This window comes from Podarcis melisellensis (genome assembly GCF_964234715.1).
Source record: "Podarcis melisellensis genome assembly, chromosome: 5".
Classification (NCBI taxonomy): Eukaryota; Metazoa; Chordata; class Lepidosauria; order Squamata; family Lacertidae; genus Podarcis; species Podarcis melisellensis.
This window is the reverse complement of record NC_138537.1, coordinates 33,947,746-34,208,032: the sequence shown is the minus strand read 5'-3', so window position 1 is coordinate 34,208,032 and position 260,287 is coordinate 33,947,746. Positions and strand designations below refer to the sequence as shown.

Genomic DNA, 260,287 nt, shown 5'->3' with positions numbered 1-260,287 from the left:
TCCCACCAACTTTCTTTCCCTTCTTTGTCACCAATGGAAAGAACATGATGAACTGCCTCCTCACTGCTGAAGATAGGTATGGCATCGAGCTGGTATTAAAATACAAAGCGTAGCATGTTATCCTACACATGCTTCCTGAATTGAATTGTGACATTGCTGTGTTCAGCTGAGCCATGTGCATGCTTTTAGGGCTACTTTATCCACTGGTGGGATACATGGCAGACTGAAGGCATGGGGAGCAGAGACTTAGCTACCAAACTTGCTGATAACACAGGGCATTGCCACCAGGTACAGCTCAGTTGCAGACAGAATGCTAAGTCAAACTAAAGACCCCAGCTCACTTTAAGGATGATGGTTTTGATCTGGCACATGCTCCCACCTGGCACAATGAAATGCCATTCACCACCCCAGGCCACTATTTTTAAAAGAAAGCAAACTATTCTAAAGGAAAGAAAGTGTAGCTCCATAAGAGTTGTGGGTTTCAGCCTATTCTTCCTTCTAAAATCTGCATTAGAAATGCCATTAATGCTATAAGTCCTATGCACACCCTTCTTTGCATTTGGCTCAGTAAATCCAAATGGACCTATGATTGTGCCATTTGAGCCTGGAGAGGTGAGAGGCTAGTATATTAACCTTTCTACTGTTGTGAATAAAAACCAATATGGCTCCAAGCCAAATCCATTTAGTTTAACAGCTGGAGCCAGATTATCTCATCTCTCCCAGAGTACTTAACACCAGCAAGTCTATATGGGGGTGGTGGGGAGCCAAATTCTTCTGCCTGCTTTCCAAAGAAACAAGATGTGAATGTGATTGAAACTGCTAATTGTTTAAACAGCTCTTTTAAAAAAAAGAAAAGAAAAAGCCTTGATTTCAGCTATTTCACATCATGGCCTGGTGCCTATTTTTATTGGAGAGCCACAAAATTAAAGTACATGGAGCATTTCCCTTAATGTAATACAGTGGACGTCAAGTTGACTAGAGAGACCTTTCTTCCATAAAACGACAAATAAGAAGAGCCATTTACACCTTACAGCTGAACTCATAGCATGGCATTACTGCGACAGTCAGGAGGGGGCAGGGCCATCACAACAGTCATTTCCATTGTCTGACACACTCCCACCTACATTTTGTGGGCATTTCAATGTTACAACCAAGAGAAGGTAGCCCCTAAAGTGCTACTAAGAGGGACAGAGTGGTGTAAAGTGTTAGACTTGAGCAAAAGAACTTCATTTCAGATGCACGCCTGCAAAGTTACTCTCTTCCTCAAAATCACTAGAATTAGTGGATGCTGCCCCCACATTGTCCTTAAGCTAGAGGCAGCAAAAGTTTCAATTTGGCAAAGTTGCTCCCTCTCACAGCTAAAAAGAAAAATATCTGTCAGTTCATGGATTCATTAGCCGTGTAGTCACTTAATCACAATCCAGATCAGAAGATTTACTCACTCCTAATAAATCTCTTCATTCAGTTGGTTACATGGCCCCTTAATCACAGCTAGAATCCAATGAAAAATGTAGTTGTATTAATTTATTAGATCTTTAGGACCATAATTCATAACTTGAAATTCTATTTTCCATCTGTACAACCTACCCTTGAAATAATTATGAGAAAGGAAGAGGAGGAGGAGGAGGAGGAGGAGGAGGAGGAGGAGGAGGAGTTTGGATTTGATATCCTGCTTTATCACTACCCGAATGTGGATGTGGAGGAGCAGAGACGCGAACCCGGTTCCCCAGATTACGAGTCTACCCTTCTTAACCACTACACCACTCTGGCACCAAATAGGAATGCCACCCAAATCAACCATCTGAAATAACCTGCCATTTTCTCTTGCTGGGGAGCGGGGAGGGTTGTGGGGGACACCCTACTTTCCTCCTGCTCCACCAAGTGTGATGCTGAGTGCATACTTTGCACTGGTAATAGTAGAAGCTTGCTTTTATAGGGAGGCGACTTAGCCAGCATCCTCCCAGATCTAGGGAATGATGGTTGTGATCCTGCAGGTGGCCTTCAGCTGTAAGCATGCAGCTGACTGAAAATGACCTCTGACCACAATGTTTCCCCAGCCGCTTAGTTTATATATTGTTAAGGTTGGTCACGTGTTCCCTTTTCTGCTTCAGAAAATGGGCAGGTTCTAGACTGCAAAGCTGCGAAGTTTTGATTGAGTGGTCACAACTGTGCGTCTCAGAGATTTTTGCGGGTGAGTCCACTCTCCAGCCATGACAGAAAAGAGCTGCAAAGTGGGAACCATGAAAAAATGTTGGGCTCTTGATTCTTTTTTAATGTCTGGGGTGCATTCTGCTTTGAAGGAAAAACAAAGGGTGGAATGGACTGGTGTGATCTTTTATTTCTGCTTTATCTGGCTCCTGGTGTCAAAAAAATGTTGCTAGCTCTTCTTCACCTTCTGTTCTCGCTGAGGGTAGAATATAGTGAACTGATGTTTTGCTTGGAATGGTATCAAATCTCAACATAGCACTTTCTTGCGATTTTTGGCTCAGATGGATTTTATTGATCTTACTTATTTTATGGCTGCTACTTTTATGGTGTTACCATTGTCTTTATTCTGAGCTTTACTGTATTTGTTTTATTGATTCTGAATTGTGCCCTGCTCTAGGAGTTTTACACAAAAGGTACACCTGTACATTTACAAAAGGAATAACTGAGCTAAGATGTTGCTCACAGGTGACTAATGAATTAACAAATTCATTCATTAACTTTCCCTCAGTGTGTACAATGGTGGTTGAAAGCATGTTTTTGATAGATTTAGCAAATTAACAGCATTCACTGCTTGATTTGTTAGTGAATGCAGTTAATCCACACTAACCATGAAAATCAGGGGGAACTCTCTTTTACAATCTAAAATTGCATTCATATTAATGGCAACTGTGATTTGAGTAGGGTTAAGCGTTTTATGTTCATCCCACTAAAGTTATGCAAAATTGATATAGTGGAAGGTTGAATGTTGGAATCCCAGCAAAGTTTTCAACTCAAGGTTGAAAAGAAATTGTAGCTTTCAGACATCCCTCAGGTGATAGGAAAGGTTGGAACAAGCTCTAGTTGGCCATGGGACCATGAGGTGAGACAAAGGGCAATCTCAAAACAGATTTATGTGACTGGACTACTTTTATAAGGGAGGAGGCTCCCAGTATGCTTTCAATCTGGAAGCCCTTTTAGAGATGACCAAAAATAGTTGCAAAAGTAGGTTTAACTGCTAAAGACTTTTTTGGCTCACTGACTTCTATCTCCAGGGCTAAAGTGTACAGATTGTATAACAGCTGAATGACTGGGATGTACCAGGGTGAGGGTGAAGAAAAGGTCATTGAATTTTGCTTTATGAGGTTGCCCCCCATAATTAAATAGCTTACTTTATCAACCTTCAAAGAGGGCAGCAAAAAGGCTGAAATGCATATCACTTTCTAAAACCTCACAAAGGGGCAGCTTCTAATAATTATTTGCTTTCATGATGTTTATCAGTGACTAAATTAATGCAGTGAGAGAGGGGAATCTTACAGCTGGAGCACTGTAAAATTGGCAGAGCAAAAATGTGCAATGTTCCAGTATACATTTTAATGCATGCCTCCTGATCTATATCAGGAAGGAGAAGAAAATAAGATAAGCATTCTGAGTTGATTGGTTTAACCCAATGCAGAGTAGTGGGGGGGGTTTGGAAATCTTCATGCAGGCACACCATCGGGGGGTGGGGGCACAAAATTATCAAGGAATGGGCTGTTCCCCCTCAAAATTCCCCGGCATACTTCTTCATGCAACTTAAAGTTGAGCTATGGAACTCATTCCCAAAGGAAGCAGTGATGGCCACCAAGCTGGATGGCTTTAAAAGAGGATTAGACAAACTCATGGAGGCTACTGGTCACAATGGATATGCTCTGTCTCCACAGTCAGATTCAGTAATGATTCTAAATACCACTTGCTGGAAACCGCAGGAAATGAGAAGTAGCCAATACAGTGCCAATATTGGACTACAACTCCCATCTTCCCTGACCACTGACCATGCTGGATGGGGCTAATAAGAGCTGTATGTAGTCCAACAACAGCCCAATGATTCTCCATCCCTGAAGCACTTTGAGGTTAGAAATCTCCCTCTCCCCTGCATTTAGCCTCAGCATTCGTTTTGGGGGTCATCTGAAAGTGTACCCTTACATCACAGGTAACAGGTTATATAGCACAGTGCTATGTAAGATGAAACCTTTTTTCTTGGCACTCAGCAACAAAGGCATCTTTAGATGCCATAGTCATGGCTGAATTTTCAGAAATGCATTCTCCATGTAACTACCTCAGACTTCTGCTCTCAATCAAATTAATCCAGAAACTTATGCTGTTTCTAAAATAAATAAAACTTTTCCAGGAATTTAATTAGTGAATAGAAACTTTTTTAAAAGAGATAAAAAAAGAGGTTTGCCTTTGTGCAACAGATGACGCCTCTATTGACATTCCACTTACATTGTTAATTGACATAATTGAGAAAATCATTAACAATTCCCACCTAGAGCCCACAGAGAAATAATTGAGTGAATATGAAGCTGCTAAATTGCAGATCTAGTCAATGGCACAAGAGCAAACAACTGTATGCAAAATTCAGAAGATTGATCCTTCCCAACCAAGTTCACCTTCCAGAAGACAATGTTCATAATGCAGCTAGATGGGAGAAATAAAGACTTGGTGAATTTGATTTCCGATAATTGCTTAACGAGAAAAGGTTTAATTTGGATTTAATGGCTCAGTATTTTCCCTCATTCTTTATATCGGCAGCATAGATTTCTCCAGGAGAGTATACAGTAAAGAGGAGGGCCCTTTGAGTCTCCAAGTGCTGTTGGACACCAACTCCCATCAATCCTAGCCAACATGACCAATTAATAGGGATGGTGGGAGTTGTAGGCCACAACATCTGGAGGGCCACAGGTTCCCCGTTGCTGCTCTGCAAGGCTCCCCCTTCCTACCACAATGGGCAGGCTTGTCAGATGCTTCCCACTCCATATGGTATGTCATGTCATTTGCAGAGGCAAGGAAGGGACGTTTTTCTGGATTTTAGGGAAATCCCTCCCCATGGAAGACCATGAATGTTCAGTACTGTTAAGTCTGTGAAAGAGTTCCCGGGGAAAAGGGGTTGAGAACAGTAGCTCTGTGGGGAAAACAGGGGTCTCCTAACAACTCTCAACACCTTTAACAAGCTACAGTTTCCAAGATGCTTTGGAAGAAGCCCTTACTGTGTAAAGTGCTATGATACAGTTTCAGATGGGCCTATTCTTAAACACTACTCTGGATAGCTCACAACAGCGACCAGCCACCATTAATGTACAGTCTCAGAGTGAAAAGTTGGAAGACCTTAAACACAAGCATTCCATTCCCCAAATAGGAGACTGGCTCCATCTGTCTTTGGGGAAAATGCAGTGCATTGCTTGGATCTGCTTGTTTAGACACTGGAACCACACACCCTTCTCACAACTCATATTACTAGCATTGACGTTGCCTCTTCCACATTTCGGCAGCAAATGTTCTTCTTAATCTTCGTGCCACTACCATCTCTTGCGTGACAAGTCCTGTATTCCTGATGCTTTTAAAAAAAAAGGCAATTTGTGCTTACTTTGCAGAAGGCAGTACTCACGAGTCACAAACAGATCACCCATGTGAAAATATTATCTCTGCAGTTCTGCCAAGGTCATTTAAGACCTATGGTAAAATGCTGAGTAAGTGAAGACTGCAGGAATAAGCTGAGGCCACTGTCACCCTGAAGTCTTTCTTGAGTCTCTCTGTTACTTGTCTTCTCCACCTGTTTTGACTTGGAGCATTTCTAGACAAGCAACCAAGTTATAAAATATGTATTTTATCAAGGCTAGCTTGAGAAATCTGTATCACAGGACTTCAATGACTTTACCTTGAGTATTTTCCAATGCCCCCAATAACCTTTTTACAGTATTAAGTCCCCATCTGGAACCGCCCTTAGGATGAATGCATTTCTAACATGAGGTGCCTTTATTTTCATAGAAGTAATGTTGTATGTATATATTATGCAAACTATTCAGGCTGACCTTGCACATTTTCCAGAGGCAGACAAGATCACAAGGGTTGGCTTTTTAGTAAAGGCCACGCAACCTCTCCTATGTTGCCTAATGATCAAAGTCCAACAAGACTCTTATAGACATTCTTTGGATCTTCTTTTCTCGATTCCTATGGACCTTGTTTGACCTACTGTCTTTACCAGACAGCTCTTATCCAAAGTATAGGTAATTAGATATAGCACACAGAGTCTCTCTGCATATGGAAAAGGTTACAGGTCAGCTCCTTGGCTAGTGCTGCAAATCCTTTTATTTTAATAGAGCTATGCCAATTACACCAACTGCCAGTTCATCCCAGTGGTAATTTGAAGCCAATGCGACTGACAGTGATATTAGGCAGAGCCTGATGAACAAGAGGAACAACGTTCAGCAGTGGAGCACTGACTTGCTGATCAGTAGAAATATTTTCCTAGCTGAACATGCTCATTTTCTCACCGAACTGAGGACCTAAGTGGCTTGAATTACAACTGGGATAGAGTGACAGCTGGCAGAATTGGCAGGTCCCCATTGAAATGAAGGGATTTCATAGCCAAGTTCCTGATCCCTCACCTTCCAACTGAAACGACTCTGTCTCATGCCAGGAATTGTTCTGCTGCTCTGAAAGGGCATTACTCCAGTCACGTTGCTGTCGTTCAGCTGCTGCACTTATTAAATAATGAAGTAACAAGAAACCTATTACATCTTTCTATTGTGGGCTTTGTGTCCTAGTTTAAGCTGGTCTGTGCTTTTCTGACCAGCCCCTTCAAACCTCCTAGTCACTTTGCCACTGCCTTTACTCCCAAAGTGTCTTTCTTCACTGTTCTGTAGGTTCCCTTCTCAATAACCTTTAGTTAAGATGGCAAGTGCTCACCCTCTTCACCCTCAGAGGTGACTCCTAAAAAAACTAGCAAGGGGCATGACCAAGACCAACATTGGGGGAGCAATAATTTATCACACTGCTATAGAGTGGTACCTTGGGTTACAGACGCTTCAGGTTGCAGACTCCGCTAACCCAGAAATAGTACCTCGGGTTAAGAACTTGACCTCAGGATGAGAACAGAAATCACGCGGTGGCAGCAGGAGGCCCAATTAGCTAAAGTGGTGCTTCAGGTTAAGAACAGTTTCAGGTTAAGAACAGACCTTCGGAACGAATTAAGTTCTTAACACGAGGTACCACTGCATAGGGCTTTAATATCCTGTTACTGAAAGTTAGAAGAGTGAATGGAATGGTGGAAAATATCTGAAGGAAGCAGCCGCTATCTCATGAACAGAGGTCGCTACTGTGGTGCCCATCGGTACTAAGGTGCCCACCAATACATCCTATGATTCCTGTGAAAGTTGTCAGTAAGTATCCCACCCCACCCCACCCCCAAAAAAATCACAATGCATGAGAGACTCTTTGCACTTCCTGCTCAGTTGCCCCCTGAATTGGCTCATCCCCATCTACACTGAGAGCATCTCCTTAAACATGACCACATTTTCTTGGATGCCAGGATTGGACAGCTATTCTCCCATCTGTTCTGAATAGAAAAGTCAAAACAAAACACTTCTCTCTGTGAGTAACTGCAGTGGTAGCTGACATAGGTACTTTTTCCCTGACTGGGGGGAGGGGGAGGGGAGGGGGAGAGAGAGAGCATGCTTGCACCATTTTGTGCCCCCGTCCCTCTCTGTGTGTGGTTTTGTTTTGTTTTTTTCGATGTAGCAGCCATTATATTATGGCATGCCCCACTGCAGCCATTTTGTGTTGTAACATTCCTCCACAGCAGCCATTCTGTGACTGATACCCCATGACGCTTGCTCGAGAAATGTTCCCTAATTGCAAGTAACAATACCTGATTCTTGTACATAGACACATTCTTATATAAATTTCATACCTAAAAGCACTTCTAAGAGCTTTGCAGTAAACCTCTCACATAGTCTCACAACAACTTTGTGAGGTGGTTGTTGACGCTTCTGCTTTGTGAATGGAGGAGACTGATTTGCTCGGCCATGCAGAATGTTTATTGCATAGGAGGTATCTAAATTTGACTCTCCTTGATCCAGTTTTCAAAGTCTATATCCACTTCGCATAACAGAGCTAATCACTGACAGTACTAGATAGTCTTCGTCCTCCAAAGAAGTCTGCAAAAGCAGACTCACAATTTGCATGCATAAAACATTCTGCCTAGGATAAAAACGGGGGGGGGGGGGGGACATGGATATAAATCTGATACCCATTGTCATGGTCCAGTCTACAGGCGATCAAAGTCCCGGCTGAGGATGTCGGGATCGGGGGCAAGATGGCAGGGTGGGAGCAGGAATGAGAGTCCAGAAGCCAGGGGTTCGAGGGTCAGGAAGCACAGAGTCACAAAGCCAAGGGTCCAAGGATCAAGAAGCAGGGAGTCAGGAAGCCAAAGTCTGAGGCTCAGGAAGCAAGAAGCCAAATGCAGCAAGGCAGGAAACGTGTTGCTGTGGCAAAGAGCCGAAGGGAAATGCTGACCTTATATCCCTTCCCGGCTCTTGCCACCACGTGCAGTGAGTTACCAAGCGGCCTCACCTGTGCAGCCACGCCTTGCCTCTCCAGAGCAAACTTAGGAAGGCCCCAGTCCTGCAAAGCCCTACTGGTCACAGGGCCTGGCTCCTGCATGCACACCTGACACCCATGGCTACATGTTCAATCCACACACATCCCTTATGGATAATAATAATAATAATAATAATAATAATAATAATAATAATAAATTTTATTTATATCCCACCCTCCCCAGCCAAAGCCGGGCTCAGGGCAGCTAACAACAATCAAATAATCCAACATTCTAAAAACATTTCATTATAAAAATTAATTAAAATCAAATTGATGGCAACCGTTAAGCAAAATTCTGTGCAGATTGCCAGAGGAGGGAGTCAGGCTGTGCCCTGACCAAAGGCCTGGTGGAACAGCTCTGTCTTGCAGGCCCTGCAGAAAGATGTCAGGGCCCTAGTCTCTTGTGACAGAGCGTTCCACCAGGCTGGAGCCGCAGCCGAAAAAGCCCTGGCTCTAGGTGAGGCCAGCCTAACCTCTCTGTGGCCTGGGACCTTCAGGATGTTTTTATTTGCAGACCGTAAGTTCCTCTGTGGGACATACCAGGAGAGGCGGTCCCGTAGGTACGAGGGTCCTAGGCCGTATAGGGCTTTAAAGGTTAAAACCAGCACCTTAAACCTGATCCTGTACTCCACTGGGAGCTAGTGCAGCTGGTATAGTACCGGATGAATGTGATCTCGCAGCAAAGACCCCATAAGGAGTCTCGCCGCGGCATTCTGCACCCGCTGGAGTTTCTGGGTCAGTGTCAAGGGCAGCCCCACGTAGAGCGAGTTACAATAATCCAGTCTGGAGGTGACCGTCGCGTGGATCACAGTGGCTAGGTCAGGGCAAGAGAGATAAGGAGCCAACTGCTTAGCTTGGCGGAGATGAAAAAATGCCGCCTTTGTTATAGCTGTAATCTGTGCCTCCATAGAGAGGAAGGTATCGAAGATTACATGAATAGTACGGTTGGTTTTGACAGCATCGGTCAAATTCTTGAAGGATGGAGGATCCAGTTTAGGCCTCACCTTCCACTCAGGATGGCCCCAGTCTTCACTTCTGTAAATTTTCAAGTAGAGAAATTTTGAAGGTTCATGAGACAGCTGCCTTCCTATGCATCTCAACTTTTTTTGAAGGTGTTATCTGAAGTGGGTGGTGCCATGGGTCTTACGTGACCTCTCTCCAGCAGAATCCCGGGTTGGAGAAAGGGAGGGAAGCAGTGACAAGGTCAGCACAGTGCAAATGCACCAGCAGAGCCAATGGAATGCTTCTACCACACATTTGCACCACACTGACCTCACTGCCATATTGTCCTTCCCTTCTCTATACACGTATACATCAGTGACTTTGGCAGAGGGAGGTCAGGTAAGCAGCGCAGAACCTACTGCGCTGTCTGCTGCTGGTTGGAATGTAGCCTGTAGATGTCTGTTGCTGCTTCCGCGTTATTTCAGCATTCAAGTCATATGGTGAGTTGGCTCCTTACTGAAGCCAACAACCACACTGTCCACCAGTGTCAAAGGTAGAAAGACTGTGTCTCTTGCTGCTACAAATTAATCTGCAGCAAGGAACTATTGTTTTCCTTTAGGTTTAGTTATTCCCATTCTGTCCACTGATTCTATGTGGCACAGTTCTCCAATTTATCACAGGAAGCAAAAACAAAATAAAATTGACTAAAACAAAAACACGTTGTCAACAACAAACATGAAAGATTGAAGACAGTTGCAATAACTTGTTTATAGAGGATTTAGCATGTCAATAAGTTTGGATTAAAAACAGACTTGAGAAAGGCAGACATTCTCGAGGACACGCGTGTGCTTGTAACAGCAGCGTAAGATTAAAATCTTACCGCTTTCTAGAGGTAACAGTTTCATGTTATTTGTAATTTTAAATGGATTTGATTCATCTGTCTGGTTGCCCTACACAATAACAGCAGGTCTTGTCTTATCAGGGTATATAGGCCTATAAAAGTCTATTAAACTGAGACGCATGGAGGTTATGTAAAATGAAATACATTCCCTCATATATTGTCTTGCAGAAGGTGCCAGTGTACTTTGGGCTTGAAGCTCTTGTATATTCATTTTTGCTTTGGGATTCTCAGTGTCAGAATTTTGCATAATGGAACTCCAGAGATCTGGTCGACCGTTTCTGCTAAACATTGCCTCAGAATAGGCACTTTACCTGTCTCCTGTGAGAAAATTATATCCACCTATTCTTTCTTCCAGCCATTGTTTTCTCTGAAGCCATTTACTTAAAATGCTAAGTTTATTCAATACTCGCTTTAAAAAGTCCTCAGCTACATATATAAGACAGCTTTTGAGGGAGAAATTTACATTGAGTTGGATGCAGACCAATTCAGGTTCCACTGAAAACGCCAATTGTTCTGCAAGAAGATGGAGAAGGATGCTACAAGCCTCCGCAGCATCCCACTTCTAGCCTGAGTGCACTGTGGCTACATCAAATGCAGCCACCAGACTCTGGCGGCAGAAAGGCTTGATGCACTATATAAGAGAGGGGCTGAAACTGGAAGAGCCCAAACATAGTGACTTGGAACACTACAAGTTGATTACAAGTAAGGAGGGAGTCAGAGGACCAAGAAAAGCTAAGAGTCATACACCAGAGGGGGCAAAGGGCAAGAAGCAGAGGCAGGTAACGCACAGACGAAGGAAGAGGAAGTGAGGAGGCTGCAGCAAGACAGCCTAATACAGTGGTACCTTGGTTCTCAAACACCTTGGTGCTCAAACAACTTGGAACCCAAACACTGCAAACCCGGAAGTAAGTGTTCCGGTTTGCAAACTTTTTTCGGAAGTCGAATGTGCTCTGTTTTGAGTGTTACGCTTCCAATTTGAGTGCCACACTTCCATTTTGAGTGTTACACTGAGGTCTGTCTGTTTTTGCTATTTATTTTGCGGATTTTGTTTTTGCGGCTCTTTTTTTGTTTTTGTGACTGCGTAGAACCCAGTTCAGCTACTGATTAACTGATGGTGTGAATGCTGTACATTGTTTATTGCTTTCATTTTATGGATCAATGTAAGCAAAGCAGTGTCACACAAGGCCTCTGGGTAATCTGGTGGGGCTTTCACGAGATCTCACCAGAACCCAGAAACCACAGCCATGTTGTTATGTACTGAAGTTCTCACCCTGGGCCAGCAGGGGGATACTATAGATAGTTTTCACTCAGGTCTGCATATGCAAATAAGGAATTGAAAGTGACATTCAGTGATTGGATAGTTACAGAAAGTTGTTACTGTTGCTTTGTAGTTGAGCTCCATATAAGCAGGTTGGTTGAACCCTTCAGTTCAGTTCTGTTCTGGCCTGTGAATAAACAAGAGCTGTTTGAAGAATCGCTGTGTCATCTGATATGTTCACCTACAACTTAACACATGCGACCAAAGTAAGTGAGACTTCCTAGAAGGCAGTGGGGAGAGGACAGGGGACCTTCCTGTTTTGCCTCAGGTAGAGAATCGGGATGGGCCAACCCTGAATCTTGAGCTCTGAGAGCTGTCCTGGAAGCAGGGCTTGACATATGACTAACTTAAGTCCCACCAAGGGGACCTTCTTTTTCTTTCCCCATCTTGCAGGTGTGATGTTTCATATTTATTGGTATGCTATATTATTTTTTAACAATCCAACTTCTCAAACATTCAGAAGGTTTGGAAACAATTCTAGTCAACATGACTTCGGTGTCATTTTTTAATATACATATTTATGGGAAACTGCTGGCTGACAAACTGCTGGCTGACAGCCATCTCAGAGGCTGTACAATTTTATTATTCCCACTGCATAGTTTCAGAAAGATGAATAAACCCGCAATACTGAGAAAAAGCATTTATCATCATTAGCCAGCATGTCAGCACACTTATTTGTGGGAACTGTCCTAGTGCATTCGTATTTTTGCTACCTTCCTTCTGATACTTGCCTTGTACAACTAGCACAATCAGTAAGTCCAGTTCTGGATGAGACATTGATCTTCATTTGATTATAGACAACTGCTCACCATCTGTGGCTAGGCACCCATTTGCTATAATATTATGTCTCATTAAAGACAAGTGATATATTGAAGTCATCACACCTTTGGTTTCCAGATGACAAAAGCCTTAAGCACACCCCGGTGTCTCAATAAATTACTTTTTGGCATATGTCCCATCTGATGCTCAGTGGCTTCTATTGTGCCTCTGTAAAATGCATTGTGTAAAAGTTTAAGGCCCTCATAATTTATACAGACATCTAGTAAAATATTTAAATCTGTCATGGCAAATAAGTCATCCCTAACTGAGATGTGTTCAGAAAGGACAGGAAGGGACAATTCACACCAGACGCGGAAAGTAGAAGGGAGGGATTTTGCTGTAAAAAAACCCCCAAACAAACAGAAATACTTGTGTTTAACATCTTTAAAAATGCATGGCACACTGCTGTGAGAGAGGTTATTGGAGGAATGCCCCTTGGATTTGCTGGTGATTTTCCTAGTTTTTATCTTTAGCGAGACTTACAAATGTAAAAATCTGTTTTCCTCTGTTCTCATTGCATGACTCAGTGACATGAACTAATCCGCTTGCTCCCCCAGCTGCTGTGAACAGTTGTGGGCTGCAAGCTTCAAGTGGTTTAATGCATAACCTACTGGAGTTTGGGCTGATGTGTTGGCAGAGGATAATCAAGGACTTTGGAATGCCTATCAGGGGCACAAAATCAATGGTAACAAAACCAAAGCCATCCAAGTTGGGAACTCTCAAGGCTTCAAGTACATGATCTTGTCTCGCTGGAAGAGGCTGCATTACTGCAATATGCTGCATGTGGGGCTGCCCTTGGACCTCATCCAGAAGCTGCAGCTGGTGCAGAATTTGGCCATCAGCCTGCTGATGTCACCATTGTTAAAACAGCTACACTGGCTGCCCATCTGGTACATGGGGGGGTGAAATTATACCCTCCAAGATTTCTCAGATAAAAACAGGGACATTCTATTCTACACCAGGAAGCTTCTCCCATATTTGATCTCCCTCACACATATATGAAATATACTCATATACATCTGTCGTCTTGAGCCAATTACAACCTCTCAGCCCAACCTACCTCACAGGATTGTTGTAAAGAGAAAAATGTGTGAGGGAAGAGTTCATGCACAACGCCTTCAACAGATAAATGGAATGAAATAAAAATTTAGCTGTTAGCTGCCTTACATCCCTTTCAGAAAAAAGGATGATGATGATTATTAATAATAATAATAGAAATTGTGAGAACGATCAGGAACATACCAGAGAGTAAATTCTATTGAACTCTGTGGCTCTTACTTCTGAGTAGACAGGTAAAGGCTTGCAGCGTAAGGCTCAATTTACAATGGAGGAATAAGCACTTCACAGGTTTCTGAAAACTGCTGGCTGCTGAAGTGGTACAATTAAAGTGGATTGGTTATATTTTTCTTCAAAATTACAGGAAGGGCTTTGTATGTCAGCTTCACCATTTCCTTCATTTGGTGCAGGTATTTTATTTTCAGTTTTATTTCCATTTTTGCACCTGCTCCCACACCCACACACACCCACACACAAGCAAGGGCTCCTGTTTCCAAAAAGGGCAGGAGGGAGTCCTGATCTCTCCACCACTTTTAATTGTTCTCCGTGGAGGGGAATAAAAAGGAAAACAGAGACATTCGGGATCATATCAGAAACCGAATCGGCTTCTTTAATTCCGGAACAGACCGTGGAAAATAGGGACACTTGGTGGGCATGTGAAGTGAATGGCAGGAAATGTTTTGTATATTATAGATAAATATAACCAAAAACAACAACCCTGTGACGAATAACTTGCAATAATAAGCAAAAGCTATATGACATTTCCTTCAATGATATATGAAAAAGGCACTTATCTTGGAGTTCTGCTGATATTCACGATAAATTAATCAATTTATACAGTGAGTAATCTGGGAATACTTGATGCTGTCTATGTGACAACCCTTTAGACAGATATACACCCCAGTCTTCTCCTCTGTGTTTACTATTTTATCTTTTAGTGTGGCATTTCTACGCAAAGGTATCAGAGAATTGCCAGGGTCTCCCTTTGCCCACTTCATCCCCATATAAACATTTTCCTCCTCCCCCTTTCCTTCTAAATAGAAAATGTGTCCAATAGGTCAGAACATACAGTGAGAGAAGGCATGCCTGAACAGATGGCCGAAGCATCCTTGAATAACCTCTTTTATCCTTACAATCGCTCTGAGCTTCTGCACATGTAAAAAATAAAATGTGGGGGTTTTCCGCATAACTCGGTGTAATGAATGTTATTAAAACAGAAGGAATATAAGGGAGGGAATGAAAGAAATAGCAGATTTGGCAATTAAAAAGCTGAAAATTACTAGGGGAAAATTTATAAGAGGTTTGCAATGCAAGAGGGGAAAGCAGAATTCAAGCCTTGCACATTTTCACACCATGACTAGGAAAACAGAATATTCAGAAAGAGGCCACATGGCAGCCAAAGTAGGGTGCTTTTGAGTTCCATTAATTTTAGTCAGAATGTGCACTTAAGGCTGTAATCCTATGCATATACAGTGGTACCTCAGGTTACGTACTTAATTCGTTCCAGAGGTCCGTTCCTAACCTGAAACTCTTCTTAACCTGAAGCACTACTTTAGCCAATGGGACCTCCTGCTGCTGCTGCGCCGCCAGAACCCGATTTCTGTTCTTATCCTGAAGCAAAGTTCTTAACCTGAAGCACTATTTCTGGGTTAGCATAGTGTGTAACCTGAAGCGTATGTAACCCGAGGTACCACTATACTCACTGGGAGAGTGTGTGCTATTGTTCTTACTTCTGAATAAATGTGCTTAGGATTGTGCTGGACATTTTTCCTACTGAAATAAAATTGAACTTTTAGCTTTGGCTGAACAATGCCCCATTGGTCTCCCTCTTTAATCAGTGGGGAGGGGGCATTATTTAAAGAGAGCTACACAGAATCTGCAATAAGTTCGCCATCTTTCACTTGTTTCTCATGAACCACATGTTATGGCTGTAAAAAAGAGATTTCACACACAAACACACACACACACACACACACACACACTGGCTATTAATAATGTAAGCACTCCAAACTGCCATTTAATTTTTAATGTCAGGCTTGAATTCATGCTATGAATTATTATGCTGTCAACCAGCGCGATAAAACGCAGAATGGGAAAAGTAGCTGAGCATACGGCGCCTAAAATAGGATTCAAATCTACAAAGTTACCAACAATGAACGTTTTAAAAGCTCAGGCCTGAATATACTGTATCTTTACCTGTTTCCTGTAGGAAAACATTTCAGTGGAGAGGACGTTTAGAGCAAAGGTCAGCAAAAAAATTTAGCCGCGGGCCGGTCCACTGTCCCTCAGACCTTGTGGCGGGCTGGAGAAACGGCACTGGGAGGGAGCTGGAAGAAGAGGTGAGGGGGCAAGTAGTCCTCCTCACCAGCCCCAGCCCCAGCCCCTGCACTCACCTTCCCTGGGGCTGCTGCCACCACTGCTGCTTCTCGTGGGTAGGCAGAGAGAGCTTGTCCGCTCCATTATCTGGGCCCCCAGGAGCACCAGGGCGGCAGTGGAGGGAAGATGAGCGGTGCAAAAGGGCTGGCTCCGGAGAGGGGCTGCTTAAAATGGTGCTCAGCCAGCTCAGCCGAGCCCTCTTCCTCCTCTAGGCAGGGCGGGGAGAAGCCAGGAGGAGGGAGGAGGTGCCGCCGCGGTGTGTCTGAGGGAGAGGGGTGGTGGAATGGCACGGGGGTTGGAATGGTGCAGCCCAAACAAACAGAATCCCCACGCTGATCCACGGGCAGTCCTGAAGGCCATTGGGCCTGATCCGGCCCGCGGACCTTAGTTTGCTGACCCCTGGTTTAGAACCCATGATTTCCCCCAAAGAATCATGGGAACTGTAATTTACTCCCCCCCCCAAGCTACAATTTGCAAAACCCTTAACAAAGTACTGTTCTCATGAGTCTTTGGGAGAAGTAATGTCCTTAAAATGCATGGTGAGAATGCAGCAACCTGTGAGCTGGAAGCTGGACTCATGAAGCAGCTGCATTCACCTAATGCCACATGGAAGGAACCAGTTGGATTGGGTCCATTTTGTTTAATAGCGCCTGTTGCCATTTCAGCAGGAAAAGCCATAATAATTTCAAGGAGTGTTTGACATGGGTCGGGGAACATAAAACATCCTCAGTGGCTCAGTGGTACACCACATGTACTGCATGCAAAATGTGGCAGATTTAATGCCCAGAATCTCTAGATAGGGCTGGGTAAGGCCTTGTGTCTGAAACTTGCTGCCATTTTGTGGCTACAGCACTGAGTGAGTGCTCTGCTTAAGGCAGTTTCCCATGTTCCTGTCGATTCAATATTGAGAGTCTCATAATACAAGGCTCTAGGTAGCTACTAAAATTATACAGGTTGAAACCTTTTGTTTGGGAACATCTCCTTGATTTGTTTCTGTTCCGCTCGCCCTTGTTTGAATGTCCCCTAAAGGCCAGGAATGTAACTTCTGGGTCTGCATTTCCAACTGAGCATTTATTAAAACTATTCATTTAGCTGATGAGAAGTGCTTTGGCTTGACCTTCATGCGCCTTTGTGCCATTTTTGTTTGATTACGGTGAAGGTGTGCATGCCTCGAAAGTGCAGAAAGGTCTTGGCATCATCTAAGGGCAGAGTGGAAGGAATACTTTGGAAGACGGCCAAATAACCCTGAGATGAGTCATTTGGAGAGAAGAGGCTTGGAGGATGAAAACTCTCTGTGGTACAATGGATGAAATCAAGCTGTACCATATACAGTACAGAGCATCGCAATTCAAATCATAAACAGAGCTCTCCGAGCAATGGAGCTTTTCTCAGAAAACATCCAGACTCTTACTGTTCAGCCTACACTTGAATGGAATGTTCCCTCCCTCATGGTCGATCGATCAGGAGCTTCATAAGCTTTCTTCTGCCCGAATATCACAGCGACTGATGCCAACCAATACCGGCACACTTAGGGATCCGCAGAGTTTGCGCATCATGCGTAACAGACCTCAGCAACTCAGCATTTTGGCTAATCTACTTTATTTACATATAAACACACACGAGCACTGTAACATGGCTCCCTCTCTCTCTAGCACCAGACAGCAAAGAGAAAAAGGACAAAGGACAATAGTCCCACTTCACGGAAAACAGTAACACAAACATCCTGTCTTCGTCACTTCCCACTCTGTGGAGTCAAAACATATACCGTCATGTGAAAGACAAAAATCCCATGACTGCAATCATGGATCAGGAATTCTAACACTTACAACACTGGAAAATGTCTTTTGAGCCCATTATTTTCAAACTTTGATGCTAACACTGCTTAGGATTAAATTCTGGAAAGCAAGAAAATGCAAAATAAAGTAACTTCCATTCTCCAGCATGGTAATTTTAATTGTTTCCTGTGAGAAATTGTTAAACTTTTAGGAACAGAAGCTATTATATAAGTACAGCTGCTACTTCAGATGTAAGCAGAAGCAAAGGATGATCAAGTCAGAAGATTCTTGTCCCATGTGTGTGCAAAGTCAAACCAGTCATTTATTTCTTGCCTCCAAAGCTTTTTAAATAATGTGAGTGTTGCCACCTAGTGGTTTTATTTACTTCACAATGAATACCACACAAAATGAATGCAAATCACATATGACTCATATCTAATCATTAGATTAGAGTCTAATGTTCACATTCATATTTTTTTTAGAAATAGGAAAAGCAGTAAATAAATACAGTCAGTGGAAAAGTTATTTCACAATGCAAAAATAAACCGAAGAACACTGAATTCACCATTGCCAAATTAAGATGCTACAGAGAAATACAGGGAAGCCATGCATTGAGGGAACAGCTGTTTGCTTAGACATCTTGAACACCACTTCTAGTTGGTTGTTTGTTCATTTAATAATAGAATCAAGCAATTTTAGAACTGGGAGGAATCTTAGGACTCATCTAAGCCAGTTGTAATAGGGTTGTCAAATTTGCAGATAACACAACCGTGATTGGGCTCATCTCTGAAAGGGAGGGTGAAACGGACTATAGAGATGAGGTGGAGCGGCTGACAGAGTGGTGCAGAGCTAACAACTTGCTCATAAATACAAGAAAGACAAAGGAGCTTGTGGTGGACTTCAGGAGACAGAAGAGCAATGTCCAGCCACTTTTGATTGATGGGGTCTGTGTGGAGAGGGTAACAACGTTCAGATTTTTGGGCATTGAATTACAAGAGGATCTGTCCTGGAGTGTCAACACAAGGGGGCTTGTGAAGAAGGTGCAGCAGAGACTGTACTTTTTGAGAATTCTAAGGAAAAACCATCTTCTGCAGAAACTGCTGCTTGCCTTCTATCACTGTGCCATTGAGAGTGTGCTCACTTATGGCTTATGTGTGTGGTACGGAAGGTGTACTACCCAGGACAGGATGGGGTTGTGCAGAGTTGTTACGGCAGCAGAGAGCATTGTTGGCTGCCCACTCTCCACCTTAGAGCAGATTTATGCCACAAGGTGCCATAGGAAGGCACTGGACATAGTAAAAGATCCATCGCATCCTGGTCACTGTCTCTTCGAGCTCCTGCCGTCGGGACGGAGATACAGGACGATGAAGACAAGAACGAGCCGTCTTAAGAATAGCTTCTTCTCCAGAGCGATCTCGTCCCTGAATGGGAAGCCTGGACTTTGAAAGTCATCTAATCTTCCTTGCTATATTATACTGTATTGTTTTAATTAGTGTTTTTATAGTTGTTTTGATTTTGTGTGGAGTGCCCTACCTGGGTGGATGGAGCAGCCAAGTAATTTCGTTGTCCCCGAGAGGGGGCAATGACAATAAAGATATTATTATTATTATTATTATTATTATTCTGAACTTGTATGAATACAGGTGCTCTTTGTTACCTAAAAAAAAAAAATTCCAGGGGCTGTTGGTGGCCACATGCTAATCATTGTAATGTTAGGCTTCATTAACTGAGAAAACATAATGACAAAAACTATTATGAACTTGGAAACTCTTTTAGCTTGCATTCATTTCAAAAACCTTCAGTGCCTTTTTTTTTTTAGTTGGATAGGCAATTAACAGGCTTGTTTCACAAATAAGGGAGAAGGAGCATTGCTGGCTTGGCTTGGTTTGCCTTTGTTCTAGTTTTTAGCATGTGCTTAGTACCGTAGTTTCAGGCTGTGAGCCGCCCTGATATCTATGGGTGGAGGGCAGTAGTAGCAGTAGTAGTAGTAGTAATAATAATAATAATAATAATAATAATAATAATAATGGTGATTATATTTTTTGCAGGGCTTGGAGTGAGTGGGTGATGGTCAGCTGCTAGAATGCATGGGGTCGGTGCTAAATGGTCTGGCATGCTTTACCACCACTAGAGACCTTGTTGGGGGGGGCGGAGAAGGAGCCCACCCCCCAAGAAGACGAAGAAGAGTGAAGGGAGGAGGCTTCCCTTCCCAGGATAGAGTTGCCCATAACATTAAACACAGGGCACGATTCCAGGGAGAGAGAGAAACCAGGGCAGCAGCTGCTGTTACTCACGACTCGGGCTAGATGTAGCTGAACAGGATGGGCAAGCAGGGATGCAAACCCAGCGAGGAGGCTCCACAGCTGGCTAGAGGAGGAAAAAGGGGACAAGTTGGGGGTGCCTCTCTTCTTCTTCTTCTTCTTCTTCCTTCCTTCCTTTCTTCCTTCCTCCTCATGTTCCGCTTCCCCCTCACCATCGCCCGCCTCCCTCTTCCCACAGTGAGAGAGAGAGAGAGAGAGAGAGAGCGCACTACATGCCAGCCCGCCATATAGTTGGTGGGGCACAGCTTCCATCCTAAGCCTCTGCAGAGATCGCTCTCCTCCTGCAGAGGCTTGGGAAGGAAGCTGCACGCCCACCAGCCATATGGTTGGCAAGGCGCAGCTGGCAGGTGTGGAGGGAAAGGGGAGGCCACCGGCAAAGCCGCACAGCTCCCCCACTCACTGGGGCACCCCTGAGAGGCTGGCGCCCTGGCGCAATGAACCACTAAGCCCTATGGGAAAGACACCTCTGCTTACTGTTCATCAGCTGGCAGCAGTAGAAGTCAGTACAGTGGTACCTCAGGTTACAGACGCTTCAGGTTACAGACGCTTCAGGTTACAGACTCCGCTAACCCAGAAATAGTACCTCGGGTTAAGAACTTTGCTTCAGGATGAGAACAGAAATTGCACAGCAGCGGCACAGCGGCAGCAGGAGGCCCCATTAGCTAAAGTGGTGCTTCAGGTTAAGAACAGTTTCAGGTTAAGAACAGACCTCCAGAACGAATTAAGTACTTAACCCGAGGTACCATTGTAAATGTAAAGTCAATAAAGGAACTGGCTAGTCAATTTTTCTCTGCCACACTAGGGATTAACATGCCCACCTGTCCAACACTGTTCACTGCTTCAACAGTTCATAGAATCCAGGCCGGTAAAGCAAAATTTCACAAGTTGAGAGTAAACCACCCAGAGTGCTAAACCAAGCCCGGTTGATGCCAGGGCAACTGGACACCCGTTTTAAGTGTTCCCTCTGGGTACAAGTGCTGATTGGAAAGAAATCCGCACACCTAGGATATTGAGCAATGTCTCATCTTCAGCTCCTGGTTCAGGAAGCTCTTTATGACAAGGGCCTGTTAATATGTAACAGCCACTTGTTCTCTAAGCATGGCAACAGAGAGACTTAAAAGACGGCACTCTTCATTAAGTGTTTTCCACAAGATGAGCATGCACATTTTCTGTCACCGAAACCTCAGTTCTATACTTGCTTCCCTTCTCATAAGCAGTGGCGGAGCATATGCCTGCGCTGCCCAGGGCGGGCGCACTCCCAAGGCGGCCGTGGTGCAGAGGGTGCCCTCCTAGGTGCAGGATAGCTGCTCGGGTGCCTGGAGCAGCACACACGTGCCCTGCAGCCAGGGGCGGAGTGAGCCGCTTACGGGGCCGGAGTGAGCCGCCATGGCAGACATTTGGCGCACTGCCCGCCCGCGACTCCCAAGCCTCCCCCAAGCTGTCAAAATGAAGGGGGAATGGAGGAATGCCGCCAGCAAAGCATCACAGCCCCCTCCCCTTACCCTGCCCCCACTGCCCCACCGCTTCCTACACCCCTGCTCATACGTACCATTAAACTTAATTGGGTTTGTGTAGGACAGGGAGCATTCAGCAGAGCCTCTCACACCCCCTTCTTTACCCAACTTTGCATAACAGCCCTGCAGTGCTGTTATCCGGGTCTCACTGTCCAGTAGTTGCTGCCACCACCATCCTTTTTTGTCAGAGAGCCAGTGTGGTGTAGTGGTTAAGAGTGACAGACTCATAATCTGGTGAACCGGGTTCGCGTCTCTGTTCCTCCACATGCAGCTGCTGGGTGACCTTGGGCCAGTCACACTTCCCTGAAGTCTCTCAGCCCCACTCACCTCACAGAGTGTTTGTTGTGGGGGAGGAAGGGAAAGGAGAATGTTGGCCGCTTTGAGACTCCTTAGGGTGGTGATAAGGCGGGATATCAAATCCAAACTCTTCCTCTTCTTCATCTACAGCACCAGAAACAAAGAGGGGAACTGGGGGTGCACCAAAGCCATTGGTTTTTCAAAAGGCCCTGATCCAGTGCACCCTGCACTCTGTGGCAAGAGATGGTTGGCATACATGCTTAGAGAAATGAGAGTGGGCAGATCAGGGTCTTTCTTCTCAGAGTTTCTTCTAAGTAGACATATTAGGATTGCACTGCACTTAAAAAGGCCAGAGAGAGAGAAAAGATCTCTGGAAAGGACAACTTACTATTGACTTTCTGTCTCCTTTTGTAAAGTCCCTTTCTCACACAGGGAAAAGTTCTGAAGAATGGAAGGCAAAAGGTGAAAAGGCGAAAATGTTCATTAAAGCTGGAAATACCTGACAAGTGTTATAGCATCACAAAAGAGTCTTCAAGTGTTCCAGCATTCGGAGGGGGTGGGGCAGAGAAAGGGAATAAGAGCAGGCTTTTAAAAATCCAAGGACAAAAAAAAAGAACAAATTCACTAACCCGAAGAAGAGAGAATGGAGTATAAAAGCAGATGCACAAAAACCTGTGCATTTAAGTGTTTTGAATTACGGAAGCCTTTTTAAAGAGAACCTAACTTGTATTATGAATTCTGACAATACAGCTTTGGGGTTGTTGTTTTCTTTTTTTAAAAAAAACTATTCTTGCAATAAAAGTCAGTGGTACACTGCAGCGGTTTGGTGATAATTTCTACTTTTTTATAAATAAAAAGTTTTAGAGATACAGCTGGAGTGAATGGTGAGGCAGAAAGATCTCTAAGCAGCGAAACCCTTTGGAAGTAGCACCTTCAGACTAACCTGTTATTCTCAATCTCCACAAAAGTGTGTCCGAGCAGTGAAGGGGGTGCACAAGCTGCAGCTGCAGCTGCTGCCAGGGCCCTGCACCTTTGCATTTCCCCAACTCCACATGCCCTCCAGAAGTGTCCTGTCTGCCTGAGAGGAGGCAGGGCTGCATCACAGCCCCCAGAGGAACAGGAACAGGGAGACTGTCTTAAGGTGCTCTTTGAAGAAGCCTCCTCCCTCCTTTAAATGAAAGGGTGGGATACCTTTTTGTGCCCCCTGCCATAACCCTGTATCACCTGTCTCCCCTTCTGGTTGGGAACTACTGGTCTAGACCAATCACCTGCTACTCAGTGTGGGGTTTACCCCAGAGCTGAGAGACCAGTAATCGTTTGATCTGTTCATGACTAAGCCACTCCCATTTGTGTTTCACTGACACTCAAACATAGGTCTGTCCCATTTAGTGTGGATTTTTTATTTAAAAAATCAAGCTTCACATTTAAATTGCATGTAAATTATTGTTTCGATTTATATCCTACCCTTCCTCCCAAACACCCTTTTTGCCGGTTTTGCTTATGCCTGTAGACTTATATTCACAAAAATTAACATCCTTCTAAGATATTTTTCTAAAAGGGTGCTTCTGACTCCCATCTTACCAGTCCATCCATTAACCCAGTTTCCTATTTCTGGTACTTACCTCTTTCAGCTGCTGTCTTTATCTCTATTCCTAAAGAGAAAATTCAGTGCAATTCCTTTAAATGTTCAGTAGCTTTGCCTGGAGACAGCCATAGTCACTTTGAAAGGAGAAATATTCACACCTCTGGTTATTTGAAAGTATTTTCATGTAAACAACTAACTTGTAGTGGGAATGCTATAAATGGATATACTTCAGAAAAGACCAGCCAATGTTCCATTTGGTGCGGTCTCCTGAGTCGGAGAGTTCCCTCAGTTGTGCTCTATTAAAACAATTTAAGTTCAAGTCCTTTTAAAGGGCAAGAACAGCATCATTTTGAAAACTGTACATGAATTCACCCCAGAGATGAAGTTTACTTTTATCTCCTTGTCATATTTTTCAGCAGCATCCTAATAACAACTTCAATGGTCCCATGAAAACCACATTGGTATCAAAAAGGGCCCCCAATGAACAAACCAGAAGTTTTTGCACACCCAGGGGAGCTCTCCCCCCCCCAAAAAAGTGGCGGAATCCAAATCAAAGGTGGTTCGATAGCCAAGGCAACATGGATAGCTTCCCTCTTCTCTCCTAAGAAAACACTTTTGTACCTTCTGAAGCCCCTACCCTCCAAATTACAAAAAATAGAATAAAACATGAAGACTGCAAAAACTGAGTTCCATTCAGTACTAGGTAAGTTATCTGTTATTTTTAAAGGGATTCAGTCAAAGATGAGAGCGGGCAATGCTAAATGAGGGTACTTAAGGCATCAGGGGTAGTAAGTAGGATGAGGGAGATCTGGGTTCAAAAAGCCTCAGTTAGCCATGAAGCTCACTACATGGCTTTGGGTCACTCGTTCTGCCTCACGGGATTGTCCTGATGATAAAATGGAGGTGTGGAGCCCAGAATGCTGCTTTGAGCTCCGTGAAGGAAAGGTGAGATAGACATGTAGAACAATAAGCATGCATTACCTGGAAACAGATGACAGCATCACCATAAAGTTTTGAAGCATCCATAGAAGAAACATTTGGCTATTTGGGAAAGTTCTCTAGATGTCCTGCAGCTGCATCCAGTGGCAGTGCTGTTGGCTGTGTAAGCAGGAAAAATAATCTCTTCCAGGTTCTGTATAACTTCTTCTCAAATGATCTCGACATACATCTGAAAGCAAATTTTCTTTAGCGAAATTCCATCTCTCTGTATGTGTGAGATCAGAATTCTAGCCAACAATTGCTCAGGAATGCCAAATCTTTCTAGAGAAATCGTTTGCTATGACTGTGCATGGCACTTATCCTGCTTAAGATCTTGCCATACTCTAAGACTTTATTATGAATCAGCAGCTTTCTGCTGGTTGAAACATTAGCTGCTTCTTGAGGATACAGACATTTTGGATTTGGAAGGGTATGATAATAACTTCAGTTGGCATGCATATCTATGGTATGACAAGGCAAAGGTGTACAAAAGTTTTAAAAACCATATTGTTAGGAAAGCACTATATAATGTTTGGATTCGATACAAAGACTTGTTGGAAAGTAAAACCCCCAGGTGGTTGTCACCAATGGAAGCGAAGGCGGTGAAAAAACTTAATATGGATTCTAAATGGCCAAAATATTGTGAAATCCTAGAACAAGATGGTGAGAAGTTTAAACTTCAGAGTTATGAGAGACTAAAGTTCAAAGTTCGAGATTGGTTACATTACCGTCAGATAAATGAGACATTTAAGCAGGACAGGAAAATAGGATTTCAGAAGGAGAGGTCAAAGTTAGAAACAGAACTGTTAGAACCCAATACTAAGAATTTGTCTAGAATGTATAACTTGCTGTTGAAATGGAATACACAGGATGAAACGGTGAAATCAGCTATGATTAAATGGGCACAGGATATCGGTCATGACATTATGTTTGCTGACTGGGAACAGTTATGGACCACTGGTATTAAGTTTACGGCATGTAATGCCTTAAAAGAGAACATAATGAAAATGATCTACAGGTGGTACATGACCCCAGTCAAGCTTGCAAAAATTTATCATCTGCCCAATAATAAATGTTGGAAATGTAACGAGACTGAAGGTACATTTTACCACCTTTGGTGGACCTGCCCAAAGATTAAAGCCTTTTGGGAAATGATCTATAATGAAATTAAGAAGGTCCTTAAGCGGACTTTTCCTAAGAAACCTGAGGCTTTTCTCCTGGGCATGGTTGGCCAACTGGTGCCAAAGAAGGACAGGACTTTTTTTATGTATGCTACTACAGCAGCAAGAATTCTTCTGGCAAAGTATTGGAAGATGCAAGAACTACCTACTCTGGAAGAATGGCAGACAAAGGTGACAGACTTCATGGGACTAGCAGAGATGACTGGCAGAATCCGAGACCAGGGGAAAGAGACAGTGGAAGAGGACTGGAAGAAGTTTAAATTATATCTTAAAAACTGTTGTAAAATTGAGGAGTGTTGAGATGCCAAGGGGTAAGAAGTAGAGAAATACAGCGGGAACTATTAGGTTTAAGGGAATCTAATGAAAGAAATTAATAGATAATTTGATCAAAGGGTTGCTAAAGAACTTTGGAATAAGGATGCAGCGAAAGGGAGGTATGGGGAAGTCGGTATATGTTCAATGTTGTGTACGTTGTTGTTATGTAATGTGTCTGTCTTTTATTATGTGTTTGAAAAATCAATAAAAATTCTTATAAAAAAAAAAAGATCTTGCCATACTCAAATTGGCCCAAATGGCAATTTCTATCTCTATCTGTGATAACGACTCCTCTTCTACTTTATCTCCAAAATCATGTCATTTCATTGAAGCTCTTTAATGCATTAGATCATTAATACAAGGAACCTTTTCTTAATCAAGGATATTAGTATAGTAATAGTATCTATCAATCTATAACATTTAGTGCCTATATTACCGTATTTTTCGCTCCAAAAGACACACCTAGTTTTTAGAGGAGGAAAACAATAGAAAAATATTCTGAACAGGCAGGCCGGGTCTTCCTGTTATATACCTGCTGGGATTGACAAGGTATATGACACCCCCCCTCCCGAATCTCTTTTAACTCTTTGGGGAGGGGTGAATTAGCATCAGACGTCATGTGCATAGAAGTTGCCAAATCAATTAACCAACTAGGGTTACTGTTAATAGCGCCAGTTTTCCTATAACTTGATATTGCTGGATAGTTCTGATGAACTGGAAAGGCATTTTTAGTTTGCTTTCTGTTGCCAACCTGGAACTTTTCTTTATTAGTGCCATTTTGTTTTGTACGATTCCTTGCAAATGAAGGAAAACAACTTTTCTCCTTGTATATGTTGATAATATGTTTTTGGTTACTGAGAACAAGAGTAACTTGCATTCTGGGCAACCTAGGGGCGCCGGGTGGATCTTTGCACCCCAGCGCTGCATATGCTTAAGACGGCCCTGTGAATGAGCTCAGTAGAAGGCAGTTCTCTCCTCCTGTTCTGCTTAGAGTGTCTCCTTCTTTCCTCTTTACAGACTAGTTTCAAGGATGGGACTGGGGCAATGACAAGAAGATTGTCACTTCCGCTTGGGTTGACTGTGTGCTATAAGACTGGTCTCCTCATACTGCAGGGTCTTCCATTTTACAGAGTGTACATTCAAGAAGGGGAGGGGAGGGAAAGTGCCCTGCTGCAGGAATTCCCTTCCTCTTCTTAGATGGTATTTTTGAGGGACGGGCAAGGACAGTGCCATCCTGTTTCATCACCCAATATGAAATGGGAAGGTGTCGCCCCAACTCACCACCGCCCAAGCCTCCCTTTTTACATATATAATAATTTTTTATTTGATTTTACAAATATAGAATTATAACAATCCAAATTACATATCCCTATTTAGAGATTTCTCCAAATCTCTGGACTTCCCACGTTCCCCTCCATGGATCCTATTGTCCACCTTCTCAACTGCATATTATTTCATAGTCCGTATTTTATATCTTTCCACATTATCCATAATATTCTCTACATTACAAGTGTTATTAAAATCCTGCTAAGTTTTGTCATTTCAGCATAGTCCAACAGCTCGGTTTGCCATTCCTCTCTGATATTGACTTTGTCTTCTTTACATCTCTGGGCTAGTAGCATCCGCATTGCTGTTGTCACATACATGAAAAGTCTTTTCTGTTCCTCTGGAATGTCGGTACCTACAATTCCTAATAAAAGGCTTCTGGGTTGGTTGGTTGGCTGGCTGGCTGGCTGGTTTGCTTATTTTTACAAAAGTTATTTTAAACATTTTTTTCAATTCATTATACCGTAATCAGAAAGCCTATTAGCTTTATATAATTGTGTCTCCTAGGACACTGATGACAGCCAGTTTCTTCCACTGATTCTTTCACTAAAACTGAGGGGTCAAACCACATGTGATGTGGGAATTCTGCAAGTGCAACATCCAACATTATGTTAATTTATCAACAGGGTGGGCCTATTTGGATTGGAACCATGGCATGTAGAGGGGACTAACTCTTTGTTTGCACACTCTGACTCCATTCCAAATTCCCAGAAAACTATTATTGGCCACAGAAGAAGAAAAAAATACTGGTGTAACTCCATTTTCATTTCCATAGATTATAGTAGTAAGGTAAAGGTAAAGGACCCCTGGATGGTTAAGCCCAGTCAAAGGCGACTATGGGGTGTGGTGCTCATCTGGTTCCAGGCCAGGGGAGCTGGTGTTTGCCCACATACAGCTTTCCAGGTCATGTGGCCAGCATGACTAAACCGCTTCTGGAGCAACAGAACACTGTGATGGAAACCAGAGTGCATGGAAACACCGTTTACCTTCCCGCCACAGCAGCATCTATTTATCTACTTGCACTGGTTTGCTTTCAAACAGCTAGGTTGGCAGGAGCTGGAACAGAGCAATGGGAGCTCACCCCATTGCGGGGATTCAAACCACCAACCTTCCAAGTGGCAAGTCCAAAAGGCTCAGTGGTTTAGAGCACAGCGCTTAAATTGTGAGTGCAGCATAAGGGGAAAATTGGAGCCCAGGTCTCTTCTTCCACACCCTGCTGCAGTTTGATCCTGATCCCAATAAAGCCCAGCTTCTTGCAAAATAAACAGGCACCTGGAGTTCAAATGACATTTTTATACCATGTGCAATTTGACACCGAGAAACACACTTGTTTTTATTCATATGCACGTGGATATAGATTAGGGCAAACTGTTTAACTAAATTGTCCAAATCCAAATCTCTTTATGTCAGTGGATCCAACCTGAGTTTAACGAACTTCTGTTATCACCCATTATTTAAGATGTTTATGCTCAGATTTCAGCCATAACTAAACAATCCTTCAACGATATTAAAGCAACAAATGTTTTGCCACCTTTGACAAACTTGCTTCAAGCCATCTCAATCCCTTGAGTGTTTTAAATGAGATAAACATAAACTGTGGTAAAGCTTCCAAGAACCACTTGTCTGAAAATTAGTCCATAATCTGAAGATAGAAAATGTCATCTTCCTTGTATAGAAACGATAATGAAATACGACGGAACTATTGTTTACTGTCTGACACTCCAAGCTGTCTGCTAGGGATGTATTGACATAATTGTACCAAGACTAAAATTATGTGGAGATTGCTTCCTGAATTGTTCTGTTAATAGGTGTAATTTTCTCAGCCAGTATGAAACAAAATATCTGTCTTAGCCTGTTGTTTTTGTTTTCTAAATGACAATATTAATTACTGTTAGTGTACTATAATTTTCACAATACAGGAGTGAAAATACTGCTTTCGGAAACGTTTTAGATGCCCCACAGTGATTGGCCTTTTGCCAAACTTTCAAGGTAATAGCTCAGTTGTTAGATTGTTAGAATAGTCTATCAGTCTAATAAAGGGGGGGGGGATGCTGTCTAGAGGATAGATAGATAGATAGATAGATAGATAGATAGATAGATAGATAGGAGAGAACTTAGTTCCACCTACAGGGACTTAAATGTAGGATTATAAAGAAGTTTTGTGTCACCTAATGACATAAAGCTTTAAATGGTAACATTTGGAGAAACTAAAATTCATTGACAATTCTTGTGGTTAGTGTAAAGGCCATACCATTCCAATAAATTAGTCTAGGGATGGGAATTCTTAGTAGATGTTTCCTGGTACCTAGGTTGTCGGTCGGTTTTAATCTTGAATGCTTTTAGCTTCACAGTTCCACTGACTCCATTTGCATCATCACTGTCTTTTCAGAGAGAAGTGATGACTTAAACAGATTTTAGGATCAAAAGCTTAAAAAATGGACCAATTATATTTTAATTTTGTACGCATATATGTACTGGGGTGAGCCCATTTACTTTAATGGCAGCATTGTTTATGACTCCAGTTTTACCATACCCATTGAGTCAATCACCCATCTCCTATTACCCTTCTGAGAAAAGCCCCACCCCACCCTCCCACTATATATAAGGGTCTGGTGACTTCTGTGTGCATGCACACAAAAGCTTATACCCAGAACAAACTTCGTTTGTCTCTAAGGTGCTACTGGACAATTTTTATTTATTTATTTCGACTGCATTAGACCATCACAGCTACCTACCTGAACAATAGAAGCATTGTTTATGTTAGTCACATATGTCCTCTTGTCACAGCTGTCACTCAACTCTTCTAGCTACTGTCCAGGACTGCTGCGCTTCTGTTTGGTCAGTCGCTGTCACAGCCCAACATTTGGATCCCCGTTTGGCAAATAGGCTTTGTAACTGCAACCGAAAACAAACTCCATAGAAAATAAATGCAATCATTCCCAGAAGATTAGATTACATATCTTGGTGACGAAGCTGACAAGGATAAGCCTTCAGAAAGAGAAACATAAAGTAGGATTTCTAAAAGAAAGCAGCTACGATTATAGACTCATGGTTGGCATCTGCTTGTCTTGGGAAATAATGGAAGAATGTACCTTTGGCGATGAAGTCAAACCGTTGGAGAGTTACGGCACCTGCAGTGGCTGTAGAGACTGATACAGATGTATTAAAAAAAGGACTAGCTAGCTTTGGAGATGTCGCAAGGACAATGCTTCCCTGAAACATAGGTTTGTACAGTGTTCTATAAGTTTTGGAAGAAAGTACTGGACTGTATAACTATGACTGTGCAGGAAAAAAGTTAAATCTTTCAGCAGAGAATATTCTTTTGAACTGTATACCTATTGTATAGAAATTAACAACAGGACAATGAAAATGGATTCTATGTGCCCTAATGGTGGCCAAGAGACTGATACTGATGAATTGGAAGAATAACTATATGATACCCTTTAATATAGTAAGCTATTATTATGTACATATCTATTAGGATAATAACACTGTATCAATTTATATTGGAATTATGGGATTATATTGCAGTATGTGTGTGTGTGTGTGTGTGTGTGTGTATTCTTATACATACCTTTGTTCTTTCTCCCCTCATGTCCCTCCTTTTGTCTCTGTATCACTTTTTTAAAAATAAAAAAGGTTTCAAAGAAGAATATGCAACTTCACTAGAGAAAGAGAAGCAAGTCTGTCAGAAACTTAGAAAGGAGGAAAGGCAGATAGAGTGATTTATTCAGACTTGAGGGCTAGAGACCACTAGATGTTGCTGGCATACAGCTCCCATCATTCCTGGCAAGTGGCCGCTATGGCTAACGGCTGATGGGACTTGGAGTCCACCAACATCTGGAAAGTCATGGCTTTCCCATCCTCCTTTGTGCTCTTATAGGAAGCTTAACTCCTGATAATACCCTGATAAAGAGGAAACATTAACAGTGACCCTTTCAGAAGCCCTCTGCTAGTTTTTTCCCCTTTAATAACCATATACTTTGAAGGAGAAAGCTAAAATACAGCAAGAAGACAAAAGGGCACTTTTTGGATAATACTTGGGGAAAAATAAGGGGGGGGAGTGCATTGAAAAGTGCACAAGAGAAATCATTCCCTTAAGAGCATTACTCTTCGACCCAGCATTTCCTTGAACCTCAGGAAGAAAGTGATCTACGGAAGAATGTGTTTGAGATTTATGGGGAACATAATGCCTTTTTCAAGAAGGAAAATGCAATCCATCTCCAACTGCTTTTCTGCAGCTTTAGAAGCAGATAGTCTTCTACCCTCTGTACTCATCCAACATCTGACAAGGCCTTGAGGGAGCCTCTGCTTGGCTTCCATAATTCTGGTCCAAATGACAGGTGAAAGAGCTGCGGAGATGAGGAACCAACCAAGTGCTTGGAAGAGAATGGGGTGAGGGCAGGGACCATATGCAATGCATGATGGGGAATCTGCTGGGGGCCCACACCTACAGAAAAAAAATTCCCCCATCTTGCTTCTTTACCCGCCTCTCACTCTGGCCCAGATTATGGTGGTGAAAGCAATATTTATTTGTTTATTCGGGAAATTTATAAGCCACTTTTTTATTTTAAAAAAAGGAAAGCGAGTGGTATACAGGTTTTTTAAAAAAACACATACGCAAACCAATCCATCATTTAAAAGCAAGACAAAAATCAACAATTTGAAAACAAATGTAACAAAATCATGTGGCTAGAAAGGCAAGCTGAAACAAAAAAAAAAAGTTTTCAGCAGACTGTCAAAACACTGTAAGGGACTTTGGACAATGGGGAGAGTGGTTATATTTCCGTTTTGTGCTGTTGGTTAGAAAGTAGCCCCCTTCCCCAGAAAACAATTTGCCACCCCACGGTTGTGCAAAAACTATCAGAGAGCTTGAGGGGGCTGGTCTTTGACTGTCATCTGCTGCCACCTATTGGCAATAAACCAGATGAAAGCAATTCACCCCTGTTTATGCCTTGTTTATATGCCACTTTTCAGGCCTTACGAAATAATGTAATGACCCAATGCCCACTGCAACATTGCTTACAGTGTTGTGTGCAACATTTTAACACCCCATTTATTTATCCATCTCTTAATTAGCACTACCATGTTATTTCTAGCTGTGTTTGTTAATTAAAATATTAGCAAACCACCTTTCATTCTTTTAATGATGAAAAAATAAACCTTTCTGGGCACTGAGAAACAGGTTCTGAATTCATTTGACCCTGCAAACATATGGATGGTGACAAAAGAAGCAGAACCATGCCAAAAAGAAAGTTAAATGGAAATTCACTTTTAAAATAACTGACAAATGGGAGGGGGGAATGCAAATATTCGTTTACAAAATAATCAGTAAATGTCATAGAAATGATAAAACAGTAAATGATATGAAAATTATTATATGAATGGAAGAATTACAATAAGTCTACCACAAGCACTAAATATTACATGGCGCAGCCCAGACTTCCCATGGACAAATATTTTAATGCTAAAAATGCCCCAATGGAGCTTGAAGGTTAATTAGGAGTCGCCTGTTAAGTTTTGCATCATGTTCCCCATTGCAGTCATGAATGTAAGCTGAATGCAGACTGCTTGTATTTTTCCAGTGTTTATCGCTTTCTTCTCTTCTGCTATTTTTCTACTGCAATATATTATTCACAGGGTACTTTTTGTGACTGCTTTGCTTTCCCCCGATAACATTCCACTTACAGTGGCAGATGCACATGTCTTCATTCTCTCCAGGGACTCGTATAAGCACTGGAAATAAGAAGCACGCTTGGCCTAAGTTGAAAAACTCTGCCTCCAGGGACTGTCTCTTAAAACGTACTTAGTTTCTCAGACAAAACGAATCCTACCAAATGCCTAGTTCGGAGACGCAGGGAAAAGTAATGTAGCAGGATAAAATTCCTTCGGGTGAGATTTCCCTGGAGCCTTCTCTAGAAAAAGCGGCAATATTCCTGGGATGATGAGGCTGCTGCCTTGCTCTCCAGAATCATTGGTATAGTTTTACACTTAACACTAATATGGACTGAAACATAGGAGACAAAGTTTAAGAGGGTGCTGTTTTAGAAGATTCCCCTGCTCTCTCACCCTGAGTAAGGTACATTAAATGTGTGCACATATTTAACAGGGGTGTGCACCAACCATGTTCAAACCTCAATCTGGCACTTTGGAAAACACCAGTGAATCCATGGTTCCGATGCCAACATGGAGGGTGATGGATGGAACACAGTGCTCTAGCCAGAACGGTCAGCTCTGAATTTGTTCTGTTCAGTGATTTTGCTCGGTGTTTCAGCTCAGTGATTCAGCTCAGCTCAGAGGGTGGCTGCATCTGGCTGTGCTCTGATGTCCATCAATCCCATCCTCGTCACCAGTGTTAAGTTGTGGGTGAACATATCAGACGACACAGCAATTCTTCAAACAGCTCTTGTTTATTCACAGGCCAGAACAAAACTGAACTGAAGGGTTCAGCCAGCCTGCTTATATAGAGCTCCACTACAACGCAACTGTAACACTTTCTGTAACTATCCAATCACTGAACGTCACTTTCAATCCCTTATTTGCATATGTGGACCTAAGTAAAAACTATCTACAGTATCCCCCTGTTGGCCCAGGACGAGAACTTCAGTACATAACATCAGGTACCCAACTGCAGATTTGTGCCTGACCATCTGAGACAGAGTCCTCTGGGAGGGTGGCTATAATTTCCCCCCTCTATTTGCTATTGTTAATAAAGGCTGTAACATTTTGAAAGAAGTGAGTGCAATTGTGGAACATAATAGCCCCTCCAGAGTGGATTCAGCCTTCCAGGTTACAGGCAAATAGCTTCAAGTGGGGGGCGGGAGTTGCTGGACATTTATACATTATAGAGTCGTACGTTTGAAGTCTAACAGAATCCATTCCAGAAGTCTGTTTGACTTCCAAAACATTTGAAAACCAAAGTGCGGCTCCTGCAGCCAATCAGAAGCCGCGGAAGCCCTGTCAGATGTTCAGCTTCCAAAAATAGTTTGCAAACTGGAACACTCACTTCTGGGTCTGCAGCGTTTGGGAGCCAAAATGTTTGAGAACTAAGTTGTTCGAAATCTGAGGTACGACTGTATATGTATGTCCTGACATTGTCTGACATGAAATTGAAGTAAAGCCAATCAAACAGGCACAAATCTAAATGACTGGTACACCCTTAGCATCTGGACTTGTTGAAGTTGAATAGACCCAGCAAGGAAGCCTTCCAGAAGATTGGTGTCCTCTGGATTTTGTTGGACTCAGCACAGCCAATGGGTTATGACCAAGGAGAGCTGGAGTCCAACAACATATGGAAGACACCAGCCTGGAGAAGCCTGCAGCAAGGTCCGGTTCTTTGGATCTTATCTTGCATGGCAACCATCATCAGAGATCAATTTATAGTCAATGCTGTCAAGGCAATGAGAACATGAACAACAATTTCACCCTGCCACTGTGTTGCACAGAATGACCCTCATCTCGCTTACATCTCATGCAAACATTCATATTCATAACAAAACCCAGTGAAGATTGGCAATAAAGCCTGGCCCTCTTCCTTAATCAAGCCAGATAGCATAAACTGTTGCTGGCTTTGTGGCACAAGTTCCCAAACTGTAGGTCCATGAGCTTTCTTCAGGTGGTTTTCAGCATGTCTGTAAAAAGGCAGTTAACAATCATACAGCATCTAGCACTGAACATTACAATTGCTACAAGATGCAGAAAAATGATTGTGTGGTCTTCAAAGACCCTCAGCAATTTCCAGGTGGTCTATGGGATCCATTGGTTTCATGGAGGATAAGGCTATCAGTGGCTGAGAAGTCCATTGATGTCTCTGCCTCTACGGTTGGAGATATAAATGCTTCTGAATGCCAGTTGCAGGAAACCACAGGAGAACGCTCTTGCTTAAGGGCATCTGGTTGGCCACTGTGGGAATAGGATGCTGGACTAGATTGGCCATTGGCCTGATCCAATAGGCTCTTCTTATGTTCTTAAAAAGTTTTGGAACAGTGCTTCATGGACTCCCTTGGTAACTGACCAGAATGATTAGTTCTTAACAAGCTATGGCCAAGTGATTACAGGCATCACTACCATTTGCAGCATTCTGATAAATGTCAAATTATGTATCATTTCTCTACAGTCATCTAGAGACTGACTTGATTGCGGCAATTTATTTTTTGAGATAAAAAACATTTTGTGCATGATCAGGAAAGTCTCCAAAGGTGAGCCGGTGTACCAGATAAAAGATCAGTCAGCATCCCTGTAGACAGTATAACATTTCTCATCCAAGGAGCATGTTTCTTTCTCTTGCAAAAATCACCCTATTTTAGACAAAGAACACATTTCCAAGAATTGTAAGTTTAATTACTTTGTGATGTGTTTGGCGCTTTTAGAGTCAACTTCATAGAAGTATGGAGTAGGAGTGGTCACCAGGGGTTATCAAGTTCAGCCGCTTTCATCAAGTATTATCCAGGGCAAGCGTTATTGGAGGTCATCATAAGCCATCTTCAGATTATGCATATCTCTTTATTTGCCACATCACAATTGCACTAAGCTAGATTCAACGAACATGTATCTGACATTGCCAAACCCTTTCTTCAAAATCTTGTTATGCACAGTCAGTCCTCAGGTTTTATCCATAAATAATTTTAGCAAAAAAAAAACACAGTTCCGTTGCTTAAAAAAAGCCCCTTTGCTTGAAAGCTGCTGGAATTCATCTGAAAGCTCTACAAAGAAAAGCAGTGTCAACATACACACTCTGTGGCACAACAGACACCCTGATACTGAGATGTCAGGTTATTGACGGAAGTGAGTGAAGCTTGGAGAAAATCTGACATCAACCTTTCCCCCTTTCTTCTGCATTCCCTTTCAAGTCAACCCTGAGTATAAAAGGTTTCAGAGGCACTGCAAACATAGCTATGTCAATGGGGATACTCATTATCTTTCAGTCATGACATTTTGACTGTAGCGCAGCATAGCTGATAAATATGTGCTACCAGGATGAACCAGTGTGTTCATATTCCATGAAAGGATATTGATGGATCTCGAGCAAAAACAAGCGAGCTATAAAAATACACTCTGATGCACTCAACAAGAAGGTTCTGAACAGTTTCAGTGGAGGTAGAGAACTCACATCACAGTTGCACTCAGAGAGCTGCTTTTACTGATGCAGGTATCTCATTCTATTTCATTTTTAATAAAAGGATTCACTTTTTCTGCAGCATCTGCTCCTACTATGGTAGATGTGATTAACTCTTTTGTCGCTTGGGAGATATCGCCTTTATAAAATGGCGGAAAGACATTGTAGGCATTTTGTAGGCCTTTTTATACCACCTTTCGCATCATATTCCAAGGGCTGTTTGCAAGTAATCATAAAACAAGTAAAGGGGGGATACGAACACAGCACCATGAGCGGACAAAAGCAGCTCAAAACAGCCAGCAAGGTTAAAATAGCATCTAAAGGTTTTGGGGAAGCAGAAAGGCATCAGGCAAACCTCTCAGATGAGAGCATTCCATTTTTTTTAATGATTTTTTATTAGTTATTCAACACAAATTAAAAACAAAACAACACACGCACATAGACAGACAAAAACATATAAACATGTATAATTTCAAGAAACTCTTTTTCCTAAACCTTACTTCTCGGACTTCCCCATACCTCCCTTTTTCTGCATCCCTGTGTTTTAAAGTTTCTTCAGCAACTCTTCACATCAATTAAATAATTACTTATTTTCTTTTTACGCTTCTTCTCTTACATAATCAGTTACAGCTGTAATTCTATATTTTCCCTTCCTCTGACATTTTAACACTCATCAATTTTACAACAATTTTTAAGGTATACTTTGAATTTCTTCCAGTCTTCTTCCACCGTCTCTTTTTCTTGGTCCCGGATTCTGCCAGTCATCTCCGCCAGTCCCATGTAGTCAATCACCTTTGTCTGCCACTCTTCCAGTGTGGGTAGTTCTTGTGTCTTCCAATACTTTGCTAAAAGGATCCTTGCTGCTGTGGTGGCATACATAAAAAACGTCCTATCCTTCTTTGACACTAATTGGCCGACCATTCCCAGGAGAAATGCCTCTGGTTTCTTATGAAAAGTACATTTAAGTACTTTCTTAATTTCATTATAGATCATTTCCCAGAAGGCTTTAATCTTTGGGCAGGTCCACCAAAGGTGGTAAAAAGTTCCTTCAGTCTCATTACATTTCCAGCATTTATTATTGGGCAAATGACTCGATATGGAGTTGCTGCGTGTAAAACTCATTTTTAGCAAAGTTATGATTTTATTCTCTATGCCTGGCAGTCTACAGTACAATACACTTACTAGGAATTTTATTGTCGTGGTTCTCTTATTTTGTTTTCTTTCTTAATATTTTATCTATTTCTTTAATCTTTCTTTTTTGAATACCGGTTATTGACCATAATAAAGAGATCGACTAAGGAGTTTTGATTTTTTAAAACTCTTTAGTCAATCAGTTAATCTCTTTATTATGGTCAATGACTGGTACTCAAAAAATAAACTAACTAGATAGATAGATAGATAGATGATAGATAGATAGATAGATAGATAGATAGATAGATAGATAGATAGATAGATAGATGATAGATAGATAGATAGATAGAGTTATATTTATATATAAAATATTAAGAACTAACAATGCTAACAAATTAACAATTCTGTCATAAGGTAAACCAGCCAAACCACAACAGCAAAAATTAAAATTTCCAGTTCAACCAAATGTCTATGTAAAAACAAACACAAAACATTCAAACAGATTAAGGAACCAGATTAGCCACAGTTCCCAGCCTGTTTTTCATTTCTGGTGACCTACTCTCTCCCCCTGTCTCGCACCCAAAGGGAACCTGATTCTGAGCCAACAGCCTCTCACTGTGGTTTCTGAGTAGCTGAACACCCTGGGTAACTTACTTTCCTCCAATCTATTAGGCTCTCACCCTGAGTGGCATGAATCATTGCCCACAAGCACCCACAGTGAGAAACGCCCACCTCAGCAACAAAGCAAAAGAAGAAAAAATCACATGAGAGAAAGGGGATGTCAGTAAACCACACTGGGTGTTTCTCTGCCCTTCTCAGTTCTGAGGAAATTCATGGGTTGCAAGGTCAGTAGGAAGCTGCTAGGAAGAGACATGCAGATGGATTTGTTAGTCTCTCCCCTCTCTCTTCTCCCTACCCGCTGGCACAAACTGTGTTCAATGCCCTCCAGGGTCTTGGGGGAAGCACCTGCGGCTTCACCCCTTGTCTTGCATGAAACACCGCCCAATTTTGATGAAAATGCCCTTGCCCAATTTCTTCTGACGACAGAATTGGGAGCGCACTCTTTAAACACCTGCACAGGTGCAAGTCCAACAGATCAGCTTTCCTCAACCTGGGCATCCTACAAATGTGGTTGGACTCCAACTTCCATCAGCCCCATCCCAGGGAAGATGGGCGTCATAGTTGAAAACATCTTAAAGGCATCGAGTTTGTCAAAGATGGTGACAAAGGAATGCCCACCATGAGAATTCTTATCCTCTATCTGATTTCACTGAAACACTGGCAATCTCCCGTAACAAGTGTCATTATTTCAAGGCCTGTCACAGCCTGTTACACTCTGGAAATCAATAGCACACAACAATTTGTAGTTACGCTGAATTCCATGTTGTTTTCCTAAACTGTTCAAGGAATCTAAAGTGTATTAAAAAATTGAACTTTTCATTCATGTCTAATATTACTTGTGGGCTCACCTTACCCATACATGACAACTCAACTGCTTTGATCTGTCAGACTGGCAGATGCCACCTAGTACTCATTCCACACTTGCAAGAAGCCAATCTTTTAGTGTGGCAGCTCCTAAACTTTGGAATTCCCTGCCTAGTAACATCAGGCAGCCTCACTTTTTGACACCTGCTTAAAACATTATTCTTTAGGCAGGCCTATCCAGACATGTAGAAGTTGAGATAAAAGCACATGTCTTTTAAGCCCATTTTTCATTTTAATTATCTTTTTAAATACCTGTTTTTGAGTCTTTTGTTGATAATGCTAGGGTTTTATTTTTCTTTTCTGTAGACCACTTAGAGGTTTGACTCTTTTTTTTTTTTACAATCGACCAGTATACTGTACAATGTTTAAAAAAAATCAATAAATCTCATAGCATAGGGGTAAGCCCCTGCTGATTACCTTTGCTGTGGTTGAATGAATGTTCCTAGACTGATCCACTTGCAAGATTATTAAACTCATCCTAGCAGGAAACTCTGCTTCAAAAGACAGGTTGACCTCTAAGTATTTTGTTAAAATCTGATAAGTTACTAATGTACAATGCAATCTTATGCATACAGTGGTACCTCTGGTTACGTACTTAATTCGTTCCGGAGGTCCATTCTTAACCTGAAACTGTTCTTAACCTTAAGCACCACTTTAGCTAATTGGGCCCCCTCTGCAGCTGCACGATTTCTGTTCTCATCCTGAAGCAAAGTTCTTAACCTGAAGTACTATTTCTGGGTTAGCGGAGTCTGTAACCTGAAGCGTATGTAACCTGAAGTGTATGTAACCTGAGATACCACTGCATCTACTTTAAAGTAAGTCCCTTTGAGCAGGGAGGGGATGATACCCATCATGCAGACGTACACAAGTCTTTATCGTGCATTCAGAATAATACTTTGTACAGAAATTAAACTATACTTATTGGCCACAGTAGGAAATGTTGTTGTTGTTGTTGTTTAGTTGTGTCCGACTCTTCGTGACCCCATGAACCAGAGCACGCCAGGCACTCCTGTCTTCCACTGCCTCCCGCAGTTTGGTCAGACTCATGTTTGTAGTTGCTCACAATTCCCCCCTATTCAGTTTTGAATGTCTGTTTCCAATTTTCTTTCAAACAGATGAAGAAAGACGCAGTGACACAAATGAGTGGCTTGCTGATAATAAGCTCCTTCTGTGATGAAGCATCTAATGATGATTCATTAATGTTGTCATTCGCATGAGAAATATGGCTAATTGAGACAATCTTCCACTCTGCCTTTAATCCACAGTAATAAGGTATGTAAACAGGATGAAAAGCAGTGCGACATAGGACTAGAAGTCTGCAACCCCAAAAATAGGCTAATTAGCTCGAACCAGTCCAATTAGAGTTGCCATGCAGTGGTTCCAGAATTAAGGTAGAAGGACTTCCGGAGGCGGCGCGAAACAGCAATGGCGGTCCTCTTCGCGCTGTGAAGAGGGGCTCCGCGGAAAAGGGTCGTCCGCTACGGCAAAGCGGAGACCCGTTAAGAAAAACCACAGGTAGAGTGAGCCTGTGGTCGTGGGACTCGGCGGGCACCAAGAGCGACCTCGGAAACGAAGAAGGGACCCCGTAAGGGGCTCCGGAACGTGGAGGGGGTAGCGGTGCTGTGAGTTCATCGCTCTTTCCGCGGGAGTGAAGCCGCGCGGCTGCTGCTGATGAGCGCTGACCTTTCTTCCTTGAATATTCGATTGGAATCAACTTACTCGTGAGTAAGATCTTTGAGATTTGGGACTCTAAATTTCTGAAATTTGGCTGAAAGCGGGAGACGTTAAAAAGGAAGTCCGTCTTCCGGCTCTGTTTAAACACCAAGCAAAGAGCTATAAATCTGAAGCGCTGAAGCGCTGAAGCGCTGAGAGGGACTTTTAAGAAGTTGGAGTATACCTTGCAAATTCGGATTAAAGTGCATGAAAAGTTAAGAAAAGTGGAGAACTTTTTTCTTACAAGAGGATATAGACAGCAACCTCTTCCTTTCCCTTTTGTGTGGATTACAAAGTTTCAAAACCCAGCTCTCGGGCTGTCTGGATACAAAAATCATCAGACTGCGGTAACTGTATATAAAACTTTAAAGATACATTGGGGCTACTTTTGTGGTTACAAATAAGGAACTGTTGTATGCACCATTGTAAAGAACACTTACTCTCTGCTAGTTAAAACGAACTTTTGAAGGTTCTACCCCTTGGTTTTTGGCTCTTTTTTTTAACTTTTGGAATTTCTTGGAACTTTTAAAGTGGGGAATTTAATGGTGGAAACTTTTCACTTTTTTTTTTTTCCTTAACTCTCGGGGAGCTCCCCCTACTGGATTGTGGAATATTTAGTCTCTGGGAACTGCAGGTTTTTGTAAAGCTTCTGCCTGGATGTTTTCTTTTCGGTTTGTCTTTCCCATGGGATTTACAATTTGACCTTGCCACATGGACAGCTGTGGAATGAGTGGTGCCGCAAAAACAAGAGCTGCCAAAAAAGCAAAACAATCTGAGCTAGTACAAACAACTTTGCCGGTGCAGCCTCGCAGATCATCAGTTCCAATAGTTACAGGTCTGCAAGAAGGAGAAACTAAACAGCCAGCTTTTCGGGACATGGCTGCAGGAGGACTAGATCCTGTATCTAAGGAAATTTTGGAACAGCTGGCAGCGTTAAATAAAAAGGCAGATGAGCAGGCCTCTAAGTTTGATCAGGTGACAGCCACAATTAACAAACTGACTGACCAAGTTTCTAAAAATTTAGAGGCCATCGGAAATCTGCAATCAACAACAGCAGAAAATCGTAAATTAGCTGAAGAAGCAAATTTAAAGGCAGACCAAAATAAAAAGAGGATAGAGGAAGTAAGAGGAGAAGTAAGACCACTGAGCAGACAGCTTAATGAACAGCAAGCCTACCTGTCCATGGCAGAACTGAAAAATCGAGAAAGCAACCTTAGGATCAGGAATATACCAGAACTTGAGAAAGAAGATTTGATCAGCTACTTGACGGCAGAAATATCAAAGTTCTGGGGTATTGCAGAAGACAAGGACTTTAAAATTGTCACCGCCTTCAGGCTGGGAAGAGTAGCAAAGAAGGACAAACCAAGAGATTGCTTGGTCATTTTGAGATCTAAGCAAGAAAAAGATAATATACTCGGCCTTCATTTTAAAAATACATTGGTGATTCAGGGAAGGACTGCAGAAATCTTCAGAGATATACCGAAACAGCTGTTGGATTTAAGAATTGTATATAAAGACCTCGCAAGCCTACTGAGAAACAACACAATCCCTTATAGGTGGGAATTCCCTCAAGGACTATCTTTCAGCATCAAAGGGGAAAAAGTGAGAATTAGATCAGCAGAAGACCAAGAAAAATTTTTGAACGACTACGGGGAGGACCTTCGGAAAGGAGTAGCAGGTGCCTGGCCACCACCTCCGCCTGGTGCAATACCTCCAGATCTGGACGGCAAGAAAGACACTCCTATTGGCTAACAATTTGACTCAAGATGTCTCTGCAGCTATTTAGTTGGAACATTCATGGTGCAAATTCCCCTGAGAAAAGGAAAAAGATTTTTCATATATTGAGAAAAGAACAATTGGACATCATATGCCTACAAGAAACACATGTGACTAGGCTCCATAGGAGAGTTTTAATTAACAAAAGATTAGGCCAAGAATTTGTTTCCTCAGACAAAGTTAAGAAAAGAGGAGTAGTGATTTATGCAAAAGAGAACCTAGCACCAAAGTTGATATTTAAAGATGAACAAGGAAGAATTTTGGCGATTGAAATCCAAACACAAGGAGAAAAATTTCTGATAGTAGGAGTATATGCACCAAATGAGGGGAAATCGGAATTTTATAAAAAGCTGCATGAGATAATGTTGGATCATATAGACTACACCAACATCATTTTGATGGGAGATATGAATGGAGTCGTCTCTACACATATGGACAAGTCACAAAACCAAAATCTGACTAAAGATGGCAGACTACCTAAATCTTTTTTTGAACTGACAGACAATATGGACTTGATTGACATTTGGAGGACCAAAAACCCACTAGGTAAAGAAGGGACTTTCTTTTCTGAGGCTCACCTATCATGGACAAGAATTGACCAAATTTGGATAACTAGAGGGCTGGCCCCTAAGACAAAAAAAATAGAGATCTGCCCTAAAACTTGCTCCGACCATAACGCATTGAAAATGGATCTGAGACTTGTGCCAGCTGGATCCTTCAGATGGAGAATGAATGACACTTTGTTTAGAGATCAGGGGATTGTGAAGAAGGCCCAAAAAACGTTGAAGGATTATTTTGAAATCAATATGAATACCCCGGTGGACAAGAGAACAATCTGGGACGCAAGCAAAGCTGTAATGAGGGGGTTTCTGATTCAACAAAATTCTATTAAGAAAAAACTCTGGAATGGGAAAAGAGATAAGATCTTAGAGAAGATACGAGAGGGTGAAAAAAGGCTTAGACTTAACCCAAAGTCAAAAGAAGTGTTAAGAGAAATTAAGTTCCATCAAGCACAATACGCCAAATTGATAAATCAAGAAGTAGAATGGAAAATTAAACAAATGAAACAAAGATCTTTTGAATCAGCAAACAAATGTGGAAAACTATTAGCATGGCAGTTGAAAAAGAGACACAAATTGAATTCTATTACCAACTTGGAGGTTGATGGAGAAAGTATTCAGAAACCAGAAGAAATTAGAAAGTGTTTCCAGAGATATTTCAAAAAACTGTTTACTCAAGGTCCACAGGCGGAGGAGGAGATTATTCAATTTTTAAAAAGTAATGGATTGAAAAAATTATCCCAAGATAAACAAACAACCCTGAATTACAGAATAACACAGCAGGAAATAGAAAGTGCCATTCAGAACATGCAATTGGGGAAATCCCCAGGCCCAGATGGACTCACCTCCAAATATTATAAGGTTTTAAAAGATTATTTGATTCAACCATTAGTGGAGGTGTGTAACCAAATTATGGAGGGGAAGGGGGCTCCGGAATCGTGGAAAGAAGCATTCATCACTTTGATACCAAAATTGGAATCTGAAAAGACTCAACTCAAGAATTATCGTCCTATTTCACTCCTGAATGTGGATTACAAAATTTTTGCTGACATTTTGGCAAGTAGATTTAAAAAAGTTCTGAATGAAGTAATTCATAAAGACCAAGCAGGCTTTCTCCCTGGTAGACATCTGTCTGACAACACTAGGAACATTATAGATGTTTTGGAGCTATTGCAGACAAATATGAACACAAGAGCTGTATTAATTTTTATAGATGCAGAGAAGGCCTTTGACAATATATCTTGGAAATTTATGAAGAGAAATTTGGAAGGGATGGGAGTGGGAGGGGCATTTCAAAATGGTATAGAAGCAATCTATTCAGAGCAAAAAGCTAAATTGATAGTGAATAATGTGGTGACAGAAGAGTTCAGAATTGAAAAAGGAACACGACAGGGGTGCCCCCTATCACCCCTGCTATTTATTTCGGTCCTGGAGGTACTGCTGAACTTGATTAGGAAGGATCGGGAGGTACAAGGAATACAGGTCGGAGGTAAACAATACAAGTTGAAGGCCTTCGCAGATGATTTGGTTTTAACACTACAGGAGCCAGAATCTAGTACTAAAAGAGCTTTAGAATTAATTTATGAGTTTGGTCAGCTGGCAGGATTCAAGTTGAACAAACAAAAAACAAAGGTTTTGGTGAAAAATCTGACTTCTTTAGAAATAGATGAGTTTCAGAAAGAAACGGAGTTAACGGTGGCTAAAAAAGTGAAATACCTGGGGGTGAACTTGACGGGGAAAAATTTGAACCTATTTAAAGATAATTATGAAAAATGCTGGATTGAAATTAAAAAGGATTTAGAAATTTGGTCAAGATTAAAACTTACCTTGTTGGGAAGAATTGCAGCTGTAAAGATGAATGTATTGCCAAAGATGTTATTCTTGTTCCAAACCCTGCAGATCGTGGATAGAGTGGAGTGTTTTGGAAAGTGGCAGAAGGACATTACGAAATTTGTCTGGCAGGGCAAAAGGCCCCGGATAAAACTTAAAATACTAACAGATGCCAAAGAAAGAGGGGGGTTTGCCCTGCCGGACTTAAGGTTATACTATGAGGCAGCATCCTTCTGCTGGCTGAAGGATTGGTTTCTACTAGAAAACACTGATGTCCTAGATCTGGAAGGGTTTAATAATGCTTTTGGATGGCATGCATATTTGTGGTACGACAAGGTAAAGGTACATAAATTATTCAAGAGCCATATTGTCAGGAAAGCTCTGTTTAATGTCTGGACTAAATACAAGGACTTACTTGAAAATAAGACGCCGAGGTGGTTGTCACCAACGGAGGCGAAGACCACCAAAGGACTTAACATGGAGAGTGGTTGGGCTAAATATTGTGAGATAATAGAAAAAGTTGGAGATAATTGGAAGTTGCAGAGTTTAGAAAAAATAAAGGACAAGGTGCGAGACTGGTTTCTCTATGCCCAAATTCAAGAGATGTTTAAAAAAGATAAAAAGATTGGTTTCCAGGTGGAAAAATCAAAATTAGAGACAGAACTACTTGAACCTAAGACGAAAGTGCTCTCAAGAATGTATAACTTGCTGCTTAAATGGAACACACAAGATGAGTTAGTTAAATCAGCTATGATTAAATGGGCTCAAGACATTGGTTACAACATCATGTTTGAAGACTGGGAAAGGTTATGGAACACCGGTATGAAATTCACGGCATGTAGTGCCTTGAAAGAAAACATTATGAAAATGATATATAGGTGGTACATGACCCCAGTCAAACTTGCAAAGATTTATCATTTGTCTGATAAAAGGTGTTGGAAGTGTAAGGAAGCTGAAGGAACATTCTTTCACCTCTGGTGGACATGCCCGAAGGTGAAGGCATTCTGGGAAATGGTTTATAACGAGTTGAAAAAGGTATTTAAGTATACCTTTACTAAGAAACCAGAGGCCTTCCTCCTGGGCATTGTGGGCCAGAGAGTGACAAAGAAGGATAGAACTTTCTTTTTATATGCAACTACAGCAGCAAGAATTCTTTTAGCTAAATATTGGAAGGTACAGGAGCTACCCACGCTGGAAGAGTGGCATACGCAGCTGATGGACTATATGGAACTGGCCGAAATGACTGGCAGAAATGCCAGGTCTCAATGCTATGGTGATTTTGGAATATCACTACTACCGGGGTCCTAATTTGGCTTGCAAGTCCATGTTCTCCAAGCCATGTTGGGTATGGGCAGGTAAAGTTAAGACTACCAGCCAAAAGAGGGGTTGTTGTTTTGTTTGTTGTTGTGTGCTTTTTCTGTGATTTTATACTGCAGCCCCCCTGTGACCCTTGGATGAAGGGTGGTATATAAATTTAAGAAATAATAATGATAACAATAATTTGCAAACACTACCAATAAGCTGAACCTTGGTGCCTGTAAAACCCTGTGCCTTGCCTGCAGTTTGATCGCAACATGTACAAATGAAGAAAACAGGGGTTACAGGCACCACCAATGAGCTGCCTCCATTGGTCTGATTTCAGATTTGTCTGAAGCCATCATTGCTTTCAAAGAAGCAGCAGCCTTTGGTCTCCCCATATCTATGATGCATCCTGATAGAAGCGACAGAGGGGTATGTTGTTGTTGTTTTCTAAAGGAAATTGTGGTGAGCAAAAGGCATAAGACCAAAACAAAACAAAAGCCCAAGCAAACACCACCTCAATAATCTGAGATTTGTTTCTGCAGCCATATACTTCAGAAGGAGAAGAGATGCATGGAACTCTGGGAAATATTGCATAAAGACATGTGAGAGTCTATGGCATTATAAATCTGATATGGCTATATTATAGCCACAACTATTTATTCTACTGAATAAAAAAATGTTCTCTATATGATCTGCAGTGCAATTGTGTGCACACTTGCACAAAAGTAAGTCCCACTGAATACACCAGAAGTTGCTTCTAAGTAAACATGCATTTGATTTTGGATGTCCTTGATCCTGTAAAATCTACACTGTAGATAATCATTACCATACTCCCATGATAATTCAAGCTGAAGAAAGAATCCCTTTATTTTTCCTGTTGATTTTGCATTGCTGAAGATAAAGCAGTTTGGATAAGGGAATATTCTCTTTTGGCGCAGTATAGCATTTCCTTGTTTGCCCAACAGCCAGCAAGATCCCAGCTGAAACAAACCAAATACAGTACAGCAATGTAAAATTGGTGATGAAATACATGTCTTATCTCAGTGCTTCTCAAACATTCTGGAGTTGGATTTACCTGTAAGTTTACAGAGGGCCCGCTCCACACATCCTTTTTACTGTGCATTCATTATGATTTGTGCTCATGTTGCTATTGGGGAGGTCACACACAATCTTGATTTCAACACTGCTTGAACCTGCAAACATTTTGCGGTGTATCTACTACTTCATTAGCAGCCAATGCATTTGCCATAACTACTTGCTGAGAACCCATAGCATTTTATACCACCAATATTCTGGTTTATTTTTGGTCCCGCTTTTGTTGCGCTATGGGCCCTCCCGACAGCAGTAAAGTGGTGGCATCAGGATAACATCACAGAACAAACGAGAGCAGAGAAATCCACCATGAATGCACTCAAATTGTGCCAAGAACACATTGCAGAACACAGCTGAAATAAAGCACCAGTCAAGGGGGGTCTTCAGTCTTTCAAGATCTACTTTTCCCTCAGCAACAGAAAGCACAGGGCTGGCACACCAGTAGTGAACCCTGATTGGATTTTCTACATTGCATTTCAGCGTTGATATAAGTCTATGTCAACAGCAAGCGTTTGAATAGAATTTAAAAATGACGTGTAGGAAAGGAGAGAAGGAGCCTGTCTTGCCTAAGGGGTCTCACAACAGTAACAGTATGTTGTGGCCCAGTGTAAGAAAATAAACCCCGTAGATAAGAGCATATGAATTCTACTCAGAAACTTATTGGGAACAGGATGGCTGCTTATGTATTGCCACCCAAAAGAGGCTAAAGGTTTACATTAAAGTTGCACTTGCTCACTTATGTGAATAAACACAAACTAAGAAATAATTATCTCACCATAGTGGAGAAGACGGTGACCAATTGACCAGTGTGCTTTCTGCTGTCCTGGTGCTGACTGCAGGTGGACTCCTCCAGCTCACCTTTCTTATGGTTCTTTGTCTTTAATTAGGAAGACTTGGATTGAAAAGCCCTTTCGGAAAACCATCCTCTGTAAAGTTAGTTAGTTAGTTAGGTTAGTTTTACTATGTTGGCCACAACGCAAAGGCATCCCAAAGTGATTTACAATAAAAACCAAATTGCAAATTACATAATAAAATACCCATAAAACTATACAAATATTCTCAAAGCACGCATCCAGAAACAAGATGGGCACATGGGCACAATGCCTTAACATAAATTCATATTAGGGCAAACACATTTGAAAGGGCAAAGTCTTTGGCTGGTTATCAAACCTCCTCCACCTTGATTGAATGAACTTTGCATCCATATGCTGTAATGTAGAAACCAGCATGGACTCATTGATGCTTCTGTTCACAGTGCAAATACCTGAAGTGGAGCTCCACTTTCCTTTTTATGTCTCTGCTTTTCATTTTATTTTGATTTCAATTCACACTAGAGAATTTCCCTAGATAACCTTCCCACCCAACCCCACACAAATCACATCTGGATTCCTCCACAGAGGGCAAATGATTAGTGACTCCATACAGCTACCCTCCTGAGCCAGCAAACCTCTTCAGCTTTCATGCCGAATGCCTGTGGGCTGCAGTTTCAGAGACCATAACTTTCCATCATTGTCCTTAAAGACTATATATTTGGTTTTGTCACACATATACTTCTGTCCACCCGTGGGTGTAATTTTCCTTTTATTACCCTGTACTGCTATTGCCTGTGAATTTTTACCGAGTTCTGTAGGGAGGGGACTGGGTCTCAGTGGCAGAGCCTGCGTTCCACATGCTGAAGGTCCCATACTCAGTGCCTGGTGCCTCCAATTAAAACGGTCAGGTAGCAGTTGGTGTGAATGTTGTCTGCCTGAGACCTTGGGAAGCTGCTGGAGACAATAAGGGACGAGATGGAGACAAAAGAAACTGTCCACTGGAGGCAGATCCTTTAGATCAGGCACGTCCAACAGGTGGATCGCAATTTACCGGTAGATCACAGGGCATCTGTGGTAGATCACTGGCTCCTAATAATAATAATAATAATAATAATAATAATAATAATAATAATAATTTATTTATACCCATCTGGCTGAGTTTCCCCAACCACTCTGGGCGGCTTCCAATCAAGTGTTAAAAACAATACCCAAAGAAGCTCAACAGCTTTGGCTCCCCTAAAAAAAGTTCAACATTTTTGCCCTGCACCCCCCAAAAATGGGGCTTTCCTCCTCCCTAAGAATATCTCAACAACTTTGACCTGAATCCCCCAAAAGGCGGTAGCTCACTGCCAGTTTTTAACTCTGTGAGTAGATCGCAGTCTCTTGGGAGTTGGCCACCCCTGCTTTAGATCATATTGGACATTGCCCTACACATTTTGATCTGATTGCCTCCTCACTTACATCCAGTCCCACGACTGGCATGCTAAGATGAAGCTTTTTCTTCATCTGTGATACTTCTTTGGCTTCATTCGTCAAATCTCTTCTATGAAGAATATTCACATTGGCCAAGCTCCAGCTATTACTGACGGCTACTTTAGAGGGCAGGAGGAAGGAAGCTTCTATTCAGCCGTAAGTTGGATAATATCTATTTTAGTCCATTCGTGGGAGTTGAGAAGTTGAGTCATTTTATTGTCCTATCATGGAGGACATTCATAATAGATATCTGACTCACTTTTTACCAGGAAAAGCCAACTGATCGGTATCTAAGAATCTTCTTTTCTTCTTATTTTTGGCTAAGAGCTTGGTTACTGCAAAGTGGCGACTTTTACATAAGCATTTAATGCTCCTGAAGAAACATACCCTTCTATTACTAATAACTCACATTAATTTCCCGTTAGAAAATGGAATTGGTTTGTCGGTGCTGCTTAAACTATTTTACCACCCAATCCTTTAAATGTCTAGTGAAACGTAATTCCCATTGAGCTCAGTGGGGCTTCTTCTCAGGTACCTGACTCTGCAAGATTGGAGCCTTCATGGATATTACCTGCATAATGAAATGTTTAATAATTTCATTCAGTCTGTAACTGGAGTCATTTTATTAAATTTATGTAAATTGTTTTATAGAGCCACTATAATAATTTCATGTTCTTACAACCTATAACCATAAAATACATTATGCTATGGGAAGGGAGAAAGCATGTGCAGCTACTCCCCAGGACACCAACACTTGCACTGCACATGCAGAGACAAAACATCTGGCTGCCACCTAAAGATTCCTGCAACAAAGTACTAAAAGCAAAGCGCCCAAATTCATCATAGTTGAACAATACCTTTATCAGGACCATCTAAAACAGGCATAGGCAAACTCGGCCCTCCAGATGTTTTGGGACTACAACTCCCATGATCCTTAGCTAACAGGACCAGTGGTCAGGGATGATGGGAATTGTAGTCCCAAAACATCTGGAAAGCCGAGTTTGGCTATGCCTGATCTAAAAAGTAGGCTTTGAATTTTCCAGTACTCATTGCATTGGATGTTATGTAAATCAGGAGCTCAATGACTCAATGTTGTAACCACAAAATATATACCGGTATTTTCCCACAGTGTTCAGAAGGACTGTAGAGGGAGATTACACACTTAGGCCACAAAGGTCATCATATCTACTCAGAAGCTGCATTGAATTTAATGCAGCCTCAACTGAAACAGGCTCTACTAAGACTTCTGCATGCCATAGCCTCCAACGTTTCTCCAATGAAAACAGGGACCTCCCAAGGAAAACCGGGACATTCCAGGATCAAATCAGAAACCAGGATGCCTTCTGTAAATCCAGGACTGTCCCTGGAAAATAGGGACACTCGGAGGGTTTGGCCTGTTGCTGGGACAAAGAAACACACCATGGCCGAATCCCCATTTTTGACAATGTTAATCTCAGTATTTCCCTGGCTCTGCCCCCAGCCTTCAGTGAAACACACAGGTTCCTTGTTAGGCAGATTGGGGAAATGAAAATAGAAAATCAGCCAAGTGATTGCCCCCTATGTCAGCCAAGCTGTGCATACATCACAGGCCCATGTGGGGGTGCCCGAAACGATGACTCGTTTCGGGCACCCCCACATGGGCAGGGAGGAGTTATGCATTCCGCTCTCCACGCCTTGGGTTACATTTTTTATTTTATTGTTTTGTTCCAATATGTCCCTAGTAAATCACAAGGTTGATCCCAAACTCACAAGCCTAAAGACTGTCCTGCACTTATTGAGTATTTTTAAACGTACATTAAAAGACATCAGCAAACCCATCAGGATTTTTCAGTTGGTGCGGACCTGCTGATAAATCCTGCATTAGGGCGGCAAACCTATATGCATTAACCTGGGAGTAAGTCCCATCGTACTCCATGGGACTAAATACAAGGAAACATGTTTTAGAGATTGCACTGTAAATGATAACATATATAGTACAGAAAGAAGCAAGCACTTTACTGCAGTTGCCCCATTTTGCCAGCAGGAGGGCCCACACCTGCAAACTGCTGCAATCACCAAAGTTCCCCCAACCTTCCTTCCACCTCATCTGAGCGGCTCTGCCATGGTCCCTTCATGTGCCACTTCTAATCTATGCCATGAATTATTGGGAAAGCTCCAAGAAATTGAAGTATAGTTAGACAGAGCTGTTCCACCTGTCCTTTGGTTTGGACTCAGTCTGAGACTTATGTCTTCCCTCCCCTCACAGTTTTGATCTATGGGCTACTTTTAAAATGAGGCTGCATTTTAAATTGTATTTTAACCTGTATTTTAAATTGGGTTTTTTTACTATTCTTCCCCTATTATGTTTCTGTTGTAATTTTACTGGTGTTAGCCTCCCTGAGCCCGGCTCTGGCTGGGGAGAGCAGGGTATAAATAAAATTATTACTATTTATTATTATTATTATTATTATTATTATTATTATTATTATTATTTCCTGTGTGAGGAACATTTTTAAGCTTCAGGACCATGTTCTCATTCCAAGGGCCACATCGCAGGGGTGGGTGTGTCCAGAGGCAAAAACAGGTAGAGGAATGAATGTCAATTTTACCTTTGTATAGCTAGTTTCTGCACACACAGAGAGCCATCTCTAGCCTCCATCCAGACTATCAAAAGTTAGGATCAGAGTTCAAAGACAAATTCCAGGGAGGCAAAAACACCCGAGGAGGAATAAATAAAAATAAAACCAAAAATTGTCCAGTAGCACCTTAAAGGTAAAGGTACCCTTACGATACGATACGATACGATATGATATCTTTATTGCCATTGTCCCTTGCGGAACAATGAAATTGAAAAACTACATAAAACTACATAAAACCTACATAAAACTACATAAAAACTACATAAAAACTACATAAAACATTCAAAAACCCCTAAAAACTCTAAAACCCCATTTTAAAATACTCTAAAACCCCTAAAAACTCTAAAACCCCATTTTAAAATACCCCTTATGCTGCGTTTAGAACCATAATTGCATTAGCGTAGAAACTGTTTTTCAGGCGGCTAGTCCTGGCCTTTATAACTCTATACCTTCTTCCAGAAGGCAGAAGCTGAAAAAGATCATTTCCGGGGTGTGTAGTATCATGTGCTATCTCTGCCGCTTTCTTATGGCACCTGGCAGCATAGATTTGATCTAAGGTGGGAAGAGTGCACCCAATAATTCACTCTGCAGTCTTTACAACCCTGGATAGCATTGTTTTTTCCCTGGCTGTGCAGCTCCCAAACCATTAGGTCCAGTTGCAGACGACTCTGGGGTGGTGTGCTCATCTCGCTCTATAGGCCGAGGGAGCCAGCGTTTGTCTGCAGAGAACTTCCTGGTCATGTGGCCAGCATGAGTAAGCTGCTTCTGGCGAATCAGAACAGCGCACGGAAACGCCGTTTACCTTCCCGCTGGAGCAGTACCTATTTATCATCTTGCACTTTGATGTGCTTTTGAACTGCTAGATGGGCAGGAGCAGGGACCGAGCAATGGGCGCTCACCCCATCGTGGGATTTGAACCGCCGACCTTCCAATCTGCAAGCCCTAGGCTCTGTGGTTTAGACCACGATGCTTATACCCAGAACAAAGTTAGTTGGTCTCTAAAACGCTACTGGACAATTTTTATTTCTTGATTTATTTCAACTACATTAGACCAACACGACTACCTACCTGACTCAAGGAGGATGTGAGGCAAGGACAGTAGGAGGTTTGGCTGAGGAGAGGGGGCAGCCTGGCAGAGAGTCCTGAGGACCAGAGAGAGAGGTGTGAAGGGCTGGATTTGGATAGCTCAGTTGGTTAGTGTGGTGCTGATAATGCCAGGGTAGCAGGTTGTATGGGACAGCTGCATTTTCCTGCATTTCAGGAGGTTGGACTAGATGATCCTCAGGGTCCCTTCTAGCTCTACAATTCTATGATTCTATGTGTAGAATCAGTAAAGTGCTTTATTTGACAGTATTAGGGATGTCATTTCCATTCCTACCACTACGCAATACATCTTGCTTTCCACTATTTAATGTACTGTACCCAATTCTTTATCTATGTTACAAATTTGAGGTAATTAATGATGTCATTATTTCCATACCAGTCAATTTAAAGGAAATGTCAAAACAATGCACAAGAAAACTGTCGTTAATTATGCACTGCAGTCATTCCCAAACTTCCCCCACTCACCCACCATGGACCGCTTTGGACATTATTGAGGATCTTGGGAGACGACTTCAAGATTTTTCTTCCTTTTATAGCTATTTTAATGTGCTGTCCCAGTTATGTTGTATTTTTATTGCTACTTTTATTCCTTATATATAGTATTCCGATTTGGATCCCATAGAATTCAAATCGTAATGCAATAAAATTGAATACAATATAACAAAGGAAGTAATAAAAATAAATTAAATATCAATATGAATATTTAGTGTGATAGATGGGCCATTTTCAGCCACAAATCCAGAGACTTGCTGAAGCCCAAGATAGGGAAAGGGGTGGTACATTAAATGAATTAAAATCTCCGGAACCTGATGAGATGGACCCAAGGGTACTAAAGGAGCTGTAAATCTCAGAGCCTTTGCCTATAATCTTTGGAGAACAGGGGAGGTCCCTGTGAACTGGAGACCACAAGTTTAACCTGAGACAACAATGTCCTGCAGCAGCAAAAAAAGCTAATGCTATTCTAGGCTGCATCAACAGTTGTATAGTATCCAAATATAGTAATAATAGCAGTAGTCCCATTCTATTAATAATAGAAGTAGCAATAGTAATAGTAAGTCTCACTCCATTCTGCCTTAATCAGACCACACCTGGAGTACTGTGTCCAATTCTGGGCACCTCAGTTTAAGAAGGATGTTGACAAGCTGGAAGGTGTGCAAAGGAGGGAGACCAAGATGATCAAGGGTCTGGAAAACCAAGCCTTATGAGGAGCGCTTGAAGGAGCTGGGCATGTTTAGCCTGGAAAAGAGGAGACTGAGAGGAGATAGGATAAAGGTAAAAGGTAAAGGGACCCTTGACCATTAGGTCCAGTTGCAGACAACTCTGGGGTTGCGGCGCTCATCTCGCTTCATTGGCCGAGGGAGCCGGCGTACAGCTTCCGGGTCATGTGGCCAGCATGACTAAGCCACTTCTGGCAAACCAGAGCAGTGCATGGAAACGCCATTTACCTTCCCGTTGGAGCGGTACCTATTTATCTACTTGCACTTGACGTGCTTTCGAACTGCTAGGTGGGCAGGAGATGGGACCGAGCAACGGGAGCTCACCCCGTCACGGGGATTCGAACTGCCAACCTTCCAATCGGCAAGCCCTAGGCTCTGTGGTTTAGACCACAGCGCCACCCAGCTGAAGGACCCTTCAAATACCTTAAGAGCTGTCACAAGGAGGAGGCAGCAAGCTTGTTTTCTCCTGCTCTGGAGGGTAGGACCCGAACCAATGGATTCCAGTTACAAGAAAGGTGATTCTGACTAAGTATTAGGAATAACTTTCTAACAGTAAGAGTTGTTCGACAGTGGAACAGGCTCCTTTGGGAGGTGGTGGGCTTTCCTTCCTTGGAGGCTTTTAAGCAGAGGTTGGATGGCCATCTGTCAGGGATGCTTTAGTTGAGATTCGCGCATTGCAGGGACTTGGACTAGATGACCCTCAGGGTCCCTTCCAATTCTATGATTCTACCACTGGAATGAAGCTTGTGAACCACTGGTAGTCCAAGGACCACAGTATGTAATCCTCTGATTTATTGACTGTGGGCTGTTTAAACAATAAAAACAAAGGACATGATGAGCAAACACTGATCATATTTGCTGGACTGACCTTGATTGTATTCTCTGGCTTTACAGTATTCCCATTCCGGATCCAGGACAAAAAAGCAAGCAGCAGCAATTTCCACTTCCGACAGATTTCTGTGGCCGTTGTATAGTTTCTCATTTGGCAGGCCACCTCAACAAAGGCTGAGTGTTGATAGTAGCACAAAGTTTCTGGCAGATGTAATGTTTTTGATTAGGGATTCTAAGAACTATATGTTTTATGAAACAAAATAAAAAAATTCCATCCAGTAGCACCTTAGAGACCAACTAAGTTTGTTATTGGTATGAGCTTTTGTGTGCATGCACACTTTTTCAGATACACAAAGTAGTGTACATACACACGAAAGCTCATACCAATAACAAACATAGTTGGTCTCTAAGGTGCTACTGGCTGGATTTTTTTTTATTTTGTTTCGACTACGGCAGACCAACATGGCTACCTACCTGTAACTAGATTTATGTTGGTTTCCCACAGATTGCCATTTGCTCTGATTCAGCTTTTTATAGTGCAGGTTTTTGCAGGGAAAGATTCAGAGCAAAAGAAAAATGAAATAATTCTTTTAAAACTTGGATATGGAGCTGGCCTTGGATATGGCCGTGCCTGGAAAGCGTGGAGGAAAGGTGAGTGTGGATAAACAAATAATCCCAATCCATCTCATGTTTCCTTGCAGCAACCAATTTTTTGAGGTGGGGGGAGTTACTCAAGAGCTAATGACAGGAAATCGTCACATTTACTTTGGCCTTGAAACTCACTTCAGTGTCAAAAGCAGTTTGCCAGCTTCATGAGCCACTGCTATTTATAAAAAAATAATAATCCAATATACCATTAGGTCCACAGCACTGGATTAATGGTTGTTTGTTAGCTAGCTCTAATATTTCATATTGGTTCCTAAATATGGGCTTTTATTTCATTTATGTAGAGCATTTGTACCCCAACCTTCATCAAAGGCTCCCAGATTGGTTAATATAGGATTATAAATCAATATGATTATAATTTTTTTTTAAAATGTGAAGTTGCTGGGTTTTTTGGGGGGGCAACCAATTTTCTGTGGATTAACATCCTTTGAAAAATATCTCATGGATTCGAATAGACAGACTGTCTGCTTCTGCAGCAATTTGTTCCATGACTTTAGAGGCATATAGCCCATCTTTCTTTTCTACAGATTAATAACTGCTTCCCATTTTAGAGCAAAAAAAGGAAGTATCCCACAGTGACTGAAATTGCCAAACTTCTGCATATTTCCACTTAAAAGAATCAATGGCCACATTCTTTTTACCTATATGTTTTCGGGAATTTATCATCAGTCTCCATTTGCAGCAACTAGCTGTGTGACACACACGTCCAACAAAAAGTCTCTTTTCATTATAATTAGTTAAAGCAAGGCTCCTGCTAAAAGACTTCAGACTTCTCCAGCTAAATAATCAGTCTTCTGTGTTCTGAATTCAGTGAAGCCATAATAAGTTTAATATGAAAGGCACTCCTTGCATTAAAGTTCTTGATTCTTTGTGAAAAGAATAAAACGATGCATTTATATAAATATGCATTTATATTAACGATGCCCATTATGCAGATGACTTCCTTTATTCTGGAATAAATCCACTACCAATGCCTGTATAATTATAAATTTGTGCAAGTGCCCAAAGAGGAGAAAAGCAATGAGACTGCAGAGTTAGCACAGGAATGAGCAGGGACTGGTGGCAGTTTAATCAATGGGAATCAATTCCAAACTGACAGGTTCAAAGAGACTATAAATATGAGGTTGAACGTATTAAATGGAAAAGCATCTTCCTGGGAGACAGCTGTGGAATTTTATTGCTTCAACATACTTTAATAGTAAAGTATTGACCAAAAAGGAGGAGGTAAAAGCTGCAGAATATCTAAGAGAGAACCATCAGAAAAAAGATTGTGAATGTCTGGGATAACTCAGTTGGTAGATGTTATGTACTAACCTCGGATCCTAGAACAATAGGCAAGTAGGATCCTAGAATGCAACCACTGATTGGCTTGCAGGAGAAGACCAATCAGGCTCCAGGAAGAAGTTAATCAGCCTATTAGGCTGGTAGGATCATAGAATGCAACAACTGATTGGCCTGCAGGAAAAGGCCAATCAGGCTCCAGGACGGAAGCAGAATCAGCCAATCAGACGGGACTCATTGTGTAAATAATGTATATAAAAGCCTGAGGTTTTGGGGGACAATTCAGTCACTGTTTTACAAGCTGCAGTAAAGAGCATGAAATCACTACGGGACTCCGAGTATATTTAGTAGAGCATAAGATTCTTAAGATTAGGGTCATGGGTTTGAGCCCCAGATTGGGCAAAAGATTCTTGCATTGCAGGGGATTGGAACAGATGATTGTTGTGGTTCCTTCCAATTCTACAATTCTATGATTATGTTAATGCTGGCCAAGACATGCCAACTACATCCTTCATTGTGAAATTACTCAGGCTCAGTTAGTGGTGGTTAGTGGTTTGTCCATGGGAGCTAATTGTTAGGAGATGTACCCAGCTCAAGAAGAATGACAAGAAAAACTGATGGACTATGCAGAAATGGTGAAATTAACAGGAAAAATTAGAGACAAAGACAATAGAGACTTTTAAAAACACTGGGAACATTTATGTTGTACTTACAGAATATTGAAAAGAAGTGGGTTTGACTAAACTCTTACAACTAATAAAACAAGAAACCTGAAAACAATTACAATATAAAAATGACAAGATCAGAATAATATTCAAACTTAAGAAAGCTTTATTGAGAGATAATAAAACAGGCAGGAGGAATTAATACGTAATGAACCAGAAGAGGGAAGTTGTATTTTGCTTTTTTGTTGAGACAAAGTTATTGTGATGAACAAAAAATGTAATTTAAAAAAAATTATTTTATTTTTTTAGAAAAAGGAGATGTACACAGATCATTCCTGAAGGGAAGATGACATCCTCCAGCCCCTCCAAGAGTAGATCTTAAGTTTTTATGTCAAAGAAACTGCAGTTTTTGTAAAGGGGTGGGGGGAGAGAAAGAGAACTGAGAGCTAACAGTGATGTACTCTGAAAGCTCCTTCACGTACATGCATCTCTTTGTGTAGACTTTGTTATGTAGTGAAGTTCACCCTGGGCCAGCAGGGGGATACTGTAGATAGTTTTCACTCAGGTCTGTAGATAGTTTTCACTCAGGTCCACGTCAGTTATTTTAGGCGGGAAACTCTGGGTTGTTGTTGCTACAATGTTGACAGCCGACTGCCTATAAAAGCAGGCCGGCTGAGCTGTTTGCTGTTCAGTTTTCTGTTCCAGCTTACAAAATAAAGAGCTGCTTGGAGAAATCGCTGTGTCGTCTGCCATGTCTACCCACTATTTAACAGACTTGATGTGAGGGCTCATCCACACTGGGTCCCCAGTCCCCCCTGTCCCACCGCTTTCCCTAAAAAAAACCCCTTGCTCTTTAACTCTGAATCCAAACAAACAGCAATTGGGGTTTTCTGTGTGTTATGTACTGAGTTGAATAGGATGCAAAATGCAGCAGTCTGATTTGTCCTAGAACAATAGGATCCAAAATGCAGCAGTCTGATTGGTCCTAAAACAATGCAGCAGTCTGATTGGTCTGCAGGAGCCACCCAATCCAGCTCCAGGTTGAAGTAAATCCACAACCTGACTGGCCTACAGGAGAATCCCGGAATTAGCCAATCATGTGCAGTTCATTGTGAAATAATGTATATAAAGCAGATATTTTGGGGGAACTTTCATTCCTCCTCACCACTATGAGCTGAATAAAGAGCATGAAATCCACTCTCAACTCCGAGTATATTTCACTCTGGGTTGCAGTTTACTCCAAATTAGCAGTAAATAGCGGGTTTTCATGGGGAAAGCGCTGTGACAAAAATTAAAGCGCTCAGACCCACAGGTTTAAAGAGTACCTAGAAATGTGGCACAAAAGGAAGTCTGAATATGCCCTGAAATAACAGGCCTGCGGTTTCCTAGGAGTATTTCTGCTACTTGCTTCCACCAGTGCTTTGCTCTACTTGGGTATTTTTTAATAAATCAAATATTGCAAAGACACCAAAAGTCTTCATTGTTCAGGAAGTCAGACCCAGATAGCTCTGCTTCTGAAACGTTGCCCTGCTCAGGAGACTGAGCCTGCCGGTATACGCAAATATTAGCTAGCAATTTTGCCATTTCATCAACTGGTTTTGTTAAAATGTTTTCAGCGACTGTGTACTTTTCCCTGCGTGCAATGACAGCACTTGTGCAAAACACATAAATGCAGCCAGGCCACCTGATTCACCCCCCCCCCCCCAACACAGTGGCATTTCCGAAAGTGAAGCTTTACTGGAAAAAAATATATTATTTGCTAGCTGGCTGGTTGCATTTCCCACACTGAGAAAGCAGTGCTATTTTTAAAAGAGGAAGAAAGAATTAAAAGAAAAGATGTGACCAGTTCTTTCATGGGGGTATGACATTTCAGATAGATTAGGCAGAGTGAGGCAGACATCACATGTGACAATCACCGCAGGGTGAATGGGAAAGATGTTGGAGGGCAGAAATACAATATGTGGTGTGCCCTACATCTGCTGCCGTCAGGTGCAGGGGAGAACATTGTCCCATCTGCACTGTTGAAGCCTTTGGAAAGGTTCCTGCCATTCCGAAAAGCAGACAACAATGGCAGGAAATTAAATATCTTCTTGGATCCCCAGTTACTTTGGCTGTTTTCTCACAGCTAGCACAGGATCAGAGTTTGCCGGGGCTAATTTTGCAATACATACATGATGTAATAATAATAATAATTTATTTATTTATACCCCACCCATCTGGCTGAATTTCCCCAGCCACTCTGGGTGGCTTCCAACAAAAGATTAAAAATACATTAAAACATCAGTCATTAAAAACTTCCCTAAACAGGGCTGCCTTCAGATGTTTTCTAAACATCAGATAGTTGTTTATTTCTTTGACATCTGATGGGAGGGCGTTCCAAAGGGCGGGCGCCACTACCGAGAGGGCCCCCTGTCTGGTTCCCTGGAACTGAGGGAACTGCCAGAAGGCCCTCGGCGCTGGACCTCAGTTGAATGATGGGGGTGGAGATGCTCCTTCAGGTATACAGGACTGAGGCCGTTTAGGGCTTTAAAGGTCAGCACCAACACTTTAAATTGTGCTCGGAAATGTACTGGGAGCCAATGTGGGTCTTTCAAGAGCGATGTTATGTGGCCTGGGTGGCCGCTCCCAGTCACCAGTATAGCTGCTGCATTCTGGATTAGTTGTAGTTTCCGGGTCACCTTCAAAGGTAGCCCCACGTAGAGCACGTTGCAGTAGTCCAAGCGGGAGATAACTAGAGCATGTACCACTCTGGCGAGACAGTCTGTGGGCAGGTATGGTCTCAGCCTGCGTACCAGATGGAGCTGGTAGACAGCTGCCCTGGACACAGAATTGACCTGCGCCTCCATGGACAGCTGCGAGTCCAAAATGACTCCCAGGCTGCGCACCTGGTCCTTTAGTGGTACAATTACTCCATTCAGAACCATGGAATCCCCCACCCCCTCCCACAGCCTGTCCCAGAAAAACTGTACTTCTGTCTTGTCAGGATTCAACCTCAATCCGTTAGCCACCATCCATCCTCCAACCGCCTCCAGCAAACAACAGCACCATGAACTGAAGAAGGAGAAGCTGTTCAGTAAAGGCAAATCTTTACTGGTACCAGGTTGGGAACTGGCCAAGGACCACAGGGGCTCAGAAGGGCCCCTCATGGGCCGCACCCAGCTGTGCAGCCACTCTCTCCACCCTGGGCTCTCACATGGCCATTTTAGTGGAAGGCGAGTGGCACTGCTGCACAAAATACCCATAATGCAAAGCCCCAGACTACACATCTTTCCTACTTCACAATTACATAGATGTAAAACATGCACTCAAAATGGCATTTTTCATGTTTACTCAACCCTGAAAATAGCTATGAGTCTCCCACCCACATTCTGAAACTTTCGAGAAATTGGCTCCAAAACTGGCTTGGAATATTTTGAAGCAATTAAATATCTAGTGAAACATGTTTTTGAAATGTATGTATATAATGGAATGTTAGACAAAAGCTGTTAACAGAAAGGACATGCCTCGTGGAATTAAAATTAATTTATGCTCATTCCAATAGACTCGAGTTTGCTGTCTGCAGATTAGGCTTTTCATAACGATGTTTTAACAGGGAGGATAATTGCATCCGTTTATAACGGAGGTGTGGGATGAAAGAAAGAAAAAATGTTAGACAGAAGAAGGAGTGCAGATCATGCAGAGTGTCGTAGAAAAATACAAACCCACAATGTTATGACTTTCCAAAGCTGAAATTCATCAGCTATGCTGTAATAATAAACCGTTATAACACTTTTTTAGCGTGCACAAAACACTTGGCATGGGTTATACAGTAATTCTTTGCAAGGCCAGCCATGGTTATTATAGCCCAGGGGTCGGCAAATGTTTTCTGCAGAGGGCTGATCCACTGTCCCTCAGACCTTGTAGGGGGCTGGACCATATTTTGGAAAGAAAAAAATGAACGAATTCCTATGCCCCACAAATAACCCAGAGATGCATTTTAAAGAAAAGGACACATTCTACTCATGTAAAAACACGCTGACTCCTGGACCGTCCGCGGGCCGGATTTAGAAGGTGATTGGGCATCCAATCTCATTGTCTCCATCACATTTGGTTTGGTGCTTAGGCACACCAGCACACCCGCTTTAGAATAAAGAGCTTGAAGCCCTTGCAAGGTCAAAGTCGGTCCTTTCTGCTTCCCCGTCTATCAAATGTAGGCACATTCACCAGCAAGCGATGGCCAGCCTACTGAAGGTGCATAAGTATATGAAGTGGTCCTCGCCTGACGTATTTCAAGTGAAATATATTCTTCTTTATCACCCATCAAGGTCATGATCTGATATACAGATAGTCAACATGGTGCCCTCGATTTCGCCTTTCAGCAGCCCGGCTAGCATGCCCAGTGTTCAGGAATGATGGGAGTAGAAGTTCAACAGCTAGTGGACACCTAGCTCTGCTACCTCAGCTGAAGGGATACAAACTGATCATACGACTCTAAAACTGCCTCTGTTCATGAGTTCATGGAAGCCTTCCAGAACTATGGGTATATGATCATTCATATCTTCATATAGAATCATAACAGATCTAGCTGGTGCTTTTTTTCTTTAAAAAATGTTTAGGGGTAATTTGATTTCCCTACTCCATATTGAAATACTGCCCCTCAATGAGGCCAAACGAAGATTCACAGAATGTTTAGGGGTATGCATACCCGTCCCCCCAGAAAAAAACACTGCATCTAGCACAAACAGAACAAAACACTGATCTGTACAAAATTTTATTCTGATTTGACGGTTCTCATTTGCCCGGTGTAGTGTGCTTTCTAGGTGCATTTAACAGTGTCCTCAAACAAACAGGTAAGTTAACAAATACCATCTAAACAAAAAAAATCCTTCCAGTAGCACCTTAAAGACCAACTAAGTTAGTTCTTGGTATGAGCTTTCGTGTGCATGCACACTTCTTCAGATACCTTTTTTATCTGAAGAAGTGTTCATGCACATGAAAGCTCATACCAAGAACTAACTTAGTTGGTCTTTAAGGTGCTACTGGAAGGATTTTTTTTGTTTTGACTATGGCAGACCAACACGGCTACCTATCTGTAACTAAATACCATCTAAGTGTGTTGCATTACACATGTTAGCTCAGCAGTAAATTTCATTACTTTTCAATGGGTCTTACTCTCCAGTAACGGGCAACAGGGATGCAGCAGAAAGTAAATGACAGAAAGAATGTTTGATGCCTGACGCAAGAGTGAAATGAAAAAACATTTCCGTCATGACTTAGAGAAGAGAAACTCTTCTAGAGTCATACCCATTGCTTCTAAGAAAACCACAAGCCAGCCTGTTATCATGCAAGATTTTGTACGCTTTAATACCACATATCCAACCACTCAGAGACTTCGGCGGTGAGAAAACGGTTTTACATCATAGAGACGAAGAGGCTATGCAAATAAGACAGCTAGTTTTTAAAAGGCACTGGCAATGGTGTTTTGTCCTTTCCTGATGCAAGCTCTACATTCAACTATAGAACAAGGTGTTTCCAACTTGTATACAAGGTTAGTGTATGTTATAATTAATTGGGTTCTATAGGACTATACTGAAATAGCAGGAACTTAATTAGTTTTATCCATATTTCTGCAGAAATATTTTCTGTGTAGCTTCCTGGTATAGTAACTCGCATAATTTCATGTATTTTGAGATTATGCTTCCAGTGCTGACAAAGCTCAACAGGGTAGCTAGGGCCTTGCATGTAAATAGTGCCAGGGTCAAGCCATGGCATCTTCAATTCGGGTAGGAGGTGATGAGAAAGACGTTTCTGTCTGAGTCCCTGGGAGCTGCTGCCAGTCAGAACAGACAATATTGGGATAGGTGGACAAATAGTCTGACCTGGTTTAAGGCAGCTTCCTATGTAAATCCAACTTGTCATTTACACACTAAGATTAAAACAAGTAGTCTTGGGGCACCTGAAAGGCTAACATATTTATTATGACATAAACTTTCCTGGACTATAAACATCAGGTGCATTTAGTGTTTTGCTGATACATAAATATCTTCTTCACCCTGTGCCAGAGATATGCAATGTGATGCCCTCCTGATATCGTTGGACTCCAGTGCCCATCAGCATCAGCGACCATGGCCAACGGTCAGGAATGATGGGATTTGTAGTCAAGCAGCATCAGGAGGGCATCTTCTTGGTGGCTGCTCCCAGACGTTCAATAGATTTTATAGTTTTATATATAGTATAGTTTTAATTCTATCAATGCTTCATTGTGTTTTAATTATTGTGTTTTTAGCAGTTCTTTTTTTTTATATCTGTAAACTGGTTTTAGTCCCATCAGGGAAAAAGGTGGGGTATAAATAAATATAATTATAATGTTGGCTACCCCTGCCCTACCTTTCTATGCTGAAGATCCTATATACTTTCCACTGAAATTTAGAGTTGGAAGCTAGTTAAATCTTACACTGGAAGTACCAACCAATAAGGGCTGTGACAGAATGAGTCTAGCCTTTTTCTATCTCTATGCTGTATAGTCAGGCTTTTTCACCATGTAGCCAAGTGCTGTCTAGTTTAGTGACAGTGGCTCTTTAGAATCTCAGACAGAGACTTTCCCCACTACCTGCCGCCTGATCAGAGACCCTGGTCTTTTGTGTATTTTCTTGGTATTTAAAATAAATCCTAAACCCTGGTCATCACAGTACTCACTATTCAAAATGAGGCACTCACTATAGTCCAACAGTCAATCCAGCAATTTGGATTAAGAACACTTAAATTGACTTTGAAACTTCCTATTATTTACATGATGTGTCTGGTTGTTGTAAATGAGGGCAAGAAAGCAGAATCATAGAAAAGATGGAAGGGACCCCAAGGGTAATGCTGTATTGTTTTTAACACTCGATTGGAAGCTGCCCAGAGTGGCTGGGGAAACTCAGCCAGATGGGCGGGGTATAAATAATATATTATTACTACTACTACTACTACTACTACTACTATTATTATTATTATTATTATTATTATTATTTAGCCTAACACCTTGCAATGCAGAAATCACAGCTAAATCATCCATGACAGTTGGCCATCCAACCTCTGCTTAAAAACCTCCAAGGAAGGAGAGATGTATCTGTGACACGTGTCAGCATTCTGACCAATGCAGGACTGCAATCACCCAGAGGCAGATTTTGGGAATGGTGACCGGTTCAATCACACTGGGTACAGAGCCTTGGAGGTGCGACAATTATGATTTAGAATGGAGTATGAGTGGCAGAGGAGCACCAAATTTCGGTGTCACAAAGCATGCTGCTGAAATTTGAGACCCGAAGATCTGCCACTTCATTCACATCGCAGTCTGGTTGAACTGATCCATTTTAAGCTCCATGTGTGGCAGTGGTTCAAATCTAGCAAAGTCCTAATGCTCGAGGCCAGAATGTTAGCACCCACAGAACCATTTACAGTAGATTCTTCTTTCTGTGGAAAATATGGCGAGAAATTACATTGATCAATGTGATGATTCAATATACAGTCATACCTCTTATTACGTTTGCTTCAGGTTACATCTTTTCAGGTTGCGTCCTGCGGTGACCCAGAATTACCAGAAAGGGTTACTTCCGGGTTTCGCCACTTGCGCATGCACAGACATGCAAAATGACATCATGCGCATGCGCAGAAGCGGCAAATCGTGACCCATGCATGCGCAGATGCGTTCCTTTCAGGTTGTGAACGGGGCTCCGGAATGGATTCCGTTTTCAACCAGAGGTACCACTGTAGATTAAATACTGAGGGAGGGAAATGGGGGGTAGATACAACAACAAAAGACCTGAAACGAGCACAAGAAATCAGAGGAGAACCTGGCAAGGTATGTTTAAGTTTCTGAAGCTTATCGCTTTGTGATAAAGAGCTGGGTTTCCCCTCTCCAGGAACTCTGCAAAATTTTACCTCAGATAGTACTAATGCTATGACATTTGCCTGCAGAGCTCTTGCTGAACTAGCATTCTGAAAAGTTGGAAGCATCAGAGAGAAGTGCTGCATCACCTATCAGATTAAATGTTTCCTATGGCATCCAGATAATCAAGGTTATGTTAGACTGAACATTTCCTTGTGGGCAACTGCAATCAGATAAGGTAGGTAAACATGCGTTCTTCTTTTACATTTTGCTCCACTGAAGGCTGAGCAAAAATATAAACTACATTTCTCACTTCATAATAATAATAATAATAATGTTATTAATTGCACCTGCCCATCTGTCTAGGGGCTGAATCTACACACAGGAAAAACATGATAAATAAGTTATAAATTAACAAAAGGAAAAAAACTCTATGTAAAATTGCATAGACAATGTTTTTAGCTCTACAGTGCCATCTGGTGTCGCATGTTTATGACACAGTTGTAGCATTGTAACACGAGTAATGTAGCTGAGTCCTGGGTTGCCCCAGCCATTTATAGCAGAATGATTGGGCATAAGATATTAGGGATGCTGGAAAGTTTCCCCTTCATAAACAGTTTAATAACAGGCTTCTGAATCAGATCAGACCATATATTTTTCATAACCTATTTTGCTTTGTTCTTGTTTTACTCCTACTTGCATTGTAGTGTATACATCTATGTACTGCGCAACTTTCATTAATACTAACATGTCCTGTTTTAGGAACTTCCCATACTTGAGGGTCAAACTAGACAATACGTATGACATGCATAAACTACAATCAAACCTCAGTCATCGAACATAATCTATTCTGGAAGCCTGTTCAGCTTCCGAAATTTTCGAAAACTGAGGTGCGGCTTCCGATTGGTTGCAGGAGCTTCCTGCACTCAAACGGAAGCCGCATCGGACGTTCAACTTCAGAAAAGCGTTTGAAAAGCAGAGCGTTTACTTCCGGGTTTTCGGCGCTCGGGAGCCGAAACGTTCCAAAATGGAGGCAGTTGGGATCCGAGGTTTAATTGTATCTCTCTACTCTTATAAACACACAAAGATACACACATACCAGCACCCACGACATACATTTAAAGTACTATAATAGCACTCTAATACTGTAGTTTGCTAAGAGTGCTGAGAGTTGTTAGGATACTGCTATTCGCCCTCACACAGGACGTGGGTGGCGCTGTGGGTTAAGCCACAGAGCCTAGGACTTGCCGATCAGAAGGTCGGTGGTTCGAATCCCAGCGATGGGGTGAGCTCCCGTTGCTCGGTCCCTGCTCCTGCCAACCTAGCAGTTCGAAAGCACCTCAAAGTGCAAGTAGATAAATAAGTACCACTCCGGCGGGAAGGTAAACGGTGTTTCCGTGCGCTGCTCTGGTTCGCCAGAAGCGGCTTGGTCATGCTGGCCACAAGACCCGGAAGCTGTACGCCTGCTCCCTCAGCCAATAAAGCGAGATGAGCGCCGCAACCGCAGAGTCGGTCATGACTGGACCTAATGGTCAGGGGTCCCTTTACCTTTACCTATTCGTCCTCACAGAGCTACAATTAGAGTTCCTTTGGAAAAACTGATTGTGAAACCATCCAGGGAATTGTAGGTGTGTGAGGGGAATAAAGTTCTCCTAACACAGTGTTTCTTCACTGTTGTTGGACTACAACTCCCATCGTTCCTGACCACTGGTCCTGCTAGCGAGGGATGACAGCAGCTGTAGTCCAACAACAGCTGGAGAGCCGAGCTGGAAAAACACTGTCCTAACAACTCTCAATACCTCTTTACATCTCCCATTATTATTCAGGGGAAGCCACGCCTGTAAAAAGTGGTATCATAGCAATTTAAATGTATGGTGCGGATGTGACAGAGACAAAGTCAGGCAACATCAGAGCAAGACTGGTGGAAACTGGAGGAAGGGACTGCCCAGAGGCTGAATGTCATTGCCACATTCAAAATCACTCTCACCAGCTGCTTTTTCTCGCCCATGGGGGGGGGGAATATGCAAAGTCACTGTATTTTTTCTCTGTGAAAGCAGAGAAATGATATGAGGGGGGAAGGAGTCAAGCAGTCAATCCTCTACTAAAACGGGCAGCCCCTTTCAGTAAAAAGACAAATCAAAACACAAAACAGTTCACACATCTCACAAGTATTATTTAGTCAGCTACAGGTGGAATTTTGGGACCATGGCACCTCACCCCAAAACTCCTTAGTTCAGTTGCCAGGCCCAGACACAGATCGTGAACCGCCCTGAGATCTACAGGTATACAAATTTGAATAATAATAATAATAGGAATGGATCTAAATAATCCAGGTGCTGTAGTTAGAACAAATAATCAAGCTTTAATTATCTCTGCATTCCATTTTTGCTACTTATTTTTAAAATATCTCTTTACAGAAAACTGTCATAATGGCGAACTGCAGCGGCAGGATTGAGCAGGGCATACTTACTTTTGAAATTATTCTTTACAGCCTACTCACCTTTTTCGGAGTCATATTTAATACAGTTGCCTTGTGGGTTTTCTGCTTCAAACTGGGCAAATGGACAGAGACCAGAGTTTACATGATCAATTTAGCCCTGGCAGACTACACGCTGGTCCTTATCCTACCATTCATCATGTACTTTCACTACAACAACTGGCCTGTGGATGACTTTTGCTCTGTCATATTCGGAATCAGCAGCATGAACATGCCAATGAGCATAGGCATCATCATGCTAATAGCGGTTGATCGGTACCTTGCAATCAAACATCCCCTGAAAGCCAAAGTAATCAGGTCTCCGTGGAAGGCAGCTCTTTTCTGCTTATTTATTTGGCTCTGTTGCTTGATTTATACAATCCTATTCAGTCTCTCGTTGAAAGGAGAGTTTTGTTTTTATAAACTTTCTAAGGAGAACGAATCTCTTACCCTGGTCAGATTAATCGTTTTCTTTTTCATACCACTGGTCATATTGTTGTTTTGTTCCATACAAGTCATCCGATGCCTCAGGAAGAAACATAATGCTGGTCCTCATGAAGAAAAGTTAACCCAGAAAGCCATCTGGGTGGTCTCAGTGAACTTGGCCACCTTCATTATATGCTTCCTGCCTTTCCACTTGAGTTTACTGTTTAGCTACTTAGCAAAAGCATTTGAAGTTGCTGACTGCAAGGTGTGGCAAGCCATCGCCAATACCATACACGCAACTGCGTTAATGACCAAGCTAAATTGTTGCTTGGATGCCATGTGCTATTACATGGTTGCTAAGGAATTCCAGGAAGCTGCAGCTCTCTTACCTCCCTTCAACGCAATGCAATCCAGGTCCAACTTAACTCAAGATTCACAGCTGCAAAGCAAAACACCCGAAAATTCACAACTGCAAAGTTTAAACAGCTGAAATCACAACCTCATGTTAAGATGCATCTCACCTTTGGAGCACTATGCCCAGTCAATTGAAACGTCGCCTTTCGGACGCCATGTCAAACGAAGCCCCACAGACTATTCAAGACCAGTAAACAAATTGGATATCACGTTAATTTTAGTTGATACATTTTAAACCGACGCTGGTCCCTTGAATTATCGCCGATGGAGATCAGTGTGCTGGTTTAACATCTCTTGCTGAAATGGCAGATTATGTTCTGGATCCATGCTTCTTACGGAAAGATACATATCCCTGTATCTAAGATGGTATTTTTCATGTTGAAATCCTGTCCTTATACTCAGGCCTTCCTCAGTTGAATTACTGCTTTTAGTTTGCAGCTGATACAGCTTACAATGATGGATTTGTATTATGCTTTGTAAGTTTGTTTTATGATTGATATACATTTGGTTGCAGAGTGCATATACTATATTAAGAGCTTTACCTTTTTAAAAAAATAAATGCTGGTTTTTGTACGATCTGCAATATAGTTTTTATATAGAAGCATTGCACAGTGGTTAGAATGTTGGACTAGAACTATGAGACCAGAGTTCAAATCCCCACTCTACTGTGAAGCTAATTTTCAGCCACTCACTGTCTCTCAGGCCCCCACTTGCTCTATACATTTAAAGCAGCATCATACACCTTTAAATATATATTACTTTGCCCAAAGGATCCTGGGAAGTGTAGTTTGTTAAGGGAGACCCCTATTCCCCCCACGAGACTACAATTCCCAAAATTCCCTGGGAAGAGGTATTGTTAAACCACTCTGAGAATTGTAACTGTGTGAGGGGAATAGGGGTCTCACAAGTGGCGCGGTGGTCTAAACCACTGAGCCTGGGGCTTGCCGATCAGAAGGTCGGCGGTTTGAATCCCCGTGATGGGGTGAGCTCCCATTGCTCGGTCCCAGCTCCTGCCAACCTAGGAGTTCGAAAGCACATCAAAGTGCAAGTAGATAAATAGGTACCACTCTGGTGGGAAGGTAAATGGCATTTCTGTGCGCTGCTCTGGTTTCGCCAGAAGTGGCTTAGTCATGCTGGCCACATGACCTGGAAAAACTGTCTGCGGACAAACGTCGGCTTCCTCGGCCAGTAAAGTGAGATGAGCGCCGCAACCCCAGAGTCATTCGTGACTGGACTTAACTGTCAGGGATCCTTTACCTTTACTTTTTCACAACTCTCAACACCCTTAACAAACTACACTTCCCAGGATACTTTGCGGGGGGGAGCATGGCTGTTTAAACTGGCATGATGATACTGCTTCAAATGTATAGTGCAAATGAGGCCTCAGTCTAACCTACCTCACAGGGACGTTGTGCGGATAAAATTGGGAAAGGCAAAAGTTTGATTGCAAAATTGAGCTCTTTGGGGTCAAGGTGAGATATAAATATAACACATAAATACATTTCTTTTTTATACACAAAAAGGAATTGTCTCTAAGAAAGAAATGCACTTAATTTTTTCAGTTAAAGGGTCAATTCATTACACACACACAGCTTTTTTCTAAAAAAATGTTTAGGGGTACTCTCATTTTGACTCAAGAAAATCACCATTTAATAGTTCAAATCGGGGAAAATAAACACAATAAATGGACAAAAGTAAAAAGATTGACAAAATGTTTAGGGGTATGTGTACCCCTGCGTACCCCCAGAAAAAAGCACTCTCTGTCTGTGTGTGTGTGTTTTAATATACAAATAGTGATGTGCTTATTCTAGAAGGTTATTTAGAAATGCACATATTATTTGCATAACATACATGGTTATTCTCCTGCTAATGTTAAGTCTTGAAGCACAGTTCCTGGCAGCCAGGCTACAGGATAACCACAAGCCTGGCAGACTGAGCTATGTGGTTTAAGGGTGCTATCATGCTGCCAAGCTTGGATTGCACCTTGATAGCTATTCTCAGAAACAGAAGTAGGACCTTCCATATGCAGTGAACACAGGAAGCTGCCCTGCACAGAGTCAGACCATTGCTCCACCCAGCTCCATATTGTCTCCACTGAGTAGCAGTGGCTCTCTCAGGGTTCAGACAGAGGGTTTCTCCCAGTCTTACCTGCCAGGGATTCTACCTGGGACCTTTGCATGCAAAGCAGATGTTCTACTACTGAGCTGCAGCTCAAATGCTCTTGTTCAGGGTTCTTGCTAGCCTTTTCAGCAGACTGCATCTAGTTCCTTCCCTCTCCCCTGGTTTCCATCTCCCCTCCCACCTTCCAGCAGCCAGTCCGCATTCTGTGACCAGGAAGCATGGACACAGGGCTGCTTGGGCTGTTTAGGGGGGGGGGGTTAGTGGGTGTACGTCTACAACCCTTAGGGTTCCCCCAAACATCTTGATAGCAAAACCACCCTCCTGTGTGTGGACGATGCCATTCTGGCTGCATAACTTAGAAAATGAGTTCATCAGTAATATGTAGGACAACTGGTACCTGCTGCAACAAAATGTTGCAGATGGCAAGTGCTCCTGTTCAGGTTTCCAGCCACTCCCCATCATCCCATTTCTCCTCCTTCTTGTCCCCCCAGCAGAGGCACCAGTTTGCAAGGGGGGCTTCAATGGCTGGTGACTTCACTTCAACCCGCTTTCCCCTACCGCGGCAGGAGTAGGAGGGGAAGGAGCCAGCCACTGGAACTGTCCTGCAATCAGCTCCATGTTTTTTGAATATTGGGGGACCCAGCTCCTACTCCAAAAATATAGGGGGGCCAAAATGGCTCAACCCCCAGGAGCTGGCGCTCCTGCCCCCCCCCCCCGGCGTTTCATTTTCCCCTCCAGCAGTCGATCAATGTCGTCTACCCACTGAACATACCGTACCTTTCCGTGTTTAATATGAGGTTTTTTTATTAAGAAATTATGTTAAAATTAGGGGGTCATCTTATACACGGATAGTGTATAGGGGTGTGTGGGATTGGTTCCTTTCGTGAGCTGGATATTATCAGCGGCTATTGTGCATGTTGTTGGTGGGACAGACGATCAGTGGCTTTTGCAACGTGTGCGAGTGTCAGCATCAGTTAGGCAGGTGAGCGATTTTCGGCAATCCCTCCCCCCACCAACAACTCTGCTCAACAACTCTGCTCCACCCCCAAAAAGCTCAACAAGTATGTGCACTCCTCCCCCAAAATAGCTCAACAACTCTTAGCAATCTCCCCCCATTTTCTTAATTTGGAGTCCCTCAAAATAGGGGATGTCTTATACATGGAAAAATATGGTGCCCAGTCCTTACCAAGTTGCTTGTTTTTGTTTTTAAAAGCACCCTTTGGGGTTCCAACCCCCCAATAAAAATGTTTTTGTACTTCTGCAAAGAGACGGCAGGAGGCTTGTATGACATTTCTCTGCGGATCCCATAGCCGAAAAAGATGAGCACCTTATTGTGAATGAAAACAGTTCACTCTGTTCCTATCTGTATTCCCCATTCTACACCCCTTCTCTTATAGATGTTTACTTTTCCTTGAAATATATTTCAATACTTAATCGGGGTCATGTGAACAATTAAGTATTTGCTGTGATGGATTTTTTTATTGGATTCAGCTGAGTCGTAGTAATCAATGGTGTGCTCTGAGAATAAGGTGCTCTCAGAAATGTGTGCCGGAAACAAAGCCATGGTTTAAAAGATGGGAGATCTCCGACATGTCTCGTCAGCGTTGCAGAGTTTCATTGCAAGCACACTGCTTCAGCCACAGATTGCCATGGGGAAATGTGGAGGGCACCAAGTGAAACCACGTTTCCAATTGCATCCAGCTAATCAGGCCTGCTGCTGTACTGCATCACAGTTCAATTTACTAACTATATAAAGGACAACAAGCAAATAACCAAGTGATGTGTCTCCATAAATAGTTCGTTGAGAGAAGGGGTGGTTCTGGTCCCATTGAAAGAGGTTATTAGATCCTCTCCCTAGACCCAGGTGGTTGTAGAAAGTGGCAGTCATTTGCATAGCTGTCAACTTTTCCCTTTTCTTGCGAGGAATCCTATTCGGAAAATAAGGGAATTTCCCTTTTAAAAAGGGAAACATTGACAGCTATGGCCATTTGCCACCATCCCTTTTTGTTTGTTTGTTTCAAAGGATGACAAGGGGATGCATTTTCCTTCAAGAATCAGGCATTTCGTCCTCCTGAGTTTACTGTTGGTTTTTGAGCTTCAATTGTTATTTATTTTACTGCGGCTAGTTTTACTGCTGTTTTGTAAGACGGTGTTTTCGAAAGCTTTACACTTAAAACAAACAAAAAGAACCACTTTGGGCGTATGTGCCTTGAAACAACTAATCACGAACATGTGTTAAAACGTATTAAATAAACAATTTAATATACACTTTGACTCTCTTCAATCCTGTTTACTGCCTCTGAAGACAGAAAAGAATGATAAATGGGATGTGTATATTCAGCTGCTTGCCGGTCACTTTTGCTTGCTGGTGTGAACTACCTCAGGGATAAAATGAAGGCAAGGGGAAGACCATGTAACATGACACTGAGCTCCTTGGAAGGACAGTACAAAAATGCAATAACAAATATCTGCACTGTACACACAAGTAAATACAAGAGCAATTTAAATATGCTTTAATGTGCGAAAACACCCTGAAAGTTGAATTTTATGCACTTACCTGAGAATAAGTGCTAATGAACACAATGAGACTTACTTCTTAATAAAGACGCATAGGTTTGTGTTACAGATAGGTAGCCGTGTTGGTCTGCCATAGTCAAAACAAAAAAAATTCCTTCCAGTAGCACCTTAAAGACCAACTAAGTTAGTTCTTGGTATGAGCTTTCGTGTGCATGCACACTTCTTCAGATACACAGTTGATGGACTTCCATTTCATGCGGCTCAATGTGGTGCCTTCCATAGTATCTGAAGAAGTGTATCTGAAGAAGTGTGCATGCACACGAAAGCTCATACCAAGAACTAACTTAGTTGGTCTCTAAGGTGCTACTGGAAGGAAATTTTTTTGTTTAGGTTTGTGTTGTTAGCGAATGATTCTGTTGGGCTGTATGTGTTGCTGAAGTGAACGGGGATCTAGCAACACCAACCAGTTTACAATCAAATCAAAACATATTGATCAACCAAAATAAAGGCAGTAGCCAAAAAAATGAACAAACAGATTTCAGCAAGCAAGCAAAAGTAGCAAGAACAGCACATGTAATAAAACACATATAATACATAAAACAGGCATGCACCTACAGAAGTTTGTTTTTTTTTACAATTGAGCAGTATATAAATTTTTATGAAATTAATTAAATGATTAAGTATAGAAATACACGGGGTTACATCATACGCTTGAGTTTATTATGCCAAGCTTAGACTTCTTCTTTGGTGCAACAGGAAATGCAATTAAAGCTAAGCTATAACCCAACAGAGACTCAGTTCCAAGACATTGTAGTTAGCAGGAAGTCAGCCAACCACACTTCAGAGAAGAAAGCTCTTAAGCACTAGAAGCCTGCAGCTTGCTAACTTCCACTTTGGGATCCTGATTCCTGGCCAGTATTAAATTGAAGATACCTTTTGAATGCTGGAAAAAAATATTTTCTTTCAAGGATTTATTGTCGGCTTTATTTACTTCTCTACTCTTCCTCCAGCTTCGTTATTGCTAGTTCACCACAAAGAATAATAGAATTGTAGAGTTGGGACCAAGGGGGTCATTTCGTCCAGCCCCCTGCAATGCAGGAAAAATTCGGCTACATGGGTCTCGAACCCACGACCCTCCCATTAAGAATCTCATGCTCTTCTGACTGAACTATCCGTGAGCCTGTTGGTGTTAGTGGCTACAGAAAAAGGAGTAATCACACAGGTGACTGACCTTGGATCACTAGCAGCCAAGCCTTATTTCAAGATTGGGTAAGGGGAAAAGAGAATCTGGAAGAACTTTTCTATTATTATTCATATAAAAAAAAGGCCTTGAAGAGAGATGTCTGGAACAGGAAGCAACCCTTACAGTTCTCCATTCCTTTTGTGTGGTTGAGACATCATAGGCTGTTGTCATCCACGCAAAAATGTGTGAACAAGTTCTTTTTAAAATACAGTACATGGGTCTGGATTCAACTAGCAGGTCCCACTAGCCACACAAGGCCTTCTGAGAGCCAGTGTGGTGTAGTGGTTAAGAGCGGTAGTCTCGTAATCTGGGGAACCGGGTTCACGTCTCCGCTCCTCCACATGCAGCTGCTGGGTGACCTTGGGCCAGTCACACTTCTCTGAAGTCTCTCAGCCCCACTCACCTCACAGAGTGTTTGTTGTGGGGGAAGAAAGGAAAGGAGAATGTTAGCCGCTTTGAGACTCCTTAAAGTGAGTGAAAGGCAGAATATCAAATCCAAACTCTTCTTCTTCTGCTGGCACAATGGGACTTCCCACCCTGTCCTCCTCATGCGTACACACACACACACACACACACACACCATTGCCTCTGGGAGGATTGTTCCACTGTGTATGCAATCTCAAAGCTACAGTGGTACCTCAGTTAAGAACTTAATTCGTTCTGGAGGTCCGTTCTTAACCTGAAACTGTTCTTAACCTGAGGTACCACTTTAGCTAATGGGGCCTCCCACTGCCACCGCACGCTTTCTGTTCTCATCCTGAAGCAAAGTTCTTAACCCGAGGTACTATTTCTGGGTTGGCGGAGTCTGTAACCTGAAGCGTCTGTAACTCGAGGTGCCACTGTACATTGAATGCCTCCCATGATTAGCTAGTTCATAGCATCATAGAATTATAGAGCTGAAAGGGATCATGAGGATCATTAGTCTAACACCTCATGCAATGCGGGAATCTTTTGCCCAGTGTGGGTCTCAAGCCCACAACCATGGGATTAAGAATCTCATGCTCCTAGTTACTATTTATATTTATTAGTTGCTTTATAAAATACATACTGTTAAGTTGTGGGGGAACATATCAGACGACACAGCGATTCTTCCAAAGCAGCTCTTTATTTGTAAGCTGGAACAGAACTAACTGAGGAGCTCAGTCAGCCTGCTTATATAAAGCTCCAGAACAATGTAACTGTTGCCATTTTCTAAAACTATCCAATCACTGAACGTCACTTTCGGTCCTTCATTTGCATACAAACTATCCAATCACTGAACGTCACTTTCGATCCTTCTTTTGCACAACTATCTACAGTATCCCCCTGCTGGCCCAGGGTGAGAACTTCAGTACATAACACATACGTTAGCTAACCTACAATAAGGTGCATTTTATCAATGCCACAAGGATTCAGATGACCAGTTTTGTTCAGTTTTGTGATGGCTCGCTGTCGCCATTTCATCTACGGTAGTTAAGACAGAAATAATGAATCAGCTCCTGCTCACCTGCCAATCCCATCCAAAGCTGTTGGATTACTTGTGCTGGCGCTACATTTATATGGCCACTCAGGTGAAATTCAGCTCCTCCTTCCCATCCATCCACCAGCTCTGTCATATCCAGGGCTGCCCAAGACACCCTGCTGCCTGAGGTGAACCAAAAAAATAGTGTGCACCACTGGGAACTGTAGTTTATTAAGGGTGCTGGGTCAGAGCATGGATAGGGAATATCAAGCCTCTCTGCTGGGGCTCAGACCTTCTTTGCACCCCCCTTATGATGGTAGTGGAAGAGCATTCCTCTTTCTCCCTTCCCTCTCCCCCCGCCTCCCAAAAAACATGCCTCCACTTTCGATTCTGCAGACTGACGTCTCTCTTGCATTTGTGCCATAGCTTACTGGCTGCAGACTGAAGCTGTTCTCTTGCAAAGCTGGGAACCTGCCTGTTAAGTTGTGGGTAAACATATCAGACGACACAGCGATTCTTCAAACAGCTCTTGTTTATTCACAGGCCAGAACAGAACTGAACTGAAGGGTTCAGCAAGCCTGCTTATATAGAGCTCCACTAGAACGCAACAGTAACCATTTTCTATAACTATCCAATCACTGAACGTCACTTTCGATCCCTTATTTGCATATGTGGACCTGAACTATCTACAGTATCCCCCCTGCGGGCCCAGGGTGAGAACTTCAGTACATAACACTGCCCATCAGGAGAAAACTGCACACATAGGTAGAATGGAACTTGCTCAGAGCCAGGGGTGCCAACTTCAATAAAATATTGGAGTGGTCCCCTCCCACATAATCAATCTCATGACATGGTGCGCACACACCATTTGAATGGCAGTGCCCATCAACTTTTAGAGAAACACCCCAAAAAATATTTTATTGGGGGGAGGTCCAAAGTCCCCTTGGCCCCCTAGGAGTTGGCTCCTTTGACCGGGACTCTGTGGGTTAGTGGAAGGGAAAGGAAGGGAAATGAATATGGCATGAAATGGGAAGGAGAAATGTCATGGTGAAGCAAGGGGCACTAAATGGAGCAGTGGCGTAGCGTGGGGGTGCAGGGGGGCCGGCCGCACCAGGCGCAACATCTGGGGGTTAGGGTTAGGGGGCGCAAATCCATGGGTTAGGGGGTGCAAATCCACGGGTTAGGGGGTGCAAATTACTTGCCTTGCCCCGGGTGCTGACAACCCACGCTACTCCACTGAAATGGAGAAGGAAAATTGGGGGATCGGGCAAGAGGAGAGGGAAAGCAGGGAAGTCAAAAAGCAAGTAGGATGAACTGGAGGGAATGCAGGGAAGCCAGGAAGCAAGGAGAATATTTTTTATTTATTTCTTTACTTACTTCTTATCTGCCCTTCACCCTAAGGTCCCAGTGCAGCTTTGCAGCATTAAAAACAATATTAAGACAGTTTGGACTAGATGGGCTATTGCTCATGGGTAGGTAAACTAAGGCCCAGGGACTGGATCCGGCCCGCAGACGGTCTGGGAATCAGTGTGTTTTTACATGAGTAGAATGTGTCCTTTTATTTAAAATGCACCACTGGGTTATTTGTGGGGCATAGGAATTAGTTGATTTCCCCCCAAAAAAATATGGTCCGGCCCCCCACAAGGTCTGAGGGACAGGGGACTGGCCCCCTGCTGAAAAAGTTTGCTGACCCCTGGGCTATTGGCTTGATCCAGCAGACTGTTCTTATGTTCTTAGTGAGATACTGCACTGTATTTTGCAACAGACCACACGACTTCGAATGCATTTCCTTGACTAAGCATTATTTAACAACAGAAAAACAGCAGATGACTTATTAGTCATGGAAAAAATTGTGTTTGCAGAAAAGCCTATATACACGTAAATAGATAAAGATCTAACCGACAAAGATACAGTCTTAAAATTTTCCCACTGTGCCTACGAATTCTGAGAAAACTAACTTCAAAATTAAAATACTAAACTTTTCAAGATATGATTTCAAGACAACTTTTCAAGAGCGGAACAGCTGGTTCACAGGAAAAACAGGCTGTGAGAACAAGATTTTCAAAAGAAGAGGCTGAGTAGCCAGACTTACCACACTGAGTTGAAAAGAAAACAAACCTACGGCAAGGATACTCCAAAAGATCAAAAGATCCCAGACTTGTTCAAGTGGACTACTTGGAACTCTTGAGTGGTAAGTTCTGCTGTGTGGAGACATTGTCTTTGTGTGTTTAATCTGATAGTTCTCTCTGCTGCAGCTGATCACCACACAGATTTGCAAAGTCTTTGCTTCCAGGGTTCACATCTGCCTATTTCTTTAACAGCCACCAGATTAGAAGCAAAGACTGAGTTTACACAGCAGTGGATTGCAGCCTGCCCAAAAGGTTGTCCTCAGGCTTTTCAGCAGGCTAGAATCCACTACTGTCTGTAAACTCAGGCTTTTCTTTCTAATCTAGCAGCTGTTAAAAATATGCAGTTGGGAAGCAAATAGTGTGAAAATCAAAAATATGGGTGGCTTGTTTATCTCCCCCCTTTTAATCTCATGATGGGACAAGTTTCTCCATTTGTGAGATGGTGAAGTCCTTAAACAAGACTCTGCAAGGCCAACCTTACACATTATTTGTTATGTTCATAATTTATATGCTATCTTGTTATTCTAATTTAATTGTTAGATAAGGACAATCACTTTGCATAGTGGGAATAGAACAGAATATTCTAATAGATGCTCATTCATTGGTTTCAAAACTGGCAAACAATGGTTGGCTGCAGTGTTATGGACCAGCTGTAGTTTCCAAACTGTCTGCAGAGTAGCCGAAGTTTGAAGTTACCAGGGCATGGATCACTGTGACTAGTCTCCCTCTGTCTACAGTCAGCACATCAGCCTCAGCGGATAGAAAGTCCTTTGTGACACCAAATCTAGTTGAGTTTCAAGAGATTGTCATACAGGGCTCCTTGACTACATTATAGTGGCAACATGATTATAACTGTAAACTGTGTTGGCACTAACTCCGTGCAGTTAGCTCCAAGTATGATTGCAGACCCTTCTGGTTCAGGCTGGTTATCATAGGTGCCAACTCCCTGGGGCCCTAGGTGCCAGAGCACCCACAAAATTCCCTATGAATAATAATAATAATAATTTATTATTTGTACCCCGCCCATCTGGCTGGGTCTCCCCAGCCACACTGGGCGGCTTCCATAGAAACCAAAAAAACACTAAAATATCATATATTAAAAACTTCCTTGAACAGGGCTGCCTTAAGATGTCTTCTGAATGTCAGGTAGTTGTTTATCGTTTTGACATCTGATGGGAGGGTGTTCCACAGGGCAGGCGCCACTACCAAGAAGGCCCTCTGCCTGGTTCCCTGTAGCTTTGCTTCTGGCAATGAGGAAACCGCCAGAAGGCCCTCGGCGCTGGACCTCAGCGTCCGGGCAGAATGATGAGGGTGGAGACGCTCTTTCAGGTATACAGGGCCGAGGCCGTTTAGGGCTTTAGAGGTCAACACCAGCACTTTGAATTGTGCTCGGAAACGTACTGGGAGCCAGTGTAGGTCTTTCAATACCGGTGTTATGTGGTCTCGGCAGCCGCCCCCAGTCACCAGTCTAGCTGCCACATTCTGGATTAGTTGTAGTTTCCGAGTCACCTTCAAAGGTAGCCCAACGTAGAGCGCGTTGCAGTAGTCCAAGCGGGAGATAACTAGAGCATGCACCACTCTGGCGAGACAGTCCGCAGGCAGATAGGGTCTCAGCCTGCGTACCAGATGGGGATGGTAGACAGCTGCCCTGGACACAGAATTGACCTGCGCCTCCATGGACAGCTGTGAGTCCAAAATGACTCCCAGGCTGAAGGGGCCGGGCACTCACAAATTTCAGTGCCAGGGCCATGCACGCTGTATGGCACCGACAGTCCCGGGCACCTATGGTTGCGGAGCCAAGCTGGCACTCCTGCTAGTTATAACCATGCCAGGGGGGAAAGAGATACCCAGTTATATTTATAATTGATCAGGACTACATGGGTATCTACTGCTATATGAGAATAAATAATACTGACATACTTTTATGGGGCTGCTGTCATAATTTATATGACAGTGCTGCTTACATAGTTAAATAAGCGTACATATTTAAATAAGCAAAATATTTGGAATGCAAAACCCTGTAGAAGTATGAAAGATTATTATTAACAGCTTGAATGCTGGCATTACAGAAATATTATTGTTAATGTTATTTAGAAAATTTGTACACTTCCTTTCATCTGTAGATCCCAGGGTGGATCACAGTGGTACCTCGGGTTAAGTATTTAATTCATTTTGGAGGTCTGTTCTTAACCTGAAACTGTTCTTAACCTGAAACACCACTTTAGCTAATGGGGCCTCCCGCTACCACTGCACCGCTACTGCACGATTTCTGTTCTTATCCTGAAGCAAAGTACTTAACCCGAGGTAATATTTCTGGGTTAGTGGAGTCTGTAACCTGAAGCGTATGTAACCCAAGGTACCACTGTACAAGATAAAAACACAATAAAAATGACAACAACCCAATAACCCCACTCCCCACACCTGTTCCCACTAACACATCCCAAAGTGCACAGGATGTTAAACAGCCAAAGGCCCTGTTGAAGAGGAACATTTTTGCCTGGCCACTAAAGGTATATAATAACTATAGCATGTTTCTTTTACAGCACCGGTGTGGAAATGACCCAAGAAGTGAGTCAGGAATTGAACTGCAACACCACTAGCAGTCAAGAGATATTTCTCACTCAAGCACTTATTTATATCCCCATTTTCTGCTTTGGAGTCATCCTGAATGCCTTGGCCTTGAAGATATTCTGTTGCACTCTGAGCAAGTGGACTGAAACGAGAGTATACATGACCAACTTAGCCATTGCAGATTTTTTGTTGCTTTTTACTTTGCCTTTCAAGATGGCTTATAAGACAATCAATGTGACTACACTGTGTTTGGCCTTTGAGTCTGCATACTTCATTAACAGGTATATGAGCATCTTCCTTATCACCATCACAGCAGTTGATCGATACATTGCCATAAAATATCCCCTCAAAGCAAGGCATATACGGTCCCCTCTGAAGTCAGCTGTTATCTCTGGGTTTCTCTGGGCCTTGATGATCAGCATTGGATATGTAACTAAAAAATATGAGAAACGAGCTTCATCAGGGACTTGCTTTAGAAGGATTTCCAGAGAACCATCAATGTATGTCTTTGCATCTGTCATTTGGGGATTTTTTATACCCTTAACTATTTTTAGTTTCTGTTCCATTCAAATCACAAAGAAACTCGTGAAGAAGAAGAAAACAAACCCATATGAAGAAAAGCGCATCCAGAAAGCAATCAATATCATTTTTGCAAATATGAGCATATTTGTCATATGCTTCTTACCTATTCATCTTGCATACTTAATTCGGTCCATAGCTGACTTCGCTGAGGCCAGCTGCACTCAGATAGAAAAAATTGACAACTTTACAAACCTTGCAGGAATTATTGCCAACACCAACTGCTGTTTGGATGCCATTTGCTATTACTTTGTGAACAAGGAATTCCAGGAAGCTTCCATGAAACTAAAAACCAAATATCTAACGCAACAGAAACAAGGCATTGAAGATCAAGACCTAAAGACTGCATGCCCAGATATACGTAATGGTGACAAGTGCACTACCACTCAAAATGCTGTTTTTTCTGTCCCCCAGAAAAGTGCTCCAACAAATAATGTGCCATTATTACTGCTTCAATGCAGCTCTTCTCAATTACTTCTCAATACAGTGGTACCTCGCTCCCACCCAGGTGGGTCAGAGCAAGGAAGTTGCGCCGCCAACATGTGCAGCTGCCCTTGGCTACACGGTGTGCGCGGGGCTGCCGGCTGCCGCCGCCATGCCGATGAAGAGCTGGTTTCCCATCTGCAGGATGCTGCAGTACCTGAGCCAGGGCAACATCATCTTCAAGGGCGCCATGAAGGTGATGACGGTGAACTACAACACGAGGGGGCCTCTCAGCAAAGGAGCCAGAAAATTTGTGTTTTTCAACATACCCCAGATTCAGTACAAAAACCCTTGGCTTCAGATTGTGATGTTTAAGAACATGACACCATCACCATTCTTAAAATTCTATTTAGATACTGGAGAGCAAGTCCTGGTTGATGTGGAAGAGAAGACTAACAAAGAGATCGCAGAACATGTTAAGAAATTTCTTGGTAAAAGCGAGGAGACACCACAGGGAGAAGCACAAGAGAAAATGAAGCTACGGCATCCCACAACATTTGGCCTCAAAAAGTACCACTTGCGGCAATGTATGTGTGAAATTGGAGGCCAAATTCCCTGCCCTGGTAAAGTGCCATTACCAAAGGAGATGACTGGGAAATATAAAACTGCCATGAAAGAGAGTGCTGCTTCCTAAGCCAACTTTCTACAGTAAGGAGTAAAGCATTCAGACTGACAAAAAAGTGGGCATCTTAACACTGATGACAACATATTGATCTTTTTACAAACCACCATTTAAGTAACAGAAAAATATCTGGACTTACTTTAAACGAGTAAGGATAAATCTTTTAAATAAATTCTGGAATTAAAAAAAATAAATACAGTGGTACCTCTAGTTAAGAACTTAATTCATTCCGGAGGTCCGTTCTTAACCCGAAACTGTTCTTAACCTGAGGTACCACTTTAGCTAATGGGGCCTCCCGCTGCTGCCATCGCCTGATTTCTGTCCTCATCCTGAAGCAAAGTTCTTAACCCGAGGTACTATTTTTGGGTTAGCGGAGTCTGTAACCTGAAGCGTCTGTAACATGAAGCGTCTGTAACCCGAGGTACCACTGTACTGATAAAGTTGTGTGACCTCCACCAGCAGGGAATTCATGTGTGGGGTGCAATGTCTCTATACACAGAACACACCGTGCATCTCCTCAGAGGTCCCTCAGATATGGCATTATCCCTGCATAGAAACTTGGTCCATCTTAATAGCCAGTGTGTTTGTAAGTAGGCTAGTGGGTCATGAGCTATCTCAAACAAACACAAGGCACTTTGTCTCCAAAGGGTGCCAGCTTGGTTGCAATGCAAGCTGACTGACTCAATCAGCAGGCTCCTGGCTTACACTATCAGCTAACATCCCCACTGCCTAACTGGTTCCAAAAAAACCTTTTAAAATTCACATGTCAAGACTGTGACCTTCATTCTAAGCAACTTGTCTCATGGGGAAAGACTTTGTTTCTGCCCTATATTATTTTACTAGCTCTTCTGAAAGGAACTGCCACCCTCTTTCAGAATTGGACCTCTTGTCCCTTGCATTACCAGCAGTAACTGTTATTTTACTCTATCCGAATGCCAAAGCAATAAGTGAAGGATAAAAAAGGTAAAGGACCGCTGACAGTTAAGTCCAGTCGCAAACGACTCTGGGGTTGCAGTGCTCATCTCGCTGGCCTTCTGATCGGCAAGCCCTAGGCTCAGTGGTTTAGACCACAGCACCACCTGCGTCCCTAGGTGAAGGATAGCAGATGTTTATTATAGCTTGATTATGGACTCAATAAGCAATGATTTCATCCCTCAGAACAACAATTGACAGGCTCCTAAGAGCAGCCCGTACGCAGAGCTTTTGCCTGTCTCCGTTGACGCGTTTCCAAGCCCCTTTAATATGTTGCAAACATTAACATTCTGAGACTAGACTGCAGTGCCGCTTTAAGAAATAGCGACCTTGAAGCCCTACCCCAAGCCGTCCGCATCTAAAAAATGAGCCACCTTTTCAACAGGTGTCCGAACACTAGCTAAGATTTTTCTTTTTTCTTATTCGTTGCATTTGTATACTGTCTTTTTGCCAAGGCACCCAAGGTGGTTTACAGTTTATAAGGACTGGAAAAAAAATGATAGAACAGGCGAGGGAGAAGTCCAAATGGAGAATGCGCTGGTGCTGTGTTTGCCTGTGTCCCTCAGTCTCCACTTCCTCCCACAGGGCAGAGGTAGTCCATCTAACTATGTAGAGATTAATTAGTATAGTAAGACCGTACTTTCACCAAAGGTTGTAGCAAATAACCCTAGCTTACATAGTGGGATGAAGAACCAGCAGTCTGTAGACTGGAAGTGGCCTATGGAGCCTCCTCAACCAGCATACAACCGGCCCACCCCCATTCCCTCTATGAAGGTTTTAGGCTGAAAAAGCCCCTCCAGGAGTCAATAGGAAGCCATTTTCAAGTTGAATTATGGCACTGGGGAACATTTACAGGGGATTGCAACTGAGGAGGTTGACCACAGTGGTTCAGTTAGGCATGAAAATAGCAGGCCCTCCAAGTGTCTCAGATTTTCCAGGGACAGGCCTGGATTTACAGAAGCCATCCTGGTTTCTGATTTGATTCCAGAATGTCCTGCTTTTCCTTACGATGGTCCTATTTTCATCAGAGAAATGTTGGAAAGTATGGAATTATGTGACCGCCGAACCAAAGAGATAAGTAACTATACAATCTTTAGAAGACATCTGAAGGCAGCCCTGTATGGGGAACTTTTTAAATGTTAAATGTTTTTATATATGTTGGAAGCCGCCCAGAGTGGCTGGGGCAACCCAGTCAGATGGGTGGAGTATAAATAATAAAATTATTAGTATTATTATGAACTAGGACGTCCCTATTTTCACTGGGAAAATGTTGGAGGGTTTGAAATAGTCGTGTGTGTGTGTGTGTGTGTGTGTGTGTGTGTGTGTGTGTGTGAACTGCACTTCAGTTCATAAATGTCCATGCCACAGTATATTTGTCAGTTTTTAAGTTGCCACATACCTCCTCGTTTAGTTGTCATTCAGTGTTTGTGGGAAATTCCACTTTTATTTTTAGCATCACTTGGTTTCAGTTGTACCCACACATTTAACTCTTTGTTCTCTTCAACACTTTGGTCTCAAGAGAAAAATATCACGTTTATAAGGGGATGGAAAACCGATGGCTCACTGAATGTTGTTGGAATACAACTCCGATCACCCCAGACTATAAGCCATGCTAGCTGGGGATGATGGAAGTTGGTACCTCAGGTAATGAACTTAATTCGCGCCGGAGGTCTGTTCTTAACCCGAAACCGTTCTTAACCTGAGGCACGCTTTCGCTAATGGGGCCTCCTGCTCCTGCCACACCACCACCGCGCAATTTCCGTTCTCATCCTGGGGCAAAGTTCTCAACCCGAGGTACTACTTTCGGGTTAGCGGAGTTTGTAACCCAAAGTGTTTGTAACTCAAAGCGTTTGTAACCCAAGGTACCACTGTACCTGTCTATCTCCCATACAGCTATTTGCTTGCAACCAAAAAGGGCACGTTATCTAAGCATTATCAATGCATAATTACAGCTAGGGATTTCTTGTGTACTGTAGCCTTTCTCTTTCATGTTTTAGTTTAAATGTTATTACAAACAATAAACATAAACCTAGCAATAACTATATTTGCTTCTGCTGTTGTAAATCACTTCTTTATTTTTTTTTTAAACACAAGTTTTTCTGAGGGGTAGAGCATCACTGTCAGCAGTTAACTGCTTGGTGTAAAGTTTTTTGTTTTGTTTTGCACTGGTTTTTTGTTTTGCACTTTGGGGGCACTGTTTGTGTGGACAGGCGGAGTCCCCAGATCCCGCGCGGCCCCCCCCCCGTCATGTGGAATAACGACTCAAGACAACGTGCTATGGGATTAAATTGGCCCCAACTTTATTAAATTTCAAATGTGGGTAGACCTTGGCTCAGGCATTGGGCGTTCTCCCTCCCCAGTCCCCAGCCGGGGACCTAGGGAGCATCAGGGTTATCCAGTGTGGGGGGGGGATGGGCCGGCTCTGGAGAACATATGTTCAAGCAGAGATAGCCGCCCCCGTTACGCCGCCGCCGCAGGGGAGAGCAATAACGACCTTTCGGCGTACGGTCAAAGCCTCCCTTCAGAAACCCCTTTAACGGGGAACCCTGGTATCGCCGCCACAAAGAGAAAGATGGACTAAAGGATTCTGCCCAAGGCCTGATACCGCCAAAGTTGTGACGTTTTGCTACGGGAAAGGCGAAACCTGCCAATGCAGGGAAATTCCTTTCCGGCCCTTTAACAGCGACCTTAATGTAGCAGCGCCCGCATACCTGTGAAGAAAAGTTAACCTGCAAAACCTGTGAAGAAAAGTTAACCTGCAAAATAAGACATTAACTGAGGGTGGGTAGGGTGGGAGAAGCTCTGGAGCCAAGTGAGGATTCCCAGGTAAGATCCTCCCTCTATTGTGTGGGCAGGTAATCCCTCCCCTACCTGGCCTGGTCTCCTTGGCAACGCTTCCCCCAGGTGGGATTGGACAACTGACTGAGGTAGGGGGAGACCTCCAGGTATCCCACCTGAGGGAAGGCAAAGCCTAGCCTATGCTGTTGGAACTGCTCCAGATCTAGGATCCATGCAAAGGGTGCCCCCCGTTTTAAGCGGGGAGCGGTCATTACTGAGTAGTTGTGCGACCAGAAATTTGGAAAAGAGGAAACCAGTGGTTCTTTTTAATTTTTCATTTACTCAGGGTAAGGGAAGAAGGAGATTGGTAGCTTGCTAACTAGTATAGTTTCTGAATAATTCTGACTGCAACCAGGAAAAACATTAAAGTTGCTCTACTATGTAATTTTCCACAGAGCATAGCTACAACACCAAATATATGCATCTCTCTGACAGCATTTACATATCTTCCCCTTCTTCCCACAACTAAGTACCTAGTAGTGGTGGTGAAAAAGTGTACTTTATATTTTGCCACCACTACAACACCACCTTGAATTCACCACAACTCCAAAGGGGTGACATTTAAAAAGAAACACAAACAGGAACTCTGGTCTGCTTGCTTCCCTCTAAAAAGAGGAAATAAAATATGTGGTGAAGAAGTTTACGGTTTGCATGCCAGTTGTTTTTCAACTCGGGTTTTCCTCAGCAGTGAATCATGAAAATGGCACTTGGCTTGTGGGGAGGTCAAATAATGAACTCAACGACCCTATGGGAACCCTTATCTCATTTGCATTCCATTCTATTCAGGGAATAGATTTTAAAAGAACATGTACTAAAAAAGATTCTATATAATTATTAGAACCTCCTTTCTATGATTTGTTCTTAGTCATCCGTTTGAGCACAAACTGGTTGATGTGCGCAGGTTTGTATGACACTGAAGATACTGGTCCAACGGTTATTCTAAAAATGCTAAGCAATGTGGTGAAAGGGTTGTTTTCCAACGATGGATATTTAAGACTGATTTGCTTGCAGATTAAATACCAATTAAAATGCAGTTTGGCACATTTGTTTCCTCACAATGAGGGTTCTTAGACATATTTATTTCTCTAGATTTAACTGCCATAAGGCACTAGGGGCTCACAACCCTGTGGTGCTTGACTTAAATGCAAAGCTTCAACCACAGGAGCTGCCTGCCCATTCCACCCTGCTCTTCCTCCCCTGGAGTTCTCATGAAACACGCCAAGTGGGTGTGTTCTGCCCACTAGCTCCTCATTGGCCTCATCCAGGGTCATTGTTAGGAAGGGCCAAGCTCTCTGGCTCCATGTGGGCAGCATACTGATGCTCTACCACCCCACCCACTCCTTCTCTCCTTGCAGGCTCCCTGGTGCTGCATGGCCCTGCTGCAGTTTGTGCAATTTATGCAGAATTTGCCACCAGACTGCCATAACAGGCGGCCCCTCTCTTTCTGGAATATTAGAATTGTAGAGTTGGAAGAGACCCCGAGGTTCACACACACACACACACACACACACACTGCAAGGCCAGAATCTCAGCTAAAGATGGCCATTCAACCTCTGTTTAAAAACCTCCAATGAAGGCAAATCAACCCTTTTCACTGTCAAACAGATATTACCATCAGAAAGTTCTTCCTAATGTCTAGTGGGAATCTCCTTGTAATTTGAATCCATTGTTTCGAGCCCTACCCTCCGGAGCAGCAGAAACAAGCTTGCTCCATCTTCCATGTGACAACCCTTCAGATATTTAGATCTTATCTCCTCAGTCTCCTCTTTTCCAGGCTAAACATACCCAGCTCCCTCAACCATTCCTCATAAGGCTTGGCTTCCAGATCCTTTATCACCTTGGGCGCCCTCCTCTACACGTGTTCCAGCTTGTCAATATCCCCCCTTAAAATGTGGTGCCCAGAACTGGAAACGGTATTCCAGGTGAGGTCTGACCAAAGCACAACAGAGTGTTTTAGAAATACTTCTCTGTGTACATCAACAGCTGGCAGCAAGGTTGGATACACCAACATTCTGTATTTTGTGTATTTGCCTTGTAAAGACCTGCTCAGCTTGGTACTTTCACCTCCTCTTGGCTTCTGATGGACTATACGGCAGCCTGAATTGGGCCAGCATGCTTAAGCCAGCATGCTTAAGCCAGCTCCTTGAGCATTGGATTATCCTGCTATTATTACTGTAAAGGCTGGAAGCTTTTGTATTCAGACAGTAATTGTTATCATGTTTTTGCCATCTTAGGACTTTATCTGTCGGCCTGCCAGTATTCAGAGGGCACAGCTGGTACAAAACACAGTAATATGTCCCCTGCTCAATGTGAGCTGCCAAGAAGCACATTACACCATAACACAATATTTAACCCTCCTGACGAGGTGTGATGAATTTGCCTGTAGCCAAGAGAATGAAAGAGATCTGTCTGTTAGTTCCTTCATGAGGACAGAATTCTGAATATTTTCACCAATAAAGTACTCAGAAATCTTTTTGCCAGTGATCCAGGAAAACAGAAAGCCGGTGTATTGTCCTCAGCTTTCTCAATCTTTATTCTCACTTCTTCCCCACTGGTAAAGCAGATTGTACCCACATCCTCTTTCTTTGTCTGGGCACCTGTAATGTTGCTAATCCTAGTTCCCTAATCACGACAGACATTTTCCACACTTTCTTTTGAGATGGTGATACAGTATATGTCACTAGCGTCAATCTTTCTTTTCTTCCCCTTTCCCCTTGTCTAATATGCCCCTCTTACCTCATTATCATTTCTGTCTAGGAAATTAACTTTCTGCCTAGTTTATGCATTAAGCTACAAGTAAGACAAATGATTGTTTAATGCGAGCAAACAATGCACTCACTGCTGCACACTGCTCATGTCTGCGCTTCACTCTACCCCCAGTCCTGCTGCTTCTGCATCAGAAAGGACACAGTGTAAAACCAGACTACTGGTTTGTTTCTCTCCAAGCAAACCACAAGTGGAACCTAAGGTTTGTTTTTGGTTTACTGATCGTGGTTTGTTTGTGGGACACAAACCATGAGCCCATACCTGCATGTAACCTATCTGGCTTGCTTCTCCCCCAGAAGGCAACAGGCAGGTGCGAGGAAGGAGTGAAGCACAAACTTTTGAACAGTGTGTGCCAGCACACTGTTCATTCTTTAAATTAACTGTGGATTAAGGTGGCATGCAAACTGGGCCATTGTCTAAATCAGTGTTTTTCAACCTTTTTTGGGCAAAGGCACACTTGTTTCCTGAAAAAAATCACGAGGCACACCACCATTAGAAAATGTTAAAAAATTTAACTCTGTGCCTATATTGACTATATATAAAGTAATTCTCTTGAATAGGAATCAAATAAACACAAAGAAAGTATTTTATAATTACTTTATTATGAAATAGTAAGTAAACAGAAATATGAAAAATTATAAAATACTTTCTTTTTAAATATTTCGAATTTTTCAATTTTCCCCACGGCACACCAGGCAACATCTCGCGGCACACTAGTGTGCCGCGGAACAGTGGTTGAAAAACACTGGTCTAAATATGCACAGTTCTGCCACATAGTGGTGTAAGTGTGCTGCTGCTGCATTGTATCCAGTCTTGCTTTAGCCTGCAGCCACTGGGGCTAATAGCAAATGGGCTATTGATATGAATGTTGTTTCCAGTATATAATGGGAAATGATCACTGAAAGTCTGTAAGTAATGATGGCAGAAAATAAAAACACAGATGATAAACCTGGGAAGGCAAACGTGTGTGTTGTCAGCCAGGTATACAACTTCCTTATTACATACAATATTGCCACCTCTGAAATCACAGGCAGGGCCTCATCATGATTTATGACTTAAAACTCAGTCCTAACGTGCTCTAACAGCCACTTAACAAGTAACAGCAAAATTATTTGAAATGACAGAGAAATCCTACTTATTTTTATCTTTCCTATTTATAACATGGTTTCAACGATCTATTTTGACTGCTAATTTCCTTTTTTTAAAAAACCCGTTTGCTTTTCTACGTTTTTAATATAAGGCACTTTTTAAATGTTAGAATTCTGACACGTCTTTTCAACGTATATCAATCATGCCTCAGCACATAAGTCATTACATTGTCTTCTTTAAACAGGTCCTTGTCTAGAACTATTTTCAAAGTAAGTGCAGAAAGTTTGGCAACTGGCCTCTTCTCTGAAGTAATGTAAATTACTGTAGTGTGCGTACATCAAAATTTCATTTCTGCCTTTCCTATGTATTTAATATTCTACAGAAGAAGAGGAGGAGGAGGAGGAGGAGGAGGAGGAGGAGTTTGGATTTGATATCCCGCTTTATCACTACCTGAAGGACTCTCAAAGCGGCTAACATTCTCCTTTCCTTTCCTCCCCCACAACAAACACTCTGTGAAGTGAGTGGGGCTGAGAGACTTCAGAGAAGTGTGTCTAGCCCAAGGTCACCCAGCAGCTGCATGTGGAGGAGCGGAGACGCGAACCTGGTTCACCAGATTACGAATCTACCGCTCTTAACCACTACACCACACTGGCTCTCAGTGTACAGTGTTCCCCACCCCCCACCCCCGAATATATACCAGCAGAAAAGTTTGTGTGGTGTTGTATTATTTTGCAATGAGTGGAAGGAAGAATGAGAAATATCCAGTCTAATTGCAATTTAGAACAGTGATTCTTCTCTGCAGCACCCTTACAGAGCTGTGTGGTTACAGAACATAGGACAGTGTGGCACAAGAACTAGGATTATAAAGAGGAGTAAAATCAGTCATCTTCCCCGCCTTTCCCCGCACATTTAATCTAAGCTTAAAGATGAATGCTAATGATAATAGGGGAAATTGTCATAAAATCAAATGTCTCCATTTAAATATGTAAGGGAAAAGATATATTGTAAAATGCAGCAATCATTGAAATATTTTTGCTGGCAATAGCGTGCTTCCAGGGGTGAAGTCAAACCGCTGCGTTAGCAGCACCAAATGACCTCCCCAGGGAACAAACCTGGGCAGTGTGTACGGAGGTCCTGGGCTGCCCAGATGATAAGACCCGACTCTCGGCCTCGCTGATGTAGTCCAAAGGAAAGCAGAGCCATATCTTTGGCACCAGCTTGGCTGCAGGAGTTCCAGAAGGAACAACACACCATTCAACCATGTGATATGATAGCCATGTTGAAATATATAAAAGGATGTCACATAGAGGAGGGAGAAAGGTTGTTTTGTGCTGCTCCAGAGAAGCGGACACAGAGCAATTGATCCAAACTACAAGAAAGAAGATTCCACCTGAACATTAGAAAGAACTTGCTGACAGTAAGAGCTGTTCGACAGTGGAAGTTGCTGCCAAGGAGTGTGGTGGAGTCTCCTTCTTTGGAGGTCTTTAAGCAGAGGCTTGATAACCATATGTCAGGAGTGCTCTGATGGTGTTTCCTGCTTGGCAGGAGGTTGGACTCAATGGCCCTTGTGGTCTCTTCCAACTCTATGATTCTATGATTCTAACCATCTTAAGGACACCACTGGTCTGGATTTGTGTAGGGTTTACTCTTTAGTCTTTTATTCTCCCAAAGATATCCCACAAGGCAGTTGGAGGTTTAGGTTCAGAGTTTTCTTTCCCAGGGTGATGAGCCCCATGTGCCCCTCACATACAGGTACCTCTCAGCATGGCACATTCCCTGAACACAAGAAAAAGCACATGAAGGCACGTCCTGGGATAGGGGATGTAACCTTGGGAGAATCCCAGCACCTGGGTTACAATCAGTCTGCTAGCCAGAAGTTCTCCATTCCTGCTTCAGCTCATCCTGTTTTCTGAATGATGTTGTTAGATGTTGGTGGGAAGGTATTTATTAATAAAGAGTTCCAGCATCTGAACAAAAGCAACGTTGGCTGACAGCCGACTGCATTTCAGCCAGCAGCGAGCTAGTAAAGCAAGTCTGCCCCTGGCAATGAACCCTGGGAGATGAAAAATATTTTTGCCTGCTTTCTTCCAGCATGAGTCACAAAAATAAAAGGCTAGAAGACAACATATCAGTATGGCCACAAGCTCAATCTCTGCTCTGAAAGATCCCTCCACTCTCCACAGCAGATTTAGGTTGTGCACCTGCAGTTATAGAAGGGGGGGAAGGAAGAGTAAGTCCCATTTACATAAGTTTTCACCATTATTGAATATCACCCAAACAGATTAAAAAAAACCTGGGATAACAGAAATATATTTGCCTATGGATATTATATAACAAATCTGCACTCAGTTTGTGATATGGCAACCCTACTGCAGTCCACCATCCATGTATTGTGGGGAACTATTGGCTGCTTATCCTTTTTATTACTCTTTGCAATCCCAGACAGGCAGAAAAAAGTAAGGTCTATTAATCTCTTGTTTGCCTGCCAACCATAGCAGATGAAGTGGGAGGCAAGGAGTTCACTTGGTGGATCACAGGTTTTGCAGACCTGTTTTAAACTCCTTTATTGAATGTTCATCTGCTATTTAACAAGGAATGACCCTAGTGTTTGAACTTCCAGGGATATAAAAAAGCATTAAGCCAATTATTCTACCCAATTGTTATTGAGAGGGAGCATAGCTCAGCAATAGAGCATATGCTTTATATGCAGAAGGTGCCAAGTTCAACCCTTCACCTCTCCAGTGGATTAGGTAGCAGGTGAACAGACGCAGGTGGCGCTGTGGGTTAAAGCCTCAGCGCCTAGGACTTGCCGATCGAAAGGTCGGCGGTTCGAATCCTTGCGGCGGGGTGCGCTCCCGCTGCTCGGTCCCAGCGCCTGCCAACCTAGCAGTTCGAAAGCACCTCCGGGTGCAAGTAGATAAATAGGGACCAGCGGGAAGGTAAACGGAAACACCGTTTCCGTGTGCGGCTCTGGCTCGCCAGAGCAGCTTCGTCACGCTGGCCACATGACCCGGAAGTGTCTCCGGACAGCGCTGGCCCCTGGCCTCTTAAGTGAGATGGGCGCACAACCCCAGAGTCTGTCAAGACTGGCCCGTACGGGCAGGGGTACCTTTACCTTTACCTTTTGAACAGACAATACTGGACTAAAGGAATAATCAGGCCCGATAGACAGCAGCATTGTATGCTCCTATTGGTAAATAATTAAGAAGCCTTTTTCTGGCTTAAAATGCTCTAACCGATGAGTGCAAACACTATGGAATAAATGGCAAACAGTTGGCACTTATATTAAAACAAAACTTTATTAAAGTTATGAAATAACAGCCATAATTTAAATTATTATTTGCCGCCTGTATTTAGGGTTTAGCTCTTTTACCAAATACTCTCTTCCCTTTCCCTGACACTGGAATCCTGCCCACTGCAAATTTTCTGGTAATAGCCTAAGCCAAGGGCTGGTTATGCAACTGATTTGCAGTATTCAACAAACATATACTTGTTGAGATTGACCATTTGTATTAAACGTTATTGAATCTAGGCAAACTGCATATGGCAACCAAGGCAGTTTCTGTGCCAAAGCCAGGCCGAAACCATGATAGAAATGGATCTAGAAAATCAGTCTTCTCCCAGAGTCAGTGGATCCCGTCAGTGACCACACACTCATAATAGTATTTTACTTAGACTAAAATCCAGTTTGATTTGAAAACTGCCTCCAATTCACTTAATCTGTGTTAAGCAGAACGTAACAGCTAGCACATAAAGGCATTCTTGCAATTCAGTGATTTTTGAAGATTTTTGAAGAGAATATTAAACTACAGCCCTTCTACTCTTTTTGTAACCCTCATTACAAATGTTGAAAACTTATTTACCTTTACTTTCTTAAACCATTCTTTAAATGATATGCAGCTTTTCTAAATGTGGGTTCTGCTTCCTCCTTGTGGCAAGTACAGAAACTGTTTAAGACAGCTAAGAAACACAGGATTTCAAATGACAGATACATTTCCCACATGATGGCACTGTTGGGTGGTTTTCTTTCTGAATGTTGCTGCTCATTAGCTAAAACATATACATTTCATTGTGCATTTTGGAAGCTTCTGTATTAATTTTTAAATGAGAATGGTGATATTTTACAACACAATTGTACTGCGGTACATTATGTTTTTGGGGTAGTGGTCATTTTGTAGTGGGGAGTGAACTTAGCTTTCTATCCCTCCTAGAGGCAGATTGATAAAATGGTTGCTCCCAGGAGACAGCTCAAGGAGAGGAGGCCTGATAGACCTAGTCTTTTGTTGGTTTTTCTGTATACTTGTTTTTTGCTGTTTTCTAAGTGGTTCATTTCTAAGTTTCTCAGTTGCTTTGAGCCATATTTATGTGAAAAGCAATATACTGTAATCATATGTACATGTTCACTGCTTTGTTCGGTTGAATTTACTCCCTAGTAAGTCCATAAAGAGAGGGACGCGGGTGGTGCTGTGGGTAAAACCTCAGCACCTAGGACTTGCCGATCGTATGGTCGGCGGTTCTAATCCCCGCGGCAGGGTGAGCTCCCGTCTTTCGGTCCCAGCTCCTGCCCACCTAGCAGTTCGAAAGCACCCTCAGGTGCAAGTAGATAAATAGGGACCGCTTTCTAGCGGGAAGGTAAACGGCGTTTCCGTGTGCAGCTCTGGCTCGCCAGAGCAGCTTCGTCACGCTGGCAATGTGACCCGGAAGTGTCTCCGGACAGCGCTGGCCCCCGGCCTCTTAAGTGAGATGGGCGCACAACCCCAGAGTCGGTCATGACTGGCCCGTACGGGCAGGGGTAGCTTTACCTTTAAGTCCTTAAAGGGACATGGGTCTAAACCACAGAGCCTAGGGCTTGCAGATCGGAAGGTCAGCGCTTCGAATCCCCACGATGGGGTGAGTTCCTGTTGCTCGGTCCCTGCTCCTGCCCACCTAGCAGTTCAAAAGCACATCAAAATGCAAGTAGATAAATAGGTACCGCTCCGGCGGGAAAGTAAACGGCATTTCCGTGCGCTGCTCTGGGTCACCAGAAGCAGCTTAGTCATGCAACTGGACCTAAAGACCATGGGTACCTTTACCTTTTTAAGTGCATGTAAGGCTGCAGCCTTCAAAGATACAGTTATAAAGGGCAGTTGGTTAATTCAAAGTTTGTAGGGGGTAAATATGTTTTCAATGCGCTTCACAATCCACAATCATGGGCTGCTTCACACATTTCAATTATGTGTGAAAAGCATGCAGTTTTCACACTTGACAGTGAGTGACAAAAGTGCACCCCCCCCCCATATTGTAGAAGGGTGCTTTTGTTGACAAGGGGTTCCGACGATCCATTTAGCTACCCACCCCTCCTCCCAGGAGCGAAAATGTTTCCCGCCTAAATTGTCACGCTCCCCTTCGCACCACAACCACCCCCATCATATCAGGCCACAACCACCCCGAGTTGGAGAAGGACCCGTTCAACCAATCAGCGTGCAAAAGCGGAGCAGCCTCCGCCAATAGGGCACCAGTAGGGCGACCGAAAGGGGCGCGAGAGAGGCCGTTGCCCCCAACGGCTGAACAATCGACGTTAGTCTCAGACGGGACAGGGCGCAGAACGCTCCACCGGGGACCGTGAAACTCGTCATCTCCGCGAGGCGCCATGGTAGGGAGCGGGGGTTTCTGTGGTGGGGCTTTGGGAGGGAGGGACGGCATGGCGGGTGTTGAACCCCTTCAGCTGAGGGTGTACTGGCGGGGGCCGTGAGCTCGGGGTAAGAGGGTGGTAAGCAGGGCCCTATGGCGAGCGGGGAGACGGAAAGCCGAGGTCTCACGCATCGTGCGCGGCGAAGGCCGGCCGACTCGTGGCGCGCGAGCACGAGGGAACGAGCGGTTCCGGCAGCCAATGGAGAGCGGCCGCGTGACCCCGAAAGGCGCGAATCTTGCGGAGGGAGTCGGTTGGCTTCGCGCCGTTGGCGGTCTTTCCTCAGGGCCGAGAGCGCGAGGGCTGACCGTCGCTTCGCCTCAGATTCGCCATGGTGGGGAGCGGTGGAATATTGTGGTTTTGCTATTAAAGGGTGGCATGGAGGAGGAGGCGTGAAAGCGGTCGCTTTCCTTTGAATCAGGCCCACAGTGGGATAAGTCGGTGTTGAAATGTAAAACAGGTTATCCTGACATGAAATCGTGGAGAAGGGCGAAAGGGGACCGTGGTCGGGAGGGAATGCACTGTAATTATTAACCGTTTGGGAAGTGCGTAGTGGCCAGATTACGGCAAAATGCTGTGAAAGATGACAGGTAATGAGTGCATAAGTAAAACCTAATTGGATCATATGGGAGGTAAGAGAAATACATTCCTCTTTGAAAGTGTTAGTTAAACAGGCCTCGGATATTCCATTAAATAGATTATCTAGGCTGAGATAGTGGTGTGTTTGAAAAGAGAGCCACTTTTAAAAATAGTCTTTGGTGTCTGTGATGGTACAATATTTTTTTTTAATTCTCCATTCATTTACAAAAGCACAAACTAATTTTCACTCTTCTGTGTGTCTTTGTTCTGTTTTGTTTTTTTAACAGCGTGAGTGTATATCTATCCATGTTGGACAGGCTGGTGTTCAGATTGGTAATGCTTGCTGGGAGCTGTATTGTCTGGAACATGGAATCCAACCTGATGGTCAGATGCCAAGTGACAAGACCATAGGAGGTGGTGATGATTCTTTCAACACTTTTTTTAGTGAAACTGGAGCTGGCAAGCATGTGCCTAGAGCTGTCTTTGTGGACCTTGAACCAACTGTGGTTGGTAGGTATATTGCTGCTTTCTGATGTATGAAATTGCTAGTGTTAAATAGACTATATTGCAGTTTTGAACATTATATTAGAGTTATTATAGATTAATATTAACTTTAGCAATACAGATTTTACAAAATAGTTTTGTGGCAAGCTACCGTATTTTTCGCCCTATAGGACGCACCGTCTTATAAGGCGCACCTAGTTTTTTTGGGGGGGAAATAAAGGGGGGAATTATTTTTTTCCCCCCCAGGCGGGGGAGGCCCGAGCTTCCCCTGACCCCAGCCCCCAAAAAGACAGCTCTCTGCAAGCTGTGGGAGCCCAGCGCTGGTAGCCTGGACGCGCCTGGACGTCAAGGACGCGCTGAGCCTGGACGCGCTGAGTTTAGCGCGCGCAGGCTTTGGCATGCAGGCAACTCTCCGCAAGCAGCGGGAGCGCTCCCGCTGCTTGCAGAGAGGTCCGCGAAGCCTGGAGAGCTAGAGGGGTCGGTGCGCACCAACCCCTCTCGCTCTCCAGGCTTCAGCGAAAGCCTGCATTCGCCCCATAGGACGCACACACATTTCCCCTTCATTTTTGGAGGGGAAAAAGTGCATCCTATAGGGCGGAAAATATGGTATCTGTTTTTACCATTTCATGCATAATGTTTTAAGGCTAAATGCATCAGGCAAAGGTGAAATAGGAATGGTTTACAAGATTCTTTATAATTTTTTATAGATGAAGTACGTACAGGGACTTATAGGCAGTTATTTCATCCTGAGCAACTTATTACTGGAAAAGAAGATGCTGCCAACAATTATGCCCGAGGCCACTATACCATAGGAAAAGAGATTGTTGATTTAGTGCTGGATCGCATTCGCAAACTGGTAAGTTTTAGTAGAAAACTAAGAACAGACACCAACCTATTTCGCTACCTTTCAAACTAGTCAGAAAAAAATATTCTATTATGAAAAGAGGAGAGTACATTTAAATGGAAAGTATCGTTAACAAGCCATAAATCCAAAGGACACACACACAACCAAATTGCTAATCACACCCTCCTTACCACCTCCCATCTTTATACAAACAACTTACAAGTAAAGACCCATCAATCTTGAATTAATTTGACATCTGCACAGACAGCTATAGAACTACTGTAAGTGAGTAGGTTTTTGTAACACATACACTTGTACAGAGAGCAATAAAATATCAACACATGAGTATTGCATAGGGATCTTCTATGTTCACAGGATTTTGGTATGTACAGACTTTCCATGTTCTGGTTTAGGTCCTTAATCTTAAAGGTATGATTTTATTGTGTCAGAATAGAGTTTAAAGGTGATTGAAATAGATTTAGTAGACTTAACAAAGACAGGAAAATTGGTTCTTTATTGCACATTAAAAAGTATTCCCAAAGCCATGCACTGTAACTAACCTCATAAATAACTAGAAGTCATTTTTGTGTCTTAGATTGGGGGGGCATACACCAGTAACAAGCTAATTTTATCCAAGGCAACTATGTTATCTGAAATAGATAAATAAATAAATTCTCTTTTGTTCACACATACCATTTTTTAATATTTTTCTAGAAGTCTTTGATTTCAAGTAAAATGTACTAAAGATTTCATTTTACTACTTATTAAATTCAGTGCATTGTATCCAACATTAAACATCTTTGTAGACCCACTGAAATTAATGGTCTTGATTAATTTAAGTTGACTTATTAGTTCTGCACTAAATAGAACTTACTAGTGTAGAATGCAATACTGAACTACTGCTTAGCTTTATCTATCAAACATCAAAACAGCATATTTCATGAAATAATCAGACAACATTGAATAAGTCTAGGATCATTAGATTTTAAGACTTTTAAAGAAAAATGGAAGGAAATTTTTAATTAGCCAAATATTTTAAATGCACACAGTGAAAACAAGTGATTTCTAGGAATGATTTGTACATTAAGTACACACTTAGAATACTAATATTTTGCTTGCTGTCTTTTTCTTCTAGGCTGATTTGTGCACAGGTCTTCAGGGTTTCCTTATTTTTCATAGTTTCGGAGGAGGCACTGGCTCTGGATTTGCATCTTTACTCATGGAAAGACTGTCAGTTGATTATGGCAAAAAGTCCAAATTGGAGTTTGCTATTTACCCAGCTCCACAGGTATCTACTGCTGTAGTAGAGCCTTATAATTCTATCCTTACTACACACACAACATTGGAGCATTCTGACTGTGCCTTCATGGTAGATAATGAAGCTATTTATGATATATGTCGACGCAATCTTGACATTGAACGTCCCACTTACACCAACCTAAATCGTCTCATTGGCCAAATTGTTTCATCTATCACGGCTTCACTCCGTTTTGATGGTGCTCTGAATGTAGATCTGACAGAATTTCAGACAAATCTTGTCCCATACCCACGAATCCATTTTCCTTTGGCAACATACGCACCTGTCATCTCAGCTGAAAAGGCATACCATGAGCAGTTGTCTGTCGCTGAAATTACTAATGCATGTTTTGAGCCAGCCAACCAGATGGTAAAGTGTGACCCTCGCCATGGCAAATATATGGCCTGCTGCATGTTATACAGAGGTGATGTTGTCCCAAAAGATGTCAATGCAGCTATTGCAACTATCAAGACAAAGCGTACCATTCAGTTTGTGGATTGGTGTCCAACTGGATTCAAGGTATTTTTAAGCATTTTAAGTGAATTTACAGAACCTTTCAGCCATTTCTTTATAGGTGGTTTTCATGGTGCACAAGCTGTCCATAAGTTCATTTTTAATCTGTTGTAAATTAACAACTAATAGGTAGTTTTCACATTTGACATTTTAATAGTACAGTCATAATTTTGAAAGTGAAATTAGTCAAATCAGTTCATAGAAAATGCTGCACTAATCAAATACGGTTTTAAAAGTTTCTTGAAGATGCAGGCCTCAGTCTAAAATGACAGGGTACATTTGTTCATTTATGCGGCCCCTTTCATTCTTTCAGAGCAGATCCTTGTCACATAGTTGTATTGAATTCCAAAGATTTCCAGATACTTTTTAGAGGGAGAGTATGCAGTATTCAGTGCACTTAAAAAACACTACGTATGATAGGCAAGTGCATTTTAGATATCCCAGCAATATTAAATTCATGTAAATTACCTTTCTTATTTGTCACTAAGTGGCACAAGATATCTAGTAGTTTGGAAAGTACATGGCCATACCACTTTTTTACTAATTTGTGGCAGTTAGCATTTCCTATCATCATTAAGCTCTCAAAGTAGAATATTAAAGGGTGAGATTTTTCTTTTTAAAATCTTCTAGCTAAGGACTATTATTATTGTTTCTAATTTTTATTTTCCCTTTTACCCAGAGTACTCAGAGCACTATACAGTGGTACTTTGGGTTACAGACGCTTCAGGTTACAGACTCCACTAACCCAGAAATAGTACCTCGGGTTAAGAACTTTGCTTCAGGATGAGAACCGAAATCGCGTGGCAGCAGCAGTGGGAGGCCCCATTAGCTAAAATGGTACCTCAGGTTAAGAACAGACCTCCAGAACGAATTAAGTTCTTAACTCGAGGTACCACTGTATATAGTGGCATCGCATTTTATTCTCACAGCCTTATAAAGTAGTGTAGGCAGAGAGATTGTGGCTACCCTGAAAATAAGCTTCATAGCATAGTTTGGGATTTGAGTACAAGTCTCCTTGATTAAAGAACAACTGTTTGCTACACCACATCAACTAACCTATTAAAAGTAAAATAAAAAAGTATGTAACAGAAATCACCCCTTAAGCAGATAGCTCATATAGAAATGGGCTGCAGATTTTTACTCTGTGGAACAAAGACATTTGGGCAAGGAAGGAGGTCCAGTTTTCTCCATTCCCTCAAATAGGTGACCAGATGGAACAGCGCCCGTCATTGCTTTTACTGATTTTCAGAATTGGAATAATGTAGGTTTTAAGAAGTAGGGTTTGCCTATCGTTTTTAAAGTATTTGTTTAGCATTTGGGGGGGACTTAACTAGATAGAGAGACTTTTAAATAGTTTGCCCTTTCCTGGTAGATTTTGTATCTTTGTGTATGCCAAAGAATGTGATCCTAAGATATTAATAAGTTGACCATATATTTAACAGTATTGTTACTATTATTATTTGAATTTATATACTGCCCTATACCCAGAGGGCTTTCTTGGCTGAAATATAACTTAATGATGACTGCATTCTGAATGTTAATCCTGTGTAGTTTTATCGTTTTATTGATACACACAACCCCCGGGTCAAAAATACAGTCTGCTCACAGTGGGATCCTCATGATTGCCCACAAACCCATTTGTCCTTCCCTCCCTATGGTGTAGAAGCAGAACCTCAGGACATAGTGGAGAATAGATACATACATTTTTTATATTCTCACCTACCTCATTCAAGTTGCTTAATATTCAGTTCACCTCTAATTTTCTTTCTGTAATGTCCTTGCCTGCTGTAATGGGAATTAAGGAAAAAGCAAAACTCATAAGCCCTGCAATGATTCCCTTGAATGTGGGTGGTGGAGCATTGTGCTATAGGGAAACATAATTAAACTTTCATTTTTCTTCTAGGTGGGCATTAACTACCAGCCTCCTACTGTTGTGCCAGGAGGGGATCTGGCCAAGGTGCAACGTGCTGTGTGTATGTTAAGTAATACAACTGCCATTGCAGAAGCTTGGGCTCGTCTTGACCATAAATTTGACCTGATGTATGCTAAGCGAGCCTTTGTGCATTGGTATGTTGGAGAAGGTATGGAGGAAGGAGAATTTTCTGAAGCTCGTGAAGATCTAGCTGCTCTTGAGAAAGATTATGAAGAAGTGGGTGTTGATTCTGTGGAAGCTGAGGCTGAAGAAGGAGAAGAATATTAGAAAAAAAGTAATGTCAGATGATTATTTGAAAATATTTTCATACTTCAGTTCACTTGTTCTGTTTCAAATAAACATTTAAGCGTTCTAGCAGTTTGGTTTAATCATTTAAAATAGCTTTAAAATCTTTCTTAGAATAGTTATAAATATATTCTGAGAAAAGTATAAAATAAAGTTTCTGTCAGAAATGCTATATACTGCCTCCTATATTTGAAGATCTACTCTTCCTTCCCCCTTGCACTCCTTTTGCAACAATCTTGAAACCAGAAAAAATTATATTGAAAAGAATCATACTAATACGTTACAGGATCCTAAATCTTAGCAGACATGTCTTTATAATGAAAATCACATGGGGATATCATTGTGCACATTGAGCTTTGTGTTAAATAAAGAAACGAATGAATATATGTATAGCTTCTGTTATTTCTTTTTTTTAAAGTTCTGTTTCCTATTCTATGGTTTAATAGAACCTGATAATGGTGTTATGTTCACCCTTATACAGGACATTTCCAGAATCAGCTGGAAAGAATACCTCGTGAAAGTATCCTTAAAGATGCAGTAGAAAAACTATGTAATCTGTCCATGTAAATTTTAAAATAAAGACAAATTGGAAGCAATACATTGAGAAAGGGAATATAAACCCATCTTTTCAGGCAGTCAAGAGTCCTTTACAAAGGTTTGGAGTCATACCAAAGAATAGTATTTGTGTCTTAAGAAACTGGATCATAGCATGAAGTAGCTTCCAGTTCATGTGCAATGCCATTCTGTATTAGAAGCAATATTCACTGTGTTTTACTCTGAGGTAACTACAACCTTAAGCAGCAATAGCATACAGTCATTAACTTTTTTGTTAGTCATTAAACATGGATGCCTATTAAAGCTCCTGATTCTAGATCTCTTGTCTCTGCTATGCAAAACCTACAACCGAAATATTTTGACTGGTTGCAGAGGTAATTGTGATAAGTAATAATGGCAGCCTGTGTGTCTTTATTGTTGGGAATCCAAAGTCTTTTATTAAGATTCATTATAATAGAAAATGCTGTTAAAATTTGAAGAATGGGTGCTATTTTATATTTGCACGTTCATTCAAAATTGCAATGCTCTCAATGTTAAGTTTACAGTTAAACTTTGGTTGCATTTTTTACAACATTTGAATACTTTTCTTGCCCCCAGCTAGTATGAATAGAGCTTGCTTGTATTTATCCCTTGTCCTGTAAAAATGAGCTTTAATGTTTGCAATTATTTGAACAATGGGTAGGAATGAATGAGCCTGCGGCCACGGAATACTTCACGGCCTTGAATCAGAAAACAGATTTAGGGTTGGATGCAATGCCGTATGAGGTGTGGGTATATGATACAGGATGGCCAAAGGTTTATGGAATGCATATGCCAGCACCTTAATTCTGTATACATTAGCTATTATTGCTGAGATAGTGTCAGGGTTGGCCTGCGACTGGGTAATTTTCTGTTGGATTAAGAAATAGCCTCTCCCATTCTCAGGGCTAGGAAGGTCTCAGCAGCCATCTGGGATCTTGGAAGACATTGAAGGAGGGCCCTTCTATTTCAGCAGCTGAATTCTAGAGATTTTGATCACTTGGGCCCTGGAATGATCCGGGGGGGGGGGTGGCGGGTACTAACCATCAGTGGAGCTGTTAAGGTCATACATCCTATTTTGCAGACAAACTTCCAGATTTTGGGCTATTCAGCCCACATAAGCTTAATTAGATAATAATAACTTGATTCCTTGTATCAATAAGAGTGCAGCATCAGAACAACTGCAAGAGCTTAACGTTTCTATGAGTACTATGGCAAAGGTATTGTGAAGAGCCCAGTTCGAGTTTTCAAAGGTGTGTTGTCAAATGGGAGTGGTCTAATTTCAAAGTATTAACTTGCCTCCTTTTAGCCATAAAGCAAATAAATTGGAAACGTGGAGTGGAGGAAAAATGCTAATAAAAAGGATATACAGTGGTACCTCGGGATGCGAACGGGATCCATGTACTCATTGTTCCAAAAGAGACAGCAGTTGAAAAGTTAATATCAGTATGTTAGAAGAGGAAAATGAATAAAGTAGAAGAAATGATAGTCAACCAGCATAATGGGAATTGATTTCAGCATAATTATGGGAAAGGCCAATTGAACTTAATTGTTAAGGAAATTTTAGGTCTACAAAAGAAAGCAATTCGAACACTAAAAGCCAAGTTAACCTGTACATGACCACTGCTTTCTCATTTCTTGATCATTCTGATTATGAATGAGCTGCCTCTGCAAACGAAAATTCTATCCCGTATTTGCTCTGTGAAAGCTCATTTTAATCAAATGATGAAAGTGGTTTTCTGAGGTTACCTGCAGATAAGGTATATGGCTAATAAAGCAATTGAAAACCAGGAGATGACTGAGTATGTAGATCAGCTATCGAGAATATCTTGAAAGTATCCACATGAACACAAACAGCTTAAATAAATTTCATATATAATCGAGTTTTAATTAAAGGCTATAAACTTCAGAAGGCAGTGTCCCTAGTATTTAGTAGAAGCAACTACTGTGTTGAGCAGAAAATCCTGCCCACTAGTAAGATAGGACTAACAGGATTTTCACAAACAATTTACAAGTTGACACTATACATCTTGATGGGTCTAGTAAAGTTAAACGAACTTAATTTTGAGTTTGGATTTTCATAGGTGATCAGGAAGAAATAATATCACTGGTGCTGTTTTTGCTATAGGCATATGCGCAGCCTGTTTGTCCATAAATTCATATTTTAAAATTTATTAAGTGACATACATTAAGATGTTAAATTCTTACTATTTCCAATTCTGACATTGCCTTATGATGAATATTCAATCCACATATGTACTGGATGATTCTGTCATAGTCTGCCCTCTTGTACTATACAGCGTGGGGAAAACAGCAGATGACTCATAACGTGCAAGTTTCCTGGAACTGAAGGTCATGTTTTATAAATGACTTTAATGATTGCTCAAAGTAAATTAGAAACTTTCTTACTCGGAAGTAAAACTCACAACTATATTTTGATTTCAACGAAACTGTTGTAGAATGGGCAGACTAATCTCATTTGCACCAAATACACTGACATCTCATTCTGTAAATGTGGCAGTAAGCTGGGGAATGTTATAAAAACATGGTCGTGCATATCATTCACTTTTTCTTAAAATCAAATGTAGCCCTTCTTTGGGAGCTCTAAAATAGTTATCCCAGTTGTGGGCTGGTTTTCAAAAGAAGTATGCAAACAATGCACTACAGATCTAGCCCTATTCCAGAGGGTACCAAGAATCAGTTTTGAACCACATCTAGTAGTGACTGTTAACCTGCAAGTGTAAAAGAGTAGCACTCTATACTGCATGCTTTCTTCTTTTCCAGCAGTTCATTAGCTAATTATTTACAACAATAGGTTAAGTGGCGATGCCGCTGTTTCAGTTCAGTGCAATATAAAAATCAATGTCAAAGCCTGGGTTATGCTACAGTATATGCTACAGTGGTTTCAAATAAATAGAATCCTATTCCCTAATCATGGCCAAATTGAGAAGCTTGTCACGCAGGTTGCTAAATAAAGCCAGTTATGACTTATAAATACCATTTCCTCTGCTACCGGTTTACCACATAGTAAAAAGTGGAGCGTCGTATGCAAATACCTCTAAAAACTACGTCAAAAGGCTGAGGAGTTCAAATAATGAGAGTTGAGAACGTTAGCTGGAGTTCACAGAATAGAGCTGCAGCTTTTCGCAAATGATGGCACCAGCTAATTAAGTAGTGTGCAGGTACATGTTTGTTTTAAGAACATCGATAAGAGGAAGCTAGTATTTGCATTTGGGATCTGGTGTTTATTCTGCTCCAGGAAAGGCTTTGTAAAGAAGGACTTACTGTTGATTCACTGAATAACATCCAATATTCTGGCTGGTTTTATGGAGAGTGAGTTTGGGGGTAAGTTCTATGAGCTTTAAGTACTGATACCATTGATCACATCTAGGATTTTAAATTTGCAATGCTTTAGCTCCAGTTTGGCTAATAACCTGTCTAGATCCAGCAAGCCATCTCATGTAGTCCTCGATACTGGATATGGCAGACCCTGGAAAATACTTGTGCAGCTAAGAAACGTGGGTGGTGCTGTGTTCTAAACCACTGAGCCTCTTGGGCTTGCCGATTGGAAGGTCGGTGGTTCAAATCTATACGACTGGGTGAGCTCCCGTTGCTCTGTCCTTGCTTCTGCCAACCTAGCAGTTCAAAAGCATGCCAGTGCAAGCAAAGAAATAGGTACTGCTGTGGCAGCAAGTTAAATGGTGTTTCCGTGCACTCTGGCACTCGTCACGGTGTCCTGTTGCTCCAGAAGCGGTTCAGTCATGCTGGCCACATGACCCGGAAAGCTGTCTGTGGACAAACGCTGGCTTCCTCAGCCTGAAGCAAGATGAGCGCTGCACCCCATAGTCACCTTCGACTGGACTTAGCCGACCAGGGGTCCTTTAACTATCATACTTGTGCAACTCCTCTATGTGTTTGTGTGCATTGCATAGCATAGCATAGCATAGCATAGCATGCCATGGCATACTTGAAGGTGCATTTCTTCCTCTGCCCGAGTACAAAATGTGCTTTGTGTGTGTGTATCGGAATCTGCATGTACAGCGGTAATCAGATGGCTGACACTATCAGCTTTGAGAGTGATGCCCATCTGTTTGTAAGGTGGGGAGTGAGGCAGTGTACACACCATTTAAAGCACATAGCTTCCCTCAAAGAATCTGGGGAACTGTAGTTTGTTTAAGGATGATGGGAGCTGTAGCTCTGAGGGTTACATACTGTTCTCAGGATTTTTTGTGGGAAGTCATGAGTTTTAAATGTATGGTGTGTGGCAGCCTGAACCTAGCCATCCCAATCCACTATCCTGAATACTGACTGACTTGAGCTGGTGGAACTAACAAAGATGATCTCAGTTGTAGTAGGCATTGACATTTAGACCATGGTTACTGGTGGTCACCTGTGCCTAGTTAAAAAGGTAAAGATAAAGGGACCCCTGGCCGTTAGGTCCAGTCGCAGACAACTCTGGGGTTGCGGCGCTCATCTCGCTTTATTGGCCGAGGGAGCCGGCGTACAGCTTCCGGGTCATGTGGCCAGCATGACTAAGCCGCTTCTGGTGAACCAGAGCAGCGCACGGAAATGTTGTTTACCTTCCCGCTGGAGCGGTACCTATTTATCTACTTGCACTGCGTGCTTTCAAACTGCTAGGTTGGCAGGAGCAGGGACCATGCAACGGGAGCTCACCCCGTCACAGGGATTCAAACCGCCGACCTTCTGATCGGCAAGTCCTAGGCTCTGTGATTTAACCCACAGTGCCACCTGCATCCCTTTTCTGTGCCTAGTTACTCCTGTATAAATCCTCTTCAAGGAAATGACACCCGCCCATTACCAGAAAGAGCAGTGTTTTGCACTTTCCTTTCCATGTCTTGACTGAAAAATGTTTTCCTGTCTTGTTTTGGGGTGCATTATGGAATGACAGAACTGTGGAATTGGAAGGAACCACAAGAATAATTTAGTCCAACTCCCTGCAATGCAGGAATCTTTTGCCCAACGTGGGAATGAAACCCACAACCCTGAGATTAAGTGTCTCATGCTCAACCATGTGAGCCATGTTAGCTGGTTGTTATGTAATCTCATCTTGGCAGCAAAGAATACAGTACATTCAATTTATACCTTTTCTGTTGTATAGCTTTTAGGACTACATAGCGTGTTCACTTAATACCATAATTTTATTTACTTTTATTACATAAGACAGTTGAATGGCGTCTTGTATGCCTCCTTCCAGCAACTCCTGCAGCCAAGCTGGTGCCAAACATATGGCTCTGCTTCCCTTTGGACCACATCAGCAAGGCTGAGACGGAGGTCTTGTCATCCGGGCAGCCCAGGACCTCCATACACCCTGCCCAGGATTGCGCCCTGAGGAGGTCACTTTGATGTTGCTAATGCAGCAGTTTGACTTCACCCCTGGAGGTGCACTCAGTTGTCTCTTGAGACAGACAGATGCAAATGACACTTTACTTTTGCGCTTAATATTAAGCATGTTGTAGAAAGTATAAAAACATAAAAGTCTATTCAAACAACCTGTATAAGAACATGAAGAGAGCCCTGCTGGATTAGACTAAGGGTCCATCAGATTCAGCAGCCTGTTCCCAATAGTTGGCAGGCAGACCCATATGAACTCTGATTCATCACTACTAGTAATCAGTGGCTGCCCTGTCCTCCATAAATTTGTATCATGCCTGTTTATATCCATCTAAGTTAGTTGCTGGCACCGTGTTCCGTGGTAACAAGTCCAAAATAGACCAATTTTATAAGAATTAGATAGGAATAATTATTTTATGTAATTTAACACACATTCCACTTTCCCCTGCCTCCGAACAGCAAATGTAAAAGCAACAGATTTTCAAACCAAGAACAACAGCAGAAAGCAAAAAAACGCGAAGAGCAACGCCAATAATTAATACACTGGCACCCTTAGGGAGCAACGGCAGGAAATAAATTTATTTAATTATTTAATTAAATAAGCAAACAGCAACAGAATCAACTGAATAATTTCAGTTGCCAGAAGAAGACCTTTGGAGGCAAGAGTTTTCTATAGATTTGTGGGTGGGGGCACAACACCAACAAAAACCCTGTTATATCTGTCACCAATCTTGCCTCAGAAGGCGATAGACACACAAGAAAGATTGCAATACCAAATCTTAAAGGATGAGCAGATTTACATATGAGGAGACAGTCCTTCAAGTAGTTTTGCATTGGGTTTTATAGGTACTTATTATATAAGTCAATCTTTGCCAGCAGAATCATTGGCTCAGGCTGACCAGAGTTGGAATTCAAAACACCTGGGGGAGGGGAACCAGTTTGGTGACGGAAGTCAAATATTAATGGAATATTATTGGAATATTAATGGCCTTTCTCCATCGTGGAAGTCAAGGCAGCTTACAGGGGATTCTCAGTGAGTCTCACAACGAGGCACTAGTTAAAGAGTCTGCCACGGCTTCTTTTGAAGAAAACAACAATACTTAGCTAAAGCTAAAGTGGTTTTGAAACACAGCTCAAGGTCACATCCTTGTTCAGCAGAAAATAATTAAAACAAAAAAAACAAGCACCGTATCACCGTATTCCACAGCACACTTCAAGGTCATATTTCAGCTCCTAAAACATAACAAAAATAAAATTCTAGCATCCAGGTTCCAAGGGAACACAACACATGCAGAGCACCCTCATACAACAATGAGCTTAAAATGTGAAATGGCAAGTGCTGAGAATACTGACAAAAATGCCACAACATTCCTGGCACCTATAGCTGAGAATGGAATAGTTTGCCTCTTTTTTCATGAATCAGATGCTCATGAGCCAAGATGACATCGGGGAACATAAGCACTAACCCCTCCCCCACAAAAACAGAAAATGTTTTACATGATTATATTGCAAACAAAAAATAAGAGAAGAATAGCCCTGTTCTTGCCTGTTTTGGTTATAGATCTCATAGATCTCATTTCTTGCCTGATTTGGTTATAGATCTCAAACTTACAGCTGGTAGTTTCAATGAGACATGAGGCAGAGAGGAAACCATCTCTGTGTTGCTTTTGCTGTTGTTGCGTCTTCCTTTTCGTCTTTTTCCGTCTTGTTTTTCTTCCCTTTCTATTCATTTGCTGCCAGCCACCTTCTTCAAGTTCTGTGACTTCCTCTTCACTGCCTACTTCTGTCAGATGTTTGTCTTCATTTAGTTGCAGTTCCAGTTGAGTTAATGATTATTATTTTATTTTAGCTTCCAGTTGTATGGAGAAGGTTGGCGGTTCAAATCCCCGTGACGGGGTGAGCTCCCGTTGCTTGGTCCCGGCTCCTGTCAACCTAGCAGTTTGAAAGCACTTCAAAGTGCAAGTAGATAAATAGGTACCGCTCCGGCGGGAAGGTAAATGGTGTTTCTGTGTGCTGCTCTGGTTTGCCAGAAGCGGCTTAGTCATGCTCGCCACATGACCCAGAAGCTGTATGCCGGCTCCCTCGGCCAATAAAGCAAGATGAGCGCCGCAACCCCAGAGTCGGTCATGACGGACCCAGAGTCGGTCAGGGGTCCCTTTACCTTTACCTTATTGTTACCTCCATATTGCACATGGGAGATTGAAAGAAAATTGATTTCCTGATGCTATCCAGTGAGCTCATGGTTCAGATGGGTTTTGAATGGGGGTGGGTGGGGGGCACCGACCAATTGACTCGTTCTTTAAACTATCATCCAGTAGCCAACACCTCAATAGCCTCATTGTCTCTTTTTTGAAGGAAACTGAACTGATGGAGACAAGCAGCCTTCAAGCCAACTGTTCTAGTCAAGGGAACACAAGCCTCCCCATTCCACCTTATGTGGAACGCTTCCAACTTGCTATATACATTCCCACATTCATCCTGGGATTGCTGTTCAATGGAATGGCGATGTGGTTTGCCTGCCGCAAGATCAGGCAATGGACAGAACCCATTATCTACATGGCATCACTGATGGTTTTTGATACCTTGATGCTCTTTGCTCTTCCCTTTAAGATAATTTCCTATCACAAAAGCGAGTGGGATCTTGGGGGTGCCTTTTGCTCCTTCCTGGAAAGCTTGTATTTTGTGAACATGTACGGAAGCATCTTAACCTCCACGTGCATATGTGTGGATAGATACATTGCTATATTGCATCCCTTTGCCGCCATGACCCTAAGATCTCCCAAGAAAGCAGCCACAACTTGTCTTGTCATCTCAGCTGGGGTGTGGGCAGGAACTGTATATACGTATCAACTTCACCAACACGGAGGCCCCTGCTTCTATGGCTTTTCCGGAAGTATTTGGAAAAACACCATCTTGTTTATTGCCCTGGAAACAGCTTTTCTCTTTTGCATGACAGCTATGATCTTCTGCACGGTCAGGATCATTGTACGCCTGCGAAGGAACCAAACGCCTGATGAGCCCCTCACAAACAGGAACAAATCCATCAATATAATCACAGCAAACCTGACTACGTTTCTCGTCTGCTTCACCCCTTTGCATGTGGCCCTGGTGTTATATTATCTTGTGAAGAACCAAATACTGGATGATTGCCAGCAGATGATTCGCTCATTTGTTCAGATCAGCCTGTGCTGGGCTAATCTCAACTGCTTCCTGGATGGTTTCTGCTACTATTTCGTCTTAAAGGAGTTTATGAAATTTGCCTCAACCGAGAAGAATACACAAGCAAGTACCATCGACTAAAGTATTCGGCGAGCAGCCATTTTGGATGTGCTGTTGTGAAGCGGAAATTTCTCCCCTTGGAACAATTTTGCTGAAGTGTGCTTAAATTCATGTCATATGATGTTAATTATAAGCTACCTTGAGAAAACTGTGTTTTGAAAAGTGGAATTTCAGTTCCTAAATAAAACAAACTGTGTGAGAGGGACTTCCAGACTTGTGTGCACCAATTAAATCACATTATGTTCAGAATTTCCTGGAAATCAAACCAGGGACAATGAGGACTGTTGGTAAAGTAGCAGTTGTCCCCAAACCCATACAGTATTTGAGTTTACAGGCAACTGATTTCTCTATTATTGTACTGCTTTTTGTCATTTAATATTGATATAAATCCATTGGCTGTAATAATAAAAATAATAACAAATTTTATTTATATCCCGCCCTCCCCAGCCGAAGCTGGGCTCAGGACGGCTAACAGCAATCAAAATAATCCAACGTTCTATAATGTTACTCCCGTGTTTTTACCAGTAAAATGAATAGCACAGACAATTCAGGCGCAGTTTTCTGCATTTCATCAATCTTTTTCTTATGTTGCAAAATTGTAATGCTTTGGACAGGAAGATGCATGGTGGGCTTTACGCTCGCAGAACATTTACTTTACTCGGAAATATGATTCAGCAGCTTCCATTCTCTTTTGGTTTACGAGCTTTGGTTTCATAATTACAAGACGGAAAGACTGATGTTAGAGAAGGCCTCTCGGGGAACTCAAAAGTCTGCTCACTGCTTTGTGACATTTTAGTTAGTCGTAATAAAGGTATTGTCCTACTGTTGCTTTATGAGCAGTAGGAACTGTACATCTAGATGGCCATGACATTCAGTGCTGTCTAACTAGGGGGCTCTCAGATGGAATTGCATGAAATTAAGCACTTGTGTTGCAATGCATTCATTCATTCATTCATTGCACCTACCACTTTTTCCCCTCTAAGCTCAAAGCTCTAAAACACCCCCTTTCAGACCATCTCCCTCCACGGTTGGAAGGCAATGAAAATAGTGGTGGCATGGGAGCTGGTGCACTCATCCTGTCTCCTCCATGTGCTTAATTAATCCTCTTTGCAAGGCCTGAAGACATGTATAATCAGGGCTCTATTTCAGCCGCAACTCACCAGAACTCAGTTCTCGCACTTCTCAAGTGGCTACCATTGTCACTGTAAGAGAAGTTCTGGCACCTCTTTTTCTAGGAAAGTAGCACTGGGAGAATCCTTCAGGAATACATACACAGAAATAAGAGACAACTGCAACCAGAAGTAAAATATTTTATTATCTCATTCATTTCTCCTAAAAGGTAAGATTTCTTTCAGACAAAATATATAAAGCATTTAATGGTCATTCTTTCGTCCCACCCGCCCTCCCCCCATCTCGTCACCAGATAACTGATGTTCTGTTCTTTCAATCATCTTTAGCTCCAGCAAAGAACTAAGGCCTTGTCCATGTGTTTCAGGTTTTGCACAAAGTTACCAAGGTTAATGACTGGCTTAAAACATGCACAGCCAAACACAAAAAGGTGGGATTTCCAACTTGAGTAGCGCAGAAGAAAATGCAAGCCTAATTTTTATTACTTTTCCACGATGCTCACTAAAGAAACTGTTATGATGCTCCTTTCCCTTCAGGATCTGTACCATTCAGATGAAATTGCAATGAAAATCAATAGGAATTTGAACATTACTCCTAACCAAGCAGAGTGCATACCTCAAAAGGAGCTGAAAATTCTGTTTGCATGGGCAGGTAAAATTTATAATAAAATCTAAGGATGGTTATAGTATGTAATATGCCTCTATGTTGTGACTGCTTTAATTGGAATCACACTGAGTCCACCTCCACATGGCAAAATGTGTGCATTGTTTTGAGTTTTTCTCTATTTTGCAGCAGCCAGACATTAGGCATTTTGTTATTATTAACACTGGCTAAACCACTCAATTTGCCATACAGAGGTGGTGTCATCATGCCCTATATTTGGGTGGGCAGGTTTCCGACAGCACAGTGGCAGATCACTCCAGGCCACTACTTCATTGCAGGGAGCAAATGCCATAGGGACATTTGAAGCACATATTGTACTGCAATTTGTGCACGCATAGCTGCCCTAAACCTTGTTCAGAAGCACCAAAAGTTCAATTTGAGATGCAGGCACATTCCTGAAATATAGATCTGTTGACAACTCAGACCTTCTGTAACCTGGGAGCTGTTCAATGAGACCCACAGTTCTCTCCCACTACATGCTATGGGAGACAACCTTGCCAGAGATCTTCTGACAAATATCAGATCTTCTCTTCCTGTGTCCGCCTGCTCCATCTCCCTGCTCCACACAAGCATCCTATGCCCTACACAACACCTGGACCAACATTCTCCCAGGGACTGATCCATTAATGCCCTCAATGGTCAAGACACATGATGAAGATGCTTCAGATTGTGCAATTTGCATTTCCAGTATATTAAATGCAACCACAGCTTTTAGTTCTGTTATCTTCTGGGAGAATTTTACTGTGTAGGAAGTGTTTAGCAAAGTTCTGCTAAACGAATGTTGGTCTCTTTTCTGTGCATCCCTCTGCCTTCTCATATTCCCTGAACTCTACTTGTCTAGGGGTGTTCTCAACCACATTTTTCCATCTGCCACAAAAAAAGAAAATTGTCTAACTGCAGTCCAACTTTATTTGATTTTTCTTGTTTAACCAATCTTTTACAGGAGCAGATGTCTAGTGACCTGGATCATAATCTACTGTTCAATTTCTGATGTTTAGAAACCTAATGGGTAGTATATAGTGTGCAAGGAAATGGGGAGCCAATCTTTCATTCAGTGTGCAATGCTATTTATCCCTTTCTTTTTATTATTATTGTGGAGGGTGGGCAACATGAATCACAGATCTACTACCTATTTGCATGGAGGTCCTCATCATTATTTCAACCAATCCATTCCTACAAAGCAAGCGCTCAGTCTAACTGTTGCATCTACAAAACCTCCATTATAAACATCTGGCAAAAATGAATTGCTAAGTGATATTCTGAAACATTTATTTATGATCCCAAAGATAAGTCAATCAAGATAAACATTTGGTCCAAGTTCAGTTGTCATCTATCCAATGGTAAAAAGACTAGTGGGCCCTTTTTCACTTGGAGATGGTGAGACAATCTGGACACTGGGAGAGCCAGCTCTTCACCAGCAACATCTCCCAGAATGGTTTATTCTTGCTGGTCTACAAACTCAGGATTTTAAGAGTTTGCTTTTCTTTCTCCTGAAGATTCAGGAGAACACAACCAATCTTGCATGCAGATCAGTGGTACACGCATCCCTTGCATTGTGGGATTGTGCCTCTTACAGAGAAATGAGGAAAAAATGGCAGGCAAGCTCGCACAGAAAGGCAACAAATGCTGCTATGTAAAGCCTAGAACAGTGCTTTCCAAACTGTGTTGACATGTCAGTGTGCTGACTGCAGGCAAATGTTCCCTGTGCTGCTCCTCAAGGCTGAAGAGGAGGTAGTTTCGCCTCTGGTTTGCTAGTAAAACTGAACTGCTGTGTTGTGAAATGGTGCATGTCTAAAAAGTGTGTCACCAACGTGAAAACTTTGGAAAGCTCTGACCTAGAATAACAAGTCCATGAATTTCTATGTTCAGCTGCAAGGATACTGATACAGCTTCATTGCCCTTTTAGGGAATTAATTTCACTGCAGATTTTCTGTTAATTGATTCATACAAATGGTTCTTTGTGCTGAGAAAGGTCCCTTACAAGGAAGTGGCACTCTAGTGAAAAAGGCCAACTTTTCTTTTTTATTATTACATTTATAATCTACCTTCCAAGGAGCTCCTAACCAACAAACCAACCCCATTCATCCTCACAACAGTATTGTGAAGTTGGTAACGCTGAGAGTGAGTGGTTGGTTCACCGTCACTCAGATAACTTTGTGGTTGGGTACAGATTTGAAGTAGGGCCTCCCGATTCTCAAACTTCTCATTCTCTTTCAGAAGAGATTGTTGTGCTAGATTTCTCAAGACAAACCCAATACTCAACATTTTGGGGTCGCTGTGTAAATTTAAGCCAAGTGATGTGTGAAAGTTAAATGTAAATGCAGAACAAAGACACCCAAGGCCCAGTGTTTGGCCACATGTGACCTGAGAAGTTAGTAATGCACAAGCAATGGGAGCAAGAAGTAAATTAAGACACATTCTCTCAAGGACAGAGCAAGAACGCCTGCGCGGATGAGTAGAGGAAAAGCCCAAGAGGGTTACATTGGGAGTGCAGCTCTCACAACTTCTGGCAAATGGCTGTGTCAACCACAAATGTGTTTTCAAAATGGCGGATGTGATGACATGTCTCAGCAGCACGTCGGTGGATATCTGGAAGAGAGCAGAAAGAAATGTCAGATTAAGACATGGTATGGCAAGGAAAGCAGATGAGTGTTGAAATAGAACCAGTTCAAGAATCAAGGATGTTGAAACAACAGCACAAAAATAATCCCATAACCATTTTTTAAAAATTGGCCTCCATCAAGGCATTTATTCTATTAAAGAAATAAACTTCTTTTTAAAGCATATAGCTTCAGTAATAAAGACTATCATAATGATATCCTTTACAAAAACATACAGTTACTCTTACTGTAAATCAGCTCGATGAATTAACAGCCTTCCAAGGGGTTTTATGCATATTGTGTTGAGTTTAATGTTTTTACTGATTTTATTGTTCTAATTTATCATTAGTGTATATTTTACTGTTTCAGACATTTGCTGTAAACCAACCAGTGGCCATGGTTGATGGGCAGTTAATAAATGTCTAAATAAAATAGTTATCCTCTGTGGAATTGCAAAGATAAATGCTGTTCTGACTTCAAAGCCCAGCTGAGCAGTGTAACTCCAGAAGCAACAGCAACAGCAAAAACTTACGTCTTCTCGCAGTCCTGCGCTTCAGCCTATATATCTCTTTGTCCCTGCACAAAGCATAAATGTAGAAGCCAAGCTGGTCCACGTCAGTGACATGTTCCGTCACTATCATCTCCTCCTGGATCATGTAGGTTTGTGGCAGGTATGCCCCTTTCTGAAACCACAGAATTAAATACACAAAATCTTAACTACTACTCAGATTATTTGACGAGGATTAAATTTCAGGGGGAAACTATGCCTGACAGCCATGATCTTTGCTCCTCAGAAATGATTTTATCAGGGCTTCAATATTTTGATCCAAGCAACATTCATTCATCTTCATCAGCAAAGGATTTAATTGGCATTTTGAAAACCAGCCGGGAGCAGCAGCACACTTCTGACAGGAACATCATTATTTTGTAAGCTTTCTGAAGACAAACAGGTATCAGGTGGAATCTTCTCATGGCTTAATTGGTTTTTATAAATCAAAAGGCCAAAAATGAACACATAGACCCTCTAGGGGGCCTCCACCTTTGTCCCCTGTTCTCAACCAGAGCCAGGGCCTTTTCAACACTGGCTCCGGCCTGGTGGAACGCTTTGCCTCATGAGACCAGGGCCCTGCAGGATCTGATTTCTTTCTGCAGGGCCTGTAAGACAGAGTTGTTCCACCTGGCCTTTGGCTTGGAATCAAGCTAGTTGGCCCTGGAGTGCATGGAGGAAAAGAACAAATACAGAGAGTGCGCGCACTGAAGACGTTTAGAGAGGTGGTGGTTGTTTTTCTGAAGCAAATCACCTAGCGGAATTGGAAAACTGCAGTTCCATTTAGAGCGAGACCACCTTCCCAGGGTCGCTTTGTTTCTCAATGGTCTAGATGTAGCCACAGGATGCTAGAATTATAATTAAGAAGACTAAATAGGGAATCAGAAATGATATTGCAAAGTCACGCATGCGCAATATGGCTCTGAATGTGTTGGTGAAAGAAAATAGAACTAGTTTAATAAGCAGGGGTTAATCTTCTTCAACCCACAGGCTTCCAACAAACAATATTAGGACAGAATAATAAAATATAGTTGGTTTTGAGCCTGCTAAGTGCAGGACTTTGTCCTCCTTCATCTTTGGGTATACAAGTATCCTCATACTCAATCTGATCTGAATGACCAAATAGGCCAGATTGTGCCAATTCAATCCTTGCTCCTTAGAAACAAAGAGACCACAATTTCTTTCTGGATGAGGTTGCCTTGTGCTGAGAAATGAGGGCAGTGCTTTGCAGTAGTTCTGCTTCAACTTGCCAAATTATTTTAGAAAATAGTTTGTGACTGGAAGAGAGTTCACTTCATTTCTGGGTGCTTGTGCTCCAGGGTCCCACAAGAGTCCTGTTCTATTGCCTACGTGCTTTGAAACGTTTACACGAAACCACAGAGTGAGGTCATCTGGAAGCTTTTCAGCGAAGTCAGTTTGTGGTTGACTCCCAACTTCTCATTTTCATCGACTCAGGGGAGGAGGAAGAGGTGTTAAATCAATACCTGGGCATATTAATAGAGCGCATGATGCTCAGTACATTGAAATTCAACCCAAACAAGATAGCGAAGCAAGTTGTGTTCAGCCTTTTCTGGAGAGGGTTGAACCATCAGGTTTGGAGTCTGGGGGTGCTTCTTGAACCATATTTGGCACAGGAGGTGTGGCCCTTTAGCACCTTTGCTGGGTGCTGACTGTGACCCTACCTGGACAGGAATAGCCCAGCTTCAGTTATCCGTGCCCTGGGCGACCTCCCATTGTGTACCATGCACAGGACTAATGATGGTCGGTAAACTTCAGAGTTCAAAACTGAGCTGCAACACTGCTGAACTGAGATTAGGAAACAGGACAGTGTGTTGCCAGATTCACTGGCTCCCAGACCATTTCTGGGCACAAATAGAAGCAACGGTTTTTGACCCTTAAAACTTTAAATGGCTTGAGACTGCAATGGTCCTTGATTATATAATGCCCTACCAAGAGAGGCTCACCTGGCAACTACCTAGATAACATTTTGGTGCCAGGTAGAGACCTTTTTGTTTTGTTAAGCCTTTTGCTTCTCCTTTAAGTTTCTGGTATTTGGGCTGTTTTTAGTCCTGCTTTATGTTTTATTAACCAACCCTCACTCCCAGCCCAAATTTTAAATCTGTTAGCCACCCTAACATTACACAATTATAGGGCAGCATTAAAAAAAACCTGAAATTAATTTTGAAAAGCAGACACCTGCCCCAACACAAGACCATCTACTAAGCGAACAAACTTCCCACCAGCATACTGACCTACACATTCCAAAACTGCAGAGGAGGCAAGCAGAGAGATCCCACAGTGATACCATCAGAATGGCATCAGCTGAATAGGCAGTTCCCCTGGCAAGCATCCCACGCCACAGACGCCCCACCCCCACCCCACTTCCTGACCCAGTGATTGATTATCTCCTGGGAGATTAAGAAAACTCAACGGGAGCAGGGCATCTTAACACATTGCTATGCTGTTGTGCTGCCACATCAAGCTAAATCAATAGCCTGTTGTAAAATATTGCTGTCTCAGTCAATTAAGGAGAGTTCTCCAATGCCAGCAGAGCTGTTCTGTAAAAGTCAAGCTATCTGTATATCTGCATCACGGAAGGAGACTGACAAAGAAGATAGCATGTGTGCAAGGCTGACTACGCATTTCCTGGCAATGCCTATCTGTTAAATCCAAGGTTGGACGACCAACTATATCTATTTATTTTTATTTAAATATTGATAAGCAACAGTTCAATAAAGTATATCAAGGCAGTTTACAACATACAGGCAACCCCCTCATTTATACATGTTCAATTTATGATGTTCCCACCCAGGGCACACTATTCGGGGGGTTCTCCCATCCCTCTCCCCCTCGGCTAAGGGGCTGTTCCAGGAAAGAAAGTGAGGGGGAAAGTCCCAACTGCACAAGCAAAAGCCCTGGTGTTCGTAAGGTGAATCCTGCCCTGTGTTTCAGACCGTGCACAATTATTTTTATCTATTCTATTTCACGTGTCCGCTCCATTTTATCTTCAAAGCACCCCTGTGAGAATAAGGAACATTTCCCCCCTACCTTTACGTTAACCAACAGCTCCCAGAAACTCTGAGGTGGCATGACAGTGGTGGTGTTCAGCTCAATGACATAGCATTTATCCAAGCTGATGTCAAGGTAGGCAGTCAGACCCTGAAAGGAAAAACAGGCAGAATGAGCTCAAACAAGGGAGGCTATGTTGCTCTTGGCGAGAGAGCAGCAGAGGTTTACTCCAGCAACCCAGGATCCCTCAGCCTAAGCAACCTTAGTACCGCTCATGCAGCATCAAAGATTAACCATTAGTGCATCCTCTTCTTGAAAGATCCTTCTAGTACAAGCTCTGCTTACAGGAGATACCTGTGACGTAATGTTAGGAAAAGGAACTGGTACACCTAACTGAGCAGGAACCTCTTTTGAAAGCTGTACTAAAAACATGGTCAGGAAAACTGCATCTCACATGGGCTTCCTGTCCTGTCACTCCTGCAAGTCTCTGAAGCTGCTACAAGCATATTCAGGAGACGCCAAGGTGCAGCCCTTCCTCAGAAGCTGTCATAATATCTGTAGTATGTTGCTTGTTTCTTACCCTCTGAAAGTCATGGATAATATCTGCAGGGTCGCTTTCACCAAAGTGGGGCATTGGGATGCTGATCTGCTCATAATTCTCGCCGAGGTAAATCCTCACGTTCTCATGCAGCTCCAGCTGCTCCCTCAGTTCGTCTACGTAGAAAAGCTGGCAGAGCATCTCCTGCTCCTGATCTTCCAGGCCATACTGTGGAAATAAAAAGGGGGGTCGTAAATGCAGGGGCTCTTTGACCTTTGTTGCAAGAGTCAGAGAAAAAGCTTTCACACAGGAACAGCAGACAGTGCCTTATGCAGTGTTGGCCCACCAAATTCTGCATTAGCTGTGTAGGCTCCACTACGAACTCTCCATTGTTTCAGACGTGTGTTTCCCACCCACCTCTGGAGAGACCAGGGGCTGAAGCTTGGGCTTTCTGCATCCCACACACTGAGCTAAGGCCCTTAAGATGAGGCAAATACAACAAACAACCTCAACATGGCTGCCTCCTGAAGCCGCTTTTCTTTTAAAACAAGCGACAGTTGGGGCTTTGTTGCACATATTTGCATATAATGTGCAGCTGGCTCTCGAGTGTGACTCTAAGTAAGTGCTGCCTCTCTGCCCAAAGCTTATATGTAACTCAAAATCAAGCACATGATGAGTCTTCTCTTGGAACTTTGAAGTGTCAGGCATAGCTCTAATGGCTTTAGCCCAAACGTAGCAGAGTTTTCCTGCACAGCGAAGAAGCTAGTTGCGGTGGAATGACTAGTCAGCTAGACTCAGAATAACTATTTACAGGATTTGTTAAAAGGAAAAATAAAACCAGCAGAGTTTCTGCATACAAATCAAAGCAAAATAAATCCTTTCTTTCTCTCTCTACACAGCACTCCTAACTCCTAACACACCCTACTCTAACACAAACTGTGCTAGCATTCCTAGATAACAGAGTTGAGTGCTGGTCGTTAACCAATCAGAGTAAGTAGTTTCTAGGTCAAGCAGACCTTGGCTTTCTGCCAAGAGCAAATTGACACGGCCTTGAGTTAATTGTGTGAAGCCAGAATCTGTAAGTTTCCATGAGAATCAATTAACAGAAACTGAACATCTTCAACAACAACAACAACCTTTCCCATTTTTTCTGCCTCCTGTTCTCTGGGACCAGCTGTGTATATCACAAATCTCAGCTTCCCACCTGCGTTGCTTAAATATCACCTCACAGAACACATTTTACACAAACCTCCACCGTAGCGTACGTACAGAGCAAACTCTCCAGTGAGTAAAACGAGAGCCAGGAATCTACTCAAGAAAGAGAAATGCCAATGACAAAGGACTTGGAAATGAAAATTGCAGATTAATATTAAAGATGGGAAATTTATTTTGCCAAAAAGGAAAAAAGAAACAGTGGGCAAGTGCTGTGGTCCACCTCTCTCTCAGACTCCACCCTGGAGTTCTCAGAAAAATTATAATCTGTTGGTACCATGGAAAAGGGATGGGAACATTCAGGTCAGAAGATTAAGTTGTTTAATGAATTCTTATGTATCTAACAGTTTTATTGTTTTACTGACACTGTTTTGATATGAATTTGCCTTGGACGTGTTTTATATTTTGATCTATGCTGCATTTTGTTATATATAGTAGAGATCTTTCATTCTGGCCTTTTGTTTTTATCTGCTGTTTGGGGATCTGGGCTTCCCTAGGAAGCAAAAGTGGGGTATGAACGATAAATGAAACTGAGGGCGGGGGAGAGATGAAGGAATCAAATGACTAATGGGGATGGGCACTAGGTTAAGTCAACATGAACTTTGAGAATCCTGGGGGGACGAGGTGGAGACCCTTCACACTGCCCCATACATACCTGATTTGGGAACGTATAGGAGAAGTATCTGTAGACATACATCGATGTCAAAATCAGGCCGAGGAGCAACAACAGCATCATCATCGTCCAGTAGAAGATGCGACTAAGAGGCTTCCTGGTCTCCACTGGAAAAGGCAAGGGCTGCTCCTCCTGTTTAAAAGGAGGAGACAAGGTAACAGAAACATTGGTATGGGCAATGCAAGACATGCTTAAACACTGGTCAGGATTTCTCAGTGCTTCATGGAATATTTTCAGAAGATAAGAGGAGTCAAGACAGCAATACAGAGTAAAACATTTCAGAAAGTTTGCTTCCCATGATGAACAACAGACCTTTTTCAGGTTTGATTATTATTGTTTCCAAACTGAGCCAAGCAAACAAAGCAAAGTCTGAAAACAGGTAGTCTGCAAACAGGTATGCTACTGCTGGTGTGTGATTTGTATTCTGTACTATATTTTGTGATGACTAGTCAAGAGCAGTTAAGACAGTGCGCTCTGAACCAGGAAGGCCTCAACTCAAATTCTGCCCCTGCCCTAAGCTCACTAGGTAGATTTAAGCAAGTCATTCTCCTTCAGCCTCAGCATCCCCTTCAACAATTTGGACACTGTATTTACTTACTATGGAATCCCTATACAGATATGATGTTTCTACAGACTCTCCAAGTGTCTCTATTTTCCAGGGATGTCCCTGATTTAGAGAAGCCATCCCAGTTTCTGATTTAATCCCAGAATGTCCTGCTTTTCCTTAGGATGTCCCTATTTTCACTGGAGAAATGTTGGAGGGTATGGAGTATCCAACCCCCCCCCCCCGAGCCATCTGAAGGTAATACTGTATAGGTAATTTTTTTAGTGTTTAATGTTTTATTAGGTTTTTATATATGTTGGAAGCTGCCCAGAGTGCTGTGGCAACCCAATAAGATATGTGAGGTATAAATGGTAAAATTATCATTATGGAATGGGATGTCCCTTTTTTCAATGGCTAAATGTTGGAGGGTATGTTTCTGCAGACCAAGTGGCTCATATTTTATTTGAATGCTGCCATTAATATTTTTGTCCCTGTTCTTGGACTCTTGGACACACTATGGAAAACAATTAATAGTAACTACACAAACATCATGTTTTGTAATACAGTGGTACCTCGGGTTAAGAACTTAATTCGTTCTGGAGGTCTGTTTTTAACCTGAAACTGTTCTTAACCTGAAGCACCACTTTAGCTAATGGGGCCTCCTGCGGCTGCTGCGCCGCCGCTGCACAATTTCTGTTCTCATCCTGAAGCAAAGTTCTTAACCCGAGGTAATATTTCTGGGTTAGCGGAGTCTGTAACCTGAAGCGTACGTAACCCAAGGTACCACTGTATTCAAAAACCATGTCACAAAAAATCAGAAAAGAATACATAACTTTTGATTTTTTAAAATATCCAGAATTTGTCCTCCTTAATTCATAGTCATTTTGATCTTTGGCACTATTGCATAATCCTGTAACTTGTTTATATTTTCCCCAATATTTAGCATACAATAATTTTGTTGCTTCATTTATATAATCAGGATTCAAAAGTAACAGTGAACCATTTTTGTTTGGTTTGGTTTAGTTACAAAGAAGAAGGTGCAAAGAGCCTTGGGTGCTTTGCCCTCCCATCTCTTCCCCTCCTTGTTCACATGCAAAGGCTGTAGGTTCCAAACTCACATACAGTTCTGAATAAACCACAATTTCCTGTTATGTCAATAACTTGGGGAAACTGTGGTTTCTTCCGTCTGTACTTAACAAAACGACACCAAACTGGTTTCAGGTCCTGTTTTGCTAACTAACCCTTTCTAATTTAAGCTTTGCACACTGCCTTGGACACATCTGAGGGGCAAAGATAAATGAATTTCAAACGGGCAACTGGAATCCGGCGTGTGGCATTACATCAGTGTTCCAGCGCTCATGAGATCAGCCTGCACAATGATAATGCTAATTCAACACAGTAACATCAGGCACACAGTCTAGGAAAACAATGAAGGGTCACTGCTGAGAGCAAGCCTGTGGCTGCAAATCCTTAAAACAAGGTACGGCTCAGGATGCACTGCACGAAAACATTAAATGAGCTCATTTGCAGCAGCCCCTGTATGCAACAGACATATGCAATTCGGCAGAAGCGAGCATTCCACCGGGGCGGCAAGGAAGAAAAATAATAAACTAATCAACAAGGCAGGTTGTGTAGCTTGGCTGAGCTCCATGAACACCACAGAAACTCCACAGTTCAGTGGGGAGTGGGTGGGGTGGGCATAGTCGGAGCTGGAAGGGCCTTGAAGTAAGGGGGTGAGAACAGTTTCCCTGGCTGACTTGCAGGAAGCACGCTCTGGCATTTTAAGTCCATCCCAGTTGGCAGGCAGGATATATAGGAGTGTACGATCCAATAAAGGAAGGAGTGGATCAGCTTGGTGCACAGGCTGCTGCAGAAAACCAAGCAGAGCAACGAGCGGCAGGCACAGAATGACAAAAAACAAACAAGCTATGAAAAGGCAGGCTTTCCCAAACTTGTTATAAAACAAAAGGATCATGAAAAACATCTGGTTCATTTTAGGGCAGGTTAATAAATTAACACACACCAGGATTGATTTGATTTATTCTGAGACATTTTCTTCTTCTTCTTTCCTTGGAAACGACGCTAGATTGGTTCAGGGAGAAAACACAGATGGAAATATATTCATTATTAACAGGAAATCTGTCTAGAGCCATGTTTCTCCAGCTGTGGGTCAGGGACTACTAGGGAGCCTCAACCCACTTTCAGGCAGGAAGGCCTCTGCGCTATAACCTACCCAGCCCTGGCTATGTGATACTTTGGGTTGGGCAGGTGCTAGCAGAAGCATCTCCAAAAGCGAGAGTAATAAACTGGGGATAGAGAAGAAGGGGATAAAACATGGAAGCTGTTACAGGAGGAAAAAGTGAATGTAATGGCCCAGGTAGGAAGGATGAAAGAAACTGTCAGATTGGGGGTAGGCAAAGAGTACAAATGTGAAAGGAGATGGAGAGAAGCCACAGGAGGCTAATAAAATTACTTGCAAGGTTCCAGGTCGGCACATTTTGCATAGAACAAAAATAATTTCAGGAGTCACAATACCCCCAGAACCAATGTCTGCGCTAAGCTTGAGTAAAGCTGACCTGTGGAACTCCCTGCTGCAGGGAATTCACAGTGGCAAACAATCCCTTTTTAAAAGAGGGGTTAGATAGCAATAGAAAATGTTGCCAACAATTGCCATTTGTTTTATCATGTCTGCCTCCACCTCCGTTTTGAAACTGGCTATAACCTTGACATGGCTATTTTGTGATAGCTGCAGCCTCGGTATTTGTAGCCCTTTCAATTGGGCTCTGAGGGTGGAAAGTTTGAGAGCCTCTGGCCTAGAGCAAGTATCTCCCGCTCTTCCTTTCATGCCTCCTCTTCTTGCAGTACAGCAAACCTGACCCAAAATCATGGGAGCGCAAGAGGAAAATAACTCAAAATAAACCAGAGCCAATTAAGGGAGAAATGCAGCACTCGCAGGTGAAATAAGGATGTTTGTGAAGGCAGGGTACAAAAGACACCTGGACCTCCTAAACAGGGTGGGTTGTATGCCTGTGTATTACATATAATTTACGTGTGTGTGTCAACAGGGACGCGAGTAGCGCTGTGGGTTAAACCACTGTGCCGCTTGGGTTTGCTGATTGAAAGGCTGGCAGTTCAAATCCCCGCAGTGGGGTGAGCTCCCGTTGCTCGGTCCCAGCTCCTGCCCACCTAGCAGTTCAAAAACACACAGTGCAAGTAGATAAATAGGTACCACTCTGGCGGGAAGGTAAACGGCATTTCCGTGCTCTGCTCTGGTTTCGACAGAAGCAGCTTAGTCCTGCTGGCCACATGACCCGGGGGGGGGGGAACTGTCTGCGGAAGTGGACAAATGCCAGGTCCCTCGGCCTTTAAAGCGAGATGAGTGCCGCAACCCGAGTCATTTGCAACCTTTTTATCAGCAGGAAATCAGTTGCCATTGATAAAGTTCAAGGTTAGATGTAATAAGCGACAGCCAAGCTTACAGTTGCTTGTATCTGGGCAGGTTTGATCAATGAGATTTCCGCTGATGTAAACAAGAGGAAGGAAATCAAAGCAAGTTTACCCAAGTTCAGTGCCGTCAAAAAGAAGTCCTTTCATCTCCCCTGCCCACTTAGCTTTCCAAAGCTGTTTCATTTTCCAGCTGTTGCCATCCTAGTCCATTTCCCTCAAATAAGGTGCAAAGGACGCTCAGCCCTTCAACTCTTATCACATTTTGGTCCTCTGTTGTTGTTTTTCAAGGATGGGAACATTCAATTACATAGAAGGAACGGCATCATTATTTATGACTTGCCCTGAAATCTTCCCATTTCTATTCTGCTGGGACCTCGATATTCTTTCCCCATTTATTTATTTCTTCCACTACAGTCTGCAGCTCCCAAAGGGCTTATATATTGTACTAAGATTGCAATATGAAAATGACCTCAGCTAAAATGTGCTCACAGAGAATGTGTGCATTTTGTGAGTTTGGCAGATTATTTCTGTTCCGCATTGAGAGCTTTGCAGGCAATGCTGGTTAAGAGCCCCCTGCCTAGAAAAAAAAACACATGGGTTTGGAGAACAGGCACACAGTTTCCTGAGCGGCATAACAATGAATTCTTGAAGTGGTGGGCATGTCCACCAGCATCTCAGTGCTGCTATATGTCCTTAGCAAATGTTGCTAAGAGCTCTTCCAGACAACCCCGTTACTCACCGTTCATCCTGATCTGTTTGAACAACATTTACAGAGGTCACACCATACTGCAGTTCATTCATTCCAATTTGCTTGCATGGAGGTTATACAATAACCTCCCAGCACCTTTTCCTGCTTTTCTTAACAAAAAATTTCCATGTTTCTATCATGGCTTTGTTGCACAAGAGCGCCAAATACACTCATTGCAGCTCAGCAGCAGAACCACTGCTTTGCAGTATTAGAAATTTCCACGTGCCAGACGCATTTTGCGACTTGTGCAGATCCAACTGCAACCACATGGAGATCTCTGCATGCCAGGTTGGTTCAGACATCTCCATCTGGCTGCCCCATCTCCCCGGCTTTCTTAAGCAAGTAAGCAGAAGAGCTTATTAATTACCTTTTTCTGCGAGGAGTACATGGTTCACCCCCTTCTCAGTTAATCCCTACAATAACCCTGTGAGGTTTAGAAGCTGTGACTGACTCCAAGGTAACCCATTGAGCTTCATGGCTGAGTGGGGATTTGAATCCTGATCTCCCAAGTCCTAGTCGAACACTCTAACCACTACACTGCTCTGGCTTCCTACAGTACTTTTGCTATGGGGCAGCCATATAAATTATGTAGGCAAATAAATAGGGGAAAGCAAAATGTCATTTAGAGAAGGATCTGATATATTTTCCTTAAAGCTTGAATTTGTTTTATTCTGGATTGTTTTAATGTGTTTGTAACTGCTTTGAGATTTTTTGTTCTTTGAAATATAAAGCGGTGTAGAAATGGAATGGGATGTGGGTATCACTGTGGATTAAACCAACCTAGCAGTTCGAAAGCACGTCAAAGTGCAAGTAGATAAATAGGTACTGCTCCAGTGGGAAGGTAAACGGTGTTTCTGTGCGCTGCTCTAGTTCGCCAGAAGCGGCTTAGTCATGTTGGCCACATGAACTGGAAGCTGTATGCCAATTACCTCGGCCAGTAAAGCGAGATGAGCGCCGCAACCCCAGAGTCAGTCACGACTGGACCTAATGGTCAGGGGTCCCTTTACCTTTAGAAATGCAATGAAATAATTTCATTGCCCCTAGACATTCCATTGTGGCGAACATAACGTTAAGGTGCCATTTGGCAATTAGTTTATATATCTGAGTTTCTATCACTGCTTGCTTTGCCCAGGTTCGAACCTCAGCACCTCCAGGTAGGGCCAGAAATGTCCCATTTTTGAAAAGCTGGAGTGTCGCTACTAGCCAGTGTATGCCATTTGTCTTACCCAGTGGGTCATGTGACCCACTACTGGGCACAGCCTGATTTAATATGTGTTGCAACAGCAACACTAGGGCCGTACTAATGTATTAGTGAAGAAAAATTAAGAAGCGGGTCCCTAAAGGCATGTGTGAATTGAGGGCAGGTTCCAGGTCAGAAAAGTTATAGATTACTGGAGTGGACATCCTGAGCTAGGTGGAGGGGGGGAACTATTCTTGCTGCACATGTAAACTGCCTATAACCTCTCACCTTGTCCTCTCTAGCTCCCAAGAATTCTTGTTGGTACCTGGCTTTGAGCTAGATCCTCATGACCCCAGGAAGTCAAGAGCACAGCCTTAACACTATGGCTCTTGTTTCCTCACATCAACAGAAACCAGGACGCAATTATGCATACAGACTGTTTCAAAAGGTTTCCTTTAGAATGGAAAAGGTACTACATGCAGTCTTCACGGCAAGCAGTTTTTCAGCAGAGAGCATATGAAATGTGGTACTCGTGCAAAGCCACAGAGAGTCACAGACACTTGGGATCTCAAATGAAGACACTTGAAGAGAACAATCACAATGATGTGTCTGATTGCATCCTTGACACCAGCCATGTGTTTTCAGAAACAATGCTCACCCACCTGCCCTAAGCAGAGGCTACAGGCAGCAAGCCATGCACAAAATACCCAATAAAGCTGCTTTTCTAATTAATGCATAGCTTTGTCACTGCACGAATGAAAGAGGTGGCAGGGTGCTGATTCGTGTGGGTGTGCAATCAGAACAAGGGAATTCAATAAAACCCTGGCAGCTTAACCCTTTTTCCTCTATCAGAGAAGTGCAGGATTATCAGCCCATAGTGGAAGACAAATGTACACCGTCATGTGGAAAGGGGAGTGGGTTGAGAGGGAGGCCAACACATGCAAATTCCCAACAGTTGTTTCCCCAGCCCCCTCAGGGTGACTCTAAAACTAGGAGGCAGAAACAGAGTCCCTTCATGTTGTTGGACTCTTAACTCCCACCAACCCTTCTCAGCATGCCCAATGCCAAGAGCTTATGGTCTGACAGCAGCTGGAGCCACCCAGATTTCCTTGTCCTGGAACCACTTTCCATAGCGGGAGGGAAGAAATTGCACAGGTGTTAAAGGCTTGTACCTTAAGTGACATTCAGTGGTGCAAGCCTGCTTGTGCAACATGACTTCTCCATCCTCCTCTGCCTCATCTCCCCCCACCTGGGTTTGCAGAGTTCCCCAACCTTCTGAAGCAGATTTTTGGGAGCAAAAAGGGGTTTCAGGTGGGAGGAGAGGAAGAGGAGCTTGTGCCTGCAGTTGTGCATGCAAAAGATTCGAGGTCCAATCTCCCAGCATCTCCAGGTAGGGCTAGGAATGTCCCCCACCTAAAATCCCGGAAAGCTGCTGTCAGTCAGTGTGGGCAACATGGAGCTAAATGGACCGATAGTGTGACTCTGTATAATGGAGCTTCCTATTCCCCTGTACGAAGCAGAAAACGGGGGAAGGTCGGATGAAATATGCTAGTAGATCTCTGAGTGACTTGAAGTAGAATAGCAAGGATTCTGACTCTGAATTCTATGGGAGGAGCCTCAAACAAAAGCTGTAGCCCAGCTTGCTCAATATCAGTCATCTAAACATCCTAGTAGTTGAGATACGACGCACTCAACTTGAAGTGAGAAAGTAAAATGATTGCATAATATTCATGTTGCTGCTCCTTTCAAATGCAAGCTGCATAGCTTAGAGAAGATACAGATTTGTGTTCGCTCAGTTTTATAATATTCATAAAATAAATTCTAGTGTAGTTTGAGTTTTTTAAAGTTTTTTTATTGTAATAGTTTTTTAAGAAAAGGAAAAATAAAAACAACTTTTACAAGTCTCTCTTCACCTTGGATTTGGAAAAGGGCTGCAAGATGACTGCAAGGGAACACTAATCCTAGTACAGTGGTACCTCAGCTTACAAATGCTTTGGGTTACAAATGCTTCAGGTTACAGACTCCACTAACCCGGAAGTAGTACCTCAAGTTAAGAACTTTGCTTCAGGATGAGAACAGAAATCGTGCGGCGGTGGCAGTGGGAGGCCCCATTAGCTAAAGTGGTGCTTCAGGTTAAGAACAGTTTCAGGTTAAGAATGGACCTCCAGAACGAATTAAGTTCTTAACCAGAGGTACCACTGTAGCGCATTCAATGGTGTTAGAAACTGTGTTATCTTTTTCTTCATTTTGACTGGAAAAAAACATGTCAGGAATCCCTGCTAGCATCTTCCTCATGGTAGTGATGTCACCACTGACCGTTGCCATGGAAAGTCAGTTTAGCACTATAAATTTACAAGTAGGCAAAACTGTGCCAGGAGCCTTCTCCAACGTGAATATGGTGATAATTCTGGTTATTCCACACAAGTGCAAAGAGGAGGGAAACCATGGAAAATACTATTCTGAAGGCACAACCACAAGGTCTGATTTTTAAAAGTTTCTAGCCTTTAGGATTCTAAAGAGGAGCTTCAATGAGTTCACAGTCCTGCATAGCTCCTTGAATTTTCCCATAATAGCAAAGGCAAATGAAGCAAAAGATTTGAAATTGCGGAGTATATTACGAAAATTGTATCAATTTGCAACCTGCGTTGTGATTGCGGAATTCAGCTTTCCTAGGATCAGAATCTGGGTTAACTTGGTGCAGAATTGTTCTTTATCTGGGTAGAGAACTCCAAGCTACAAATCCAATGAGAACAAGTGCAGATCATACAGCAGGTATGGGGACTATAGCTTATTGGTAGAAGTGTGGTGCTCTGCATGCTGCACAAAGATGTTTCCAAGTTCGATCTTGGCATCTCCAGGGCTGGGAACCTCTGGCCCTCCAAACTTGCTGAACTACAGTCCGTATCAGCAAACACAGCCAATGGCTGGGATGATGGAAGTTGTAGTTCAGCAACACTTGGTGGGCCAAATCTTTCCCACACCTGCATTAAAAGGGTCAGGTAGCACATGGTGGGGAAGACAGAGAACAGCCACTACCAGCCCGACTGGGCTATGTAGCCCAATGGTCCGTATATAGCAGCTTCTTCTGCACACCCAGTTTTGGCAACAGTGGGAGAGACCTTAATTTGTTCACTTCCTGAACCACTCAACAAGATCACATCTACAGGAAGAAAACGGTAGGCAGCTGTCATTGCAACACACTCCCCACCCCTGCCAATAATTTAAGATAAATGGCGCATATATAAATGGAGCAATGGAAAAGTGCTTCCCCCAGGCTCCTTTGGATTGGAGGATGCTATAGCAGAACAAATGAACAAAAGGTGTGTGCCCTGTACAAAACTTTAAACTCAAATGTAGAAGAATCCTGGTCATCCAAACCTCCATTTTACAACGCTTCTCGTTTCTCAGTTTTCTGCGCATTCCTCGTGTCAGTGAAAGCCTCTGGAAATGCTCAGCTGAATGAGAACATTATCTAAGCATGCTGGATGTCCTGCAGGCTATTCATGGGGGCGGAGCAGGACAGCGAGTTAGAAAGAGAAATTGTGTGGAGTAAACAGAGGCGGTGCAATGCAATTTGCGGGAGTCAATCGGAGATTCCTGGTGTGATGAAAACAGGGGCAGATATTATGCAGCGCACACAAACGACAAAGGATGAAGTCAGGCTCCCATTATTTTAGAAGAGATCATGGAGGCAGCTCAGCACCTCCCCACCCACCCACTGGATAGGAACTGATATAGAGAGAAACACTAGCAAGAGCCCCCTGTGGTAAGGGACACAGCCACTATAGCCCAGAAACCTTTCGGCTGCTTCCCTCAGCTTTGTAACTGGATATTTTGAAATCTCGCCAAAGAATGCCAACCACTGATTCTATTCAAGGGGGCAGGAGAGGGGAAGAATCAACAGCAAACCCCAAACTCAGCAGGTCACACCCCAGGGGTGGAGGGAATCTAAACAGAGACCCAAAGCACCACTCACTGTGGAGATGCTGGTTTCTCAACTAGGTTCCTGAAGCACAGCTGAAACAGCCCTTTTTCTAGGCCTTGGATTGGACCCTGGGTTCAAAAAACCAACAAGCCCCACATACTTTTTTTTAAAAAAAATCTTCAACATGGGAGGCAACCAAGGTCTAGCATGCCTGATAGCTTATCTCCATAGCTGTCAACGTTTCCCCTTTTTAAAGGGAAATTCCCTTATTCCGAATAGGATTCCTTGCAAGAAAAGGGAAAAGTTGACAGCTATGCTTATCTCCCTCTTGCCCTGGCCCAGAAGCCCTTCCCTGATCAGCAGGCCCTGGTCAGGAGAGAACAGCATGGCCTAGTGGTTTGCGTGTCTGATCAGAAACAAGGAGATCCAGATTCAAATCCCCACTGAGCAAGAGAACAATGGATCACCTCAGACCAGTTTCTTGCTCAGCCTCAATCTACTTCGCACGGTGGTTGTTTTGCGAAGACCAAAAACGGAGGAAGGGAATAATTGCACTTCCTCGAGACTCTTGGTGGGATATAAATGTTGAGAAACAAACGCTGTGTGGGGAAAATATCTGCACAAGCTCAGGAGTTCTAAGACGTATTTTACAGTTTCCTAAAGCTGGGTTTTTCAAATGATGGTGCACGAATGGGGGGGGGGGGAGAACTCGTGGTCAAAGCGCACGTTTTTCCGGCCATTCCTGAAAAATAAATAAATAACTCGAGACTTCAGGGATGGGCAAAAGTTGCCTCCGCCTGCGGGAAGCTACGAGCTGCCTCTGCGGCTGGGGCTGCTGGACTATTGCTGCAACTCGGCGCCAGGCCTCTTCCTGCTGTAACTTTCCGACTCTTCTCTCGCGTCCTACGGATGCAGGAGCCCAAGGCGGGCGCCTCCAAGTGCCTCCCCGGCCCCGCAACCGAGGGGCTTGGGCGGGCACCCTCAGGAGCCCCGGACCCGGCGGCGGAAGGGGAAACGCCGCGGGACAAGGCTCGCCAGCGAACGGGAAGGGCTGCGCGCCACGACGCGCCCTCTCGCCACCATGCGCCCCCCCCGACCCGCAATCCTGCCCCACTTTTCTACCACCGCACAGCCTCCCTTTACCCAAAACGCGTCCATTTTCTGCCCTCCCTCGGGGGCGAGAGGGAAGCAGGCGACTTTCTTTCTTCCGTTCCGCTCGGCCGGCCGGCCGGTCGGCGCTTGCAAGGGAAAAGCCGGCAGGCAAACCCGTCCCGCCCCGGCCGGGCTCTGCAGCGGACCGCGCTGTGCATTCCAGGGGGCTCCGTCCCAAGCAACTCTCCGGGGCTCATTTTATTTCTTTTCAAGTCCCCCTAATGGAACCCATCCCTTGACATCGAAACGCTTTCCCTTTATTTAATGTGTTGTTATTATCCTTATTACCATTATCCTTTGAGCTAAAGGCGCTCCCAGCCGCCGCCACTCACCAAGTCGTGGGGCAAGAGGACCTCGGCTTTGGCTCCATAGTTGGCTCCTGTTGCCGCCGCCGCCGCCGCCTCTTTCTCGGGCTTGAGCCCCGCCGCCGGCTGCTGGAAGCTGATTTTCACCATGGCTGAGCAGGAGCAGCAGCAGCAGCAGCGTCCGAAGCGAAACCCGACGCCTCGTCTGCGCTCGACGCGGCTCTCTGGACCATCCGCCGAGCCCACCCCGCCGCCAGGAGGAAGCGCCGGAAGTGCAGCCTTGGCTCTCCGCCCCCCTCCCGCGTCTCTCTCCCCCCCCCCCGCTCGCCTTCGCGGGAGAAGCCAAGAGTTAACGAGGCTCCGCGGACGCGCGTCTTGCGCGGGCGAGCGAGCAGGTGGCCGCGAGAGTCCGCGCTCAGGATGTACTCCAAAGAGGCTCAGGGAAAGCGAGAGAGCGAGGGCTCCTAGCTTCGGAGCTCTACGGTCTCTCTCCGCGGTTGGAGGCAGGGATGCTTGTGAATGATGGTTGCTGGTGGGGCTCAAGTGGGGTGAGTCCTGCTTGTGGGCATCACTGGTTGGCCACCGTGGAAGAACAGGTCGCTGGACTAGACAGGCCTTTTGGCCTCATCTAGCAGCAAGTACTGGTGCTGGAGGAGACTCTTGAAAGTCCCATGGACTGCAAGAAGATCAAACCTCTCCATTCTTAAGGAAATCAGCCCTGAGTGCTTACGGGGAAGACAGATCCTGAAGCTGAGGCTCCAATACTTTGGCCACCTCATGAGAAGAGAAGACTCCCTGGAAAAGACAGGAGTGCCTAAACGACTAAACAACAAATACTGTACTTGCTGCTTTGTTGTTGTTTAGTTGTGTCCGACTCTTCCTGACCCCATGGACCACAGCACGCCAGGCACTTCTGTCTTCCACTGCCTCCTGCAGTTTGGTCAGACTCATGTTGGTAGCTTCAAGAACACTGTCCAACCATCTTGTCCTCTGTCGTCCCCTTCTCCTTGTGCTCTCCATCTTTCCCAACATCAGGGTCTTTTCCAGGAAGTCTTCTCTTCTCGTGAGGTGGCCAAAGTATTGGAGCCTCAGCTTCACGATCTGTCCTTCCAGTGGCAGATTTCCTTCAGAATGGATCAGTTTGATCTTCTTGCAGTCCATGGGACTCTCAAGAGTCTCCTCTAGCACCATAATTCAAAAGCATCAATTCTTCGGCCATCAGCCTTCTTTTTGGTCCAGCTCTCACTTCCATACATCACTACTGGGAAAACCATAGCTTTAACTGTACGGACCTTTGTTGGCAAGGTGATGTCTCTGCTTTTTAAGATGCTGTCTGGGTTTGTCATTGCTTTTCTCCCAAGAAGCAGGTGTCTTTTAATTTCATGACTGCAGTATATAATCAAGTAAAACAATGGAAATAAGATCAAGTAAAACAATAGACATACCTCACTAACAGACCTCTCACATTTTTTCTGTCCCGTCCCCGCCCCAACAAAAGTCCAGGCTTCTTCTTTGGCGATCACTCATCCCTGAGTAAGATTGTCTTCCATAAAAACGGTTTTAAAAATGAGTCCATAAGTGACTGTGGAGGCCAATTCTGGATCCACACATCCTTCCACAGTGGGGACATTGGTTTCCAGGTGGGAGCTGATAATGGTGAGGGTTTGCCAAGCGTGCCTTCCTCTTAGCATGTTTCTCCCTTGCGTCCTGAGTTCTAGTGTCTTCAAAGCCCATGACACCTTTGGTAAAGGCTGTTCTCCAGTTGGAGCGCTCACAGGCCAGCGTTTTCCAGTTGTCTATGTTTATGCTACATTTTTAAAGATTTGCCTTGAGAGTCTTTAGACCTCTTTTGTTGACCCACCAACATTATGCTTTCCATTTTTAAGTTCGGAATAGAGTAGTTGCATGTCTAGCAGGGTTAGTCTTGTGTTCTTATGAAGGTCACTTTCATCTAGGAAAAGAGCACATCCACCTATATTCTCTTTTATGGAATCACTTTTCCTAAATTTTAATCTGTGATTTAAAAAAATCATGGTGGAAATTCATCGCTTTAGTGCAAATTTAGTATAATAGACACATTTTTGTATGAGGTTTTGACTAATGTGCAAATTTCTGCAAGCAGCTTCCTCTAATATTCGTAATAATGCATTTTGTATGGTGTTTTCACAAATAACTTCATTTTAATGCACATTTCCCCCAATTTAGGCATTTTTGGAAACATTTTTGGACCCTGAGGATTATCTAGTCCAACCTGATTATGCAACTGTCCCATTGATAGGGCAATTTTAATTAATCTATGCATGTGAACTCAACAAAGTTGCATTCCAGGTAATGCATGCATCGAGCTATTTTAAACATGCGCACTTCACTTAACTCCATTATCATGCAATCAAAACCAAAGAGCAGATCAAGAAGGTGGTGGATGTGTTCTTGCTCAAGGTCTTGATAAACCAGGGCTACTAGCAACATGGGAAGGTTCACCTTACCTGGATTTTGCCCATCACTTTTACTGATTCCCTCTGCTGGGAGAAAAGTTTCTGCAACCTCCAACATTATAATGAAATTGGTGTTTTAGCCTCTAGGTGGGTGCTTCTAAGCAGTTGTGTTTGTAACTTCTGTATAAGGAGGGCAAATCACATAGGACATGATCTAGCCTGTTAAGTAGTTGAAGTACCATTCATTTCAGAAGCAGGTGGGTTGTCATGCTACCGTATGTCTGTTTGCATGTCTGCTCAGAAGTAAGTCCCATTTAGTTATATAGCGCTTTTTCCCAGAGAAGTAGGCACGGGATTGCAAGCCCTATGGAACTCAATGGAACTCCTGAGTAAACATTGGTTAGTTTTTTCTTCCTTGCTGCTAATACGAGTTGTTTCTCAGCAATAGGAAGGGAAAAGCCATTGTTTTGTTTTCAATACACTATGGGAGTACCATTACTTTGAAAACCTGCTATCACAAGGTTGCCATATTTCAAAAAGTGAAAATGCAGACACAAAAGTTGTTGTGCAATTTTTGGCAAAGTAGTTGAGCTTTTTTTAAAGTAAATTCGCCAAAACCTACATATCCGACATGGGTTGTCATACATCCGGATTTTCCCAGATATTTAAGCGATTTCTGCCCAGGCGCTGTTTCTGATGGCCAAATCCCAGATACGGTATCCAGGAAATTCCAGACATATGGCAGCACTATACTATCAGAGCTTTTTCTCTTTTTCTCATCTGCGCTGAAAGTTTGGGTTAAAACTAAAATCCAAATCCCATGTGTCAAATCTAATAAAAAAGAAACTTCAGTTTATACCTAAACCTAGATCTTTTGCATTTCTTTCCCCCCCCCCAAAGATCTTTATTGAAACTTAACATATACACATAATAACCCAAATTCCCAATGATTCCCTCACACAAAATATAATATCTAAATTACAACAGCTGCATAATCTTTTGCCTTTCATGGTAAAACCAGAGTTGTTTTCTTTCTAGCAATAAGGGCCAGAGGTTACTGAAGAGTGTCCAGCCCAAAACAAGAGGTGGCATATAGAATCATAGAACTGCAGAGTTGGAAGGGACCCCAGGGGTCATCTTGTCCAACCCCCTGCAATACAGGAATATCAACTAAAGCATCCATGACAGGTGGCCATCCAACCTCTGCTTAAAAGCCTCCAAGGAAGGAGAGTCCACTACCTCTTGAGGAAGACTTTTCCACTGTTGAACAGCCCTCATTGTCACAACGTTATTTCTGATGTTGAGGCGGATATCTTTTGTACTTTGACCCCTATGCCACAATACAAGGTTCAAAGTGCCCTCAAACCTTGTCAGTGTGTGCCGCAGTTAGGTCTTTATGGCACGATCGTACTTAAAAACTCATCTACGTCTATTAATCCAGAAGGAAATAGTAATCTACAGGTAAAGGTCTAGTTAATAAATTTGCAAACTAAGTATATTTGAGAGTGCAGCACTGAATTCAGGAATTTTTTTGGCATAGAGGTCCATCTTTGTGCACCCATAACTATCACCTATCCTGAAACCACAGGAAAGGATGGGCCACATCTAAATGAACAGACTTAACGCATATGAAGTTGATTTCATCCTGCCATAAGATAACAGCTATTTTAAATACCTCCTGCGAAACGGCAGCCATCTGCTTTCTGAAAAAGCACTGATGAGTAATCCAGCCTTGAGGTTTCTATGGCAGCCAGTTTCATTGCCTAGGTGATGGAGCCTTTGTGTCAAGACTGAACCACAAACCTTGAAACTATGAATACAGTATAGGCCAATTGAAATTTCTTAAGAAAAGGCAATGTTTGCTTCCAGACTTGACAGATCTGCTTTTGCCTTTTGCACTCAACCGACGTAATCACTCAACCTCAGATGTTCTCAGCTTAATAATAATAATAATAATTTTATTATTTATACTCTGCCCATCTAGCTAGGTTTTCCCAGACACTCTGTGCAGCTTACAAAACATATATAATAAGGCTTAAAGCCTTGGATCTCTTTGCATAACTAAGGGCATCAGTAATGTCAGCACCAGTGTCCTAAAGGAAGTGGGATAATGGGGAAAATATGGTTCGAGCACATCCGAATCCTAATTTGAACATTCTGGCAGCCGTATTAAAATCTGCCACACCAAAGGGGAATTTGCCAAATTTCTGTATGCTCAGTCCAGAGGAGTTCAGATCAGTGGCTGGCAGACCTATGTTTGGAGGCCCCTGAAGTTTGAACTGCCATGGGGGCCCCTTCGCAACCAGCAGTGAGGTCTGGGTAACCACTCTTAGCTCCTTCAATGGAATTGTTCCAGCACAGACCACCACACCTTTACAACATCTGTGTGCTCCTGCATGTGCTCTTAATGTGCGAGGGAAGGTCTTCTAATCTCCATCCCCTGATGTAACTAGAGAGGGATGAATTTCAGTTTCTCATTTTTTCCGTCTCAAGATCCGTTCACACTTCTGCCTCAATCTGCAATGTTAGTTTATTTTAAAGAAATAATCCTTATGAAAATTTGCCAGCATTTAGTCCTAATTTCTCCTAATATATGCATTTTTGCAAACAATTTTCCCCAATATAATGCATTTTATATGTTGTGCTCACTAATACATGCTTTTTAAAGCACACTTTCCCGTAACATACACATTTTCCTGCAAATTATTTGCTTGAAAAACTGCATCAGAAAATTCTGAGAGGTGCAAATTTTGAAGGATAGCTGTATTTTGGATCACATATTGTTTTGGAAAGTATGGATTAGTTAAGTTCTCATTAACATTGAAACCAAACTTCTCCCCCATCTTTACTGAACAGATATTCTTCCTTTGTTAGTCTCATTTTTTGTTGTCCAACTGCAAAGCACCAAGCATATTGATGGTGCTATAAATAGCAAAAAATAATGATGAAGAAGCCTTTTCATTATTGCCTTGCCTCTATTGACAAGCATTATGTTTCTCCTGCCCACAAGAATCGGGTTGGAGGCTGGATGCTTAACTCTTGAAACCTTTTTAACAGAAGTGGTTTTGTATTGGATGTGCTGAGTCCAAACTCTTTTTTAAAAATCCCAAATGGCTGTATGCTTAATGGCCAGTGGCGGATTTATGTATAAGCTAAACAAGCTATAGCTTAGGGCCCCACTCTCCCCCCACCCCAATATACTTCTTCTTAATTGTATTTCAGTTCAACAATTACTTTGATAAAATACATATTTTGTTATGCGCAAATGACTTTAGATACCTATTAGGTCCATAAATTGTTCTTGTTGTTGTTGTTTAGTCATTTAGTCGTATCTGACTCTTCGTGACCCCATGGACCAGATCACGCCAGGCCCTTCTGTCTTCCACTGCCTCCCGCAGTTTGGTCAAACTCATGCTGGTAGCTTCGAGAACACTGTCCAACCATCTCGTCCTCTGTCGTCTCCTTCTCCTTGTGCCCTTCATCTTTCCCAACATCAGGGTCTTTTCCAGGGAGTCTTCTCTTCTCATGGTCCATAAATTACCATATAGCATATATTCAACACAAAAAACAGCGGCAATTTGTTGTTGGCAAAGGACAGCTGGACATATAAAGGGCCCCCTTACCTTCAGTAGCTTAGGGCCTCATCAAACCCAAATCCAGCCCTGTACGCAGCTATCATACTGGATCCAACATGGTCAATAATTTCAGTTTTGCTCCTGTTTTCAGGGACTGAGCAACGTCAAGGTTTTGTGGCTTAGGGGAAATGAATTTGGAGTTGCTGCCTAATCTCATAATGATCTCGCAATGCAATAATTTTGATGCAAAATAGCCGCACATACAGTGAAAAAGTAACAGTTACACACTAAAGTGTTTTAACTGATGAGCAAACACACTTGCTTGAAAACAGCAGTGAGATACTTTAATAGATAGGAGAACCTAACAATACTGAGGAATGGCTGAGCAAACAGAGCTAGTCAAAATTCGTGACTAGGCAGGTGGAGTTTGTACCAAAAAAAGAGAGAGGCTGTTTGTGGCCTAATTCTACAGATTTGTAGATCTGTAGATTCCTCCTACAGACTTTTATATACCGCCCATTCTCACTCCACCCCAAAAGCAATCCATCCGTTCCATCCAGCTGAATTGTGTGTCAGAGATACAGGCAGAATATAAGGCAATGACACTTCGTCCACTCAAATGTAGCAGGAAACAAATGATGAATAAATGCTACCCCACTTCTTTTTTTGTCAGATGTGCAGCACTGAGATCCCCGCAGGGATGGCGCCTACATTAAAAGAGGTGAGAAGGCATTCTGCTTTGCTTACTATGACCTCTTCTCAAGTTACCTAAAGTGCCTGATTGTTAAAGCAGTAATTTGAGCAATAGTGTCTCTTGCAAAAAAACAACAACCCTAACCCGAGTACAAAATGCAGAGTCACCTGTCTGTTCTACACACCAAATAAAGCCTATTAAAAAATCTGAACCAGAAATGAATGAGGTTTGTTGTTTTTTTTACCAGAGAGCTCTGCAGGGTTATTGCTAGCATAAAGACAAATGGATATGGTCATGAGGGAATTTGTATCATTTTGAGGGGGAGAGAATCTCACCAAGTGACTGATGATGCCTTTTAATTATGCCTGTTTTGAAGATCTTCTGAGGAGAAGGAATGTTCCAGGTCTCTTGGAATCCAGCAACAAATTACACTGTGGCGACAGTTGTCAAAGGTGACATAACCACTATCTGCTGTGGGCAATAGAACCACTAGTGCTTCATTTTCAAATAACATCTGTTCACCCAGAAAACTCATCTTCAACATGTTGAATGTTGTTATTCTCTTTACAGGGCCATAAAAGCCCATGGCTCAAGGACACGCTACGTGCTGCAAACCATGCATTTAAAAAAGAAATCCTGGAAACTTTGTTTTGCAGTTCCCGGGATTCTTTGGGAGGCAAATGCGCTTTAAATGTCTGGTTTGTTTGCAGCCTTGACAATCTAGCATTCAATGTCGATGCGTAGCTAGTCGTAGCAGAGAAAGGGAGAGATGGAGGCAGGGTTAAACAAGGAGAAGAATCTGCATTTATTTCATGTACAGTAAGGCTTCACAAAATAGGTGGGTTTTAAAGAGGAATTTGAAGCGAGAAAGGTTGCATCACACAGGCATTCTGGTAGGGCCTTCAAGACAGAGCTGTTCCATCAGGCCTTTGGCCAGGGTACAGCCTGACTCCCTCCTTTGGCAATCCTCACAGAATTTCTAGCCCAATGGTTGCCATTAATTTGATTGGAATTCATTTTATAATGAAATGATTTTAGAATGTTTTATCATTTTACTGTTGTTAGCCGCTCTGAGTCCGGCTTTGGCTGGAGAGGGCGGGATATAAATAAATATTATTATTATTATTATTATTATTATTTGCTTCCAGGCATCAGGGGCAGCAAGGGAGAAAGTGCGGAGTAATTTAAGCGGGGAGAATATCTTTGGACAGGTGATGAGGCAGAGCTATGGGCAGCTATGTAGTAGGATAGCTGAGCCACATAGGGCTTTGAAGGCAAGGATGAGGAACAGTGGAGGGCTGGCGCCCATTGAAACTGGTAGGGGCAGAAGACAGGAAGGTCAACAGTAGGTGGGGCCAGAGCCAATGAGGGCAGAGCCAATTCATTCTCATTTCATTGCCATCTTCCTCCCTGCTGTGTTCTACAAGACAGGGGTGTAATTTTTAAGAAATGAATGATTTTTTAAAAAACTTGTGATAATAGGGTTGCAGCTTCCACTGGGTCTTCCTGGCTCTCCAGACTTTCCCTCCCACTTCCCCATCCTCGGGTCCTGGAAGCAGTGTGGAGACTGAAGGAAGTGTGTAATAACTGAATAATGTGGGTAGCAATATTTTGGAAAGAGAAGAATCATAGAACTACTGTACAAAGTTCGAAGGGACCCTGAGGGTCATCTGTTTCAACTCCTGCAATGCAGGAATCCTGCCCACAGCTTGGCTCGAACCACCAACCTTCTGGTTAACAGCCAGATACACTGACCCCTTGCGCCACAGGCTGAGATATTTTCAGTCAACAGTAAACCCCATACAGTAGCTCCTAAGTACAGTGGTATCTCAAGTTAAGTACTTAATTCGTTCTGGAGGTCCATTCTTAACCTGAAACTGTTCTTAACCTGAAGCACCACTTTAATGGGGCCTTCTGCTGCCGCTGGGCCACTGCCATGCGATTTCTGTTCTCATCCTGAAGCAAAGTTCTTAACCTGAGGTAATATTTCTCAGTTAGCGGAGTCTGTAACCTGAAGCATATGTAACCTGAAGCGTATGTAACCTGATGTACCACTGGACTTGGATATTTATTTATTTATTTATAAATGAAAAGTAGACAGTTATTGTGTGAAATTGTTCTGTTGTAAACATGTAGTTACCATAAATGCCTTGCTAAGTATTTGCATTGCTGCATGTGAGCCTCTATTTGGACCTGCCCTGTTTTTTGTTTTTTAAAAAGCAAATGATCAATTCAAATTTATCGGATAATCTACATCAAGAGAAGCTGGAGACATTCGACTTTCTAATTTGGACCCTTCCCGCTTTCTGCAGTACTGATGCAACGGTAAGTCATATTCCCAGCGGGCTTCTTAAGCCAGGAGATTTTCATAGTCAAGGTCAGTGTGTTTCCCTCCGCTTCAGACTTCCTTTAATGAATATAACTGAATTTTAAACAGCAAATGCAATTAAAATCTGTCACTTTGTTAGGTGAAGCAGTCAATAAGGGAAGCATCGGGCAATGCTGACTGTCCTTGATCCAAGAACATCAAAAGAAGATGCTTGACTCTTTCATGAAACATGCAGACACATTAATTGTTTTGGCCCTCTGTTGAAGGCGAAGAAGACTCCCCGCCACCCAACATTTTCACTTCACAGCCATCATTTACACGTTTAATAGAGCTTGCTCCTTCCTGACCTTGAGAGAAATTTGCGCTGTTTTGTGGCCATTTTGCCCTCAAAAATGGTTTACTGTCAGCCTGCGTTGGCCTCCTCACTGCAGCCGGAATCCATTATAAAATTTGGTGTAATTTGCATCAGATATGTTGTCACTAATAAGCTTCCTGACCCCATATGGCTATTAGCATTACAGTAACAGTGATAATTACTGCCCCTACCCACATCTCAATGGAGAAAGGAATAGTGTGTCTCATGGGAGAAATAGTTCTGTTGCAACAGTGGGGTGCCTGCTGGGCTCAATCCCCCACCCACATTTGAAAAGAATTCAGGTGAGGAAATGGTAGATTCATAATGCAACAATGTGATGCAGTACTTGGAGAGCTGGAGTGTGATCTGGGAGAGCAGGGTTCAGATCCCTCCTCCCAGCCATGATGTGGGTGGCGCTGTGGTCTAAACAACTGAGCCTCTTGGGTTTGGCGATCAGAAAGCTGGTGGTTCGAATCCTCGAGATGGGATGAGATCCCATTTCTCTGTCCCAGCTCCTGCCAACCTATCAGTTCAAAAGCATGCCAGTGCAAGTAGATAAATAGGTACCACTGTGGCGGGAGGGTAAACAGTGTTTCCTTGCACTCTGGTTCCTGTCACGGTGTCCTGTTGCGCCAGAAGTGGTTTAGTCATGCTGATCACGACCCAGAAAGCTGTCTGTGGACAAATGCCGGCTCCTTTGGCCTGAAAGCGAGATGAGCGCAGCAACCCCATAGTCGCCTTTGACTGGACTAAACCGTCCAGGGGTCCTTTACCTTTACCTTTTACCTAACCATGAAGCTCACTTAGTGACCTGGGGCCCATCACTATCTCTCAGCTGAGTGCAGGTGCAGCCAACATGGTAACCTCTGGATTTTGTTGAACTACAATTTCCATTATCCCAGACCGCTGCTGCCCATGCTGGTTGGGGCTGATGGGAGTTGTAGTTCAACAGCATATGCAGGTCACCATGTTGGCTACTTCAGCCTAGTGTACCTAACAGGGTTGCTGTGAGTATACCCTGGTGAGCAAAGCAGAGAACGCTGTAGATTGCCTTGAGCCCTTTGGGAGGATGGATGGATGTAAATGAATATTAAAGGTAAAGGGACCCCTGACCATTAGGTCCAGTTGTGACCGACTCTGGGGTTGCGACGCTCATCTCGCTTTATTGGCCGAGGGAGCCAGCGAGTCAATTAAAGAACGAGTCAATTGGTCGGTGCCCCCCACCCACCCCCATTCAAAACCCATCTGAACCATGAGCTCACTGGATAGCATCAGGAAATCAATTTTCTTTCAATCTCCCATGTGCAATATGGAGGTAACAATAAGGTAAAGGTAAAGGGACCCCTGACCATTAGGTCCGTCATGACCGACTCTGGGGTTGCGGCGCTCATCTCGCTTTATTGGCCGAGGGAGCCGGCGTACAGCTTCTGGGTCATGTGGCCAGCATGACTAAGCCGCTTCTGGTGAACCAGAGCAGCTCACAGAAACGCCGTTTACCTTCCCGCTGGAGCGGTACCTATGTATCTACTTTGAGGTGCTTTCGAACTGCTAGTTGGCAGGAGCAGGGACCAAGCAATGGGAGCTCACCCGGTCGCGGGGATTCGAACCGCCGACCTTCTGATCGGCAAGTCCTAGGCTCTGTGGTTTAACCCACAGTGCCACCCGCGTCCCTAAATGAATATTACACTATTTCAAATAGTGTAATACACTAATAAGTGACTTAGTAAGCATAATAATAAAGAGCAATGATGCTCACCCATTTTTCTCTCACCCCATTTCCAATATCTTTTAAATGCTACATCCTGCTTCTGCTGGAACGCTTCAGCTGAAAGCTCTCAAAAATTACCTTAAGGCATATTGCTCGCAAAATGATACAGGAAGACTACCACTGGTCACCACTGATTTCATAAGTGCTAACCAATACGTGCCCCATGACACTTGTCACACCGCATTCCAGTCGACCACAGGTTTTGCCGGACAGTGAAATTGTATTTTTCCAGCGACAAAGTATTGTCATTTGAGAGCTTCACCATGCCCCAGGGGGTGCCCTCAAGAGTTGGGTCCCAGATATGGGAGACATGAGCCTGCACCAAAATACTCGCCTATGAAGGGAGGGTTGCAGATACGGCAGTTTTAACAATTGTAAATGTGGCCGCACTCCCTTCCTGATAGTTGTTCATTGGTATTTGGGAAAGAAGCAAGTGGTGAAGAATGCAGCCGCTCTGTTGATGTGAGATCAGCACAAGGAGACTGTGACCGGTTAAGTCCTTTTGTATTTTCTTATGCTATTAATTATTATCATCATTGCATCACAGGCTGAACTTGCTGGCCCTGTGGGTTCTGCCTTCTTTGGTGTGTGGTTTGTGTGTATAATAAGCTGGTCGATACTGTGGCTTGCACTTTTAAACTCTTGAGGGGGGCTGTGTGGATATGGGGACTGTTAGGATGAGCTCCTGCACTTCAAAGTTCACTGCAAGCACAGTACCAGTCCTCCTTCATAGTCTGTTAAGTGTTCTGCATCTACCCATACTGCTTAGCATTTTGTTGTCCACCTCCCACCCTATTTTATTTTCAAATATAGATAGCATAGTTGATGTACATTCATCTGCTGAATTAATATCCACCAGTGTTTAAAAAAAGCAGGGGGTACTTCGGGAGACACTGGGTTAAAACCAAAACCAACTCTCAAGGGTCATGCTTATTCTAACGCCACAGAGGTATAAAATTGTTGCCTCATTTCCTAGCGATTTTCTTGGCACCAAAGTGCAAAGAGGAAACATTTGAAGGTTAGAGCTGTGAACTTAGAAGGAAACACATATCAACTGCACAGCAGACACCCAGCAACTGCGAACACCTCCAGCGTGTGTACACAGTAGGATTGTAAGAGATATGGCTCCTTGGATCGGAGGTGCTAGCAACTGAAATTATTGCCTCTGCTAGGTAGGCAGCTAGATTTGCAGTTTAGTGGTAGAGCAGCAGCAGCTAGGCCAGGTAACACCACAGACCAGGCTTCCTCAACCTCGGCCCTCCAAATGTTTTGAGACTACAATTCCCATCATCCCTGACCACTGGTCCTGCTAGCTAGGGATCATGGGAGTTGTAGGCCAAAAGCACCTGGAGGGCCGAGGTTGAGGAAGCCTGCCATAGACTGTATGTTTTACACAGTTGCCCATTTTCCCAGATTTTGGTCAGACATACATTTTCTTCTCTGGGCCAGTAATTGGGTAACAATTCACAAGGTCTTGAAGGAAGACAAGGAGCCAGCTTTGGGTCTCCCTCCAGATCTCCTTTTTATTGTGCATTCATGATTATTTGCACTCATGATGCTATTGGTTGTGCGCGATCCTGCTTTCAACACCGTCCGTGCCTCCAAAAGTTTGGCAATGATGCATGGAAATGATGTGTTAGCATTGGGGGAGCATTTCAGAAGTAATAAAACAGAATTAACTCCATCACTAACGCACTATGAGTGTCAAGCACTTTGCTGAATACATGTCTGGATGTTTTGGAGTTGTTATGTTGGAAAATTTGTGCAAAAATCAATAAAAATTATATTAAAAAACAAACAAACCTGTCTGGATGTTTTAACAAAACATGTCTGAGGAGGCCGTTGGATAAGACTCAAACATGGCTGAGAGCACCTGCCAGATTGCTGAGCTTTTTGAAAAGAATAATGCTGCAAGACCCCAAAGATTCAGGAGATGGGCAGACTAATGATGAATTTATGTCGCGAACAAGAGGGGTGGCTAAAAAGGGAGAAATTTTATACACCCTGTCCATTCTCCTTCAAAGGACACTTGACACAGGAATTTGTTTCTGTATAGCTTGCCAAGTATGAACTAGGCAATCATGGATGAAACAAGAAACCATTCTCATGTTCAAAGCTACTGGGCAAAATTTCACCATGATCAAGGGAACTGCTGCCAAACTGTACCCGAAGGTTATTCAGTTGTTATCCAAGCAGGTGCAATGCCACAGATAGTGAGGCTGTTTGTACCGTAATTGAAAATGACTAGTGTGAAACAGGACCAAAGTGCTATTGGGGACGTCACCAGTGCAGTGCCTACAGGCTCTGTAACACCCACAAACAAATGTGATGGTGCCTGCGGAGACCAAGCAGTGATAGTCAAGTATAGTTTGGTTCCAGCACTTTTTTTTGCCTCAGGATTTTCTCATCAGTTCTTCTTTGCACCCTTGAGTGGTTTGGCTTGACCAGATTGTGTCACTGAACTGTGATAATGCCTCATGCTTCCCTAGATATGAGATGGGAGAAGGTGTAGGGGTGCGTCTGTGTGTAAAAACCTCTGACTTTGTGTGGGTGGAATGTGTTCTACCATACTGTTAAAGCTAAGAGCTGCCCACCATTGCCCTGTCCACTTGGGCCACCACTGCCATGTTATGATGGCTCCAGCCCTCTAAGATTGCCCACAAAGTCCTTGGGTTCTGTACTGGAAGAAAGGCGGGATATAAATAAATAAAGGGTGAGAAGCAGGAAAAGGAGTTGTATATGCAGAGATTGGGAACTGAGAGATGATGACTTAGTACCCCAAGTAAGATCTATTCCTACCAAAATGGAGTGGCAAGGTGTTAAAATAATTCACTAAATGAAGGCACCTGCTGATTCACAGGGTATTTTAGGTTAGGATTAGGAGTAAAGCTGGGAAAAGCAGATATCCATATATGACTTCTAATGATACCCCCTACCCACTCCTAGGTTAAGAAGTTAAGAACCCTCAGAAAGATCCTAATTTAAAGCAATTTAAATGTTCCCTCCTAGAGTAGCCCAATTTGGTTTACCGCTAAGAAGATTTAAATATAATTTGCACCTTTGTACAGAGGTGAGGATCAACTTAACACCTGACTTATCTTGCTTTGCAGCTAAGCCCAAAGGACACCCTGCTATTTTGGCAGTCTGCTTGATTCTGGTGGGAGCAGCGGTAAAAGATACAAGGGGATGTCAAGAATCTTGCAGAAATTATGAGAACTGTACTTCAACAAATATGTTATTTAAAGGTGCATTAAGTTTTACATTCCAATCTTTGAGTCAGGCTTCAAGATACACTATTTAAGTGTATAACAAGGAAGAGGAAGACCATAGCTAGTTTTAATATGATATACATAAAGAGACTGGAAAAAACTGCTCTTTACTGCTCTTTTTTAAGGTTGTAAATGAACCTCTGATTAATGGGGAGGGGGGGGGACCCCCAAAGTTAGGTGTGTGAAGCTCCCTTAGATTGGAAATAGCCAAGGCAACCTAGGATGCAATATAGTATCTTATTCATAATACTCGGGGCTCTTCCTTTGCCTGCATGGTATGATTGCATCAGATGTCATAGTGATTGACAGGTGGGCAAACTCATCCACCTCTCCAAGTGGCTTGTGGGAATTGGGGAACAAATCCATATTAAAATGGGCTTAAGTCATTCCCTCTCTCGTGGAGCTGCAGTTGAGTCTCTTAACTGACTTCTCAGCATCTTCACCCAAATATACATGTTCACCAAATGATAAATTTCCATGGAACTTTGAAGAAAGACAGGGTAGTTAAGTTTGTGATTTAGATCAGTCCAGGAGATGTTACCTATATGTGGGAAAAACAGAGTTTCTATTAGCAAAATTTAAATTCTGCGTAAGATAGAAATAAACCTAACATGCAAAGGTTGGAGAAGTATTATATGTTGTTGCAAGTGTAGATGGCTATTTATATATACTGTATATATATTGTATTAAAGTTTCAACTGCATTCACAAGAAGTGCAGAATACCTCTTAAAAGAAATAATCCAATTCAGGTGGGTTCTTCCCCCCTCTATAAATATTATAAAACACACAATTGTGTTTCTTCAAAATTTTATTTCTATTTAAATTATGGGGCCAGCCAGATCTTCTAAGAAATGCATTCATCTGAAGAAATGAAATGCTTTTGTGGAAGTAGAATTACAATTGTATACATCTTTTTTGTTTAAAAACACTTCTCACATTAAATAACTTTTAGTAATATCTTTAAGCCTTCACACAGATAAGAAACCACTTCCAGTACAATAGTTTTTTTTAATATGAATAGCACATCAAATGGTCTTAAATACAACTTTTTTTTGAATGCCAACACTCCAAGGATTAATGTTTGAAAAAAGTTAGAGCCACTTTCTCCCATGCCAAATAGTAGAGAAGCAAAACCAATATCCAAATCCATCTTTGAACTTCTTTATATATACACATACATAACTTTTTAGCATTTCTACATTTCCCCCCTAAAGTGGAAGCCTTATGCATAATGGAGAATAACTTGCCAAGTAATATTTTCCTTTTCTTAACTACGATTAACCAAAATATAAAAAAGGACAGAGTACTGAACTATAATATCATCTCGTGGCCAGTTTTGCCTGTCTATATAAATGATTTAATAAAGGCTTAATGATTACTTTTTCTTCTTTCAGTAGACATTATGAATCACTTTGCAAAGGACAGGTTATGACCACTAAAGGAAGCATGACAATGCTGAGATGGCCAATATTACTAGAATCCTATTTGCTGGATTTACTTTCCTACTTCCTTCATGAAAGCTGTAAAAATTAGCTAAGGTGTCAATCAGGAGATTAGTTTAATCATTTGTGAAATAATTTAACCAGAAAGAAGCTAGAAAGCAATAAATAATTTTAGAGCATTCTCATTCAGGTTCAATCATGCAGAATTTGAACTTCCATACTCCTAATCCATAAAGTTGGCTGGCTGGTTGTGATCTCAGTACTACTATTAAGATGAATAGATAGTATTTTGATAACATAGTTGAGATATATTTAGCAGATTTTTTTTTGTTATGATCACAGTAACAAAAAGTGGTGCAACATCAGTCTTTCTTAAAAAATAAATACTGATAGTTTGCAGCATTAACAAACAAGATATTGACACTAGGACAGTTATGAAATTATGGTTTTTGAAGTAAAGGGGAATTATTTAGTTATTTACCATCACAACTACCATACCGAATGTTAACGATATGAAAGGAATAGAGATTCTCTATGTACCCACAAGGAAAAACAAATTGATATTAATTTAGCATAATCTTTATAATTTTGCAATTGGCTGAACACAGCACTAATATAGATGGATAAGGCCAACATTGAAGGATATAGGTTAGTGGGTTCCAGAACTATATTTTAGTCTACCCTAACTGATGGCACCCCATTAAACCAGTGAATACAGAGAAAATGGATTTTCTTCTTTTTAATGCTGCTGTGTTTAAGAAATGTGAAATGAGCATTTCTATGTGATCCTAAGTATTCATTACAGATGAGCTTTCATTTTGCAAAACTCAGTATCAGGTAAAAGATACAGACTAATACATTAACATTCCTCTGCTGTACAAATTAAATCCTTTTTAAAGAAATGAGCAGCCTAGGAGTTATATACAAAAGAAACCAACAAGCATTGTTGAAATGAAATGCAAAGTGTCACTGCTAAGCTCTACTGTCTGAAATACCTTCAAAGTAAAATTAACAAAAAACCTTAGAATGTATTTCCAAGTCTACAACTCAATTTTCAACAAAATCACACACACTCTCTCTCTCCAAAAAAAAAAAAAAAAAAAACCTACAAAGCAGTGAAAGGCATATATACATTTTCCTTATGAACTCTGAGATTTCACTCTTTAGAAGTTGCTATGTTTCAGTATCAGTTTTATTTGCAAGACAACTGTTCATCCCAGTAAGCTCACATTTCCCCTTTGATTACACATAAAGCACTGCACATTTTTTTTTAAAATCAAGGCATACAATCTTATACTATGGTGCCAAGTATGCACAGATAACATTGTGCTCGCATCTCATACAAGGTTAAGTGCAAACGTACGGATTGAATCAGATTTGCAAGCATGCACCCCGTCACTTAAACTACTCTAATACCTTCTTTTCCTATCCCAAACTATCTTCTATATGTTTGCTTTCATGAACCAACAATCTCCCCCCGCCCCCCAAACTTCTAAAAACAAGCAGTGTGCTTGAATTCAGACACAAATACCAAGAAAGTCCACATTGTGCAAGAAAGCAGCAGCTAGGTTTGTCAACTTGGACTAAAAAAAAAAGAGAGAAAAACAAACACTGTTCACTGAACAGCAGATTAGCAGTAATGTTCCTCATGAATTGATAAGAGTGCCTGATGCTGAATATCTAACAGCAAATGCTGAATTTGGATTTAATATTTTAGGGGTTTATAGGAGATTAAGCTTCTTGCTGTGCTGGTCTTTTCAAATCCCTGATCTGTTTAACTAAATAGGTCTTCTCATCGTTAAATTGTTCATCCTCGGTCCTGTCGTTCTGAAACTTGCTGAGGAACTCAATAAGTTTGGTCTGGTTCTTTAGGAGGATATCTAATATAGGCTGCGTCTTGTTAGGGTTGGCTACGAACACCTGCAATGAAAGAAGATGGTCAGTATAGGAAAAGTTCAGTTAATATATCAAAAAATATTAACTCTCAGAGGAATATTTACATTTATGAGCCAAGTCTACAAGGTGCTAAAAGCCCACAGGCAATGTTTGTGCAATTATTAGTGACAAGGACCAAGCATCACTTAAAACAACAGAATGGATTATTCCCTCCTGGAATTCATTAGTTTAACCTATTAATGGAACAAATGTTCCTAGATACTATTTTCAAAATGATTTAGTGCATTTGAATATGCATATTCGCAATCCAAGTAGCACCAAGCAAAACTGCTTACAAAGGTTTGTGTTGAAAAATACTCATTAGTGCAATTAATGAAATAATTCATGCAGAAACATTTGTTTGTCACAGGATATTAAAAACAAATATTACATGCAATATTAAGGGGCTTCTTTTCAGAAAAATGTAGGGGATCTGTTTGCTTTCAAAATAGCTGCATGTGATATATTTATTTGAATGTTTTAGGAAAAATGATAAGCCAGTCTCAGAGAAGGATTCAGTTAAAAAATAAATTTGACTTTGAAACAGAATTTGCTTTGTACAACATATCCCACCCACCCTTTCCAATACTTATCCAATACTTCTCATTCAGTTACGTCAAGCCACTCTGGTGTAGTATTAGATCAATGTAAGATTAGATACCTTCTGTTTACAGGAAGTGTTGAATACCATTACCAACAACATTTAAAAGCTGTTTCTACCTTAAAGACATGAAAGGCTTCAAACTGAATGTTGCGACTCTTGTCTCTTAGAAGGTTCATCATAAGTTTGAGATTTTCAGGTTTACTGATGTATTTTGTCATAATTGTGAAGTTGTGCCTATCCAACAGTAGTTCACCAAGCAGCTAAAAAACAAGAGGGGGGGAGGGAAGTGGTGAAGTTTTCCATTAGGGCTATAAAACTCAATCAACCTTTTTTTGTTCTTTAGCCACAATGATTTTTTTTCAAGAGCCAGAATTTATGGTATTATATTCTATTACAACTCTATCCTAGTGCTACCTAAACTAGTATTACTGAGTCTGCATAATTTGGACAACTTCAGGAAAAACTGGGTGCAATCCATTGTTATTTGTTGTATGTTGCAGGTAACACAGGAGAATATGTGCAAGCAATCTTGTGCCAAATTAAACCAGAGTTTAAAGGATACTGTATGGGGAGTGTAGCCAACAAAATCCTGACAAGTCTTCTGACTTACAACATAAGGAGAAAACACACTACAGCCATCTTTAAGATTTTGAGGACCTCAATGGGCTAGTCAAGTTCAGCATTGGTTATTATGGCAAAGCATGAACTCTATGAGGGGCATAAAGACTTGATCCTTGGGGTCATCCAGTGTACATAGAAATTTCTGCATAGAAACTTTGAACTTCAGAATGAGTGCAGAATGTTAGATCATGCTGTTTGTTTTTATAGTGAAACTGTTGATATGAATCAAGCTTTGGGGGGGAAAGGTTGTGTATGTGTCCATGTGTATATTAATATATTGATGAGGCACCTTAGGAAACAAAAACTTTCCAGGCTTTTACTCAACATTTGCAAAAATATGCTTGAAGTCTTGCAGTTATAGAACCTGTACTAACCATTAAATGTTAGAATATTGGTTTCCTAAAGTATAAAGCCTCATGCTTCAAAACTTTCTTAACTGATCAGGAGACAACGTATAATGAAAAGCTAGCTTGGTCCTACCTGCTGAAATTAAGTTCTTCATAATATTTTCTAATGTCAAAATAATTAAAGTCAGTAAGGTCTCTCTACCTTAAGCGACTGTCGTTTTGTCACGTAGTTTTCTGAATGGAGTAACTTCTCGTATTCACTGAAGAACTGAATGGAGAAAGAAAGAAAAATCTAACTATCACAAGCACTCTGATTCCAAATGATTTCAATGAACTGGAAACACTAATATAAAACACAGAAATAATGTAAAGATTTAAACATTTTAAGTATTTTGCTCCAATTTCTGTATGATCAAGTGGAAAGGCTGAAGGAAATTTTCAGGCAATTCTTTAGGCAACAACATGACAGGGAACACAAGCAGATTTACATTTTCATTATCAGATGTGACCAGCAGATGGAGCACGGTTGTCACACATGCCCTTGTGATTATTCTGGCACACCAAGGAAACAGGCTTCTTAATATACAATTTCATTCCCAGCGCTTTTAGAACTGTGCAGTTGCAAGAGTTTGCTGTCAAACATTGAACTTGCATTGATATGGAAATAAGAATAATAAAAACTGAACAGATAGCAGTTGGGCAACATTGTGAAGGGACAGCTTGAAATTTCTATTAGGATATAATTAGCATTATTAAATAACAACATAATTTAAAAAAAATATGAAATAAAAGTACATACCCTATCATAATGCTGTTCCAAGAACTCTGCACTGAGCAACTTGTGCCTTGTTAGTAAGTCCTGAAAACAAGAGATTACACGGTTATTTAAATGGCATTTCCATTCCTACCCTATAGTTCAGGGTGCAACAGTTCTTCACTGTACAGTGGTGCCCCGCAAGATGAACGCCTCGCAAGACGAAAAACCTGCTAGACGAAAGGGTTTTCCGTTTTGGAGGCGCTTCGTAAAACGAATTCCCCTACGGGGTTGCTTCGCAAGACGAAAAAAATCTTGCACCCCCCCGCGGTTTTTCCCTGGCTTTTTCGCCCTTTTCTTAAGCCGCTAAGCCGCTTATCAGCTGTTCCGCTGATAAGCCGCTTAACAGCTGATCGCTGGAAGCCGCTTGACAGCTGTAGCGCTAATCCGCTAAGCTGTCAATGGGCTTGCTTCGCAAGACGAAAAAACCGCTATACGAAGAGCCTCACGGAACGGATTAATTTCGTCTTGCGAGGCACCACTGTATTCCCCTTTCCCCCTGGTTGTTATATGCAGCCTTTTTCACATGCTTCTCTGGTTTTTTTAAGCCACACTTTTAGAAATGACAATACAGTATTTCACTCTTTTTGGGCAATTCCTCTTCTAAATGGCAGCCAAGATGGACCTTAGTCATGTCAATTTAAATGGATCTATTTTGAGTAGGACTAACATTGGGACGCAGGTGGCGCTGTGGGTTAAATCACAGAGCCTAGGACTTGCCGATCAGAAGATCAGCAGTTTGAATCCCTGCGACGGGGTGAGCTCCTGTTGCTCGGTCCCAGCTCCTGCCCTCCTAGCAGTTCAAAAGCACAAAGTGCAAGTAGATAAATAGGTACCACTCCAGCGGGAAGGTAAACGGCGTTTCTGTGTGCTGCTCTGGTTCACCAGAAGCGGCTTAGTAATGCTGGCCACATGACCCGGAAGCTATCTGCGGACAAACGCCGGCTCCCTCGGCCAATAAAGCGAGATGAGCGCCGCAACCCCAGAGTCGGTCACGACTGGACCTAATGGTCAGGGGTCCCTTTACCTTTACCACTGATTACAATTCTCTCTCTTTCAATGGCAGAGCCCCTCACACTTTAATTCAATGTGGAACAATTAATTCACTTTGGCTTGCTTTTGTACCCAATGTTCTGCCATTTTGTTTCTGGTCAGATGTAGTGTTTTGGGCTCTGGGAAAATGCTTTCCTTAAAAATCCTGTAGTCTTGAAAATATTCACCTTTTCCTTTCTGTTTGGTGCTAATTACTTTATCATAACCATACTATGTAATCTTCTTCAATTATTTACAGTGATATCTCGGGGTATGAACGCTGCAAGTTGTGTTTTTGGGCTGCGGACCGCACCGAACCCTGAAGTACTGTAACGGGTTACTTCCGGGTTTTGGTGCTCGTGTATGTGCAGAAGCACAAAATGGCATCGCCCGCGTGCACAGACGCAGCGGGTTGCAAACATGCCTCCTGCATGGATCACATTCACAACCCGAGGTATGACTGTATATGGGTTACTACTGCCAATTATAGTTCAAATAATGGAAGGAATTTTGTCTGTATGCTACATAGCCAGCTAGGTTTGACATGACTACGGTCCATTAATTTTGATGGGTCTACTTTAAGTAGCAGGTGGATACAACCTACCACCTCTGCAGATATTTTGAAGTCACACAATTAATGTGAAGTATGCAACAGTTTATATTTGCCTTCAGGAAGTTATGCAAGGCTCGCCTGTTCCTACAGCAGTTTTAAAAAATTAAAGGGTATTTTTACTACTGATATTGTTGTGATTTCGTTAATGCTGTTCTATGGCTGCTAGCTGCTGATATTAGATTGTTGTAATGAGATTTTATATTTGTTATCTGTTGTATGTTTTTCTGAAATTTCATGGGGAAGGTGTGAGCTGGATAGATAGATAGATACATATGAAGTAGCTGTCAAAATTCAGAATGTGTTACCTTGAAAGTTGCAAAAGCATCTGAAGCGATGTCAAATGTTGACATTTCCACATATCTGAAGAAGTCGTAAAACTGCTCTGACCACAAGATTATTTTTGCCAGTGGTTCATGTCTGATGCACTCTCTTAACATGATTCCACAATTCAGAGCAATTTCTGGGGATTCGTAACTACAAAGTGAGACATCAACGTAATTAACTCAGAAAGAGAAATATGATCACAGCAAACTTTTTACCTCCTTAAAGTTTTACCTCCTTAAAGTTTCAGCAACTACTGTATATAATATTTATTAGTAAAATAAATTCTACAATTTCAGTGAAACTATTTTAACATTTTCTGTGCCACTCTTCAATGGCAACACTCTCACTAGGGTGGCACTGATGTTCTCTGATCTAGGAATAGACACCTGCACTTTCAAAACACTTTCACAGTTCACCTATCTACAACTACACTGATCAATGTCCTATTAATTTTATATTCAATATTGTGCACCAGTTCAATTTTTTTCAAATTGCCTGTCAGGAAGATCTACCACAAATAGCTGAATTGTCATTTAATATATGATCGCCAGGATACATCCAAAAGGTGTGGAGATCCCCTAGAGCAATGTGAAGAGATACAATAGCAACTGAACACTGCCAATCTCCTTCCTCCTTTTGCATGCACAGGTTGGCTTTCCACTTGCACACAGTGATGCGAGTTAGATCCTGGTCTATGGAAATAGCAAATTCTAGATTCTAGATTAGAATTTTGCTCTTTCAATGGCTTACACTCTAATACCTTTGAAGGGATTGATGTAGCAACATTCACTAATACAAATATTGAACCTCCTCACCATCTATGTTTGTAGATTATATTGGCAAATATTTTTTAAAGATACTATGTTGCGGTGGCGGCAGCAGCAACAACAGCAAATTATAAAATAGCCAAGAAAGGGTGCTGTGTGAATCTAGTCTGGGAGGCAGTTCAAAAGGATACGTCTGCATTCCAAAGAAGGCCTCTGTCACTCCTTGTTTACCTTCTGATGCTAGAGGCATTTGGAGCAAGGCCTCTGCAGACAATCATAACATATATGCCCATTGGTATGAGAGAAGATTGATTCTTCAGATAATTTGGCTCTGGAACAACTACTTTCCCCTCTCTATGACAGTCAGGTTCATAACCTCAAATGATGCTAATCTACAAAGGCTTAGGTTGCAACAGAGGTCAGGAATACTTATTACAAACTTCATATGATTAGAAAGCTGTGTCCCTTTAGTCTTTCAGACTTAATGACCCTCATTCACACCTTTAAAATGCACCTTTAAAATGCACTGAACACAAAGCTGAATTTAATTTTTGGAACCTCCAAATAAAGTAGAAATGGGTTTCAAAGCTTCCTCATGGAGATGGAATGTCAGGAGCATTTACACTGATACTCTAGTATCTGCAAAGGCTTCTTACCACATTTGTGTTGGTTTGACTGAAAAAGCTCTCAATAGTTTGAACTTTAACTTACCTAGACTGCACCTTAGCTATTAAAGTGATCTTAACATTTAGTGGCGATTAATGCACTGTTACCTACACTTGGATTGGCAAGATTGGAATAAGTAAGTATAGTTTAATGTGTTCAGAACACATTGCTTGTTTGGGATTTCCTGCTGCATTCGGTGATGCACAGAGTGGATTGGTCTGGAAATGTGGGATGAATGTGGCCTCCCTAATATTTTAAGATTATCTATCTTCCTAGTTAAGGAACACAGCATCTCGTTCTGAGAACATCAAGCTATTTATGCATGCAAAACTAAGCACCGCAAAAATATGCTATACTGCTTTCCCCCCCAAGAACTAGCTGGTGTAAGAAAGGAAAACAGAAGCTACCGTAAACATTTGGCTAAATGCAACTGAGATCATCATCATCAGGAGAAAAAATAGCAAAGAAAAATAACTGGGTTCTGTTGTGTGAAAGGCTTCCAAAGTGTTTTAAGGTTGGCAAGCTCTCAATTAACCGTTTTCATAGGGTTTGTTTCTTTTTTTAAAAAAGGAAGAGATGTCATTTCCTTAAGTACGGAAGAAAACAATCTCAAATACCCCTCTGTTTCAAACACCACCAACACTTACATTATGCATTAATTTGGTGTAAAGTGTCACATTTGTTTCATTGTTAGAATGTTAAAAAAACCAAGCATGATGCTTCAATGAAACAATGCAATTAATATAAGAAGCGGAAACAGCAATATGGCAGGGAGTGCACATAATGAATTAGCCTTTGTCTGGGCAAGCCTGAGCCAACGGTGTATCATAACTACAAGGATATGGATTGTGTATCACAAGCCACAGGGCGAATTGTGGCGCATGACTTCAGGTTGAAGTTCTGCTCTGTGAACAAAAGGCACAGGGTCAAACGTCTTGGCCCAGTTTGCCGAGTCAGAAAATTCTATGTGCAAAACCGCTGCCAAACTGCGATCCTATAGGGAAACTTTAAGGTAAACATTTCTAAGCAAAAAGGCTCAGTTATCGCACAGCACTAAGGCAAACTATGGCTTAGTATGAAGGCATGTTAGGGAGATTGTGACTGCATCATTCCTCCTGTGGCCTTGCTATTTAAAAATATAATGACTGAAAACTCCTGTAGGTTCCTTGTTGTGATGCCAAAGTATGTCCTTTTAAAAGGTTAGTCACCTGTATGCTAAGCCAAACCATGCCTTAAGTCACAGCAGCGGGGACCAGAAGAGTAGAAAAATGGCTGCAATCTCCTTTTCAGTAGCCTACACATTTGTGATAAACCATGGTATGGTTTAGCATTAAGTGTGAACCAGGTCAAATACAACTTAGGAAAGAAGGGAAGGCACCAAATGCAAGAACAAAAGGGAAGAGGACCTCAAAGGAACATAGGAGGTGATTTGCTGCCCAATGTGTTTTAAGTATTAGTTACTCCCTTGGAAGAGTAATGATTCAGTTCATTCAAAGAGAAACCAAACATGGAATTCATATCCTTTATGAACGTGCGAGCTTCAAAAAGTGTCTCCATTGCCCTTTAAGGTCTCTTCCACATAAAGTCAGCAGTCACTTTCATAATTTTGGTTGAATTTTTCTAGCAAAGACCTATGACCAAGCAAGCAACTTCAGCCATCTGTTTTTCACTGCTCAGTTCGACTTCCAATCACCGATAGCGTACCTGACTGAAGAGAGCAGGAGAAAGGGGGGGGGTGACCTAGTCTTAAGCTGGAAGTACAGCAGTTTATGTTTGTTTATACAACATACTATACGCACCCTTTTAACAGCATGAACAGTATATTTTGCTGAGTGCAGATGTATTCGACTGTGGGGGTTCTTGTACCAATTTGCCTCCTCAGAATGTTGTTGAATATCTGAGCCACATCCTTTTTGCCCTGCAAAAAAGACAAGCCATACAGCATATAGAATCAGTGGTGAATATAAAAAGGGATAACATGAAGAGACCATAACTTCATGCCTTTAAAGCTGCAAACTGAATTGTCCAAGACTTGCACTTATTATTGCCCAAGAATTCCCAAAACATTTGCTATTGCGATGCCAATTTTAATATATAAAGCACAGAGCACAGTTTAACCAATGACAGAAGTTTAGGAGTTATGGTATTATTTAGTCCTAGAATAAAATTTATCACAGTTATACATATCACTGGTTGCTGCGAGGAATCCCCCTTATCCAGTCATGATTTGTGTACTTTAAGAATGAAACCAAACTACCATACCTGAAGTTTCCATCCCATGTGAAATTTGACTTAATCTGTGACACACTCTTAGCAGGTAAACTTCATGTTCTGAATTGACTATTAGGCATTTGAAAATGGAACAGTATCTTGTTTCATGTACCTCAAGATGAGTTACACTTGTGTTCATGACTACTCCTTTCTTTATATCAATTTCCTTAGAACAGTTTATTCATTTGCTTGTAGTTAGTAGATATTACTACAAGCAGCAGGAAAAAAGGCCACAAGCAATGCCTAAAACATTTATCTAGGAAGATCATGTTGTTGACAGGGTTTCTTTGCTAGTTCAAGGTGGTTTAAACCAGGGGTAACCAACATACTGTCTTCCAGATGTTGTTGAACTACAATTCCCATTAGCATCAGCCAACATGGCCAATGGTGAGGGATGATGAAAGCTTTTACAGCAGGGGGCCAGTCTATTTTCCCTCAGACCTTGTGGGGGGCTTGACTATATTTTTGGGGGAAATATGAATTCTTATGCCCCACAAATAACCCAGAGATGCATTTTAAATAAAAGCACACATTCTACTCATGTAAAAACACGCTAATTCCCGGACAGTCTGCGGGCCGGATTGAGAAGGTGATTGGGCTGGATCCGGCCCCTGGACCTTAATTTGCCTACCCATGCAGTAGTTCAACAACACCTGGAGGCAGTGTGTTGGCTACCTTCACTTTCAATGCTACTCTGAGTATATGGGAGCCATTTTACTGTGAGCAGCTCCCGTGCAGCTGAGGTAACAGCCATGAGTCTCAAACAATATGGGTGAGAACAATCACATGGGCTCAAACTGAAGAAATGGCATCCAGCCAAGGAAGAAGTGCTGTTATCATGGAAAGAGACCCATGCCACCAGTAGCTGTCTGTAAACATTATCCACACCAAATGGAAGCTGCAAAGGGGCTGGTGGTGCTTGAAGTTTTCTACCCACCCACCTGCACGAATAGTTGGATGTTGAGCTGCTGAATATAAATGCTAAGTATTTAAAAGACAAATGATTTTCTAAATTCCAATTCCATTGTAAGCTGGCCCAAAGCAGCACCAGAGCTCTTTGTTCCGGCAATGAGTAGGACAGTGTTTCTGGAAGCGGCCTCACCCAAACCCCACGTATCACAACAGTCAAGCGTCATTCACCAGCTCAGCCAATTTTGCCTAGGGTCTCATTATTCTTTCCGGACTTGCCATTAGTAACAGTATTTCCTTGTTAGCCGCATAATGAACTTGGTGATGGTTCACAATAATACACAATTACATCATTGTTTGAACTATTTACCACTTCCAATGATGTAACTTTGTCACTATGATGATAAACACACGTCCTTCGTGGGCAGAGGTGAAGACTAAAAGCTACTAGTACTGGCCCAAGCAGAAGAAGGCATTTAAGAAACAGTTTTCAGGAGAAACCAAGAAAAAAAATTACCCCAGTAGTTGAAGTAACTCCCTGGGGGCATTTGTTTTAATAGATATGCAAGGTATTTTGTGGTCCACACACAACACCCTGAAGATCTGTCTGCCCACAAACCACTGGACATCTATTGAAGAAGAGTAAATGCACACCTCAAACCTAGAACACCTAATATCCCTTCCATAGGCAAACAATACATCTGGAAAGTTATTATGTTTATTATTAGTGGACTGGGTGAGAGCCAACAAGCTGAAGTTTATTGCAGGTAAGATTGAGGCACTGTTAGTGGATGGATGGGAGGTGGTCTGCCCTTGATGTGGTTACACTGCCTCTGAAGGACCAAGTATGCAGCTTAGGGGTACTTCAGGATCCATTCGTATCACAGGAGGTTTAGACCACCTTGGTGGTGCAAAGTGCTTTCCAACAGTTTGGCTGGTGACCCAGCTGCACACCTATCTGGACAGGGATAGCCTAACTTCTGTTGTCTATGCTCTGCTAACCTCTAGATTAAATGACTGCAATGCGCTATATGTGGCGCTGCCTGTGAAAACAGTTCAGAAACTTCAGAGGGTGCAGAATTCAGCAGCAAAATGGTCTGAGCATGTAACGCCAATTCTGGCCTGACAGCATTGGCCTCCAATTGGTTTCAAGGTCCAATTCTAAGTGATGGTTTTGACCTATAAAGCCTTAAACGGCTCAGGACTGCATCTCCCCATATGAACAGACCCTGACACTGTGATCATCATCTGACCTTATCTGTTTGCCTCCTCCATGAGATGTCTGGGGAGTAGGAACACAATAATGTGTCTTTTCTGCAGTAGCTCCCCGTTTCTGAACACACTCTTTCCCCAGGCAGGCATGCCAGGCAAAATCATTCCTCTTTGACCATGCCATGGGCTGATTAAACAATCTATGGCCTTAAAATAATAATAATAATAATAATAATAATAATAATAATAATAATAATAATAATGTTTTGAATTTTGTATTTTTATTTTGTATTTTTGTATTGTAAACTGCCCTTTGGAATACAAATTTAATAAAAACAATTTATATCCCACCTTTTCCTCAGAACCTGGACTAAAGGGGGACTTACAAAAATTAAAATGAAACAACAAACAAACAAAAACTCTTGCTAAGCTAGACCAGAGTTTCTCAGTAAGCATATATGGAAAAGGCAACTTCAAAGGAGACAGTACAGAAATAACTGGTTAAAAGAATGAATGTATTTAAGAAAGCCATTTGTTTAAAGAGAAATAAGGTTTTTTAGCATATGAGTGTTTTCTAGAACTTTATACAATGTAATTTTGACTTTAAAATTTCCCTTAACAGATCACAAGGATCTAGTTTTATAAGACATCACAGTGGCTTTGTGGACTTCCTGATTAATCTATTCTGGAATGCACCTCCAAGGGGAAAATATCATTCATAACAGTGTCAGGTATGACAATAAGCAGAAGAGACCAGAAAGAGTTGACATTCCAAAGTAAATTCATCATACCAGGATCCATTGAAAGGACAAACAACTCTGTTTCACAGAGAATTAAAAGGAAAATTCTTGGAATGCCAGAAGCCTTTATCCAATTTACATTCACGCACTATTCAGATAATCAAAATGACAAAAGAGTTGTCACCTCAGCACCAATAAGCATAGCTAACGTGCCTTGAGCAAGTTCACCAAAATCTAGCAATCCTTTGCAGCCACAAAGGTTCCAAATGCACACATGCAGATACACCACCTGCAGGGCTTCTGTTGCAATGCCATTAAAAAAGGAGCCATTTTGCTCAAGTGAAACATTACAATGCACACACAGCTTCTCCTTTCACAGAAATTACTGCTGAAATTTCACTCTCCCCAGATCACCAGGCTCAATATTACCTCTCCACAAGTCTGCAGGCATGTGATGAGCTGGGTGTCCCCCTCCCTCTACAAAGTTTGTCTCATTTAGAATCATGAATTTCAGGCTTTGCATAGACATCTGGTTGGACACTGTGAAAACAGTATCCTGAACTAGATAAGTAAGGCTCTTCTGATGTTCTTCTAAATCCTACCAATCACATAGCATATTTTCCCATCCCTGATCTAGGGCAGCAGCAAAAATTAGTAGGAGTGGATCCACAAAACTGTGGCCCCAGGATCATGACCCAGAATGCCTTGAGCGGTTTTACTTCCCTTTGAACATGAGGGTGCTTTACCTTTCCAGGACTAGGAGTTAAACTGCAGTAATAGGTTGGGTATAAAATGTGCTATGACAATATAGTTCTTTTGATGTTACAGTCAAACAACTGTCAAAGTATTAAATGTTCCTTAATAATTAATAAATCCAGAAAATTTATGTGTGAGCATATATTCTCCATCACTTTCCAAACTACAGATTAGGAAGATCTCTTTGGGGAACATAGTTTTCTAAAGCAACATGAATTTGAAACTGAAGCTGCAATGAGTCTGTGTATCATTTTCTTACCTCAAAATCAATGAGTTGTAGGTCAGCTACTAGGGTGCTAAGAAGACCACTGTTGTATAGCTCCTGAGCAAGCTGAGCAACAGCTTCTGTCTGAGGCTCCTTTTCATTTGTGCCATACAAGATTTCTTTCATGGCAACTAAATTTTTGGAAACTTCTTCAGTAGCCTGAGCAAGGAAAAACATAAAAACTGTAATTGTTTCAAAAGCCAAAACCAAGCTACTCATTAGTATGTGCTTGAGACAAAAACATGCAACAGATATCAAAATGAACAATGAACATCAACACATATTTCAATGATACAATTACAACCCCAACCTCTGCCCACCTATGCATACCTACCTCCTGGTTATACACTGAAAGAATAAAATTATTCCTAATTGGTTAAGTGGTGTTTGTTATGTGCTGAAAACACAGAGAGCTTCAGATGGCTAAAGTGCAATACATTTTTTAAATACACAATTTCACTGGTGTAGTTCAGCCAGATCACAAAATCCTGGGGTGGTGATGAGAGTTCAGTGTGCCACATTCCCACAACCAGGGGAGAGTGGCTAAGCTACAGAATAACTGGTAATCCCATGACACTCTACAATGGGGGAAAATTGGGATGATTTAGTTGGGGTGGGGGAAGCTAGCTGTCATCTGAACATATTCCACAAAAGGACCATGAATGCCATACTTTAGCTGAAAGTCAAGGATGTTACACACTGAATAAAGGTTAGAGAGAGAAAGGGGGGGGGGAGTCAAGAGTGCTAACAAGGTCTGTTCTATGACTAAGTAAATATTTACTGCACCAAGAGCAATTATATATGCCACAAACCAGCACAGTGGCAGTTTAAAAATAAAGCTGAGGTAAACCAAGAAGCTGGAAATAGATCAACATACACAAAATTGTCCAGAGATAGCCTAACACAAAGTGTCATACTGAAGAACAAAAAACCCTAATAATATTTCCTCACTCCTACATTATTGCAAGTAAAATCCACACCATGCAGGGAAGACATCTAAAACCTAAGGATGTTGATTGTTTTTCCAACCTCACCCAAGAAGCCACCATTGCCAAATTTACCTGCAATCAATATCACAAGAAAATGCCACCCTAAACGAATAGGTGAAGCATGCCGCCTCCCAAGGCCATCTGTTTGAGGAGAGGAGAGATGGGCCAGTAGGGACAGCTTCCAAGTGAGAGAAAGGGCTTTCCAACCTCTCACTATTTGTAATGGCATCATTTCATCGAGAAACATGAAATTTGAGGTGTTCTCTGTTCTTAGAACTCAATCAGGAAGCAGGACATTTTTCAGCTGGAGCTTGCCAGAACTCAGTTCCGGCACCTCTCAGGTGGATGGCATTGCCATCATAAGAGAAAAAGGGAGGTGTTCATGGTGAGTTCTGGCACCTCTTTTTCTATAATAATAGCTCTAGGTAGAGAAAACTATTCATTCCATGCTCCCTAGGAGGAAGTGATATTCCTGAGGATATTTAGGAGAATCATTGCCTTCATGCTGATTAATCACTCTCTCTTCTAAAAAACAACAACACACACAAAAACAAAAAACAAGGTTTGTTTGCTTTGGAAGGGGGAAGTTGTGGAAGAAATGTCATTCTGAGCTCAAAAATAGGGAGAATTCAATACTGAACTGTCCCAAAATTCAAATACCCATAGTATTTTAAAGCCATGAGATCATCAGCCTTTCCAGAAACTCAAAACAGGAATTGATCTGGTCAAAAGGATTTCTGATACAGCAGGGAGGCTGCCAATGAGTAGGAAATTGCAACTCACATTTGAAAAGATTTAGTGCACACTTACATATGCTGTCAGCATCAAATTGGTTAAGAGGATGTAGGATTAATGATCTGGCATTTCCTATTGTTTCAACAGGTTCTTTGGCATAACATGAAAAACAGCTGTTAAAGACCATAAGCAGCGCTATATTAAGCAGGAAAAACAGGTATTTAAGAAACCGTCAAATCCCTCTTGCCTGCCCTGTTACAAATAGCAATCAGTTCTACAGGCTGCACAATCTTGCTTTCTAGCTCCAATTGGGACCAGGGCTGTTTAATGCACAGGGGTTATAAACGGGAACTTTGTGAGCACTGCAGGGTGGAGAGCATTTGATCTCTATTCAATAAAAAATGCTTAGCTTACAGAAGGGTTGTTCAACCTCTTGCCAGGTAAATAGTAGTTTTGAGATCACTGCAAATCTGAAGTAATTCCGTTGCATATGTGCAAGTCAATGTGCAGGGTTGTACACTGTACAGAAGATATGCACATATATGGAGAATCCTAAACTGAGCAATTCGTGTGAGTTTCAGTGGTACAAACTTCTGCAAATACACATTCACTGAGGTTAGTGGGGAGGCAACAATATGCTACTGTGGACTCTGGTGAGAAGAAGAATGGGGTAACACCAGAAACAGCTGCTCATTTGTTATTTTGAGGAATTATTGTACCCCTTGAGTAAAAAAGTGGAAGCTGTGTGTATCAACCATATAGGAAAGAGAGAACTTTTAAAAATTTGAAGCCACTATCTCTACCGCATGTTACTTTCCAGTGACAGTTTTCTTGTGACACCCAAGTTAATAAATAATTCTTATGGAAAATGCTTAATAGTAATAATAATAATAATAATAATAATAATATACTGCCCTACACCTGCAGGTCTTGGGGTGGTTCACAAGATAAAATCACAATATAAAAACACAAAATATATAATCAAAATAAAAACAGAAACCACCAAATAACACCTCCCCCCAACCCCCCCCATTTTAAAAGGGCACTGGATGACAATAAACCAAAGGTCTGTTTAAAGAAAAAAATTTTGCCTGGCACCTATGGGTGTATAATGAAGGCGCCAGGTGAACCCCCCTGGGGAGAGCATTCCACAAGTGGGGAGCCACTGAAAAAAGGACAGTTCTTGTGTTGCCAGCCTCCAGACGTCTCATGGAGGAAGCACACGAAGAAGGGCTTCAGAAGATGATCAGAAGATTGTACATGAAATCTTTAAGTGCATTTGTGCATCACATTTCTCATATTAAGGCGTATATAAAATGTGAAACAGAATGCCCTTCTTTATAAAAAAAATGAAAGGAAGCTTAAGAGGCAGCATATCAGGTAGTGCGGTAGACAGTACCATTTATAAAACACGACACAACCATGAAGATTGGTTTAACAGGATTGTTTCCTTAACCTGATCCAACATAAAATGGATGATTTACATCTACTTCAAAACTTTAAACATGGTATCTATCTTCTCAATAGCATAGCTTATTTCTAAGAGTAGTACATTAGATACACTGAAGATTAGATCATTTGAGATTAGATCATTTGAGAAGAGAGGAAAAATTGTAGTGAGAAGAGTTACAGCTTCGTTAGAAATAGAAGGAACTGTGTAGTTAGCTCAATTCTTTTCCACAGCAGCTTCTGCCACACAGACAAATAAGTCCATATCGTTTTTTGGATTTGCAAGGCAGCAGCTAGAAAGATCAAGCTCCTTGCAGCCAGAATGGAACGGCACAACACTCTTCCCACCATTACTAATTAAAATTCCAGGTGGAACAATAGTTATCCTATTGTGAAGAGCATAAACAACCAATGGACTAAACCCTTGCCTGAATCTGAATGCCTAATTCCCACAGTGATTTTAGTTCTGGTTCCAGAAGCAAGTGACATCAGCTTCAAGATAATTTAATTTGCTCCAACCACCCAAGAGATAAAACAATTAGCCGCCGCTAGGGTAGTAACTTTCATCAAACGGCTTCACAGGGTGAACTCCAAGAAGTTACGAGCACTAGGGAATAGGCACCTTATAAAGGGAAATGCCATTCATGTTTATACTTGCATGGCTATATTAACACCAGTCTTTTAATTTCTTGCAGTCTGTGCATCCCCAACCCCCAATACTACTTATAAGAGGCATATTATTTTGTAGGGTGTTACAATTTCTTTTTGCAGGCACAAACTGCAGTGCTATGTGGGCAACAAAGTTCCACACATTCTGTTGTGCAAACCAGAGCCACATTTCCCTGTAGATTTGGAAGTATAGAACACCACAACAAGGTGTAGAAAAGTGGAATTTTAGGCTTATAAACTGTACTGGTTGACTGAGTGAAAACTAACCTGCGCGTGAACACTGCTGTGTAAATATTTTCCTACAACATCCCAGAAAACAGCTATTTAACCAACTGGGCCACATTTAAAAGCCTTCTAAAGCAAACAAATTAAAATAAAACTAACAGGTCAGCCCATAATTATGTGACAGGACTGCAGATTGGGCTGTGACTGCTAAAAGGCTGGTCTCTGATGTGCCTTTTTAATTCTGCATTTTAAAAATAGCTTTTCCAACCCATCCTCAATGATTGACCACAAATTATTTAAAGTTTGCTTTGATTTACTATCAGCCTTACCCAACATGGTGCCCTCCAGATGTTTTGGACTACAATTCCCAACACCCTTACAACTAATATGCCAGCTGGGACTAATGGAGTTGGGAGTCTAACATCTGGTTGGGGAAGGCTAATTTACAGGAATATAAGAAATGTATGCTGGGAGTCCTAAACCCTTAGGAGCTGATTTTTTGAGGGGGGTGCTGGGGTGGGAGTTCCACTGGTGGAAGCATAAGTCCATTGTACAAATGGGTGTGCATGTGTCAAATCCATGTGTACTCTCTCACACAAAAGCACACCAGAAATTGTTTTGAAGAGGAAATGGCAAAATAAGTAAAGGGGCGAAACAAAGGGCCAAAAAAAGACCCCAACTTCACCATATTTTTCAAATCATAGATTCCTCAAGGGTCCTGTCAGGTGATCAGTGGGTGATCATTTCAACACCTGTGGAACTTGGTCAAAACTTGTTTGAAACATGCCCGCCATAGAAAAATAGATGCAAATTAAGCAATACCTTGGGTTTTCAAAAGTGACTCTGGAGGCAGCTTAGCTTACATTTCAGAACAATTATAACAGCCTTTAGTATAACAGAGACCTCCTTTTCCATTTAATGCCATTTTGTTTTTTCTAGCTTTTACAAATGTGCCTTTCCCCTAAAATTAATTTCTGTCTTCATAAAATTATGCTCCCTTTTAAGTATATTAAAACATCATCATTATTTCTGCCATCCCCCCATATCCCATCCCCAACAAAAAAGCAGTGCTTCATTTGATATACTTCCATAGCTGCTACATTTTTTGTGCCACTCCTTCCAGAACAGTTACCGTATTTTTCCTTCTATAACACGCAGATTTTTTCTTCTAAAAAGGAAGGGGAAATGTCTGTGCGTGTTATAGAGCGAATGTGTGGTCCCTGGAGCCAAATGGTGCGAGGGGAGGCAAAAAAAAAGCAGGCAAAAATCGGGAGTCTCCTAGAAGGGCAAGCTGAAAAGAGGAAGTGGCTGCTTTCCTGCATTCTGCCTCAGGGTCTTACTGCCCACCCGCCTCTGTTTCCTTGCTGTGTTTGCTCAAACGGAACAAAGAGCAGGGAAAGCCCCTCCCCTCCAGGCAAGCAGAGGTTTTCACCTCATGCAGGAGGGAGGGAGGGAGAGAGGGAGAGAGAGAGAGAGAGAGAGAGAGAGAGAGAGAGAGAGAGAGAGAGAGCGGGAGCTGGCTGGCTTGGGTGGGTAGGTGAGGGAAAACTTTTGCCTTCCTTTCCTCCCTCCCAGTAATACCCCTCTCCTGCATTCTTAGCCAGCTGCTTCTCTGCACACCCCTCTTGTACTCCTTGTCTGTTCTGTGTTTTTCCTTCCCTCCCCACTTAAAATGTGGTTAAAAAGCATGGATCCACATGGATCCTCAGGATCTTTGCATTGGGTCACCCCAAATTCACCATAAGATCACATAGCATGTCCATGGCTACAGCCTGCCCACCCAAAATCACGCACCCACTGTTGCCTGGGGCTGCAATGGTGCAAAAACGTGGTGAAGAAGAAGAAGAAGAAGAAGAAGAAGAAGAAGAAGAAGAAGAAGAAGAAGAAGAGGAGGAGGAGGAGGAGGAGTTTGGATTTGATATCCCGCCTTTCACTCCCCTTCAGGAGTCTCAAAGCGGCTAACATTCTCCTTTCCCTTCCTCCCCCACAACAAACACTCTGTGAGGTAAGTGGGGCTGAGAGACTTCAAAGAAGTATGACTAGCCCAAGGTCACCCAGCAGCTGCATATGGAGGAGCGGAGACTCGAACCTGGTTCCCCAGATTACAAGACTACCGCTCTTAACCACTACACCACACTGGCTCTCATGGATCCACAGGGATTCTCAGGATCTTTGCATTGGGTCACCCCAAATTCACCATAAGATCACATAGCATGTCCATGGCTACAGCCTGCCCCCCAAAAATCACGCACCCACTGTTGCCTGGGGCTGCAATGGTGCAAAAATGTGGTTAAAAAGCATGGATCCACATGGATCCTCAGGATCTTTGCATTGGGTCAGCCCAAATTCACCATCAGAGCACATAGCATGTCCATGGCTACAGCCTGCCCCCCCAAAATCACGCACCCACTGTTGCCTGGGGCTGCAATGGTGCAAAAACATGGTTACAAACCATGGATGCACAGGGATTCTCAGGATTTTTGCATTGGGTCACCCCAAATTCACCATCAGATCACATGTCTGTGGCCACAGCATGAAGCACAAAAATGATACATCCACTGTTTCATTCAGAATGTTTTTTCCCTTGTTTTCCTCCTCTTAAAACGATGTGCGTGTTATGGTCAGGTGCGTGTTATAGAGCGAAAAATACGGTACTTAAGTTCCTGCATGCATTCACCATTGGCACACCAGTTCTCTACAGTTGCCTGAATATATACTGCTTCCTCTCCCCTGGTGTAACTGGGCTCCAAGCTGTCCAGATCTTGACTCCTTTGACTTTGGGAAATGTTAAATGTGGCTCTTTATGCTTATTACCAAGAATTAGCTCCCATGTTCCTAGCTGGTGTCCCCAAGTTGGTCTTCAAAAAGTTGTGCCCTACAGCTAATTTCAAAGTAATGTTTCCTTTGATTCAGTCATCTGGCATGGGAGTATTTCTGGCGTAAGCACCTGTTTCAAAACTATTTGTCCATCTCTCCAAGGGAGACACAATGAATTTATTATTATTTATTATTTTTGCAGTGGGGGTGGATAAGACACTACTTATATTTGAAGTTAACTGAAAATGTTTTGGAGAGAAATCTTACATCCCTTAACTATGCTATAACTAGTTTCTCCTCTGCATCAGTGAGACTATGGGTATTTTTCAGCAACTGAATATACATATTTACAAACCGGGTTGTGAAGATCCATGTTTCAGCCATTCCTTTAACTGTTGCACAGACTAAGGACTTCTAAGTTTTTCAAGTACTGCATTCAACATAAGGGAGAAACTTCAGACTAACACTTGCACTAAGCAATTTCAAGAACATTTATGCTGAGATGTCCTATAGTCTGGTGGCTTGAGAAGATGACTACACCCATCAAAGTTGTTAATAGACACTTACATCTCATACTGGTGGGCAATCTCAAGCGACTGATTACTGAGTAGTGGGTCTGAGATAGGAAAGAATCAGGTGAGAATACAGGCTAGGCTCAGGAAAGAGTAGGTTTGAGATGGCATGATGGTAGTAGTGACAGAAAATAAATTAGTGTAGGTTGGAAACAGCATCAGCACTGGGGAGTTGTCCATGTCCACATAGGCTGCTTACAAAGATTTGAAGCATTTGGGTGCCAGCATCAACAAAGAGGAACGGTAATGGGTTCATGGAAACGTTACTTTAGAAAAGGGAGAGAAGACACAAGCTCTCTACAAAACTAATACATAGCCAGTACATTATTCTCCAGCATGAAGAGCACATATTTGTATTAAAACAGATCCCCAAAGAAGCAAATGTAAAAACATACCTTTTCTACTTTCTTGTCAGAAATATCTTGCTTTTCTAGCACTGCCATACTCTCCTTCAGATTCTTCACTATGTCTGCAGGAGACTTGTGTGATTTGCCAAAAGGAAATGGCATGGTTGCAACCTAAGCACGCCTCCTCTTCTACAATTCCTTCACCTGTAAAAAAGTTTAAAAGAGAGAGTCTGTAGTTAGGAGCAATAAAACAAAGCTTAGGACTGCTTAGCCTAAGCAAGCAGGCACCACAATTGAACAAGACTTTACAGTGCTTTCTACTACTTCCTATTATCATCTCACTTTTTTTAGCAAGAAACTTTGCAACTTGTATTCAGAGTCAAAATCCTGTTCCTGAGCCCCTCATGTCTGCCTCTGACACTGCTGTGAGGAGGTCAGAAGTATCTGCTTCCATTTTAGACAAAGTGCAGGTTGCTGTGATGTATAAACCCAAGACAAACTGTAATTAGTGGAAGCAAGCCAAGTTCATATCATAGTTTATGAAAATGGCTCATTTTTGCTAACAATAGTGAAAATTAGTGAGTTTTTGGTCTGCGGCTAATAAAAAATGGAGCCACTTTGAAACTTTTCATTGCCATTGGGCCACAGGAGAGGCAGAATGTAGCCTTGTTGAAGCTTGTCCTGGTAAAACTAAACTGTCATGTATATGTAATTACAAATGATAAAAAGAGATCTAACCATGCAGAGGAAACATTCTCTTATCTTTTGGCCCCCCACACTGAAGTTAACAGTACTCATGTGGGATCTCAGTGCACAACTGAACTCCACAGAGATTAGGATCAGTTTATTTTTACATTGTATTTTTCCAGTAGTTCTATGATGAATACTCTATGGTTTCAAAAAGGATCCAACTCTCATTAGTAGTTTGGTCAACAACCTCTGATACAAGTAACACAAGCCACCTGTAGGTAAAGTGCTTGAGGTACAGACCTGAAGGTATTTAAAATATGAGTAGCATTCTGTAACTCAGTAAACCTTTTCAAGCAATATTTACAGTTTACTTATTCAAATACAAAACGGGTAACAACAAATGCTTTAGCAGCCTAGCCATCAAATATGTATGTGCTAATTAATAAAGGTTTCCTTAAATTACTTCATGACTGGACTTCCAGCGTTCTCGATAGGATACAACAGAAAAGCCTGTGCTTAAAAAATGCTGATGGGTTGGTTACTCCTGCCGCAAACAAAAGGACAGTTGAAGCTGACAGAGCAGAGGTCACAATGTCATGACAAAGAATGCCTGTCCCCACCTGACACAAATGAAAATAGCCCACAGTCTGGGTCAGGAAGCAAATCGCTACTGCTCAGTTTACAACAAACGTAAATAAAAACCTTCATTGGAACAATGTGGGGATGGACAGTGAAACTTGGCACAATTCTATGGGCTCACAATTTCAAGCCTGAATATTTCCATCAGTCAGGCCATTCATAGATTTCAGCTGTTCTAACGCCATTATCTGCAAATTACAGCCAGCAGTGGCTTTAATCTGCAAATAATGCAAATATATAACTGGAAACAAGTTAGGCAGTAGAAGCTACAGGTATTTTTTTTTAAAAAAGGCCTGAGAATCACCACAAACTATGCTGTTAGGGGGCAGCTCATGGGCCGGGCTGCTTCCTTAGGTTGGTGACCTATGCTTTAGACATTACAGCACAGTGTGCAAGGAGGCAAGGCTTACTTATGCCTCTATTCTTACTGCATGTTGTAGCATGGGAAAATTGCACCTGTGGGAGGCAATGCACATAAACACACACATTTGGAATTTGCACAGTCTGTCACAGCGGAGATGTGCATGTTGTCCTTTCAGATGTTACACCAATAATACAAGAAGTGTGCCTGCTTTTTGTGAATACGAAGTGAACTGAAAGGAGAACAAATTAATCTATACACCGAAATATCTGGTTTTTTTGAAGTTTTTATTTACTCCTGAAACTCTGGCCAGGATTCTAAAAGCTATATAGACAAATGGAGGGGGCCTGCACCCAGCTCATTTTTTCCCTTTTACTTGGAGCAGCAGACTACTATGCCATATCATGAATTTAAAACCCCCAGCAATACATAAGCAGTTTACAATGGCAGAGGGCTGCTGTTCAAGAAAATCAAGTGCAAGTCACTCTTGATTTGGGCTCAAGGAACAATGTTATCTTTGGATCTGGGCCATAGCCTACAAATAAACATAGGGTTGTAGCCAATATTAGTCATATCAAGATAACACCCCTTGAAATTATTGGAACCATGTTAGTCATGTTCATTAATTTCAAAGGGCCTACTCCAAGAATGACTTATGTTAGATACAATCCACAAGTTTTGGGTTGCAATTCACAATAATATCACCACTAGTCCTATCAGTCTGATACATGAAAAACCTGAAGGCTATATTTATGCTCAGAATCTTAGAGAAGATGTTAGAATGGCTAATTCTCTACTTAGAGCTGCATGATTTCATTATTTCTACATCTGATGGCTCAAGGAGTTAGTGATGGCACTTTTGACATTTTATCATTAAAATGAATGCGCGCGCGCACACACACACACACACACACACACCACCACCACCACCACCACCACCACAACAAAACTGAGTAAAGCACCAACATAATTTACATAATGCTAAAGGGTATGGAAACTAAGGGTTCAGGGAGTTGAGAATGTTTAGCCGGGAAAAGAGGAGTCTGAGTGGAGAAAAGATAGACATTTTCAAGTATCTTAAGGGCTGTCACATGGAAACTGAAGTAAGTTTGTTTTCTCCTGCTCCAGAAGGCGGAACCTGAACCAATGGATTCAATTTATAATAAAGGAGATTCCGACTAAACATCAGGAAGAACTTTTGACAGTAAGAGCTGTTAGACAATGGAACAGACTCCCTCAGGAGGTGGTGGGCTCTCCTTCTTTTGAGGTTTTTAAGCAGAGTTTGGAGGCCCATCTGTCATGGATGCTTAAGTTGATATTCCTGAATTGCAGGGGGTTGGACTAGATGACCTTCGGAGTCCCTTCCAACTCTATAATTCTATGAACATTGAGATAATCAATACGCTTCAGCCATCACTTGGACTATATTAATCCATTTGTTACGAACAGAATAGTAGAATAAAATAAAATAAAAGTATAGATCCACTATTCCCATGTACTACAGTACTTATCTTCCTACAATGCACAGTAAAACCAGTAAATATTTCGGTTGTATCCAAAACTGTCCGTGCACAAGTGGAACAGACTTCTACTCGTGCAATAGGGGGTCACCTTCCTCTCTTTCTGTCACCCACAATTCCACAAGAACATTTCTGTAGGGTTGATGGACCCTGCAAAGCACATTTTAGGTGCATTCAGATGGTTGCAGGGGAGAAGAGGGAGGTGTCTCAATGCATGAGCCGGTCTGCTTGCACAATGTTGGCTTCCACCATCTGTCATTAAGACAATTTAGGCCACCTATAGAAACTAGTTTATAGTACAAATAAGTATAGCAGCAGGAAGAAAATATATAAAAATAAGGTGAAGGACTGTCCCTGTCCTCCTTCTCTCAGAATAGTAAGCGGTTTAGTGTTTTAATTAAAATGCAATTTTTCCAGAGCTGGAGAAATACTTCTATTCCAAGCCAGCTGCCATTATGAATTTCTCAGATATGAATGCTAGGTAACTCCACATGCACTAAACTGGGATGTTTGCAAACGTTTTTCATCTGATGAAGCAGTTGAAAAGATTTCAACTTCAAAAGACTGCTTAGTTCTCTGTAGCTGGAATTGTGAATGACAGGGTGTGGGGGGGGGGAATAGGGGGAAATACCTATTTAGCAGATTGCTACTACCTTTGCTGCAGGTGGAAAATGCCAAATCATGATCTACGAAGAGATAATGACAAGCAACCCACATCAAGTGATGTCTTATTAGAGACAGGAAACTGTTCACTTAGGTCCTTAAGACTAAACACTGTAAGGACAGAGTGTGTGTGTGTGTGTAGCAAACACGACCATTTTTAGGAACGTGCTAATCTATCAAAATGCTTTGGTCCCCATCAAATATCTTCCACAGGTGTTGAACTAAATGGTTAAGCTACCCTTTATATTCTAATGATAGTCCACAGGGTTCTGCTAAGGTTAGTCATCCTATGAGCTTTGAAAAAGCATAGTTTTTGTCAGGACGTTTAGTCTTAATGGTGGCAGTCTATTGTAACTATCTTTGGGTAAACTCCTGCTAAGATGGTGCCTGACAGATGCCCTCCCTGATCCAAAATCACCTTGCAATTTAAAAAATGGAGGGAAGGAACATTCCCTACCATTCCTTTTGTTAAAAAATTATACAGAATGAAACTTAAATTTTTCATCCAATCATATCAAGATGAAAATTCCTCAGCTGCACCACAGGGGAATGGAATACTGCCTGGAACAAGGCCCTTGTTTATCCTCTTAATCCCTGGTTTAGTAAACCAACCTTCAACCACTTCCTGTCTCTTTTCTTGTGTCAATATTCCCTTTCACATTATCTTAGTTCTGCCCCAGGGCCTGTTCACATAAAACCAAGGCTCTTATCCAGGAAAAGTACATACTTCTGGAACAATTTAGCATACAGGTCATGAACCCACTAAAAGAGGATTAAAATCATATTATATGAACAGCAAATCTTCGACCATGTACTAAATTCCCTGAAAAACAACAATTAGAAAACAGGTCTGTCCTTCATCCATGTTCTAGCATTTTTTCTTTAACAAGTAGTAAATTGTTTGCACAGAACAATGTTTGGGGTGTGATTAAATGGAATGCAAGTCAGCACTGACTGATCATCTTGAAAACTAAGAGAAATTGTGGGGTTTTTAAATAAAAAAGTATTAACCCATTGTATTGGAAGTGGCTTTATCATTCATCATTTAGTACATTTATATCACCACTCAACATAAGGGGTCTCCAGGTAATCTGTCATCTGGTCACTAACTATGGGGTAAAATCCTTTATAAAGCTCAGCAACTTCAATCCTAAAAAAAGCTCAGCAACAAAGTTTGGGCACCCCAATCTAGGTTAATTTATCTTGGGATCCAAGCCAGTATTTAAAAGTACTGTAGTACTTATGTGAAATGCCAACCTGCCTGAAGTATTACACTGTCTTTTCTAACAACTCCATGAATAAAAATGAAATGGGTTGAAAGAATGTTACATAAAATTCACATCTTATAAAAACAGCCATACCAGACAGAAGCCTTGGGATTCCATAATGCTTGATACACTAAGGATAACAAAGTTCAATTAAACATTTGACTTGGGTAAATATTTTCTACTAACCTATAAAAAGCCAAGTCACTGGTTCATGTGACCAAATCTTTGGTCCATGTTTATCACAACACTGGTCTCCACCTGATTTGTTTGTTTTAAAAACTTTGATTTGCCTATCTACACCAGATAATCTTAAGAAGGCATTTTTAGAATTGTAAAATTTTAAAATTCCATTACATTTCAACAATAAATTGACTTTCCAAAGCACTGTTTGTATTTTGGCATTCTTATTACAAACTAGTTCAACACACATATTGTATCATTACATCTTATTGGCCCTATTGTTGACGTAAATCAAATTACAAAAAGTAAATTGGTTGCCAATGCAAGAACACTATGTCTATTGTCTATCTTCTTGTTGCAAAGGACTCTGAAAACTCCTTTACAAGGTGACCTGTAAACCAATCAATAAAATATTTTAAATTTATTTTTAACCTCTGAAATAGTGATTTATCCAATAGCTTAAGATTCTTGTACATAAACTTGTGGTTGACCTGCAAACCCAAAGTAAAAAGAACAGAACAGAACTGATATTCAATCCTCAGACGAATAATTAGCACATTCTGTCGGGGGGGGGGGGAGTGGTAGCACTGATATAGCTAAAATAGAGTCAATATGACTGACTGCACAGGCTCTCAAAGCTATCCTATCACTAATGGGGCTCTCTCTTTTATTCCCCATTTAAGTAGTAACTTTTTCACAATGTCAGCAGAGACAAATGAGAAGGTAAACAAGTGCTGAGACACTGAAAACTAAAAATGTTCAACAGCTAACTTTAATGCTTAACATAGATTAGCCAGACACAGGGCTTATGCAGCTGTTTCTCTTGTGCTGCTGGAATTTTACACACTGGTATATTTTTATCTACTGACCCATTTTCATCAACCATGTCAGACATGGTTGTCCTACAATGGTTGCAGATTGTTTATAATGTGGCAGGCTATAGGTACCCAAAGGCAGGTGCACAGAAATGAAATGACATACCCATCTGTAAGGTGGTAGTGAGTTTTACAAACTTAATGGCAATCTCATGGGTAAAATATCAAAACTAAAACTCCTGTGACCATCACCTAGTAGATCACTGTGGCAAGGGACAAGTGTTGGAAAAGGGTTCGTCTGCAAAGATTTCCAAAATTAAACACACAAAAAGGTTTGCCTTAGCTCACAGCAGAACATAAGAACACTGAAAGTTGAGAGTGCCCTCCTAAATAGGTTTCAAAACTGGTTTCATCAAGCATGAAAACAATGTACTTTTCCCTACTTGCATCCAGATGTTAAGTTAGGAAAGAGCAACAGTATGTTAGAGCAACTGAAAAATGTCAACAATCCTGGCCCAGAGACCTTGAAATGTTGAGCACCAAAAGCTTCAGCCACAGTTCCAAACAGTATTTTGGACTTAAGAGCAGAACTTCTCAACTACAGTTTCCATCCCTCCATTGCCCCTGCCTGGTTTTGTCAGAAGAGGGTAAAGCTAGCAGATAGTCATAAAGTCACATAAAGCCATAAATTTGCATAAAGCCACAGAGAGTTCATGTTCAAGCCAATACAGTACTTGAATCAGACACCCTCATTCACATTTCAAAGTTTTGAAGGACAATACCATCCAAACCCTGAATTCATGACTGATCAACTCCAACGGGTAAGTTCTCAAATGAGCAGGGGCTCACAGATTCATGGCTCATTGCTGCAACTACCCTTTAGGTGTCATCCTGTTGGGGAAGGGGATAATTCCTGAGCTCATGCTGACTTTTCTCACGCAACTCAGTGTGACATCAGAAAACACTCCCCCACCTTATTGTGAGACATACAGTGTCCTAACTACCAAATATTTTGTCTTAAAGGGCCATTCAAATATTTGTGGATAACTATGAAAGAGCACACAGAAATTTCTTGATAAGATCCTGGATTTTAAAGAATTGTTATAGTTGTACCCAAGGACTTCCACAGTGGAACTGCTACTTGTCCTCTTGGAACAGGAGACCCTACAGTCACCTTCATGCATTATACCCTCCCCGTGTGGAAGTGACAATGTCAGAGAGGAGCCACATCACAGGGTGAGCCTTCATGTGCAGAGCAGGCTCTACGTACCTCGGGTCACATACACTTCAGGTTACATACGCTTCAGGTTACAGACTCCGCTAACCCAGAAATAGTGCTTCAGGTTAAGAACTTTGCTTCAGGATAAGAACAGAAATTGTGCTCCGGCGGCGTGGCGGCAGCAGGAGGCCCCATTAGCTTAAGTGGTGCTTCAGGTTAAGAACTTTGCTTCAGGATAAGAACAGAAATTGTGCTCCGGCGGCGTGGCGGCAGCAGGAGGCCCCATTAGCTTAAGTGGTGCTTCAGGTTAAGAACAGCTCCGGACCTCCAGAATGAATTAAGTACTTAACCCGAGGTACCACTGTTCAAACATTACCTCAGTGTGTGGTACGGTGGCAGGTATGATCCTGTCATGTTACATGAGGACTGCTACCTGAGAAATAGAAACCCAAAAAACATTTGACTATGCATAATTACTTGTGCATGTCTTTGAATGCTGGTTATGATTTTTAAAGTTCTGTCGCTAGGAGGGCCCCTTTCATCCTTTAAAAAATAGGGATGGGGACCTTGGTCCTCTCCAAGTGTGTTGCAAGCTATAACTCCCATCATCCCTGACCATTAGCTGTGCTGGCTGGGGCTGATGCATACTGGAGTCATAACAATATCAGGAGGGCCACAGGCTCTCCATCCCTGCTTAAACATGTTAACATGACAGCAATATATTCAAGATTGCCAGCAACACCCTTGGGTGGGATTCAGTACTTTTTTCAGGAATGACTCACCCAGTCATTTGAAGCCAGAGGAGCTAGTGTGATCACAGTGAAGCATGTGATTTAAGCCTTTGCAGGATCATGGCTTTACTGCAGTACATGATAAAGCAACTCAGTTATACTGAAACCTGTTATGGCAAGTAATGCCTTTTACTCCCATATGACACTATTTAAATTAGCCCCCAATGAAATATTAGCTCAGAGTAATTTTTTAATGCAATGGACAATGGCATACTGGAAAAAAGTACTGTTAATCTCAGGAATTGTTGGTGATTGTATTCACAAGACTATGGCATTTGACTGCATAAACCCTACTTTGCAACCCATATTCTTCTAGGTAACAATGAAACAGAAAACTAACTCCCATTCAGCACTGCTAGTTCTAACATTTTTCATTTCTAAACATTTTTACACCTGAAGTGCAAGTACACTGAGTGTGAGTAATTCTTAGTGCTGGGCTAAATTTTAATCTGTCTCCAACTGCTTTATATTTAGTTCTAAGGATGACATTGTGGGAAGCAACTCTACATTCCATTCCATCTAAACAAAATAATACAGTTAAATCTAAACCTAGAACCCTTTCTTCAAGCCCAGTAGAATGGTTAAAAGAAGATTCAAGTAATTATTATAAAATGGAAACACGGCATACAAATAAATTACCAACAACTAAATCCATGGGAAACTTTAACATAACAATTACTTCCACTTGAGAGCTTCTGTTTTCTATAGCATTATTCTTGTAATAGTCTGTACACAGGATTGTGGACTCTGTCACATGCTGACAGCCTTTAGGAGCCACAGGTGAGAGCTCACTGCAGGGTGGGGACCAAAGGTGAAAAACTATCCCAGAAGGAGCACAACGTGTCCCCTAACACCCCATATACTGGCTAAACCAAGGTGAAGGGTAAAGATGGGTCTCAAACCCTTGGTGAGTTAGGAACTTCCCCTGAATGTGAAGATATAGTAGGTACAATGGTCAAGGATGCAGTTACAGCATGTGCTGTAGAGGGAAACGAGGGGCAGATAGGGCTCGTCAACCTGGAAAGGTAGTCCATCTAGGAGAAGAAAAACTCTGATCCTAAACCCCCGCTGCCTTGCAGGATATCTTCAGGAGAAGAAAAAGCTAAGGAGCAAACCCTACACAAATCTAAGTGGAGTCCCTAAGACAGTTGGATGGTGCCTTGTACACCTCCTTCTGGAACTCCTGCAGCCAATCTGGTGCCAAACGATTGCTCTGCTTTCCTTTGGACCACAGTGAGGCCAAGAGGGAGGGTCTCGTCATCCATACACACTGCCATGGCTTGTGCCCCAAGGAGGTCACTTTGGTGCTGCTACTAACACAGTGGTTTGACTTCACCCTGGAGGCACTCTCTACTGTCTCTTGAAAAGTACTCAGTATAAACAAGAGAGTACCAGTCCCACTACACTCCTGTCTGGTCATCTGCAAGATCAGAACAAATAAGATGCTTTCCCCTTGGTGTATGATTTTACAAGAAGCAAGTTCAGGTGCCAAAATTGTTTGATCAACTTTGTTGCCAAAATGAACCAATCCGTGTATCTGAAGAAGTTGTGCATGCACACAAAAGCTTACACCAAGAACAAACTTAGTTGGTCTCTAAGGTGCTACTGGACAATTTTTTATTTTTTTAAAATATATTTCGTGCCACAGAAGTTTTAAACTGCAGCTGTGATATGCTATTCCTTCACATAATCAATAGTATATATTCAGGGGACTACAAATGGGCTTGCCAATGGTGAACAGTTTTACTTCTGGCGAGTTTCATCTCACACTGATCCAGTCTGGAAAACAGCAAAGACCTCACACTAACTTCATAATGAATCTGAGAACTTGCTGGTTTTCCACCTATCAGCTTAGGATGGGGGCAGAAAGCAGCACTTGCCTCACGGCTGCAATGAGGTGCAGAGGCACTTCAAGCATCCCCCAAACTCACAACTGAGACCCATCATTCCCCTTGGGAGCCACACAAAATTTATGGACCTTTGTACGTATTTACAGTAAGTAACTAGGTAAGGAAATGTGGATTGGCAGCACTCGCATGTTGCCAACACGTAAAGACTGATACCGAAGTGGTGATCAAAGTTAAAACAAAGTGGCACTGCTGAAGAAAAATGCACGCACAACACCACTGAACAAGTACAGCAGCTACTCATCCAGCTTCAAATGTTAAGCTGGCAGATGGCGATGCTGACACAATGATGGTATTCAGTGCCTTTGAGATTGCTGGTCATGGTTATCATGTGGCCATTGTTGGCGAGGATACAGACCCACTTGCATTGTTTTGCATGCAGTTAACACATGCAGGTCCAAAACAAGGAACTTTCCTATTGAAGCCTGAAAGAAACAAAATGCCAGAATGCCATACGTAGCTTTTAATCACAAAAAATAGGAATAGGGAGAAAGTGTTCCCACTCACCGAGTGTGATACAACATCAGGAATGTTCAGCTAGGCTAAGAAGGCATCTGAATTATAGAAGACTCAAAGCTATGTGATAAAATTTCTTTACTCACTGATCGCCCCCACCCCCATGCCATATAAGATGTCCCAGCAGCTGCAGGAGTCCTTTATGTTTCATCTGTGCAAAGAAGGTGGAAACCTATGAACCACCAGATGATGTTGGACTTCAGCTCCCATCAGTCCCAGTCAGCATGTCCAAGGGTCAGGGATGAAGGGAGCTGAAATACAGAAACACCTGGAAGGCCACAGGCTCCCTGTCCCTACTCTATACACAGTACACAGTACTCTATACACTGCAGTACACAGTGAAGAGTGCTTGAATAAATTCAGAAACTGCCTAACAAGAGACTTCCAATATGTGAAGTTTGAAAATAAGAAGAGTCTGCTGGATCAGGCCTAGTGGCCCGTTTAGTCCAGTATCCTGTTCTCACAGTGGTTGATGCAATGCCTACAGAAAGCCTACAAGCAGGACCCGAGTGCAAAAGAACTCTCCCCTCAGTGGTTTTCAATAATTGGTGTTCAGAAGCATGCTGCCTCCCAACAGTAAACAAGAAATATCCATGTTTCACATGAGAATCCTACCACAACTTCTGATAACTGCACAGCACATATTCAGGGTTCGTCTTCATGTGCAGCTGTAATCTGTGGTGACTCTGCAACCAAGCTAGTGGAAATGCAAGTTAACACTACTCCTGCCAACACATAAACCAGATGCTTCCAAGAAGTTCTGCTCTCAAATTAGGTAGCTCTGGCTATACTTCCTACATGTACCATAGCCCGTGGTTGTCATAAAGCATACCTACCTGATATTCTCATCAGGAAGTGTGAACTGATGTGGCACCTGTCATGCAGGAATGCAAATAATGCAAAGACTGGTGACTAACAACCATAGCTGCATTCAGCCAACTAATCTAGACTATGACAAGATCACTTTGACCTTGCTAGAAGTTACAGAGCCATAATTTTCTACATCAAATGATAGCCTAACCCTCATTTGATGGCATCAAATTTATGTGCTGGGCACAGAACAAAATTGGCCATTTGAACAGTGAAAGATAACCATATATCAAAGATTATATTGTTTAGGACATAGTTATTTATGTAATAAAATCTGCCATTTGTGAATTACCATCTTTTGCATTGAATCTGCTTTGGCTTTTATAGCATTTGAAGCTAGAGCAGCTTCTAGTCTACTTTTACTTGACCAGTGAATATGACATTTCAGAACAGAAAAAAACATGTATGAACTAAGGATCTAACAAATACATGACATAAATGTAATATCATAGGCATAATGGTGGAAGCACCATTCAGATTTAATGGGATTTTAGTATGATAAGAACATTTTGTGACATATATGTTAAGTCATCAGCTGTATAAAAATTATGTGCATAATCTGACCCAAAGTTTGACAGGTCTATTGTACTATTATGACTCAATATCTTATCACGACTTCTCCCATATGTTTTTCAATCTTCACAAAATGGTATACACATTCATATGATCTTATCAAATTCTTCACACAACTAATTAAAAGCAGACTGCCAACTGCAAGTTTCAAACTCAGTATCTTAATTGGCTCAAAATGTGAACTGAATGAAACTATAGAAAACAGTATTTTAAAGTAATCCAATTAACTAATACTTAAAGGACAACTAAATTGAAATACATAATATACTGATTATATTGGCCTTGGTATGACCAAAAAAATCTCTTCAAAAAGCATTACTAGATAGTAGCTTGAGAGCTGTAGACCTACTTCAAAATGTGAAGTTGAAAACTATGAACAAATCACAAATATGGATTAACTTTTAATGTCTCAAACTTGTCTGAACTACCAAGATCTTGCAGTGGTACATTAAGAAGCTGTCCATAAGATGGTGGTTCTCTGGAATTTTTTCCCTAAGGAACTATACCATGTCAATCTCTCCTTGGGTTCTGAATGCAAGTAAAAATAATTTCTCAGGTTTGAACACTAATTCACAGTGCAAGTCTACTCAGAAGTAAGCAGCATTAAGTTCACTATGACTTACTCCTAGGTAAGCATACATAGTGCAGTGAACTAGATGATCACACTCTAATCTAGAGCAAATGGGGGTGTTAAACTTCTTAATTATACATGTGTATTTCATTAGGTTGCGGTTAGTACTTCAACCACTACAGAGTAAAAAATAGCTCTGAGAGGCAGGCTATCAAAAAAAAGATGTTTGCTTCTTTTTTTACTTAAGAACTAAGGAATCAGACATGAATGCTCCAGCACAAATTGCAACCAAACCATTACTGCTAGAACCAGTTGTGGAATAATCATTAATCATTTAACCAGGCCATTGACAAATCTGAGTTTGTTTCTACTGAAAGAAGTTAACTGATAGATACTGGTCCTTTCTTTGGTTGAAGAGTAGTCCCAATGACAGATATAGCCCATTCTAACTGTAAGGAGAGTTCAGATCGGCCTCTGAGTACCTTGCTACTCGTTTTACTAGCTAAAAAGACCAACCAGCAGAAATGTTCACAAATATTCCTTTGCACTGGACATGGACTAGGAAACATTTACTGAAATCTTACATGCTTTTCGGTTTTATTTTTTGGTGATGGAATTGCAAGCAGGTGCAATTCACTGATAACTTGCAAGTTCTTCCAGTTACACAACATTTCTAACTAATCTGACAGACTGACCTTGCTTAGGTAGGAGCAAAATGGGGATTGGTGCCAATAAAAAAGGAGAATCTGAAATTCAGGGGAAAATGGGTACTCAAGCACGGAACCAAGCTTAGAACTGTTAGGATCACTTCACAGCCTTATTTTTATGCTTTTTGTTCCCCCCACTTCCCTTATCACCTAAAATAATTTTTTACATCTCTCTTCCTGCCCCGCCTCTGTTCCCACGTGACACGTAAGCTGTCCTCACTTGGGAAACCTGTATATCTCACAACAGGGAGTGATGCAAAAGTTCTATTTTGGATGATACAGTCAAGCATCAGGAACAGAAAGCATGAGACACTAGTCCAAAGGAACTCAGAAATACAGAACTGCAAGATCACAGAACTGGAATGCGCCACAAGGTGAACTGTAACTTAAGGCATAGAGTCCTTTTTTATCTTTCCCCAAGGGCAAAAGGGACTGTACCACTTCTGCATAAAGTGGAAGCTGAGAAAAGAATGCTCCTGCCACATGCACCTAAGCTTGCGCATCTTGATTTATTTATATCAAAACAACAAAAACACATAGTAAAATGGCAGAATTAATCTTAAAAGCAGAACTAGTGACATGATGCGATAAAAACTTATGTTGCCTATAACAATTTATATTTGCATTCTCATCCAGCAAACATCAGAAGCAAAATGTGTGCCCCTGTGTGTGTCTTTAAAAAAGGCTTCTTTCTAACAAAATAAATAACACCTGCATTTACTAATATTGTATAGGGTGTTGCCGCTTTGTTTTTGCCACTGCTACTGTTGCAGAAGCCTTGGCATTTGGAATCCATATTTACAAATACAGTGGTACCTCAGTTTAAGAACAGCCCTGTTTACGAACGATTCGAGTTACAAACTTCCACAAAACCGGAGGCTTACCTCGGTCTACAAACTTTACCTTGGTCTAAGAACAGAAACCTTACGGTGGAAGGGCACTGGCAGTGGGAGGCCTCATTAGGGAAAGCGCACCTGAATGGTTTCAGTTTAAGAACGGACTTCTGGAACAGAGTAAGATCATAAACTGAGGTACCACTGTAAAGCAATCTCTCTATGCTTTTCAACTCACCTATCCTTCAAAATCTTCCAAATCTCCAGCCTTTTTTGGAGTAACAGGTGGTGTGCTAAGCAAAGTATTATAAGGTACAAGCACAGAATACCAGCTTTGGATGGTTATTTTTTGATCTAGAAAAAAATGTATGCATAAGAGATGTACGTAAATGAGACTACTGTACTTTACAGAGTCCTTAGCAAACAACAAGCAACAATTTGGATCCTGAACCAGTAACAGACTACTTTCATTTTGTTTGATATATCAGATTTACAGTCTGGGAAAGGGATTAGACCTGGCACAGCCAATTAATGCTCAAGTGGCAGCTACGGTCACGACTTATTCTATCAGTTTCATCTGATAAGAAGGGATGTGGCCAGTTTACCAACCACCACCCATACATGTGTAACCTTAGAAGCTGAGTGCATTCTATGCGGGGCTGTCATCCTGTTCAGAAGCTTCAACATGCCCAAGGTAAGGACAAATCAACACAGTCAGCTCCACCCTGTAAAAGCCATTCACTTTCTTTGCCTGTGGCATGCAAGAATCAACTCTAGGCAACTCAGGAAGCTTTTGTAAATTAAGTTTCTCTCCCCCCTACCCACCCCACCACTGATATGATACAGACAAGCAGCACAAGCATATATTGGCAGACAAGGAAGTAATCTGTGGTTTAATGACATTTGCAGTACAGCCTTCAACTTACGGAAATTACATGTGCCAATTTGGTTCCCAGCACTATTCAAGGAACTAGCTCTGATCTTTCAAATGCTGGATAGCATAGGTCTCACTCAGTAAGATCAGAAGCAAGGGGGATCTAGAAGATCCAGTCAGGTGAACTCAAGGTGTATTACACAGTGTGCGGTAATTTCTGAATGAAAAATTCTACAGCCTTTTTAAGAATCATCATGAGGCACAATCTTATAAATATACATATTTTATCTCTTCCATCCTACACATTTGCAATTTGGGTAACCAGCACCCATTACACCGCTGGAAGAGGCGTGCAGAGGCCACAGAAAGAACTGTGCGTTGAGGGAGCCCTTTCAGCCCTTCGTCCTCCTGGGAAACACTTTAAGGCCAATGTAGCCTGGAACTGGGTGTTTGAAATGAAGCTGGTTCGAGTGCTGAACGAGACATGGCAGGGGGCAGTCTAAGGAAGCTTCTTCAGGTATCTGCCCATAAGAGTAAGTCCTGCCATGGGTGACACATCACCACCTCCAAAGAGTCATCCCTTGGAGGAGTAATGGGGCCAGGGGTGCCAACCCCTCTCAATTTATAACCACCATGATGAGGCTCAGCCCTAGGGTGAGAGACTACTACTATTAGTATTTTTTAATTTATTGCCCACCTTTTACACCAAGGTCCAAGGGCAGGTAAAACATTAAAGCACAACATTAAAAACAGTTTAAAACAACTTATAATTACAGAGGATCCTAAAAACATACACTTTAAGGTGCATCTTCAGCATTCACCAGAAGTTGCAAAATGAAGGTACCAGATGCCTTGGCCAACAGAAATTAACACCTCACAGTTGTGTACTTGGAAGAAAAAGCAAAGATACACTTGGCCAATGAAGGTTAAGCACTCACATTATCAACTGTAGAAAGTGCACATTAAAAAAAAATCATTCTAACTTTGAAATGGGATTCTTCTATGACTACTCAAGCTATCCCATTCACAGGAAAAAGCATTCCAGAGTCCCCAAATAGTAGAATTAATGGTCTAACACTTACTGTCTTCAATTCCCAAAATCCCTTTTAGAATATATTAGTAAAACTGCCTCAATAATATTAGAAATTGAACTCCCTGGGGCAGAAAAAATGGAATGTTATCTAGAAATTGAAATACTTTGCAAGCTCCTAAGACATTCTTCCAACCCTATTAACTACAGAGAAGAGGCAGTTTCCCACTGACATGCCTGATATCAGAAATATTGTGGAAAGGAAGTACAAGATGTAGTTTCATAATAATTTGAATTCTCCCAAGTGGTTATTGTGTAACGGCAAAGGAAACAGAACTTAAAACAAACAAGAAAAATGAGTTAGTTTTTTTGGTTTGTTTTCTTTCAGATTATGGATGTGCCATGAAGATCTAATAGAGCTACATGTCAGGGTTGGGGAGGGATGCAAGAAGAAAAGTTTCCTTGTAACTGCTGAGGTCAGAGTCCAACTAAATAGGTAAATGCAAATTGATCTTTCTCTGCGTTCAGGGAGCAAAAGGACAACTTGGGAGTCTTTGGTGCCAAAGAAGATGCCACAAATTCCACATTGTTTCACGTATTTGTTATTTTTAAAAGTCTATGTGCCAGAATTAGACAGGTTGCTTCAAAAGTACCCCCTGTCACTGAGTTACACAGTACATCTTTCAAGTTTTGGACATGAGGCAGAATTTCTCAGCTTCCTTAGACATCCTGGAGCCAGATGTCTAAACTGCAAACACTGCTCATTTCAAAGCAAAGAAATACACACTGCCATCCCAACAACACATCACTGCTTTAGTTATGTCACACTGCCTTATAATTCAGCATTTTTCTCACTACCTATGGCAAACAATTGACTCAAGGCTACAGGTGTATCTGGACTGATATCACAATTACTGACATCATAAATTAAGCCATTGCCATGTGTGTTACAGAAGTGCTGACATCCCCACTGTGGCTCCACTGCCCCCCATGCTTGACAGGCACCTTGAACAGCCCCTCAGGAGGGGAGTAGGTAACAACATTGTGGTTGTTGTTGTTGGCATCTGTCTGTCTTGAATGTAACAGCAGAAGAATAGATACAGGTGAGCAGAGCAATTGGTGGACAATAGCTCCAAGTCTGTTACCAAGCTGAATACGATAGTCATTAATTTTCAGTATTCAGAACTATACTATATTATCAATATCCAGGCCAACCAACACATTAGAGAAGTTGCTCATAACAGAATCATATGGTACAACTCAGGATCACTCAGACAAGTAACCAACCACAGGGCAGTTTCCAAATAAGTACTGTATTCTGACTGGGCAAACTGGCATTCCACTACACTGGCCATACAGGCTTTCAGTGGCACTATACTGTATACAGAAATACTAGTGCAAAATGTAAAAATGGATCAAAACACAATATCCACTGGGGGGGTGGTTCTTTAAAAATATTACATTCTGAAGCAAAATATGTGGCCCTCCAGACCACAGCTTCCATCAGCTCCAGGTAGCATGGCCAATGGCTTGATATGATGAGTCCAAAGGTTCTCCATTTCTGTTAAGATTTATGTACAGTGGACGCTCGGGTTGCGAACGTGATCTGTGTGGGAGGCACGTTCGCAACCCGCAGTGCCGTTTCTGCGCATGCACGGGTCGCAATTTGGCGCTTCTGCGAATGCGCAAAGCGTGATTTAGCGCTTCTCCGCATGCATGAGAACCGAAACCCGGAAGTAACCCGTTCCGTTACCTTTGGGTTTGGCGCGGTGCGCAACCCGAAAACGTGCAACCTGAAGCACCTGTAACCTGAGATATGACTGTATTTCAAAGGACAATCCCTGTCAGCCCAGAAAGTAAGTCCTATTGAACTTATTATTGGGGTCAGATTGCAGCCTGAATCTCTTCCCAGTCTCCCTCTTCACTACTGAAACTACAGATAATCTACCTCGTTTCTTAAAACACCTGTACAGCATCAAAGACACACAAGAGAGATTCTTTATTAAGGTATGAAAGAGTGCTCTAACAGCAGCAAAATAATGTGGATGTATGTCATATGACACAAAGAATGGATGCCCAACCTGCAGGACAAGTAGCACAGGCAAGACCAAGTCTGTGACACTCAGAGATAAGGAGGGCCCTTGGGCTTGGCTATGTTGTGCTGCTGCCGTTCCACAGTCTAATAATCGACTAGAGACAGTATCAACCATGTAATTACCAGGTTCAAATTATGAATTTTCCCAGGTTCAGGTGCAAGATAAATTGATGTTGTTTTGCTAAGAATTTTTTCTGCAGTTCAGAATGGAAGGTTCTGCACATGTGCAGAGTGCTTCTTAAGACTTTTTTTTTAAAAAAAGTATAGCAGCCTTAAGAATCAGTTAAGAACTCTTGGGGAAAGGAATCCCCTCTACTCCTCCCCCAGTAGTTCTAAAACATACCTGCATTAGTGATGCAATGCTTAATAGATTAATCTGTAAGATTATTCAAAGGTCTCTCAATAGACTAAAAAAGTACTTCTGATTAACAAGGCTGAATATCAGATGATGCCTCCTACAACTCCATTATTTCTGACCTCAGATATGTTTTACTCTTCTACAAGTTTAATCAATGAATAGGCTGAAACCCATAAGATTAAGTCGTTAAATTTCTTTAATTTGGGCACAGCCCAAATCTATACATTTGTTTTCAACATCAATTACTTTTCCTCCTGGGAAGAGTAAGTTAAATTACCACATATTTTGCTTTTCATGGTGCAATATATACTTTTCTATTACAACTTTTTAGAGATGTCTAAAGACCGAAAAGGCCCTTTTATGCAGAGTATTCCTGTGCATATTAGCTCAGAAGTAAATCGCAGTGGAGTTTACTGCTTAGAAACTATGCTTAGTATTGCAGTCTTAGCTAGCTTATATACAGCCCAAGTACTTTTAATATTACATATGTTTTTGTTAAAATTATGCAGTAGGTTACAAAGCTTAATCTGCTTCCTCACATTTTAAAGCTGAAGTAGGGTATGACTGGTATGAGAGAAAATTACATCTTGATGCCTCCAAAATAGATCACATATGTTTGAGAAAGTGCTGTAGTTATTTCTGTACGAACTAGTTGGCTGCTCCCCTTTGGGCTTAATTCTGAATCTGTTCATTTATACAACATTGGGGGACTGATTTAAGCTAGCAATATAAATCAAGATTTAAATCACCAAGTGGAAAACCTCAGCTTAAAATGTTGATGTTGGTCCAGCATTCTATTTATACTTCAGTAATGATAATAAAGAACATTGATTTACAAGTTAAATAGGACCTCTGCACTATATTTTGTTCATATTTGCTAACTAGGAGGGCACACCAACTATATACACATTTGTGAAATATTTCATTTATCGTGCATTTTAGCTTTTTAATAACTGATGCATAGCACCAAAGCCCTAAAATATCATGTATTGGTGTGTGTGCCTCTGCATGGCCCCATAGTTAAGTGATCTAGAATGGGCCACTAGATCACATGCTCCTTTCCCCCGTTCCTCCTCCAGAAAAGAAAAGAAAAACATTTCCATGCCCTTACAGCAACATTAACTTTGGTTAATCTAACCAGATTCCCTCTTAAATGATCAGGATTTGCTTACCAGCTTCAATCTTTGGTTTCAGATCTAGTCAGTATTAACCTAATCCAGAGAAGTATTATCCTAATCCAGAGAAGTATCGGCTGGCTAGTGAGGGTAAAAGAGGGAACCTATTCCCAATAACTGTCAATAACAGCCAGTCCAATAAAAAAACAAACAATTAAGATTTATGGGGCTGCATAATGTTAGTATAGACATGACACTGAGTAGTTGAGAGATTCTTCTGACAACACTTAGATGTAGAGAATAGTCTTTTCTTTGCCTGATAATGCTCATGAGATGCAACATATTTCGATGATATACAGGCAATGTGGCAATGCGCACATGTGCAGTCACACATTCTTTGAAGGTGTGAAAAACAGGAGTTGCCTGTACTAAAATTATATTCATATCACAATGCATGAAACTAGCTTTAAAATAATGTTCTACAAGTCATGGAACTAAAATTTAAATATAAGGATTTAAAAGAGAAAATAGATATGTATATTTGTATTGTACAATGTGATTCAATTCACATGTCCCCTGTAACACACTACAGTGGTAGTGTACTTAAGTACTTCATTCGTTCCGGAGGTCCGTTCTTAACCTGAAACTGTTCTTAACCTGAAGCACCACTTTAGCTAAAGGGGCCTCCTGCTGCTGCCACGCCACCAGAGCACGATTTCTGTTCTCATCCTGAAGCAAAGTTCTTAACCTAAAGCACTATTTCTGGGTTAGCGGAGTCTGTAACCCGAAGCGTATGTAACCTGAGGTACCACTGTATTAATTACTGAATGGCAATGTGCTGAAATTCAGAGCACCTGAGCCAGCCTTTGTCACCCACAGAAAGTAAGTTATGTGCCTCTGTGACAGCAAAAACATAGCTTACTCCTGATATATTTATAATAGAATCCTATGCAAATGGGAATCTATCCTGCTTTGCTCTGTCCCATTTTAATAGTTCACAAAGGGCTGGACTCGCATAGTTGTCTGTATGTAATTTGAATTGTTTCCAGTCTTAACCGACAGCACCCATATTAGTTTTTCTGGATATTGCTGGAACTGTGGCAAAGCCCCATCCTTTTGCTCTTCTTACACAGGGCACATCTGTTAGCTACTACAACATAGCACTACTAGTCCCAAACTTACATTACTGCAGTGACTTCGAGGTTCAGATTGTAAAACAGCCCTAAATGTGCTTACTCAAACATTTCAATAAGCACATCCAGGACTGAAATGTCAAAATTCAGTAATATCCTAAGGGTTGATTGCATAAAAGAACAACAATTTTGTTAGCACTTAATGAATGGTGGTTTCAAACTTCCAGATATACCCCCTCCATATATTTAATACCATCCCTTGGCTCTTACAGAGTGGCTTTCCAGAAGATGCAGGGGAGCAATTCTTACGCCCCAACCTATGAATTTTAAAAAATTAAATAACTTGCCATTTCCAACTCAACTTCCTATATTCTTTTTCACATTCCACTTTTATTGTGGTATAAATGCCAGCCTCTTTCCCACTCAAGGGAAATTTATTTTTATTAATAAATTTAAGCATGCTGCACGTGCAGCACATTAATCTACCCACACCCTCATCCATTCTGGTGCAACAACAAGATTATACAAGGTCAAACACTGAGTTTGAAATCTAATTAGAGAGGAACTTTTCAAAACTGTTCTGTTTGAGGACATGCCCCAAGGAATTCAGAGGCAATTTTAAACTTTGCATGCACATCTGCGTTTTACAGTTATAAACCAGAGAGCAACAATAGTATGGCACACCTTGCATCAGCCAGCTCTATGCAATCAAGTAAGATATTCTACTGCCAAGCTTAAAATCTCCTTCTAGGAGACTGAGGGTCACAATGGATGTTTTAAACGAAATTACTAAAAGGAGTGAGTGGTGCTATTCATAGTAAGACTGTCTTAAAATTATTTAAGGATGGTTAGGGAAACTGGCAACTATATCCTAAACATTTGCACTGGTGTGTCTGCCTGTAACTTCATACTCTGCGGCCTAGTGCTAGGGCTGCACTTGCCATATTGTATTCAACACGCTTATTTATAGATGCAGCAAATGTTGCCCGATTCTAAGAAGGAGCAGCTTAAGTATCCTAAGTAGTTGTGAAAAATAGCAATGAGTGAATTGATTACTAACTACTTAAGACAGCTTTATTTATTCTGCAATTATTTCCTGAACAAAAGATGTGCGCTGTTTTTAAAATAAGTTCTAAATGTTGCTATCTTTGATTTTCTTTTTAAAGCTCCCCCCCTTTAAAAGACAAATTAAAGAATTACTGCACAGCAGCAGGTTATTTCTGGCTCTTCTACAATTATTAATCTTGTTACAACACTAACAAGTGGGAACATAAGCAAAGAAGAAAACACACACACATACAACTCAGGACAGCTATTTTCTGGAAAAATTCCTGAGAGGTATCAGTGTTCAGCTACGGGAGCAAAAAGAGTCTTGTGACACTGCATCATATGTCATCTGATCCGATGCCACAATGAATCTGTAGGGTAGGACAGGCATAGGCAAACTCGGCCCTCCAGATGTTTTGAGACTACAATTCCCCACTGGTCCTGTTAGCTAGGGATGGTGGGAATTGTAGTCCCAAACATCTGGAGAGCTGAGTTTGCTTATGCCTGGGGTAGGACATGGCCATCCAGGTATCTTGCATATGTTTTGAACTACAACTCCCATCAGTCTTAGCCACCAGATCCATACTGGATGGGGCTAGTAAAAGTTGCAGTTCAAAACATCTGCAAGGCACCAGGTTCTTCAATACTGTTTTAGAGTGACAGCCAACGTTCAATAAGCAAACTAGTGCTCATGAAACAAAATTCCCTCTTTGCTTCCGAGACCCTCCCCATATCTGCTCCATTGAGTCCCCTAAGAGTAGTTGGGGGGGGGGTCTGCAGGGAAGTGAGGAAGTCCTGCACCAGCAGAAGTCCATTTTGGTTACGGGCAGCTAACATAGGATGCGACTATTAGTCTTCAAAGTGCCACAATCCTCAGTGGTGATGTTCTCTGCATCAGTTCTAGAAATGAGCCAGGATAATTTTGCACCTGGCTTACTGACCACTTGTGACCAAATGAAGATGTCTGAGAGCCAGGATGGCGCCTGACACCACCACCTGGATATGCATGCCTGGGGATCATTGGACCTTGACTGTTTTCACACACTAATACCACATACTATAAAATTCTATCAGTTATATTTTTATCTGCACAATCAGAATGAATTTTGGGAACCAAAAAGCCATATTGAAAAATACAACTTTAGAGCTGCCTTGCCCCCAAATGGCAACTAGACATTCCATTTTGGCAAATGTAACCTTTATTTAAGGAGCCTTTTAGTGCCTAGCTTATATACAGTACCTGAGTTTATAACACTGCTTTGGTTGAAGGAAAGTTGATCATACAATCTTAACCATACTGGTATCTCTCTCTGTTGAAAAATGTGATTTGTGTTTCCCTACCACGCCACAAAACCTAAAGTAATGAACCATCATTACTAATACCTGCAGCAGTAGCATGTACTCCCAACATCAATGGGATCTAGTTTCAATGTGACTTGAAATTAGAATTGATTTGTCATAGGACTTGAATCTTCCAGAGCCCTTGAGCAAGTTTATAATGTCATACAAAATCAAACCTTACTACTCCTTTTAATCAGTACTGTAGTAATGTTTGAATCATGAATAAGCTTGTGAGGATGCTACTAGGATTCTTAAAGAACTAAAACAGAAATTATTACACAGTCAGATTAAAGGTAAAGCAATAGTTTTATTAGCACAATTTAATAGGGACCCAACATTAAAAATGTAAGCCATTTTATAATGTGAAAAATAACTGCCTTTCCACTTTCAATGAAACACATTAGGAATCTAGACATTTCAGAGGTGGGGCATTCTTGACATAACTTCACAGAAGGTGTAGCCCTGGGTTTGAAAGTGATAATAAGAAAAACACTCTTAAGAAACCATATTTTCATGTAACACAGGAATAACCAATGAACATATAGGTTAAACTTCTTTTGAACAAAGCACAACATTTAACTGTTGTTCACTGTATAATTTGTGTATATTGGAAAACAGACATGTACAGAAACAGAACAAATAATGGTTGAGATCCAAAGGCTATCCCCTGAAAAGTTGCACCAAAAGGTCATCAGATTATCCAGAACAGCTTTCCATGAGGCTAGAAGGGTGTACACATAGGGATCTACAGATCCCAGCCAATGTTAAAACAACATAATGTTGGATGTTTTTCATTTCCACTTAGCAAATTTGAGAACTTATTGAACACGTCAGACAGACATCACTTTAACATTTCAGGATCTGTACTCAAATACCACAATTACATTATTATTACTATCACTATTGGGAAACATTACAACTGGAGATGCAAAATACTATGCCAATTGACCGATTTATAATATAATGACTTTGTGCCATAGGAGAAACACCTACTTGTTCTGCCAGACAAACACTAAAAAAAAATTGACAAAATTCATCTTCAATAATAACAAGCAAGTGTTATGTGGTTCTGCTATAATTCGCAAAGTTACTATCCTACGGATTCGCCTGAATCTTGCTGAAGTCAAAGAAATTTAATCACCTAACTCTGTGCAGAAATGGAACCCATAAATGTAACACTAGGAGCCTATATTCCAAAGCTACAATATTACATTGTGTTCTTCCCAAAGACTGACAACATGAACCTCAACCAAGTATAAAAGATGTTCCTGATAAAATTATTTCAGCAGAGTCAAATTTAAGGCTACTATTCTGAACAGCTGCTATGGACAACTTAATAGGACTGTGTTAAAAAACAGGTGGTTTCTAATATACCTGTTTATAACAACTGATCTGTCTGTGCAGAAACTGTTCTCTTCTGTTAAAATTCCACAGATTAAAGAAATAAGTAATTTAGGTTTTTTTTAAGAAGAGCCAAAAGCAACAATTTCCTCAACAATTCAGTTAAATTTTCTCCAGAGCATGAATCCCATCATTAACGGATTATTAAAAAAAAATTCTACTATAAATATAAACCAGTACATAAGCTTGATTGATAAAAATGTATAAGAGCCCAGTGTTGGAAATGCTTTTGTCCACTCCCCAAGTAATTATAATGAACATTCAACAAGCTAAATTGCTTGCAACCACATAATTCCACTCCTCATTCACCTTCGTCTTGCACTGGAGGCCCTTGTTATCAGTCTCTCATTACTACCAGGTGCAATTATTTGTCATGCTGGACCCTCAGCCAGTATCAAAAAAATGTCCCCAACCACTGGGCTTTATGGTCACTTTTGCAGGGTCTACAGCACTGGTCTTCAACTGGTGGGTCAGGACCCACCAGTGGACTGGGACCTAATCCAATGTGGGTCACAACAGGAGCACTGCTACCATTCAAATATATGGTAAAAGATTAAGAAATAGGTCCCCAAATGCATGTATATGTTAAAAGCGGACCCTGGAACTGAAAAGGTTGATGATACCTGGACTAGAGAGTTTGAGTCATGTTTATACTCTTAAGTTGATTCATGCAGTTCAAAACGAAAGAGGAAACATATTCCAAACATATTGCAGGTGACCTAATGGTCTGATGCTTCACTCTTTTCCACAAGAGCATTTTACGTCTTTAAAATTTTATAGTATAACCCAATCCAGAGAACTCTTCTATAAAATGGAATCGGTTGACCCAAGTACTTTAAACCAATTTGGCTGTAGACCAGATTATGAACATGCCAACCTAAAATACTACTTCTGTCCATCATATTAGTTCATTTCTCTTATTACCATTTGGAACAGAAATGTTGTCTAAAGTAGCTGCATTTTCTCCAGAAACAAATCTTATATGGGACTTTAGACCCAATGTTACTTAGCAGTATATTTTCAGAAACTCCAGGTTTACAAACTGCAAAACAGATAAAAAATATCACTCTGTGCAAAACTCAAAAAAAATCTTTAAAAAGAAACACCCTGTATGTACAGGATACATATAGGTACATATTTTTTTGCAGAGCAGCTAGCACCATTTGTCCGAGTTTTCAAGAGGGATGCATTAGACCAGATCAAATCAGTTTACCAGAGGAAGGATAATTGCTGTATACAAAGAACCTTGTGATTCACCCTCAATCTCATTATTTACTACTGCGATATTCCGGCTTTAAAAAAATAGGCACAGGCCTACTCATCTACGGTATTTATTAAAACAACCTAGCAACCAAGAAGCGCTAGATTGATTTATGTAGTAGCTGCATGAACGCAAACCGGGGCCCTTTGCGTACAGGGCAATTTTGCAAGAGAAAAGCAAATACGCTTTCATTCCTGCACCACCAAGAAACCGGCTTAACTAACCTGACGACAGACTCTGGCCGCTCAAAGCCCCAAAAGGCTGCCTTTAAAAAAATAAGAAAGAAAGAGAACGAACTAGCAGCAGTTCCGGATTCGAGGAGGTCCCTCCTTTCCTCCCTCTCCCAGCGCCGACGGAGGATCCCCAAGGCGAAGCAAAGTTTTCCTGGAGCCCCACAAGGACAACAATGCCCTCCCCCGAGCAGGAGCCGCCAAGGCGCCTCGCAGGGACCCCTTTGCTTCCCACCCCCGACCTCCGCCCTCCCTCCGTCCCTCCCCTAACCGACTCCCGGCTCGGCGGCCACAATCACAAAGGTCGGCTGGAGCCGCGCACTTCAGCCGCGGGCGCGGAAGGTATAATAAAGGAGAGAGGAAGAAGGCGGGGCGGAGAGGGGAAGAAATCCGCCTCCATCCAGCAGGGCACGTCAGGGGCCGCCGAACCCGTGTCGAGGCATCCCGAGGACACACCCTGAGGGTCAAGCGGCCGCAGCCACCCAGCGGGGGCCGAGGAGGCCTCAAGGGCCCCGGGCCCCGAGCTCCACAGGCAGAGGACCCCCCCTCCTCCTGGCCGCCAACGCCTCCCGCGCCCGGGAAGCCGAAGCGCCAAGGCTCCCTCGGAAAGGCCTCCTCAGGCGCCGCAACACGGCGAGCTGCGGCCCTCAAGGCCCCGGCAGTACCTTCGCTCCGCGGCGGGCCGGGTGGCTGGCAAGCAGGCAGGCGGCGGCAGCGGCGGCTACCCCCACCCAGTCGGCGTCGTGGTGGTGCTGCGGCGGCTCTCGGTGTGGGCCTCGGCCGGCGCTCCTCTCCCCGGCTGGGTTCGCCTACGGCCTTCGGCTCGCTCGGTGTCGGCCTGGCTGGCCCCTCCCCCGCCCCGCGGTCCTGGCTGCGCAGCGGCCCCTGCTCTTCCTTTCCCTTCTCGCTCGCTCTCGCTCTCCTCTTCCCTTCCCAGCCCGGCGGCGGATACTACTGACCCGACGAGCAGCTGCGACGGAGCTGGAGAAAGCCCCGCGCCCAGCTCGGCAGGCGACTCGCGGCTGCCCCCTGCGGCCTGGCGGGATCCGCGCAGCCGACGCCGCAGCCCTCGGGCCTGCCAGGCGCCCTTCAACGCCGGCCAATGTTCTCGGAACGCGAAGGAGATCGGGGACAATGGGGGAAAGGAATGCCTCTGAGCATGGGCAGACGCCGGGGGAGGGGGGCGGGCGCGGCCTTTCCTTCGTAAATCGTAGGGCGTGGTTAAGCTATGTGAAAGCCTTTCCAGGCTCTTGACCTAATAATAATAATAATATCCCCAAAGATACATGTGCTATGCGAGATTGAAATCTGCACATGCTCTAGGTTACAGTGAGATCGCTGAACATTTTACGGTGCTCTACCTGGCTCTCTTTGCAAAGAATGCTGGATTAGGTGGGATTTCGTCAGATTTCAAAATTCTTAGCGTTAACGTAGTCGAAAGAACTCTCCCTCACAGAACACGGCTTTATTGAACAGTTTCTGTACGGGCTTAGACACATTAGTCTCTAATCAGCGATTAGCAATGCTTTAACTGTTAAATCGCATCTGCAATAAAAATTCAGAAAGCAGCAGCAGACCCTGGAAATTCAGCAGCAATTTTTAGTGACACATCTCAACCCGTCATCCTGTTTGGAAATAAATAGCAGGGCCTCTGAGCATATATAAAGAGCATTTCCCCCGGTGTGTGCAGTCTGCTCCAATGCGAAAGTAAAACCTACTGCGTTCGAAGTGTCTTACTCCCAGGTCAAATGTGCATTCAGTTGCAGGAAAGAGCAGATACACTTTGTGACTTGGGAGAGGTTTTCCTTCAATCCAAGACTGAAAGGACGAGGCTGGTGAGTTTCCAGATACTTAAAGTAGCATGATAGCCGTATGTTCACCAATGGTACGCCCGTATTTCTATCCATCTATGGTCTCTGTACAAATCTGTTTTACAGGTTTAGTAATGCTGCAGAAACCTGTTCGGTCAGAAGTTTTAAGTTGTGTGCCTGAGGCAGTGACGGTTCTAACATAATGCCTTCCAGTCTCTGAAAAGCTATCCAGCACACAGAATGTAAGAACAGGTGTGGTACAATCGAAAGAGGCTTGGGGGAAATGAACAGGGGTTTAAAAACCTGCTGAAGCTCACATAAGGGAGTGTTTACTGGTCTAGGAGACCCCTCTTCCTTTATTTTAACAGCCTACACCTATAGCTATTCTCCCCCACCCACCCAGATTTGTAAGCAATTTAATGTGCAGCAGGAAAGGACAATATAAACTGTTTTGGGGTGGTTGTTTTTTAAGCAAACCAGTCATGGTCCACAACAAATTCTATGACTGCTCACACACTGTACATTTAAGACATATCTGCCATGTCCCCAAAGAATCCTGGGAACTGTAGTTTAACCCTCAGAGAGTTAAATTCTGCTTGATTGTAAAGAAAAGAAAACCCAAAGCAGTTAATAAACTTCACTTCCCAGTACCTTTAACCAACGATAGTTCCCAGGATTCTTGGGTGTGTGTACTTTAAATGGATGGTGTGTATGCAGACTGTGATATCTATAAGGAACTAGAGTTGTCTTTGTAAGGAAGGGTTATTCCTTGCAGCACATGGCTACTGTGGAACACCTTATGAAAGCACATGAAAGGAGATGTTTTTTTTTAATTCTGTCTGTGTTCCCCTGCTGAGAGCCAGCAGAACTCAAAGCACATCAGGGCCAAACTAGATACATGTTTTCAAAGAGATTGCATTTCCTGCATCTGCTCAAACTGCTTTGTGCTAAATTTGGATTTGTGGGTTGTTATCATTCTCACTGTTGGCTTCTGAATACAAGGGCAAACCCCAGAGGGCATGTTCCAGCCTCTTAAATCCCACTGGTTTCAACAGGAAGGTGAACAGTGCAATGCTATACATGCCTACTTGAAAGTAAGTCCCATAGGGTTCAATGGAGATTGTCTACACTGACTGTCAGAGGCTCATCAGGGGACATTCCCAGCCCTACCTGGAAATGGCAGCAATCTACATGCACAGCAGGCAGTCTACAATGAGCTATGGCTTCACATTGCTTGGATCATGCCCATATATATATATATATGTATATATTTAAACGATTTCCTTGCTGAAAGAAAAGGCAACTAGGGAGTTCACTTTCAATGGCCCCCCCAAATAAAGTGAAAAATACGTTTTAGCCTCTAGGAGGACATTACTAACCAGGTGTGTTTAAGCCATGTGGGGCTCAGACTGTTGTTTTTAACCTACCACTTTATTCACTGTGTTTGTGAGAGAGTGGCAAATGCTTTCAAAGGCAATGTTGCAAAGGGTGTGGATGCATGATTGAAAACTACACTAGCTTGTAATTATGTTAAAACTTTCAAGTTTAAACAGATAATTTACTTGGAATTTAATGGGTGAAGCACGTACTAGAGTCAAAGAGAAACAGGGGTGATTCATTTTCAGAGTCTTGACTTTCAAACATTCAGCTGTCATCGCCCTCTCCCCATGTTTATTAAAAAGAATTAAAGATGCGTTAGAACAGTAGGAGGGATCCTAAGGGTTATCTGATCCAACCTCCTGCAATGCAGGAATCTCAACTAGATCATACATGACAAATGGCCACCCAACATCTGCTTAAAAACCGTTCAGAAATCAGTGCCTGAGCTTTGATTTCATCCCTGTCCCTTTTCCCTTACATGTTGCAATTTTTAAGATTGCAAGCCTATAGGTGGGGACTGTCCTGTTTAGATTGTGCATAAACCACTGTGGAATGAATGGATGGATGAAGAAATAAATAAATAAGAAAGGCTTAAGAGGAACGACCAGCCACTCTGGGAGGCTTCCTGGCTGAAGAGCGGGGTAATGAAGGCTCTAAATAAATAATTTAATGCCTGGGAAAATGGGGATGTTTTAAAATTTATCCCAAAAGTTGAGAGAGACCAATGCACATCACAAGGGAGGAGTACTGCTACTGCTGCTGCTGCTGCTACAGATCAAGCAATTTTAATGCCAGGGTATTAAACCTCTGGCACAGGTGATGGGTGTGACTGTGGACCTCCAGGTCTCCCAATCTGGCCTCTGGGACTCTTCTCAGACCAGACCCATCAGCAGGTTACACTGCTCCACAGCTCTGCTCTGCTCTCTCTGGATGCAGGAGAGGGAGAGGTGTGTGACTATATGGAAAACCCTCTGTTTGCATAGGTGGAATATAGCCTTCTGTGCAAATATGTAAGAGTCACACCTGCTGTTCCACCCACTTCTGCATCTGGCTTCATACACACCTGGCATGCTGCCTGCAGAAGGTTGCCCATGAGGAAATGTGGCCCATGGGCTCAAAACGTTTCCCTGCTTCTGCTTTAATGCTTATGTGGAATCATTATGTGCTCTCCGTACTAGGTTTTGGGGGAAAGCTACAGATTGAAATGGTGTCAGCTAGGACCAGAAAAGAATGACTGATCTCTGGAAACACTGAATCAGAAGGCTCCCCCCCCCCCTTCATGTGCTTTTTTCTTGCCAAGATGACATTTTTGCTGCTTTGCCATCCCACAGTATCAGTTGGGGAATTGTTCTTCGAGACACTCCCTCTGTCACATGCTGGTTTTAATTAAATAATATTCCCAGAGCAATACAATGTGTAAATTACAGTGATTTTTTTGTTCAGCCGAAGCAGTTGCTTTGTGAAATTGCATGAATGAAGTGCCATGTAAAATCAGGTTTGCAGCCTAGACAAAGTCACACTGAAATATGACTAGCAGCAGGTGACGCCTGCCTTGAAAGAACAAGTGAAAAGTCCTCTGAAAGATACATGTCAGTACACCTCAATTTACCACACAGCAATGGCCATTTCGCACAGCTTTTTTTTCTGTTTAAGCCAAAGTAGAATAGCTGAAGCAGTTATTTTACATTATGCACACATAAATATTTCTTACACAAAAACATTAAAGAAATAACCAGAGAAAAAGCGTTAACAGACTGTTTTCATTTGAAAACACATGTAAGCAAAACTCCAGTTTGTGCAGTAGTGGTGGGGAAGAAGATGCAAAGGACCGCATTGTTCATATCAAACGACTCTGTAGGAAAGCACTCCTACAGAGCTTCATTAACGTGTGACCCTGAGAATCCTAACTGTGTCTGCTCAGAAGTCCTACTAAATTCAGTGGTGCATACAGCATACTCTGCTTCTCGGCTATCATTATTTTCAGATGGAATTTGAATGCTCGGTAAATAGGTACTCTGGAAAAGCTATTTGACCGACTGGTTGAGCTTGTTCAGCTTCCTAGTTTTTAGTGTAAATATAACCTACAAAGCAGAAGGAAAGTCAGACTTGTTGCCTTGAACTATGTGACTGATCTTTCCTATGGCAGCAAAGCAAAAAAGCATTCATCATACCAGTGGGTACATAAACCTTTAGAGAACATTCGCAGAACCCTGAGATTCCATTCATTTGAGAGTGAATTTCGTTAAACTGTGACAAAGCAAATATTTAAAATAAACAGCCATTTGCTTACAAACCAAGAAATGTCCATTATCAAGAAAGAGAAGGCTAGATTTTGGTTTAAGCTGGCTGTGTTCCTTATTCCCCAGTGAGAGGACACTCCATGAAGACCAGCATTAAACACCCCAAGAGGGCCTTGTTTCTCCCATAACCACAGCCTCGGATTCAAATAGAAATCGATCCTCATGCTTTGAACCCCTCTCCAGCTTGCTGCCTTTACCTTCCTGCAACCTTTCCCCCCTCCACAACCAACTCTAAAACTCCGCGTTGAACTCTGGCTTTGTCTTCTATCAGTTATTTGCCATCTTGCAACACAACCGCCTCTCCTTGGCTTTCTTAATGGGCCATTACCTTTAATGGCTGACTTCTCTGGCAGATTACCTCATGAGGAAGCTAGCCTGGCTTATATTTTAAAACTTTAGAAAGGTCTGGCACCTAGTTTATCACGTCGGTCCTTGATGAAATTCGAACATTTTACTGGATCCAGGAATTTAGGGGAGTCTGGCCCCCATAGACTCATATTCTGAATGATTCTGAACATGGACACCATTTTTTATCGTCTTCAAGGGGGATTGCATTGCACTGTGTGTTGTGTGCTTCTAGTCCCTGAGGGAAATGGGTGCTGGCTTGTTCTCTGAATGCACAATGCTGTCCTGAACTTGCATGATCCCAATCTGACAATCTCACATTTTCCAAAGGAGAGATTACATTCATTTCACTCCTCCATTTGAGAGCAGGCACAGGGATCAAGTTGGCATTTGAATTTACAATCTAGACTTGTGCCTTGCATGAGTATAGCAAATTTCATTCTGATGTTTTGATGCTCAAGGAGCGATCACATTACGAGAAAGGAAAAGAAGAAAGAGTTCTTTAGAACTCATTCCTTGGTGATTATTTGATGCCCCCACCACCACCTCAAGGATACACCTCCAATTTCTGCAGTAGTCAGTTGGCGTATCATTACACAAGGAAACTGATGGGCATGAGATTCAAGGCAGATGAAAGAAAACATTCCTTCACACAATTCATAGTTTATTCACAAAATTCACCGCTGCAAGACGCTGCCATACTCGCTAATTTATATGATGTCAGGGCCTGTCCAAGTGTTAAGCAGAGTGAGGTTTCTGGCTCGGGCATCACATATTGAGTGGGGTGGCAGTAAACCCCTATTCCTCCTGATTCTTCTAAGCTAGCCTGTTGCCTTTGCTTGCAGTGGAGGCCCCTGACCAATTGCCAGTAAGATTCAATTGTATGTGGAACAGAAACACCAGCCTCCCCTTCACTTCAGGCACAGACATTTCTGGGCCTTGGATGGCTGCAAAGGATATGTTTATCACTAGCTATTAGTCATTGTGGCTTGGATCTAGAGAAATGCAGAAGGGTTTCTTGCATTTGTGGATGGGCTGGTGATCCAGTGAAGGCTTCTTCTGCCCACAAAAAGGGCAGAGAGGATGTTATTTTCACTGATTCTCACTTTCCACTCTGGCCTCCTGTCCCACTTCCTCTGCTGTTCCAGGGGCTTTCCAATCTCCTAGAGCAGATTTGCTGCAAGCTGAAAGGGGAAAGAGCAACAGGAGAACATGGTTTGCCTCATCCCATAACCAAGAGGTTTCATGAATGGAATTTCACTCCAGCCCAGTGGATATATGCAGCAACTATGTTCAGAGACATCTCGCCACTAAGTTGCAGGTGAGCAGTAGCAGGAGAGGGCTATTGTCCTCTTGCCCTATTTGTGTGGACTTCCCAGAGGCATCTGATTGGTTACTTTGGGAAACGGGATGGACCAGTTTGTCTCATCTAGCAGGGCTTTTCCGAGGCAAACAAGTGGAATGCCAAACTGATGAGTTAAATGGAAGAACTCGCTCTGCTTTGCTATAAGTAGAATAGATCCATACGTATTTCTTAGGAAAGCTATGATAAAGCTGCACTACACAGCCACCATGTTTATGCTGCAGTCATGGAGAATATTATGGGATAACTGCGACACCCCCAAAAGCATCCAGCCTCAAGAGGAAACCATGTGCAATGTCCATTAACGTTCCAAGATAATATCCACTTCTGGTGTGCCATTTAAACCTCATCTATGTATGTAGCTACATGATTTGCTGCAGACCTCGGATTCATTGTTCTGGCTGTTGTTTATGGGCGAGTTTATTGCAGCTGTGCTTAGCAACCAGCTGAAGTACTGCAGAACTATTGTACTCACCACTCCAGGGAAATGAGGAATAAGACAATCGGAACCCCACTCTAGATGGGAAAGAGAGGCACAAAAAGGCAGATCAACAAGAAAAATGCAATGCAAATGTATGCTAATTCCTCAGCGGTTTTGAGGAAGGATGGAAAGAAGGAAGGAAGGGGGGCTTTGTGGGATTTCTTTTTATAGGTTTTATAGAAATCAGCCAGGAATGGGGGGGGGGGCTGGGAAATAAATTTTAAGAGTAAGAGTAATTAAGATGAGAAGACACCTTGCACAAAGTTGAACTGTGCCGTGTGGGTTTTTGTGCTTCTTGGGGGAGGGGGTGAAATAGCACCAAACCCTCATATTTCAGCTTACAACCATGCACATACAATATTTTAAAGGGGTGAGGGAATAAAAAAAAGATGAATAGCAACAGAAATGAAATTGAAAGACTTGTTGCGGATAAAGGCTTGAACCAGGACTACAGGGTTGCAGCTCATCAAAACTCTGTGCACGTTCTCGATTTGCTTTTTTTTATTTTTTAAATGCTTTTCTGGGCTTGGTGGCAGGGGAGTAACCAGGATCTGCAGGCTTCCCCACATCTCTCATGTTGCTCTATTGTTTTTAATAGAGTGATGTCTGAGTGGGTAGCACAAGATGCATCATATATCCCAAGGGGGAAGCTTGAGCTTGCAAGTAGCTTCTCTGCCCACCCCACACACACGCAAGGGAAGAATTTTCACCCACCATATTCCTGCTGACACTTAAAATTAATGGGGCAGGATTATGTTATGTATATATTTATTATTTATCTTATTTATTTACACCGTTTCTATACTGATACATGTGTGTGTGTGTGTGTGTGTGTGTGTGTGTGTGTGTGTGTGCGTGGTGTACAGAAAACTAAAACAACAACAGACTTCTTAAACAACAACATACCCTCCAATATTTTTCTGATGAAAATAGGGACATCCTAAGGAAAAGCAGGACATTCCACAATCAAATCAGAAACCAGAACCGCTTCTGTAAATCCAGGACTGTCCCTGGAAAAGAGGGACACTTGGAGGGTCTGCAACAAATGTTTAAAAAATACAGAGTTAACTACTACAGTAGTACCTCAGTTTTCGAACGTAATCTGTTCTGGAAGCCTGTTGGAGTTCCAAAAACGTTCAAAAACCAAAAACTCAAAACAGAAGCCTCAATACAAAAAGCTCAAAACAGAAGCCGTGTTTCCGGTTCAACTTCTGAGGTGGTTCAAAAACCGAGGCACTTACTTCCAGGTTTATGGCGTTTGAAAACCGAAACATTTGACAACGGAGACGTTCGAAAACTGAGGTACCACTGTACTACTACTACTTATTATTATTATTACATTTGTATACCACCCATCATCTGAAGATCTCAGGATGGTTCACTGCATAAAATTACAGAATAAAAATGTTATATTAAGATAAAATTACTAATAAATATAAACAAATTGCTGTATCAATTCTTTCACCTTTGGACACACCCTCCCTCTAAGCTTCTGGCTCTCACCCAGGACTCAAACAAACTCAGGTCACCTGCAAAAGTCTCACAAAGGAACTGTTGCTGCTGACATCACCCTAGTCTCTTACTCTATGTTTGCTTTTTTATGGGAAGGTGGGTGGAGTTGTCTTAGGCTGCCAACAGCTGTGTCCCATTAAGCTGTCAGCTGCACTCTCCAAATCCATTTCCAGGTACAATATGTTTGGTGAGTTTGGCAGGGGGGGGGGCAAAGGATGGGGAAAGGACACACAAGAACTACCAACAGTGGAAGACTGGCAGATGAAGATGATGGACTTTTCGGAGCTAGCTAACCTGACTGGAAGAATCTGCGACCAGAAAGAAGAAGAGTTTCAAGAGGACTGGAGGAAATTCAAGGACTATTTGAATAAATATTGTAATACAAAAAATTAGAAATTACTTGAAAGAAACAAATAGGCCTAGGATTAAACTAAGTTATAATTAAATAAATGGGATTTAGAATGTTAAGAAAAGTGAATAAGATGGACTATGTGAGAGCCAGTGTGGTGTAGTGGTTAAGAGCGGTAGTCTCGTAATCTGGGGAACCGGGTTCGAGTCTCCACTCCTCCACATGCAGCTGCTGGGTGACCTTGGGCTAGTCACACTTCTCTGAAGTCTCTTAGCCCCACTCACCTCACAGAGTGTTTGTTGTGGGGGAGGAAGGGAAAGGAGAATGTTAGCCGCTTTGAGACTCCTTAAAGGGAGTGAAAGGCGGGATATCAAATCCAAACTCTTCTATAATTGGAAATTGTTTTAGTTTAATAATGATATAGGAAGGCTGTTACTTGCGTGTCGAGACCCCGCAGCCACCCCCTCGTTGAAAATAACTCACACAAGGACACGGATATTAGGTTTATGTTATTGGACAAATTTTGGTCACAGCTTTATTGAAATTACAGAATGTGAGCGGTATTGGCTTAGGCATTGCTTGGACCTGACTATATCTGATTCCTGCCCATTGTGCAGGAAGTCCCAGTAAGGATAAGCCACCGGTAGGGGGAGCCCTGTCGATGCGAACCAACTCAAGCTCCCCCTGGTGTTCCTGTTGGAGTTGTGTCAAGGCCTTAGCCCGCCAGCCGGGCTTCAGACTAGATCAACACCCCCGGATTCCTTTAACGGAATACCCTTAAGAATGGAGGGGCAGGTGATGGCCACACCTCCCCTCCCCCACACAAGGTCAAACAATGCCTAACCGCAACCCTAACAAAGTTGTGACGATTGCTACGAGGTAGGCGAAAACCAAGTGGCCAGTGCCAATCTGCCAAGTGGAAAAATTCCTACCAGGCCCCTTGGACAACCAAGGCGACCAACCGAAGTCCATAGCAAGGCCATTGCCTAACCTGCAAAATAGGGAGGGAGGGCGGGTGATTGAGGAAGCGAGCCAAAGAGGAAGTCCTCTAGCTGGCTCCTCCATTTAAATGGCCCTGGACAGCGGGTTGGCTGGCCGGGCTCTGACGTGGCCAGGATCCCCCAGGCAACGGGGGACAGAGTCCCCCGCCCCCAGTGGGGAGTGGGTGGCCACGTGGTCCACCGCAACTCCTCCCCACTGGGAAGTGGAGCGGATTTTTAACTACAAGGAAACTCAGAAGGGAGGGACTAGAGGAAGTCAACCAAGATGTTTAAAAGGTTGGATATGTACAGAATTAAGTTTGTTGTTATTGTTTATCTGTTTATTGTTCCTTTTTTCTTCTTTCGTTCCTTGATGTATTTCCCTCCCTGTTTTTGTGTGTCATTTTGCTTTGTGGTTTTTGTTATAATTGTGGAAAATCTAATAATTTTTTTTAAAAAAAGGGATGGGGAAAGGACACGGTGCCACTTACAGTTCTTTCTCCAGCCTCTGCTCCCTTTTCCTCCAGATGTTCTAAGGAATGTTCATGGGGTAATTGGAAATCAGTGTACAGTGGCCTCCATTGCAGCTCTGTGCAAGTCAGAGGTTTCTGCGCAGACACTGCATTCAGGGAAGCAACAGGCATTATTGTATTTATTTGTTGAATTTATATACTGCCCTTCATCCAGGGTGGTTTACAGCATAAAACACAAAAGTGCATAACCGCAATAACAAACAAAACAACAACCCCCACCCCATACAGAGTTTAAAAGGCCATCAGTTGGTCAATTAACCAAAGGCCTGGGTGAAGAGGAAGGTTTTTGTCTAGTACCTAAAGATATGCAATGAAGGCACCAGATGAGCCTCTCTGGGGAGAGCATTCCACAAGTAGAATGCAGAAAAGACCTGGTCTTGTCTTGCCACCTCCCGGACCTCTTGTGGAGGGGGCACACGAAGATGATCACAGGGTCTGGGCTGGTTCATATGGTCCTTGAGGGATTGCAGTCCTGAGCCGTTTAAGGCTTTATAGCTCAAAAGCAGCACTTTGAAGCAGGCCTGGAAACTGACTGGTCAGTCCAGGATCGGTGTTGTATGCTCAAACTGCCTTGCCCCATTATCAAAGTTCAAGGACACATTTCCTCCATGCAAAAGCACTTGAGGGGATGTAGAGCAGGGTTCCTGAGGGGTGTGGCCTCGGAAGGAATGCAGGAAGCTGAGTCAGACCATTGGTCCATCTGATTCAGTACTGGAGGAGGGCAGAGTTCAATCCTGCTGGGTGCTGCTTCAGCAGGGTGTTCCCTGTGGGGGAGGTGCTGGTGAAGTAGGTACCTTCCCCATGCATCAACTTGGGATGGGACCACCCATTTATCGTTCTGTCACCTGACATCATCATAACACCTGATGATTGACAGCTGGGTTGACCTGTGGGGCCAAAAGGGTTCTCTGAACTTGAGTTACACATCAATGGAGCAATGTGATGAATTCTTAGAAACGTTAAGTATGTTTATTTTCTTCATCAATCTACCATTGTTAGAACCATTTGAGAGAAAGGGCAAGCTCAAAATAAGCTCATTCATAAGCACATTGCTTTGCTAATCCTTTTGTTGCTGCTGCTGAGTAACACAGCGAGAGCTCAAGGTATTCGTGCAAACATGCCACCCTTCCTTGCAAAGCAAGAAAACGAGAAGCCATGACAAAGGAAGAGAACATACTAAGTGATGCATGGCGCTCAGCTTTAGAGATCAGGATGTGGTATTGGCACATGCATTACTGGACTGTGCTCAAGCCAAGAAGGTGGAGGAAGTTGCACCATGGCCACAGCAGAGATGTATCTTGTCTCAGCCGCTGAAGCATTTACACAACATCTTACTCATCCAATAGATAGTTCATACTTTGTTATCAAAACCGGTTTTCCAGGAACTTAAGAAACCTGGAGGAAAGCATCAGCCTTTAGAAGTTCCAGCTACACAGGCCATGAGAATGTCTCCAGGACAGTTTCTTGCACTCCTCGGTCAGTGCTCTAGTGCTCAGAGAGGAGGATGGGAAGTATTTATATAAAAATGCAGGTATCTTCTCTCCCCACTCACCTTCTAGGATACCCCAGTGCCCAAAGCAGAAGGCCAACCGTGCAGATTACACAGCCCATGCCAGGCTTTGAATGGAATAGAAGAGCCGCTCAGCTGATGTGTGGTTTGGGAAAGGGTTGTGGCTTTGCGGGGAGCACATGCCTTTTTTGCATGCAAAAGGTCCGAGGTTCAATCCTCAGCATCTCTAGGAAGGGCTAAGAAAGACTCCTGGCTGAAACCCTGGAAGGCTGCAGTCAGTCAGTCTATGAGTGCTATTTACTTACGTTGCAGACCTACTGCAATTAATGAACCAAACTGAGTCATAGCCATTCATTGCAATGGGTGTGCTCTAAGTAAAACGTAGTACCACCTAATGCATTGAGTTAGGGGGCTGCATCAATCACCTGATTTTTCTGTTGGTTTATGGATGCAGAGATCTCCGAGTGTGAGGCTTTGCAAAGGCGACCTACCTCTACCCTCTACTGACCCAAACCAGCTGCATCTTGTTGAGGGAACTGTGCAAGGAGGAAGGTGAAGAAAGCTCCTATTCTGTGGTGGTGGTGGTGGTGACTGGCTGTTTATTTAGCAGTATTTTGCAGCGGCTGACATCAGGCAAGCTCCTTGAATGTGTGTGCATGTCTGTCTGCACGCCTTCCTCTGCTGAGTGTGTCTGTCTGTCTGCCTGCCTGCCTGCCTGTATATTCCCCTGCTAAGAGTATGCCTGCCTGCCTGCATGTTAGTACAGTGGTACCTTGGGTTAAGGACTTAATTCGTTCTGGAGGTCCGTTCTTAAGCTGAAACTGTTCTTAACCTGAGGTACCACTTTAGCTAATGGTCCTCCCGCTGCCGCCAGACCACCGCCACACGATTTCTGTTCTCATCCTGAAGCAAAGTTCTTAACCCAAGGTACTATTTTTGGGTTAGCGGAGCCTGTAACCTGAAGCATCTGTAACCTGAGGTACTACTGTACATATACAGTGGTATCTTGGGTTAAAAACTTAATTCGTTCTGGAGGTCCATTCTTAACCTGAAACTGTTCTTAACCTGAGGTACCGCTTTAGCTAATGGGACCTCCCACTGCCGCCACACCGCCAGCACATGATTTCTGTTTTCATCCTGAAGCAAAGTTCATAACCCGAGGCACTATTTCTGGGTTAGCGGAGCCTGTAACCTGAAGCGTCTGTAACCTGAAGCATCTGTAACCTGAGGTCCCACTATACATATATAGGGGAAGGGCCAGAGCTGAGTGGCAGAGCATCTGCTCATATTATTCAGAAGGTCCCAGGTTCAGTCCTTGGCATCTCCAGGTAAGGAGAGGAATGTCTCACTTCTGAAACCCTGGAGCGCTGAAGTCACCATAGACAATACTGAACTAAGATGAGGCAATGGTCTGACTCAGTCTTAAGTCAGCTTCCAATGTCTGGGTCTGTCTGCTTGCCCCTCCCATTCTGCTAAGTGGGTACGTGTCTATCTGCATGGGGAGTGGATGTGAGTGGCCTGCATAGCAGACCCTCCAAGTTTCCCTTTTTTCCAGGGACAGTCCCGGAATTACAGAAGCAGTCCCAGTTTCTGATTTGATCCCAGAATGCCTCACTTTTCCTTAGGACATCCCCAGTGCTTTTTTTTGGTGGGGGGACGCAGGGGGACGCATACCCCCTAAACATTTTGTGAATCTAAGTTTGGCTTCATTGAGGGGCAGTATTTCAATATGAGTAGGGAAATGAGAGTGCCCCTAAACATTTTTTTAAAGAAAAAAAGCACCGGATGTCCCTATTTTCATCAGATAAGTGTTGGAGGGTACGGAGTTATGCAACCCCTGAGCAGCAATCCTTTAGATGACATCTGAAGGCAGCCCTGCATAGGGACATTTTTGAATGTTTAATGTTTTGTTATGATTTTATATACAGTATGTTGGGAGCCGCCTAGAGTGGCTGGAGGTAACCAGTCAAATGGACAGGGTATAAATGAAAAATTATGATTACTATTGACTAGGACGTCCCTATTTTCATCAGCAAAATGTTGGAGGGTGTGGTATGGGAGTGGGTGTGCACATGCCTGAGTGTGTTTTGGCAACCTTTGGAGGGGTGAGCTTGGCTATCAATTCAGCCTGGAAATGGTTAGCCAACCCTGACATAGACAAAACTAAGCTAGGTGGACTAGTGGTTTGATTCAGTATAAGGCAGCTTTTTATGTCCTACATCAGAGATAGGAAATCTCAGGCCCTGGGGGCCAAATGCAGGCTTCCACGCCTCTCTATCTGGCCCTAAGGACTCTCCCCAGTCTCTCTCCCCTCAGCAGCCCTATGGAGAACAGTGGTGTCTCGGGTTAAGTACTTAATTCGTTCCAGAGGTCTGTTCTTAACCTGAAACTGTTCTTAACCTGAAGCACCACTTTAGCTAATGGGGCCTCCTACTGCCGCCGCGCTACTGGAACATGATTTCTGTTCTCTCTCTTTCTTTTTTTTAATAAGATTTTCAAATATAACAATAAAAGAAAAACATTTCATTTGAATTATACACCAATTCTAATCTTTCCACTTTCAGACTTCCTTCAGTCTATCTGGGAATTTTCATATTTTCACAGTTATTCACATTTCTTGCATCTGTTTTTTTTTTAACCAAACTAATCTTAGCAATTATTATAAAACAATATTTCTTTCCATTATTATCACAGAGCTTCTTGAAAACCTACAAACGTTAATCGACCTTCACAAATATTCTTAATATACTCTGTAAATTTATTCCAGTCCTCGGTAAATCTCTGGTCTCGCCGGTTCTGAATTATCCCCGTTAGCTTGTCTAATTCTGCGTATTCCATCAACTTCATTCTCCATTCTTCTTTCGTCGGGATTTCTTCCTGTTTCCATTTTTGTGCCACCAAAATTCTTGCCACTGTTACTGCATATAAAAACAACTTCTCATCCTTCTTTTTTATGTCATTTCTTAGTATTCCTAACATAAAAGTTTCTGGTTTTTTAACAAAGGTATATTTCAACATTTTTTTTCAATTCATTATAAATCATTTCCCATAAACCTTTCATTTTTTTTACATTCCCACCACATATGATAGAATGTTCCTTCTTTCTCCTGACATTTCTAACATTTATTACCCACTTTATACATCTTTCCAAGTTTTACTGGTGTAACATACCATCTATATAACATTTTCATAACATTTTCTTTTATTGTAGTACATGCAGTAAATTTCATTCCTTCTTTCAACAATCTTATCCAATCATCAAATTGAATATTATAACCAAAGTCTTTGGCCCACTGAATCATTGCTACTTTAACCTCTTCATCCTTAGTATGCCACTCAAGTAATAATTTATACATTTTTGATAAAATTTTAACATAATTATTCACAATTTCTTTTTGAAATCTAGATTTTTCATCTTGAAAACCTCTTTCCAGCATCTCTTTTTTAAACATCGCATTCACTTGGAAGTAGTGTAACCAATCAAACACATATTCTTTAACTTCATTGTATGGCTTCAATTTCCATTTATTTCCTTCTTTTATAATTAAATTCTCATATGTAATCCAACTCCCCGTCATATTGATCTTCTTAACACTCATTACCTCCAATGGCGACAGCCAGAATGGAGTTTTAAACTCTAATAAATTTTTGTAACCTATTCCATACTTCAATCAGCGGACCTCGGAAAATGTGATTTTCAAAACCTTTATGCACTCTTTTTTCCTCATACAATAAATATGCGTGCCAACCAAATCTATTATCATGTCCTTCTAAATCCAAAAGTTCTGAATTTTCCAACTTTATCCATTCTTTCACCCAGCAAAGACATGCAGCCTCGAAATATAACTTTAGGTCTGGCAGAGCTAAGCCTACTCTATCTTTTGCATCCATTAAAATCTTAAATTTTATTCTAGGCTTCTTGCCCTGCCAGACATTTCTTGATAATGCTCTTTGCCATTCTTTAAATATCGTAACACCTTTAATTATTGGTATTGATTGAAATAAAAATAACATTTTTGGTAGCACATTCATTTTTACCGTTGCAATTCTTCCCCAAAATGACAACTTTATTCTTCCCCACACTTCCAGGTCCTTCCTAATCTTGTTCCAGACTGGTACCTAATTATTTTGAAAAAGATCAATACACTTGGGAGTTAATATAATCCCAAGATATTTAACTTTCTTAACTACTTCCATATCTGTTTGTTGCTGAATTATTTCTATTATCTCTTGGTCCATATTTTTAACCATTATTTTCGTTTTACTCTTATTTAATTTGAATCCGGCAACTTGTCCGAATTGCTCTATCTCTTCTAACACTTCCTTAACACTTTTAATAGGGTCTTCTATTGTTATAACCAAATCATCAGCAAAGGCTTTTACCTTATATTCCTTACAACCAACTGTCACACCTTTTATCAAATCATTACTTCTTAACGCTCTCAACAAGACTTCCAGGACCGATATGAATAACAATGGTGATAAGGGACACCCTTGTCTTGTACCCTTGGTTATAGCAATATCATCTGTCAGTACATTATTAACAATTAATTTTGCTCCTTGTTCAGAATATATTGCCTTTACACCATTCACAAATGAATGGCCCATATCCATAATTTCCAGATTCTTTAACATAAATTCCCAAGAAATATTATCAAATGCCTTTTCCGCATCAACATCGCTTGCTTATCTTTCTTATTAGTCAGATATTCTATTATATTTATTATGTTTCTTATATTATCTTTCATCTGCCTCCCTGACAGGAATCCTGTTTGGTCCTTATGGATCAATTCCTTTGATGTTTTTTTCATTCTATTTGCCAAGATGTTAGCAAATATTTTATAATGATTGTTCAATACCGAAATTGGCCTAAAGTTTTTAACTTGAGTTAAATCTGAGTCCTGCTTGGGAATTAATGTTATATATGCTTCTTTCCATGTCTCTGGTATTTGTCCTTCTTTCAGAATGTTGTTCATAACTTCTACCAATGGTACAAGTAAGATGTCTTTCATTTCTTTATAATATCTTGCACCAAATCCATCCGGTCACGGAGTCTTCACGGAGTCTTTTTAATTCTTTTATAGCCATTTTAACTTCTTCTATTCCAATTGGTTCATTCAATTTATTTTTATTTGTCACTGAAATTTTTTTGCACCCCTTTCTTCTTTAAATAGTCTTCTATCATCTTTATCTTAGATTTCTCTTTTCTTTTATATAGATCTCTATAAAAGTCCACAAATCCTTTCCTTATTCCTTTCAGGTTCTCAATGTCTTGGTCTTCTACTTTAATCTTTTTAATTATATTTTGTTCTTTCCTTTTTTTAAGTTGCCACGCCAGCCATTTTCCGGATTTATTTGCAAATTCAAAATTCTTTTGTTTCATTCTTTTTATATTCCACTCTACTTCTTTATTGATTATCAGAGCGAATTGTGTCTGGAGTAATTTTATACTTTGCTTAACTTTTTCATCCTTAGGTCTGTTAATCTTTTTTTTTTTCATTCTCCATTATTTGTCTTAAGATTTCTTTCCCCCCTCTTTCTCTCAATCTGTTTTTTATTGCATTTTGCTGAATAAAGAAACCTCTCATGACCGCTTTACTAGCATCCCAGACCATATTAATTTTTGTTTCCTTATTTATATTATTCACAAAATAGTCAGTTAAACATTTCTGTGCTCTTTCCACAATCTTCTGGTCATCAAAGAGATTCTCATTTATTCTCCACCTGAACGATTTTTCTTCATACCCTTTCAGAATACCTTGGATGGCGTTGTGGTCGGATAAAACCTTGGGTTGGATCTCAATTTTTGTAAATCTTAACACGATTTCTGTTCTCATCCTGAAGCAAAGTTCTTAACCTGAAGCACTATTTCTGGGTTAGTGGAGTCTGTAACCTGAAGCGTATGTAACCTGAAGTGTATGTAACCCGAGGTACCACTGTATCTTCTACCAATATGTTTGCCTGGCTGGAGTAGGTCACTGAACAGACCCTCTGGTTTGCTTTGATGGAAGATAGGCTCCTGTACAAAGGTCATATTTACATGTGTTGCCCCACCCACTTTTGTTCAGGAACTGGAAGATCGGAGAATTCTGATGAAAATTGAAAAGGAAGTGGAAACTGCTGCAGTCTGTGGATTCATCTGCCACCAGAAATGGAAATCAGCTAAGCGTGGGTATCCGTTCTCATTGCCTTCGTTGGGGTTTTCCAAGTCCCACAGATGATGCATCATTGATGGCTTTTAAAAAGCATGTTTTGATGTTTTATTTGCATTGAAATGAGTGTATGTGATGTCAGGTACAGAAATAGAGGAAAGCAAGTGGAATAATGTAGTATTTTGTGGAGGCTGAACTGCAGCGGAACAGAAATAGCACGAATTGGGATAAACAAAGTTGGAACAGAAATTGCTCCCTTCTGACGTTCCTAACCTCAAGTGTGCGGGAGGCAGAAGCAGACAACCACAGGGCCTGCTCCAGTCATTCTGTCCACACCCACCCACCCAATTTTGTGTGTTATATAATGCGATGAAACATCAACCATTAATTTTTTCCCTATAAATGGCTGCCTTCAGATGTCTTCTAAAAGTCAGATAGTTGTTTATTTGCTTGACATCTGATGGGAGGGTGTTCCACAGGGTGGGCGCCACTACTGAGAAGGCCCTCTGCCTGGTTCCCTGTAGCTTCACTTCTTGCAGTGAGGGAACCGCCCTTGGAGCTAACTCTGGCTGGCAGACCAAAGTAGATCAAGCAAGCCTGAAATATTCTTTCCCTTGTTTTGGATGGGGGCCCAAAACTTCCAAATGGCATCAGGTGAAGGCTGCTGCAGTGTTACTACAGAACAGCTACACTGTCTTGGCTAAGTTCATTGGAGTAATAAAGTAAGCAGAGTCCGTCTTTGCCCCCTTTGCAGTTGTTTTGGTATTAGGATTTCATCCAGAATCCACACCCTAATGGCTTATTCTTGGACAGCGTGTCTCTTTAGCTGTGTGTGTGTACTTTAAAATCTATAGATATTGTGTAATGGCACATTTCAGGTATTAATCATGCATGGCTGTTCCCAGGCATATGATTACTTGTGTAGCACATTACTTTAAATGTGCTTTGCAGTCTTTAAGGTCTTCATCGCAGTAACAACACTGCAAGGTAGAGTGCAGGGCCTGCCCACCCATGAGGTGGTCTGAGGCAACTGCCTCAGGTGGTAGAACTGCAAGAGGTGGCTCCCCCTTAGGCGCTTCAGTGTCTCCACTTCACCATAATAAGGTGAAACTAAATAAGATGGAACCTGTAAGTTTGCTGCTTGTTTTAAAGGAGAGGGAGGACTTTTAAACAGCTCTCTTACAAAGCTCAGTCTTCAGATTGTGGTGGTGAAAGTTATGGCATTTGTAAGATCTCCATCCACACAATCCATACCCTCGAATATTTCTCCAATGAAAATAGGGATATCCCATTCCATCATGATAATTTTACTATTTATACCTCACACATCTTACTGGGTTGTCTCAGCCACTCTGGGTCGCTTCCAACATATATTAAAAACATAATAAAACATTAAAACTTCCCTATACAAAATTGCCTTCAAATGGCTCAGGGGTCAGATACCCTCCAACATTTCTCCAATGAAAATAGGGACATCCTAAGGAAAAGTGGGATGATCTGGGATTAAATCAGAAACCAGGATGGCTTATCTAAATCAGGGACGTCCCTAGAAAATAGGGAAACTCAGAGGGCTTGATAATGGATTTTATTTACAGCATGGAAAGCCAAAACATGAAGAAATGTTGGTCTTCTATTTGAAACAGGTTATGATACCAGTAAACAGACTAAGAGAACGCACACACAAAACCTTTGAGCTTGAGTAATGTGTTTGTGTGTAGATAGATGGGAACTGAATACCCAGCGTTTTGAATTTAATCTGCCTTTGTGCAGCAAAGAAACTGATTGACCTAACACCAATTAAAATGAACAAATAAAGCAGGAAATTAGCATGGGTAAACCACACCACCACCCTGGTTTCTATTTCCTGACCAGCTCTGCACCTCGTAAATTAGATGCTGCCTAGGGTAGAGCATCTGCAACAGGTATCTAGGTAAACTGTGGAATTTTCCAAATGTAACAAGTTTTCAGAATTATTCCTAGAGTTTGTTCCCATTGGTGAACAAATTGACAGGTTTATCACAATTATGGTTGTAAATTAGAAATTTATCCCACCTATCACCAGTTTTTCTGGGGTTTATTTATTGGTGACATTATACAGGGCAACAATTGCAGGTACTACTATGCTAGAAAGCTATCTGCCACAAACAGCTGTATGGATAAGGAGGTGACAAAGAACAGAATTATGCTCCTTGAGTCCTTGACCACGGGGTTTGGCTCTAGGTTAGGACAGGAGTGATAGGTTTTAGAATGAAAATTGGCTGGCTTAAACTTCATATATATTTAACAGAGTTAAAAAAGCGCTTGGAAGCTGGAGCTTGTCTATCTCATTCATACATCACTAGCATTGCTAAATAAGTACACAGGAGTTGCTTTGCTAAAGAAAAATGGTTCTTTACTTATAGTTACTTCATGTTCACGAAGATGGCTTTGGATTCTAAATCTAAATTGTGAGGAGGTTTTCATGGCTGCGTGGTATGGGAGGAGAGGGAAGAGAGAGAAAGAGAACAGTAGGCAGTGGCAAAGCTTATGTTGTTTAGTGATGAACCACTACTGAGTATTTTCCCTGACTACAGTATCTGTTAGTCTCAACCCTGCCCTCTACTGACTGAAGACATGCAAGGTTGCTTGTACCCAACAAGGAGAACCAAATGGAAATCACTGCTGCTTTTCTAGGTGCCTTGTGCTAGGAGTTTAGCTGCAAAAGAGGACAGGGTTCTTGCACCTTCAATAGATGTGCATGGCAAGTTACACCTGCTGAATTTCCCATCTCTACAATAATATGAAAGGTGCAGGAGTCCTGGCCTTGCTTGCCTTGTGAGGATACTCTGCATCTTATTTGCAGTATCCTCTTGTCAACTTTTCCTGGGCTTGGGGCCAGCCATGGCACTGGAACACAGGGTGGCGCTGTGGGTTAAACCACAGAGCCTAGGGCTTGCCGATCAGAAGGTCGGTGCTTCAAATCCCCGCGAATCCCCCGTTGCTCGGTCCCTGCTCCTGCCCACCTAGCAGTTCGAAAGCACGTCAAAGTGCAAGTAGATAAATAGGTACCGCTCTGGCGGGAAAGTAAACGGTGATTCCATGAGCTGCTCTGGTTCTCCAGAAGCGGTTTAGTCATGTTGGCCACATGACCCGGAAGCTGTACACCGGCTCCCTTGGCCAATAAAGCGAGATGAGCACCGCAACCCCAGAGTCGGCCACGACTGGACCTAATGGTGAGGGGTCCCTTTACCTTTACTTGTCAACTTTTCCTGGGCTTGGGGCCAGCCATGGCACTGGAACACAGTATCCTTAAGCAGTTGTCAGAGCCCCAATGATCTAGTAAGGTTTGCCATCAGCCTCAGGTCCTCTAAACAAAAAAAAAGTCTAGTACCCTGATGCGTGGCACGGCCCTGGGGGCAATTGCAACTGCCATTTTAATTTCCAGCAATGCTTTTGAATGACAGTGTGATGGGCGCATTGCAGGAAGTTGACATAGCAGAGGCTTCCAGGCCCAGACACCTGGTGCTCAGAGTGCTGCAGCTGCCTGCCAATTATTACTATTACTACTACTACTACTACTACTATCATCATTATTTCAATTCAAGGATCCAAGGGCAACAAACATATCAATAAAATGGAAGAGGGGAGGATTCCCAAGGGCATGCTCTACAGGGCTTCCAGCACCAGGCCCATTGGCCATTGCATTACAAAAATGTCTGCAAATGTGTCCTGAATTTATAGCTTTGGTCCAGTATATTTGAAGGAGCGTCTCCACCCCCATCGTTCTACCCGGACACTGAGTTCCAGTGCCGAGGGCCTTCTGGTGGTTCCCTCATTGCGAGAAGCCAAGTTATAGGAAACCAGGCAGAGGGCCTTCTGGGTAGTGGCACCTGCCCTGTGGAACGCCCTCCCACCAGACTTTTAGAAGACATCTGAAGGCAGCCCTGTTTAGGGACGCTTTTAATGTTTGATGCATTACTGTATTTTAATATTTTGTTGGAAGCCGCCCAAAGTGGCAGGGGAAGCCCAGCCAGATGGGTGGGATATAAATAAATTATTATTATTATTATTATTATTATTATTATTATTATTATACTTTGCATGTTGATTGCAGCTTCTGGGCTCAACGAGGCATGTGACCCTCACCTGTCCCAAGCCTACTCCATTCCCATCCCCTCACATATTTTCTGCAACCCCAACCTCTTCTTTCACATCTCTGGTTTGCCCCGGTGGGTTGCAGTCCCGGCTGCACCCCTCGCCGGGATCCTCTTTCTCTTCCCCGTTGTCCTGCCATTTCATGACAAAACATGACTTGAAGGCTGGCAACGTCAACCCTGCCATGTAGGAGTTCCTTGCAGGCAACCTCAGTGCCTGGAGACAAATAGCCAAGTTATGTATCCATAGCAGGAATGACCTCTGGGAGGAGCGCAGAGAGAATAAACACCATGGTGCGTCTGCAGCAGCATAACCAGATGCCTTCATCTGCTCCAGCTGCAATGAAATATGTCCTACAAATCGCTGTGCCTCAGTGGTCAGAGGCTGTGTGCTTCTGAATGCCAGTTGCTGGAACTTGTAGGAGCAGAGAGAACTCTTGCATTCGGGTCCTGCTCACAAGCTTCTCCTAGGGATCTGGTTGGCCACTATGAGGACAGGATATTGGGTGAGATGGGCCATTGGCTTGATCCATCAGGACTCTTCGTATGTTATATAATGATTTCAGAATTGCCAAGTGAGCCCCCCAGGAAGGCGCAACATGGATAGCTTTGCTAGAGGCCATGTCATGAGTGACGCTGGCTGTAATCTGGATACACAGACAACCTCCGACAGAAGCAAGAGCAGAGCTGGGCACTCCATGAACCACAGGGTGCAGAATTGTGCCCCAAAAGGGATGCATATTTGATTAAACCACAGTCAGGCATCTCTTAGAGCAAGGCAGTAACTCCAGAACAAGCAGCTAATGCTTCTGTACAGGTGTTTATTGTGCACCAGTGCGCTTTAGACATGCATATTTTTTGTAGTGTTCACACATCATTAGCATCATAGAGCCAGCCCACATTTCCCCCTCATTTAATGCAGATGCACCCTTTTCTGGGTGAAATCCAATACATAACCCCCCCCCCAAAAAAAACCCTTGTTGCCAGAGGCTCCTTTGCTTACTAGTTAAGTCTTTATCCAGAAGCCCCCATAGTAGAAAAGCACTGAAAGGAAGAGTCCTCACTATAAATATGTTCCACTTTTCCCACTAGGGGGCAAACTCTGCACATTTTGTTTTAAGGAGGAATGAATGATCAGGTTGGAACAAGGAGTCTTTGCGACCAAAACTCTGCCTTAGGGAAAGCGTGGTTTTGTACCCTCTCATACCCTCTGTCTTCTCTGCTGAGATTGTTTCGCACAGTGATGACTAGCTGCTGTTATTTTAAGGCATTTTCAGGGGATTGAGAATATTAAAGTGAACATGGAATACCTCTCCTGTAAGGAAGTTCTGCAATTTTGTTTTATTTTTTGAGCTACCTTCACCTGGTTTAGCCAGCCAGCCAAGGCTGTTCCTGGGATGTGGCCAAAGCATAGCTGTCAACCTTCCTTTTTTTTTGCGGGAAATTCCCTTATTCCAGCACCGTTTCCCACTGCTTCCCGCTGCTACCCTGGATTGTTAGATATCCCGTAGACTGTCCCCGGGACAGCTGAGGCTGCTGATCCCTTATTTTCAAATCTGAAAGTTGACAGCTATGGGCCAAAGTGGCATGCTGGCAGCATCTAGGAGCCACAGGTAAGAGCTAAGTGCAGGGTGGGGACTAAAGGTGGACAAACTATCCCAGAAGGAGCACGACGGGCCCCCCCACCAGAGGTCCTCCCCTAACACCCCATACATCACCAAGAAACAGCTCCTTTGCAAAGCACACACTTTATGTGCAGAGAAAGTCCCGAGTTCAAGTCCTGACCTATCCCCCTGCTAAGACTACCAGTAAAGGTGGCCATCCATCCTACTTTGCAGAGGGCAGTCCTTTGGAGGAGTCCACTGTTTGAAAGGCTGTCCGGTGCAAGTCTAATTTAAAGATAAAGAACCATAAGAAGGGATAGAGGGGGGAGTGGGGGTTGAAGTTGCCCAGCTACAGCCAGCACCTGGAGGGCAGACTGAGTAGATCACCTGGTCACCGTTTCCCGCTCAACGGCGAGATGTCTTGCAGTGTAATCATTTCTGATTTTGCATCTGTACATATATATATCGGCACAGGCAAAGTTCATGCAGATTTCTTGGTGATGCAGTCCTCCTTTGGGGCCACGCTAGAAGTGGCGGGAGAGGAGGCCCCAGACAGCCACCTCCGTCAGAGGACAGAGGCTCTGGCCAACTGCAACACTGCCACAGCTCAGCACCGACCAGTGCCATATGTACGTATAAAACAACTAAAGCAAGGGAGAGCTGCCGAACATGGATTCATCATCAACGATACCCCCCCTTTCCCCCATCCAAACACATCTCGCTTAGAAAGCACCCTTTTCATTCCATTCTGTTTCTGGTTTTGGCCAGATCTCCCGGGCCCTGTTCTGCCGCAACCTCCCTGCCTCCGAGAACGAGGCTTCCTTGTTTTCCCTTAAACCTCTTCATTGATGCAAAAGGCCCTTTTCTCTTTGTGTAAACACCCCGCAGATACGCCGAGACGGGTTGTGTGCCTGGCTCTATTTAAAACCCTGATTTACGGGTGTATTTACTGCTCCAAAAGATTTTATGCATTCAGACAGAATGAGCCTTGTGCTGTGCAGATGCAGGCTTACCACCTGCTTCCAGCCCAGCAGCCAGCCAGCCTCTGGGATTTAACCCTACGCTGCCTGGCACAAAAAGCCTGGCAGTATGAACCAGTAGAGCTGCTCACTCTGGAGCCACAAGGAAAGCTGGAGAAAGAGACTCATGGCAAACCTGATTTACCTGACGAGGCTGAATATATGGCTCTATTGTACAGCCATGCCGTACATGAAGATACTACAAATACAGTGTTGTACTAGCCTCCTGGTATACCCGTGGTGCTAGGTTTATTAAGAGTTTTCTGTTGCATTTTCTTTTTCTGAGTTTGTATACTTCTCCCTTTAACTTTGACCCTTTCCGTTCCTCTCTCTCATATTCTGCGTATGCATTCATTTCCGATTATGACTTTCTTCCCTTTTCTGTATAATTTCAACTGTACACAATTGTACAACAACCCTGTGAGGTAGGTTAGGCTGAGAGGCAGCGATGAGCCCAAGGTCATCCAGTGGGATTCTTGGCTGAGTGATGTTTTGAACCCTGGTCTGACACTAACCACAGTGTTGTGAGTGAGAGAGACAACCTTTTTTTCTAACCACTTTCTGCACACTATTTATAATGTTATACCTCCTGCTAATTGTCTTTTCTCTAAACTGGTGTTTCTCAGACAGAGGGCTGGGACCCACCAGTGGGCCTTGGGTCAGTTTTAAGTGGGCCTCGGGGCCACGGCTGAATTGGTGCCACCTGATCCGTCTGCTCTGCTCCCTGTCCAGCCCATAGTCTTTTGGTTTGACAGATGCTAACACCATCAGCTAAATTGGTGGCCAGGACACAGGAGGAGAGAAGGAAGGTTCCCTTATTTGGAGAGAAAAGAGCCAAAGAAAGTGCTGAAGGAAATTGCAAAGTTAGATAAAAAGTTCATTTTTCTCAAAATGGGTATAAGAAGGAAAGGAAAAAGAGGAAAGTTGTCACAAGAGGAAGAGGCGGATGTTAGAAGAGGTCGGCATGTGGGGAGGAAAGAGAAAATGGAAAAGGACCTTCCTGACTTGTATTAGCAAATTCTGCCTAAAATGGGGAGGCTGAGTCACAATACCTCCAGAGCAAATGTCTGTGTTTATCTTGGGGAAAGCTGAGCTATGGAACTCTTTGCCACAAGGAAGACGCTGCAGCAAAGAATATAGCAATTTCCATAAATGGATTAGATATCAGTAGGGCATGAGGTCAATGCAGTGGTATCTCGGGTTAAGAACTTAATTCGTTTCGGATGTCCGTTCTTAACCTGAAACTGTTCTTAACCTAAAGCACCACTTTAGCTAATGGGGCCTCCTACTGTCACTGCGCCACTACTGCGCAATTTCTGTTCTCATCCTGAAGCAAAGTTCTTAACCCGAGGTTCTATTTCTGGGTTAGCAGAGTCTGTAACCCGAGGTACCACTGTAATTGCTAGCTGATCATGCCAAACTCTGGCTTTATCTAACTTCATTTTGTAACTTGCTTTGCCCCAGCATCCTATTTTGTGATTGGTGGGTCTCGGTAACTGTCAACCACTTCAGGTGGGGTGTGTGTGTGTGTCAAAAGTTTGAAAACTCCTGCTGTAAACAAAAGAAGCCCCAGATTCAAAGATGGTGCTGTCATGGATTTATAAAATTATTCATTGTGTGGAGAAAGTGGTTAGGCATAGGTTTTTCTCCCTTTCTCATTTTACCAAAATATAATGTATATTGCGTATATCTTGAAGTTATTTTGTGCAGGTTTATTGCATACAGTAAATACCCTACCGACTGACAATAATCTTCCCCTCTCTAGAATGCTAGGCCTGGGGCTATTGTTAAAAATAAATAATAAATAAGTATGTACAATTCCATCCATATGGCTCCTTACTTTCCAACATTTTACACAGCCTGTTGAAAAATAGGGTGCAAGGAGGAAAGGGATGTTATGTTTATGGGCATCTGATGAAGAAGGCTACTGTCCGTGCAGTCTCTATATGTTTTGGACTTCATCTGCTGTTGGGTGGGGTGATGGCAATTGTAGTATGAAACATCAGCAGAGTCCCAAGTGGAGGAAGGCTGACTTATGCCATAATAAACATGCTAGTATTGGGGATGCAACAAGACTTCTGTTGGTTTTGCAACAATAGACCAATACAGCCACCTGGAATCCATAGTTCACCACAGACATTTCTCTTATTTCAGAAGCATTAGAGCATAGAAAGCTACCATTGGTTCATCTAACTCAGTGAGGTTTACTCTGATTGGCAGACACCTGGGACATTCTGCATGCAAAACAGATGCTCTACCACCGAACTATGGCTCCTCCCCCATTTCATTTTGATAGAGAAATGAAACGTCTCTGAAAAGTAGTTTGCTTGTCTCAAGGTATCGATAATCCCATAGGTGGATTAAGAGAAAATTATACGAAAATGATATATCGCTGGTATCGTAACACCAAGTAAACTGGCAAAAATCTATAAATCTAAATCAAACAAGTGTTGGAAATATGCAAAGAGAAAGAAGGTTCTTTTTATCATATATGGTGGTCTTGTAGTAAGGTTAAAGCTTTCTGGAAAATGATATATAATGAATTGAAAAGTATGTTTAAAATAACCTTTGTAAAAACCACAACCCAGAAGCTTTTCTTTTGGGAATTATAGGGACAGAGCTACCTAAAGTGTATAGAAATCTATTTATGTATGCGAATACAGCAGCAAGAATGTTGCTCGCCCCAAAATGGAAAGAAGCAGAAGTCACAGCAAAGGAAGAATGGATACAAAAACTTATGGAATATGCAGAAATGGGGAAACCTACTGGGAGAATAAGAAATCAAGATAACAAAAAAAAAAATGGAAATGATTTCTTGAATATTTATAGATAAATTGCAAAGAGATAAAAACATTGGTGGGATTATTGTAATAACCTGCAGTTTCAAAAGAGTATATATTTAGAGTAGATAATTAAATGAGCAAATTAAATGAATTTGGATATGCAGAAGATAAATTTAAGGAATCACAGAAAGAGGAGGAAGGAGGTCAAACCTTGAAGTGTTAAAATGATTGTAAAATTAATGAAATGTATAAATTTGAAAAGTATAAATAAAAATGTAAAAACAAATAAACATAATGCCATAGATGGCAGTTTTCAACTAGCAGTTTTCCATCTTGAAGCATACAAGGAGGATTGAGACACTAGCAACAACCTGCCATTGTTCTCATGAGTGCTAGGATGTATTGCTTTAGAGTAGGCTTCTTCAAACTCGGCCCTTCAGATGTTTTGAGACTACAATTCCCACCATCCCTGACCACTGTTCCTGCTAGCTAGGGATCATGGGAATTGTAGGCCAAAAACATCTGGAGGGCCAAGTTTGAGGAAGCCTGTTTTAGACTAACTTTTTAAACTTTACCACCCATAGGTTATTTTTTTTCCAGTTGGAGTCAGTGCTTTTCAACTCACAAACATACTCAACTCATGCTCTACCACAGAACTCCTATTTTCCATCCATGGTCCAACCAACAGTCAACCATGTTTCCTAGGTGCAGACCCAGTTCACATATCTTCATTACGCCCTAGTTGTCCACCAGCTTCATATGGCATTGAACACCTTTCTGGAACCTCAGCATCACCACTGACAAGCACCTTAAGACCACCTTAAGTGGTAAGTTTATAAGTGCAGGGTCATATCTCTTTGACTGTGTATGTTTATAATCTTCTTAAGCAACTGAACAATAGGATAGAAGAATTCTGTAGGAACTCATATCGGGCCCTAGTTGGCTGGAGTCTTCTCAGTGATCTTGGTGACCTCTTATTAGTGTTATTATTACTATTTTACAAAAACAGTGTGATACAAACCTGAACCTTGTGCAATTGAGGGTGGAGGCAGTTGGAACACAGGAAGCGGAACATCTGCAAAACCACAAACCCTGAATTCTGGGCATTGCTCAACAAATCTGTTCATATGGGCTAAAATATTATAGCATAATGTCGGTCTGCAAAGATAGTCACCTAGTATCACAAAATGCCACATGAGAACTCGCTCTGCTATCCTTACCATTTACAGCAAATGCAGAAAGGGTTAAGATTTAGGCCTCACTTGTGGGCTTGCTGTCCATTTTCTTGCTGGTTATTAGATTCTTCACGGCTATTAGGTTTGTTTGAATAAGTTCTTTGTGCAATAGAGTTTTCCCACGTCCTTTCACTTGCTGGTTAGTCGCGTGTCCTAAGTCAGAGAGGAGCCATGGCCATGAATTCTTAAAGGAGATCCCGACCACCCCCTGCCCACCTCCAGAGCCAGACATCTGCCTTGGAGGGAATTCACTAACATCTGCCATACTTACTTCCCCCTTCTATTTTCAAGTCTCCTTTTCTTTCCCTCTTTAAAAAAAAAAGTGCAGGAACAGATGTTTCAAGTTGTTTTCTTTTTAAATAGTGTGAAATGTAGACAAATACTGGAGAAGAGGAGGGGGCTAATAAAAGCAGAGAGATGGACCCCATAGCTTTGGGAAAACCCAGAAAGAAAAGTATGGCTTTGTCTGTCCGGGGAAATGTACCTTTTCACTGAAATCTGGCACTGAGCAATATAGGAAAAATAAGAAAGCCCATCACAAAAGTGCCTCCTTGAGTAATGCACTTATGCAAATGATGCATTTGCATTTGTGTGCATATTTCCCATTCAGTCAACAAGCACAGATGTCATACTTTGCCGGAATGAAAAGTTATTTTGGACTCTTCCAAGTTTCTACAGTATCCATGAAGGAAAACTGGGGGAAAGGAATTGTCTCCGGATAACACCGGTCCAATGGTGTTCTTGACACTCTCGGATGAATGAAGCCTTTTGTGAATGACCACACAGGAGAAGATAAGCCCTGCCTCTGAAAACTCTTGCACGCTTCGTAGACGACAATATCATACTGGATTATAAAAGTAAAAAAAGGAAAAGTGAAGCTCCTGTAGCATAGGGGTAAAGAAATCCTAACCCCTGATCATGTCCCTCTGCCTGGCTCTGCTTGTGGGAGGTCCCTACTGCACCCACTGAAAATGAGGCAGCATTCCCACTGGAGGTGGCTAGTATAAACTCTGAAAATGGGACAGGGAGGGAGTGAAGCCAGGCTAGATACCACAAATGGGCCTGATCTGGGCCTCTCTGATGTGCCGACCTGCAAATGGTGCAGCAAAAACTGGCAGGTTTACTGCCCTTCCCCTTTTGCCCTAAATGGTGCAAGTTGCAGGGCTTTGAATGAATCATAGAATCATAGATTCATAGAGTTGGAAGAGACCACAAGGGCCATCGAGTCCAACCCCCTGCCAAGCAGGAAACACCATCAGAGCACTCCTGACATATGGTTGTCAAGCCTCTGCTTAAAGACCTCCAAAGAAGGAGACTCCACCACACTCCTTGGCAGCAAATTCCACTGTCGAACAGCTCTTACTGTCAGGAAGTTCTTCCTAATGCTTAGGAATGCAGCGGGGCCTCTTCTGCTCCACTCAGCCCAGTTGCTCTCAGCCAGGAGTTAGGATGCTCCCTTTTGGCCAAGAGCCAAATTATTGGCTCCTCATTCATAGAAACATTTATATACCACCTTTGTTGTTGTTGTTTAGTCATTTATTCATGTCCGACTCTTCGTGACCCCATGGACCAGAGCACGCCAGGCACTCCTGGCTTCCACTGCCTCCCGCAGCTTGGTCAAACTCATGTTCATAGCTTCGAGAACACTGTCCAACCATCTCGTCCTCTGTCGTCCCCTTCTCCTTGTGCCCTCCATCTTTCCCAACATCAGGGTCTTTTCCAGGGAGTCTTCTCTTCTCATGAGGTGGCCAAAATATTGGAGCCTCAGCTTCAGGATCTGTCCTTCCAGGGAGCACTCAGGGCTGATTTCCTTAAGAATGGATAGGTTTGATCTTCTTGCAGTCCATGGGACTCTCAAGAGTCTCCTCCAGCACCATAATTCAAAAGCATCAATTCTTCAGCGATCAGCCTTCTTTATGGTCCAGCTCTCACTTCCATACCACCTACCGGTACTTGCTTTCATAAGATTTGCCCAAGAAAGCTCAAAACAATAAAATCCTGAGACAATAAAAATGAAGGGGTGGGTAACAGCACAATGTATTTATTTATGCAATTTCTTTCTTTTTTTCCTTTTTTCCTTTATATCCCCCAAAATTCAAAGTGATCTACAGAAAAGGTCGACGATAAACAAGAAAACAGCATCAAATACTGAGGGTCTCTCATAGTTCTCTAGTATGATATAAATGGAAACCGAGGGGTAGTTCATGTTGGCAACATTTTACTATATGCCATGGGTGCCTGTGATGTTTTGTTCTAATCTAGAGGGTTGTCTTTTTTATTAAAAAATATTTTTATTAGTTTTTATAAATACAAATTTAACTCAGCATCATTTACATACTTACGGTACTTCATAAGATTATCCGAATCTCGTGACACCCCCCTTCATGGATCCTATATTCTTTAATCTACATATCAATAAAATCTCTATTTTTTCTGCTTATCTAACTTGTCAATTTCTTCTTTTGCTTTAAGAGTTATTTTTAAACTCCAGCTAACGCTTTTATTTGCTTACAATGCTCTCTTAGGTATGTTATAATTTTTTCCCATTCTTTCTTAAAGTCCTTATCTTCTTGATTCCTTAATCTCGCTGTTAGTTTTGCCATTTCGGCATAGTCCATCATTTTGGCTTGCCATTCTTCTTTAGTTGGTATTGTTGTATCCTTCCATTTTGGGGCTAATAGCATCCGCACAGCTGTTGTTGCATACATAAATAATATTTTCTGTTGCTCTAGAGTTTTTGACAAGCTGCATGCAAACCTAGACAGCATCTTAAAAAGCAGAGACATCACCTTGCCAACAAAGGTCCGTATAGTTAAAGCTATGGTATTCCCAGTAATGATGTATGGAAATGAAAGCTGGACCATAAAGAAGGCTGATCGCCGAAGAATCGATGCTTTTGAATTATGGTGCTGGAGGAGACTCTTGAGAGTCCCATGGACTGCAAGAAGATCAAACCTATCCATTCTGAAGGAAATCAGCCCTGAGTGCTCCCTGGAAGGACAAATCGTGAAGCTGAGGCTCTAATACTTTCGCCACCTCATGAGAAGAGAAGACTCCCTGGAAAAGACTCTGAGGTTGGGAAAGATGGAGGGCACAAGGAGAAGGGGACGACAGAGGACGGGATGATTGGACAGTGTTCTCGAAGCTACCAGCATGAGTTTGACCAAACTGCGGGAGGCAGTGGAAGACAGGAGTGCCTGGCGTGCTCTGGTCCATGGGGTCATGAAGAGTCGGACACGACTAAATGACTAAACACCAACAACAAAATGCAAACTCTGCCTAAGGGTAGTTAAAACGAGGGTGCTTGCAATAAGTTTTCTGTAGTGGTCAGTGACTGATTAACAGGTGGGAAAGCTGGGAGTGGGAATGTTTAGGATATTGACAAGTGTAGCAATGGGCTAGAGCAGCGTCACTGACTGCATGGGATTGTCACACTGCGCTCTGGTCTCGCCCTGAATGGCTTGCCTTCTGTTGAAGATCTCCCATAGCCAGGAGACCCTGGGGAACCGACAGAGGTCCTCAACTCCAGCATGGATTTGGAAGATCCAGGAAGAGACCTCACCAGGCCTGTCTGCAAAGGTTTCCCTGGAAGGACTCTTAGGCTGGGACCACAGCTCACCTGCAGCAGAAGGACCCCATTCTGAGTTAGAGTGGGAGGTCAAGCTGCCTCCCAGCTGCTTGGGCTACAGGGCATTAGAAGGTCCAGATTCAGGTGGCTACTCAGTGAAGGAGTGGGCATCTGAAAGCCTAAGGAAACAGCAACTTTGAAAGACCAAAGTCTTGTTGAAAGGCATTGTTTGTTTCAGGGAGGGGAACTGAAAAACTGAAGAGAATTAAAGAATAATGTCCCTCTTCTTTCATGTAAGTGCTCTCCTGAAGGCGTACCTATTCTCTTTTTATGCCTTCACACTGCCTGATATGGTAAGATCACCGCAATGATTTTACAGTGGAGTCAAGGAGCTAGGTAAACCAAGGAGCATCTTCTCCAGAGAGGAAAGCTCAAGCTGCAATCCTTTGTTATCCATGAATCTGACGCCAAGCCCAGGATCTATGGGAATTCCCCACCCATTGTGCACAAGAGTTCTTGGCCTCTGCCCTGCCGTTGCCCTTTGGTTTGTCAGCCTTGTGATATGAAAAGGAGGGAGGGGAGAATAAGAAATGAAGTTAGATGCAAGAGCAGAATTCCAGAGAAGCAGTCTTGGGAACAGCCACAAAAGGCTGTCCACACAGAAACCCCTGGAGCTGCTTAGGTGCTACCGTGCCACTATTTGTGAAAGGTGAAATAGCTGCTCTGTTTCCACATTCTCTACTGGACATATGCTTTGCTTCTACAAAGGGAAGGACATCTTCTGTGGTGGCACCTTAACTCTGGAATGTCCTTTCTAAGAAGGCGCTCATTACAATCTATTTGGCACCAGCCGAAGGCCTTCTTCTTTGTCCAGATATTCTAGTTGGCAGATTATTTTTGGAATTGTTTTTATCATTCTGGGGTTTTTCTTTTGCCTAGATCTGTTTTGTTGCACTTTTTTATAAAAAAGAGTTGCATGTAGACATCGTGCCATCTAGCAAGTGAGTAGGAACTGCTATTCTCCACAATGTTGCTACCTTACTATAGAACTGAGCCTGAACCAAAAAGGTGAGACAAGGAAGGATGAGCACCATAAGGCTGGCAATTTTTGAAGACTTTCCTTCAAAGCTAAGGTTTACAGAGGACAGTCTCTTATTTGAAAGGCTGCGCTTTCCAAGTGGTACCTTGGTTCTCAAATGCCTTGGTACTCAAACAACTTGGAAACCAAACACTGCAAACCCGGAAATAAATGTTCCCGTTTGTGAACTTTTTCCAGAAGCCGAATATGCTCCATTTTGAGTGTTATGCTTCTGACTTGAGTGCCACACTTCTCTTTTGAGTGTTACACTGAGGTCTGTCTGTTTTTGCTATTTCTTTTGCATTTTTGTGGCTTTTTGTTTTGTTTTTTGTGACTATATGGAACCCAGTTCAGCTACTGATAGATTGATTGTGTGACTGCAGTACATTGTTTATTGCTTTCATTTTATGGATCAGTGGTCTCGTTAGATAGTAGAATTCATGTTAAATTGCTGTTTTAGGGGTTGTTTTGAAAAGTCTAGAACGAATTAATCCATTTTGCCTTACTTCCTATGGGAAAGCACACCTTGGTTTTGGAACGCTTTGGTTTTGGAACGGACTTCCAGAACGGATTAAGTTTGAGAACCAAGGTACCACTGTACAAGTTAAAGATAAGCAGCCTTAACAAGGCTGACATTGTCCATTAATAGGCTGCTCCTGGACTGAAGACTGAGCAGTTCAATTTGTCAGTCTTCACCACTATGGTGAGATATACTGTATTTCTGTTTAAACTGCAGTAATACTTTCTTTATTTGAATCTCTGCACATAAATAAGCAAATAGTACAAAGTTTCTGCATTCCCCTCCCTTGTGCATTGCACAAACTTTCCCCTCCTTCTCCATCACTGTAAGTACCGGTAGTCAATCATTCTCCTTTGAAGAATGTATCATTATGTGATAAAGTGCATGCAAGGAGTCGTGCATGCAGTTAATATTTGGAGGAGCAGCCATCTGTTTTTCTACAGCTTTGAAGATATTACAGCCTTTTAGGTCTTGCGTTTTTATTATTGTATTTTATTTGTGCAATTAATTGCTTTGGTTTTTTCTTTTTCTGCAAACTGCCCTGTGAATTTTTATTGAAGGGTAGTATAAAAATCCCTTCAATAAATAAAATGGCCATGCACTGAGACTTCTTTCCATATTTCATTCATTACTGACATCTCATGTGAGCTGGCCACCTCACAGCTTGGGAAATCTGCAGCAGCATCAAATCAAAATGAAATAAAAATATAGAAAAGATTCTGTAGAAAAGATTCGGCTGTTAAAAAAAACACCACCACCATAATTCTTCAATCAAATTGGGTGGAGCAGTTTTAAGAACAAGTGAAAACCTCCACAAATAGCTATAAATGTTACCCATCTTCTGACACCCCCCACCACATCACATTTGGAATGATAGCAACTAGTGGGTGGAATTTAGATCAGGAAGTTAATACAGGGAAAATAATTAGCTCCTTTCCCAGTACTGCTGTTCCCTCACACAGCTGGTTTTAAAACTTTTAAATGCGCTTAGGAAGATCAGCTCTTTTGCACAACATGCTCTCTGGTCCTCACAGGGCTTTCTATAACCATTGAGAGCTGAAGCTGGGCAACAATAACATGAAATACCATTTTGGGACATGTGCATTGTTGTTGTTGTTGTTTAGTCGTTTAGTCGTGTCCGACTCTTCGTGACCCCATGGACCAGAGCATGCCAGGCACTCCTGTCTTCCACTGCCTCCCACAGTTTGGTCAAACTCATGCTGGTAGCTTCGAGAACACTATCCAACCATCTCGTCCTCTGTCGTCCCCTTCTCCTTGTGCCCTCCATTTTTCCCAACATCAGGGTCTTTTCCAGGGAGTCTTCTCTTCTCATGAGGTGGCCAAAGTATTGGAGCCTCAGCCTCAGATCTGTCCTTCCAGTGAGCACTCAGGGCTGATTTCATTAAGAATGCAGAGGTTTGATCTTCTTGCAGTCCATGGGACTCTCAAGTCTCCTCCAGCACCATAATTCAAAAGCATCAATTCTTCGGCGATCAGCCTTCTTTATGGTCCAGCTTTCACTTCCATACACATCACTACTGGGATAACCATAGCTTTTACTATACGGACCTTTGTTGGCAAGGTAATGTCTCTAAAAAAAAAGCACAATTAAAATATCTCTGTATCTATATATTAAAAAATAGAGCAGATTAAAAACAATGCAAACAGATTAGAAGCAGCAGCCAATGAGAAGGAGACAAAAAACAGCAGCAGCAGCAAAAGTCAATTCGCCTTGGTAGGTGAAAGGCCTGTCTGAACAACAAGGGCTTTGCCAATGAAAAACCAGAAAAGAGGGGACTAGGCAGGTCTCCCTGGGGAGGGAGTTCCAAAATCCAGGTGCGGTGCCCTTTTGGAGTATTCCTTAGCAACGATAAGATTGGTATCATTTGTTCTTGTCAATGCAAATTCAGTGGCTTCCTCCACACAAGTTCTGGAGATAGACAGCTGTGGCAGTTTCATGTTATCTGCACCTCTGTTGTCATCGGATAAAATGGAACTGACACATCTGCCTATCTCCAGGAAGTAACCTGGGTACTAAACTTAAGTTTTGCCCAAGGATCCAAAGTCTACCAGTTATAGCACAAAGCAAGATATGTAGGCAACTCCTGAGAGATTACATTCCACAGTTCCTGTTTAGAAGACTGGCATCGGTGCCAGAAATAAGGCTGTGCGGGCAGTTCCCCAGCACAAGGGGCCGAGCCAAGGGGGCATAAAATTGAGAAGATCCATAACTGAGAATATCCATTGTGGGAGCCAGATGTTGGTCTCACACAGGGCGCCATATTACAAAAGATCACCAAAGTCTACCCCAGTTGGGCACTTCTTAATGCAGACTATTTTGATGGGAAGATCAAGAGCGTGAGATGTAGGATTCACAGACCAAAAAAAAGTGGAACCTGTACACAAAAGACAACAAAACCACTAACCCCAATTGCCCAGGTGTAACTGGTTTTACCCTGTTGTAGCCACCCCTTCCATGGGAATCGGTGCCAACTGAGAGGGGTTGCGCAGCCTTCACGTAGTGCTCTCATTCTCTGCCGTCTCCTTAACAAAAGATTTCTGCCAAGCATAGCTTTGTAGAGGCTGGACATCTGTCGCTCTTTAGGAGCGGGATGTGTGTGTGCGTGTGTACGATTTGCCCATTGAAAAGTAGTGACCTGTCAGCCTTGATTGATGGTCACAAGCCTCTGGTCTCAACCCCTCCTGTGGGAAAAGAGGGCTAGCCAAGCAATGCCTTCATTCACATGCTAATACCAGACTATAAATGCAAGCAGAGCAGGGCAATCATGTAAGAGAAAGCCCCAGAAGGCAAGGGGAGCAGCCAGCTGCCAAAGGGCTTTCTCCCCTTTCTCCCCTAAGCCTTGGGGCAGGCGAAGTGGATTACAATGACTGCCACAACCCTGGCCAGCTGCGTGCAGAAGCTTTCCAACACCAAAGAGGAAAGGAAGGTATGTCACATTCTGTAAGTGGCTTGAGATAGAAGATGTCTTGAGGGTTTAAGGACACGGGATGGGATGTATCCAACTAACAGCCATCAAAATGAATGGATGTAAGGTTAGGCATTCATTTCAATGGCTCTACTCTGAGTAGGACTAACGTTGTGTGCAACCCTATGTGTTCACATTCTAGCGGTCACTGTTTCTGTGTTTTACTAGGAGGTAACTCCTAATTTAGCTCTCAAGCGACTAACCCACAGACAGCATTGAGAGATAAGCTAAGAGCAATTTGGCACCAAAGGTAAAGTACACAACACATGGGTGTGTGCAGACTCTGACTGTTATCTGTACACACATATTTAATATGGAGTTGTATATTTCAGTCCATACATGTGACCCAGGAGAAAAGTATATCTAGTTTATATAAACTATATTTACTGCTCTTAATTTTGCTTTATATGCTTAATTTTAATCACAAACTATTTTTTTTTTAGAAAGTAGATTATTTGTGTGTAGAATTTAGTATATGCTGTTGTAGAAATGAAAGCCTGCAGCACTGCAGGGATTTAATGTTCCACCTGACCTGATTTCCATCACAATCAGCAGCAAAAATACAACTGCAAGTGGTTGTCAAAAGAATTGTCTGACTGGGTGGGTTGTGGAATGAAATTTTTAATAAAAACCACAATATATTAGATTATGGGAAACTTGTAAAAAGCTTTTATGGAGAGTTTTATAACAAAGCTCATGCCCTGGACATAACTGAAATCACAGTTTCCTGTTTCTTCCTTGGTAACTGGGTTGTTAGGCAAAACAAATTCAGCAATCCTACGCACACTTACCCGGGAGTAGGGCTTACTTCTGAGTAAACACGTATAGGATTGAGCTGTCAGTTTTCCTTGTCAGACTTTATACAAAATTGAACTAGGTGGAAATCTGGTGTATGGGTGTGTGTCAGGAGAGACAACCGAACTGGTAAAATACTGGCCACAGTGGTACCCATGAATTATTTGCTGCTATATGGAAAAGGCATCTGTTTTTAAGAACAAAAACATTGAAGCCCTGTGTGCATTGAACTGACAAGACCAGTAGCCAAAAGCAGGACCCAAGCTTTCCATGTAGAAAAGGTACTCTTCACATTCTCCCTCTAATCACTGTAGTTAAGAAAACCTTTGATTGAAAGAAAACGAAGGGAGAGGATCAACAACTGCTTGGACCAGCTCAAGGAGACTGTTGTTGGGGCCTTTCGGCTTGATGTAAGTGTCGGTTTTTAGCGTGCCTCTGCTCCATCTCCCTTTTTGCTTTATTTTTTTCAGCATTGTTCAAAAACAGTTTTTTGCCACTAATAACCCACTTTGTTGCTGCACTTTTAAACAGCAATCTAAACTTGAAAAAGCAGATATCCTCGAAATGACTGTAAAGCATCTCCAGAATATCCAAAATAGCAAAGTTATGGGTAAGTGGATTTATGTACTTCTATGCTTTACTCTTCTACCCCTTCATGTTTATTCAAACCTCTGTAACTTCTGCACTGCTTTGAACATTGTTCCGTCCAATCTCATTGTTCAAAAAGTAAAACAGAAAAGTCAGAAGACAGTACTTTTCCAGCCTGATGTTACTGATAAAACTTTGTAAATTGTATAAAACAGTGACACGGAACAGTTTAAGCAGTGACTACTGGACTCCATGCTAAATAAAAAATACCAAGGCTGCAATCCTATGTATACTTACCTGGGTGAAAGTCCGATCAAACTCACTTCTGACTAGACATTATAGCACTGAAGGGGCCTTCTCAGAAAATCTGCTTACTGTATTGTTTATTGAAGGCTGTCCACTCCACTCAACATCTTCAAACAAAACCATAGAAGGATCCTATTTCCCAAACATTCATACTGCTGTCCTTGAATTGCAATTCTCACCTTCTGGTGTCTCCAGTGTCTCAACAAGTCCACACTATAATGGTGTAAGCCTCTTAAAGAATGTGCTTTCACGAAGTACTTCACAATATCCCATTTCTAGTTTAGTGTGTTAATGCAAAGCTGAGAGGGGGAAAATTGCTGACTGGAAGTGCCCATTTTCTTACATGATATCAATACTTAAGAGGGAGGGCTGTTAGCACTGTTCATAGCTATACTATAAAGTATCGGTTGAAGTCCTTGCCTTTAACAGTGCATGTGCAAGGGACTCAACATGGCAGCAACAATAGTTTCATTTATGAAGTTGCAGTGACAGGCACGTTGGGACTACAACTAGGAATTCATGGCTTCTTGTAACAGTTGCCTTGTGTAGTCTGGTGCCGGGACAACAGGCTGGAGCATCTCCTTGGAAGTAAAGGCTTAACAGGTACTGAGATGGCTCTTCTAACCCAAAATAACCCTTGGTGCCACCTCCACAGAAAGGCCTATAAAGGTTTCTTCTTTAGGCTGGGAGCATAAGGTAAGGTAAAGGGACCCCTGACCATTAGGTCCAGTCGTGGCCGACTCTGGGGTTGCGTCACTCATCTCACTTTATTGGCCGAGGGAGCCAGCATACAGCTTCCGGGTCATGTGGCCAGCATGACTAAGCCGCTTCTGGTGAACCAGAGCAGTGCACGGAAACGCCGTTTACCTTCCTGCTGGAGTGGTACCTATTTATCTACTTGCACTTTGAGGTGCTTTCTAACTGCTAGGTTGGCAGGAGCAGGGACCATGCAATGGGAGCTCACCCCGTTGCGTGGATTCGAACCGTGACCTTCTGATTGGCAAGTCCTAGGCTCTGTGGTTTAACCCACAGCACCACCCGCGTCCCTGGCTGGGAGCATACATCTGGGTAATAATAGCCACTTGGTGTAGGCTTGACAAAACAGCCCCAGATATATTTTTTTCATGTATGAAGTCCAAAGCATTGAAGATAAAATAACCAGGGTACCAAAATGAGGCAATAGAATGTAACGGTACTTGTATAGAGTTTCCAAGGGCTGCACATATTTCAGAGGTGGTCCCCACAAAGCAAAACTTTGCCTGAAGGTATTTTGCTCACATTTTCAGCTACGTAGCTTAAAAGGTAAAGGTAAAGGTACCCCTGCCCGTACGGGCCAGTCTTGACAGACTCTGGGGTTGTGCGCCCATCTCACTTAAGAGGCCAGGGGCCAGCACTGTCCGGAGACACTTCCGGGTCACGTGGCCAGCATGACATCGCTGCTCTGGCGAGCCAGAGCCGCACACGGAAATGCCGTTTACCTTCCCGCTGGTAAGCGGTCCCTATTTATCTACTTGCACCCGGAGGTGCTTTCGAACTGCTAGGTTGGCAGGCGCTGGGACCGAGCAGCGGGAGCGCACCCCGCCGCAGGGATTCGAACCGCCGACCTTTCGATCGGCAAATCCTAGGCACTGAGGCTTTAACCCACAGCGCCACCTGCGTCCCTATTTAGCTTAGCAGTAGCTAAATAGGTGTTGCCCAGATGTTAACTTAGACGGCAATCCTAACTCCACTTACCTGAGATTAAGTCATATTGAATTAAATTGGACTTACTTCTGAGTGAACATGGCTAGGATTGGTTAGCGGCTTGGTTTTTAACACATTATACATCACTCTGTAAGCAAAGGTGATACTGTGAACCTCCGAGGGTTTGTAGACCATTCTTAGCAACCAAATATATCTTGGTGAACTAAGCACATGAAACAATAATGTTTGCACTTGCAAAGAATACTAAAGTGCTATGCTGAAGCAGGCTATCAGGCTAGATTGTTGTCAGTGACAAGAGAGTGTGTGTTATATGAAAAAAGGCGACTTTTCATTATATTGGGCAGGGGCGGACTTTGGTTATAAACTAGAGTCTTGACTCTTTAATAACAGAAAGCGTCTTCTGTTCTTGTTCAGCAGATTCCAAGATGGGGTTGGAAGCTCAGCAGAGGTACAGCACTGGGTATATCCAGTGTATGCACGAAGTCCACAATCTCCTCCTGACCTGTGAATGGATGGACAAGACCCTTGGGGCACGGCTACTGAACCACCTGCTGAAATCCTTGCCCAGATCTAGTGAGGAAACCTGCAAGGCAGACTTGAGTTCTTCCACCCCTGGGAACAGCAAAGGGAATAGCACAGGGTCCAACCAATCTCAGGATCAGTTCCAGCCCGCCGAAGACAAGCCGGGGTTGAAAAAGCCATTCCAGCCCCAAACACCCTCGCACTGTAATCAGCGCGAGTCGTCTCCTCCCGGTCAGATCCTGCAGTCTCATTTTGCACACAATGGCATCAACATGGGGTCATTAGACATGTGGAGACCGTGGTAAAACTTGTCTTGGAGAAACCTTATTTCTAATCTTAGACCCTCTTTTATATGTATCTTATAGATATGCCTCTTTAAAACACTTTTTGGAGCAAGTCTGCTCCTGTAGGTGTACTAAAGACCAGGGTACTTCAAGCCGAAGTAAACCGCTGCGTAGCCTGCATTGTAGAAGGCTGCTATTTTATTGTATTTATTTAATGCATCTAAATTATTTTATAGAATCTTCTCTTGGGCTGTTTAGTGTATGTGACTTATATAATGTTCCTTTTCATATGCTATTAAAAGAATTAACAACTTATTAATAAAAATAGAAACCACAGCGAGATGCTGGTCTTGCGTTTATGCAGCTACTTTTCTTAACTTTTCTTATGCAGCTACGGTTAAATAGGAGCATATTGAGCCAGACCATTGATCCATCGGACTCAGTATTGTCTCTACACCGATTGGCAGTAGCTCTCCAGGATTTCAGGCAAGGATTTCTGCAAGTCCTACCTGGAGGTGTCAGGGATTGAACCCAGAACCTTCTGTGTCATGCAAAGCAGACACTCTACCACTGAGCTGCTGCCCGTTCCAAAACTGGGGAATTTCTACTTCTATTTCCCAGGATTACAGACAGTAGGGGGAACTTGTCTCCATTGCTCCACTGCAACTGAAGGAAAAAAGAAGAAGCAGTTGTGTCCCTTAGCTTGCAAGTGTTCTAGATGTGCAGAAGGCTTTTTATAAGAGAGAGCATTCAAACATGCTATTCCTCACCTGGAGTTTGAGATGGTACTGTTTAGCAAAACTTTGCAGCATAGTCCTGGAATAGCTCATTCAGTAGCACATGAGACTCTTCATATCAGCATTGTGGGATCGAACCCACGTTGGGCGAAAGATCCCTGCATTGCAGGGAGTTGGGCTACAAGACCCTTGTGCTCCCTTCCAACTCTACAGATCTTTGATTCTATATGGTTCTCATTGAAGGATCTTGCATCTTCAAGACCTAGGCGGGGGCCTTGATCAGGGCATGATAAGGTATTGGTGAAGACTGAGTAGAAAACAGCTGGTACTCGGTAATGTTGGTAATACAGTTGTACCTTGGATCCCGAAAGCCCTGGAACTTGGGTGTTTTGGCTCCCAAACGCTGCAAACCTGGAAGTGATTGTTCCGGTTTGCAAACGTTCTTTTGGAACCTGAACGTCTGACACAGCTTCCGTGGCTTCTTATTGGCTGCAGGAGCTTCCTGCAGCCAATCAGAAGCCGCAATTTGGTTTTCGAACATTTTGGAAGTCGAATGGATTTCCGGAAGGGATTCCATTCAACTTCCAAGGTACAACTGTAGTATTAATAGTAATAGTAATAATATATTATGACGGTGTCATTCTATGCCCAATTCCATCCCTTATTTGGAGTGAGGTTTTGATTATTGCTGATTATCCAATAGGAACAACCAATTCCCCCTTTTATTAGGTGTCTGCTGTACGTCTGTTTCCTCCCACCCCAAAGGTAGCCAGATAGCTTCTCAAAGAAAACAAAATCCACACAGGCTGTTTTTTGCACTAAACCGTTAAGAAAGTGAGCTGTTCTGCTAAATAATAGTGTCAATTTGCTTAGATATTTCCCCTGTTGAACTTCCAAGATGAGACACGAATCCTGAACTCGTTCATTGAGAAGCCTACCTACAAGCACTGGGAGAACCCTCTAAACTTGGTAGTCAACATTTGGTTGCTATGGCGCTCCAAGTTGAAAGCAATTAGAAGTTCTTTTCAGTTTAAAAGTAGAGAGCAAGGGGGAGGGATCCGCTTAAACAAACACTGTGCATACTAATTAATGACCCGTCAGAATCCGGACGCTAATTATGCACACTGATTTGTTTGATGAGAGTTAGGAAGAGTGAATGTCATCACCTTGTATTTTAGCACCTCTCTTAGTGTAACTCTTCTCTTTTTATCCTCTCCTCTTGAAAAGCCATTAGCAAGGATAGCACCAGGATGGCAGTATTAAAAGCTGCCTTTGGGGAAACCAGGATGTCTCCTAGAATGCTCTAACAGCAGCACTTAAACTACCTTATCTATCAGTTCCAGAACAATGTTTGGTTGGGAAAAACTCCTCTTCAGCCTGAATGTCTTCCTTTCAATCACTCCTTATGTTGTTATCAGACTTTGAGGTGGAATAACTGCATAGGTGGAATGCAAGGGACTTTTTCTGTTAAGGTTGTTAAGTTTTTGTTTAAAAATAGCATTGCATTTCCATGCTGCAAAAACTTCAGCCTGTTTAGTGTTCATTCATTGAGTAGAAGAGTTTTTCCAGAAAAAAAGGTGACAACTCTAATCGGGTCATTATTATTTTATGCATGTTTTATTTGGTACTTAAATTAAATTGTGTGTGCGCACACACAAACAAACACAGTTTACAAATGCAAGAAAACACAAGATGAAAGGAGGCAAGAAGGACAAGGGGGGATGTGGGTTATATAAAACTGATGAACCAGGTCACACCTTCATAAGAGTGGACAATCCCTGCAAGCTGATGGAAGTTGGCTTTTGCAAGATGTTCTTTTAAAACATAAATAAAATAAAAATAAAGCTGCAGTGGGACTTAAGGACTGGTTGTTAGTAAAAGGAGCAATCATTTAATTGAAATCGAGCAATCATTTACTGTAATTGAAATTGAAGGACAAGTTGTGCCGGGTGAAATTCCATCTTTTACAGAGTTATGCAGGTGTAAAAGGCCTGTCCTTTTTTTTGCATTGGTCCAGCCTTTGAAAACTCTGGGTCACTTCTGCAGAGCCTCAGAAATCTGGCCTACCGTTTTAAACAGAAAATATGCTTCTAGTGCAGTATAAAGAAGCGTATTCCTAAATGTGGAGAGATTATCACTCTCTACTTCTTAATTAGGTTGCAGATATATGAAAATATCAGAACCTTGGCTTTGTATTTAACTCTCAATAGACTTTTGCTGTAGGAGCTTTATGCAATAATTCAATCAATGGACAGAATATTTGCTTTGCATCCAACCCCTTGATCCTAACAATCCTGTCCTCTGTCCTGTAATATGTGACAGTAGCAGTAGGCTGCCTGTATTCTGTGGCTCAGGTCACCAGGCACCAAAGAGGAGAGGGTTCCTGATACCTTTACTAGCTGGCCTGCACCAGCTAGGCACACCTGCTGAAGCCCCCCTTTCTGCACAACTATTAAAAGTGCAGGAGCCCTGTCCTGTTTGGTATCCAGTCATCCTAGCTATGGCAGATACATGGGACATGCTGGGAATGGCTTCCTCTGGCTGGTTAAACCAGGTAAAGGAAGCCAATGGGTCTCAAATCCTCAGTGAGTTAGGGACTTCCCCTGCACCCTGGGTTTCTAATTCTTCTAACAGTTGGTTGACACCTTGTATGCCTCCAGTAACTCCTGCAGCCAAGCTGGTGCCAGACATCTTGCTCTGCTTTCCTTTGGACCACATCAGTGAGCCCTAGATGGGGGTCTTGTCATCTGGGCAGTCCAGGACCTCCATACGCACTGCCCAGGCTTGCTCCCCAAGAAGGTCCCTTCGGTGCTGCTAATGTAGCGGTTTGACTTCATTCCTAAATGCGCACACCATTGCCTCTCAAGACAGATAGATGCCAACAACAGGAAGCCTGAATTCAGTCCCACTATTTCCAGATCAACCCTCTCTTCTCAATGTGTGCTGGTGTGCACATGGTTCTCTGTTCATTTTTAGTTGTGAGGGCTTGCCGATCGGAAGATTGGTGGTTCAAATCCCCGTGACGGGGTGAGCTCCTGTTGCTCAGTCCCAGCTCCTGCCAACCTAGCAGTTCGAAAGCACATCAAAGTGCAAGTAGATAAATAGGTGGGAAGGTAAACGGTGTTTCTGTGCGCTGCTCCGGTTCGCCAGAAGCGGCTTAGTCATGCTGGCCACATGACCCAGAAGCTGTATGCTGGCTCCCTCAGCCAATAAAGCGAGATGAGCGCCACAACCCCAGAGTCGTCCGCAACTGGACCTAACGGTCAGGGGTCCCTTTACCTTTACAGCTCTGAATGCTGACACAGAAATCCAGAGTGTGATCATTTGCATGTTTATTGAAATGTCAAGTCTGGCTTATTCTCAGACATACACACATAGCTTTGTTGCTGTCATTTGGGAGATCTGGCACCCGTTTGCAAGCGCAGTTCTAGCAGGGAATGTGTTTGCAGACACATGCTTCTGCGTATGGCTTCAGTGGGGCAGGTTAATTAGGTAGAAGGAATTCTATATTTCATCAGAACTTACAGCCTAGGAACTACACTGATGATGGAGTCCAGAATCCCAGTTCCAAATGTACTTGCTCAATGGTTTCAAGGATAGCTAGGTGTAAAAGAGGACATGGTCTCTGCACCTGTAATAGTTGCCCAAAAGATGTACCTTGTCATGCTGTTATAGGTGTTATAGGTGCAGTTCAGCTATTAAAGGTACAGAAGGCCAAGATACCTGCTTTTGCATCTTGCCACCTACTAACTTTACATCCAAGTAAACATGCTGAAGATGGCAGGCGGTCATGTGATGTGAATGCAGATTTGCTGTATAAGATCTCATTGGTGAAGATGACTGGTAGTCATACTTGCCATCCTTCTCATCCTGTCTAAATACCACACATAGCTGGGAAGGGCAACTGTGCTTGCAAAACAAAATTATAGCCATGTTAATGTCAGTACAGTGGTACCTCAAGTTAAGTACTTAATTCGTTCTGGACCGTCCGTTCTTAACCTGAAACTGTTCTTAACCTGAAGCACCACTTTAGCTAATGGGGCCTCCTGCTGCTGCCGTACTGACGGAGCACAATTTCTGTTCTCATCCTGAAGCAAAGTTCTTAACCCGAGGTACTATTTCTGGGTTAGCGGAGTCTGTAACCTGAAGCGTATGTAACGTGAAGCATCTGTAACCTGAGGTAACACTGTACCTGACATTCATAGGACCAGGAAGTATTTGATCACAAACCAAGGATATAGGATACAGTACAGTGCCTTTTCTATTTTACCGTGTGGGGTGCTTGCTGCCATTTTACCAAAATCATAGAAATGTAGAGTTGGAAAGGATCTTGAGGGTCATCTAGTCCAGCCCCCTCCCCCACAATGCAGGAATCTCAACTGGATGACCATCCAACCTCTTCTTAAAATCCTCCAAGGAAGGAGAGCCCACCACTTCCTGAGGGAGTCCGTTCCACTGTCGAATGGTGCTTACTGACAGAAAGTTCTTCCTTATGTTTAGACAGAATCTCCTTTCTTGTAACTTGGTGCCATTGGTTTCGGTTCCAAATAATTAAATAGATCCCTCAGTTACTCCAAGATAGTTGTTTTGTGTGTGTATTCTGATACCTGATGAACCAGATTTGTGTAAATTTGTGGTACCTCAAAGTGCATTAGAAATCACCCTAAGCATCTTTGAAGGGAGGGCAAACATCACCTACCAAATCCCATGGTATCATTTCACTTGCTCTGCATCACAGTAGGAGGAGCTACTGTTCCACCAATCCTCCCCCCCCCCCCCGCGTTTTCATCCGAGAATTGCTGGCGGCTGTGCAAGGATGGGGAAGCCTTTCCTGCAAGCAACAGGAAAGCAGCTGAAGTTCAGAAGACCCAGAGCTTTTCCTCAGTGTCAGCAGTAACATTGACTATTCAGGACCAGGAGAGGGAGTCATGGCACAGTTCCTGCAGGACCAAGGCACTGCTACTGCTTTCTTTCCAAGTTACATAACCGAAAGGAAAAGTAGCGCTAGCAATATGAGTATTTAGCTGCAGAATGTGGTTATTTTCACTTTGTGAAATACAAAACACTTTCCTTTGCGATGTACTCAGCGAACAGTGCTGTTGCTTTTAAATTATTTATAAATTTTTACAAAAAATTATTGGATTTTTTTGGGGGTGCAGGGGGATGGATTTTTTCTTGGACAGGAAAGAAGGTACCTTTTTCCATATGTGGTGGTCTTGTAATAAGGTTAAAGTTTACTGGGCAATGATATATAATGAATTGAAAAAGATGTTTAAGTTAACATTTGTAAAAGCAACAGCCCAGAAGCTTTTCTCTTGGGATTTATGGGATCAGAGTTACCTAAACAATACAGAAATTTTTTTATGTATGCAAGCACTGCCGCAAGAATGATATCCACCCCAAAACGGAAAGAAGAAGTCCAGACGAAAGAAGAATGGTTATAGAAATTAATGGACAATGCAGAAATCAAGACAACAGATTTATTTTTTTAATCAAGGAATGGAAGATAATTTATTGAGTATTTACAAACTGTAAACAATTTAAGGCATTAGCAGGATTACTGTAAAAACTTGCAGTTTCTAATATATGTATGAAATAGAGGAGGAAAGAATAAAGAGAGTTAACTGAGATATGCAGAGGGAGGGGAAGTGGGGGTAAATTCATGGAACAGCTGGAAGAGGGGGAGGGAAGTCAAAGTTCAATAAGTGAGAACTGTTTTTATTTCTTTGCTGAATTGTTTGTTACAAATGAAAACTGTAAATAAACTTATTTTTAAAAGAATTTTTCTTGGACTTGATTGGATATGATATATTCATAGAATCATAGAACCTTAGAGTTGGATGGGACCCTGAGGGTCATCTAGTCCAACCCCCTGCAATGTAGGAATATCAGCTAAAGCATCTAGATGGTCACCCAACCTCTGCTTAAAAAGCCCCAAGGAAGGAGAGTCCACCACCTCCAGAGGAAGTCTATTCCACTGCCAAATGTTTAGTCTCAATCTCCTCTCTTGCAGCTTGAAGCCATTGGTTCGAGTCCCACCCTCCAGAGCAGGAGAGAACAAGCATGCTCCCTCCTCCATGTGACAGCCCTTAAGAAATCTGAAGATGGTTATCATAGCTCCTCTCAGTCTCCTCTTTTCCAGGTTAAACATACCCTGCTCCTTCAAGCGCTCCTCGTAAGGCTTGCTTTCCAGACCCTTGATTCATTTAGATCTTGATGTTGTTTCTTTCCTGCATGGGGTTTCAGTTTAACCCACAATGTAAACATTTCTAGGAAGTTCTAGAACAGTTATTATGAAACACTCTTTTATTATCAGCCCGTCCTCAAATTATGGTTCAGAAGCTAAAAAGGTAAAGGGACCCCTGACCATTAGGTCCAGTCGTGACCGACTCTGGGGTTGTGGCGCGCATCTCGCTTTATTGGCTGAGGGAGCCAGTATACATCTTCCGGGTCATGTGGCCAGCATGGCTAAGCCACTTCTGGTAAACCAGAGCAGTGCACGGAAATGCCATTTACCTTCCCGCCGGAGCAGTACCTATTTATCTACTTGCACTTTGATGTGCTTTCAAACTGCTAGGTTGGCAGGAGCAGGGACCGAGCAACACAAGCTCACCCCGTCGCGGAGAATTCGAACTGCTGACCTTCTGATTGGCAAGTCCTAGGCTCTGTGGTTTGACCCACAGCGCCACCCACGTCCCTGGTTCAGAAGCTAGGAGGCATTTAATAATGAAGGCAAGGTAGAAGGTTATAAAACTTTGCATGGCATGGAGAAAATGGATAAATATGGATAACTCACGGGCATTCAGTGAAGCTGTATGTTGAAAGATTCAGGGCAGATGAAAGAAAACGTATCTTCGTGCAGCTCATAATTAAACTCACTTCTGCAGGAGACTGTGAGGGCCAGCAACTTGGATGACTATAAAGATTACACAGATTCATAAAGCTATCATTGGCTACTAACCACAACACCTATGTTCCACCTCCACTGTCTTGCACTCACTTCCTGTCTCTAGGCTTCCCACAGTCTTCTGGTTGGCCAGTGAGAGAACAGGATGCTGGAATAGATGGGCCATTGGCCTGATTCGGCAGAGGCTTCTGGTGTCCATACAAATGACACAAGGTTACAAAACCAGCTCCTCAAGAATTTGGTCAAATCAGGTGTCTTGTTTTCATTGCTTTATAAACAGCTCTGGCAGGCCTTTCTAGCTCAACACTGGCAGTAAACAAATCAATAATAAGAGCACCAAGTATAGCTGCCCCATCTAATCTTTTACACAGAGCCAGCAGATATAACAGAACCTTCCAAGAAATATGGGGCCCTCCAGCGTTTTCATTGTGGTCTCATTGAGACACTGAAAATTCAGCACCTTGGGTGTTTGGGCCACAGTTTGAGAAGCATGCAGCAAGCCTGAATTTCATGAGCTATTGTTGTCATTACCCAGTGAGGGCATTAAGATCAACAACTGAAATTCCGTTGGTTTTGCCAGAGCATGATCATCATTGGGCTTTTTCACTGGTGGAACCTGTGTGATGGAATGCACTCCCTGCTGAAATATGAGAGGCCCCCTCTGCGTTGGTATTCTGATGCCTTTTGAAGATGCACCTGCTTACATAGGCATTCCCTTGATCTCTCAACCCGACTCTCCTGCGTTAGTAGCAATTTTGCTTTGATGGGATTGTTTTATTCTTTATTTTAATTACAGATTTTAAAAAATGCATTAATCATGAGATTGTTATATTGTGTGCTTTAATTACGGCTGTTTAATCTTTATGCAACTGGTTTTTATGCTTTGCAAACCGCTCAGAAGCCTAGTAGGAAGAGGCATATAATAAATGAATCGATAAAATATATTCCTTTTCCTATAAGCACCCTGGGCATGAGGAGCACCATGGCCGCTTTCTCTGTTTTTGGCACCTGTGTGATGACAGTGGGTAAGGACGTTTCTCTGTTTATTGACAGTATTTGTAAAATAACATTCAAAACCCTAAAGATGAAAACAAATTAAAAAAAAGCAGAATAAATGAAAATAAATAAAGCCAGTGCAGTTCCTCAAGCATATATTTATTATCGTAGAACTGCTAAAGAATGGGTGTAGCAGGTGAGTGGGCAGTAGCAATTCTCTCTTGCACATTATCCAATACTTCCTGATGGCTTGTTATACAACAGTGGTGGGGAATCCTTTTAGTGAGGGGCTTGCGTTACCTTCTGGGCCAGGCATCCCCAAACTCGGTCCTCCAGCTGTTTTGGAACTACAGTTCCCATCATCCCTGACCACTGGTCCTGTTAGCTAGGGATGATGGGAGTTGTAGTCCCAAAACAGCTGGAGGGCCGAGTTTGGGGATGCCTGTTCTGGGCAGTCTGACAAGGGCCAAGGGCCAGGGACAAAAGTGGGCAGAGCAACACATAGTGAACTTACCTTGGTACAGTTGGCCACAGGGCTGGCCCACCCATGAGGCAAGGCAACTGCCTCAGGTGGTGGCAGGATCCAATCTCCAAAGAATGCATCACCTGCTGCTGCTGACGCTGCCATGATAACAGCAACAGCCTCAGGGCACTCCTTGTAGGCCGGATCTGCCACCTTCTCAGCAACCCTTTCCAACGCAGCCTCTGGGTGGTCTCTTACCCCCCCATAGGAAGAAAACGGCAGGGGCTAGCACAACCTAGTGTGCTACAGAGCAGCCTCCCCCACAAACAACAACATTTGATTCCCACTTCAACCACTGGGTAAGGTGGATTTGACCCCCCCACACACACACACTTTGTTCCCAATGTTCATTTACCCTTTCTTATCTGGCAGGAGTGAACACCATTCTGTGGTTTGCCTCAGGTGCCAAAGTGCATGTCTCCTCGCTCTGGACAAGCAATAGTCATTAGAGCACATTCCAGCAGGAGGGACAGAAGTGGGTGGGGGGTGGAAGAACACATCCCAGCGAGCAAAAAATCTTGGGTGTGAGTGTGTGGCCTGGGGGGGGGGATTCAAGGACCAGATAGAGCGGTCTGAAGGGCCACATTCAGTCCCTGGGCCTGAGGTTCCCCATCACTGCCATGCATGCATGAACCGCACTAATCCAGAGTTACCTAATAACACACAGTCCTATGCACACCTACGGCCACGTCTCCTACTTTACCCAGGTCAGTTCTCTGCTTGCCAGAAGACCTCCGCTGGAAGGAATCCTCCATCTGGTTCAAGTGTGGCTTAATGATAAAGAAGAACCAACACAGGCACACACACTAACCAGAGACTTTAATACCCAGGTTATTAGGCTTGGCATGACTGCCAGCTTCCTGAGAATGATCACCGTTGAACTCAGCACTGCTTATTCCCTGCATAGGTTCAACTTGTATATAGCGCTCTGAGATTTAACAAAATACCTTCAGCCAGTTAGAATGCAACTGGGAGCTTTTCACTAGGTATTCAATTGTGTGAAGACATATTAGTCTTTTAAACTGCTAGTATAAGAGCTCCATCAAAGAAAAGAAATGAGCAGCCTCAGCTGGATTATCTTCCTCATTCTCTGACTTCCTCTGTGCAAACTTGAAAGCCTTGCTGTCACCTCACATGCTTGCCAGAGCAAGGGAACTTTGCCCACTATTCTTGCACTCTGGCAGATGCCCGGAAAAAGTCCCCGAGCTGTGTTCCCCCTTCACTGCACCGCTGTGTAAAACTGAGCATGGTCTGGATTTCACACTTTGCCTCAGATTCTAGTTATCAGCTAATGGGAACAGACAGGATGCTCACCCTCTGCTGTCAAAACAAAGTAGGTCTAAGTGACAGAGCTTCATTTTCGTTGTTGGTCCTTATGGCTTAGTAACCTGCTGCTTACAGGAGCAAAGGATGTAGCACGGGTTGTGTAGCAATGCTTCAAAGTCTTCCAAGAGAGAGAAAATGCAATGAAGAAAATATTTCCTTGGCATGTCTGTGCAGGACTGAAACCAAAACAAAATCGTTGCCTGGCACACAATTGCACAGCAGATGCTCATTTTAAACAGCAGAAAGGGCAAGAACAACAATTTCAGGTGTCTCTTCCCTTAACAGGGAGTGCGTAGCTGCTGGGGTCACAGTGAATGTTGGCTGCAATGTCACAGCAAAGCCTGGGGGGGCTCAAGACGTTTTGGTGAGTTTTCTGGTTAGGCAAGGAGTTGGGTCCAGCCAAATTAGTCCCATTGAAATCAGTAAGAATCAAGTTGGCCACGAGTCACTTGTCCCATTGCCTTCAATGTGGCTAAAACATGCAGCTCCTTAGGACTTACCTAATAGGATTTGTCTGGGGTGCCTGAAGTGTGAAGCACACCTAAAAGACCATACTAGTTGCAAGCCTCTTTGTAAGCCTGGCTCTTGGTGAGTGAAAAGTTGGAGGGGTGGGGAGGCGGGCTGCAGGAAGGTAGATGGAGGAAGAAGCGAGAGTTTGCCTGAAGAGCATTTACTGCAAGGAACTGATGGATGGGGAGGCAGCAGGGCTGGGGAGTGGGAACTGGAAAGTCTTATCAGGAAGCGAAGCATTTACAATGGGAGACAGACAGATGGTGGTTGGGGGAAGGGGAGACAGACTGAAGGGATGGGGGATGGGAGGTGTCTAGAAATGACTAGGATCTGCTAAATCTTAGTGCCAGACTTTCCAGGGTTGTTTTTGTTTAAAAAGTCTGCAATGCACAATTCTTTTAAGGGAGAGAAGGGTATGCAGCCTGAGCAAGCAAGCAAAATTGGGCAGTTTCTACCATTCAAGGGTATCTTGCTCTGCCACAAAACTTGCTCTGCCCTCCATAGTTCTTACTGTACATTTATTTGTATGAATCAGAACCTAAAACACTGCTGGCTTGAAACAGCTGAACAACTCATAGGCAACAAAACCCATCAACATAAGTAAACAAATGCATGCTGCATTTAATACAAATAAAAGGAAGAAAAGAGGCCAATGTCTTATTTTTTATTTCCCTTAGATGATGAGTTAGGAGTTTTCTGTTTGTTTTCAGATACTCCGTGCTTTTTATTAAATAGGGGTTTTTTTTAAAAAAAGGGAGAGAAAGTAAGTAAATGGGCAAGCAAGTAGGTAGGTAGGGCATTTGCAACCAAAGTATAAACCAAATTTTCACAACTTGGATCCATCTGCATTAGTTCTGCTATTGGTATGTTATACCCATGTTTGGGGGCCTATGGACCCATCTGGGATTTTAAGAGATCACCTCTTTCCCCACAGAGAGAGAACAACTAAATGCATGTACAGAGCTTTCTCAAGGTATCTGGGGTAAAAGTCAGTGGGACCTCCCAGTGGGAACAAAATAGATCTTCTTGAATTTGCATGATTATTTTTTACTGCATTTATATCCCACCTTTTCTCCAAGAAGCTCATGGTGGCATACACAGTTCTCCCCTCATTGCTTCACCCTGAGCAGTGCTAAACCACTGGGCCTCTTGGGCTTGGCGATTAGAAGGTCGGTGGTTCAAATCCCTGAGAAAGGGTGAGCTCCTATTGCTCTGTCCCAGCTCCTGCCAACCTAGCAGTTCGAAAGCATGCCAGTAAAGGTAAAGGTAAAGGTAAAGGTACCCCTGCCCGTACGGGCCAGTCTTGACAGACTCTGGGGTTGTGCGCCCATCTCACTTAAGAGGCCAGGGGCCAGCGCTGTCCGGAGACACTTCCGGGTCACGTGGCCAGTGTGACAAAGCTGCATCTGGTGAGCCAGAGCCGCACACGGAAACGCCGTTTACCTTCCCGCTGGTAAGCGGTCCCTATTTATCTACTTGCACCCGGAGGTGCTTTCGAACTGCTAGGTTGGCAGGCGCTGGGACCGAGCAGCGGGAGCGCACCCCGCCGCAGGGATTCGAACCGCCGAACTTTCGATCGGCAAGTCCTAGGCGCTGAGGCTTTAACCCACAGCGCCACCTGCGTCCCTAAGCATGCCAGTACAAACAGATAAATAGGTACCGCTGTGGCGGGAAGGTAAACGGCATTTCAATGCACTCTGGTTTCCTTCATGGTGTTCCATTGTGCCAGAAGTGGTTTAGTCATGCTGGCCACATGACCTGGAAAGATGTCTGTGGACAAACGCCGGCTCCCTCGGCCTGAAAGAGAGATGAGCGCCGCAACCCCCTAGTCACCTTTGATTGGACTTAACTGTCCAGGGGTCCTTTACCTTTACCTTTTTTCCTCAGCATGGGCTCCCAGCTTCATCATTTCTAGCCTGGCTGGCTGTCCTTCTGGCTGGAAGTTTCCCTGACCTCTCCTCACAGAGCTTCTCCACTCAAGCAAATACGAGCCCCATATAGTTCCCTAAAAAGGAAAGAGGGGGGGAAATTTGCGAGTAATCTGTTTTCACAGCAATACCTTGGCTTTTCAACATTATAGTCTCATCTTAAGGAAAGCAATATTCTTTCCATGTGCCTTAACTATTTTTCTTGTGCTGGAGTGCATACCTCTGCTTTGCAAGTAAAGGAATCAAACAGGTTTCTCCTCCTGCAAAAAGGTATCCCCCCTCCCCTTCAATATTTGTGCAGTGATCACAAGCAGTACTATTGGGGTAAATGTGGTGTGTGTTTGTGTGCAGCTCCAATTACCTGGGGGGGGGGAAGCATTGTCTTGTGGATTGTCTGCAAAATTCCCTCGTGGATTTACCTAAATAATGAAAAGATTGTCATTTCTTTGAACTCAGGAACATGTAACATACAAGTTGCCAGTTAGCACCTGTCTTATTTCGTGGTGTGGGGTGGAGGGAAGACAACAGCTGCAGAATGAACAGGGCTTGAGATAGCCTGAAAGGTAAATATTGAAAGTCTAGCAAACATGCAATCGTTAAGCTTCGCAGAACAAACGTTTGATAATGTCCACCGTGGTTTAAATGCCAGGAGCCAAGGGAAATTGAACAGATGAACTTCGGGGTGCCTGGCGCTCTGTGAAATTAGTATCTGTTTTCTGACTCCAAAACTCGCTACCAATACAATTCCACCTACATCTGCCTGCCACATCTGTCCACATTTAATCTGCCTTTCCATTTTGGCATACAATTCATATCTGAGCTATCTGCAGCCCTCTGTAATCACCAGTTCCATCACTCAGCCACTCTCACCATGGTTTCCATGTGTATCCTTCTTTCTAGGTCTGTCTTTTAATGAGAGATCTTCACTGTACTGGTTTAGCAGTATTGACAGTTGGAACTGCAGTGATCAGTTTGGTAGTACAGTGATACCTCAGTTTAAGAACGGTCCTGTTGACGAACGATTTGGTTTACGAACTCCACAAAACCAGAAGTAGTGTCCTGGTTTGCAAATTTTACCTCAATCTAAGAACGGAATCCAAAAGGTGGAAGGGCACCAGCGGTGGGAGGCCTCATTAGGGAAAGCGAGCCTTGGTTTAAGAATGGTTTCGGTTTAAGAACGGACTTCCGGAATGGATTTAAGTTCATAAACCGAGGCACCACTGTACAGTGGTACCTTGAATGGTACCTTGATAGTCAAACGGCTTAGTTGTCGAACAAATCAGCTTCCGAACGTCGCAAACCAGGAAGTGAGTGTTCTGGTTTGTGAATGTTTTTTGGAAGCCGAACGTCCACTGCAGCTTCTGCTTGAGTGCAGGAAGCTCCTGCAGCCAATCAGAAGCCGCGCCTTGGTTTTTGAACGGTTTTGTGAGTTGAATGGACTCCCGTAATGGACTAAATTTGAGAACCAAGGTACCACTGTATTGAAGATAAACCCCTTTTAATAAGTGACCAGCTACTGAGGCTGGAAAATAACTGCTTTCTGAAACTGGTACAGCAGTACAGCAGACTTCCACTCATGCCTCTCCCAAATTGGTCACTACACCCACAGCAGGCATTGTAACATTCAAACCGTTTGACTTTACCCCCAAAGGCACACTCCTCCATTGTCTCCTGAAACACAGATGCCAGCAAATGTATGGTCTTCTCTACCAGTGCATCTGACGAAATAAGACTCTTTCCTTAAAATGTTCATGCCAAAGAAGAAGAAGAAGAAGACAAAGACTTTAAGGTTCCAGTTTCCTTTCCTTCCCCTTGACAAAGTCTAGGAATTTGGAGTGTTTTGCATTGTAATAAAAATGCTTTAAAAAATTGCTAGGAAAATATCCTTCTTGGATTATAAGCGATGTATATATTTTGAAGCTGATCTTTGGAAAAATCCCTGGAAAGGCATGAGACTGTTCTTAAACAGAACATGAAAAATGTGAAGACTCCCTAAAAGACCTTGTGTAGAATTCACAAGACCTGGCAGTTTACCAATCCTATTATAATATAAATGATTGCAAAGATTTCAGCTGAGGGGAATTTTTCTAGCAAGTTGATAGTTGTACTGTGTTGATGGGTGGTATTCCTGTGGGGAAATTTTATCACCAGGGTGCATGTCTTGACTGTAAACTGCTTTTTTGAAATTAACATTTTGTCTGTTCCACAAACTGTAGGGGAAACACAGCTGTACTTCGTGTTTTGGAATCAGAAACTCAAGATAAAAGATGAGAGGAGAAGATTAAGAACTTAACATGAACCAGGACTTGGTGGAAGTGAGAGTGCCTTTGAACATGCGAAGAATGCATGCCTTTCTCTCTGCCACTCTACATAACCACAGCATGCCCATAGATCATGAAAGCAGAGATCCCAAGGGTAATCTAGCCCAACCCTGTGCAATGCAGGAATCCTGCCCACAGTCATCCCTGGGTGTTTGGATTTGGGGGGGGGGTAGGTTTCATGTTGATCGCCGAAGAATTGATGCTTTTGAATTATGGTGCTGGAGGAGACTCTTGAGAGTCCCATGGACTGCAAGAAGATCAAACCTATCCATTCTGAAGGAAATCAGCCCTGAGTGCTCACTGGAAGGGCAGATCGTGAAGCTGAGGCTCCAATATTTTGGCCACCTCATGAGAAGAGAGGACTCCCTGGAAAAGACCCTGATGTTGGGAAAGATGGGGGGCACAAGGAGAAGGGGATGACAGAGGACGAGATGGTTGGATAGCGTTCTGGAGGCTACCAGCATGAGTTTGACCAAGCTGTGGGAGGCAGTGGAAGACAGGAGTGCCTGGCGTTCTCTGGTCCATGGGGTCACGAAGAGTCGGACACGACTAAACAACAACAAGGTTTCATGTGAAACTTTGTCACATTACCATTAACCTCCTTTATTGGCTTCTTCAACTGGGACTCAAAGATTAATAGGGCAGGTTCACATGTGCTGAGTTTCCCACACAAATGGTATATCTTGGTCTTCTTTACTGCTGCTCAAAGCTGTTCACAATCTGTAAATGATAACACATCAAAATACTCTGATGTAGGTGGGACTAGAGACTGGGAGCCAGCACTGTGGAGTTTGCAGTCCAAAAGCAGGAACTGTCGCTGCTAAAGATCTTGCACCCTGGGGTTCAGCAATGTGCTGAGCACATGGGTCCTAGTCTGGGGGGTGGGGAGTGTGCACAGAAGCCCACACTGCCTTGTATATTGGTACGCAAATTGTTCCTCTCTATTTTGGTCTTTATACATGCTGGAAACGTGACGTTGCAAAATATAATCCTGATTAGTTGGCTCAATAGGCAGCTGCGGTTCTCAGAATGTCTCTCGATAATAATTTGGGTAGCTGGAAATTTGTTCAAGGAAGAAAAAAAAGGCTGTTCTAGTTTTTCTAAAGGCTGGCTGTAATTAGATGGAGGGATGGCACTGCTGCTTTGGGATTAGAGCTACATGGATGTGCTCAGTCCCAAACACGATGTGAGGGCACATAGATTTTATGTATTTATTTTCTTATTTGATATGCACTGCCTATTCTTCCATTTTGGAACTCAAGGTGGCGTGTATGTGGTTTGCAGGAAATTCAGCATCCATGGAATGACTGGATCCAGACCTAATTAGCTAAAGCGAGGTGGTGGTTTGATTAGGGCTGCCACATGTCAGGATTTTCCTGGACACTACTGGGATTGACGTCCAGGGAGAATTTCCAAAATGTGGCACTTTGTCCTAGAAAATTCTCATTTTTTGCAGTTTTTGTAAAAAAAAAAACTTGGGGGGTTTCCTTTTTGAAATATGGCAACCCTAGGCTTGATGTGCCTTCAAACCATATTTTAGGATTCAACAATAAAACAAATAGTGCTATTAGCCTTTCTGAAAAAAAAGTGGGATACGTACTAAATATTCCTTTTTAAAATGTTCATTCTTACATATTAGAATATCTTTGTAAATACAAAACACCATATCTCCCCAGTGCTCTCTCCCAAAGAAAATTTTGCACTGTGCGGGATGACATGATAACATCTCAATTTATCTTTCTACAGAGAGAACGAGGAAAGAAAAAAGCTCTAGAGACAAGATATTTAAGGGAAGAAATGGAGATCTGAAGGTCTCCAAATAAAGTAACTTTGAGCCCAGAGAGAAACAAATTTTTACCAGCTTCCTAATAAAACAGAATATCAAAAGAAAGATGAGACACAAAGCCCCTAAAAAGCAAAGCCAATTCCTGTTAGACTGAAACCTGTTCGGAGGATTGGAATGTTTAACTAGCAAATTAGCAGCTACTCGCAAGATAATATTTGAATGAAGGCAGACCAACTCCAGACAGTTCTGCCATCTGTTCCAAACATTCCGGGGACAACATGGTGTATGGTGTCAAACGCAGCAGACAGATCAAGGAGCATCTAATCTACAGCATACCCATGAACCAGCCTATTGCAAGGTTCCAAAGGATTGCTTCAGTACCAGAACGGATTTTATCAATTATATAATAGCTCAGTTTGCATATCACACTAAACCATAATAAATAGTTTACACTGGAAGCACAGATGGCTCCTGCTATCATCCCCAAGTGCAAGAGGAGCAACAAACCATGATCCCCTTGTTTAGCATTACGTCCGAATTGCGGGTTGTGGTTTTATTTCTCTCAAACAAAGCACGACTGGCTTCACATCACGGTTTGTTTAGAGTGAAACAAACCACGATTCTTGGCTCTGACATAATACTAAAGCATGAGTGAAGGTTTGTTGCTTGTTCTAAGGAAAAGCAAAACAGGGATTGTCTAAATGTTTGACCATGAACGATGATTTACTGTGATACACAAAACCACCAATATGTGCGGAGGTACAACAGATCTTTTAATGCAGGGCTCGACAAACTTTTGAGGACCAGGGCCACAACTTGAAATCTAAGAAACTGTGCTGGGGGACCACAAAAAAAGTTATTCAGAAATTACATCAAGCAGTTATGGTGAAGGAATTGCCTGGTTGAAAAGGAAGGTAGCTAAGTCACTCCCAGTGCCAATGCAGCAAAGCTGCCAAGGATATATCCCAGTATAGCCAGTGGAGGTTGACCCATTAGGGCAAAGAGGGCACTGCCCACCAACCTCAGCAAGCCCTCACTTGCCTGTCTTCCTACTTACAACCACTCCAGAGGGTGGCACTGCTTGTCTGTCTTGAGACAATGGAGTGCACCTCCAAGGGTTGAAGTCAAACCGTTGGGTTAGCAGCATCCAAATGACCTCCCTGGGACATAACCCCAGGCAGGGTGTATAGAGGTCCAGGGCTGCCCAGATGACAAGACCTCTATCTTGGCCTCACTGATGTGGTCCCAAGGAAAGCAGAGCAATGCATTTGGCACTAGCCTGGCTGCAGCTGTCGGAAGCTGTACAAGGCGCCATCCAACCGGCTTAGGGATTGCACTCTGGATTTGTGTAGAGTTTACACCTTAGCCATTTCTTGTCCCAAAGATATCCCACAAGGCAGTGGAGGCTTAGGATCCGAGTTTTCCTCCTCCTAGGTGGGCTACCTTCCCAGGCTGACAAGCCCCATGTGCCCCTAAAGCATTATGATACCATTTTAACAGCCATGCTTTCCCCTGAAAATTTTTGGGAGATTTAGTTCAGTGCTGAGAGTTGTTTGTAGACCTCTATTCCCCTCAGGGGGGTATTGTTCCTAGGGTGGTTTAACAATCAATCCCTCTTCACAGCAAACTCTGGGAATCAAATAACTATTAAAAAACCATCATAGCGTTTGGGAAGCCTTGCTCCAGATATTGCATTGCATAGTATTCTGCATCTCCTCCCTCCCTTATAAAATGGGTGCAAAGGCTTCACTTAATGTTCAGTCTTCCAATGGAAAATTATGTCACGATTATAGAACCAAGTATCATTTTGTTCTCTCAGTGCTCAAGGAAAATGTTGTGTTTTGCTGCATTTTTCACCTCGATTTCCTTGAAAACAGGTTGGGGGTGGAGGCTGAGATTTGTACTTGCAACATAGAAATGCAAACATGCACACAACCTTCCTTCCAAAAATCTTAATCTCTGAGGTATGTATTATACTATGTTTTCCATTTTCCTCCCCTTCTCTGAAAATGTGTGCAGGGAGGTAAGCTGATATATGAACTTGAATCATTTTATCCTGAACATAATTAAATTTAATTCCAGTAACTCAGTGTTCAAGAAGGCTATGCTTTAAGAACAGTCAGATGCCGAACAATCATGCAGTCAAGTTAACAGATTTTCCTGAAGTGAGTCCATAAAGCAATACGCAACCAGAAATCTAATTTACTGAACTTAATGTGTGAAAGTTCCATGATACCTAGAATAAAGACAAAAGTTGTTTGTCTATGGGCATCAGGAGGCCTAACTGCTGCAGACTGCATATAGTCTCCAGCTTATTGTTATTTGCTTGTACCCATTGGAGAGTAAAGCTAAGATTCTGCTTATAAGTGGATCATTGCAAAACCAGGGTAGGAGAAAATTCCAGGACAGAAGCGCGTTCTGCACTCTTCCAAGAAACACTTTGCTCAAATCTTCCTGCATAGACTTAGAAGAGTCTTCAGAGTGTTTTTATGTAGACTGTGAAGATGTACTTAAACTTTAAACAGTCGAGCTCTTGCTCATGTGGCTTCAGAGATGGAATTGACTTTTATAGGTAACCTGAAATTTCATTTATTTTTTATTTTTTTGCAGATTTCACATAAAACTAAAATGGAAGCGTGTAATGGAAAAAAAAGCATGTTTATCTACTCATACACCTGTGTCAAAATGCTCCTGATATTTTTTATAGGCCATTCTGTCATGCAGGCAAACTGCAAGCTTTGGCAATGGAACAATCCCCCCCCCCAAAAAAAAGAAAAAAAGCAATTCCTTTCATTATCTGGGATAACTACGTCCGATGTACTTTCCCCAGAGTACCACCTGAGGACACATCCAGCATCCCAGTTCTTTTGCTAAGATGCATTACATAAATGCAATAGTAGTATTCATGCAAGTGGAGGTGCCTGGTGTGAACGATGTTCTGGCAAAACAAACTCTAGTCCAGAACTTGCTAAGCAGGGCTGCAGCTGCTAGCCAACATTTTGCCTTGAATATCTGCGTCTGAACACAGCACGTTTGCGCCTGCCTGGGATGTGGTTGTTTTCATACACACACAATAGATGTATTTCTTTCTTGGCTAGTAAAAATATGACATACGTTACCAACGTGTGTTGGGGGGGTGGGGAGTCCAGGGGGTGGGGAAAGAAACAAAGAAGTCAGAGTGAACACCTGTCCTTCTCCTTGGGGACAAGACCTAATGCTTTTATTTGATTCAGTCTGTTGAGAGGACTGCAGCTGCCAACTGTCATCAGCATCAAGTTACATTCACAAAGCTGGAGGATTTCATTCTTTAGTTTAAGGGAAGGAGGCAGCAGCGAAAACGAGTGAGGAAGGGAGAAAGATTTTGACCATGTAAAGATGAGACTGTGATCCAGCTTTTCTTTGTGATCGCAGCCTCTTTGGGGGGGGGGGGAATGCACAGGCTGATTCAAGCCAGCTATCAAGAAATACTTGTAATTAGTTCCTATTTGTTAAAAATAGGTTAGCTTGAATGTGAAGCTGTTTTATGGGATGATTGTACTCAGATCCCTTTGCAGTAACTGGGTTGCCGAACTTTTTTTATTATTATTAAATTTTGACCCGTTGATATTTTTAAAGTATTGTTGTAATATTGAATTCGACTTACTGACTTTTAAGAGCCGTTCAGGCGTGCGTAATGGGACTTAAATGGACACGTGAAAAGGGGAAAGTGTGCATGAGCGTGCCAGCCCTGCCCCCACAGTCCCTGTCACCCTCCGCTGTATTTGAGGGCAACAGACTGCAGCAGAGGAGCATTCTGGGGTATCCTCCCGCCCTTTGGAAACCCTGGAAAATCCGGGTTCTAAAATGTACAGGGAGGACAGGGGAGATGGAGGCGGAGGGCATGCTAAACCCTGTATGTGTGTTTATTTAAGCTGCATTATAAATGCTCTATCCAGAGCTTCTGTCATACTTGAATTTGTTGTGCTCTGAAATAACGGCATCGCACTTTGGCATTTTATGCCTGCTGTGGGCTGCTCTAGGCACAATCCACCATTGGTTCTGAAAAATTTGGAACACAGGTGAACATATGCAGAACCGGCCCACCCATCAGGTGAGCTGAAGCAACTGCCTCAGGCAGCGGAAGCACAAGGGGCAGTGCCCTGCCCACCCCACCACTGCCAGAATGCCCCCCTCTCACCGAGTTCCTATGAGAGGGACGCGTTCCAGTGTGCAGAGTTGCTGCTTATCTTCCCAAACCCTGTGTCAGAGAATACAAGTGCCAAGGCCTTGCGGAATGCCCCCTGCCCCATTCTCACTGAGTTCAGCAAGAGGGAGATTTTCCAGCTTGTAGCATTGCTGCTCATCCTCCCCACCACTAGGGCGATGAAGGAGGCCTTTCTGAAAGCCTTCCTCTTGCTGAATTTCAGTGAGGGGGGCATCCCAGTGGCAGCAGAGGTGGCGGGGCGGGTGGGGCACTGGGGGCGGTGGTGTGGCAGGGGGACAGGAAACAGCCCATTCCCATTTCGCCTCCGATGACAAAATGGATCCCTCATCATATGCATCCCTTCAATATTTATTAACACCTGATCAGCAACAAAGGCCTCAAAATCATGAATGTGTGGATTGTCACCATGAGAAAGTGTGGCAGATGGGGACTGCCACTTCAGCTCCTGGTAGCCACATCTATGCCTGTTTGCCCACCTGTCCTACTGGCACGACACCCACACCATTCGTGTTGTCAAGCTATGTATTCAGATATCAAAAGGCGGCTGTCATGAATGAACTGTGTTTACAACAGATAGCAGTGTTTGAAATCTGCAAGTGAAATAACAGCTTAAAGAATTGCTGATGGACAGCAGGAAGA

At 42.5% G+C, this 260,287-nt stretch overlaps 6 protein-coding genes, 4 long non-coding RNA genes and 1 pseudogene across 19 annotated transcripts; 7 read left to right on the top strand and 4 right to left on the bottom strand.

Moving 5' to 3' along the window:
* Positions 1-47,000: 47,000 nt before the first annotated feature.
* LOC309369650 lies at positions 47,001-78,679 on the bottom strand. Its single transcript, XR_014168223.1, has 4 exons — positions 78,559-78,679; positions 49,586-49,716; positions 48,088-48,238; positions 47,001-47,200 (listed from the first exon to the last, which is right to left on the bottom strand). It is a non-coding gene; the product is annotated as an uncharacterized lncRNA (long non-coding RNA).
* LOC309369582 (G-protein coupled receptor 35-like) lies at positions 63,089-70,671 on the top strand. 2 transcript variants are annotated; one of them, XM_081910556.1, is made up of 3 exons: positions 63,089-63,506; positions 65,918-66,066; positions 68,320-70,671. In XM_081910556.1, the coding sequence occupies exon 3, from the start codon at positions 68,411-68,413 to the stop codon at positions 69,218-69,220; it is 810 nt and encodes a 269-aa protein (XP_081766682.1). In that variant the 5' UTR covers positions 63,089-63,506; positions 65,918-66,066; positions 68,320-68,410; the 3' UTR covers positions 69,221-70,671. The 2 variants fall into 2 exon arrangements, with proteins under 2 accessions (XP_081766682.1, XP_081766681.1); XM_081910555.1 differs by having other exon boundaries at positions 68,246-70,671.
* Positions 70,821-72,275, top strand: LOC309369666. The gene is made up of 2 exons (XR_014168240.1): positions 70,821-71,793; positions 71,832-72,275. It is a non-coding gene; the product is annotated as an uncharacterized lncRNA (long non-coding RNA).
* Positions 78,680-82,340: 3,661 nt separating the features above from the next.
* On the top strand, positions 82,341-82,988 carry LOC309369610 (small ribosomal subunit protein mS25 pseudogene; annotated as a pseudogene). The gene has a single exon. The product of its transcript is annotated as a small ribosomal subunit protein mS25 pseudogene (transcript).
* Positions 82,989-85,461: 2,473 nt separating this feature from the next.
* On the top strand, positions 85,462-85,861 carry LOC309369661. Its single transcript, XR_014168235.1, has 2 exons — positions 85,462-85,652; positions 85,685-85,861. It is a non-coding gene; the product is annotated as an uncharacterized lncRNA (long non-coding RNA).
* A 10,125-nt stretch (positions 85,862-95,986) lies between these two features.
* On the top strand, positions 95,987-102,204 carry LOC309370481 (tubulin alpha-3 chain). 2 transcript variants are annotated; one of them, XM_081912260.1, is made up of 5 exons: positions 95,987-96,147; positions 97,050-97,272; positions 97,974-98,122; positions 99,246-99,926; positions 101,824-102,204. In XM_081912260.1, exons 1-5 carry the CDS (start codon positions 96,145-96,147, stop codon positions 102,118-102,120), a joined length of 1,353 nt encoding a protein of 450 aa, XP_081768386.1. In that variant the 5' UTR covers positions 95,987-96,144; the 3' UTR covers positions 102,121-102,204. The 2 variants fall into 2 exon arrangements, with proteins under 2 accessions (XP_081768386.1, XP_081768387.1); XM_081912261.1 differs by lacking the exon at positions 95,987-96,147 and adding an exon at positions 96,391-96,517.
* A 3,524-nt stretch (positions 102,205-105,728) lies between these two features.
* LOC309369573 (G-protein coupled receptor 55-like) lies at positions 105,729-111,638 on the top strand. Its single transcript, XM_081910535.1, has 2 exons — positions 105,729-106,056; positions 110,419-111,638. The coding sequence occupies exon 2, from the start codon at positions 110,431-110,433 to the stop codon at positions 111,361-111,363; it is 933 nt and encodes a 310-aa protein (XP_081766661.1). The 5' UTR covers positions 105,729-106,056; positions 110,419-110,430; the 3' UTR covers positions 111,364-111,638.
* A 997-nt stretch (positions 111,639-112,635) lies between these two features.
* On the bottom strand, positions 112,636-133,288 carry ITM2C (integral membrane protein 2C). Of its 2 annotated transcripts, XM_081910582.1 has the most exons (6): positions 133,041-133,288; positions 121,695-121,844; positions 119,870-120,055; positions 119,329-119,439; positions 116,266-116,416; positions 112,636-115,722 (listed from the first exon to the last, which is right to left on the bottom strand). In XM_081910582.1, the coding sequence occupies exons 1-6, from the start codon at positions 133,161-133,163 to the stop codon at positions 115,631-115,633; spliced, it is 813 nt and encodes a 270-aa protein (XP_081766708.1). In that variant the 5' UTR covers positions 133,164-133,288; the 3' UTR covers positions 112,636-115,630. The 2 variants fall into 2 exon arrangements, with proteins under 2 accessions (XP_081766708.1, XP_081766709.1); XM_081910583.1 differs by lacking the exons at positions 121,695-121,844; positions 133,041-133,288 and adding an exon at positions 120,245-120,418.
* Positions 133,289-148,427: 15,139 nt separating this feature from the next.
* On the bottom strand, positions 148,428-197,429 carry CAB39 (calcium binding protein 39). Of its 3 annotated transcripts, none has more exons than XM_081910540.1 (9): positions 197,234-197,429; positions 170,609-170,764; positions 162,752-162,916; positions 158,404-158,522; positions 155,153-155,321; positions 153,188-153,247; positions 152,591-152,656; positions 151,537-151,680; positions 148,428-150,801 (listed from the first exon to the last, which is right to left on the bottom strand). In XM_081910540.1, exons 2-9 carry the CDS (start codon positions 170,720-170,722, stop codon positions 150,613-150,615), a joined length of 1,026 nt encoding a protein of 341 aa, XP_081766666.1. In that variant the 5' UTR covers positions 170,723-170,764; positions 197,234-197,429; the 3' UTR covers positions 148,428-150,612. The 3 variants fall into 3 exon arrangements, with proteins under 3 accessions (XP_081766666.1, XP_081766668.1, XP_081766667.1); XM_081910542.1 differs by lacking the exon at positions 197,234-197,429 and adding an exon at positions 196,563-196,584; XM_081910541.1 differs by lacking the exon at positions 197,234-197,429 and adding an exon at positions 177,488-177,595.
* A 36,287-nt stretch (positions 197,430-233,716) lies between these two features.
* LOC309370096 (transcription cofactor HES-6-like) lies at positions 233,717-238,724 on the top strand. Of its 3 annotated transcripts, none has more exons than XM_081911511.1 (4): positions 233,717-234,186; positions 235,321-235,416; positions 235,538-235,616; positions 238,022-238,724. In XM_081911511.1, exons 1-4 carry the CDS (start codon positions 233,989-233,991, stop codon positions 238,429-238,431), a joined length of 783 nt encoding a protein of 260 aa, XP_081767637.1. In that variant the 5' UTR covers positions 233,717-233,988; the 3' UTR covers positions 238,432-238,724. The 3 variants fall into 3 exon arrangements, with proteins under 3 accessions (XP_081767637.1, XP_081767636.1, XP_081767638.1); XM_081911510.1 differs by having other exon boundaries at positions 233,721-234,186; positions 238,019-238,724; XM_081911512.1 differs by having other exon boundaries at positions 234,007-234,172; positions 238,019-238,724.
* A 9,662-nt stretch (positions 238,725-248,386) lies between these two features.
* On the bottom strand, positions 248,387-251,421 carry LOC309369652. 2 transcript variants are annotated; one of them, XR_014168225.1, is made up of 2 exons: positions 251,284-251,421; positions 248,387-249,240 (listed from the first exon to the last, which is right to left on the bottom strand). It is a non-coding gene; the product is annotated as an uncharacterized lncRNA (long non-coding RNA). The 2 variants fall into 2 exon arrangements; XR_014168226.1 differs by having other exon boundaries at positions 248,387-249,075.
* Between the last annotated feature and the right edge of the window lie 8,866 nt (positions 251,422-260,287).

What these genes read in the sequence shown, in the direction of transcription:
- LOC309369582 (XM_081910555.1), top strand. Translation starts at nt 68,258, where the DNA reads ATGGCGAACTGCAGCGGCAGGATTGAGCAGGGCATACTTACTTTTGAA.
- LOC309370481 (XM_081912260.1), top strand. An exon ending in TGGATCGCATTCGCAAACTG is followed by an intron (nt 98,123 to 99,245) that starts GTAAGTTTTAGT and finishes TTTTTCTTCTAG; the next exon opens with GCTGATTTGTGCACAGGTCT. An exon ending in GGTGTCCAACTGGATTCAAG is followed by an intron (nt 99,927 to 101,823) that starts GTATTTTTAAGC and finishes TTTTTCTTCTAG; the next exon opens with GTGGGCATTAACTACCAGCC.
- LOC309369573 (XM_081910535.1), top strand. Translation starts at nt 110,431, where the DNA reads ATGGAGACAAGCAGCCTTCAAGCCAACTGTTCTAGTCAAGGGAACACA.
- ITM2C (XM_081910582.1), bottom strand. Translation starts at nt 133,163, where the DNA reads ATGGTGAAAATCAGCTTCCAGCAGCCGGCGGCGGGGCTCAAGCCCGAG. An exon ending in TCCTCTTGCCCCACGACTTG is followed by an intron (nt 121,845 to 133,040) that starts GTGAGTGGCGGC and finishes CCTTTTAAACAG; the next exon opens with GAGGAGCAGCCCTTGCCTTT. An exon ending in GCGCAGGACTGCGAGAAGAC is followed by an intron (nt 115,723 to 116,265) that starts GTAAGTTTTTGC and finishes GCTCTCTTCCAG; the next exon opens with ATATCCACCGACGTGCTGCT.
- CAB39 (XM_081910540.1), bottom strand. Translation starts at nt 170,722, where the DNA reads ATGCCATTTCCTTTTGGCAAATCACACAAGTCTCCTGCAGACATAGTG. An exon ending in CTGACAAGAAAGTAGAAAAG is followed by an intron (nt 162,917 to 170,608) that starts GTATGTTTTTAC and finishes TTCCTTGCTCAG; the next exon opens with GCTACTGAAGAAGTTTCCAA. An exon ending in AAGCCTTTCATGTCTTTAAG is followed by an intron (nt 150,802 to 151,536) that starts GTAGAAACAGCT and finishes CTTTCATTGCAG; the next exon opens with GTGTTCGTAGCCAACCCTAA.
- LOC309370096 (XM_081911510.1), top strand. Translation starts at nt 233,989, where the DNA reads ATGCAAGCAGAGCAGGGCAATCATGTAAGAGAAAGCCCCAGAAGGCAA. An exon ending in AGGAAGGTATGTCACATTCT is followed by an intron (nt 234,187 to 235,320) that starts GTAAGTGGCTTG and finishes TAATCACTGTAG; the next exon opens with TTAAGAAAACCTTTGATTGA. An exon ending in TTGGGGCCTTTCGGCTTGAT is followed by an intron (nt 235,417 to 235,537) that starts GTAAGTGTCGGT and finishes ACTTTTAAACAG; the next exon opens with CAATCTAAACTTGAAAAAGC.